Source organism: Mustela nivalis (genome assembly GCF_964662115.1).
Source record: "Mustela nivalis genome assembly, chromosome: 3".
NCBI classification, from domain to species: Eukaryota; Metazoa; Chordata; class Mammalia; order Carnivora; family Mustelidae; genus Mustela; species Mustela nivalis.
In genome coordinates this window covers 84,255,544-84,527,383 of record NC_139022.1, presented here as the reverse complement: position 1 = coordinate 84,527,383, position 271,840 = coordinate 84,255,544, and the positions used below count along the sequence as shown (strand labels likewise).

The 271,840-nt window shown below is 39.7% G+C and overlaps 5 protein-coding genes, 3 long non-coding RNA genes and 1 pseudogene across 14 annotated transcripts; 5 read left to right on the top strand and 4 right to left on the bottom strand.

Moving 5' to 3' along the window:
• Positions 1 to 27,637: 27,637 nt before the first annotated feature.
• On the top strand, positions 27,638 to 31,350 carry NAIP (NLR family apoptosis inhibitory protein; the record flags this gene model as incomplete). Its single annotated transcript, XM_082725214.1, is given in 7 exon segments — positions 27,638 to 27,810; positions 29,342 to 29,379; positions 29,935 to 30,027; positions 30,907 to 30,955; positions 30,957 to 31,104; positions 31,108 to 31,120; positions 31,123 to 31,350. Coding segments are annotated over 7 exon segments (591 nt in total), but the record flags the coding sequence as incomplete, so codon positions are not given.
• A 6,664-nt stretch (positions 31,351 to 38,014) lies between these two features.
• On the bottom strand, positions 38,015 to 71,127 carry LOC309860670 (survival motor neuron protein). 2 transcript variants are annotated; one of them, XM_082722987.1, is made up of 10 exons: positions 70,972 to 71,127; positions 59,247 to 59,318; positions 57,052 to 57,171; positions 55,948 to 56,148; positions 55,207 to 55,365; positions 53,001 to 53,090; positions 51,852 to 51,962; positions 46,606 to 46,656; positions 42,602 to 42,628; positions 38,015 to 38,370 (listed from the first exon to the last, which is right to left on the bottom strand). In XM_082722987.1, exons 1-8 carry the CDS (start codon positions 71,041 to 71,043, stop codon positions 46,609 to 46,611), a joined length of 873 nt encoding a protein of 290 aa, XP_082579113.1. In that variant the 5' UTR covers positions 71,044 to 71,127; the 3' UTR covers positions 38,015 to 38,370; positions 42,602 to 42,628; positions 46,606 to 46,608. The 2 variants fall into 2 exon arrangements, with proteins under 2 accessions (XP_082579113.1, XP_082579114.1); XM_082722988.1 differs by lacking the exon at positions 38,015 to 38,370 and adding an exon at positions 41,454 to 41,482.
• On the top strand, positions 71,126 to 76,258 carry LOC309860682. Of its 2 annotated transcripts, XR_014309527.1 has the most exons (3): positions 71,163 to 71,263; positions 72,929 to 73,054; positions 76,058 to 76,258. It is a non-coding gene; the product is annotated as an uncharacterized lncRNA (long non-coding RNA). The 2 variants fall into 2 exon arrangements; XR_014309528.1 differs by lacking the exon at positions 76,058 to 76,258 and having other exon boundaries at positions 71,126 to 71,263; positions 72,929 to 73,108.
• Positions 76,259 to 77,429: 1,171 nt separating this feature from the next.
• On the top strand, positions 77,430 to 81,197 carry LOC309860683. The gene is made up of 2 exons (XR_014309529.1): positions 77,430 to 79,884; positions 80,102 to 81,197. It is a non-coding gene; the product is annotated as an uncharacterized lncRNA (long non-coding RNA).
• LOC309860678 (small EDRK-rich factor 1) lies at positions 80,834 to 85,310 on the bottom strand. The gene is made up of 3 exons (XM_082722994.1): positions 85,141 to 85,310; positions 84,240 to 84,348; positions 80,834 to 81,097 (listed from the first exon to the last, which is right to left on the bottom strand). Exons 1-3 carry the CDS (start codon positions 85,145 to 85,147, stop codon positions 81,025 to 81,027), a joined length of 189 nt encoding a protein of 62 aa, XP_082579120.1. The 5' UTR covers positions 85,148 to 85,310; the 3' UTR covers positions 80,834 to 81,024.
• Positions 85,311 to 89,045: 3,735 nt separating this feature from the next.
• BDP1 (BDP1 general transcription factor IIIB subunit) lies at positions 89,046 to 184,819 on the top strand. Of its 2 annotated transcripts, none has more exons than XM_082722929.1 (39): positions 89,046 to 90,043; positions 93,449 to 93,658; positions 96,003 to 96,112; positions 97,108 to 97,167; positions 98,930 to 99,058; positions 100,186 to 100,319; positions 101,432 to 101,526; positions 109,706 to 109,760; positions 113,758 to 113,901; positions 116,360 to 116,644; positions 118,827 to 118,971; positions 122,970 to 123,128; positions 126,226 to 126,385; positions 127,909 to 128,000; positions 128,885 to 129,083; positions 129,887 to 129,996; positions 132,168 to 133,731; positions 134,740 to 134,924; positions 135,681 to 135,879; positions 137,671 to 137,849; positions 139,043 to 139,247; positions 140,460 to 140,599; positions 144,105 to 144,306; positions 144,565 to 144,755; positions 145,754 to 146,141; positions 149,584 to 149,703; positions 156,893 to 156,929; positions 157,404 to 157,496; positions 159,275 to 159,500; positions 160,499 to 160,656; positions 168,828 to 168,978; positions 169,219 to 169,396; positions 171,764 to 171,827; positions 172,185 to 172,371; positions 173,416 to 173,623; positions 176,977 to 177,016; positions 177,602 to 177,869; positions 178,364 to 178,610; positions 182,096 to 184,819. In XM_082722929.1, the coding sequence occupies exons 2-39, from the start codon at positions 93,629 to 93,631 to the stop codon at positions 182,225 to 182,227; spliced, it is 7,269 nt and encodes a 2,422-aa protein (XP_082579055.1). In that variant the 5' UTR covers positions 89,046 to 90,043; positions 93,449 to 93,628; the 3' UTR covers positions 182,228 to 184,819. The 2 variants fall into 2 exon arrangements, with proteins under 2 accessions (XP_082579055.1, XP_082579054.1); XM_082722928.1 differs by having other exon boundaries at positions 93,382 to 93,658.
• On the bottom strand, positions 130,375 to 134,519 carry LOC309860685. The gene is made up of 2 exons (XR_014309531.1): positions 131,611 to 134,519; positions 130,375 to 131,406 (listed from the first exon to the last, which is right to left on the bottom strand). It is a non-coding gene; the product is annotated as an uncharacterized lncRNA (long non-coding RNA).
• LOC309860673 (ubiquitin-like-conjugating enzyme ATG3 pseudogene) lies at positions 164,142 to 165,926 on the bottom strand (annotated as a pseudogene). The gene has a single exon. The product of its transcript is annotated as a ubiquitin-like-conjugating enzyme ATG3 pseudogene (transcript).
• Positions 184,820 to 190,996: 6,177 nt separating the features above from the next.
• On the top strand, positions 190,997 to 260,394 carry MCCC2 (methylcrotonyl-CoA carboxylase subunit 2). Of its 3 annotated transcripts, XM_082722961.1 has the most exons (17): positions 191,005 to 191,292; positions 202,491 to 202,557; positions 205,902 to 205,986; positions 208,947 to 209,048; positions 216,509 to 216,636; positions 218,509 to 218,621; positions 229,479 to 229,592; positions 235,507 to 235,571; positions 239,936 to 240,035; positions 240,147 to 240,242; positions 244,500 to 244,572; positions 247,696 to 247,772; positions 248,738 to 248,804; positions 251,431 to 251,587; positions 252,453 to 252,567; positions 255,476 to 255,561; positions 258,298 to 260,394. In XM_082722961.1, the coding sequence occupies exons 1-17, from the start codon at positions 191,164 to 191,166 to the stop codon at positions 258,413 to 258,415; spliced, it is 1,692 nt and encodes a 563-aa protein (XP_082579087.1). In that variant the 5' UTR covers positions 191,005 to 191,163; the 3' UTR covers positions 258,416 to 260,394. The 3 variants fall into 3 exon arrangements, with proteins under 3 accessions (XP_082579089.1, XP_082579087.1, XP_082579088.1); XM_082722962.1 differs by lacking the exon at positions 229,479 to 229,592 and having other exon boundaries at positions 191,008 to 191,292; XM_082722963.1 differs by lacking the exons at positions 247,696 to 247,772; positions 251,431 to 251,587 and having other exon boundaries at positions 190,997 to 191,292.
• Positions 260,395 to 271,840: the final 11,446 nt, after the last annotated feature.

Sequence of the window (271,840 nt, the reverse complement as noted above, 5' to 3'; positions counted from 1 at the left end):
TGTAGCAGTTCCTCCAATACAGTTCAGGTGCAAGGTGATGACATCCTTCTCAGGCCTTAAGGAGCCACTACCTCTTACAACAGTTCCCTAATACAACTTATAGGGTCCCCACAAGGGACCTGTCAGTTTTAAGAGACCCCATACCCAGAAGAGCCCAAAGCATGAAGTTCCCATCAGGTTATTTATAGTGCATTTCGTCCAGATACAATTTAGTAGCCAGGAGTCATTTTTGCCACAGTAAAGTTGCCTAGAAACCTAGCTGACCTTCCTCCCCTCATCAATTATTATGATGACATGGTTAGAAAGCATAACTAACGGGGCATTCTCATGCAGTGAAAGAAAAGTCTTGTTAATCCTTTCATTTTCATATGGTAAGCCTCTTTCATCCTTTGTAATGACTGGTAAAGCATTTTTACTTAGTGGAGCATATTTGATACCACCGTTCTGTGTATTTGATATGTGAGACTGGTTTACCTTTCCATTCAGGCTCATGAAGTCAGAGTTGTGTCTGTTGCTGTTAGTCTGAGGTTCATACCTAGGGACCATTTAACTTAATCCTCTGAACTTTGCCACTGTTTTCACCACAGGTTCATACCCAGGGACCATTTAACTTAATCCTCTCAACTTTGTCACTGTTTTCACTGCAAAAACTTAAGTGAGAATGTATGATGAGGCCATGTTTTAGGTTCAGTGTAGAGAGACCAGTATAGGCAGAAGTCTTTACAAGGCATACCCTGTTGAGAGTTACTGAGGTCTCCATAGCAAAGGTATGTTTATTTTAAATCTACAAACTTTAAAATTGAGTTTTGCTACAGTATGTATGAGTTTATAAATAACAACTTTTAGTTAGGAACATTGTCAGGAAGACAATGTAATCCTACTTTAGAGAGTTCATTCAGTGAATCTTGACTAGAGCCCAGCAATATGCACCTTCCATAGCACGTGCACACACATGCCCGGAGACATAATGTGACCACATGAAAGTAACAGCTCTCTCTCCCTTGAGTCACACTCTCCGAACCTAGACCCAGTGGTCCTTTATGTGGAAACAGATTTCAGCTATAGGTAACCAGGTAACTACTGTTTTCCTTCCTTTTGTCAGCACAGGTTATCTGTGGTAGGAGATGCCATTAACAAGATCACTTGATCTAGAAGAACCGCCATGGGTGGTCACCTCTTGAAAAGTTACTAGACATACTTTAGAGACATAACCTTACTACCAGACATAAAAGGGATATTGTAGAGAAAGTACTGGCTTGTTTAAGATGACAGAAATAGAGATGGTGATCTAAGAATGTTAGTTCCGGTTTTTAATTTCCCTCTTGGAACTTCACAATATACTATAGTAGTAAAGGAGACTATTTAACATAATCTTTCTGAGGGGAGCCTGGGTGGCTCAGTGGGTTAAAGCCTCTGCCTTGGGCTCAGGTCATGATTCCAGGGTCCTGGGATCGAGTCCCGCATTGGGCTCTCTGCTTGGCAGGGAGCCTGCTTCCTCCTCTCTCTCTCTGCCTGCCTCTCTGCCTACTTGTGATCTCTTTCAAATAAATAAATAAAATCTTTAAAAAAAAAAAAAAAGGCGATCTTTCTGAAGAAAAAAAGAGGACATACCACTCTGGACCTTATGGAAATAAAGATTATAATGTGAGTGCTGTGAACAGCTAGCTGGGACAACGAGTGAATGTCAGTGGGCAGAGGGCTGCTTTTTGGAGTGATGAAAATAATCTGCGACTGTGTGATAATGATGATTCTTCAACTCAGTGAACCTACTGACAACTATGGCGTGCTTTGACTGGGTAAGTTGTGTGGTACGTGAAATGTATCAGTAAGGCTGCCTTTTAAGAACTAAAGCAGTGGTTGGGATGCCTGGGTGGCTCAGTTGGTTAAGCAGCTGCCTTCGGCTCAGGTCATGATCCCAGCGTCCCACATCGGGCTCCTTGCTCAGCAGGGAGCCTGCTTCTCCCTCTGCCTCTGCCTGACATTCTGTCTGCCTGTGCTCGCTCTCTCCCCCTCTCTCTCTGATAAATAAATAAAAATCTTTAAAAAAAATTAAATTAAAAAAAAAAGAACTAAAGCAGTGGAAGAAAACTCAGAGATCTACTAAAAGTGTTTGTCTGGGGTGGGGGTATAGAACTGAGTGGACAAAAGCAGGGATGAGAATGAGAATTTTTTTTTAAAGATTTTTATTTGGTTTAAGTTTTTTGAGCCATATAAACAAATTGAGTATTCAAAATGATAAGATGTATAGAATTGTGGGAAGTCATAGTGAAACAAATGAAAATAAAGTAATGTAGTTAATGTTAGCTGTTAGTGGAGGCCCTGAACAATAACACAAAAGCAGTCCCGTTCATCAAAGAAGGTAATAAATAACTAAGGAGCAGGCGGTTGAAGGGGAAATGGAAAAAATTTTTTTACTTGGATCATGGTTCAAACAATAATCTTTCCCTCTAATATGGCAATGTGTGCATTGTTTCTTTTGTTTGCCCTTGAGAAGAACTACATCCATGCAAGAAGAAGTAATTGGTTGAAGATCAGGTAAGTTCTGGGTGTAGGGGCCACATGTAACGTGCTATACATCCGCATGCCATGTCATAATCAAAACATGACCCGTGTGGAAACTGAGGGGACAAGAGGGCTTCTGATGCTCAGAATGGCAGTTGGAAGAAGAAACAAACATTTTTGTAAAATTTCTCAAAATGTACGTTCCTCACGTGTGGGCACATCTGTGTTGTGCTATTTGTATCTCTGTAATGACTGGCTAGTACATAACCAGAGGAACAGTTTCACAGAGGTGCCACAGGGCATGGCCAGCTGATGGGAAGCCAGGTGGCAAAATCCTAAGAGCTCTAGTGGGTGCAAGAGTTCATGAGAAGGGGCCAGAAGTTTGAATCCCCGGGCCCTAGGAAGAAAGGGTTGTATGACATCACACTTATGGGAAGTAGCCTCAGGAGTGTCCTTGATACCTCTTTGGATCTGGTTCTAAAAGAATTGAAGATGCATTACTTTCCGTGTTCTCAAATTCTCTTCTGGGGCTACCTGTTACAAGGTTGACTGGGGACTCTGATGGGGTCTTTACGGGAATTCAGTTCTTTTTTTCACCTGACTAAATTGCTGTTTGAGTCGCACCTCAGGCCAGGGTTCCGGAAATACTACACAGTTTCTTAATTAACTTACTAATTCTCTAAATAAACCTGTACATCTGCTATGGGATCCTAGGCATTAGGATGTAGACACCAAAAGGACACACACCCTAACCTCGTGGATCAGTGGTCTGTCCATCCTTAAGAGGCCAACCTATGAAGAAGTCAGTGTGAATGTGCTAATAAAATCCAAGTGCTGTAAGCACAAGAGGTGGGGGAAAGGGGGGAGGGAGAGGGTGGTTAAGTTACGGACATTGGGGAAGGTATGTGCTATGGTGAGTCCTATGAAGTGTGTTAACCTGGCGATTCACAGACCTGTACCCCTGGGGCTAATAATATATGTTAATAAAAAAATTTAAAACAATTTTTTAAATGCACAAGAGGGACTAGAAAATGGTCTTGGATGCAGTCAGATGCCTAAAGGGACCAGGCAGATAATGGCAGTAAGTGAAGGGGGTGGGGGGTCAGGTAATGCGAAGTGGTGGTGTCTGGAAAGCTCTGTGCCATCTAAAGGAGTCAACATCTAGACTCTGGGCTCAGGGATGGAAGAGAGATACAGCTTTCACTGGGCATCCTTCATACCTTCAGAATTCTGTACAGGCTCATTTGTTACCTAGTCAAAAATACTTTCTAGGGGAAATAACCATGACTCAGCCCCAGCCAATTTTTTCCTCCTGGGAATGTAGTCCCTCTGGTACCAAATATTTTGATACTGAAACTGGGTATTTAAGTGAGTTTCCCTAGGGATGCCTGGGTGGCTCATAAAGTTAAGTGCCCGACTCTTGAGTTCAGGTCATGATCTCAAGGTGTGGAATCCAGCCCTGTGCAGAACTCTGCATCAGCCGTGGGAGTCAGCTTGAGATTCACTTTCTCCCTCTGCCTCTGCCCCTTTCTCCACCCCCATTCCCCCAACCCCACTCCCACATGTTCACTCGCTCTCTGAAAATAAATACAATCTTAAGTGAGTTTTAAGTTTCAAATGTTGACATCTAATTTTCAAAAACCACACAGGCTATGCAATTCAGTGTACAGAATTGTTGAATCACTATATTGTTCACCTGAAACTAACATTGTATGTTAACTATACTAGAATTTTTTTTTAAGATTTTATTTATTTGACAGAGAGACAGATCACAAGTAGGCAGAGAGGCAGGCAGAGAGAGGGGGAAGGAGGTTCCCTGCTGAGCAGAGGACTCAATCCCCAGACTCTGGGATCATGACCTGAGCCAAAGGCAGAGGCTTTAACCCACTGAGCTACCCAGGCACCCCTATACTAGAATTTTAAAAAGCCTGGGAACTCATTAGAAAGGCACATCGTTAGGACCTGTTACAGACCTGAATCCACCTTTGGGGAGGGCCTAGCAATCTGTTTCAGCAAATCCTCTGGGGACTGTGATAAATGCTGAAGTAGGAAAACCACTGCTTCTCATAGTATTGCAAGGTGCATAGAAATTAAAAAGAGGTCCCAGTAATAGAATTCTACCAAATTTTAAGGCTATGCAGGAGTTTTCAGGGGCACTAGGAGTAAAAGGGTTGTTCTTTCAACCGATAAAGGATATCCACTAAAAATCTACAACGCATATTCTTTTTTTTTAAGCTTTTTATCTTTTTTTTTTAAGATTTTATTTATTTATTTGACAGACAGAGATCACAAGTAGGCAGAGAGGCAGGCAGAGAGAGAGGGAGCAGAGAGCCTGAGGCGGGGCTCTATTCCAGGACCCTGGGATCATGATCTGAGCTGAAGTCAGAGGCTTTAACCCACTGAGCCACCCAGGCACCCCTACAACCCATATTCTTTAGGGTGAAAGTTTAGAAGAATTCCTACCGAAGTCACTATACAGTATCTATTATCATTGCTTTAAAGCAACATTGTTTTAAATATAATCAATGTGACAAGACAATGAAATGACCATAAAAAAACAGTCATAATATTCGGAAGATACAAATATCTACTTACAATATACAAGAGGATTTACAATCATGTATTAAAAACAGACCAGAAGGAGTACTGGACATCATCAATAAAAATTCAGGAGATAGAATTTTAAGTTCAAAAAAATCCAATCCATAAAGGCAACAAAATCTTTTAAGGTGTTACAATAAATATATATTGGACAAAGAAGCACACAACATTATAAATGGAAAGTAAGGTTGATTTGGGAGAATTTTGTAGGCAGAAAGGTCAGCAGCATGGACATCCTCTGGACATCCTACAAAAGGAATTGCTGGTTCAGCAGCAGCTGGGTGACTCATGGAAAGTGCTTCAAAGGAGAACAGTTGCCGTAACAGCATACCTGGTAATAGAAAGGTGAGGAGGGGCTGGTGAATACCTACTTGCACGTGCTCTCTTTCCCTTGCTCCCCCTCTCAAAGGAATAATATCTTTTAAAAAAATAAATATTTTAACAGATTTTTGGGAGATGGAAACTCCAATGGAATTGTAGTCATCAAAGAACAGCCCAAAGAAAACCACAGTCTGAAAACCCACGTAGCCTATGGGAGAGGATGTTCCCTGCATAGAACCCTGGGGACCCAGAATGCCAGGTAACAAGGGCGGGAGTGACAGGAAGAGCTGAATGTCGAGGGACCAATTTAAAGGCCAGCTCCCTCTACCCCACCACCAGGTTATTTATAGACAGGTGTTAACACTGAGGCAAAAAATTGCCTCTTGGGTGCCTGTTGGTTAAGCCGCTGTCTTCAGCTCAGATCATGATCTGAGGCTCCTGGGATTGAGTCCCACATGGAGCTCCCTGCTCAGCGGGGAGCCTTTTTCTCCTTCTCCCTCTGCCTGTGGCTCTGCTTACTTGTGCTCTCTATCTCTTCTGCCACATAAATAAATAAAATCTTAAAAAGGGGGGGGGGGCACCTGGGTGGCTCAGTGGGTTAGGCCTCTACCTTCGGCTCAGGTCATGATCCCAGGGGCCTGGGATTGAGTCCTGCATAGGGCTCTCTGCTCAGCAGGGAGCCTGCTTCTCCTCATCTCTCTCTCTCTCTGTCTCTCAGCCTATTTGTGATCTCTCTGTCAAATAAATAAATAAAATCTTAAAAAAAAAAAGTCTTCTTTAAAAAAAAAAAAAAGTGAATAAACTGCTTCAACTGGCTTTGAGGAGCTAGTGTGGGCACTGGCAGCCCCAAACAATCCTTCTAGAATTGACCATTTTATGCTCAAGGATCATCCCAAGTGAGCTTTCAGCTATTAGCTCTGTCTTTACAAAGGTAAGTTGAATTCATTGTCTGAGGTGTTTCTCTGACATTTAAGATTGGCTTCTCTGGGGGCGCCTGGGTGGCTCAGTGGGTTAAGCCGCTGCCTTCGGCTCAGGTCATGATCTCAGGGTCCTGGGATCGAGCCCCGTATCAGGCTCTCTGCTCTGCAGGGAGCCTGCTTCCTCCTCTCTCTCTGCCTGCCTCGTTCAAGCAGTTGTTGCACTTATGATTTATTTGATGGTGAAAGCTTTTGGAGGGAAAATAGATGAAAAGTGGGAGAGAGACTGAGGCATGGATTGCTTGATTTCAAATAAGAGAACTAGGGAAGGGAGGAAAAGCACAGCAAAGGAAGTGAAAGGGGGTATATCAGAACCAGAGGAAAGAGCCACACTTTATTAAAACAAATTCAGAAGGAGAAGTCTGCCAAGAATACTCTCCCTTGGCTGGTTTTGGCTGCTTTGGCTAAGTCCACTGAGTCCACTACACTCTGGCCCTTTATTCTGGAAAGAAGCATGATGCCAAAGGAGAGCTGTGGCTCGATGTTGTGTTGGGCTGGATCCCAAGATCCTGGGATCACCACCTGAGCGGAAAGAAGGCAGAGGCTTAACCCACTGAGCCACTCTTGGGCCCCCAGGTTTGCTCTTAATCAAGATTTTCAATTAGCTGCAGCTTTTGCAGCACTGTGGGTAGATCAGCTATACTGTGTGAAGGCGGGGCCGTAAACCCATCGGTGGGGCAGAACCATTCCACTTCTGGTGTAGGTATTGAAATACTCCTGAGGCCCCCAGGAGTTGAGACCGCAAGCATGCATGTCCAGGCTCGGTAAATGACAGTACTGAGGGGAGACCCTGTTTTGTGCCTTTGACCTAAGTGGTGATGGGGGCTCAGACAGTGACCCTCCCACTGGTGAGCTGGGGAATGGCCACGACACCTTCACACACCACCTGGCACATTTGTTCTGAATGGGGTTGGAAGGTAAACAGAAGATCAATGTTTTTAGGAAGAAGGGCAACAGGAAGGATGAAAGGGTAGAAAGAAGTTGGAGGACTAGGGGCACCTGGGGGGCTGAGTTGGTTTAGTGTCTGATTTCAGCTCAGGTGGCATCCCCCACACACTCCTCTTCCTGCTCTTGCTCTCAACTAAAGAAAATCTCCAGGGGAAGTCTGGGCGCTAGTAAACCACACAGAAGTGTTCATCACCCTGCTTTTCTTCCCTTTTCAGAAAATGGCCGCCGGGGAGGAGGCCTCGGAAGAGAGCATTTCTCTGCTTCCGTTAGCTCTGGAGCTGGCAGCCGTCCCCCGCACAGCAAAAGGTTCCCTAAGCCGAAAAAATGGAAGAGGAGCAGAAGGAACAAAACGCAGGAAGGCTTTGACTCGCAAATGTGTAGTGAAGCAACAAGCCGGGGGTTTGGTGCCCTAGGACCAGTCCAGCGCATGCGCGCCCGGGAGATGGCGGCGCTGGGCTTCCCTGCACCCGCGGCGGATTCGGCGCTTCTTCCGCAGCTCAGTCGTCTGTGGTGCTCGCCTCCGGAGTCTCCCCGCAGAAGATCACAAGCACTTTCATGCAGACTGTGGGTTCCTTTTGGGCAGTGGTGTTGGTAACATTGCCAAGTATGATAAAAGAGCCAAGAACCCAGGGAACAAGCTGGGAGGGCACAAAGCTAGATACCAGGAAGACAGGGGAGAGTGGAATCTTGCAGGAACTGGCCATTTTCCGTACAAGTGGTATCTGCAAGGGACCTCTCAGCTGCTGCCTTTGTTTTTATAGGTAATTTTGAAGTCATTTTATGAAAAATTTCTCTGGGTTTTTAAGTTTAGGTTCCACTTTTGTCTTGTCTTTCTTTCTTTTTTTTAAAAGATTTTATTTATTTATTTGACAGACAGAGATCACAAGCAGGCAGAGAGGCAGGCAGAGAGAGAGGAGGAAGCAGGCTCCCTGCTGAGCAGAGAGCCCGATGCGGGACTCGATTGCAGGACCCTGAGATCATGACCTGAGCCGAAGGCAGCGGCTTAACCCACTGAGCCACCCAGGTGCTTTCTTTTTTTAAAGCGAGGGAGGGGCAGAGGGAGAGAGGGAATCTCAAGCAGGTCCATCTCCAGACCAGAGCCTCGAGGGTGGGAGTGGGAGGTGGTGCGGGGGTGGGCTGGCTCTCCCAGTCCTGAGCTCATGACCTAAGCCCAAATCAAGAGTCCTGGTTAACTCACTGAGCTACCCAGGTGCCCCTAGTTTCCATATTTGAATTGCAATAATCTTTGAATTTTTCCTCACCTGTGAAATGTGTTCTATGAGGTATATTGTCTATTTTATTAAAATTCAATTTTAGTATCTTGAACTCACTGTATAAAACAATTTGCCAAATATTTCATAAAATGTTACTTTTCCTTAAATTTGGACCTTAGACAGTACTGATTGTATTCTCAGGACCCTCCAACTAAATCATTAGGTCAACCTGACCCTAGTTTTCTATGCATTTCTCAGTTTTTCCTCCATCTTTCTTTAATTCTTTTAATTGCTACCGTACTGGAGGGAATGTTCTAAGCTTTTTGTTTGTTTGTTTTATTTTAGTTTTTTTAAAGATTTTATGTATTTATTTGACAGAGAGAGATCACAAGTAGGCAGAGAGGCAGGCAGAGAGAGAGAGAGGAGGAAGCAGGCTCCCCGCTGAGCAGAGAGCCCGATGCAGGACTCGATTTCGGGACCCCGAGATCATGACCCCAGCCAAAGGCAGCGGCTTAACCCACTGAGCCACCTAGGTGCCCTTTTTGTTTGTTTTAATTAACATATAATGTATTACTTGTTTCAGGGGTACAGGTCTTTGATTCATCAGTCTTACACAATTCACAGCACTCACCATAGCATATACCCTCCTCAGTTTCCATCACTCAGACACCCCATTCCTCCAACCCCCCCTCCCCTCCATCAATCCTCAGTTTGTTTCCTGCGATTGAGTTGACCAACCAGTTCCTGCACCTCTGAGTTGGGTATGTCAGAATGCACATGGTAGCATGGAGATGTATGGTTGTTGTCAGGAGTCTAAAGTATAGGCAACAAATGCCTTATAAAAACTATTGTGTGTTACATGAAGATGACTAATGTCACCTTTCATCTTTTTGTCCTCATGAGCACATGGTTAGCCAATAAATTTCAGAGCTGAAATTAGGACTAAAAATGTCCAAGCTTCTGTTTGGTTGTCTGTTGTTAGCTGCTTGGAGTTCAATTTTGTAAACTACCTTTGCTGCTTCTTTTATAAACTATGGACAGAGATGTCTGAGTAGACTTTTAAATTTATTGAGTACTACAATTTAAAAAGCATAAACTGGGGATGCTGAGATCAAGAGTCAAGACGCTTAACTGACTGAGCCACCCAGGCGCCGAAGGAATGTGTTTTTTAAATGGTGTTCAATATCCTCTCAAAATTTCAAAATTTATTAATTTCCATTTTTTAAAAAAGATTTTGAGAAAGACACAGCAAGAGAAGGAACACTAGCAGAGGGAGTGGGAGAGGAAGAAACAGGCTTCCTGATGAGCAGGGAAGCCCAACGTGGAGCTCGATCCCAGGACCCTGAGATCATGACCTGAGCTGAAGGCAGAGGCTTTAACCCACTGAGCCACCCAGGTGCCCCTGTGTAGAACTTTTAAATATAATTTACCTTACTCCCAGTGGCTTATATATAACCAATGTAGGAAAGATGTTGGTGTTCAGAGCTGAGGAGTAAGAAATAACTCTTGAGATGTCTTTGGTGCAGAAAGGTGTTTTTATTAAAGCACAGGGCAGGACCTGTGGGCAGAGAGAGCTTCAATGGAGTTGTGAGGGTGGTGATTATATATCTTCAAGTTGGGATGGGGTTAGGGATAGTGTAAGCTTCTCCCCTGTTTTGGAAACAAGGTTTCCAGGATCCTGAGGGGGCTACCTATTTATTACTGTTGAGTAGAAATTCAGTCATGAGACCATTCAGATGTATATCATTGGGTCATATGCTTGGGGTGGTGATTGCCAAAAGGTATCTTGGGGGGTTTAGAGATAAAGGAAATATCTAAAGGAATTGTTACATGATAAATTAGGCTTACAGGATCCTGGAGGCTGGTGGGGGTGCGGTTTGGGCTGGGATTGCCTTTGCCCTTAGCAAAATGTCAACATCGATGCTGTTAAGTCACCAGAAGAATCTCACTCTGCCTGTTTCAAGGACTAGTCAGTGAGCTGTACGAAGTAAGGAAACTCAGTCACAAAGGTTGAAGTGAAGTGAAAGTTTATTAAGTGAAGGTGAGACCAGAAAGGAAAGAAAAAGCTCTCTACAGGGATGGAGAAGGGTTGCGGATGGGTTGCCCCTGAGGGCTTTTGCAGGCAGCCTTTTACTGAAAAGTGACCAGGAACCTGAATCTTCTGGCTTCTCTACCACTGATAGAACCATGTTTGCTTTTCCTTTGGAGTTGGATAATTTTTAGTGGTCCAGCTGAAACTGTCATAGGGATAGCTCATCTCCGACATTTAAGATGTAACGAGGGGGCACTTCGGTGGCTCAGTGGGTTAAAGCCTCTGCCTTCAGCTCAGGTCATGATCCCAGGGTCCTAGGATCCAGCCCCGAATTGGACTTTCTGCTCAGCAGGGAGCCTGCTTCCTCCTCTCTCTCTCTCTCTGTGCCTGCCTCTCTGCCTACTTGTGATATAGTTTAACAACAACAACAAAAAAAGATGTAACGAGGCAGTCTCGATGAGGTAGCAGAAGGTGGGCTGAGGGCAAGCGTAGGCTGACATCTTGCAGCCCACCCCTACCCCCAGCTCCCAGGTGGGGTCTGTGGGGCATTCCTCAGGCTCCCCTGGCTGCCCTAAAGCTAAGGGAAGGGAAAACAAATGGTTAACTAACAGGGATCACAGTGCAGCCAGAGCCAGTCTCCCTCAGTTTACAAAATGTCAGTAATTTACAAGAAAAAAAGCATTTTTGTCCATAACCTAACCTCCAGAAAGAAACTCCCAACTATCTGAATGTTAATGGTTTACTAGAGGGAAAAACAACGGGAGCTTGACAATGGTAAGGCTTCCACTATCCGGTAGTCCTCTTTAGCATATGAAAGTTCTTCTGAAAACATCTCTTTTCCTTAACTTTCCCCAACTCCGGAATATATCTTCAGTCAGCCCTTCACAACCCCTCAGGACCTGTGGCCTTGTCCCTGTGCTTTAATAAACCACCTGCGCTTTGTAAAAAGAGATTTTATTTATTTATTTGAGATGGGGAGAGAGAACACAAGCAGGGGAAGGGGCAGAGGGAGAACTCCTGGGCTCGACCCCAGGACTCTGGGACTATGGCCCCAGCCAAAGGCTAGCCACCCAACCTACTGAACCACCCAAGCGCCCCTAAAACCACCTTTTGCACCAAAGGCGTCTCAAGAACGTTTTCTGGCTGTCAGCTCTGGACCTCACCCCACCGAACCTCACCTACATTCCAAAAATGACCATTAGTCTCCTTACGTTCCCTTATCTCTGGTTTTGTAAGCCTGAGTGTTTCTCCGCTGCTAGGAGTTGTATGAGCCCGGTCACGTAGTCTCCTTCGTGAGTCTGGTTGGGGGAGTCAGAGGGCCTCCTGCCTCTCTTGGCTAGACCTTTTTTTTTTTTTAAAGATTTTATTTATTTATTTGACAGACAGAGATCACAAGTAGGCAGAGAGGCAGGCAGAGAGAGGAGGGAGCAGGCCCCTGTTGAGCAGAGAGCCCGATGTGATGCGGGGCTTGATCCCAGAACCCTGAGCCCAAGACAGAAGCTTTAACCCACTGAGCCACACAGGCACCCCTTGGCTAGACTTTTGATGAGGGAGTGGAAGGCTAGCTAAAAACAAAGCAGAAGCTGGGGTGCTGCGACCTCCCCTCCACCCCCTACTCCTGGGTGGGACAGGTGTGACATTCTTCCAGGAATCTCCCAGCTACCTTAATGTTAATCCCTTGCTAGAGGGGAAAACAGCCTTGAAACCTGCAAGGCCTCTGATTATCTTGTTGTTCTCTCTGGCATTATCTTGGAGGTCCACTTTAGCATATAAAAGTTTTTTTTTTTTTTTTAAGATTGTATTTATTTATTAGAGAGAGCAAGCACACGAGCAGGGGGCGCTGTAGGCGTAAGGAGAGTGGCCGATGTGGGCTCCATCCCAGGACCCTAGGATCATGACCTGAGCTGAAGCTAGACGCTAAACTGATTGAGCCAGCCAGGCGCCCCAAACCTCCCTTTTCCTTACTTGCCCCAACTCCCTGAGTATATAATCAACCATTCCTCAAAACTCCTGGGCAGTCGCTCTTTCTGCACACCGGGCCTGTCCCCGTGCTTCAGTAAACCACCGTTTTGCACCAGACATGTCTCAAGAATTCTTTCTTGGTGGTCGACTCCGGATCCCACCCTGCCGAACCTCCCCTGTATTCCAAAACCACATACCTTCACGGCTTCCCTACTCACGGGACAGGACCTGTGGGCAGAAAGAGTTAAGGTGGATTGTGAGGAGTGACTGATGGTATCTGTCTTCATTAGTAGAGGTTAGGGTTACCGCAAGTCTGCAAGGAATCTGGAGGCAAGGCTTTCAGGACCTCCGGGGGCCTGCTGCTGCCAAGATAAGGTACTTTTAAACTTTAAGGGACTAAGGCAGCCAGGAGTTCCTTGAGGAAGGTCATACTCTGCAGGTTTCTGGTATCTCTCCGTGGGCTGCAAGCTTTAACAAGATTTTAATTTAAGCTGCATTTCTTTTGCTTTTGTTTCCCACATGGACACGGTCTTGTTGAACTGGAGCCAGTGTCCCCCCTCTTTGAGGCCACTTCCCCTAGCCTGCCTTGGTGCCCCAACCTGAAGGGCAGCATGAGATATTCAGATCAGGTACCATCCCTCCAGCCGGCCTCAGAGCTGCTGCCTGCTGGTCGCTTACTTTATGCTCTGTTAGTAAGGATTCACTGTGAATCCTTACTGTGGCAGGTGACAGCCCATCCCAAATTGGCTGAAGCAAAAGGAGGACTGATGGGCTAAGAGGACTCAGAAGATGAGAACCCTGAAAAGAATAAGACGGGGAAGTGGGGGAGGAGTGTTTGCTCAGAAAGGAAGTTGGTGTTATTACCAGAAGGGGAGGTTGCTTAACCCTATCCACCCTTCTGAATCCATTTTCCTCCCTGTAGCTTAAATGTCCTCATTAACCAAAGTATATCTGAAATGTAAATATAATCCTGAGTTTGAACTGGATCTCTGGAGCCCTAAGAAGGCTCCTTGTTGACTCAAATACACATTCATAGGTGTTCTTTTGGAGCGGGGGTGGGGGGGTTGGGGGGCTGCACTGCATTAAAATTCCATTATGGGGCTCCTGGGTGGCTCAGTGGGTTAAGCCTCTGCCTTCAGCTCAGGTCATGATCTCAGGGTCATGGGATCAAGCCCTGAATGGAGTTCTCTGCTCAGCAGGGAGCCTTTTTCTCCTTCTCTCTCTGCCTGCCTCTCTGCCTACTTGTGATCTCTGTCTGTCAAATAAATAAAATCTTAAAAAACACTCCATTAATAGAAATGAAAATTAAAGGAATGACCATCCAAAAACCCGTGCCCCTCAATCCAGTCCAACTCTTTGTTGGGGGTGGGGGAAGGTCGAGCAACTATTATTCATAGATCAGTGTATACTCTAAGTCATACAGTTGCTAACTTGAATTTTAATTTTCTTCAGGGAGAACATTTTGTAGATCCTGGGTCAAGAGTGAGTTACTGCTTACATCAGGAATAAAGACTCCAGCATATTCCAAAGGCTTTGCTTATTTGTTCCTTTGCTTTGTCTTCATCTTTTTTTTTTCATTTTCATTCTCCTCATTTTACAGGGTCATAATCCATTAAAAAAAAAAAAAGATTTTCCTAAGATTTTCACTCTCCTGGAGTGCTTCAGTTTTTCTTAGCATAAGTGAGCATAGGGGAATTTGACAGAGTTGGGTCTTTGGCTGACAAGTCTGGTAAAACACTCAAAATTTCTGGAGTAAATAGTTTTGTTTTGTTTTAAGATTTTATTTATTTATTTGACAGACAGAGATCACAAGTTGGCAGAGAGGCAGGCAGAGAGAGAGGCGGGAAAGCAGGCTCCCTGCTGAGCAGAGAGCCCAAAGCAGGACACTATCCCAGGACCCTGGGATCATGACCCAAGCCAGAGGCAGAGGCTTTAACCCACTGAGCCACCCAGGCGCCCCCTGGATTAAATAGTTTTAAAAGGATCAGTGGTGGGGCGCCTGGGTGGCTCAGTGGGTTAAAGCCTCTGCCTTCGGCTCAGGTCATGATCCCAGGGTCCTGGGATCGAGTCCCGCATCAGGCTCTCTGCTCAGCAGGGAGCCTGCTTCCCTCTCTCTCCCTCTGCCTGTCTCTCTGCCTACTTGCGATCTCTGTCTTTCAAATAAATAAATAAAATCTTAAAAAAAAAAAAAAAAAGGATCAGTGGTAAATAACCCTGTGAATCCCTAAGTGATAAGAGCTCTAAGTGCACCTTTTGTTCTAATGAGGTGGGTGCATCCTGGGTGCTCTTGGATGGGCTCCTGGATGGAGGCTGCTTACTAGAAAGGTCAAGCCATGACTAGAAGGTTGGAATTTTCAGCCCCACCTTTCATTCTCCAGACAGAGGAGGGGAAATAGAAATGAAGTTAATGATTAACCAAGCCTACCTGAGGACGCCTCCATGAATATCCTAGCACTTTAATGTTCAGGAAGCTTCCAGGTGAGAGAACACATCTGTAATGGGAGATGACAGAGCAACTCCATGAGGATGGAAGCTTCTTGTTTTTTATTATTTTATTTTATTAACATACAATGTGCTACTTGTTGCAGGGATACAGGTCTGTGATTCATCAGTCTTACATACTTCACAGCACTCAGCATAGCACATACCCTCCCCTGTGTCCATCCCCCAGACACTGCCCCTGTCCTTCCCCTCACCCCCCAGCAACCCTCAGTTTGTTTCCTGACATTAAGAGTCTCTTATGGTTTGTCTCCCTTTCAGGTTTCATCTTGTTTCTTTTTTTTCTTTCTTCCCCTATGATCCTCTTGTCTTGTTTCTCAAATTCCTGTATTAGTGAAATCATATGATAATTTTCTTTCTCTGATTGAATTATTTCATGTAGCATAATACCCTCTAGTTCTGTCCACATCGTTGCAAAGGCAAGATTTTATTTTTTTGATGGCTGCATAATATTCCATTTGTGTGTGTGTGTGTGTGTGTGTGTGTGTGTGTGTACCTACCGCATCTTTTTTTAAAAAAGATTTTATTTATTTATTTGAATCAGAGAGGGATCACAAGTAGGCAGAGAGGCAGGCAGAGAGAGAGGGGGAAGCAGGCTCCCCACTGAGCACAGTCTGATGTGGGACTCAAACCCAGGACCCTGAGATGATGACCTAAGCTGAAGGCAGAGGCTTAACCCACTGAGCCACCCAGGTACCCCCATACCACGTCATTTTTATCCATCTGTTGATGGACATCTAGGTTCTTTCCATAGTTTGGCTATTGCGGACATTGCTGCTATAAACATTCAGGTTCATGTGTCCCTTCGGATCACTACATTTGTGTCTTTAGGGTACATACCCAGTAGTGTGATTGCTGGGTCATAGGGTAGCTCTATTTTCAACTTTTTGAGGAACTTCCATGCTGTTTTCCAGAGTGGCTGCACCAGTTAGCATTCCCACCAATAGTATAGGAGCATTCTGCTTTCTCCGCATCACCAATGCCTGTTGTTTTCTGACTGGTTAATTTTAGCCATTCTGACTGGTGTGAGGTGGTATTTCACTGTGGATTTGATTTGTATTTCCCTGATGCCAACTGATGTTGAGCACTTTTTCATGTGTCTGTTGGCCATCTGGATGTCTTCTCTGTAGAAATGTCTGTTCATTTCTTCTGCCCATGTCTTGATTGGATTATTTCTTTTTTTGGGTGTTGAGTTTGATGAGCTTTTTATATTTTGGATACTGACCCTTCATCTGGTATGTCATTTGCAAATATCTTCTATTCTGTCTGTTGCCTTTTGGTTTGTTGACTGTTTCCTTTCCTGTACAAAAGCTTTTGATCTTGGGGTGCCTGGGTGGCTCAGTGGGCTAAAGCCTCTGCCTTTGGCTTCGGTGGTGATCCCAGGATCCTGGGGATGAGCCCCTCGTCAGGCTGTCTGCTCAGCAGGGAGCCTGCTTCCCTTCTTCCTCTCTCTCTGTCTGCCTCTCTGCCTGCTTGTGATCTCTGTCTGTCAAATAAATAAATAAATAAATCTTTAAAAAAAAAAAAAAAAGCTTTGATCTTGATGAAGTCCCAGTAGTTCATTTTTGCCCTTGCTTCCCTTGCCTTTGGCGATATTTCTAGGAAGAAAGTTGCTGGGGTTGCGGTTGAAGAGGTTGCTGCCTATGTTCTCCTCAAGGATCTTGATGGATTCCTGTCTCACGTTGAGGTCCTTCATCCATTTTGAGTCTATTTTTGTGTGTGGTGTAAGGAAATGGTCCAGTTTCATTCTTCTGCATTTGGCTGTCCCAATTTTCCCAACACCATTTGTTGAAGAGGCTGTCTTTTCTCCATTGGACATTTTTTCCTGCTTTGCCAAAGAGGAGTTGAACATAGAGTCGAGGGTCCAGTTCTTGGCCCTCTATTCTGTTCCACTGAGCTATGTGTCTTTTTTTTAAGATTTTCTTTCTTTCCTTCTTTCTTTCTTTCTTTCTTTCTTTCTTTCTTTCTTTCTTTCTTTCTTTCTTTCTTTCTTTTTTTTAAAGATTTTATTTATTTAACAGAGAGAGAGAGATCACAAGTAGGCAGAGAGGCAGGCAGAGAGAGAGGGGAAGCAGGCTCCCCACTGAGCCCGATGCTGGGCTCAATCCCAGGACCCTGAGATATGACCCAAGCTGAAGGCAGATGCTTAACGACTGAGCCATCCAGGCGCCCCTAAGGTTTTATTTCTTGATACAGAGAGAGCAGGAGCACACAAGCAGGGGGAGTGGCAGAGGGAGAGGGAGAAGCGAGCGCCCCCTTGAGCAGGGAGTCCAATGCGGGGCCTGATCCCAGTATCCTAGGATCATAACCTGAGCTAAAGGCAGTTGTTTAACCAACTGAGCCACCCAGGTGCCCCATAATCTGAGAGTCTGTTTTTGTGCCATACTGTTTTGACAATTAAGCTTTGTAACAGATCTTGAAGTCCAGAATAGCGATGCCACCAGATTTGCTTTTCTTTTTCAACATTCTTCTGGCTATTTAGGGTCTTCTCTGGTTCCATAAAAATTTTAGGATTATTTGTTCCATGTCTTTGAAAAAAGTTGATGGTATTTTGATAGGGATTGCATTAAATGTGTAGATTGCTCTAGGTAGCATAGGCATTTTCACAGTATTTGTTCTTCCAATCTATGGGCATGGAATATTTTTCCATTGTTTGTGTCTTCCTCGGTTTCTTTCATGAGCACTTTGTAGTTTTCTGAGTACAGACTCTTTGCCTCTTTGGTTAGGTTTATAACTAGGTATCTTATGGTTTTAGGTGCAGTTGTAAATGGGGTTGACTCCTTAATTTCTCTTTCTTCTGTCTTGCTGTTGGTGTATAGAAATGCAATTGATTTCTGTGCATTGATTTTATATCCTGACACTTTACTGAATTCCTGTATGAGTTCTAGCAGTTTTGGAGTGGAGTCTTTTGGGTTTTGCACATAAAGTATCATATCATCTGCAAAGAGTGAGAGTTTGACTACTTCTTCACTGATTCGGATGCCTATTATTTTGTTTTGTTGTCTGATTGCCAAGGCTAGGACTTCTAGTACTATGTTGAATAGCAGTGTAATAATGGACATCCCTGCCGTGTTCCTGACCTCAGGGGAAAAGTTCTCAATTTTTCACCATTGAAAATGATTCGCTGTGGGTTTTTCATAAATAGCTTTGATGATATTGAGGTATGTACCCTCTATGCCTACAACTGTGAAGAGTTTTGATCAAGAAAGGATGCTGTACTTCGTCAAATGCTTTTTCTGCATCTATTGAGAGGATCATATGGCTCTTGTTTTTTCTTTTATTAATGTATTATATCACACTGATTAATTTGCGGATGTTGACCCAGTGTTGCAGCCCAGGAATAAATCCCACTTGGTCTTCGTGAGTAATCCTTTTAAAATGCACTGTTGGGGACACCTGGATGGCTCAGTGGGTTAAGCCTCTGTCTTTGGCTCAGGTCATGATCCCAGGGTCTTGGGATCAAGCCCCACATTGGGCTCTCTGCTCAGCAGGGAGCCTGCTTCCCACTCTCTCTCTGACTGCCTCTCTGCCTACTAGTGATCTCTCTCTGTGTCAAATAAATAAACAAAAATCTTAAAAAAAAAAGATATTGTACAATTTAAAAAAATAAAATGTACTGTTGGATCCTGTTAGCTAGTGTTTTCTTTTTTTTCAGATTTTTTTTTTTTTAAGATTTTATTTATTTACTGACAGAGATCACAAGTAGGCAGAGAGTCAGGCAGAGAGAGAGGCGGGGAAGCAGGCTCCCTGATGAGCAGAGAGCCCGATGAGGGGCTCGATCCCAGGACCCTGGCATCATGACCTGAGCTGAAGGCAGAGGCTTTAACCCACTGAGCCACCCAGGCACCCCGAGACCTTTCTTGTTTCTTGAGAAAGGCTTCTGTTGCTATATACTTTCCTCTCAGGACCACCTTTGCTGTATCCCAAAGATTTTGAGCAGTTGTGTTTTCATTTTCATTTGTTTCCAGAAATTTTTAAAATTCTATTTAATGAATGGGTTGACTCATTCATTCTTTAGTAGGATGCTCTTTAGCTTCCATTTATTTGAGTACTTTCCAACTTTCCTTTTGTGATTGAGTTCTAGCTTCAGAGCGTTGTGGTCTAGAAATATGCAGGGAGGGTCGCCTGGTGGCTTCCCCGCCTCTCTCTCTGCCTGACTCTCTGCCTACTTGTGATCTCTGTCAGGTAAATAAATAAAATCTTTTAAAAAGGGGAAAAAATGCAGGGAATGATCCCAGTCTTTGGCACCAGTTGAGACCTGATTTGTGACCCAGGATGTGATCTATTCTGGAGAATGTTCCAGGTGTAGTAGAGAAGAATGTGTATTCTGTTGCTTTGGGATGGAATGTACTGAATATATCTGTGATGTCCATCTGGTCTGTGTCATTGAAGGCCTTTATTTCCTTCTTTATCTTTTGCTTAGATAATCTGTTCATTTCAGTGAGGGGGGTGTTAAAGTCCTCTACTGTTATTGTATTATTGTCAATGTGTTTCTTTGATTTTGTAATTAATTAATATGATTAATTAATTAATTGTAATTAATTAAATTAATTTCTTTGTTTTGTTATTAATTATAATTAATTACATGGGCTGCTCCCATGTTAGGAGCATAGATACTTAAAATTGTAAGATTATGTTGTTGGACAGACCCTTTAAGTATGATACAGTGCCCTTCTCATCTCATTATGGTCTTTGGCTTAAAATCTAATTTATCTGATATACAGATTGTCACCTCAGCTTTCTTTTGATGTCCATTAGCATGGTAAATTGTTTTCCACCCCTTCACTTTAAATCTAGAGGTGTCTTCTTTGGGTCTAAAACGAGTTTCTTGTAGACAGCATATTGATGGGTCTTGTTTTTTTATCCATTCTCATCCCCTGTGTCTTTTGATTGGGGCATTTAGCCCATTTACATTCAGGGTAGCTATTGAAATATATGACTTTAGTGCCATTGTATTGCTTGTAGGGTAACTGTTACTGCATATTGTCTCTGTTCCTTTCTGTTCTATGTTACTTTTGGGCTCTCTCTTTGCTTAGAGGACCCCTTCCAATATTTCCTATAGGGCTGGTTTGGTGTTTGCAAATTCTTTTAGTTTTTGTTTGTCCTGGAAGCTTTTTATTCCTCCTCCTATTTTCAGTGACAGACTGGCTGGATATGGTATTCTTGGCTGCATATCTCGTTTAGTGCTCTGAATATATCATCTAAGTCCTTTCTGGCCTGCCAGGTCTCTGTGGGTAGGTCTCCTGCCAATCTAATATTTCCACTATTGTATGTTACAGACCTCTTGTCCCAAGCTGCTTTCAGGATTTTCTCTTTGTCACTGAGATTTTTAAGTTTAACTATTACATGATGGGGTCTGGAGCTATTTTTATTGATTTTGAGGGGGAGTCTCTGTGCTTCCTGAATTTTGATGCTTGTTTCATTCACCATATTAGGGAAATTCTCTACTATAATTTGCTCCAGTATATCTTCTGCCCCTCTGTCCTTTTCCTGGGAAACCAATTATTCTAATATTGTTTTGTATTATGATATCATTTCTCTCTCAAATTCTCCCCTTGTGATCCAGCAGTTGTTTGTCTCTCTTTTGGTCAGCTTCTTTATTCTCTGTCATTTGGTCTTCTATATCACTAATTCTTCTGCCTTATTTATCCTAGCAGTAAGAGACTCCATTTATTTATTATTTATTTATTTGAAAGATTTTATTTATTTATTTGACAGAGAGAGATCACAAGTAGACAGAGAGGCAGGCAGAGAAAGAGAGAGGAGGAAGCAGGCTCCCTGCTGAGCAAAGAGCCCGATGCGGGACTCGATCCCAGGACCCTGAGATCATGACCTGAGCCGAAGGCAGCGGCTTAACCCACTGAGCCACCCAGGCACCCGAGACTCCATTTTTTATTGTACCTCATTAATAGCTTTTTTGATTTCAACTTGGTTAGATTTACTTATTTCTCCAGAAAGGGATTCTCTAATATGTTCTATGCTTTTTTCAAGCCCAGCTAGTATCTTTACAGTCATCATTCTGAACTTTAGGTCTAAGATATTACCAATGTCTGTATCGATTAGATCCCTAGCCTTTGGTACTGCCTATTGTTCTTGTTCTTTTTTTTTTTTTTTTTTTTTTGAGGTGAGTTGTTCTGCTTTTTCATTTTGTCCAGAGAAGAATAGATGAATGAGAGAACAAAATGCTAAAAGGGTAACAACCACCCCAGGAAAATATACACTAAAGAAATAAGAGACCCGAAACTGGGGGGAAAAGAATGGGGAAACAAAATGATCAGGCTGGTGAATAGAACAGAGCCACACACTTCATTTCGGGTGTATTTTGGTCTGTTATGAAACTGCCTCCCCAAATTTTATTTTTTATTTATTTTAATTTTATTTTTCTAAAATTCTTATTTATTTGACAGACAGAGCTCACAAGTAGGCAGAGAGACACGCAGAGAGGGGAGAAAGCAGGCTCCCTGCTGAGCAGAGAGTCCGATGTTGGGGCTCGACCCCAGGACCCCAGGATCATGACCCAAGCCAAAGGCAGAGGCTTTAACCCACTGAGCCACCCAGGTGCCCTTGCCAAGGCCTGCCTCCCAAAATTTTAAAGAAAAAAAATATATCCAAAAATAAAGGTAGGTACAATGAAGGGATGGGATATGACTGTAAAGGTGAAAATTAAAAGTGATTTTAAAAGAGGAATTGGTAAGATAAGTTGGCTGAAAAAAGAAAAAAAAACCTAAAAAAAAAGAAGAGAATGTAATCAGATGGGAGACTAGAACAAAGCCATATATTAGATTTAGGGTATATGTTGGTGTGTTAGATGAAACTATGTCCCATAATTTTAAAGAAAGAAAAACTTACATATATACAAAAGTAAAGGTAAATACGATGAAGGGATGGAATAGGACTGTAAAGATGAAAATTAAAAAAAAAAAACATTTAAAAAGAATTAGTAAGATAAGATATTGGCTGAAAAAAAGAAAGGAAAAAGAAAAACGAATGTGATCAGGCAGGAGACTAGACCAAAGATGTACACTAGTTGTAGGGTATATTTTGGTGTTAGAAGAAACTGTATCCCAAAATTTTAAAAAAGAAAAACTTATGTATATAGAAAAATAAGGTCAATTACAGTGAAGGGATAGAATATGACTATAAGACTGACAAAAAAGATTTTAAAAAAGGTATCATAAGATGGTTAAAATAGGAAAGAGGAAAATTTTTGTTTTATTTTATTTAAGGATTTTATTTATTTGACAGAGAGATCACAAGGAGGCAGAGAGGCAGGCAGAGAAAGAGGAGGAAGCAGGCTCCCTGCTGAGCAGAGAGCCCAGTGTGGGGCTCGATCCCAGGACCCTGAGGTCATGACCTGAGCTGAAGGCAGAGAGTGAGTCACCCAGGTACCCCAAGAGAAAAAATTAAAAAAAAAAAATAGAAAAATAAAAGAATTTAACATTGAAAGACTAAGGAATCATGGGAAAAAGCCATGAATTTTATGTGCTATATTCCCCTAGCACTGTAGTTTTGTAGTTCTCATTGATTGGCAAAGTTGATCTTGGCTCGATATTCTTGCGGGGAGGGTTTTGTTGCAGTGATTTTCAAGTGTCTTTGCCCGAGGCGGAATTGCACTGCCCTTGCCAGGGGCCAGGCTAAATAATCCATTTGGGTTTGCACTCAGGAGTTTTCATTCCCTGAATGATTTCCATACAGCTTTGAAGGATGGAAGTGAAAATGGTCGCCTCCCAATCTCCGGCCCAGAGGAGCCGAGAGCTTAGGGCTCCCCTCCTCAGTGGGCCCTCTGAGAAAAGTGCTCAGTCCCTCCTATCTCCCTGGTCTCTGGCTGCGCTCCAAGCTCACCCAGCCTGTGACTGAGCATTTCGGTCTCTGGCACATGGCTCCATTTGAAGTCTCCAAACCCAGCAGATTCCTGCTGCTCTTCCAGGGAAGTCTCCCCGGATCTGCCACTTGTAGGGTACCTTCTCGAAGAGCAGTGGTCCAACTGTGCCTTGGATCCCAGTTTAAGGTAACCCTGAGTTGAGAGCTCATTCCTCAGCTCTGTCTCTGTAGCCAGCTTTTCTGCTCCCGATACCTGGGAGCTCTGCTACACTCATACTCCAGTCCTTCTGTGACCCCGCGGGACCTGAGATCACACTGTCCCCTCAAGGGCTCTAGCCCTGCTTAGTCCCTGGAGCAAGGTCCCGCAGTGGAGCAGACTTCTAAGAGTTCTGATTGTGTGCTCCTCTCCTCTACCACTTACTTGCCGGTAGCCAGCTGACGGAGGCTTAAGGATAGAAGCTTCTGTACTCAGCACCGCCCCCCCCCCCCCCCCCGCCTTTGGCCTATGTATCTCTTCATCTGGCTTGTTCATCTGTATCCTTTATCATAACTTGTAATAAACTGGTTAAGTAAATGTTTCCCTGAGTTCTGTGAACCACTCTAGCAAATGAAGTGGGCTAACAGCAGTCTTATGGGTTGAGCCCTTAACTCTGGGGTCTGACACTATCTCTTGGGAGTGTTAGAATTGTGTGGAATTGTAGGACACCCAGCTGGTGCCAAAGAATTGCTTCCAGGCGGAGCAGGGATAGGACCCCCATACATCTAGTCTCAGCAGTCTTGTGAGTGTGGTAGTTGTGTGAGAGTAAAGGAGACACAAGGGATAAGACAAGTTTTTCCAAAACCTTGAGATTAAAAATGGAGTTAATAGCGGGTTTCTGGGTTTAAAGATGGAACAGTGAAGCAAGCTTTCATCTTAAATGTCCAGAACTAAATTAATATTTAGTTTTCAAGTCCTCACAGTGTACGGAAGATAGGAACCCAACCTCAGGGTCAGCCCAAGGTGGGAAGTCTAATGGAGACTAGCTCAGGAGTAGATACCCCAAAGGGAAATAAAATGAACCTGCCTGCTCTTAGGGAGAGAACAAGGAAAATTTGATTTTCTCAAATCTTGACACAACGTCGTAGAGAAAGGTAATCTCCTCTAGCATTGTCTTGTTTTATTCTGATGCTGGATGGTGGAGAGAATGTTTTATTATAGAAAAATCTGAACCCACACATAAATAAGACCGTAGCACAGAGCCACCATGTATCTTCCACTGCTTCAACAAGCAATGTGTCGTCAGTCCTGCTTCTTCATAGCCTTGCATCTTTTCCAACCTATCCTCCAGTAACACTGAAACAAATGCTATACATCCACATTCCATGTGTATATAGGAAGGCATAATTTGAACACTGATACTTGAAATAGCAACGCGTGCTGGTCTCACGGTATGCCTTTTGTTTAAGCTTATAGCAGTGACATTGTCTTTGCTTATGAAGAGCTCTGACTGGACTTTCCTAAGAACGGGCCCCTTGCTTCCCCTGCAGGAGCTGCAGCCCTGGCTAGAGCAGGTGTCCTTTACACAGGTGAGTTGGGGTTTCCGTCATGCTGTGGCCTTCTTGAGCCTACTTATACCCCACATACACTTGATGGTCCTGGACCTGTATGTATCTAGACCCAACAATCTCCATTTTTTTTTTTTTTAAGATTTTATTTATTGGGACATCTGGGGGGCTCAGTCAGTTAAACATCTGCCTTCAGCTCAGGTCATGATCCTGGGGTCCCGGGATTGAGCTCCAAGTGGGGCTCCCTGCTCAGCGGGGAGCCTGCTTCTTCGTCTCCCTCTACCCCTCTCCTGGCTTGCGTTGTCTGTCTGAAATAAATAAGCAAGCTCCCCACTGAGCAGGGAGCCTGAAGCAGTAATCGATCTCAGGACCCTGGGATTATGACTTGAACCTAAGGCAGACGCTTAACTGACTGAGCCAACCAGGCGTCTCATTTTCATACTTAATTTTTGTGATTAAAGCTCTCTAACAGTAAAATTGAAAACATAAAGCAAATGCACTTAATTGCCTACCACTATTCTTATATTTAAAAAAAAAATTTTTTTTTTGGGACACCTGGGTGGCTCAGTTGGTTGAGTAGCTGCCTTCGGCTCAGGTCATGATCCTAGGGTCCTGGGATCGAGTCCCACATCGGGCTCCTTGCTTGGCAGGGAGTCTGCTTCTCCCTCTGCGTCTGCCTGTGTTCACTCTCTCTCCCTCTCTCTGACAAATAAATAAAATCTTAAATAAAAAAAAATAATAAAAAATAAAAAAATTTTTTTTGAATTTTTTAAAAGATTTTATTTATTTATTTGACAGACACAGCAAGAGAGGGAATACAAGCAGAGGGAGTGGGAGAGGGAGAAGCAGGCTTCCCGCCGAGCAGGGAGCCCAATATGGGGCTTGATCCCAGGATGTTGGGATCACGACCCGAGCCGAAGGCAGAGGCTTAACCCACTGAGCCACCCAGGTGCCCCTGTTCTTATATCTTTTAACTTTGTGCTTAGTTGTCAGTTTCTCCAAAACACGAAATCCTTTGCAGAAGTGATTCCAGACTTCAGAACCATTGTGAACTTTGTGAATTGATGGTAATGAACACCAGCACCTTGTTTATTTTAGCAGTGTGTGGTACTGTGATAGAAAATGGTTTTTCAGTAGGAATTGCTCATCATAAATAGGAAAGTAAGTTCTACAAATACCTATTAAGCACCTGTCATGTACTAAGTACAGATGAGGATACTGCAGTAAATAAAACCTCAAACCTAGCTTCATGAATGCAGTCAGTCCCATCTACTTTAACATTCAGGTCTTGCAGATCGGGGCGGGGGGGGGGGGAGGAAATCTGCGGACTGCTAGCCTTTGAAAGCATTTCCCCTTTCCTCACCAGCTTATCCTACTGGCTGATGTGCTGAGGAAAGAAGGCTGAACAAGTTGTTTATCATTGAACAAAAATGACTTAGATGTCCTCAGTTCCTTAGTTTAATGAAGGCTGAACCCTACAGACTGAGGCAGTGTAAATCTCTGTGGAATTAACATGCAGTGTTGGATGCAGTATGGTTCTTTGAAGCTGAATGTGGAAGTGGTAGTTTTGAGATTTGTCAGTAAATTTTTTTAAAGATTTTATTTTTGCAAGAGAGCAAGCAAGCATGGATGGGAGAGGAGAGGCAAAGGGAGAAGCAGACTCTCCGCTGACCAGGGAGCCCAAGTCAGGGCTTGATCCCAGGATCTCAGGACCATGACCTGAGCTGAAGGCAGATGCTTAACTGACTTAAGCCACCCAGGCGCCCCTGTCAATAATTTTTATATCAAATTTTGGTTTTGTTTCAGATTTGTCACTGCTTTTGTTTCTTTGTATAGTATTCCTACTGTGTGAATGTTTTGTGCAAAACTGGAGACCTTACGGAGTCTGTGGTCTTACTTTATAAAAGAGAAAACTGATCCCTGGAGAGTGTCCAAGTTCACGCAGCTCACCAGTTAGTGGCAGAACCTGAACCTGTAAGCTGAGTGGCCCAATTCTTTGATCATTATATCATGGATCAGCTTTGTTTTAACTCTGTTATTGTTGAAACAGGATAATTATATGGCTAATTCTGATAGGAATTTGGAATTTTCTCTAATTGCTGAAATGTTTGATATTTTATAGTGAGATTAACTCAGAATTCTCCAGATTGTTTTTTATCTGCCATGTCATTTCTTTTCCGATTTTTCTCTCATGACTTCACTTGCTTCCTACAAGAAAAACTCAAATTAATTTTTCTGGACCATTTTTACAACCATCCCACTTGGTAAGTGCTACAAACAAAACTGTCTTAAGATTCATCTGTATACAGTCATGTTAAGCACTTTTGAAAGGTATATATATATATATTTTTTTTTTTTTTAAGATTTTATTTATTTATTTGTCAGAGAGAGAGTGAGAGCGAGCATAGGCAGACAGAGTGGAAGGCAGAGGCAGAGGGAGAAGCAGGCTCCCTGCGGAGGGCAAGGAGCCCGATGTGGGACTCGATCCCAGGACGCTGGGATCATGACCTGAGCCGAAGGCAGCTGCTTAACCAACTGAGCCACCCAGGCGTCCCTATATATATATTTTTTAAAGATTTATTTGACAGACAGAGATCACAAGTAGGCAGAGGCAGCAGAGAGAGGGGGAAGCAGGCTCCCTGCCGAGCAGAGAGCCCGATGTGAGGCTTGATCCCAGGATCCTGGAATCATGACCTGAGCTGAAGGCAGATGCTTAACAACTTAGCTACCCACGTGCCCCCAAAAGGTAAAATTTTAAATATGCAATTGATGTCAAAGAATAAAAGTATTAAAATAGATGTTTTTACTTTTTTAAATTTTATTCATTTCAGAGAGAGAGAGTACATAAAGCAGTGGGAGAAGCAGGCTCCCCACTGAGCAGGGAGCCCAACTGGACGCTTGATCCTTCATATCATGATCTAGGCTAGAGGCAGACACAACCAGCTGAACAACCCAGGCACCTCATAGATCAGATTTTAAATGAATTTTCAAACGTGGTGTATTTGTTTCTGAATTATTTATAGTTACCAGAATTCTTTCCTGAGCTAAGATTTATTTATTCAGTCATACTAATTAAGTCTAAATTATTGTATTAATTTCTATCCCTTTAACAACACTCTTTAAATACATTTGTTGGCATAAAAGATGGAGCTGAATAACTAGACTTTAAATACAAATCTGGAGGAAAAAAAATGTAGTTAACATAACTATTTTTCTTTCCTTTTATAGTCATTGTTTCTCTAAATTTTATTTCTTTGAAGATATTAAATCTTGAATACCAACACTTTCCTGATAAGGAAACACCTGAAAAATTTGGTATGTTTACAAAATCGTGCCTTTTACTTTTTTGTTCTTCCCCTAAAATCCTTCTATTTTGTATTAACTACAAGTCATAGTAGTATTAGCTGCCCTTACTCTCTTGGAAGAAGGGACAGTGCTCTTCAGGACCCTCCAAGTGCTTGATCTCATTCAAAGCAGTGTCTTCAGAGTAATGTACTTTTTTTTTTTTTAAGATTTTATTTATTTATTCAACAGATCACAAGTGGGCAGAGAGGCTCTGTGGGGGGGAGCGGGGAGAAGCAGGCTCCCCGCCAAGCAGAGAGCCCAGTGTGGGGCTGGATCCCAGGACCCTGAGATCATGATCCGAGCTGAAGGCAGAGGCCTCAACCCACTGAGCCACCTAGGTGACCCGAGCGATGTACTTCATTGGATACATATTTGGTAATTACAACCTGATGTAATTTTATGTGACCCATTCCAGAAATACTTAATCCCTGTTACTTCAAAAGTTTTGGGATATAGGTAAAACTATCTTTTTTTTTTTTTTTAAGATTTTATTTATCTGACAGAGAGAGTACATGCAGGGACAGCAGCAGGGTGGAGAAGCAGGATCCCGCTTAGCAGAGAGTCTCATGTGGGGCTCGATCCCAGGACCCCGGGATCATGACCTGAGCCGAAGACAAATGCTTAACCGACTGAGCCACCACGCACCCCATATAGATAAAGCTATCTTTTAAGAGAACTTAGTATGTGAAATCGGAATTAACAAAATGATAATTATAGAAATTGCCTAAATACTTCAGGTTTTTTTTTATGGTTACAAAAAGAATGTATATTCACAGAAGAATTCTAATAGGTGGGGTTTTTTATTTTTTTTAAAGATTTTATTTATTTATTTGACAGAGAGAAATCACAAGCAGATGGAGAGGCAGGCAGAGAGAGAGGAAGGGAAGCAGGCTCCCTGCTGAGCAGAGAGCCCGATGCGGGACTCGATCGCAGGACCCTGAGATCATGACCTGAGCCGAAGGCAGCGGCTTAACCCACTGAGCCACCCAGGCGCCCCAGGTGGGGTTTTTTAAAATATTTTCACGGAATTACTCCCTCCCCCCAAGATTTTGTTTATTTGACAGAGAGAGACACAAGCAGGGGGAGTAGCAGGATTCCTGCTGAGCAGGGAGCCCGATGTGAGGCTCGATCCCAGGACCCTGGGCTCATGACCTGAGCCGAAGGCAGATGCTTAACAACTGAGTCACCCAGGAGCCCCTCTAATAGGTGTTAAAAGATAAACTAAGGCATATTAGAGTGCCTGGGTGGCTCAGTTGTTAAGCATCTGCCTTCAGCTCACATCATGATCCCAGGGTCCTGGGATTGAACCTCCGCATTGGGCTCTCTGCTCATAATGGAGCATGCTTCTCCCTCTCCCTCTGCCTGCTGCTTCTCCTTCTGGTGCTTTCTTTCTGTCAAGTACAGAAATAAAATCTTAAAAAAAAAAAAAAAAGATAAACCAGGGCATATTAAAAAATTTGAGAGCTCATTTGAACAAAAATGGATTCGAATCAGGTACCATCCAGTGAATGAAGGACCTAGAAAGGAGCTCTGAGAAGCTGTATAAAATTAAAGATTTCTTTACAGGTATACAGGAGCAGGAACGAGAAAGTTATAGCAGGTGAAAAAGCAGGTGAGTTGATTACGATAAGGTTATTTTCCTTTAGGGGGGATGGCAGAGGTCTGTTGGGCAGATGACCTAACTAATGCTAATCAGGTGATTCCTGCTTGGTTGGTTGAAGATTCTGTTTCTGGGATAACTCATACTAAAAATTAAACCTTAGTTTAATGATATGGGGCAGAAGGAACTCCATTTTTGAGTCTGTGTGTTTTTTTGGTTTTTGTTTTTGTTTTAAAAACACAGAAGAATAGGAGTCAGTGGAGATACGGAGATAGAGCAGTAGTGATTCTTTTTTTTTTAAAAGATTTTATTTATTTATTTGACAGAGAGAAATCACAAGTACACTGAGAGGCAGGCAGAGAGAGAGAGAAGGAAGCAGGCTCCCCGCTGAGCAGAGAGCCCGATGCAGGACTCGATCCCAGGACCCTGAGATCACGACCTGAGCCGAAGGCAGCGGCCCAACCCACTGAGCCACCCAGGCGCCCAGCAGTAGTGATTCTTAAACGTTGGCCCTCTTCATGATCACCTCGATGTCTTGCTCTTCCCTTCTGTTTCCTTCCTTTGCAGGCAGCATGTGGCTGGTGGAAGAGCAGGAAGGCGGAGGAGGACAGAGGCAAGATCCAGGGGCTGAGGAGGTGAGTGGCGTACACAACAAGCTAAGTAAGTAATACATTAAGTTGAATGAGAACCAAGTTCCTCATTGTTGCAGAAGGAATTTGGAAGTACTGAAGGGAGAGGGTGTGAAGAACTCTAAGGGGTTATCCTTGCGGAGGGGCCATGCTAATTTTCTCTGTATCGTTCCAATTTTAGTATATGTGCTGCCGAAGCGAGCACAAGAACTCTAAGGTGTTAAATTAAATTTGGGAATACTGTGGTGGACTCAAAAGTTTTTAACCTATGTATGTGAGTCTATGGATACACATGGATACATACAGTAAGCTATGTATTTCTTTACACACACATATACATAGCTCAGTCAACAAAGAAAGTGACCTAGTCGTAATGAACACCCCCCACACCAGATCTTCACGCCTGAATACTAAAAGGAACACCTCCCTAAAAGGAACTAGAGTCTCTGGAGGAATGGCTGATACAAGAACTGGACACAAAAGATAAGCTTCATATACCAGTGGATGGTAGAAAGTATTGAAAACATTACCAGGTGTAAGGCTTTAGAAGCAGAAGGTTTCTAGGGATCAAGTCATGTTGTCCTGTGAGACCACAAGAGAAACCCAAATTAGCACAGAATGGCAAAACTCTCATGGAAGAGTGGCTTCGGTGCTGTGGTCTTAAGTTTTCTGGTTTCTGCTTTTTCCTTGGGTTTTGGCCAGGAAGTTCGTTACTGTTAGAGGTTTGGGATTTTTTTTTTTTTTTTTTTTTTTTTTTTGGTTTGGGATTTTTAAGCAGCTAAAACTGGGCATGTTCTACTTTGAGTGATGATGGTGGTTGTGGGAGGGAGGTTGGTACAAATAACCTAATCTACCACTATTGAAATGAAGTCCTTATGATTGGGTTTTTGCAAATACTTGGCTTTTCTAGCCAAGGTAGCAACCAGTGGAGGTTTCCAGAAACTTGAGAACTTAAATCTTTCACAAGATGACAGAGGAAGGATACAGAAATTTCTTTCAAGCACTGGACAACATACCACACTTAAAAGAGTTGACTATTTCCAGGCATTTCACTGACCGTATCAGAACTCAGGCCACAACCATTAAATCTTTGAGTCAATGTGTGTGGTGATTGCCAAGCCTCATCCCCTTTGCATATTAGGTTGCCTCCTGGATACAGAAGGGATCACACTGTTTACTGCCATGAAAGAAAGACCTCCTTAATCTCAGCACTTGAATATTTACTGAAATGGATGCTGCCATTCTCGCCAGTCGCTCAGAAATACAACATTTAGCTACAGAAGAATTAGCTGAAAACCGTTAAATTTTTGTCAATTCTAAAAACCTGACCCAAAACACTTTATTAAACATTCCATTAAACATTAAAAGGGTACTAATAATAGGCATGTTAAAAACACACACACACGGGTGCCTGGGTGGCTCAGTGGTTAAGCCGCTGCCTTCGGCTCAGGTCATGATCTCAGGGTCCTGGGATCGAGTCCCGCATCGGGCTCTCTGCTCAGCAGGGAGCCTGCTTCCTCCTCTCTCTCTCTCTCTGCCTTTCTCTCTGCCTACTTGTGATTTCTCTCTGTCAAATAAATAAATAAAAAAATCATAAAACACACACACACACACACACACACACACACACACACACACACACACACACACATGAACACTGCTTGTCTATCAGTGAGCTTAAGAAACAGATTACCAATACCTTTGCAGTTCCTGAATGATCTTCCCCAACTAAAAGATCAGTCCTTCAATCTTTTTTTTTTTTTAATTTTTAAAATGATTTTGTTTATTTATTTGACAAAGATCACAAGTAGGCAGAGAGGCAGGCGGGGGGCAGGGGATGCAGGCTCCCCGCTGAGCGGAGAGCCCAATGCAGGGCTCCATCCCAGGACCCTGGGATCATGACCTGAGCTGAAGGCAGAGGCTTTAACCCACTGAGCCACCCAGGTGCTCCTTCAATCCGTTTTATACACTTAATCCTCCATTATCCAGATTAGCATCTGATTTTCAGGTTAAGTGTGGTAAGGCAGATCAAAAACACCCATGGGAGTGGAGTGAGGTACACTGATCTGTCCTTTAAGCCACAGTAAGGAAGAAGTATTCAAGTTACAGGTAAAATGATGAATTTCAAGACTGAATCCATTTTCTAACTAAATGAAACAAGACTTTAACACAGGATCCAGATGTATCTTTTGTGGGCCAAGAGATAACCCTGAATACTTGCAGCAACTGTTTCTTTTTTTTTTTTTTAAAGATTTTATTTATTTATTTGACAGACAGAGATCACAAGTAGGCAGAGAGGCAGGCAGAGAGGCAGGCAGAGAGAGAGAGAGAGAGAGAGAGAGAGAGAGGGAAGCAGGCTCCCTGCGGAGCAGAGAGCCCGATGCAGGGCTCGATCCCAGGACCCTGAGATCATGACCCGAGCCGAAGGCAGCTGCCCAACCCACTGAGCCACCCAGGCGCCCCGCAGCAACTGTTTTGTAGTAGAAGTAGGCTTTAAGGAAAAAAGCTCTTGGAGGCTTTTGATTCAACACTTACTGTATCCGCACCAAGTACAAAACTGAATTTCTAAGATTCAGCACTCAGTGGAGAGGGCACAGCCCTGGACGTGGGTTGAAGCTCTGGAAATTTGGCTCAAGGTCTGAGCTTGCTGAGAACAACCTTGGCGGTACCAGAGGGCGCAGTTCTTGTGGTGGTGCTGTGTCCTGCCAGCAGGCGGCGCTAGAAAAATCACCTGGGCAGGGAGCTGTTAGAAGGGCACAATGGAGGCCGGACTTAAGTGCCTTGGGGGGAAAAGAAGTGTTCCACCACTACCCTCTAGTGACTGAGCTTTATACTCTGTCTGCTTTGAGCCCAGGTCTTTGTACAGAGTCTGGATCCATTACTGCAGAGAAGGCAGTGAAGGCTGGATTTGGACATGAGAAGCAACAACATGGTAACTGATACAGCTATTACTTATTAAATTTAATAATTTAGACATAAAGCAAAAAGAACCTAGTTAGGTCTTTTTTTTTTTTTTTTTTTTAAAGAGTCACTGACAGGATACGTGCACATGCATGGTTATAAAAACGTCTTACATGATATACAAGAAACAGGGTAGTAGTTGATTTTAAGGAGGGGACCAGGACAACTAGGGGATGGGGGGGTTGATTCTTTTCTCTTGCATATCTTTTGTACTATGTGAATTCTCTACCATGTGACTGTACTATTAAAAATGGTATTTCAGGGGCACCTGGGTGGCTCAGTTGGTTAAGTGTCTGCCTTCAGTTTGGGTCATGATCCCGGCATCCTGGGATCAAGCCCCACGTTGGGCTCCTGGCTCAGTGGGGAGCCTGCTTCTCCCTCTCCAGCTTGCCCTGCTTGTGTTCTCTCACTCGCTGACAAATGATTTTTTTTTTTTTAAAGATTTTATTTATTTAACAGACAGAGATCACAAGCAGGCAGAGAGACAGGCAGAGAGAGAGGAGGAAGCAGGCTCCCCGCTGAGCAGGGAGCCCGATGCGGGGATCGATCCCAGGACCCTGGGATCATGACCTGAGCCGAAGGCAGAGGCTTTAACCTACTGAGCCACCCAGGTGCCCTGATTTTTTTTTTTTTAACAGATTTTTATTTATTTATTTGACAGAGATCACAAGTAGGTAGAGAGAGGAGGAAGCAGGCTCCCCGATGAGCAGAGAGCCTGACTCGGGGCTTGATCCCAGGACCCCGGGATCACGACCAGGGTTGAAGGCAGAGGCTTTAACCCACTGACCCACCCAGGCACCCCCTGACAAATGAATTTTTCAGAAATTAAGATTTTGGGGCACCTGGGTAGCTCAGTGGGTTAAAGCCTCTGCTTTCGGCTCAGGTCATGATCCCAGGGTCCTGGGATCGAGCCCCATGTTGGGCTCTCTGCTCAGTGGGGAGCCTGCTTCCCTTCCCCTCTCTCTGCCTGCCTCTCTGCCTACTTGTGATCTCTGTCAAATAAATAAATAAAATCTTAAAAAAAATACTCTTTAAAAAAAATTAAGATTTTATTAAATTTGGGGGCGCTTGGATGGCTCAGTGGGTTAAGCCTCTGCCTTTGGCTCAGGTCATCATCTCAGGGTCCTAGGACTGGGCCCTGCGTTGGGCTCTCTGCTTGGCTCTGCTTTTCCTTTTCCTACTTGTGATCTCTCTCTCTCTATGTCAAATAAATAAATAATTAAATATTTTATTAAATTTCAACATCTTTAAAAAATTTGAATTTTGAAAATTTTTGAAGATTTTATCAGAGAAAGAGCACAAGCAGGGGGAAAGGCAAGCATGGGGAGATGACCTGAGTCAAAGGCAGATGCTTAACCAGTGGAGCCACCCAGGTGTCCCTAAAAATGTTTTTGTTTTTTTTTAAATCAAAGATTTTTAAAATTTCTTTGACAGAGAAAGACATAGCAAGAGAGGGAAGACACTAGCAGGGAGAGTAGGCAAGGGAGAAGCAGGCTTCCTCACAAGCAGGGAGCCCAATGTGGGGCTCGAATATAGGACCCTGGGATCATGACCTGAGCTGAAGGCACACACTCAACGACTGAGCCACCCAGGTACCCTTAAAAATGGTATTTTAAAAATGAAGAGAACTCCACATAAATGATCTCTTCAAAGCCAGCAAGGATGTCTAGTGTAAAGCAGGGGCCAGCAAAGTGTGGCCTGAAACTACATAGGCTTGGAACTAAGACTCTTTTTTTACATTTTAAAAGTTTAAAAAAATATGTGACTAGCCTGCAAAGCTAAAATAATTCTCGCCCTTCACAAACAATGGAATACTTCCATGACAAAGTATTTTTAGACTGTAAGATTACTGTCCTGTTTTATTCTAGTATATGTTGTCTCCACAGGCTGCATAGGCCAACCCTATGCAGTTTAGTTGTTTCTAAACTTCTCCCCTTCTTCTTTTTTTTTTTTAAAGATTTTATTTATTTATTGACAGAGAGAAATCACAAGTAGATGGAGAGGCAGGCAGAGAGAGAGAGAGGGAAGCAGGCTCCCTGCTGAGCAGAGAGCCCAATGCGGGACTCGATCCCGGGACCCAGAGATCATGACCTGAGCCGAAGGCAGCGGCTTAAACCACTGAGCCACCCAGGCGCCCCAACTTCTCCCCTTCTGATCACCTATTTAACCCTCTGCAATTCCCGAAATCCTTCCACTCTACCCACATGAGAAATATCCCCTACTATCCTCAACCTCTTATCCAACAATACCTACATCATCTTTTTTTTTTAATTTTTTTTATTTTATTTATTTATTTTTTTTTTAAAAGATTTTATTTATTTATTTGACAGACAGAGATCACAAGCAGGTAGAGAGGCAGGCAGAGAGAGAGAGAGGAGGAAGCAGGCTCCCCGCTGAGCAGAGAGCCCAATGTGGGACTCGATCCCAGGACCCTGAGATCATGACCTGAGCCGAAGACAGAGGCTTAACCCTCTGAGCCACCCAGGCGCCCAATACCTACATCATCTTGTTCTAACTTCGTATTTTTCAGATTTTTACCAGGAATCACAGTAAGAAATTTCATGTAAACAACTGACACATTCAAAAACATGTACACAAATGAACTAAGAATTACAAAAAAAACTCCTCAAAGTTATATACTATTTTACTTATGTACAAATATAACAAATTCAGAAATGCAAATTCCTTGGAAGAGTTGTTTATATGGTGCAATATTCAGTTGTTCTTACATTCTCTCCCACAAGGCTTTTCTTTTCTCCATTCCACCAAAACAGCGTTTATGAAGGTCACCAGTGATCTCAACATTGCTCAATTCAATGAGCAATGTTCAGTACTTCTCAAACCTCATCCTACTTTACTTGTTAACATCATCTAACCCAGCAGTAACTCTGATGTGGCCCATCACTCTCTCCTCAAATGCTTCATTTGCCTTCCAGGGCACCCCTTTTGGGTTTGTTCCTAACTCACTGAGTTCCTCATTCTCCTTTACTGCTTCTCATATCTGACGTCTAAACACTGGGGATACTCTGGAGTTCTCGGACATCTCTGTGTAAATGGAGATCTGGTCCTGTTGAACAGCTTGAAATTCCAAGTCTATGTGAACTTGTACATTTTCATGTCTAGCCCAGATCTCTTCTCTGAACTCCTGACTCGTATCGAACTCCTCTTAATATGAGCTATGAGTTTCATCTCAGGTTTCACCTGTCTAAACCCAATTCCTATCCTTCCCTTCCCTCAAGTACTCTTCATGCCAACTTCTCCATGTCAGTAAATTCCACCTTTGTTCTACTTGCTGAGGCCCAAGTCATCTTTGATTTCTCTTTCATACTCCACATGCAATCAATCTATACGCAAAGGCTGAGCTCTACTTTAAAATTACACTCAGGTCCAACCACTACTACCCACTGGTCTTAACCAGTCAACAGCCTACTGCCTCCCTTGAATCTTATTGTCTATTTTCAACACAAACACAACAGTCATAAGACAGTTTCAATAAATCAGATAATGCTGTATCTTTGGTTCAAAACCTTTCAATGGATCCCAAATGAAAATAATTGCAGAAGACCTTACAGTGGCCTACATGTGACCTGACCGCTGGCTACCTCTCTTACCTCCATCTCTTTAATCTCTCCTCCTCGTTCACTTCCATTCCACTGGTTTCTTTGCCATTCCCTAAACATGCCAAATTCACTCTTAGGGCCTTTGCACTTGTCATTTCCTTTGCCAGGGAGGTTCTCTCTGTACTTACACGAATGGCTCTCATTTTCTTTGCATCTGTGCTCAGATGTCACCTCAGCTTCCCTGACCATTCTTTTTATTTTGTTAATTTTTATTTATTTTTTAAAGGTTTTATTTATTTATTTGACAGGCGGCCGGGGCGGGGGGAGAGCAGGCTCCCTGCTGAGTGGATAGCCCAATGTGGGGCTCAATCATGACCTGAGCCAAAGGCAGAGGCTTAACCCACTGAGCCACTCAGGTGCCTCTCTTTTTAACTTTTTAATAATCTCTACAACCAACATGGGGCTTGAACTTACAACCCCCAAGAGCAAGAGTCGCATGCTCTCCCAACCGAGCCAGCCAGGTGCCCCCTTGACCATTCTTTTTAAAAAAGCATCTACGCGGGACACCTGGGTGGCTCAGTTGGTTAAGCAGCTGCCTTCAGCTCAGGTCATGATCCCAGCATCCTGGGATCGAGTCCCACATCGTGCTCCTTGCTCCGCAGGGAGCCTGCTTCTCCCTCTGACTCTGCCTGCCACTCTGTCTGCCTGTGCTCGCTCTCTCTCTCTCTCTCTCTGACAAATAAATAAATAAATAAATAAATAAAATCTTAAAAAAAAAAAAAAAGCATCCACGCTCCAGTTGCAACCCCTGCGCAATCCCTTCCCCTGCTTCATTTTTGTTTGCAGCATGTATTACCATCTGGTGCCTTTACACACTCCACAAACATGTACTGGGCTGCTACAAATACATTACATACCTTTAGTTTGTCCAGGCGAAACTTCTGAAAGAAATAGCTTTTTATATTAACTCTTCCTCCACAGCAAAAAAGGTAGGGAGCATCCCAGGTGGATGGATACCAATCCTTAGACTCAAATGAAACAATAGGATTCTCTACCTCTCCTGAGAATTTGAACGGACAGAGATATAGTCAAATGGATAGTAGGTAATGCAAGTAGGTAATGCAACCGTGGTAATGCAAGGCAGTGATGAAAGCACAAAAGCACGGACAGCCATGTTAGGCAGTGCGTATGAGGAAAATCTGAAGGAGGCCAGAAGACAGAGAGGCAGGCAGATAAGACAAAGTATGGAGAGGAGAATGACAGTATGACTTCCAAGAAATGGAACAGAGCCATGGTCCCTGACTGGCTAGGTCCAGTGCCATTACACTCAGATTCATATAAGCTTGGTTTCCTAAACTTGAATTATTAACAATATGGCTTTACAACTGCTGTATGTTCACCCTGCTGCCTTTTATCTAGGTCTGAGAAGTTCTCTTCCTACAAATTTTAAACAGATTTACTTCACCATATATATTCTAAAGAAAATTACTCCTATAGTCAAGGTTAAAAAAATTTATCATTTATTTTTAAAGGCATTAATAAAAACCTTAACATACTTTATACTAAGAAAGATATAATATACAAATGGGCTGAGTTGAAATTTTCACAGATTGACTTTTCTTTACTACATGTAACTGAGTTTCTTTTAATTACTCACATTTCCACTGCTGAGTTATTCAAACTGATTATTCCCCTGAAACACATGGCTGGTTATTTAAGCATGAGTCATGTGCAACAAGGGGAAATGAAGGCGATTATGCCACCCAACCAACTGTTCATGAAGAAAAAACGACATTTTGTTCATGTTGACCATGGCGCATCAAAATACCATTCTCCTCGGGAGACAGCTGCACCTGTTTTTTTGGGAATAAAGATCGAGATATAAGTATGCAGTTAAAAAGCCTATTTTCTTGGGGCACCTGGGTGGCTCAGTTGGTTAAGCAATTGCCTTCGGCTCAGGTCATGATCCTGGAGTCACAGGATCAAGTCCCACATCGGGCCCTCTGCTTATCAGGGAGCCGGCTTCTCCCTCTGCCCCTCGCCCATTTCATGCTCGCTTGCTCTCTCAAATAAATAAAATCTTAAAAAAAAAAAAGCCTATTTTCTTATAAAATCAAAAGAAATGGGGCGCCTGGGTAGCTCAGTTGGTTAAGTGTCTTCTTTTGGCTCAGGTCATGATAACAGAGTCCTGGGATGGAGACCTGTGTCAGGCTCCCTGCTTAGCATGGAGTCTTGCTTCTCCCTCTGCCTGCCACTCCCCCTGCTTATACTCTCTGTGTCAAATAAAATCCTAAAAACAACAACAGCAACAACACACACACACACACACACACACACACACAAGAAAATGGAAAGCAATACACTCAAGGGAAATAAAACTAGAATATAATATGCTAATATACTTAATGCCATAAAAAATTCAATCTTTATAAGATACTTAATTACACAAATTGTGAAATTCACGTGAGTAAATGTGCAAGACTATTTTAAAAATAGTATTTTTTTTATAAAGATTTTATTTATTTGACAGAGAGATCACAAGTAGGCAAAGAGAGAGGGAAAACATGATCCCTGCTGAGCAGAGAGCCTGATGCGGGGTTATATCCCTGGACTGAGATCATGACCTGAGCTGAAGGTAGAGCCTTAACCCACTGAGCAACCCAGATGCCCCTAAAAAATTTTAATAAACACTGGTATTTGATCTGTTCTAACAGAATTAAAAACATTACAAAACAGTGATCAAAATAATGTATTTTTAGTTTTTTTTTTTTTTAAAGATTTTATTTATTTATTTGACAGAGAGAAATTACAAGTACACTGAGAGGCAGGCATAGAGAGAGAGAAGGAAGCAGGCTCCCTGCTGAGCAGAGAGCCCGATGCGGGACTTGATCCCAGGACCCTGAGATCATGACCTGAGCCGAAGGCAGCGGCTTAACCCACTGAGCCACCCAGGTGCCCCTAAAAAATTTTAATAAACACTGGTATTTGATCTGTTCTAACAGAATTAAAAACATTACAAAACAGGGATCAAAATAATGTATTTTTAAAAAGCCCCCAAAACAAAAAACCGGAGTGCCTGGGCAGCTCAGTTGGTTAAGAAGGTGCCTTTGGTTCAAGTCAAGATCCTGGGGTCCTGGGATTGAGCCCTGTGTCAGGATCCCTGTTCAGCAAGGAGAGTCTGCCTGTCCCTCTCCCTCTGCCCCTCAACCCCCACCCACCAGCTTGTGCTCTCTTACTTTCCAATAAAAATCTTAAAGAAAAAAAACCCCAACGGTGATTACAATACAAACAACATCACCCACCTGCAACAGGCAATTAAACCTAATTACCTAGAAATTAAAACATTATACATCTCTAGAGTTGAAAACAAAGTCTTAGAGTATCTAGAAAATGCTAAGAATTCTACATAATAGAATCTACAAAATACAACTAAAGCACTGTCCAGAGAAAAAGTCATTGTCCTAAGATATCCATTTTGACAAACAGTGGATTAGAAGGAGTTTGTGAAACTTAATAAGGAGAGCAAAAAGAGGAAACTAATTCCTACTCTATCATCTGGGTCCACTGGGTCCTATTCTATGTTTTGAGTTTCTTTTCTGAGCAGGTCTCATAGCTCTTTGTAAGGACTCATGACTCATTATTTCCTAGAGGTCTGCCAAAGAACAGAAAAAATTTACTTAGAATTATAAAGATAAAACTCCTATCTTGCAATTTTGCTTTAATGTTATTGAATTTTTTTACAGATGTAAAATAGAAAATTTTAGTGATTTTATTATCCCTTAACTTTGAATATTTTGTTATTCTTCATCTCCGTATTTTACTTTAACTCATTTGGTGGCCAGCCTTCAGCGTTGCCCCAGTGAGAACTGCCTCCTGGTAGGCATGCCCTTGGTAGACCCCTCCAGTTGACTGTTCATCCCACTCTTCTGACTTTAGTGGGTTGGACTTACTTCTAAAGAACAGAAAAGGGCAGGGCAGTGTTTCATTCAGAAACTAAGTTATTAAAATGGGTATGGTCTTGCTCACTCTCTTTTGGATCACTCCCCCTGGGGAATCAAGCTGTCACACTGTGACTCTCAGGCTGTATATGGAGAGCCCCAAAAAGCAAGGTCCTTAGGTCTCCAACAAAAAGCCATGAGTGAGCCTGGAAGCGGATCCTCCAGTCCCAGTGAAAACCTGAGAGGACTGTAATCTCAAGGGAACTACCCAGCTAATAAGCTGCTCCTGAATTCCTGACCAACAGAAACTAGAGATAATAAATGTGCTGTTTTGAAGTGCTAAATTTTGTGGTGAACAATTGATAATACACTCACCGATTATCTGCAGCTATGCTTAAAAAAAAAAAAAAAAAAAAAAAGACTGAAATAGTAACATGAAATCACCTAAAATGATGATGAAATAAATCATCAACAATGAGATGATTACTATTACAGCATCCTTCAGTTTTCTTATTCTCTTACCCAAAGTACTGGATTTTCTTTCAAAAAGTTACTACTTTTTAAGATTTTAGATTTTATATATTTGACAGAGCACAAGCAGGAAGAGTGGCAGGCAGAAGGAGAGGAAGGAGGAGAAGGAGGCCTCCCCACTGAGCAGGGAGTCCAATGTGGGGCTCGATCCCAGGACCCTGAGATCATGACCTGAGCCAACCAACTGAGCCACCAGGTGCCCCAGAAAAAAATTTTGTATTACTTCTTAGTCTTTTCATTTTCTTATTTTTTAAGTAATGACTACACCCATTGTGGGGCTCTAACTGACGACCCTGAGATTGAGTCTCACGACCCTGAGATTGAGTCACATGCGCTTCCGACTGAGTCAGCTGTCCTTGAGAAAATATTTGTGATCCCTACTGTAGGCTAAGAGTGGTGGTAAACTTGTTCCTATAAGCCAAGTCTCAGATGATGAGTCTTCAAATGGCATATGCTACTTACATGCATTTTCTCCAACTGAAGAACTGATATATTTCTGAGGACAAAAAAAGGAAATACAGCACTGTGTTTCAAGTGCTTCAATAGGAAGGATTTCATCATAATACCTTGTGGCAAAAACGTGAACAATCCCACTTTGCTAAAAAACAATCTTTTTTCGGGACGCCTGGGTGGCTCAGTGGGTTATGCCGCTGCCTTTGGCTCAGGTCATGATCCCAGGGTCCTGGGATGGAGCCCTGCATCGGGCTCCCTGCTCAGCAGGGAGCCTGCCTCTCTCTCTGCCTCTGCACGCCTCTCTGCCTGCTTGTGTGCTTTCTCTCTCTCTCTCTGACAAATAAATAAAATCTTTAAAAACAACAACAACAAAAACAATCTTTTTTCCCTGCCACCAGACAGTATTCAGCTTTTATGGCTTATGCACCAAAATTCACTTGATAAAGTTTTCAGCAAAGACAAGACCTATAGCTCTTAAACACATGAAAGGATGCTGGACTTTACAATAATAAAAAATTATAATGAGATAACCATTTCCAACTATAAGACTGACAAGAATCCAAAGGTTTCATAAATTATTGAACAGACTGGGGGAAACAGGAACTCTCAATGTTGATGAGAATATTAAAACAGTCTCTACAGAGAACATGGGAAGAAATTATTAAAATTATATATGTATATTCTCTTCAACCTAGCAGTTCTAATTCTAGAATCCAAACCAAGATTAGAATTCTAGACTCTATTAAGGTAATCCTAAAAAATGTATTCAAAAATTTACAAAAAGAATTATGTAAGAGTACTGACTGTAGCATTAAATAGCAAACAATTAGGAAAGCCTAAAATTCCATCAATAAGAGCTCAATTAAGTAAAAGACACAGCTCCACATAAAAATATCATACAACTTTAAAAAACAAGGCAGTTTTATTTTTTAATATTTTATTTATTTATTTGATAGAGATTACAAGTTGTCAGAGAAGCAGGCAGGGAAAAAATCCTCGCTGAGCAGAGAGCTTGATGCGGGGCTCGATCCCAGGACCCTGAGATCATGACCTGAGCCGAAGGCAGAGGCTTTAACCCACTGAGCCACCCAGGCGCCCCAAACAAGGCAGTTTTATATACTGGTATGAAGTAGTCTCCAAAAAATGTTGAAAAAGCACTTACCTATTAAGAGAACACTGTCTGGATTACCTACAAAAATGAAAAAAATTTAAAGTTGAAAGGAATAATATGATAGAAACATCTTACCACATTTTTTTCAATTATATATTATCTTTACTGTCAGTGAACATACACAGCACACATATACACGAACACAAAACATCAAAAGGTGTGCTGTGAAGTCTCCCTCACATGCCTAACCTAGTCTCTCTCCAGAGATGACCTGAGTATCACCCTGAGGTGACCATCAATGCACAGACATGTCTGTAAGTGTGTATTTACATCAATGGCAGGCAGCATAATACATTTCTGCATATTTTTTCATTTAAATATATCTATCTTCCTATCAGATTGTTCTACATTAATAAGTAACAATGCAGTTCTTTATTTTAGAGAGACAGTGAGTGCCAGAACGGGAGGAAGAGCAGAAAGAGAGGGACAAACAGATTCCACGCTTAGCACGGAGTTCATGCCCACGACCTCGAGATCATGACCCACGCCAAGATCAAGAGTTGGAGGCCTAACTGACTGAGATACCCAGGCACTCCAATGATGTAGTTGTTTAAAAAAATAAAGAACTTTATGGCTTTTTCCCAGGATTCCTTAGTCTTTCAACGTTAAATTCTTTTATTTTTATTTTTCTGTTTTTTAAAATTTTCCCTCTTGGGTACCTCAGTGGGTTAAAGCCTCTGCCCTCGGCTCAGGTCATGATCCCAGCGTCCTGGGATGGAGCCCCACATTGGGCCCTCTGCTCAGCGGGGAGCATGCTTCCCTTCCTCTCTCTCTCTCTGCCTGCCTCTCAGCCTACTTGTGATCTCTGTCAAATAAATAAATAAAATTTTTAAAAAAGAAAAAAAAAATAGGAGGAACTGGCATGCCTGGCTGGCTTAGTCTGAACTCTCGACCTCAGGGTCACTGAGTTTCAGTCCCACATTGGGTGTAGAGATAACTTAAATAATAAAACTTAAAAATAACAGGAGGAACAGCTAGTAGTATACTTGTCTTCCTTCCATAGATTATGAAAGCTGGCATTGGGCAACAGATAGCACAGGGCAGAGATCCATGAAAAAAGCAAACACTTAAGGTGAGTTTTCCATTCACCCCATTTTGGAAGGAAACAATTTCCAAGGCAGAGCTTGAACAGGTATTGTTCTTCGTATGTGGAAAAAGAGAGAGTTTGGGCCTTGGAATAAGGGACCTAGAATCTAAAGATGTAAGGTCTAGTAAGCAGGGATTTGAAAATGTGGAGCTCCAGAAACCTGTGTAAAATTTCTACTTAGGTACTTGCCCAAATCCTAAATTATGCAGATACCACAGAGCTTGGAAGCAGTGCAGGGGGGCTGAGAGCTGAAGGGAGAGTTTTAAGGTCATCCAGAGTGCCATCACTTACTCTGTACCCAAGGAAAAGCCATTTCACTTCTATGAGTCTTTTTTTTGTCTATAAAATGGGAATAGTAATATCTAACTTGATGGTGCTATAAAGATCAAATGAAGTAAGCTAAGCCTAGTACACCCAGTAATCTTTCATGTGCAGTTTCTAGTTTCCTTTACAACAAAAACCCAAACTAATAAACCTAAGGAATCCACTGAAAACAAATTCCATAAAGTAAGATTTTACTGACTCTTTATCTAAACACAAAGACTATAATGCTTCACATCGACTACAATGTGAAGCATTGTAGTCTTCTGCCTGGAAACCAAGATCTGGTTTTATTTAGTGAAATACGGCTGTCCACCACCCTTCCGGGCTGCCGCAGTGGTGCCTGTGAATGCCCTGGCTGATGCTCTCAAGAGCATTAACAGTGCTGGGTTCTTATTAGGCCATGCTCCAGAGTCGTCATTCAGTTTCTAACTGTGATGATGAAGCATGGTTACATTGGTGATAGAAATCACTGATGATCACAGAGCTGGGAAAACTGCTGTAAACCTCATGGTAAAATTAAACACGTATGATCAGCCTCAGATCTGATGTACAACTGAAAGATCTAGAAACATGGCAGAATAATGTTCCTGTCCCATCAGTTTGGTTTCATTGTCCTCACAAACTCAGCTGGCATCATGGACTATCAAGAAGCAAGATGAAAACACACAGGAGGGAAAATTCTGGGATTCTTTTTCTAGGGATGTAATATATACAGCCAAATAAAATCCCTCAATGGACATGAATGAATGAATGAAGTGAAATGTAAATTCCAAATTATGTGCTATTTTAAAATATAAGACAAATTTATGTGTCATATTAATTAGTAATGAAATGATTAGAACTTGAAAGTCATAAGTTACTTTCCTTAACCATATTACTTGTTACCTCCAAAATATGTTACATATAGTATCTGAAAACAACCGTAACACAACCGTAACTAAAAACAATCCTGTGTGAAAGAGTACATATTATATGAGGATTCCCTCATATAAAGTTCTAAAATAGGTAATCTTTGATCACAGAATTCAAAATGGTGATTTTTTATACTGAAGAAAATGTTCTATATCTTGGTTAAGGTGTAGTTAACAATGATACGCCTTCTCAAAACATGGAACTCTCATTTTAAAGATTTATTTCAGTGAGAGTGAGGGAGAGCGCAAGACAGCAAGAGAGAGCAGGGGGAACGGCAGAGAGCGGGGGGATAAGCAGACTCCTGCTGAACGGGGAATCTGACAAGGGGGGCTTGACCGAGATCACGACCTGAGCCAAAATCCAGAGTCAGACACTCAACTGAGCCACCCAGCCACCCCTAAATTCTCCATTTTAAATCTGTGCCTTTTACTGTATACAAATTATACCTCAAACAAAGGTACTGTGAAAAAAAATGTGGGCTATGTACAAATGTTGTTGAGCCATTCTGAAAGGCCATGATTCATACATAAAAATGACCAAATGCCAAGTACTTAGTGAGAGAACTATACAGTGAATGTTTTCTACAAACTGCCGTATACAAAACACAGACTCTGCAGTGGCAGGAATTGCTCTTATTCAAGGTTCAGAATTTGATTTCTGAGCTGAATTGTTTTTACACTCATCAAGAGCTTCAAACAACACGTGCCTTAGAAGTTTTTAACTGTTAAAAACCATTAACCCCGTAGTTTATTTACGTTAATGGCAACCATGCAGAAAAGCTATGTTTATTAAACGTGACTGAGGTACAGTGGTCTCTGGCCAATCCTTTAAAGAAGGCACTCTTCCAGTATGTCACCTCACCTGTCTCTCTTCCACCACCCAGGCGCCCTTTAATAGTTTTCGATTAACTTTTTTATTTTTTAACATTTCATTTAAAAAAAATTTTTTCCGAAAAAAGATATTATATATTAGAGAGAGAGAGCGTGCACGCATGCAAGCACAAGCAGGGGGAGCGGCTGAGGGAAAAGGAGAAGCAGGTTCCCCACTGAGCAGGGAGCCCGACATGGGCCTCTATCTCAGGACCCTGGGATCATGACTTGAGCCTAAGGCAGATGGTTAACCAACTGAGCCACGGAGGCACCCCACCATTTCAATTTTTTTTAAATTTAATTAATTTTTTTTTTTAAAGATTTTATTTATTTATTTGACAGAGAGAGATCACAAGTAGGCAGAGAGGCAAGCAGAGAGAGAGAGAGAGGGAAGCAGGCTTCCTGCGGAGCAGAGAGCCCAATGCGGGGCTCGATCCCAGGACTCTGGGATCATGACCCGAGCTGAAGGCAGCGGCTTAACCCACTGAGCCACCCAGGCGCCCCCACCATTTCAATTTTTTAAAACACATGTTGTGAGGGGCGCCTGAGTGGTTTAGTGGGTTAAAGCCTCTGCTTTCGGCTCAGGTCATGAGCCCAGGGTCCTGGGATCGAGCACCGAATTGGGCTCTCTGCTCAGCAGGGAGCCTGCTTCCCTTCCTCTCTCTGTCTGCCTCTGCCTACTTGTGATCTCTCTCTGTCAAATAAAATCTTTAAAAAACAAACAAACAAACAAACAAACAAACAAAAACACATGTTGTGAAATTTATACAAAAGGTTCACTTTTATAATAATGGTACACTTACTCCTTAATTGAAATGTGAGCACCTTCCTTCTTTTTGGTTTTGTTTGAAACCCTGTAAGGAAACATAAAGGAATTTAAAAGAATAGCATACACATTTCCACTCTGTTCATATAACACATTTTACTAGTTCCACTTAAGAAAGTATCATCAGAAAATAAGTTCATAGCCTTTAAAAATATGCTTTAAAAGTGATCCCAGCGTAAACAACTATTAGGCTGTAATTAAAGAAATTTTCTTTCACGAAGTCCAGTGATGTTCCTGAGCAAACTTATACCTTAATTCTGTCAAGTAAAATATACACTGTGTCACTCTCATTTATGAAAACAAAACCATTAGAGACTATGTACTAAAGAACATTTTAGAAGTTAAGAAAAGCAGGACCAGTACTTAAATATTTATTTGTTTTTCCTGGTCAGACCTAACCCAAGTGCCCTATTCTTCTCTTCTGGCTTCCATGTGACCTTCTTTCCCTACACATGTATCAACTTTCCACTTTACTACTAATCTAGACTTTAGAGACCATAAGATATATTAAAAGTGATTTACTCTTAGTAAGTACCAAAGTTATAGCCTATTTCATGTTATTTCAAAAACACTACTCTTAAATCATCTGCATTATGCTTGGCTTTCTAGATTTCCAGAGGCTAAGAGGCGGACCCAAATCCTGTCTGGCTGTCCTAATGCGAACAGGTTGCTAATGGAAAAGTTGTCAGGCACGTTTCTGTGAAGCAATGGATAAGAAATGCTAGCTGAAGGGTGCCTGGATGGCTCATGTGGCTGAGTGTCTGACTCTTTTTTTTTTTTTTTTAAAGATTTTATTTATTTATTTGACAGAGAAATCACAAGTAGTCGGAGAGGCAGGCAGAGAGAGAGCAGAGAGCCCAATGCGGGACTCGATCCCAGGACCCTGAGATCATGACCTGAGCCGAAGGCAGTGGCTTAACCCACTGAGCTACCCAGGCGCCCCGAGTGTCTGACTCTTAATTTCAGCTCGTGTCATGTTCTCAGGGTTGCAAGAATGAGCTCTGCAGGGCGCCTGGGTGGCTCAGTGGGTTAAGCCACTGCCTTCGGCTCAGGTCATGATCTCAGGGTCCTGGGATCGAGTCCCGCATCGGGCTCTCTGCTCAGCAGGGAGCCTGCTTCCTCCTCTCTCTCTCTCTGCCTACTTGTGATCTCTCTCTGTCAAATAAATAAATAAATAAAATCTTTAAAAAAAAAAAAAAAAAAAAGAATGAGCTCTGCATAGGGCTCTGGGCTCAGAAGCCTGCTCAAGATTCTCTCTCCCCCTCCCTCTGACCCTCCCCCCACTAATAAATAAGTAAATCTAAAAAAAAAAAAAGCTAGCTGAGAGTTGTGCCTCACAATCCCTGGAAAGCAGCTCTTTCTCCCCATGCCTTAAGAGAACACCTTTTGTACCAAAGCAAAACAAAAAACAAAAAACAAAACCAAGTGAGCTGTAGGCAGTGGTAGTTAAAACATATTTAAGCTGTTAGAAAACTTAATAATGAGTAGTGGCTTCTTTTTAATGATAACAATTTCAAAGAGAAATAATGCAATATCTAGGAAACTGCAATTTCTTTACACTTCTGATGTAAATGTTTTACATTTTAATGTATGCAGGTATACGAGTAACACCCCTTAAAGATCTTTTCTTAGGAACAAGTTAGTCATAGGTTGGTTATGAATTTGTGGCAAATATTCTGGACCAGGCTGCATTTCCAAGAACCGCTGCTTGAACTCAGGAAAGAAAAGCAAACATCTGCAATTTAATGGTCATTATCATAGTTGTAAGTCCAGTGAAAAAACAGAGTATGATCAAGTACTTCAAATAGGAGTACTTATAAATATAATTTTACCAAGTCTAATTTTCATCCATGCCATCCTTCAAATTAAATATATTCAAAATGTTGGGGTGCCTGGGTAACTCAGTTGGTTAAGCATTTGATTCTTGATTTTGGCTCAGGTCACAATCTCAGGGTGGTGACACTGAACCCTGCATCAGTTTTATTCCAATCATAAAAGTTAAAAAAAGGGCAAAACTAATCTATGATGTTAGAAGTCAAGAAAATGGTTACCCTTGGGAAATGGAATGGTAGTGATCAGAAGGAAACACAAGGATGCTTCAGGATTATGATAATGTTTTGTTGTTGTTGTTGTTGTTGTTGTTTTTGTTGTTGTTGTTGTTTTTAAATACAGCTCCGTGTTTTCTTTTAAAATGATTTTTATTTGTCAGAGAGAGCGAGCGCGCGCACGAGCCTGTGAGTGTGAGCACATGCACATAAGCAGGGGAGCTGCGGGCAGAGAGAGAAGCAGGCTCCCTGCTGAGCAAGAAGCCCAGAGGGGGACTTGATCTGTGGGGTCATGACTTGAGCTGAAGGCAGATGCTTAATGGACTGAGCCACCCAGGCATCCCAATGTTTTTTTTAATCAAGCTATTCACTTCTAATACATGCATTTTTCTGCACATGTATTTCATTAAGAAGTTTACAACAATGACCAAATAAAACCATGAACCTATGCATAATATAAAGCTGAAAATAAAATATGGTGCATCTGGGTCAAAGAGCTCTCTCTTGTTCTAAAAAACTAAAAAATAATCACAAGTTACATCAATAGTTTATTTATATATTATACATATATTTTTTACATTTATTTATTTCAGAAAGAAAGAGCACGCAAGGGTGTATGTAAAAGAGAAAGTGTGGAGAGAACCCCAAGCAGACTCTGTGCTGAGCCTGAGGCAGGGCTTGAGACCATGAACTTGAGACCATACCCGGAGCTGAAACCAAGAGTCTGACACCCAGCCAATTGTGCCACTCAGTCGCCCTTACATTTTTCAAAATACTTCACAATAAAAAATATATGGAGAGAAATGTGAAGTGCAGAAAATGGAAGCTTAGCAAGTTAAGTGATTGGTCTCAAAGTATAACCTGTTAATTTGTTACTTTGCATTATCTTGTTGGTTATTAAAAGGGGAATTTCATCATACAATATAAATACACCAAGGTTACAACAGCTCATCATTAGCTTTTAAATAACAGTATTAATGGGAGCATGTACAGGTAATACATTTAAAAAAAAAATACACCTTCAAGTCAGTTGTTTTTCTTCTATACATTAATTAACCAGAAATTCAAGTACCTACAATATCACATCGTAAACTCAGCATGGTATAACAGCTTCCTTTTAAAAAACTTAAAAATTACAGTGAATTGAGACAGAGGTTATGCTTCTATCACAGCAAGGTCACTGCTGTGGAGACAATGACACCGGTAATATGTTCTGCTAGGCTCATGGAGCAGAGTGGAAGTTACAAGACTTTTCTTTTTTTTTAAATTTATTTGACAGAGAGAGATCACAAGTAGGCAGAGAGGCAGGCAGAGAGAGAGAGAGAGAGAGAGAGAGAGAGGAGGAAGCAGGCTCCCTGCTGAGCAGAGAGCCCGATGCGGGACTCGATCCCAGGACCCTGAGATCATGACCTGAGCCGAAGGCAGCAGCTTAACCCACTGAGCCACCCAGGCGCCCAAGACTTTTCAATATTAGAAAAAATCAAGGAATAAAAATTTTAGATCATTTGCCAAAATAGCAATCAGTGTCTTTCCTACAGTTTGATTTCTAGGGGGTATAGCTCAGGGGTAGAGCATTTGACTGCAGTTTAATTTCTAAGGTCCTAAGGTCAAGAAATTGGATCCAAAAGGTTGCAGGTAGAGAATATGTGAAGTATGTCCACATTTAAGGGAAGATCAAAACTCAACTGAAAGAACTGTGGACTGACACTGACAAATGTGGGCTGAACAAAAGTTCTTTCTAAAAGTGCTGTTTTGGGGTGCCTGGGTGGCTCAGTTCTTGGGCATCTGTCTTCAGCTCAGGTCATGATCCCAGGGTCTTGGGATTGAGCCCCGCATTGGGCTCCCTGCTTGATGGGAAGCCTGCTTCTCCCTCTCCCACTCCCCCCGCTTCTGTTCCCTCTTTCACAGTCTCTCTCTGTGTCAAATAAATAAGAAAAAAAAAAAAAAATGCTATTTTGAAGATTGTGATTCTGACTTTGGAGGAACTACAGAGATTGGCAGTGAAAGGAAATCACATGTAAAAATTCCATAAATAAAATTTTAAAAATTAAAAAATTTCGGGACACCTGAGTGGCTCAGTGGGTTAAAGCCTCTGCCTTCGGCTCAGGTTATGATCTCAGGGTCCTGGGATGAGTCCCACATCAGTCTCTCTGCTCAGCAGGGAGCCTGCTTCCTCCTCTCTTTCTGCCTGCCTCTCTGCCTACTTGTGATCTCTATCTGTCAAAGAAATAAATAAAATCTTTAAAATTAAAAAATTTCTTGATAAATCCCAATACTACATGCCTGCAACAGACTGATATATCACATGATAAGTATGGCGCTTCCGTCCCTAACATCCAGCCTGGATTATCACCTCAGACCTTCCTCTATGCACAAAAAGAACTTAACTCTTTTTGTCTTTCTTTTTTCAAGGTATTCTTCATTCTTTGTCTATCTCCTACAATGCATTTTTTTAAAAAAGATTATTTATTTATTTGACAGAGATCACAAGTAGGCAGAGTGGCAGGCAGATAGAGCGGGGAAGCAGGTTTCCTGCTGAGCAGAGATTCCCAATGTGGGGCTCGATCCCAAGACCCTGAGATCATGACCTGAGCCAAAGGCAGAGGCTTATTTACCCACTGAGCCACCCAGATGCCCCTCCTACAATGCATTTTTATTTCAGATTGAAAGAGAAAGATTAGGGGCCCCTGGGTGGCTCAGTGTTAAGCCTCTGCCTTCAGCTCAGGTCATGGTCTCAGGGTCCTGGGTTCGAGCCCCACATCAGGATCTCTGCTCGGTGGGGAGCCTGCCTCCCCCTCTCCCTCTGCCTGCCTCTCTGCCTACTTGTGATCTCTCTCCCTCTGTGAAATAAATAAATAAATAATCTTAAAAAAAAAAAAAAAAAGGAGAAAGGCTAATAAGACTGGAAAATAATTTGGGAAGGGCATCATTAAATTAGAAAACATATTATCAACATTATCCAATAACATGAAACAGTTACACTTAGCAGGGACAATACAAGAATACAAGAGTACAAGAATAATGTAAACTTTAAACAAATAATTGTGTGTTTTTTTAACTTTAAGGTGATTTTCAATCCTTAGGATCTACCAAACATAACAAAACACTTTTTTAGTCACAAAACAAAGTCACATAATCACAAAATGGTTGTCAGGAAAGATGCTAAGTGATCACTTACCATATAGTAACCAGTATGATAGCCACTCATGTACCAAGAGATTAACATACTTCCCAAAGCATCAGCATCATCAAAAGAATCTGGACATATGGGAGGTGGTGGGGGAATTATCTGGAAAAGGAGAAAGACGTACTTTAAAGTCAATAAACAAAAACTGAAGTCTGGACATCCATTTTACATAAAGAATGCTGGATATTTGTTGTATCTTCCTCTTTTATGCCATTTTCTATTTAAAACTTAAAAAAAAAAAAAAAAAGACATTTTGAGAAAGCCAAGGAGTAAAAACAAAAGACCAACAAAATCAAAATAAGTAAGAATCAAAAGACGATACATCATGTAAAAATGTCAGGTATTGTTTTGGCTTTTGAATTATTATTCCATTCCATTAATTATCTATGGGTAAAAGACCAAGTATAATATACTTTTTTTTTTTAAGATTTTATTTATTCAGAGAGAGAAAGAGAGCGCGAGCACGTGTGCTGGTGGGTAGGGGCAGAGGGAGAGAAACAATCTCAAGCTGATTCTATGCTGAACGTGGAGCCTGATGTGGGGTTCAGTCCCATGACCCTGAGATCATAGACCTGAGCCAAAATCAAGAGTCAGATGCCCAACCGACTGAGCCACCCAGACATCGCATGTATATATACTTCTATGGTTTTACTCAAAAACCACCCAGACAGCATATTAAGTAAAGGTCTTGTGTAGAACAGCTGCGCTGCCCCACTGGAACACATGCAATTTGCTAAAAAGCGTCTTGTATCTAGCCTACTGCTGATATCCAGAAGTCTACCATTAGAAACCCACACAGTCTATGCGAAGTTAACATCCAGGCATATATGGAAGAGCAAAAGATTAATCCTTAACTTACAGTGCAATTAAATCCTTTTAAGTAAGAGACACCTCCCTATAGAATGACATACAATTTCTGACAGGAAGGAATATAAGGCTCAGAGTTGGGGCCAATAAGAGGACTGAGTCTGGGTAGCAGAAGGGCATTAAAAACAAAAACCTGGGGTTCAGTTCCAATTGTTACCCACTAGAATCTGACCATAGGGATGGTCTAAAATGACATTTCGCAATCACCCATGTGCTGCTAAATCCCTAACTATGTATGAAAGCAACGTTTAATCTGAATTCTTTTGCACTTACTGGTGGTCCAGAAGGAAATGGAGGCAGCCAGCATGATAAGAAGTGTGGTGGTGGTGGAGGTGGTGGTGGGCCACTGAATTTTAGACCAGGCTGTAAAGAACATTCCAAAGGAAGATTAATGTACCCATTTACACATGAAAGGAGGAAAATGATTCAGTGCCATAAGAGTCAAAATAACCACCAAGAATAATATTATACATATCAAAAAAGATGAAATAGAATTTCATATACCAAATAGTGAAGACTCATAAATCTAGATATCCCTCATTTCCTTTCTATATAAACATTCAGAAAATCAAATCAAACTAAGAAAGACTCCTAATTACCTAATAAATCAGAGATAATATATTTACCAAGGTATGTAAATCACTAAAGACTATCTCCCCCACAGTTTTACTAATTTTGTAATCTTTTTACGGATGTCCTTTGAGTTACATATTACTGTAGAGCATATACTGTACAAATTAGATAAACCTCACGTGTAATAAGGAAAACCATGCCATGGTTGCAAAAAGTAGCCTCGTTGGTACTGTATGCAGCCTGTTGATTGTATGGGTTGCCCTAAGGGACCTTGGAGACAGCCCTTTCCAGTAGATGCTGAGGTCTGACCTCATGGCTATCTCCAATTTAGGCTGCAGACAGGTATGTGGGGTGCCTTTGCAAAGCCCCAGGTCACAGCAGCCAAAATCCACACTCGCCAAGTCATCATGTCCATCCCTACCAAGCTGCAGAAAAAGGAGCATGTAGAGGGGGTATAGCTCAGTGGTAGAGCATTTGACTGCAGAAAAAGGAGCATGTGATCGGAGCCCTACGCAGGGCCAAGTTCAAGTTCCCTGGATGCCAGAAGATCCACATCTCCAAGAAGTGGGGCTTTACTAAGTTCAATGCAGATGAATTTGAAGACATGGCAGCTGAAAAGTAGCTTATCTTAGATGGCTGTAGGGTCAAATACATCTCTAATCATTGCCCCTCAGACAAATGGAGGGCTCTGCACTCATGAGAACCTTGGCAACACCCCCTCCTGTTGTATTCATGCCCACCAATGCCCACCAATAAATCCAACTTCCTGTCCAAAAAAAAAAAAAAAAAGAAAAAGAAAAAGAAAAAGAAAAACCAGCCCCGCCCCGAGACCAATAAAGTATGATATATAAATTAAGAGGTCTGATCATTCTAGAAATTACAATATAAACCTAGTAAGAAATCTCTCACAGAAAATCTTCAAAAAAAGCTTTAGCAAGACATGATTTTTAATTTATTATTATTGCTGCCTGAATACTATAACCTCCAGTGAAGAAATCACTGCTTTATACAAAACAACTGGGTAGGGACACACGCACATGACACAACTTAAAGTAAAAATCTTTTTTTCCTCCAAAGATTGAACTAATTAATTTATATGAGAGACAGAATGAGCGGGGAATGGGGGAAGTGGGGCAGAGGGAGAGGCAGACTCTCCCCTGGGCAGGGAACCTGACATGGGGCTCGATCCCACGACCCTGAGATCATAACCTGGGCTGAAAGCAGACACTTAATCGACTGAGCCACCCAGGTGCCCCAGTAAAAATCTTTTCCAAGGTCGTTACTTACAGCCAAAAGAACCATATAGGAAAATATTATTTGCATTTTATTCTACAGAACAATCTGGGAGCACCCTAGGATTTAATCTGTATTAGATGTAAATGCTGTGTTTTCCTCCAGTTTTTACACACTTACCCAAGTGACGTGGGGAACTAGAGTATAACACCCAGCTGACCGTAAAACACCATACCTTCTAACTTAAGTTCACTAAATCATCAGACTAACATGCAATAGTTGGGAAAGTCTTTCAGTATAAAATACTCTGTATTACGTTACTACCTTATTTCCTTTACAAAAAATTTTCAAGGGGCACTTGGGTGGCTCAGTGGGTTAAAGCCTCTGCCTTTGGCTCAGGTCATGATCTCAGGGTCCTGGGATCGAGCCCCCATCAGGCTCTCTGCTCAATGGGGAGCCTGCTTCCCTCTCTCTCTGGCTGCCTCTCTGCCTACTTGTGATCTCTGTCTGTTAAATAAATAAATAAATAATATTAAAAAAAAATTTTTTTAAGTGTAGATATGTAAGTATCTACAGAAAATTACAGTTTCACAGAAAAGCTAAAACTCACTTAATGGAGGAGTAGAAAGTTCTTAACTATTTCCTCGGAAAACTTTTTTGAGTAAAAATGTACCTTTCCTGGTCCCAGTCCCGATCCTGGCATGGGGGGCGGTGGAGGGAGAAAAGAGTTCCATGGAGCAGCTTTTGACTTGATGTTATTGGGTTTATTTCCAGGAGACCTGGAGGAGGAGTTCTCACTTTCATCTGTTGAAATTTGACTCTCGTTTTCATTCTTTAGAAAGAAAAAACAGATGTGTTTTTGTTATACAGGTATCTTTTTTTTTTTTTTTTAAAGATTTTATTTGTCAGAAAGCGTGACAGAGAGCACAAGCAGGGGGTGCAGCAGACAGAGGGAGAAGCAGGCTCTTGCTGAGCAGGGAGGCCGATGTGGGGCTCAATCCCTGAACCCTGGGATCACAACCTGCACTGAAGGCAAACACTTAACCCACTGAGCCACCCAAGGTGTCCCTAAAAGTATCATTAAAAAAGAATTAGTGCTTCAGGGTGCCTGGGTGGTTCAGTGGGTTAAGCCTCTGCCTTCAGCTCAGGTCGTGATCCCGGAGTCCTGGGATCAAGTCCCACATCGTGCTCTCTGCTCAGCGGGGAGCCTGCTTCCCCCCCTTATCCCTGCCTGCCTCTCTGCCCACTTGTGATTTCTCTCTCTGTTTGTCAAATAAATAAAATCTTAAAAAAACAAACAAACAAAAAAAAGAATTCGTGATTTCAGTAGATCAAACTAACAACTAGTTGTAGTATTTAGTTTCTCATCCCCTCTTGGCTTCCAAGAATTCCGCCCCCCCCTCCGTATCCTTACCTCCTGAGCATTCTGTTCTACATTATTAGCTACTTCAGAGGCTGGGGAAAGTAGATCAGACATATTTTGCTCCTCCCTATTTCCATATCCGGTATAAACCACAACACAGGTTTCTCTCTTAAAATCAATTGAAGCAATGGTAGCTGGGTAAACGCAGCCATCTTCTGACCAAATGGCAGAACATTTGTCACCAACTTTCCACTATAAAAGAAACCAAAGATACATACACTCACATACTTCCTTTAAAGAGGATGAACTGCAATCTTGTTTAGGTAGGGTATGGTAGGCTGTGAAGGGGATAGTCTCCAGTTAACTCATCCGGAATGCAGAATCATATAAAAAGGTTTGGGGCCCAAAACACACAAGTATGAATTTCCAATATAATTCTGTTTATATCATCAAGCCACAGATTTGCCATATAAATTCGGCCATTTATATAATCACAGACAAGTTTCTTAATCTCTTTTAAGTCTCATTTTCCTCATCTGTTAATTAATTACAACAAAATCTACCTCATGTATTTGCTGTAAAGAAGAGAAAGGGGGAAGGCGTGTAAAGTGTCCTGTGCTGTGACCCAGGACACAGGGATAGCTTATCAAATGTTAGCTCTCTTCCCCCTTGGTAATGATAAAATTAAAGGAACTGATGAGACACCAAAATATTTAGCTTTCGGGTCTACTAATTTAAATAGGAGATGTGATTCCACCTAGAATATTTGGTTCCTGGGTATTAGTTCAAGGGACCATAGAATGTGTGGTCCAAAGTGGGGGTAAAAGAAAGCAGAGCCATCTCTCAGCTTAAGTAGAACACTGCCAATTCAGATTAGGGTTCTGTAGTACTCCTCTCAAATAGCATTGGGTTCCTCTACAGCACCCCTCATATAAAGTAAACACAATCTTCAATGGATCATTCCCAACCAATTCAGCATACTTTTATTAACACGCATGTTCCTAAACTATAGAAAGTTTAATAGCTATTTTAGAATTTTGTGATTACCTGTCAATGGAAAACACTATACTAATCATTTAAGTTTAAAATATTTTACACTATTCTTAAAAACAGCAACAAATTCTTTGAAGTTAAATCTCAATATTTAAAAATAACCTGCTTCAGGGGTGTTGTTGCATTCTTTTTTTGGCTTTTATTCTTCTTAGCAGGTTTTCTTTTAGGTGTGCCTTTTGGTTTATCTGAAGCTTCAGAAATGTCACCATTCTTTAGAGCATGCTATGAAAACAAGAATACAAATGTTCGTGTTACAGGTAAAACATCAAAGAAGTGTAACAAAAGAACTCAGTCACCATAAGCTGGTCCGAAGGTCCCATCAACTCAGATAGCTTCTATTTCCTCTTTCCGTCATCCCACACAATACAAAAACTATTCTGGAAGGCATCATACAGTTATCAGCTCTAAGGACCCTTTTATTTATTTTATTTATTTTTTAAAGATTTATTTATCTCTCAGAGAGAGAGAGAGACAGGGAGTGAATGCACAAGCAGGGGGGAGTGGCAGGCAGAGGGAGAAGCAGGCTCCCTGCTGAGCAAGGAGCCCAATGTGGGACTCCATCCCAGGACCCAAGGATCATGATCTGGAGCTGAAGGCAGGCCCTTAACCGACTAAGCCACACAAGCATCCCTCTAAGGACCCCTTTAATTAAGTCCTCACTCTCATCCTTTCAGTAGCATTATATTCTGCTAATCATTTGTCTTGAAATTCATGACATTTTGGAAATAGCAATGCAGAGGACTCCAATACTTTATTACCTCTCTGATCAAGTCTTAAATTTGGGTATTCCCGAAAAGAACGGTCCACCCTTCTTTAACTACTTAGGATCATCTATTCCTATTAATTCCATTATAACCTCTATGTGAGCAGACTTTTAAAGCTATTATTCAGGTGACATTTCTCCTTCATTCAATCCAACATTTCCAATTACCGATTTCTTATCTTCACATTTACTTCACACTCAACACAATTAAAAGTAAACTATCGGGGCACCTGGGTGGCTCAGTCGGTTAAGTATCTGACTCTTGGTTTCTTTTTCTTTTTTTCTTTTTTTTTTTTAAGATTTTATTTATTTATTTGACACAGAAAGAGATCACAAGTAGGCAGAGAGGCAGGCGGAAAGAGGAGGAAGCAGGCTCCCTGCTGAGCAGAGAGCCTGATGTGGGGCTCGATCCCAGGACCCTGGGATCATGACCTAAGCAGAAGGCAAAGGCTTTAACCCACTGAGCCACCCAGGCGCCCCTGACTCTTGGTTTCAAATCAGGTCATGATCTCAGGGTTGTGACTGAATCCCACTCTGGGCTCTGTTTGGGATTCTCTCTCTCCCGTTCCCTCTGCCCCACCTCCTCCTCATACTCTCTAAAAGAAAAATCTTTAAAAATAAATAAACGTACCCTATTTTTTCCTCTACTCAGCCTACTTCCCTCTGCAATATCGTTAATTCCATCCAATACTGAGCCCTACTTTAACCTGCATTTTACAGAACCCCGCATTAGTATGCTTCTATTCTAAGGGTATACTGTAAAGCATTACTGACAAATCTGAATTCAGCTTCAAGGATGACATACAGGTTTGATCTTTACCTCATGCTACAGGAGTGACTGAGGGAAAGAAGCGGACTTTGAACATGGTGCTCTGAGGATATGCTCTTTGCCTGGACTACTGAAGGCCCATGCGTGGTGCTCAAAAAAAACCAAATACCTCACACGGTAGGGAAAGTGATAAAGGCAGATAACTGTGTAAATACCTTGTCTGGGCCACAAAAAGAGACTACAGCCCCTAAAAGAATAGTATATTCCTACCAGCAGGAACACTTGACTTGATAATCAACTCACAGGATTTGGGGAAGATTAATTTAATGTAAGCACAGCACTTAGAACGATGCCTAAAATGCTGTACACATTCTACAAATACTAATTATAGCACTGCTGATATTTATCATTATTATTTCAGTGAAGGCTTGTTAAATAGACATTATAATTCAGGCTGCCCTTCCACTAATTGGAATTAGAGGACTTCTATTGTTTGATACAATGCAAACACATTAAAAGTAATTAGTGTTTTATAATTCTACTCCGGTTGCCTTTGCTAAAGGGATGACATACAGAGAACCTGCCTACTTTTAAAGGAAGATTATCAGATTATCAGGTAAGTTAATTAAGCAATGGTATCTACTAGTCTTCAAAATTAGAACTGAGTGATAGGTACATTAACACCTTAAATATGTTATAGCTAATTTTTTTAACCAAATGATTAACATGAGGAAATAAGGAAATGAGTTAGTAAACATTTCATACCTTAAACGAAGCCACAGCTTTATCGTAAGCTTTTATCAATGCTGTATCATCCCAAATGTCAGAATCATCACTCTGGGAAGGGTAAAGAACAAAAACATTTATATGGATTTCATCAAAATGTATGTTAGATAGTATCACGGGCCATCTTACTCCAGACATAATGAAATTACACTAAAAATAGGTCTTTAAAATCCTAAATAAAACTGAAGAAAGACTACCTACTTAGACAGTATGTGACATTACCCCCAAAGCTAGACCTATGTAAATGCTCTAAGAGGTATGCTGAAAAGTGAATGCTCCACAATTTAATGAATAAGTATGTTTAAGGGTAACCTGTGTTTCAATCCTTTTTATGAGCCGATAAATGGTTTAGCTTGGCAATGGGGGAAAATACTTGGCCATTACCTTGAGATTATACAGACTACAGTAATGCTAGCCTGACCGTAGAATCTGAGGTCTAAAAAATATTCTTTCCCCCTTGACTTACAGTATGCCTAGATTATTAAAAAAATTCTCGTGGCACCTGGGTGGCTGAGTTGGTTAAGTGACTGACTTCAGCTCAGGTCATGATCCTGAAATCCTGGGATGGAGTCCCACATTGGGCTCCCTGCTTGGTGGGGAGTCTGCTTCTCCCTCTGACCCTCCCCCTTCCCATGCTCTCCCTTTCTTTCTCATTCTCTCTCTCAAAAAAATAAATAAAATCTTTATTAAAAAAATTCTCAAAATGTTTAAGGTTATAAATTATTAATAGTGACTAATCAACTTTCATTTTATTTTATTTTTAAAGATTTTTATTTATTAATTTGACAGAACGGGACAGGGAAAGAGAGAACACAAGCAGGGGGGAGGTAAGCAGAGGGAAAGGGAGAAGCAGGCTCTCCACTGAGCAGGGAGCCTGATGTGGGAGGACTGAGCCACCCACGTGCCCTTGGAGAGGGCATTCTTTTTTATTTATTTATTGGACAGAGAGAGACACAGCTTGAAAGGGAACACGCAGAGGGAGCAGCAGAGGGAAAGGGAAAAGCAGGCTTCCCACTGAGCAGGGGCTAGATCGGATGTGGGGCTTGACCCCAGGACTGGGATCATGACCTGAGCTGAAGGCAGACGCTTAATGACTGAGTCACCCACGTGCCTCAGAGAGGGCGTTCTTTTTCTTTTCTTTTCTTTTAAGATTTTATTTATTTACTTGACAGAGAGGAAGAGAGATCACAAGTAGGCAGAGAGGCAGGCAGAGAGAGAGGAAGGGAAGTAGGCTCCCTGCTGAGCAGAGAGCCCAACCTGGGGCTTGATCCCAGGACCCTGAGATCATGACCTGAGGTGAGGGCAGAGGCTTACCCCACTGAGCCACCCAGGTGCCCCCAGAGAAAGCGTTCTTAAAAGTAAAACACATAGGGGCGCCTGGGTGGCTCAGCGGTTGTCTGCTTTTGGCTCAGGTCATGATCCCAGGGTTGTGGGATTGAGCTCTAGCCTGGGCTCCCTGCTCAGTGGGAAGTCTGCTTCTCCCTCTCCCACTTCCCCTGCTTGTGTTGTGTCTCTGGCTGTGTCTCCCTCTGTCCTATAAATAAATAAAATCTTAAAAAAAAATAAAAATAAAAACACAAAGCAACTCAAAATCCTCACATGGCAATGGTTATTGTCAGATCAGGGAAACAGGACATTTCAAAATGAAAATTAAAGACACCTCAGATTTTATACAAAGCTATTACAACAAAAAATATTTTAGCTGATAAAACTTCCCAAATAACAATCACAAAAAGAGGGGCGCCTGGGTGGCTCAGTGGGTTAAGCTGCTGCCTTCGGCTCAGGTCATGATCTCAGGGTCCTGGGATCGAGTCCCGCATCGGGCTCTCTGCTCGGCAGGGAGCCTGCTTCCCTCTCTCTCTCTCTCTCTGCCTGCCTCTCCATCTACTTGTGATTTCTGTCAAATAAATAAATAAAATCTTAAAAAAAAAAAAAAAACAATCACAAAAAGAAGAAAACACAACACCCAACTGAAATTAAATATTCTTAAACTAGCATCCACAAACCGACTTGAATCAAGTATTTAAAAAACTTAGATGGGGGTATCTGGGTGGCTCAGTGGGTTGAGGTGGGAACTCTGCTCCGCCCCCACCCCCGCCTCTGCCTGCTGCTCTGCCTACTTGTGATCTCTCTTTGTCAAATAAATAAAATATTAAAAAAAATAAAAAACTTAGATGACAAAACGGCAAAAGGGCAAGATTTGAATCAAGAGTTAAAATCAAGAAAGAAATGGAAGAAACAGTAATGTTTGCTACAAAGTAACCAAAGAAGAACACATCTGACTGAAGACTTAAGTGGTTCCAAGGAAAAGCTGAGAGAAAGAAAGAAAAACAAGAAGTGAAATGATAAATATGAGCGACCTTTAGCTCAGGTCATGATCTCAGGGTCCTGCGATGGAGCCCCACATTCAGGATGCCAGCTCAGCAGGGAGCCTGCTTCCCCCTCGCTCTCTCCTGTCTCTCTGGCCACTTGTGATCTCTGTCAAATAAATAAATAAAAAATCTCAAAAAAAAATTTATGAGAGAAAGTATAAGCCAAGGATCTTGTGATACACCCTAACTATCCTTCAAGTACCAAGACTAACTTACAATGTGCAAGAACACAACTAGTCTTTGCAGAGGAATCTACTGAAAATAAGCTTCATCCAACTAAGATATGAACAGGGAAATCTTGGGTTAAAAAAAAAAATAAACCCAATGCTGTTAGCATCAAATATATATAATTGCAGTTTTAAGAGAAAAGTAAAGTACATGTGACTCCTGAACAACAGGTGGGGGGGATCAGGGGTGCCAACTCCTCTCTACCCCCTCTACTGACCCCCAGGCAAAAATCTGTGTATAACTTTTTTTTTTTTTTTTAAAGCAGACTCCATACCTAACATGGGCTTGAAGTCACGACCCCAAATCAGGAGTCACATGCTCTACTGACTGAGCCAACCAAGCACCCCTGTGTATAACTTGACCTGCCAAAACCTTAACCACTAATAGCCTATTGCTGACCAGAAAGCCTTACAGGTAACATGAACAGCCCATCAACACATATTTTAAAAGTATTATATACTGTATTCTTTTTAAAAATTTTTAAAAGATTTTATTTATGTATTTGACAGAGATCACAAGTAGGCAGAGAGGCAGGCAGAAGAGAGAGGAGGAAGCAGACTCTCTGCTGAGCAGAGAGCCTGACATGGGGCTCAATCCCAGGACCCTGAGATCATGACCTGAGCTGAAGGCAGAGGCTGTAACCCACTGAGCCACCCAGGCACCCCTATATACTGTATTCTTTTACTGAAGTAAACTAAATATTAAAATCCTAAGGAAAATACATTTATATTACTGTACTGTATTTATGGCAAAAAAATTCACATACAGGTGGATCTGCGCAGCTCAAATCAATGCTTTTCAAGGGTCAATATCTATTAAATTGACAAGCTGATTCTAAAACTCAAATGGAAATACAAAGGACCTAGAATAGCCAAAACAACTTTTTTTTTTTTTTTTAAAGATTTTATTTATTTATCAGAGAGAGAGAGATGGGGAGAGAGCAAGCACAGGCAGACAGAATGGCAGGCAGAGGCAGAGGGAGAAGCAGGCTCCCTGCTGAGCAAGGAGCCCGATGTGGGACTCGATCCCAGGACGCTGGGATCATGACCTGAGCCGAAGGCAGCTGCTTAACCAACTGAGCCACTCAGGCGTCCCAACTTTTTTTTCTTTTTAAAAGATTTTATTTATTTATTAGACAGAGAGAGAGAGAAGCAGTCCCCCTACTCAACAGGGAGCCCATGGGGCTCGATCTCAAGACCCTGAGATCATGACTTGAGTGGAAGGCAGACGCTCAACCCACTAGGGGCACCCAGGTGCCTCTAGCCAAAACAATTTTGAAAAAGCAAAGCAAAGCTGGAGGATTTAATTTATCTGACTTCAAGATGTACTGTGAAGTTATAGTTATCAAAAAGTGCGTTATTAGCACAAGATAGATAAATAGACTAATGTAATAAAGCTGAGTCATAAATAGTCCCACACACATATGACTGATTTGAAACAAAGGTACAGATGCAATTTAGTAGAGAAAGCATAGTAGTGTCAACAAACGGTGCTGAAACAAACTCTTACCCAGAGAAAAGAATTTGCAACCGTATCTTGAGCCATACTCAAAAATTAATTCATAATGGATCACAGAAATGTAAAACAAAACTGTAAGACTTAAGAGAAAAAACCTTGAGACCTTAGTTTGCCTACACAAAAAGAACACTGAGAAAAAAAAAAAACCCTGAAAAATTAGATTTCAGCAAAATGAAGAATTCCTATTCCTAAAAAAGACAATGTTAAGAGACTGAAAAAGCAAGCCACAAACTGGGAGAAAATATCTGTGAATTATCTACCTCGTAAAATTTTGTATCTAGCATATTTGGAGAACTTGCAAATATCGACAAAATCCAATTTAAAAACAGACAAAACTGCCTGGGTGGCTTAGGTGGTTAAAGATCTGACTCTGGCTCAGGTCATGATCTAGGATTCTGAGATGGAGCACCACGCTGGGCTCCATTCCCAAAGGGGAGTGCTCTTCTCCCTCATCCTCTTCTCCCCCCTTCCTCTGCTTGTGTTTTCCCATATAAATAAGTAAGTAAGTAGATAACAAAAGACAAACGATCTCAGCACTTTGTCAAAGAAGATAGTAAATGCGTAGCAAATAAGCACATAAAATGACGATCAATATCATCAGTCATTAAGGAAATCCTAACTAAAATCATGAGCTAGGGGTGTCTGGCTTGAGGAGTTGTGAGTTTTTGAGTCCCATGCTGAGTGCAGAGATTACTTAAAACAAACAAACAAACACAGACTTGAGAACAATAAATAAAATCTTGAGATAGCACCACATTAGAATGTCTTAAGTTAACAAGAATTACCAACCCAAATATTAAAAAGGATGCGCAAAATATGGAAATGTCACACATTCCTACTCAATATGTGACATGGTACAATCACTCTGAAAGAAGAGCTTCACACCCTCCCCTTTTTAAAAAAAAATATTTTTTTTATTTATTTGACAGAGAGAGATCACAAGTAGATAAGAAGGCAGGCAGAGAGAGAGAGAGAGAGAGAGAGAGAGAGAAGCAGGCTCCCCGCTGAGCAGAGAGCCCGATGCGGGGCTTGATCCCAGGTCCCTGGGATCATGACCTGAGCCGAAGGCAGACACTTAATGTGCCACCCAGGCACTGTGCCACCCAGCCATCCTTCCCTCCTTTTTAAAAAGATTTATCCATTTATTTGAGTGAGAGAGACTAAAAGAGAGTATGTGTGCACATAAGAGTGGGGTGAGGAGCAGACGGAGAGGGAGAGTAGCAGACTCAGTGCTGAGCAAGCAGCCTGACCCCGAAATCAAGCTCTAAGTGAAAATCAACAGCTGGATGCCCAACCGACTGAGCCACCTAAGCATCTGACTCTTAGTTACAGCTCTGTTCATCATCTCATAGAGCCACATGTCGGGCTCTGCACTAAGCAACTAAACCAACAGAACCACCCTAGCATCCCACCTTTATTACTGTTTCAAGCTACTATGTTTTGGGTGTTTTGTTACACAATAGCCACCAGAACAGGACATGAGCACTGTCTTTATGTATCTGTTTCTCCGTTACCAGTAGTAGTAGCCTAGGTTTCCCCAGGTACTCCTCAATTCTGCCATCTTCTGTAATTCTCAATTGCTGACACTTCTGTTGTGATCTCTTGAGTAATCAGCAAATCCTGCTCCCAGTGTCTTTAATGTCTTATCTGAATATTCCCTTTATCTTCTTGTTTTAAAATCTAGCTTTGGCATGCCTGGATGGCTCAGTCATTAAGCGTCTGCCTTAGGCTCAGGTCATGATCCAGGGTCTAGGATCAAACTCTACATCCCTGCTCAGTGGGAAGCCTGCTTCTCCCTCACCTACTCCCCCGCTTGTGTTCCCTCTCTTGCTGTGCCTCTCTCTGTCAAATAAAGAAATAAAATCTTAAAAAAAAAAAAAAAATCTAGCTTTCCCCAAAGATGCTTCTTTCCTTACAGACATTCAAATGAAGTATTTTCCCCTCCATATTCCTCAAATTATTGTACCACAGATGGGAAAGCAATCTTCCTTCTCCTCACACCCACTTCCAGATTTTTCTTCCTCCTTCCTTCCTGAAAACTGTTTTAAAAATCCTGTTACCAGGGACGCCTGGGTGGCTCAGTTGGTTGGGCAGCTGCCTTCGGCTCAGGTCATGATCCCAGCATCCTGGGATTGAGTCCCATATTGGGCTCCTTGCTCCGCAGGGAGCCTGCTTGTCCGTCTGACTCTGCCTTCCACTCTGTCTGCCTGTGCTTGCTCTCGCTTGCTCTCTCTGACAAATAAATAAAATCTTAAAAAAAAAAAAAAAAATCCTGTTACCAGACTCCACTGTCTACTGTTCCTCTCTATATGATCATCTACAGCCATCTGAGCCACCTTTCCTCATTTTGAGATTTAAATCTCAGTACTCTTTGCAATCTACCCCTGTCATTCCTAATCATTTAAAAACCCATGTAGATGATCCTTCCAATATCCTATCATTGCAGGTCATTAAATAAACTCCTTCCTACCAACGATCTTATACACCACCCAATAGCAGCCACTAACTGATATGGTTCTTACTTATAATAATAACTACAAGCTTTCCATGAACTTGGTTTAAAGAATCCTACTCTTCCTGGGCAGCAGAGATAATTATGTATTTCTTGGAAGAAGACACAGAGGGCCAAAACACACACGAAAAGATGCTTAACATCTCTCATCATCAGGCAAATCCAAACCAAAACCCCAAGGAGATATCAACTCACACCTGTTATAATGGTTAAAATCAAGAACACAAGAAACAAGTGTGCGTAAGGATGGGCAGAAAAAGGTATCCTCCTGTACTGTTGGTGACAATCCCAACTGGACCAGCCACCATGGAAAACTGTACGACGATTACACAAAAAATTAATAACAGAACTACTCACCCCCTGTGATCCAGTAACCACACTGAATATTTATCCACAGAACACAAAAACACTAACTTGAAAGGATATATGCACCCTTATGTTTATTTTAACAATCATTTCATCATAGGTATATTCTTTAATCCCCATACCCCCACCTACCTCTCCTAACCATCAGTTTGTTCTCTCTAGTTAAGAGCCTTTCTTGGTTTGTGTTTTTCCTTTGTTTTCTCTTTCTTTCTTTCTTCCTTTTTTTTTTAAAACATAGGCTCCAAGCCTAGCATGGAGCCCAATGTGGGGCTTGAACTCACCTGAGATAGAGACCTGGGCTGAGATCAAGAGTCAGACGATTTACCAACCAAGCCACCCAGGCACCCGTTTGTTTGGTTTCTTAAATTCCACATAAGGGTCAAATCAGAGGCGTCTGCCTTTGGCTAGTGTCATGATCCCAGGGTTCTGGGATCAAGGCCTGCATCAGGCTCCCTGCTCAGTGGGAAGCCAGCTTCTCCCTCTCCTCCTGCTTATGTTCCCTCTCTCGCTGTCTCTCTGTCAAATAAATAAATAAAATCTTTAAAAAAAATCAAATCATATGCTATTTGTTTTCCTATTTCACTTAACATTATACTCTCTAGCTCTATGCATGTTGTTGTAAATGGCAAGACTTCATTCCTTTTTAGGACTATGTAATATTCCATTGTATATACATACTGCATCTTCTTTATCCATTCACAGATCAATGAACACTTGGACTGCTTCCAATTTGGCTAGTATAAATAATGTTGCTATAAACATAGGGGTGCATATATCCCTTTGACTTAGAGTTTTTGTCTTTTTTTGGGGTAAATACCCTATAGTGCAATTCCTAGATCTTAAGGTAGTTGTATTTTTAATTTTTTGAGGAACCTTTATACTGTGTTCCACAGATGGACCAATTTGCATTCCCACTGACAGTGCAAAAGGGTTCCCTTTTCTGCACAGCCTCACACACTTTTTTTTTTTTTTTTAATTTTAGCCATTATGACTGGTGAGATGGTATCTTTTCTTTTTTAAAGTAAACTCTATGCACAACATGGGGGTCAACTCATGACTCCAAGATCCAGAGTCACTTACTTTACCCACTGAGCCAGCCAGGCACCCCTCATTGTGGTTTTGATTTGCATTTCCTTTGTGATGAGTGATGCTGTGCTTCTTTTCATATGTGTGTTGGCATCTGTCTTCTTCTTTGGAAATGTCTGTTCATGTCTTCTGCCCGTTCTTTTCTTAATTTTTAGTTAATTTTTTAAAGTAAGCTCTACATCCACCAATGGATGGGCTTGAACTTGCAACAGTGAGTTAAAGAGTCATATGTTCTACTGACTCACACAGCCTGGTGCCCCTCTTCTGCCCATTTTTATTTTTATTTTATTTTTTTTTAAAGATTTTTTTTTTTTTTAATTTGTCAGAGAGAGAGAGAGAGAGGGAGATAGAGCGAACAAAAGCAGACAGAATGGCAGGCAGAGGCAGAGGGAGAAGCAGACTCCCCGCTGAGCAAGGAGCCTGATGTGGGACTCGATCCCAGGACGCTGGGATCATGACCTGAGCTGAAGGCAGCTGCCCAACCAACTGAGCCACCCAGGGGTCCCTCTTCTGCCCATTTTTAAGTTGGATTGTTTACTGGGTACTGAGTTCTATCAGTTCTTCACATATTTTGGATACTAATCCTTTATTGGATATGTCATTTGCAAATACCCTCTCCCATTCATTGGTTGCCTTTTAAAGATTGTTTCCTTTGCTGTACTGGAACTTTTTTCCCGATGTAGTTCCAATAACTTTTGCTTTTATTTTGCTTGTCTCAGGAGACCTATCTAAAAAAATGGTGCTATGACCAATGTCAGAGAGATTACTGACTGTGCTCTCTTCAAGGATTTGTATGGTTTCAGATCTCACATTAGGTGTCTAATCCATTTTGAGTTTATTTTTGTGTATGGAGAAAGAAAGTGGTCCAGTTTTTCTACAACATTTGTAGAAGAGTTTTTTTTTTTTTCATTGTACATTCATTCCTCCTTGGTGAAAGATTAATTGACCATATAATTGTGCACTTATTTGGGGGTTTTCTGTTCTATTCCATTGAGCTACATATTTTTATGCCAGTACCATACTATTTTAATTACTACCAATCTGTTATGTATCTTGAAATCTGCATTTCTGATACCTTCAGTTTCACTTTTCTATTTCAAGATTACTTTGGCTATTCAAGGTCTTCTGCAGTACCATACAAATTTTAGTATTGTTCATTCTAGCTCTGTGAAAAATACTGTTAGTATTTTGACAGGGATGGCATTAAATCTATAGATTGCTTTCAGCACTATAGACATTTTAACAGTATTTGTTCTTCTAACCCATGAGCATTGAATAAATGCCTTTCTGCCTCTTTACATTGTCCTGAAATTTTTTCCATTGGTATTTCACCTCTATGTTTACTGCAGCATTATTTAGTCAAATAATGGAGGCAGCCCAAGTGTCCACTGATAGTTGAATGGATAAAGATGATGTGGTATATATAAACAATGGAGTATTACTGGCTATAAAAATGAAGTCTTGCCATTTGCAACAACACAGACAGACCTAGAGAGTATAATGCTAAGTGAAATACATCAATCAGAAAAAGACAAATACCGTATGATCTCACTCTTAAATATGTGGAATTTAAGAATTAAGAAACAAAACAAAGGACGAGGAGGCACCCGGCTGGCTCTACTGGTAGAGGATGCAATTCTTGATCTCAGGGTAGTCAGTTCAAGCCCCATGTTGGGTGTGGAGCCTACTTAAAAAACAAAGCAACAACAAGAACAAAAAGACACAAACAAAGCAGGGGGGGGGGGGAGACAAACTAAGAAACAGACTCTTAACTATTGAGAACAAATTGATGGTTACCGGAGGAGAGGTGGCTGGGGAGATGGGTGAAATCGGTGAAGGGGATTAAGAGTAAACTTACCATGATAAGCCCTGAGTAATGTAGAGAAGTACTGAGCCACTATAGTGTACACATGAAATATTACACTGTACATTACTAATATTACACTGTACGTTGAGTATACTGGAATTGAAAAAAAAAGAATCCTACTTTCCACAACTATCACTTTCTAGCCTCTGCAACTTACTCCTTCTAGTAGGTGGATGATGGCAATCATTCCACCTCATGGGGACAAAACACTGATCCTCCAACTTTTTAAACTCCTACTCTAAGAACCCTCACTCCATTTCTTAGCCAGCTTAAATTCCATGGCCAATTATCAAGACATTTCCATTGTACCTCCCCATCTCCCTTCCTTACATTCTCTTGGTAAAGATACAGCCCCCTAGCTGTAGCTTTATTTAGGATAAAGAGAGCGAGAGTACAAATGAGGGAAGGGGCAGAAGGAGGAGGCGCTTCACTGATGGGGAGCTCGATGTGGGCCTCCTAACAGGATCCTGGGATCATGACCTGAGCCGAAGGCAAACACTTAACCAACTGAGCCATCAGGTGCTCCAAACTACAGCCCTTTTAATTTCAACTCTTAATTCACTCTGTGCCTGCCCTCACACACCTGAATTGGACTTAGCTGGAGAAAAACACAATTATGCTGCCTAGTCCCCTTTATACTCATGACCACAAATCTCAAGTAGACCATCAATGTGGCCTAGCAACACTTCCACTACATTTCCCTAGTCCAACACTCATTCTCTATCCCTAGTTTCTACTCTCTCTGCTCAAATCTCCAACATTTTGTCTCTTCTCACTTCTAGGTGATGACTTCACTTCTTTTACTGAACACAGCCACAATCAAAAGAGAACTTTGACAAATCTGTCCAACCACAAAGGTCTCTATGCACACAATTACCACAATATTAACTGTCAATGTTTCTAACAAAGGCCAAATCCATCCTCTCTTAGCTATTCTAGAACAGTGCTTCGACATTTCTGTCTCTTGGGTCATCAAGTGTTCCATCCTTACTGGATCTTTCCCACCAGCCTACAAAATGTTGAAACAGGTCTCCCTCACCTTACAAACAAAAAAACAAAATTGAGAATCCTCTGTTTATTTCAGTGCTCCCTCCATCTACTGGCCAATTTCTCTACCTTCTATTTACAACTTGAAATATTTATTTACAAATTTTCCCTTGATTTTCTTCTCTCCCGCTCCAAACTCACTCCAATCAGATTTTACCCAAGGTTGATCTTCCCCCTTACAAACCTTCTCTACCTACAGTCTTCCTAAGCCCACCTGAGTAAAAAGCAATTTCAGTTCGGGACAATCTCGAAATTACCTTTGACTTACCTTTCTCAAATCTCCATTATCGATTCCATGTGCAAAACCCACAGTACCTCTTGATTTCAAACTACACCTGGAATCCAAGTACTTTATTTTCCATTGCTAACACCTGGGTGTAAAACGGGATCCTTTCAACGGACTCCTAACTGGTTCGCCTGCTTCACCCCGGTCTGCCTTCCGACCACTTCCCAATCAGAAAGAATGAACAAATGAAGGTACGATCAAGGTGAGGTAGGGAAACGTCTCTCAGCTATCAGGGAGCCCAAGCCGCAAGAGGAAGGAGCTCGTGGCTAAAAGATCCCAAACGTGTGAAGACGTAGAAACCTGGAATCCGGTCCCGCAATCAGCGAACCCGCTAGGTCCCGTTCAGCCGCGGGGGCCCGGAGGAGGGCGCTGGGAGCCCACTCGGGGCGCTCGTCGGAAGGCGGTGCCCTCCAAGACCTCACCTGGCCTGTGCCGCGCCGGAACAACACGGAGTCCTCCTGCTCCGGGACGCCACCACCTCCTCCCATCGCCATGGCGAGCTTACTGCCGGGTGCACGGCGTGGGCAGCGTCTCTCTGGAAGTGACAACTTCCGCCGCCGGGGACCTCTGGGAGCGGAAGAGTACGGTGTCCTGGAGGGCGGCCACGAGGCCTGGAGAACTCCGCGTGGTCGGTAGGAGTGGTCGCGGTCTCCGTGATTGGTCGTATTGCTCCGTCTTTTCCGTCTGCTTTCAGTTCTTTGATTTCACTGTTTGGTATGTTCGTAGAGTGATTCTACCAGGGTGTTTTTGTTTTAAGCAAATTTCGATAGAAAGTATTGTCCATTGCAAATAATTTGGGAAATGTGGGTAAGAAATAAAAGCCTAGAGGTAACCATTAATACGGCTACCATTTAAAAAATGCTTTACAAAGTTTTATGTTAATTTTCACCACCCCGTAAGTGTGGAATTATTATGTCCATTTTAAAGAAATTTACTTTGGAATATGTGTACCATAGACTACTACTCAGCAATAAAAAGGAACAAGGGGCACATGGCTGGCTCAGTAGGTACAGCATGAGACTTACTCTGGGGGCGGGGGATGTGAGTTACACTCCCACACGAGGTGGTAGAGATTACTTTTTAAAAATTTTAAAAAGTAATGAACTGTTGATATCCTCCCAACCCGCCCCTTCCTTCCCCCCCCTCCCCCAAGGAAACCAGCACAGAGCATTTACACAGCTGCCTGGATTCCTTTAGCCACTTCCCAATATTAACATTTAGGTGGATATCCATTCTCCCAAACCTTCTCTAGCAAATTTTGAAACTTAAAAAACGAATCAAAATGAACAAATGGGACTGCATCAAACTTTAATTCTTTGCATAGTGAAGGAAACAAAAGGAAAAGACAACCTACTGAATGGGCAAAGACATTCTCAGATACGATTTAACTGATAAGGCATTAACATCAAAAATCTATAAAGAACCCATAAAACTCAAAGTTAAAAAAAAACAAAAGGGGAGCCTGGGTGGCTCAGTGGGTTAAGTGCTTGCGTTCAGCTCAGGTCATGATCTGAGTGTCCTATTAGGTGCGGAGAGCCTTCTCCCTTGCCTCTGCCTACTTGTAATTTCTCAATCTATCAAGTAAAATATTTAAAAGACAACAAGAAAACTCCCCCAACGCCAAAAATCAATTCCCTTAAAAAATGTGCAGAGGCCCTGCACAGATACTTTTCCGAAGGACACATACAGATGTCAACAGGTACATGGAAAGATGCTCAATATCACTAATCATCAGGAAAATGCAAACCAAAACTACAAAGAGCTATTACAGGTGTTGGAATAGCTATTATCAGAAAGACAAGAAGTAACAAGGAGAGTAAGGATGTAAAAAGGGAACCCTCATGCACTATTGGTGGGAATATAAACTGATGCAAACCCCAGATGACTGGATAAAGATGTGTTTATACACATATGCACAATGAAATCTTCCATTTACAACAACAGAGACCCAGAGAGTACCATGCTATATGAAATGAGTCAGAGAAATACCATATGACTTGACTTACATGTGAAAACCAAAAACAAATGAAACAGAACAGATTCCTAGAGAATAAACTGATAATTGCCAGGGAGTGGGAGGAGTATAGTGATGGTTAAAGTAAGAGGGATAGGCAAGAAAAATGGGATAAAATATTATCTAATGTTTATGAAGGTGCATTTTTTTGTCTTGGATCAAGCAGGATTTTAGATCTTCAAAGGAGTTTATCATTTATTTTTCCAGATTCTTTATTGTTTAGGATTTAGTATTTATTTAGTATATTATTAAGTATTTAGTATTTATTAAGTGTTTAGGATTGCCAGATGGATTTAAAAAAAAAAAACACTGAGATATCTCTCAATCATAAAAATTCTCACAATAGCATTTTTTTTTTTTTAAAGTAATTTCACGTAATGTGGGGCTCGAACTGACCACCTGGAAATCAAGAGTTGCAAGATCCTATGGGGCCAGCCAGGAACCCCTTCACGATGGCATTTGATGCAGAAATTTGAAGAATTTGGAATGAGGTTTTTATTTTTTAAAGTATAATTTATGTACCATAAATTTCACCATTTTATTTATTTATTTTTTAAGATTTTATTTATTTATTTGACAGACAGAGATCACAAATAGGCAGAGAGGCAGAGAGAAAGGAGGAAGCAGGCCCCCCGTAGAGCAGAGAGCCCGGGGCTCTATCCCAGAATTCTGGGATCCCGACCTGAGCTGAAGGCAGAGGCTTTAACCACTGAGCCACTCAGATGCCCCTAAATTTCACTATTTTAAAGCAAATAACTTAGTTTTTAGTGTATTTGGAAGGTTATGCAGCCACCACCACTAATTCTAGAGCACTTCATCACCCCAAAAAGAAACTTGTACCCATTAGCCATCACTCCCTATTCTTTCCTCCTTCCAGCCCCTCACAACTACTCATCACTTTCTATGTATGGATTTACTTATTTTTATATTTTATATAAATGGAATATGTGCTCTTTTGTGTCTGGATTTTCTCCCTTAGCATAAAGTTTTCAAGAAGGAATAAGTATCTTACATTCAGAATGGCAGATTCTTTGTAGGATAAGTATTTCTCCTTATGAGGACCAGGTTCGCCAACAAAAATGAACCTGTGGAATTTTTGTCCTCAAATATTAAGTTCTTTTATCCCTGATGATGACCTCTGTTTGAATTTCTATATTTTATAAAGTTATTTATATGACACACAAATCACTCAAAGTACAATGTAGTGCACTTCCAAAGAAAAGCCATTTCACCTGATTTGAAGGCATTTACGAAAACATCACATTTAACTTCATGAACTGGAACACATCTTCGTGTGTATGTAATTTCCAAATAAAAAACCTACCTTCAGTGACTCTTGGAACTTGCCCAGGAGCAAATAAAGGATTCAAATAATTAGTGATGAGGTTTCCAATTTGAATTTCAAGTGGAAGAGTGAGTAAACAAATGACAAAGCCAAACCAGTTAGTTCCTTACCCTTGTTTTCAGGGTCTAGGGGCAGATCAGAGATGTTATCAGTGATTTTAGTACAAGAATGCTCACAGACCTGTTATAGCTCATAAAGTTAAAACTTAAAATTGATGTTTTGGAAGAGTATATGAACCATGTAATGGAAAAATGGTATTTTAATTCATAAACAACATAGCTATAATTAACCATGCAGTATCTGAGGCTTGGACTCCTCACCCTCACATCACGTACCAAAGTACATTCTAGGTGATTTTTATAAACTTGGGATGGGGAAGATCTTAAGGTAGAAACAAAAAACCATGCTAGCACTGAAAACCCAAATACCTTTTGGGAGTAAGTAAGTTAAGGAGGAGTAAGCAGTAAGGGGTGGTGGGTATTGTAATCAGTTAAGTGGAGACTATCCCTCCACCCCATCCCACTCACTATGCCGGGTCCCTGCCCGAACAAAGGTATTTAAGTTCACATTAAAAAGTTTTAACATGTCAGAGAGGACAACTCAGCTGTCAGTCTGCATCCTTACTTAAAAAGAAACTAGACAAATGATTATGTAATTAAAAATTATTGGGGCACCTGGGTGGCTCAGTGGGTTAAGCCTCTGCCTTTGCCTCACGTCATGATCTCAGGGTCTTGGGATCGAGCCCCGCATCAGGCTCTCTGCTCAGTGGGGAGCCTGCTTCTCCCCACCCCCACCCCCCACCTGCCTCACTACCTACTTGTGATCTCTCTTTCTCTATCAAATAAAAATAAAAATCTTTATAAAAAATTTCTGGCAAAAGCAGAATAAATACAATGAAAGGACATACAATAGTTTGGAAAACATTTTTCACATTTAAAGAGGTTACTATCTCTTACATATTTAATATAATTTATATAAATACATTATATACATACATTTATATATTTTAAAAAAGCTTTGTCCAAAGTAAAAACTGCAAAAAAATAATAAAGCCAAGAATAAAATATTCCAAAGCGGGGGGAAGAAAAACATAGCCAGTAAATATGAAAATAAGCCTAATTCCTGCACTCAGTCTGCCTCGTTTAATATCCCTAACCTGCCATTTACTAGCTGGGTAAGCTTGGGGAAAATTCCTTAATTAAAACATCAATTTCTTGGGGCGCCTGGGTGGCTCAGTGGTTTGGGCTGCTGCCTTCGGCTCGGGTCATGATCTCAGGGTCCTGGGATCGAGCCCCGCATCGGGCTCCCTGCTCCGCAGGAAGCCTGCTTCCCTCTCTCTCTCTCTCTCTCTGCCTGCCTCTCTGCCTACTTGTGATCTCTGTCTGTCAAATAAATAAATAAAATCTTTAAAAAGAAAAAAAAAACAAACCTCAATTTCTTTAACTATACAGATAGAATAGTAGTGCCTACATGTGAAGACTAAATGATGAAATAAAAAGCGTAAAGCAGAGAGAAAACGAGTAGATCAGAAGAAAAAATCTCACTGTCCAATAAACATGGAAAAATGCTCAACCTCTACATGCAGGGAATTATTTATTAAAACTAAAATACCATTTTTCACTCACATTGGCAAAATTAGTAGAGATTAATATTTGATGTTATCAAGGGCATGGATATGGAAAGCTATTTTCTTCCTGGAAATAATTGTTTAAAATAGCGAAAACATGTACTCTACCATTGTCCTAAGAATTCTATCTTTAGGAATGCATTCTTACAGAAATAAAAGAACATTATAGGTATGACTGTATTATAGAATAGTTTGTAGTAGCAAATGCTTGAAAACATCTTCAATGTCCATGAGTAAGGAAGTCACTGGATAAATTACTATATATCTACACTATGGTTAGATCTATATGGACTGACCTATAGGATGGCTTAAAAAAAAGTAAGTTATAGTTAAGTTTCCCCGTTTTTGTTTTCCATTTTGTAGTGGGTGAATGGTAGTCCCCAAAATATGTCCAACATATTTTGTGAATGTGACCCTATTTGGGAAAAAGGTTGTGCTGATGTAATTAAAGATCTTAAGATGAGATCATCCTAAATTAGAGTGGGCCCTAAACCCAGTGACAACCATCCTTTTAAAAAATAGGAAGAAACCTGAGAAAAGAAGGCTATGTGAAGACAAAGATAGGAGTTAGGCTGCCACAAGCAAAGTAATGCATGGAGCCAATGGAAGAGGCAAGCAAAGATTTTCATTTAGAATCTTCAGAGGCCATGTGGTCCCACTGACAACTTGCCTGTGTACTTCTGGGCTATAGAACTGTGAAAGAATAAATTTCGGTTCATGTAAGCCCTGAAGTTTGTGGTTATTTGTTACAGCAACCCAAGGAAATTCCCCACATTCCTTAGTTATGTGCTTAAAGTGCTTAAATGAGCATTAAGGAAAACTAGACAATTTTATGTATTCTATGACCCAGCAATTCCAGTTAATATTAAATAGAAATACATATTTATGACCCCTAAAAGATATATATACATTTATTTATTTATTTATTTATGGCAGAATAATTTTTAAAAGCTCCAAACTAGGAGCAAACCAAACGTCATGAAAAGTAAAGTGGATAACTAAATCATGGTATATTTTTATAACAGGATACTACACAGCAATGAAGATGATAGAGCTACTGACACACAAAACATAAAGCATTCTTACAGACATCTATTAACTCACGGGATACACTCTTGGTTCTATCATCTTAGGTGCCTGCCCTCCCCTTGCTGAAGGGTAGGCATGCAACCCAAATACGTTCATTTGGAGGAACTCTGAATGACAAAGACTGAAAATAGTTGTCAAAACTTCACCCTGAGAGGAGCATTGTGGAATAAAAAATTCTCATAGCACCTGGAGCTGTTCCACTCTTGACCTTTCCAAAACCTTGAGTCTTCAACTTTTCCTCAGACTCTGGAGTCTCTCATCCACTCAACTGTTGTGGTTATTCATAATTAATGAGTCTGTTTGCAACTAGAAATTTTAATATATAAATATACAAATCACAGGTTTAATGTGCTTGTATTTCTTCAAGCATATGCATTAAAATACATAACTCTATTAAATGTCTATTCATAAGCCACCTTAGCAGTCATATTGAGTGTACAAGGCTAAATGAACCTTTGACCAATAACTCCTCCCTCCCAAAATCCAAAGCCTTCACAAAAGCCTTTGTCATGCAATATATGTTTATAAAAGGGAAGTACTCAATAGGATTTTGTCTTGATTACAGCCAGGTTGGTAGGCAATTTCTTTTTTTTATTTTCTTTTTTATTTTTAAAAGATTTTATTTATTTATTTGAAAGACGGAGATCACAAGTAGGCAGAGAGGCAGGCAGAGAGAGAGAGAGAGGGAAGCAGGCTTCCTGCGGAGCAGGGAGCCCGATGCGGGGCTCGATCCCAGGACCCTGAGACCATGACCCGAGCCAAAGGCAGCAGCCCAAACCACTGAGCCACCCAGGCGCCCTGGTAGGCAATTTCTTAAAAACTAAAAACTTGTGTAAAAGAAGCTCCATTCAGTAATACTCAAGGAAATATTCCTATGGACACACCAGTAAGCAAAGTTAGATCCAATTGATAGAGTAGCATGAAAAGCAGTAGATGGCGTGAAAAATGTTTCTATAAAAGTTAGGTTATAATCAAAGTATAAATTTTAAATTTCAACTTTGCTGGACAAATCATCTAATTGCGGGCTGCTTATAAACTTTTCAAGTGTATTAGATTTAGTGGTACGTGAAAGGGTTTTTAAGAAGCAAAGTTGTACGGAAAAGTCTATATGATGTTTAAAATTTTGGTGCAATTTATGGGAAAGTGCATTTCAGCAACCTAGAGTCATTCCTCTTTTCCCATTGACATTTTCATGACTTGGCCATCTGTAAAGCAATATATCCTAACATGCAGTTACCAAAAAGCAAGTACTTCAGCAGATAAAGTCTTTGGAGGTAGTTTAATAAACTTTCTTACTCTCTTTTGTTCTAATGGAAAATTATGGTTGACAATTTCATAAAGTTAATTCAGTTTCTCAATTCAATTTTTACTTTAGGTCTTCATCACCAAAGGCAATTGGAAACTTAAGTTCACAGGCTCCCTGCTTAGTTTTAATCACTGCTGACACAGATGATAAAATGTAGAAATCTCAAATTCTGACTGCCAAAGTCAATTTTATATTGGGTTTTCACTTTAGGGGTATTTTTCTTCTCACTGCTTCAATGAGGTATGATTTGCTACTAAAATTGTTTATATTTACAGTGTACAATATAATTTGTTAGATGTATACACTGTGAGAGGATAGCCTTTTTAGAGTTCAATAGTTTTCAAACAGCTTTTAGACAGTATTAGTACAAACAGTATTAGTATGACCCTTGCCTTGAACAGAAAAATTCTTTACAAGGCACAACTTTAAAATAATAGGTGCTCACTCTCCTCGAGTGAGTAACCTCCTTCCATCTATAAAAACATGCAGAAAAAGAAAAACTATTTTTAAAAAGTTAGAAAAATGATGTCAGTAATCAGTATTTCCTGTGAGTCCTATTTTTCAACACTTTGCTGTGTTGAGTGGGTAACAATTTCTTACACATGCAACTAATAGAAAGGGTACTCAAAAGGAATCAAGGAACTGATGAATCTGGCCTCCCTGTTCTCACCTTGGGCAGTAGCAGCTGCTCCCTCATATATCTCAGCAGGACTTATGACGATTGCTAATGACAATCCACTACCGCATTAAGGATAATGCAAGGTAGCAATTTTAATGCCTATGAGGGTGTTCCATGGAGTTCAGGATTTTCTAAATTACATTTTAGAGTTGGCACTACTTCATTTAAGTAATTTTATCTTGCCTTAGCAACATACCAAAACAATAATCTAAAGTTAGTGCATAAATTAACTTTACTGATTGGATGTAATTATTCACAGGTATTTCCCTTAATATCTTGTGATTGAGAAATTAAAAAGTATCTTGGCCTGTTACCATCTTTAGAAGTTTAGCTATTTTAGTTATGTTGCTTAACTACAGTACAAGGAAAGAAACTGAAGTGTCAATAAATTACAGCAATTACAGTTAATTTTCTTCCTCTTGGGTAACTTTTCTGTCTGCCTTGAGGAAACATGTGGTCATGTTTTAGTTAAAAACCAAACCCTTTATCTTAACAATGAACTCATTCAACTCATTCAAGTGTCGTAATTTTTTTTTAAGATGCAGTTCTGGATTTAAGTCTTTTTTTCAAAAAATATTTTATTTATTTGACAGAGATCACAAGTAGGCAGAGAGAGAGGGGAAGCAGGCTCCCTGCTGAGCAGAGAGCCCCATGCTGGGCTCGATCCCAAGACCCTGGGATCATGACCTGAGCTGAAGGCAGAGGCTTTAACCCACTGAGCCACCCAGGCACCCCTCTGGATTTAAGTCTTCTTAATGATTAATTATAACACAGAGATCTTCCTTATCCTAATACCCATGTTCTTTTGGAAAACGTGGTTTTCCCCAGACGATTAAGGATTAACTTCTGAAAAGCTAAAGTTATTCCACTACCTTATTCATTACTTAAAACAAAAAACAAAGTATACAGCTGAAGAAAGCATAACAAGTTCTCTGTATTCATGACTTATCACTATGTAAAATTCTGGAGATAGGATTATAGAAATTAAACCCATAAAGAAGCTTTGCAGTACAATCAGACTTCATCATCCTTTTTATTAGAAAGTAACTTAAGCTGTTGTAATCCTTTTGCCCTTATTACTCCCCATATAAAGTTTGAAGACTTAAGTTAACCTAAGACAAAGTTTTAACTGAAAAGCTATAGTAATACGAAGATAAGAACTTCCCATTTGCCTCTTCCAGTATTAGAGACACTGAGGATTCCACCCCATTAACAGGTGGTACCATGGCCAAGTGACTTATCTCAAGATTATCAGAACCTTTGTTAAAATAGGAGGCCAAATCTTTTTTTTTTTTTTTTAAAGATTTTATTTATTTGATAGGCAGAGATCACAAGTAGGCAGAGAGGCAGAGGCAAGCAGAGAGAGAGGAGGAAGCAGGCTTCCTGCTGAGCAGAGAGCCCGATGTGGGGCTCGATCCCAGGACCCTGGGATCATGACCTGAGTTGAAGGCAGAGGCTTTAACCCACTGAGCCACCCAGGCGCCCCTAGGAGGCCAAATCTTAAAGAACTGTCCATTTCCTCAGTGGTAGACTTTCTTTGCAGTAATTATGCCTATTTGCTTCAGAGTAGTATAGTCATAAATCCTTCTCTAGATTAATGTATTTCCATTATTTATCACTGTCAAGTCACAAGGTTTTCAGTCTCAGAATTGACTTAAAAAACGACACCAAGACTGAATCCTTTGAACTTTGGACTAGTAACCTCGTACTTTGGGTGATTATGATATGCTACTATAGATTCATCAATTACAACAGACTTACCACTCTGGTGGGGCATATTCATAATGGAGGAGGCTATGTATAAATAGAAGCAGGGTATACATGAGAAATCAATTTTATTGTGAACCTAATTCTGTTCTAAAGAACATAGTCTATTAGAAGAAAGGCACTCACTAAAAATTTTAAAGCTGTAAGCAAAACTCAGAATGTTCTCACTAAGTTACTCTTCATTTAATTTGTATTCATTTAGTTGCCATTCCAGGTGGGTCTGTGCTATGTTAAATTCTTCAAACAAACTAGTTAATCACAAAACAACATAGATTGTTTAAGATAAATGTATCTTAAATTCTATTATACAATCAAGTTGATTGTAAATAAGATCTACTTTAACAAAGTTTATGACAAATATTCTAGATTTATAGATTTTATTATCTCATCACATTATGTCTCTAGCAAATTATATAAATGCTCAATGCTGATAAAAAAAATAACATCCACCAATATATCACATGAATGGTTAGTGTTTTATTCTTTGAAGAATGGTTCTGAAACATTACACTAAGTCAGGCTGAAAGGTAAAGTTTAAAATAGTTTTATAAGGATATAACATATAACTGTCAGCTCCACAAATTTTTGACCCTTCGAGCTTATGATACACCTAGTCGGCAGTAGCACCCAGGTTTTTCCAAATAGTCATCATTTTTCTCTTGTCTGCATAGACTTCTTCTCATTAGCTGCCTTCTGCTTTTGTTGCATTATCTCAGAGTCCCTATAATGGGGGAAAAGGCTGTAAGTTGTTACAGAAAAACTGATTACATGTTCTGTTTTTTATACATAACCCATTAAACATATTAGAAAACAAACTAAAAGATATAAAGATTCAAGTGTTTGTTTTCATGGCATCAGAATGGGAAAACAAAGTATGGAAGGACTTTGAAGTCACATCTTATTTTGAAAACCATCTCTATTGTTATGATCTTGGGCAAATAACGACCTTTCAAAATCAGAAAAGTAGTCACTAGGGTTGTTTTGTGGCATAGCTATGAATATATCTATCTGACATCAGGCAGCTATATACAGAAATAATGGCAATTACTTTTGTTTTCAACAAGGTTAATATACTCTATTTTTCTCTCAAAGAAGGGGCATTTAAGAAGTCTCCTAAAGCATAAGAAATAACACGGAGGTCATGGGGAGATAGAGAGGAGAAGGGCGTTGGGGGAAATTGGAGGAGGAGACAAACCATGAGAGACTGTGGACTCTGAGGAACTGAGGGTTTTGGAGGGGAGAGGAGTGGGGGGTTAGGTAAGCCTGGTGGTGGGTATTGTGGAGGGCATGTATTGCATGGAGCACTGGGTGTGGTGCATACACAATGAACTCTGGAACACTGAAAATAAATTTTAAAAATTAAAAAAAAAGAAGTCTTCTAGATACCCAAAATGGTCCTAGCATTAGGACATAGATGTTATGAAGCAATTCAGTTTCTTACAAGCCTGAAAGCCCAATAGCTAGTGATTAAAAATGGATTACCCTAAAAAACAACAGGATATTCAGGCGTTTCCTTAACACTGTGTCTCTGGCTGAACCTCTATATCATATTAATGGTGAACTACAACCAGACTACCTGGGCTAGATGGGCTAGATGGTTCAGGAAGTCCTTATTTTAAAAAATACATTAAATGGCTTTTTTTTTTTTTAAAGATTTTATTTATTTATTTGTCAGAGAGAGAGCGAGCGAGAGCAAGCACAGGCAGACAGAGTGGAAGGCAGAGTCCGAGGGAGAAGCAGGCTCTCTGCGGAGCAAGGAGCCCGATGTGGGACTCGATCCCAGGACGCTGGGATCATGACCTGAGCCAAAGGCAGCAGCTTAACCAACTGAGCCACTCAGGCGTCCCCATTAAATGGCTTTGTAATCGACACCTGGCTGTGTGCCAATTTGCTGGCTCTGGGTTAAGTCTAATAGCAACTGTTATTACCCCCATGATTCAAATTAAAAAAGAAGTTTAGAACTAAATAATTTACCTTAAATCATTTAAAACCCAGGTTTGTCTAATTTCAAAGTTCAGGCTCTTTCCTGTTATCACACAGATTTAGTGTGAGATTTTAATACGGGTGAGTAGCTCTGTCCATTATAATAGACATTTCTGTAAAGCCAATAGCAAAGATGAGGAATGAGGATGAAGGAAAACCAGGATGGCTATAAAGAAATGAAGTATTGGACGCCTGGGTGGCTCAGTCGTTGAGTGTCTGCCTTTGACTCAGGTCATGATCCTGGAGTCCCAGGATTGAGTCCCGCATCAGGCTCCCTGCTCCGTAGGAAGCCTGCTTTTCTCTCTCCCACTCTCCCTATTTCTGTTCCCTCTCTAGCTGTGTCTCTGTCAAATAAATAAATAAAATATTTAAAAGAAAAAAAAAAAAGAAATGAAGTATCATGGAATAGGATAGTAACTTTTCTGTTTGAAACTGAACTCTATTGCACTTGCTTTACCCTTAGTAATGTTACTGAAATTCAGAACCTCAGTTTCCTATCCTATACATTGAGGCTAATATCACTTTTCAGGGTAACGAATAGGGATACTAAGTATAGAGTACCTAGCGCAGAGCTTTCTAACAAATGGATATCATTTAACAAGGACTATTACTGAGCTAGACTAGGGTTCCCCACTAAAAATTTCAAGGTCACTGATTTGTACCATGTTCACTTTTATTGCAACGTGGGTAAACAGAAAATTTAAGGCAAACCTTATCACTTTAATATCACAGAAAAAAAGTGTGAGGTGATAATTAACCCAATGTGTACTTGAAGTGATGACTCAAGAGTCACATTCTCCACTGACTGAGCTAGCCAGGCAGCCCCAAACGATTATTATTTTTTTTAAAGATTTTATTTATTTGTTTGACAAACAGAGATCACAAGTGGGCAGAGGGGCGGGCAGAGAGGAGGAAGCAGGCTCGCCGTGGAGCAGAGAGCCCGACTCGGGGCTCGATCCGAGGACCCCGAGATCATGATCTGCGCCAAAGGCAGAGGCTTTAACCCACTGAGCCACCCAGGCGCCCCTCAGACGATTGTTCTTAACTCTAGTTGCACATCGGAATCAGCTGGGGACATTTTTAAAAGCAGGTTTAACTTAGTCACAATAAAATTTACCTAGAGCACCTACTATGCCCAGCCCCAGACCAATTAAATCAGGACTGAATTTAAGGTACAGGCTTGAGTAGCCTTTAGGGTTTCCCAGGTGTTTCTAATGTGCAGGCTAGAGGACCACAGAGAAGCCCCACTGAAGCATGTGTAGGCAATTCTCCACCTGCCCTCCAAGTTATACCCAGACAAAATTTGTTTTTAGAATAACATTGAGCTTGTTTATAAATATGAATGCTTTTTAAAAAATTTAAGCTGCAATCCAAATATGTCTGTAGCAATTTTGTATTATTTCTCACATATATAATCATATATCAAGGCTGTGCACCTGCAGTTTTTCCAACGCAAAGGATCTTAAAAAGTCCATATAGCTACATATACTTTTTTGCGTCTCCTTCAGAACCTTAATCCCTGTAATTGAGTCACCGGTCATCTCGACTAGTTTGGGTAGGATGCCTCCTTTGAAAATGCTGTATCCCTAGCACAGAACAGTGCCTACCACGCGGAAGGCATTCAGATATTTTGCTAGATGAAATTTCTATGGTTGTGGTGACTGAAGCCTGAGATTCTCATCAAGACTATTGCTTGAGAGCTGGAAATTTCTCATTCACCTATCGGGGATAATTGCTACCTTATAGTTTCAGTGTGCATGTAACAAATGTTCAGCTGTTACCCCGTATGCAGTTCTAGTTCTACCAAGAACTTAAAAAGTTCTCCCCGTTCTCCAAAACACAAACTTCAGGGACTTGAAAATTCCTTTAGTATTGCTTACCTCTGCTTTCTCTGAGAGGTGGTCAAGCTATCCTCTTTTCTTTTTCCCTTGCTAATTTCCTGGGATTTCTTCATGTTTTTCTGGCGGGCAAGTTCTCGCTGATTTCCTCCTACAAAGCCAAACAGTCATGCTCTTTCCCCCATCTCAAAAATAATCACGAATTCCGCAAAAACGCTCTTATTTAAATGCATCTGAAGCTGGCTTTTTAACAGACACTCCAGCAGAGGAATTACACTGAACACTGTTCCCGTATCTGACGAGGAGGAAGCACAGAGGTAAACACACAAGGTCTTAATACTATCATACCAATGAACGTGTTCACTGGCTGTGAATACCAGGTCTCTTACAACAGGCATTCCACTCCTCTGTCTATACCGGTTAGTATTCCAGATTAAAGTCTAGCTTTTGAAAACCGTGTACGAAAAGAAGAATAGATACACAGGGAACACAGCTCCACAAGTTGGCCCATTACAACTCGACTGTTAGGCGAACAAATGCGGCTGTTCGAGAACAGTACCTGTAGGAGCCAAACAAAAGAACGACGGAGGAGACTCGGTCGGAGCTTCTAGTCCTCAACAGGCCTTCGGATCTTTTAAATGCCAGACAGAAACCCCTTTCAGACCAGGACCCCTCCCGGGGCCGCGATCCTCACACCTCACCTCTGGAAAGGTGTTTTTTACCATGTAAACTCACACCTGAACAGCAGGTGCATGCCCGATTTCTCAAGCGGACCCGAAGCTAACCATCCCTCTCCCTCTGCGGACGGAGGACAAGGTCCCCGCGCCGCCGGACCGAAGGGGATACACCAGCCAGTCCCCGCCTCCCGTCCGGCCGCGCCTCGGAGCTAGGCTCTCTCAGCGGACGCTCCCTGCCGCGTTCCCGCACCCGTCCGCACACTCACGGGCCATGCCGACACCGGACCGAGCCTGGGAGAAAGCCGCCACAGAAAGCAACGGCCTCTTAGCACGCTGAGCAGCCGTCCCCACCGGTGGCCCTTGAAGGCTGAGCCCGCGCGGGCCCTCTGCCGGGCAACGCCTCCGCACCTCCCATGGCCCCGCCCACCGAGGCTGGACCGCGGCCGCCCGCAAGCCGGGCGAGCGACTGCGCGTGCGCTGCCGGGGGTAGGCGGGGAACCCCGGCCAAGGGTCCCGGACCGAGAGCGTCTTGAGATTAATCCATTCTCTGGGGTCTTTCTGCCACGCGAGTATGGTCGAGTTTACAAACCAGGTCCTGAGTCTGTGGATTTTACGCACTGTGTACCCAACACTGGGCCCTGGCCAGCCTCTATTTTTTGGTAACGACAAAAACAATAAATGCTACTATATCTCATTTTCCAACAAAGAATATTAACTTTTATTCATCCCTTGCAGAAGTAGGAAAAGAAGAAAGGGGACAAAACAGATTGAGGGTTAACTCTGCAAAAGTCAGTATGGCTCTTTACATATTTTCTTCCTTTATTCCTGCACCAATGCTGTAACGCAGGCTTCATTGTTCTCATTATACAGAAGAGGATATTGAGACTGAGACCAGGAGCGACTGACCTAACAGGTAGGGACTTGTAGAAGGGAGATGACAATTTAAGACAGACTCTTAAATCTCATCATTTCCCGTTTAATCCCAGTGCCTTTGTCATGGTCGACAGTACTTTAGGAGTTGTAGGTTAATGGCTTTGTGCTGGGATTGTGTGATGGGAAGGGAATGGCAGGGAATGCAGTTTTATCACACATTCATAATAGCCCAGGATAACCTTGGAACCTGGGTAAAAGCCGTGGTGCGTTTGCCATTGCTAGAAACAGACGTGGAAAGATGACTGTTGGTCAATGCAATAGTTATATTCTTCATCTATCCCGTTAATGATTACAAACTGATAAATGTGTGGAATTCTGTACACCCTAAAATTGCCCTGTTTTTTAAAGAAAAGATTTATTTGAGAGAGAGACAGAGAGGAATAGACAGCACAAGAGGAGGGAGAAGGGGAAGGAGAGAGGCAGCTTCCCCTCTGAGTGGGAAGCCAGTTGCGGTGCTCCATCCCAGCACCCTGAGATCATGACCTGAGCCCAAACCACGGGTTGGCTGCTTAACCTACTGAGCCACCTAAGTGCTCTCCTAAATCGCCCTGTTTCTAGAATAATTTTATTTTGGAAAATTTCAAACATATACAAAAGTATAGAAAATACTATAATGCACTCTCAAGTATATATGACCAAGATTCAATAATATTTATTTTAACTCTGAAGAATCACCTATTTTAGAGAAGGTAGGAGAAAATGGTGAAGACTTAGAGCACTGGAATATCTTGGTTGAAAGCCCAGCTTTACCATGGAGTAGATATGTGAACTTGGGCACGTTACTTCATTGCAGTAAAGCTTCCTTGCCAGTAAAATGGGAAGGCAGATGTTCCTCCTTAATTAACTGAATTAATGTACATGAAGTACTAAGTGCCCAAAACATGGTAGCCCTCAATAAATTAGCTATTATTGTCATTCTTTTAAACTCAGAGGGCCTTGTGTACTTGTCACACTTCTTAAGCCCCACCTCTCTTCAACAGTGCTTATGGGCCAAGAGTCTGATTCCATTTAAGCAACTTCTTCTGGAGTAAGGAGTAGGGGGAAAAGACTGACTTTCTGGCCAGGCTCATAGAGAAGGAAACGAAGCAGTTTGGGATTGGAAGGTAAGTAGTAGAGTTGTTTCTGTGTGTGGTCTTAATTTGCAGTCTAATTGAGCTTTATCTTTGGGGCTGCAAATATACTTTGTGAGTTGTAGGGTTACGTAATGATGTACACAAGAAATGCTGGGTGTATCTGCCAGAGAAAACGGAATATTTTTGAAATTACTGTGCTACCCTTATGAATTTACTCCACAAACTTCGTTCTGTAACAAATATCTTAGGACTTAATATTTACTTATTTATTTTTTATTTTTTATTTTATTTTTTAAAAAAGATTTTATTTATCCATTCATGAGAGACAGAGAGGCAGAGACAGAGGGAGAAGCAGGCTCCAGGGAGCCAGATATAGGATTCGATTCCAGGATCCTAAAATCATCACCTGAGCTGAAAGCAGTCGCTTAACCGACTGACCCACCCAGGCACCCACTTATTTATTTTTAAATATTTTATTTTTTTATTTATTTGAAAGAGAGAAGGGGTGGGTAGAGAGCGAGCTTGCCGAAGGAGGAACAGAGGGAGGGGGACAAGCAAGACTCCAAGCTGAGGGCAGAGCCCCCACTGGGGCTCAATTTCAGATCCTGGGAATCACGACCAGAGCTGAAATCAAGAGTCAGAAGCTTAAACAGTGGCGCCATCCAGGTGTGCTTGACTTTATATTTAATAATAAAATTAAATCTGACTTTGTTCCCTTCTTTATACTAGTGAGAAATTAAATCATTGTCATTATTGATTGCCTTACATACAGAATTGTGGGAATGCCCTAGATTCTGAGGTGCAACAGAACATTTGGGGAAAGGCAATGTGCCCTTGTACCAGAATATATTGTGCAAAGCCCTGTGGTCCTGGTAGTGGTTCCAACATTCCTGAAACATCTTTAGTAGGGGTTTCTTTGTTAAGTTCTGGAGCTTCTCTAGGTGTATCTGAAGCCCTGTTCCCTCCCCCGGGGTCGCGGAGGGAACCCACAGAATCTACAGACCTCCAGTTTCTTTCCAGTTTGAAAGGAATCTCTTCTCTCTTCTGTGCTTTCCATCCTTGTTATCTTACTCTCAAAAACACTTGCCTTTCTTTCTCCTTCTTGATGACATAGCAAGGATTAATTAATAAAGGATTTAATTCCTTTGACATTTTGTTATTAATGTAGCAGGATTTTTTGTTAAATCTTGTCCTTCCAGGGACGCCTGGGTGGCTCAGTTGGTTAAGCAGCTGCCTTTGGCTCAGGTCATGATCCAAGTGTCCTGGGATCAAGTCCCACATCGGGCTCCTTGCTCCGCAGAGAGCCTGCTTCTCCCTCGGACTCTGCCTTCCACTCTGTCTGCCTGTGCTCGCTCTCGCTCGCTCTCTCTCTGACAAATAAATAAACAAAATCTTAAAAAAAAAAATCTTGTCCTTCCATGAAGGATGTCCGGCCTCTCTGTTGCAACGAGTCAGAGAATTTATACTGCAAGTTCGAAAACTGGCTCATAGTGTGTAAGGCCAATCTCATCTATGGCCATTTTTCCTGACATTCTAGAAGCCTAACCATCCTACCTAAAATAAGCCAGGCTTCCATTAATCTCTGTCATAGTACACTTTACTTATTTAAACATTTTATTTATTTGTTTGACAGAGAGAGAGACAGCACAAGTAGGGGGATTGACAGGTTCCCTGCTGAGCAGGGAGCTGGATGCGGGGCTCTATCCCAGGATCCTGAGATCATGACCCACCAGGAAGGCAGGTGCTTAAGCGACTGAGCCACCCAGGTGTGCCTGTCATAGTACCCTTTACATTTGTTTCATAGCATTTAATAAATTCTTAAATTATCTTGTTCTTTTGTTGTATTTTTTTCTCCCCAACTCAGAGTGTCTTGTTTATTGCTCTATTTCTATTTTCTGAAGCAGATTAGGAATACTTATGCTAATTTATTCTAACTATATAGTTTTAACTATAATAATTTTTGAACAGATGTATTAAAAAGTACACAAAGGTATACAGTGAGTGGTCTTTCTCCCACAACATGGTCCAGAAATCTAGCTCCCCTTCTAGGAAGTAATTTACCAGTTTCTTCATACCTGAATTTGTAATTTATGTTCTACTCAATTTAGAATTTCTAAGTTCTGGGGATGTGCTGGTGAACAGGAACTACTATACAACACCTTTTTTTTCAAGTTTTTTTTTTTTTAAGATTTATTTATTTGACAGAGAGAGAGAGATATCACAAGTAGGCAGAGAGGCAGGCGGAGAGAAAGGGGGGAAAACAGGCTCCTCGCGGAGCAGACAGACCGATGGGGAGTGGATCCCAGGACCCTGAGATCATGACCTGAGCTGAAAGCAGAGGCTTTAACCCACTGAGCCATCCAGGCGCCCCTAAAAAAAGTTTTTTTTTAAAAAATTGTTTTTTAGTAATCTCTACCCCCAATGTGGGGCTTGCACGAGAGTCCCACACTTTTTCTGATTGAGCCAGTCAGGCGCCCCATGATTTTCATAGTCTCCGAAAGGTTTGGGCTGAGGGGCTTGACTACCTCCTTCCCCTCCTTTCAGTAACACCTAAGGATTCCTGATGAGGTGAGAGGGGTTCACCGTGCATCCCAATTTCCGGTTTACTAGAGACTCTATAGTTTGACAGTTACCATGGCTCCGGGAGCTGTGCGTCTTACGTTCTTCCGCGGCGCCGGCTGATGGCGTCATCAGTTCCGGCGCCCTACGAGGGCGGGGAAGCAAGGTACTGGGGGGAAACTTAGCTATTAGTGCAGCAGGGTCATGAAGAAGAGGCGGCGGCGGGAGGAAGGAGGAGGCGGCGGGGGTGAGAAACTGCGGTAGCTCCCGGCTGGACTGGTGGCGTGGCTGTGTGGAAAGGGCGTAGTTCTTAATCCCTTCTCCGGGCAGCGGCCGGGGCTCGGGGCTGAGAGCGGCCTTGGGGCCGCCTCCCCGGGCCCCCTGGCTCCGCCATGTTCCGCAGGGCACGCCTTAGCGTGAAGCCGAATGTCAGGCCTGGTGTAGGCGCCAGGGGTTCCACCGCCCCCAACCCCCAGCGTGGACAAGAGGCGCCCAGGCCCCAGGATCCTGCAGCGGCCTCCTCCCCGAAGCCAGCGGAGTCTACAGATGTGCCCCCGGTGGATTGCGGGGGATCTGAACCCCAAGAAAAGGCTCCCAAGAGCAGGTAAGTGCATGCGGTGGGGAGCATTTTCCTCTTCCCCGCCTCTATGGGGCTGTCACCTGGAAGCTGACCAGATGGATTTACCGTAGGAGTCTTCCGTCGCCTGCATTAAGCCTTAAGAGTTGAGGCCCTATGAACCTACTCCCAACTGCAGTTTGTCGTTCTGTCCACAAGGTGTGGCAAATGTGGATTTTGTTAAGGTTTGTAGATTCCCGGGGAGAGGACCATGTCTTCAAAACGTGGTGGGAAGAATCCACATGTAACAGTTTTGAAGTGAAAAGTATCCACACTTGGTAATGTTCATTAGCTTAGATTACTTTACCGTAGTTTTTATTCTTCCGGAGTACACGGAGGAGGTTAAGTAGTTTTTAAAATTTTAAAAACATTATTTTTAAAAGACCAATGTTACTTTGGTTCTGCTAATTTGTGTCAGTGGAAAGGAGATGTGGTTATTTGCTTTTCTTTGAGGGCGTGCCCTTTTATAGTGGTCATGTTTTCTGAAGGGAAAAGCATGTGCCAGTGCCACATTTGGATTTAGGATTTTTTTCTTAATTTAACAGTTTGTCAGACTTGGCCAGGCAGAATTTACTTACTCTAAAATGGAGATAATACTAACGTGCTTTGGAGAGTTATTGTGGAGTTTAGAAAAAACTGACATAAACTGTCTTGCATAGGACATGGCAGAATAGTTGCCTACAAAAAGTTGTTTGTTTAAAATAAATGCGATGAAAAAAAATAAATGCGATGGTAGTAATTAAGAAAGTAATTAAAGTTAAGACATGTTGGGCTGCTAATAACCCCTGTTTCTGTAATGTGAATGTGAGGAAAGCAATAAAACCTGACCCTATTAAATGACAATGAGATGGTATAAATTCTCTGTATGCTCTGACAGAAAGGTGGAAATTTTACTCCCTTTCTTTTTGGCCAAACTTTTGGCTTGTACTGGTGCTGGTGATAAGGTGTTATTTTGCCAGCTTAGTGATGATTAGTAGCTTACAAGTTTTTTGTGTGAATACTTTTTCAAAATTTCTCTAAAAAAGGAAATATAAATATTAGTCACTGTTAAGTTTGAAGAGATCCTGTTAATTACATATAAGTGTGTGAGGTTTGATAATTTAATAAATTACTCAGGTTCTGTAGTCTTGAGACATTTGAGGTTGAGGATATTTGGTTTCTTGGAGTTGGCATATGGGGAGTATATTTGTTTTTTTTTTTTTTTTTTACCTTTATTTTGGTGGTCTTTGCAGTTGTAAAAATACGTGATAAAAATATAGGATGTATATTTTGTCCTTGTGGTTTCAGCATAATTGGGTGAAATGTACATGGTGCATGTATCACGTTATAAAGGCTGAGATATGAATTTAAATTGGACAATTTTTGGGTACCTGGCTAACTTACTCAGAAGAGCATGCAACTCTTAATCTTGGGGCTGTAAGTTTGGGCACTATGTTGAGTGTAGAGATTATTAAAAAAAAAAAAAAAAGAAAACTTCAAAGAAATGGAGATTTCTTGGGACGATTATTCTATAGGTTAAGGCGTTTTCCACTTGTATTTATTTATATTTAAGAGTTTATATATTTATTTGTCAGAGAGAGAGCGCTTGCACAGATAGGGGGAGCAACAGGCAGAGGGAAAGGCAGGCTCCCCGCTGAGCAAAGAGCCAGATTCAGGGCTCTATCCCAGGACCCTGGAATCATGACCTGAGCCCAAGGCAGATGCTTAACCACTGAGCCATGCAGGCATCCCTGTTTTCCACTTTTATATAAAACTAATCATAACATGAAAGTGTGGACTACTTTTTTTTTTTCCCTTTTGAAGGTTTTATTTATTTATTTGAGAGAGAGAGCGTGCACAAGCGGGAGGAGAGGAGAAGGGATGGGGGGAGAGGAGAAGCAGACTCCCCACTGAGCAGCTAGCCCGACATGGGACTTGATCCCAGACCTGGGGATCATGACCTGAGAGGAAGGCAGATTCTTTACCAACTGAGCCACACAGGTGCTGCAAGTGTGGACTACTTTTAATATATTTTTTTAAGATTTTATTTATTTATTTATTCCACAGAGAGAGAGACACAGCACATGGAGGGAGAGGGAGAAGCAGACTCCCTGCTGAGAAGGGAACTTCATTTGGGACTGGGATCATGACCTGAGCCCAAGGCAGGCACTTAACCTGCTGAACCACCCAGACGCCTCATCTGCTTTTAATTTTAAATCCTCTTATCTTTTTTTTTTTTAAGATTTTATTTATTTATTTGACAGAGATCCAAGTAGGCAGAGAGGCAGACAGAGAGAGGGTGGGGGGAAGCAGGCTCCCTGCTGAGCAGAGAGCCTAAAGTGGGGCTCCATCCCAGGACCCCAAGATCATGATCTGAGCCAAAGGCAGAGGCTTTAACCCACTGAGCCACCCAGGTGTCCCTAACCCTTGTATCTTTTTTTTTTTTTTTTTAAATTTATTTATTTATTTATTTATTTATCTGACTGAGAGAGATCACAAGTAGGCAGAGGCAGGCAGAGAGAGAGAGGAGGAAGCAGGCTCCCCGCTGAGCAGAGAGCCCGATGTGGGACTCGATCCCAGGACCCTGAGATCATGACCTGAGCCGAAGGCAGCGGCTTAACCCACTGAGCCACCCAGGCGCCCCCCTTGTATCTTTTTGACTTAATTTCCTTTCAGGCCATTCCTGAAATACGTATATCCAGTCTGAGCTATATACCTACTATGTAATTTGGAGTGACTGAGTACTTTCTTTGAGTAAGGAGTTTGATAGCTGTGTAACTAGTTACCCAACAAAAGATAAATGATTTCTGCTCCATATAATACTTGGTTTGATTAATGAAGCTAAATGAATATTCTCAAGTACTGCAGTAAAGGTATTTTAGAAGTTTGAAGTTTTGTATGTTTGGTTTGGCTGATCTTAGGTTGATAGAGTAAAATTTCAGTAATTTAGGTCAGTTCAGGAGGATGTTAGTATAGATTATAAAGAAGAACATTTGTCAGTTATCTAGTGGTTCAAAATAGGGTAATTAAACTTTAATTTTTAACTTGGCCTTTTGTTTTCCTTGAAAGAGTTAGCGTGAGCATGAAACAATATGTTCTATTGTCCTACGGGATTTGAAGTTTGAAAAAGATCAGTAGTCTTTTTAGAATTAATATATCTATTAAAAACATTTACTAAATAAAATTTTTATTGCAATTGCTGTCATGATTACTGTATATCTCAAGTCATTGAGTTTTTTAATAATGAGGTTCTATTGTTTTAGATTTTCACCAGGCTAGTTTTTTAAAACTAGAATATAAAAGATCCATGGTACTCTTTTTTTTTTCTTTTTTAAAAATTTCAACAGTGATGAAAAGACTGACAGTGAGAATTATGTTGAAGAATCCAGTAAATCTTCCTCTACTGTTTCACAGAGAAGAAAGAGAATATCAAGTACTCCTACTCTGGTTAAGCCTGGTGTCACTGTTCCTTCAGAATCTCATCCCTTATCTACAGTTAATCAAGAAGTTGCACAGCCGAACCCTGTTTCAACAAAAGAGAAACAGCCATGTTCAGACAGATATCGATTATATAAAGCCCAGAAACTAAGAGAAATGTTAAAAGAAGAATTGAGGAAAGAGAAGGTAAGGGAGACAAAAAATCACATTTTGACCAGTCCCTGCTAGAATTCTGTTTTTCTGTTAGGCATCATTTGGAGTAAAAATATCTACAGCATTTAATGGAGCATAATCAATTCATATCCCTTTTGTTTTTGTTTTTATTATTAACATATAATGTATTACTTGTTTCAGGAGTACAGGTCTGTAATTCATCAGTCAATATCCCTTTTGTTAACTGATTGATTAATAAGCACAGTGGACTTAATAAACTTTTTCCCCCACTATGTTAATTTTTATATATTCATCTATATCTTTCATTGTTTTTGGTGAAGGCCACAAATAGAAGTTCTGTACATATACATACATAAAAAGTATACCAAGTATATTTATAAAATAAATCTTCAGTCTGGTTTTTCATGATGTCCAAGTGACATGCGTTCTGTTTGTTTTAATTAAGACAAATATACTTGAGCAAAATGAATTGGTAATATTTTCTAAGTTGACAATATGGAATTTATAAATGGGAAACATTTGCACGTATGTGTAGAGTCTGTCTTCTTCCATTTTTTTTTTTTAAGACTATCTTTTAATCTTAAAGATAGGTTATTTTTTGAAAAGGGCACTGTACCAATAGAGAAGCATATAAATCTGCAGTTAGATACTTAAGATTTGAATCTTAGAGTCGTTGCTTACTATGTAACCTTGAAAAATTTAATTAATTTTTCTGTGTCCTCATCTGTAAAATAAGACTGATGATAGTATGTATCTCATTGGAGGTTGTAAAGATTAGATGAGCTTGTACGTGTAAAACACATTTAGACTACTTTTCTGCTGATAGTAAGAGCCCAAAACATATTAGCTCTTATTCTTAAATACAGAATGCCCTTTTTATTTATTTATTTATTTTAAAAATTTTTAAATTTTTTATTAGCACATAATGTATTATTTGCTTCAAGGGTACAGGTTTGTGAATCATTAGGCTTATCAAGCAAGAGAGCCTGATTCAGGGCTTGAACCCAGGACCCTGGGATCATGACCCAAGCCGAAGGCAGAGGCTTTAACCCACTGAGCCACCCAGGCACCCCTCGGATTGATTTTTTCGCTTAGGATAATACCCTCTAGTTCGATCCACGTCATTACAAATGGCAGGATTTGGGTTCCTTTTTTGATGGCTGCATAGTATTCCATGGTGTGTGTGTGTGTGTGTGTTTATGTATGTATGTATGTATGTATGTATATACATACCACATCTTTATCTGTTCATCTGTTGATGGACATGTAGGCTCTTTCCATAGTTTGGCTATTGTGGACATTGCTGCTATAAACATTTGGGTGCACATGCCCCTTCGGATCACTACATTTGTACCTTCAGGTTAAATACCCAGCAGTGCGATTGCTGAGTTGTAGGGTAGCTCTATTTTCAACTTTTTTTTTTTTTTTAAGATTTTATTTATTTATTTGACACAGAGAGAGATCACAAGCAGGCAGAGAGGCAGGCAGAGAGAGAGGGGGAAGCAGGCTCCCTGCTGAGCAGAGAGCCCAATGAGGGGCTTGATCCCAAGACCCCGAGACCATGACCTGAGCCAAAGGCAGAGGCTTAACTCACTGAGCCACCCAGGCCCCTATTTTCAATTTTTTGAGGAGGCTCCATACTGTGTTCCAGAGTGGCTGCACCAGCTTGCATTCCCACCAACAGGGTAGGAGGATTCATTTTCCTTTCTCTGCATCCTCACGAACATCTGTCATTTCCTGACTTATTAATTTTAGCCCAGAATGCCCTTTTTAATTAAGAGGAAGGCGCTTAACATGGTGCTTTTTATTCTATTACATTTGTTAAGTACACATCACTGTTTTACACAGATGGAAATAGGCTCATAGATGTTACTTGCTTTGTGTCAAACACCAGTGGGATTTGAATCTGTTCCCCTAAAATTGAAGTCTTTCCAGATGTTCTATGTTTATTGAATCTGCTTAGGTAGATTTATTCTGGGGAACTAAAAAATTAAACATTTGCTTCAAGAATTTTATGAAACTCACAAAATCCAATTCACTGTAATGTTAAAAAAAAGGCTGTATGTTTATAAATTCTTAGTAAACTCCTATAGTTAGAAGACATTTATATGATTTATACATTGAGCTTTTGTCCAGTCCTGGAGACTTTTGTTTTTAAGGTTCCTTGATGCACTACAACTTTTTAACATTCACTTGAAGAAATTTTTCTTTAAATTAGGAATAATTGTGGTAGGAATAATATTAAATCACTTGGAATGAATGCAGCAGTGAGCTATACCTTGGAGTATAGTACATGTGAAATTCTTCCATATTTGTAAAATAAAAGTGGATCTTTGTATGTGTTTGCGTGTAATAGAAGCAATGGAAAAACAAGTATGCCATAAATGAAAGTCAGAAGCCACCAGATCGTTCAAAAATGACTATGAGAGATTTCATATATTACCTGCCAGATAATAATCCAATGACGTAAGTAAACTTTACTTGTTTTCCTTTCTTAGAGTGTATAGTGACTTAAGTATCACTTTTAGAGTAGAGTTTCAGTGTTTTCCAAAAGCATGTTGATAAGATTTATAGCACATACAATGTTCTTTTAGAGAGAATTTTTAAACAAAACTTAGTGGTATTTCAGGTAACTGCTTTCTTGGGATGGTATCCTTTACTTCTGAGATTAAAAAGTAAGTTTCTTTTCCTATATTACTAAGTTGTTGTAAAACCAACTAAACAGCTTTTCTCTAATCGATATTACGGATTCTATTTCTTGTACACTATAACCTGAATCTAAAGGAATGGTCAGATTTTTGTGCCCTACCTCCTAATTAAATATAGTGGCATTTGATTAACAAGTTCTCCAAGAACAAAGCTTCTTTAATCAAGTTAGCCTGGAGAAGGAGATGGTTTATAATAAATTTCAGTGTATGTTCTTCATGGTTTAGCCGGTGGATGTAGGAATAGTGCCATGTTTTCAGTATAGCCTTTTTCAGGTTCAGCAGGTCTTTGGCCCAGTGAAGGAAGGGCCAAAGACCTAGGTTTTGCATTATTTGACATCTAAGGGTTGGGAGAAAAGCCACGGCTGAGTTGCTTTAGTCCTTAGGACTAAGAGAGCCTCCTTTTGCTAAGGAATTAGAGAGTAAAAACATTCTCTACTTAGAGTGTAGCAAATTATTTATCCTTTTTTTTTTTTGTTAACGTATAATGTATTACTTGCTTCAGGGGTACAGGTCTGTGAATCATCAGATTATTTATACTTGATGACAAAAGTTTTTGACTGAGAAATTGACTCTTGGACCACACACTGTCATTAATAATGATGTTATGATGTATCATTAAAAAAACAAGTTAAAATAATTTCTTTCTTGGTGATGGATAGAATAGACATGATGTGTGAATTACTTAAAAGAATTTTTTATATTAAATATTAAATCTTTTTACATATTTAAAAACAAGTGTTATTTATTTGTTAGTTCTTCCCTGGAGCAAGAAAAGAAAACTGAAAAATCTTTGACACCAGTCCAGACAAGAGAGTAAGCATTTATTGTACTGTTTTGTTTTTTTTTTAAATAAATTCTTTGGGGGGTAGAGTTTTTAAAAAATGAAATCAAATAATGCTTTTTGTTATAGTCAAGTCACATGGGATAGGAATGTTTAAGTAGAATAACAAAAATAAAAGTTAATGCTTGATTTAAATCAAAATGAAAGGTCCACACTGTTTGTGTATTATATATGGAAATGGTCAGTGGTATGATTTCAGTTAAAGCTTTCAGAATTAAAAAGGATTTTGTTTTGTTTTAGAATAATGATATAATACAGTTGTACAGAAACCACAGGGAACAAAAGTATACTGAGAAAAATCTTCCAAATCTGTTTTTCTGTCTTGTTCTTCTGTGGAGGCAACAAATGTTACTGTTTTTTTAATGTATCTTTCTAGTTTCATTCTATGTCTCTCCAAATAAGCATGTATATATTTTTCTTTTTCCTTTTCTTTCCTTTCTTTCTTTCTTTTCTTTTTTTTTTTTTTAAAGGTTTTATTTATTTATTTGACAGAGAGAGAGAGATCACAAGCAGGCAGAGAGGCAGGCAGAGAGAGAGGGGAAAGAAGGCTCCTTGTTGAGCAGAGAGCCCGATGTGGGGCTTGATTCCAGGACCCTGAGATCCTGACCTGAGCCGAAGGCAGAGGCTTAACCCAATGAGCCAACCAGGCACCCCTCTTTCCTTTCTTTTTATAGTTTTGATGCCAGTAGAGAGTCTGTTGTTGCCTTCTACGCTGCACAGTAATGTTCCCTTACTACTAGGAAATGTCTCCAAGAGGCTTCCTGGGAAGTTAATGTAGTTTTGAAATTCAGGATGGGGGGATTATGGAAAATTGCCAGAAACATTGGGATTTTTGGTTGTTATTTCAAAGGTTATTAAGTAATGATTGATGTTTTGCTTAGAATTTATATCGTTTTAAAGCAAAAGTCTTAGACTTTATAATAGGCTATATTTTTATAGATTTATGGGTTATGTTTGCTTATGTAAAACCTTAAGACGACCATGTAGTTGAATGTAAGGTATATGGTATTCAGAATTATTATTTGGGAAACTGTGTTTAGCTTCTTGGTCTGCCTTTATTGTTGTGAAATCTAAAGCAAAGATTATTTATCTACTACAAACCTCAAATGGGTTTGAAAATACTAATGCATGGGGGCCTGGGTGGCTCAGTTGGTTAAGTATCTGCGTTCAGCTCAGGTCGTGATCCTGGTGTCCTGGTTTCAAGCCCCACATTGGGCTCCCTGCTCAGTGGAGAGCTTGCTTCTCCCTCTCCCTCCCTTCCTCTCATGCTCGTTTGCTCTCTTTCTCTCTCAAATAAATTTTAAAAAATCTTAAAAAAAAAAAAAAGAAAATACTAATCCCCAAGGATTTTTATGAAGAGTTAATAGAATGATCTGCAAACTAATGCTTTATAACTGTAAGGGGGTGTGTGTGTGTGTGAGTGTATGTGTGTGAATTCCCCAGTATCTATTTGGTTTATCTGATACTCTGTTGGAACAGAGAACATGAGAGTTTTTTTCTTTATTTTCAAAAGTGAGTTTCTTTATTTTCAAAAAGTGAGGCTTTTTAATAAATGCTACTGGATAGAATTAGAAAAATCTTATAGCCCTGTCCTTAACATGAATTTTTTCATTTAGGTTATAGGGAAAGTTGGAAATAGAAGGTAGAATTTGAAGTAATTTATTTCACAAGTTCATAGTATTCAGAAAATACTTCTCATGGATATATGAATTATCCTGTCTTTCCATTTGGTAGGCAAGAAGGTAAGAGTACTCCTGATACTGCAGATAATGAAGAACTAGAAGAAGAGGTGGATGACGGGCCATTGCTGGTTCCTCGAGTAAAAGTGGCAGAAGATGGTTCCATTATTTTGGATGAAGAAAGGTAAGTTTAAAAAACAAAAAAGACTGTGGTTTCAAACTTGAGAACAAATGTGCTTTGTTTAATGAGAGAGAGTGTTTCCGCATCAGTCATTGTCACTTAGACACTGATTTTTTAAATTTTTGTAACAGATGTTGTAAATGGAAAAGTGAGTTAGATTCATTTATAATTTTTAGGAATTTTTATGCTATGTTTTACATGAGAAGATAGTACTCTTGATCTATCATCCATTAGCCTACCATCCATTGTTTACTATCTTTACTGGTAATTGGGATGAGCTACTGAACTAATCATATGCTGGCCTCTACTGATGATAGATTTCAAAAATTGTCTTGAAGTCAAAATTCAGGTTTTTGTATTAACTACTACCATGTTTTATTGTCTGATAAGTAATGAAAATGGAACAAATCATAGGTTTAATATTCTATGATTTCTGTTTTGACAATGTTTAATTCACCTTGTAGTTTAATTTTTCAATTATAACATTAAATTTTTCAAATTTGACATTGTGGACTTTGTTGTTTGTCCAAAGTATGTTTTTTTAAAAAGAAAATAAATTCATAGGTAGTAAGTAAATAGGAAAAGGGTGATAGCCTTCCAACAGTTTAGTTAGTTAAAAAGTCTTTTTATAGCATATAAAATTCTATGATAATTAAACATTAATGCAATACTATTAGTAATTGTTTTTGTGTGTTTTTGTTGTGATAATGATTTTACTGGCCATTAAATAGTTAAAAGCATTTAACTGCTTTGTGTATAGGAACATAGAACATTATTATCAAATACTTATATTTCTTGATATTTTCTGATGGGTCTAGTATAAGAAAATGGATATTAAATATAGGAGACATTCAGAGGTTAATAAAACATAATTTTTTGGTGGCTCAAAGATAATGTGTAAATTTTATATTGCTGATAAGGATTTTGGAAAAATGTTAGCATTTATATTTATTCCTGGGCAATCACATTTCAAGTGAAAATTAATAGATTCTTAGAAAATATGCATATCTCATAATTATACTTTTTTGATATGATTCTGCCATGGCTTCAAAAGATAACTATTCAGATATCATTTCTTTTCTTTTTTTTTGCTTTTAGAGCAGATCTATTTAAAAATGTGTCTTTTTCAGTTTAACTGTAGAAGTTTTAAGAACAAAAGGTCCCTGTGTGGTTGAGGAAAATGATCCCATATTTGAACGTGGTTCTACAACTACATATTCCAGCTTTAGGAAAAACTATTATTCTAAACCATGGTCAAATAAAGGTAACTAATTTTCATTTTATTTATTTATTTATTTATTTATTTTTTAAAAAAGATTTTATTTATTTATTTGACAGAGAGATCACAAGTAGGCAGAGAGGTAGGCAGAGAGAGGGGGAAGTGGGGTCTCTACTGAGCAGAGAGCCCAAGGCGGGGCTCCATCCCAGGACCCTGAGATCATAACCTGGGCCGAACGAAAGCAGAGGCTTAACCCACTGAGCCACCCAGGTGCCCCACTAATTTTCATTTTAAATTGTATAGGTTATTTATTTGAAATAAAGTGAATTATTTTCTGTAAGTAAATAAAACACAAACTGTATTATTTTCTCTATAGCTACTTTTATTGGCACCTTCCAGTGGGGCTTTCTCTCCCAATATTATAGAACTGTATTTCTGGCTTTATCTTAGTATTTTAGGAATTAGCATTGTGGTCATCTGGGCCGGAATTTTCCTGTCAAATCCCTGTATAAAAAATAACATTTTAATGGAAAATTATTAGTGTTTTTAATACTCATAATAATGTTATACCTTCGTTGTATAATAAAGTTTGTAAAAATTAGGCTGTTAAAAAAGCTCGTAATACCTATTGAATGATATTGCTTATTCTTATAAAAATAATGCAGGCTGTTTTGGGAAAAAAGTAAAAAACAACAGACTGATACAGGGCAACAAGAAAGATTCTATACTTCCCTCCTCTGACTTCCCCAATCCTATTCTGTTGAAGTTACTTCTATTAGTAGTTTCTTCTGTGTTTTTTTTAAGCTACTTTCTTTCCTATACTAATTAGCGCATCTCATTTGCTTCCATTAAAGCGATAATTTATTGGCTGTGACTGACAGTTTTGGTCACTTGGAGACCAGAATGTTGTAGTCTTTTTTATTTTATTCCAGCTGCTTTGGTATGAACATGCAAATTTCTTTTATCATGTTTCTGTATAAAAGTTTAGAGGTATTTAGATTCATCAAGTTCTTTGCAATAAAATTGAAGATTTCTTAAATAATATTTAAGTACTCTCAAATTTATTTTTAACTCAAAATATATACTTAATTTAAGATTTTTTTCCTCTGACATACTGATATTAATTTTCATTCTTTCTAAATCTTTTATTTTTACAGAAACAGATATGTTTTTTTTAGCCATCAGCATGGTAGGAACTGACTTTTCTATGATCGGACAGCTTTTTCCTCACAGAGCAAGGATAGAAATTAAGGTAAAGTAAACTCATTACATTCACTGATTGGAAAGGTCCAAAAATTACTAATACTATTTTTTTTTAACTTTATTTAAATCTCAGTCCATCCTTGTTCAATACAGTGTTTTGGGTAGAACTTTCCCCTTTATAGCTCAGAAAGTAATGAAATGTTCCTCAATTCTAATATGAGTACATCCTCCTTAGTTTTAGCACATTATCTTATTTAGGTGTTGCCCACTTCGGAAATGGATTTGAGGGAGTACCAATAAAACCAAAGAAATTAAGATAAAAGAAGAACTAAGTAATGAGGAGGGAGAATAAATAGACCAGAATATTTGGGTTAGCTTCTGAACACAATGTGTTTCTGAATTCCTTGGAAGGCATGGAGAGAAACATTTTAAGTTAAATAATTCTCAATCTGAATTAACCATTGTTTTCCTAGGCTACCTTAACTTTCTGGACAGTTGGGAACACTATTAACAACAACAGTGGTGTAAATTAGTGCTTTAATATGCCTGAAAGAATAAGCATTCTCTGTTTTATTGTTCATTTTGTGAGAAACTGAATTACAGGTTTCCTGGGATAGAGTGCATTTGAGTGCACTATGTTGCTGTAATTTTCTCTCTCTTTTTTTTTTTTTTTTAAGATTTTATTTATTTATTTAACAGAGAGAGATCATAAGTAGACAGGCAGGCAGAGGGAGAGAGAGAGAGAGAGAGAGAGAGAGAGAAAGAGAGAAAGAAGCAGGCTTCCTGCTGAGCAAAGAGCCCAATGCAGGACTTGATCCCAGGACCCTGAGATCATGACCTAAGCTGAAGGCAGAGGCTTAACCCACTGAGCCACCCAGGTGCCCCTGTAATTTTCAATTTCCAATTGAATTTTCAGTTTCCAATTAATTTCCAATTTATAGTGAGATCTTTATTCAACCATGGGTTTTTTCCTTCATTAATTAAAAGAATATTAGGAAATTTTTTTTTTTTTTTTTGAACTAGACTGGGCATGGATCCTTTGCATTTGGAGTATGTACAGTGTAATGGTTATTCTGTTTCTGCAAAAGACGAAGAATTGTTCATATTATTTATGTTCCTTTTCTAATGATCTTTGTAAAGAACAAAATGTTAAAGCTAGAAATTGTCTAGGGGAACTTTCTAATTTGACTGATAAATTTGTCACTAGACTATTTCTCTCAAAAATTATTTAGATTTCTCCCCTAAGTTTAGGATAGTCCCTATAGGTCTTTGGGTAAAGTATAGAAAAGTGAAAATAGACTAGTCAGTCATATTGATTTTTAAGTGTTGAACCAGACTTGTATTATCTTTTTGTATGTTGAATTTTACTTTATTTCCTTGAGGGTTTTTTAAGTTTTTAATTTTAATTTTTATTTATTTATTTTTTTAAAAGATTTTATTCATTTATTTGACAGATAGAGATCACAAGTAGGCAGAGAGGCAGGCAGAGAGAGAGGGGAAGTAGGCTCCCCGCTGAGCAGAGAGCCCGATGCGGGGCTCTATCCCAGGACCCTGATATCATGACCTGAGCCAAAGGCAGAGGCTTAACCCACTGAGCCACCCAGGCGCCCCGGGGGTTTTTTAAAATTTTTTTTCATTTTTGTTCACAAGGGATATTCTGCAATTTTTAAAAATTCTTTGTCCAAAATGTTTTGGTACTAGGATTATGCTGGTCATAGAAAATGAATTGGAAAGTGTTCCCTCTTTGAATGGATTTAAGGTTAGTGGTGTTTCCCCTTTAATGGTTGATAGAATTCAACAGTGAAACCATCTGGGCCTGTAATTTTCTTTGCAGGAAGAGTTTTGATTATAAATTCAATTTCTTTAATACCTATAGGTATACTCAGATTTTCAGTTTTGTCTTGTGTCAGTTTTGATGCTCAGCTTTTTAATTTATAGGTGTGACGTTTTCATACTGTTTACTGAAATTTTTAATGTGTGGTGGATAGTCTTCTTTGATCAATAATTGATGTTTTTCTTTTCTCTCTCTTTTTTTTACATTTGTCTTGCTAACGGTATTTTGACTTCCAAAATCTTTTTAATGAACCAATTTGTAGCTGTAAGTTTTCAGTTTTTTGTGTATTTTCATTTTTTAACTCTTTAATATTTCCTTTCTTCTGTTTACTCTGCTTTTAATTTTCTCTTTTGCTAGCTTCTTAAGATGAAAATTTAGGGGCACCTGGGTGGCTCATTCATTAAGCGTCTGCCTTCGGCTCTGTTTGGCTCCCTACTCAGTGAGAAGCCTGATTCTCCCTCTCCCTCTCCCCTTACTTGTGTTCCCTCTCTTGCTGTCTCTCTCTCTCTGTCAAATAAATAAAATCTTAAAAAAAAAAGTTAGATTGATTATAAGCTCTTTTTCTTTCCTAATTAGACATTTAAATCTATACATTTTTATCTGAGCACTGCTTTAGTTGCATTTCATAAGTTTTGATAGTTTGTTTCCATTGTTCAGTTAAAAATATGGTCTAGTTTTCTTTGTGATTTCTTACTTTACAGATCAGTTATTTAGAAGTGTGTTGTTTAATTTCCAAATATTTGGGACATTGCTAAATGTCTTACCGTTTTCTAACTTCGTTCCATTGTGAATGTCAAATAACATAATCTGTAAAATTTCCATCTTTCTGGAATTTAATGAGGTTTATTTTAAAACCTTTCATACTTAGTATTCCTGGTGCACTCACTTGAAATGTGTGTGTACTCTGTAGTTGTTGCATGTGTTATTTAGTTCTGTCAGTTAACAGAGAATTGACATCTGCAACCATGATTATAGATAGATTGGCCTGTTTCTATGCTTACATCTATTACTTTTTGATATATATGAAGTTCTTTTATTTGGTGTGCTCATTTTTACTATGTTGTTGAACTGATGATACATCATTTGTCTTTCCCTTATTTTATTTAGCACAATGCTTTCAATGTCCATTTGTGATGTTGCAAATAGCAGGATTTTTTTCTTGATGGCTGAATAATATTCCTATACACACACGTATGTGCCACATTTTCTTTATTCATTTGTCACTGGATTGTGTTGGCTGTTGTAAATAATGCTGCAGTGAACATGAGGATACTATTATCTTTTTACTGTAGTGATTTTATCCTTTCAGGTCAAGATCCAGAAGTAGAATTGCTGTATCATATGATCATTTTATTTTTAGTTTTTTTGAGGAGTACCCACACTGTTTTCTGTGGTGGCTCCAGCGATTTATCCAGTCTGACACTCTACCTTTTAATTTAATCTAATTATAGATTGCATTTCTGACTGAGATGAGGAAGTATTCATTGAATTCTTATTTGACCTTTGATAAAAATAAGACAAAATGTCTGTTGTACATTTCCAGGTAATAATTGATTTACTGTAGTGTGATAATTGATATGATTGGACTTAAGTCTACCATCTCACTATTTCCCACTTAACCCATCTGTTTTTCAGTTCTCATTTGCTGCCTCCTTTTGGGTTATTCAGATAATTTAGTGTAATTTTCTCTCTTGTACCATTTTACTTTTTTTTTTTTTTTAAGATTTTGTTTATTTATTTGACAGACAGAGATCACAAGTAGGCAGAGAGGCAGGCAGAGAGAGAGGAGGAAACAGGCTCCCTGCAGCGCAGAGAGCCCGATGCGGGGCTCGATCCCAGGACCCTGGGATCATGACCTGAGCTGAAGGCAGAGGCTTTAACCCACTGAGCCACCCATTTTACTCTTTATACTTCATACTCCACAAGAATTAAGCTCTTAAGAGTACATTCTATTTATCCTTCATCTTTTGTGCTATTATGCGTTTCATTTTTACATTACCCAATTTTATGTCCAACTTATTTTGGCTTATAGTCTTTTATCCTTAAAGGGAGTTGAGCACAAAAGAGAAACTAGTTCTAATTTGTAGCCATGTTTAATATTTAGCCACCAATTTTGATGCTTTGCATTTCTTTTTGTAGGTCTGAATGTCAGGTCAGTTGTTGAAAATTTCTCTCAGTTTTGATTTATCTGAAGTTCTCTGTTTCAGCTTCACTTTTGCAGGATATTTTTACTGGATATGTAGGTGGTTTGAAAGTTATTGCTTTCAGTGTTCTAAAATTGTCATTCCATTGTCCATTGGCTTCTAGTATTTCAATCAGTCATATTTATGTTATTCTTTCCTCGTATGTAATAAATTGTTTTCTGTGGCTATTTTTGAGATTTTTTTTTCTTTAACTCTGGTGTTTAGCAGTATGGTTATGATTTGCCCAGGGATAGTGTCTTTTCAATATTTTTTCCACTTTGTTCTTGCTCTCTGGGACTCCATTTATATGTGTTAGGTTACTAAAGCTCTGTTCGTGTTTTTCTGATTTTTTTTATATTGGTTTCCGTTACTGTGTTCACAAGTTGACTAACCTGTCTTCTCCTTTCTTCAGTCTGCATATAAGCCCATTCAGTGAATGCTTCATTTCTCATGTTATAGTTTTCATTTCTGTAATTAATACTTGGTTATTTATCTTAGTTTCCTTTCTTCTGCTGGGATTTCCCTATCTATTCTTTATTTGCCTTTAAATTATTGAACATATTTATAACAGGTGCTTAAACTTTCTTGTCTACTAATTTCAATGTCTATGTCATGTTGATCTATTTCTGTTGAGTCTCTTTTTATTTCCTTGTGTATCACATTTTTGTATCTTTTGTCATGTCTTACGGAGTTTTTTTTAATTGAGTACTAGACATTGTGGATGGTATGTTTGATAATGTCTAGATTATGTTTGTTTTTTTCCTTTGAAGAGTGTTGTTTTATTCTAAAGGGTAGCTAATGTTCTCCCAACTCTCCTTGTTCCTTTCAAGGCTTGGTTTTAGGCTTTAATATGGCAAATCTGGACTGGTCCCTATTCTAGGTTTCTCATCTGAATCATAGAAAATAATTTGAATTACGGTTTTCTATGTTCTCCAAGGACTACCATATTAGTACTGTTCTAGATGCACAGGAGAGAAGGTAATTCATTATGTATAGGGGATGTTTTAGGGAATTAGGATTTAATTCTGCTAGAACCCCAATTGAGAAAGGCTGCTGTAAGACTGTGGTCCTTATCTCTAAGGACTGTGGCTATTCTGGTGTCTGAAGTAAACAGGTATGAACTTCCCATTTGTGTGGGCTAAGATTCTCTCCCCTCATTGTGTTGTCTGGCTGCTACTATCTTTCTTCTGTTCTCCTTCCTAGTAGAGAACAACCCCTTCATGGAGGGGTTACTTCTACTGGGGATACTTCTACTGGGCTTGGGAGGCTCCCTCCCCTCCTTTTTTTTAAAAGGTTTTATTTTTCATTTGACAGACAGAGATCACAAGCAGGCAGAGAAGCAGGCAGAGAGAAAGAGGGAAGCAGGCTCCCTGGGATCATGACCTAAGCTGAAGGCAGAGGCTTTAACCCACTGAGCCACCCAGGCACCTCTTGGAGGCTTCCCTTTTAAATAGCTGTCTTTTCTCTAGAACCCCTGAAGATTCTATATCTCCTTAGCTCAGTGAAAGTTCTGCTCCCTTTGGCCTTTATTTCCTTTTCATTGCTTAGGAAATGTAGCCCAGTCAGAGAGCCAGGGTGAACACTGGTACATCTTACATGTTTCCATTCTCTCTGGAAATGTGGGATTGTGGTTTTCTTTGCTCTTACCATTGTTCAGTGTTTGGAAATAGTTGATTCATTTAGTCTGGAATAGTTCTTGCCTATAAATTCAATGGAATAACAATTTAAACATTTAAAACATTAAAAAAAATTTTTAAATTGTTCTCAGTTATATTCCCATTTAGGTAAAATATGGTGTTGTTGTTTTAAAATTGAATAATGCCTAAAGCCTATTTGCATTTCTTTCAGGATGTTTAATTTAGTGATGATAGCCTGTTGAGGAGATGTTTAAAGAATAAAATAATCTTCGGGCGCCTGGGTGGCTCAGTGGGTTAAGCCGCTGCCTTCGGCTCAGGTCATGATCTCAGGGTCCTGGGATCGAGCCCCACATCGGGCTCTCTGCTCAGCAGGGAGCCTGCTTCCTCCTCTCTCTGTGCCTTCCTCTCTGCCTACTTGTGATCTCTCTCTGTCGAATAAATAAATAAAATCTTTAAAAAAAAAAAAAAAAGAATAAAATAATCTTCATAGGGGAAAGATGATGATCTTTGAAAAGTTCTGTGTTACTTGGTAATAAGTTTTATGAAGAAGATAAAGATTGAAAAAGAAGGGTAACCTGTAGATGAAAAGATGTTGAAGTCCTATGAAGTTTTTAAAAAGTGGGCCAGGTTAAACTGAAGAGTTTAAAGATGTGCCCTTGAGTGATAAACAGTAAGGAAAGGCAAGAAAGTGTGTTTTTTAAAAGACAGGTTAGTGGTTAGGTTTTTTCAGAGGGAAGAAGGGGGCCACGAAGTGCTGCTTCTAATTGTTCTCTGTTTTTGTCCAGTAAAAACTTTGATTTTTATATTTTCAGTAAAAACTTTTAGACTGCTGATCTGTAGAAGGGAGAGATTAGTGATTATTTACTCCTCCAGGGTATGTGTGCATTTTTTGACATTCTCAAACACAGACTTTAATGACTTTTGGATGGAATCTTTTTTTTTTTTTTAAGATTTTATTTATTTATTTGACAGAGAGAAATCACAAGCAGACAGAGAGAGAAAGGGAAGCAGGCTCCCTGCTGAGCAGGGAGCCCGATGCGGGACTCGATCCCAGGACCCCGAGATCATGACCCGAGCCGAAGGCAGCGGCTTAACCCACTGAGCCACCCAGGTGGCCCTTTTGGATGGAATCTTAAACTTTAACTATCTCCATCTTAAAGTAATCTGGAGTGCAGCTGAGAATGATGCAATCTTTAGTGCTCAGATAATCAAGAAATGTTCCTTAATATAAAGATGGTTCTAAAGATAAACTGCCTGATTCAAAAATTGCTTAGTTGTTTCTTTACAGTCTCTCTTCCATGTCATAAAGAACATTAAAATAATAAGATTTTAACTTGATGCAAATATATTAGTTTTTTAAAAACTAATAGTAGTTAGCTTAATTGATTATAGTTTGATCTATTACCAGGCTAATTGACTTTTTTTATTTGTATTCTCTATAAACTTCACTTCTATTGCTGATTTATGCTGTTGATTACAAGGAGGTTCAGATTATAAGGAGGTTCAGGAGGTTCATAAGTTATTTTAAAAATTTTTTTCATTTGAGAGAGAGAGAGACAGAACACAAGCAGGGGGAGAGGCAGAGGAAGAGGGAGAAGCAGACCCCTCACTGAGCTTTAGAGCCTGACGTGTGGCTCAATCCCAGGACCTGGAGATCATGACCTGGAGATGATGACCTGAGCTGAAAGCAGATGTCTAACCATTTGAGCCACCTGGGCACCCCTTTCATTATTTAAAGCTGGAGGCTTAAGCTGCTTGCCTCTGGGCAAAGACATTATTATTGTTATTTTTTTTAAGATTTTATTTATTTATTTGACAGACAGAGATCACAAGTAGATAGAGAGACAGGCGGGGTGGTGGGGAGCAGGCTCCCTGCTGAGCAGAGAGCCTGATGTGGGGCTTGATCCCAGGACCATAGGATCATGGGATCATGACTGGAGCAGAAGGCAGAGGCTTTAACCCACTGAACCATGCAGGCGCCCCTGGGCAAAGACATTATTTAGGATAGAATTATTTGTTATTATAATGTTTATTTTTTATTTTTAAATGTAATCTTTACTTTCTTTACTTTTTTTGATACTTTTTTCAGATACTCTTTTCTATTTAAGATTTTATTTATTTATTTGAGAGAGAGAGAGAGAGCACAGGCACAGGGAGCTGCAGAGGGAGTGGGAGAAGCAGGCTCCCCACTGAGCAGGGAGCCTGACATGGGGCTTGATCCCACAACCCTGGGATTGTGACCTGAGCCGAAAGAAGATGCTTAACTGACTGAACCATCCAGGTGCCCCACTTTTTAATTTTTTTAGAGAGACACACACACACACACACATACACACGCACAAATGTACATGTGAGCAAGGGGGATGGGCAGAGGGAATGTGTGTGAGAGAGACTTTCAAGCAGACTTCATTTATGCCCGGTGCTGAGCCTGAGCAGGGCTTCATATCATGACCCTGAGATCATGATCTGAGCTGAAATCTAGAGTTGGATTCCTAACTAATGAGCCACTCAGGCACCCCTGTAATTTTTTAATGGGAGAAAATTACTATAGGTTTTTTTTTCTTTTATTAACAGAACAAATTTAAACGTGAGGAGAAAACAAATGGATGGAGAATAGACAAAGCCTTTCGTAAGTATTTATATCTCTTTTACAACATATCACTTGGAGATCGTAAAAAATGACCAGTCTTTTGTGTTTAGTTCCATTGTGTTTTAGATTTGTTTTGTCTCTTTATTGTCATAGGAAGAACAAGACTGGAGCCTTTTCTCTTGAGGAGTGCAGGTCTGGGAACTGATAACAGATCTGTAGGGAAGGGAGGGGATAAGCGAAAACATGAAGAAGCAAGAAAGCAGAGCTCTGAGTTCCAGAAGTTATAGAGGAACTGAGATAGAGAGATCTCATGCTGGGGAGGGGCAGAGAAGGAGGGAGAGAGAGAATCTAATGCTGACTCCCCCCTGAGCACCTGACGCAGGGCTCGATCCCAGAACCCAGAGATCAAGACCTGAGCCAAAATCAGGAGTTGTATACTCAACTAGCTGAGCCACCCAGGTGCCCCCTGAAGACACCATTTCTAAATGTTTTTTATTTTGAGGAAACTGTATTCAAGAAATTTCTAGAAGAGCTTACACTATAGATGATTCATTCTTGTGGTCATTCAGTAAACAATACTGAATATTTCCTGTGTGCTAGTTAGTATTCTAGGCATTGGGGATATGATGGTGAACAGGGCAGATGAGAAGGTTGTTGTTAGAGCCATAAGTCTAATTGAGTGGGGGAAGGGATAAAGTCAGTAAGCATCGTTAATTGCAGAAAGTGAGTAATTTCTAAGAAGAAGAAAAGAGCGGGTGAAGAGTGGATGTGTAGATCAAGTTGTCAGGAAAGTTTTGTTCGAAAAGATGGCATGTGAATTTATACCTGATTTGAAACAATGATACATATTTTTTAGCTTTTAAGTAATAACCTCATTGAAATGAACATTTTTTATTTTTAAGTCTGGAGGAAAACATCAAGGGATCTGACTGAAAAACAAATTTGAATGCATTGTTAGAAATAGTGCCTGTAGTAACTCCTGGCTAGCTCAGTCAGTAAGAGCTTGCAACTCTTGATTTCGGGATCATGAATTAGAGCCCCATGTTGGGTGTAGAGATTACTTAAAAAAAAAAAAAAATTTAAAGACAGATAAATAAATATTTGATACCAGGCGCTTGGGTGGGTGGGTCAGTCGTTAAGGGTCTGCCTTTTGCTCAGGTCATGATTCCAGGGTTAGGGGATTGAGCCCTGCCATTGGGCTACCTGCTCGGTGGGAAGCCTGCTTCTGTCTCCCCTATTCTCCCTGCTTGTGTTCCCTCTCTTGCTGTGTTTCTCTCTGTCAAATAAATTAATCTTTTTTTTAAAAAAAGGTTCACTACTTTAAAAAAAATAAAGTAGTACCTGTATTCTTTGTCTGGAAGACAGTTATCAATGTTTCATGATAAGTAAATGTATTCAGTATCCATTTGCTGGAGTGCTAATCTCAGAACAAAATCTCAAGTGAGAACTGATAATGTGTTTACTTTATGAGTAGGCACTAAGGCAGGTGACTGGACTCTACACCCAATGTTGTGTTGGGCCCTTATGACTTCCAGGAATGACTCCTGGAATATCTGGATTGTTTTGGTCCTCAGCCTCCTCCATTTTGGAGAGGTAGTCCTGAAACCGTATTACATTTAGTGCATTATAATAAGAAAAGAATCTATAGATCTGCAGTCTTTATGGGGGTGTAGAGGCATTGTTAAAATCATTATAATAGAAAACTGTTAAATTCACTGATTTGGGTGCTTTATAGTGGAAAATTAAAAAAAAATTAAAACCTCAATTTTTTTCTTTTATAACATTTTCAATTCCTTTGAGAATTTTTTTTTTTTTTTAAATTTATTTATTTAGGGCGCCTGGGTGGCTCTGTGGGTTAAGCCGCTGCCTTTGGCTCAGGTCATGATCTCAGGGTCCTGGGATCGAGTCCCGCATCGGGCTCTCTGCTCAGCAGGGAGCCTGCTTCCCCCTCTCTCTCTGCCTGCCTCTCCATCTACTTGTGATTTCTCTCTGTCAAATTAAAAAAAAATAATAAAATCTTTAAAAAAATTTATTAGTTTAAGCATTTTCTAGGTCCAGCTTGGGGCTTTAACTCACAACTCCAAGATTAAGAGTTGCATGTTCTACCAGCTGAGCCAGCCATGGGCCCCATCATCAGAGAATGATTTTTTTTTTTTTTAAGATTTTATTTTATTTATTTATTTGACAGAGAGAAATCACAAGTAGGCAGAGAGGCAGGCAGAGAGAAAGAGAGAGGAGGAAGCAGCTCTCTGCTGAGCAGAGAGCCCGATGCGGGACTTGATCCCAGGACCCCGAGATCATGACCTGAGCCAAAGGCAGCGGCTTAACCCACTGAGCCACCCAGGTGCCCAGAGAGAATGATTTTGCGTGTCATCCTTGCGCAGGGGCCATGCTAATCTTCTCTGTATCGTTCCAATTTTAGTATATGTGCTGCCGAAGCGAGCACCAAGAGAGAATGATTTTAATGGTGTATTTTTCAGAATCATTTTGTGGGTGGTCAGAACAGAAAAAGACTGGGTCCACAATAGACAGGGCCTTCAGGAATTCCAGGTTTGGGCTTGGTTTTTTGAGGCTGATTTGTTTTTGTTATGGTATATGCCGCTATTTCTTTCTTGAAGATTTTCTTTATCTACTTGACAGAGAGAGCAAACGAGCACAAGTAGGTGAGCAGCCGAGGGTAAGAGAGAAGCAGGCTTCTTGCTGAGCAGGGAGCCCACTGCGGGGTTCAATCCCAGAACTCTCGGATCATGACCTGAGCTGAAGGCAGATAGTTAACTGACTGCCACCCAGGCGCCCCTATATACCTCTTTTTCTGAGGCCATGTTGTAGTCATCTTGCAATTAAACCAATCTTGGGTCTTATGTATATAAAGCACAATTTCTTCTACATTCACTGTATTGTTGGATGTAGATATTAGGCAAGGATTTGACTCCTGTAATGGATTCATTCCTGGTTTGTTCATAGCTTGCTCTTTTTCTTTTTCTCTTTCTTTTTTAAAGTAGGTTTTATTTTTTATTTTTTATTTTTTTAAAAGATTTTATTTATTTATTTGACAGAGATCACAAGTAGGTAGAGAGGCAGGCAGAGAGAGAGGAAGGGAAGCAGGCTCCCTGCTGAGCAGAGAGCCCGATGCGGGACTCGATCCCAGGACCCTGAGATCATGACCTGAGCCGAAGGCAGCGGCTTAACCCACTGAGCCACCCAGGCGCCCTAAAGTAGGTTTTAAAGTAGGTTTTAAAGATCAAGAGTCCTGTGACTCAGTCTGCTGACTGAGCCTGCAAAGCACCCTGTTCATGGCTTTTTCTGATGTAATGTTGTTGTTGGCTATTTAGTGAGCGTGGTCCTGATCAAAATTCATTTGCTTCCTTTTTTGCTGATACTTGGAAGAGTAAACAGTGAAAGGGTTGTGTTGAAGAGAGGACATATCATGGTGGGGAGGCTTTTGAGGAATTAGTCATACTAATTCTGAGCAATTCTGCATTCTTTAGTCTTTTCTTAAAGTTGATTGATAATTTACTTACAGTGCAATTTATAGTTTGAGTTGTGACAAAGAGTATACCTGTATAACCACCACTCAAAATAAGGTATGGAACATTTTCATCACTTTGGAAAGGCCCCTTGTGTCCCTTTCTAGTCCGTTTCTATGGCTGTCTTGATGCAGGACCACCGCGGTTTTCATTTGAAACATCATAGGTTAGTTTAGCTTTGTACTAGAACTTCTTATTCATGGCATCATACAGTATATATTCTTTTATGTCTGCCTTCTTTTAGGCAGCATTTTTGAGATTTTTCCTGTAGTATTACTTACATCAGTACGTAGTTCCTTTTTACTTTTTTTTTTTTTTTTTTTTTAAACTAATGCAGCTTATTCCTTTTTATTGCTCGGTTTTCCTTTGTTTGAATACTACAGTGACTAGAGTTGGTTGTGCATTCTCCTGCTAATAGGTCCATTTGCTTTTGACATCATGATACTTGAAAATTCTTTCTCTTTTTAAAATAAAAATTTGAAGGTTCTTTTTCTTTTTTTTTTAAACAGAGGAAAAGCGCCCTTTTGACTTCGATTTTTTTGCTCATTTGCTTCAGAAAGTTCTTGCTGAAGAAGAGAAAAGAAAACAAAAATCTGTTAAAAATCAGAGTTTAAAGGAGAAGAAATCCTCTAAGCCAAGGAAAAATGTAAAAGGTAAAAGGAAGTGTGTTCTATTATTTAATAATAATAAACTTGGAATGTTGTCCCTTAAGTCTTTGAGCATTCCTTTGTAGTTCAGGTAGTTGAGATCATCAGGGCATCACTTGGGGAGAACTGGTTTTTCTCTAATCTTTTAGTTATCTTGCCCAAAGTAGTACTTCCTTGTAAATTTTATAATCGGCATGGCTGGTCTCTTTGACATCTTTATTGCATCTAGGGCATAGTTGTGGCTAATAAAAGAGCATTGGAATTTGGGGGTGTCATGTTTGGTTACTTATCATGATTTTCCTTTGTATAACCTCGCAGTAAGTTATAATATTTAAAAAGTGGAACTCTTGATACTTTTCCTTGTGACTGGATTGTATTGTTTGAGCACAGTTTATTTCTTAGGGTTAATGTTGACTTGTACTGGGGTAGAAACTTGTTTGTATGTAGGTATTTGTATTTTTAGGCAGATACTTTCTTAATCATATGAATTTTGGTTTAGGAGGACAATGTTTACCTCTAGGAGGACAATGTTTAAACATTCCAGTACTTTAAAGAATCATGGAACTATGGCGATCTTTGTATGTTAGGTAGTCCACATCCTAGACCCTTTCTGTTTGTTTTAGTCACTTGGAAACAGCCTTGGAGATCTTGTTCCTTTTTCCTTAGGTCTCACAGTTTTAGTAGTGGAAGAGGCAGGACTTGAGCCTAGGGCCATAAGAGTCTGCTTTGCGGGTCTGCAAGACTACTGCTAGGTTTGATTATTGGCTTGGAGAGTCACAAGATCCAGCATATAGTTATATAAACAGTTGAGATTTGTTACAGTAAAAGGATATGGAATAAAATTAGCAGAGGGAAATACATGTGGCTCCAAGTTGAGGGGAATTTAGGTGCAAGCTTATGAGTCCTCTCACCTAGAGTTACCCAGTATATGCTGCTTCATTCCCATAGCAACAAGTCGTGAAGAGATACGTAACAAATTGTCTACCAGCAAAGCTTGTTAGAAACTCAGTATCTGAGGTTTTTATTGGAAGTTGGTCATATAGACACCCTCTGCCTGGCACATATTAGAATTCAGAACTCCCAAAACGAAAATAGTTTTTCAGCATAAACCACATTGTTTGTACAAACATTTTAGGCCACTTTTGTCAGGCTGGTGTGAATTCTCCCTAAGAGCAAGTTTCCAGACACAGCCCAAAGGCCAACCTTTTAAGCAGGCCTTTGAAGGGATAGCAGTGAGTCCTGCCACATTAACTCTCCTCTGCACAGAGCAATTTTGCATTTCTTTTTCTGGAGCATGTCTGTATCACTTTAAACATTGTATTGGTAACTACAAAATCATTTCATTCTTTCGTCATTTCTTTTAGTAACTATACATGGCCCTTGGAGATTAAAATAGGTATATTAACATGATTATTATGTTATAAGTGAAAGCATGAGTAAATCATTGTATCTTACTTAATGGGAGAACTTTTCAGATATATTATTACAAGTCTCAGAATTTAAAAATTACTGTTTATTATTCTGTTAGAGAATCCAGTTGTCTTCCCAGTTTTAAAATCTTGTTACGACTTTTTTTTTTTGAACCAACATAAATGACACTGTATTTTATTATTTTTTAAAGATTAGATATTTTTAGAGAAGATGTCTTGATCGACCATGGTTGTGAAGTTAAGTTTGTTTTTGGTTGATGTCTCCATGGTGATCTCTTGTTTGGTTTTCTAAAAGTGATTTATTGTTTTCATCTTTTGATACAGTTAACTGTGAATATGCCTTCATAAAAAAGGCACTAGAAACTGTTTAAAAATATTTGTTAAAAAGATTGTTCATTGAAAAATAAATGGTGCAGAAAATAAGTTTGTTGAATTATCTTTTGTACCCTGCCCTGAAATCAAATTGTCCAGATTTTCTAGGGACAACTATTAGTAAACTTTTCTGTTCAAGTGTATGTGTGTCTTAGAGGATATGTAATTGTTTTTGCTTAATAAAAATGAGATCATATTGTATATATTTTCTGCAACTTGAGTTTTTTGGGCAACAATTTTTTTTAAATCTTTCATATTACTACTCACAAACCTACCTCATTATATTTGTTGTGTGGATTTTTTTAAAAGACTTTATTTATTTATTTTACTGAGAGAGAGACAGGGAATACGAGCAGGGGGAGTGGGAGAGGGAGAAGCAGGCCTTCTGCTGAGCATGGAGCCCAACGCTGGCTGAATCCCAGGACCCTGGGATCATGACCTGAGCCAAAGGCAGACGCTCAATGACAGTCACCCAGGCAGCCCTTTTGTGTGGATTTTTATAGCATAAGTGTATTACAACTTCTTTAGTCATTCCCAGTTGGATGTGTTAAGTTGGCTTCAAACTTTTGCCCAGATATCCTTCAGTATTTATCTTCTCCATCTTTTAAGAATTTTTCTTTAGGTTATTTATATGTTTATGACAATATCTTTTATTTTCAAAGTGAAAAAAGTTGCCAGTGAAGGAGGAAATGATGATCCAGATGTATCTCCAAGCACCATAATTTCAGACACAGAACCATCTCAAAAGGATGCTCAGATAGTTGAAGAAGAACAGCACTCTCAGACTTTAACAGCACAGGATTCAGAACAGATTGCATTAGAAACAGACCTAAATCAAAAGAAAAGAAGAAGAAAGAATCAGGATGAAGTTGGTCAACAAGAAGTAAAAAATCTTTCAGAAAATGCCACTGTTCAGTTAGGTCATTCTAAAGGAGAAACATATGAAAGTAAGTTTCTTATATACATTAATAGTTCCTGTATTACTAGAGAAAACTTGTATTGTAGTATGATGTGTAATTTAAATAATTCTGAGTAGCATCAACTAGTAGCACTTAAGTTTTGTAGTCTGCATTCATGTTACTGTGTTAAATCCTTTTGTTTTCAATTTAAAGGAAAGAAGTTTATTGTTGAGGGGTAAAGAAACGAAAGTGACCTGTGGAGATTTTTCTCGGATGTTTCTGGGGCACTTGGGTAGCTCATTTGGTTAAGCATCTAACTCTTATTTTTTTTTTTTTCTTTTTAATATTTTATTTATTTATTTGACAGACAGAGATCACAAGTAGGCAGAGAAGCACGCAGAGAGAGAGGAGGAAGCAGGCTCCCTGCTGAGCAGAGAGCCTGATGCGGGGCTTGATTCCAGGACCTGGGATCATGACCTGAGCCAAAGGCAGAGGCTTTAACCCACTGAGCCACTCAGGTGCCCCGGTTAACCATCCAACTCTTGATTTCAGCTCAGGTCTTGATCTTTTTTACTTAAAACCAAACAGTGATTAGGAGTCATTACAATGTATATAGTTAACTGTATATTGCTTGTGTCGCTCTTTTTTTTTTAAAGATTTTATTTATTTATTTGACAGGCATAGATCACAAGCAGACAGAGAGGCAGGCAGAGAGAGAGAGGAAGGGAAGCAGGCTCTCCACCGAGCAGAGAGTCCAACGCAGGGCTCTATCCCAGGACCCTGAGATCATGACCTGAGCCAAAGGCAGAGGGTTAACCTACCTAGCCAGCCAGGCCCCCCTATTGCTTGTGTCTCTTAATAAATCACAAGTGTTCATGATCTGTGTCTACAGAGCACCTTTGAATCCACAATAAGTTGTTTAATTTTTATACAAGAGCTACTGAAATGTTTCCTTCCTTCCTTCCTACTACTTCTTTCCTTTCTTCCTCCCTCCCTTTTTTCATTTTTCTTCTTTCTCATTCTTTCTTTCTTTCTTACTTTTTTTTTTAGCTCTGTTAGAATGCAGGCATTTTGACACTCAGGATTTGCTAAGGTATGAGGGCTAAGAGATTTGGGCATATTTAGTCTCTTAAGAATTCATATGTGGATTACTTAAAGTAAATAATCAAGTAAATAGAGAAGAAGAAGATAGTAGCAAATCAGAAAAATGTTTCTATAGAATTTAAATTTATGTAATTCAGTTTTAGCAATATGATTTTAATAAATGAGTCTTGGTTGTAGCGTAGTGTAATTTTAGGCATCACAGTATTATACTCATTTGTGGTTTTCTAGTAAAGATACTACATAAAAAGCAGAATAGCTCAGTAATTAAGAAGTTGGACTTTGGAAATCAAACAGACCTTAGTTTAGATTCCAGCTTTTTTGTTTGCTAATTATGACCTTGGATAGGTCACCTAAGATCTTGAACCCAGGTTTTTTTTCTCTTTGATGGGTTTACCACCTTCTAATAGGATTGTTTTCAGTATTAAAGGAGATAATGCATTTGATGGGCTTAAAGTTTCTGTCACTTAGTAAATACTAAGTAAATGATAGCTGTTACTATGTTATTAATTATGATTTTTCTGAAGGAGCAGAATAGATGAGTCTACCTGTAACAAGTTATTTTAACCATTTAAAATTTAAGCAAGATAGGGGCGCCTGGGTGGCTCAGTGGGTTAAAGCCTCTGCCATTGGCTCAGATCATGATCCCGGGGTCCTGGGATTGAGCCCCGCTTCGGGCTCTCTGCTCAGCAGGGAGCCTGCTTCCCTTCCTCTCTTTCTGCCTACTTGTGATCTCTGTCAAATTTAAAAAAAAAAAAAAAATTAAGCAAGATAAAAGAATGCTACAAACTACCCAGAAACTTTGGGGTGATCCTCAAAACACAGTTACAACTTAAACAGTTGTAAGTTGATTATCTTTTTAAAAAATTTTTTTAAAAACTTTTTTCTAAAAAAACAAAAAACCCCACTTTTTCCTAATTTTTAAAATTTTTTAGATTTTAAAAGTTTTTATTTGTTTTTTTTTAATTACCTTTTCATTAATGTTCTAAAATTAAGATCTCTGCCTTACATAGAGGAACTTGGATGTGGAATGCTTTTATGATTGGTAGGAAAAATGCTGTTTTATGTAAATTCCTTTGTGCTTTAAAAAGTTGATGTTTTTAGAATAACGTGCATTTTGTATTCATAGATAAAGGTCAGTCTTTAAGGGAGATAAATGAAGATGAAGTCAATAAGGAACAGAAGCTTTCTCGCATGCAGAATATGGATGACATTGTGGATTTATCCTCCAGTGAAAAAGCTGAGAAAAGAACTGACCCTACCCTTTCATCAAGGTATTTTCTATACCTTTACTGACTTTGTTTACATCTCCTATCAGTTACTGAGAGGGGAGTGAAGTCTCCAGCTGTAATTGTGAACTTGCCTGTTATTCTTTTCAGTCGTATTTGTTTTTCTTCAATTCTTTTGAAGCTCTTGTTAGGTGCATGCGTAACTAGAGTTGTATTTTGGTTAAATCACCCTTTTATCATTTGTGTGTATCATTCTGATATTACTCTTTTTTTTTTTTAAGATTTTATTTATTTATTTGACAGACAAGAGATCACAACTAGGCAGAGAGGCAGGCAGAGAGGGTGGGGAAGCAGGCTCCCCAAGGAGCAGAGAGCCCAATGTGGGGGCTCAATCCAGGATACTGAGATCATAACCTGAGCTGAAGGCAGAGGCCTGACCCACTGAGTCATCCAGGCGCCCCACTGATACTGCTTTTTGTTCTGATGTTTACTTTGCTACAGCTGTCTTGTGGTTGGTGTTTGCATGGGTTTCTTTTTTCCTTTTCTTTCTTTTTTTGTTGGGAGAGAGCAAGCACGAGGTTGGGTTGGGCAGGGTAGGGGCAGAGAAAGAGAGAGAGAGAGAAGCCACAGCAGGCTCTACTCTCAGTGTGGAGCCCATGTAAGGCTCGATCTCATGACCTGACACTTAACCAACTGAGCCACCCAGGCGTCCCTGAGTGGCTTATTTCACTTAGCATAATGTTTTCAGGTTTCATCTGTATTACAGCATTTGACAATATTTCCTTTTAAAAATATATTTCTTTATTCATGCATCTCTCAGTGAACATTTAGGCTGTTTTCATCTCTTGGCTATTTTAAATATTGCTGTAACAAACATTGGAATGCAGATATCTCTTTGAGGTTCTGTTTCCATTTCTTAATTTCTTTTAGATAAATACCCAGAACAGGGATTACTGAATCCTATGATTGTTCTGTTAATATTTTTTACATTTTATTTTATTTTATTTTTTTACCTAAAAAATAGTTTAACCCCAATGTGGGGCTCAAACTTACAACCAAGATCAAAAGTCACATGCTGTACTGAATGAGCCAGCCAGGCACTTTTTTATTTTTAACTTTTTGAGGAGCCTCCCCACTGTTCTTCACAGTGGTTGTGCTATTTTACCTTCCCATCAGCAGTGCACAAAGTTACCAGTTTTCCATATTCTCACCAACACTTACTATTTTCTGTTTTCTTTGTGTTTTGAAGGTGGTTATTCAGACATAGGGGAGATGATACTTCATTATGGTTTTGATTTGCATTTCCCCAATTAGTGATTGAGGAGCTTAACATATGTTTATTGGCCATTTGTATGTCTTCTTTGGAGAAATATCTATTCATTCCCCTTTCATATATTTTTTTTAAATTTGGGATCTTTTTTATTTTTATACACATGACAAGATTTTACACCAAGAATAGTCAGTTAAATAGTACAAATTTACATTCATGAAGAATGTTAAAAAAATTTCAACTAAAAAACCCACTTCTGTCTGTGACCCACAAACCCAACATTTTACAGTGCAGGGGTGTCCCCTTTCATATTTTTTAATTACGTTATTTAAATTGAATTATAGGCGTACCTGTTATATATTTTGGATATTAAGTTTGTGTCAGATTAATGGTTTACAGATTTTTTTCTCCCATTCCATAGGTTGTCTTTTGATCTTGTTGATTATTTCCTTTGCTGTGCTGAAGCTTTTTCATTTGATACTGTCCAACTTGTCTGTCTGTGCTAGTTCATACAATTTGGAAGATTAATAGTTTCTTTGAAGCTGGGCCTATGGACCTTGGATCCTTAATTTGCTAGGTGACAGACTATTTATTTATTTATAAAAAGATTTTATTTATTTATTTGACAGATTACAAGTAGACAGAGAGGCAGGCAGAGAGAGAGAAAGGGAAGCAGGCTCCCTGCTGAGCAGAGAGCCAGAGGCGGGGCTCAATCCCAGGACCCTGGGACCATGACCTGAGCGGAAGGCAGAGGCTTTAACGCACTGAGCCACCCAGGCGCCCGGTGACAGACATTTATATTGTGACTTCAGAGATAAAACTAATTTAATAAACTACACCTAAAAGATACTGTGGCACATTTTAGGGGAGAAACAACCCTGTAATGACTGCTAAGATTCTAGCTGGTTTTGTAAAAACAGCTGATTCTTAAATTATGAATTACACAAGAGCAAAGTGTCATGAGTGGTAAAGACAATTTGAAATGCATTTCTGGGGTGAAAATGTATTAATAAATCTAAAGCTGGAGTAATTAAAGTAGTGTGTTATTGGCACAAGGACAAATTGTCTCAGCAGAAGTGAATATAAAGCCTAGGGGGAAAAATTTAGGAATCTGATAAATGGGGCAGAGGTAACATTAGAAATTTGTAGGTGAAGATTGAATGAAATATTCACTAGATGTTTAGATATATCTAATATTAGATAGTATTGGATCCTTATTTCACCCTGTATGCTAAATTTCTGATAGATTCAGGGCTACAAGGATGCTGAGTGGGTCAGTTAGTTAGTGTCTGCCAACTGAGCCACTTAGTCAGTGGGTCAGTTGGCAGACACTGGTTAGTGTTTGGCCTGATTATGATCCCAGGGTCCTAGGATCGAATCTTGAGTCTCGTGTCGGGTTCCTTGCTCAGGATGGAGCCTGCCTTTCCGTTTGCCTGCCACTCCCCCTGCTTGTGTGTGCTCCTGCCCCCCCCACCCAAATAAATAAATAAATAAATAAAATCATGTGTAAAGCAAATCTTGAAAACTTTTAGACAAAGGTATTTGGAAATACCTTTGGGATGTCAAGGATTTCTTAAGGTATGAAAAACAAAACTTTAAAAGTTAAAATTGACGAATTTGACCACAGTAAACTATTTCTTTTGACAAAAGGGTTCACAAGGAAAGTGAAAGGCAAGCATAGTATTGGGGAGGTTTTATGTAACCAGCAAATAACATATAAAGAGTTCTTATTGATTAGTTGGGAAAAGAAAAACACCCAGTAGGAAGAATGAGGTGAATGTTGTATGTGTTGCTTCTGGGTGCCAGTTAGTACATGGCCATCATTTATATCATTATTAGTTGGAGTATTTCATAATACGGCAGTCTTGCTTTGGCATACAGTGCTAAGTGCAGCTTATGCATATTGGCACTGTGTCCTCGGATTTATAAAACTTTTGGTTAACAGACTACCATGCAAAGCAGGGCCTGCCTGTATAAGATTGAAATGAGAGATTATTCCTTAATATTGCTCTGATTTTGCACATAGATTTGATTTGTCAACCCCATATAATTAAGAATTTTTCATTTTGACTTGAGTGTTTTCCTATGCCTTTTAATTTGTGGCTGTTACTTTCTCTGTAGGTACAGGTTTTTTTTGGTTGGTTGGTTGGTTGTTTCTGAGAGAGAGGGAGTATGTGCGAGTAGGGAGAGAGGGGCAGAGGAAGGGGGAAAGATTGATTCTTTTTTGGTAGAAAACTTTCTTTCTTAAGATTTTATTTAAATTCATGTTAGTTAACATATAGTATATTATTAATTTCAGGGATAGATTTTAGTGATTTGTCACTTGCATATAACACCCAGTGCTCATTATATCAAGCGCCCTCCTTAATGACTATCACCCAGTTATCCCATCCCCCAACCTCCTCCCCTTCAGCAGCCCTCAGGTTGTTCCCTAGAGTTAAGAATCTTAAGCAGCCTCCACTTTCATTGTGAAGCTTGACTTGGGACTTGATCTCACCATCCTGAGGTCATGACCTGAGTCAAAAATCAAGAGTTGAATGCTCAACCGACCGAGCAACCCAGGCACCCCTGAAGATACAGTTTTTAGCAATATGGTGCAAGAAGGATCATAGAAAAGCCAAAATATTTATATTGATAATACCAAAATACAAAGTATCATTTTCCCAGTTGTTTTATATATTAAGAAATATTTTAAGTAGTTATTATTATAAGTAGTTATTATAAAACACATATTACTAAGAATTCTTTTCCTCCTGTATTTTCATTTGCTTAGTGGTCAACAAGATGCCACATCACTAGGAACTGAAGCTTCAGAATCAAGCCCTTCAGGTTTGCCTTTATCAGAAGCTGGAATTAGTGCACTGTGTGAGGTGAATAATGTTGAAAGGAATTATACAGAAGAAAGCAGTGTTGACCTAAAAAATAAATCATTGTAAGTATTTTATATGTTAGGATTTTAAAATTTATTTTCAAAACTGTGATGATTTCTTATTTAAGAAAGGTTAATGTTTCTTTCTTTAGGGATTAGAAGGGGTGGTACACCATTTAATATATAATTGTACTGTGGTCTGATTGTGACATAAGGGCTTATCACTTTATATTTTATTATAGAAAGATGCTCTTTTATAACCATGACAGGAATTTTATGCACAGTGGTGACTTATGCTGAAATTCTAAAATAATTTGGAAGCCTAAACATTTGCTGTGAGATACTTTTACTTGGTTTGAATCATTTTTCAAAGTAGTAGATTTTTGATATTGATGACTTTAAAGAAATTATATTTCCTAGTGTGTAAATATTGATTAATATTTGCACTAAAAACAGAATAAAAACACTCTAAGAATCTGCCTTTGAAAAGATATAGCTCAGAAATTCAGACTTCCTTGAGTCCCTCCTAAACTCCTCATATAGGCTTACACGCTATTTAGTTTATGAATTCTTATTTATTTTCAGTAAAGCACAGTCACACTGAAAATGAAACTTTTTTTTTTTTTTTTAAACAAAAGTTTACTCTTTGGAATAGGCAAAATGGTCTTATGGCACAAAAACACCTAAAAGTATAAAAAGAATAAAATATCCCTTCTCCTATGTCTGCATTCACTCTAAGTAACTTGTGTAATTTCTTTCTTTCTTTTTTTTTAAAAAGATTTTATTTATTTATTTGACAGAGAGAGAGATCACAAGTAGGCAGAGAGGCAGGCAGAGAGAGAGGGCTTCTTTCCTTCTGAGCAGAGAGCCCGATGCGGGGCTTGATCCCTGGACTCTGAGACCATGATCTGAGCCAAAGGCAGAGGCTTTAACCCACTGAGCCACCCAGGAGCCCCGTGTGTAATTTATTTCTGATTTTCTTTCTGAGATTTAACAAAAAGTACTTTAAAGCTAATGCAAATACATGTTCTTTATATTATTTTGCTCTTCTTAAAGCCCTAATGATGATAATGTATGTGTGTATAGACACACACACACACACACACACACACACACACACCCTAGACTTAAACAGACACCATTTGCAATTTATTCGTTTTATATCTTGATACCTTTGCATGAAGATATTCCTTATTATTTTTGAATAGCTGCCTAGTGCATAGTGTTCTGGTGTTTGTGTGCTACTGAAGAGAGCACTTCATAGTGTTCTAGTATATATAGATGGATTAGAGTTTATATAATCAAAGCTCAACTGATGGTTATGTAGGTTATTTTTTCAAACAGTGCTTAAAATCTTAAACCTCTGTCCTTTAACCTGCAAGTAAGTACAATGGACCCTTAGGAACAACACAGTGGTTAGGGATAGTGACCCCTTGGCAGTTGCGAATCCACAAATAACTTTGACTCTTCCAAACTTAACTACTAATGGTCTCCTGTTGACCAGAAGCCTGATGACACAATTGGATGATTAACACATATTTTGTATGTTATATATATTATTTGCTGTAATCTTACAATTAAAGTAAGGTAGAAAAGCAAAATCCTAAAAATGACAAAATAACATTTGTAGTAGTGTACTGAGCAGGGAGCCCAATGTGGGGCTTGATCCCAAGGACCCTGGGATCATGCCCTGAGCCAGAGGCCAGCACTCAACTGATTGAGCAACTCAGGAGCTTCTCTTTGTTCAGTTTTAAAATGAGTTTTTGGGGGCGCCTGGGTGGCTCAGTGGGTTAAGCCACTGCCTTCGGCTCAGGTCATGATCTCAGGGTCCTGGGATCGAGTCCCGAATCGGGCTCTCTGCTCAGCAGGGAGCCTGCTTCCCTCTCTCTCTCTCTGCCTGCCTCTCCATCTACTTGTGATTTCTCTCTGTCAAATAAATAAATAAAATCTTTAAAAAAAAAAAAAATAAAATGAGTTTTTGATGCTATTATTTGTAGGAGCTCTTTTTATTTTAGGGAGATTAGCCTTGTTCTGTGATTTGCAAAATATCCTTTCTTGGTTGGTAGTTTGACTTTTGACTTAGTCATGTAGAAGTTTTTGATTTTTATGTAGTTAAATTTCTGAATTTTCTTTCTTTTTTTCTTTTATGGCTCTTGAATTTTTAGTTAAACTTTATAAAGGCTTACCCCAACTTAGGGTTATAAAAGAATTCATCCTTGTTGACTGTATGGCTTTATTTAACTCTGATATGTTGGAACATACTACAAGTACAGTGCGAGAAATGGAGCTAATCTTGTTTTAGTCCCCAGTGTTAGTTTTCTCATCACCATTGCTTTTGATATTGTTTGTAACAATACATTATTTTGTATCTCATTCTTGCTATTTTATTTTTTATTTTTTGTTTTTTTAAAAGATTTTATTTATTTGTCAGAGAGAGCGAGCAAGAGCGAGCACAGACAGAGTGGAAGGCAGAGTCAGACGGAGAAGCAGGCTCCCTGCGGAGCAAGGAGCCCGATATGGGACTCGATCCCAGGACACTGGGATCATGACCTGAGCCGAAGGCAGCTGCTTAACCAACTGAGCCACCCAGGTGTCCCGTCATTCTTGCTATTTTAAATGCTGCCTTTTTAAATGTACTTCTTTCATGTGTTTTTTTTTTTTTTAAGATTTTATTTATTTTTTTGACAGACAGAGATCACAAGTAGGCAGAGAGGCAGGCAGAGAGAGAGGGGAGGAAAGCAGGCTCCCTGTGGAGCAGAGAACCTGATGCGGGGCTTGATCCCAGGACCCTGAGATCATGACTTGAGCCAAAGGCAAAGGCTTTAACCCACTGAGCCACCCAGGCCGCATGTGTTTTGAAGTCATCTTCTAAGTTTTCTTTTGTGTTTCATTTATCTGTTTATTCATGTTATCAGTACCAGTGTTTTAGTTATTAATGCTGCATAGTTGCTTTTTAGCATCTGGTAAAATAAGTTACCTCCTCACAACTCTTGTTTTTCAGTTTTCTTTGCTACTCTTTGAGTAAACCTACAGGACTTCTTTTCTGCCTCTGAGTGGATTTTTAAAGAATTTTTCCAAATTTCATTTGACTGTGCCTCTGTGTTGGTGCGATTTAAATAATGTTCATTTAAAAAAATAAAAAATAATTTTCATTTCTTAGGGAAACAGATCAGTCAGGAAATGTTAAACTAATGGGAAGAAGACAACTGCAGAGACCTAAACCCAATTTATCAAGGGCAGTTGGGAAGAAATCTGTTCTTTCACAAGGTAAAACAGATGCAGAGAGCAAGAGTTTACATGCAGAAACTTCATTTGAAAAGGTATGGAATAAGACTCTTTTTTTTTTTTTTTTAAGACTTTATTTATTTATTTGCCAGAGACAGAGGGAGAGAGAGCGAGCACAGGCAGACAAAGAGGCAGGCAGAGGCAGAGGGAGAAACAGGCTCCCTGCCGAGCAAGGAGCCCGATGTGGGACTCGATCCCAGGATCCTGGGATCATGACCCGAGCCGAAGGCAGCTGCTTAACCAACTGAGCCACCCAGGCGTCCCTGGAATAAGACTCTTTATAGAAAATAAATTTTCCCTAAGTAGTTGGGAATAAATTGTTTAGTTGATAATTACATGATAATGTAACTGATACTAAAACAAAGGTGCGAGAACTTACACATGAATATGAAATGTATCTTATCTCCTGTTTATGCATTTAGAACCTAGGACATACTTTTTCAAACATACTCATGAGCAGCATATCTCTTTTGTTTAACATATATAAATTTTCAAAATTTAAAAAATATTTTTTAAGATTTTTATTTATCCATTTGAATGAGAGTGAGAGAGGATAAGCAGGGGGAGTGGCAGAGGTAGAGGGAGAAGCATTCTCCCTGCTAGGCAGGGAGTCTGACTCAGGGCTCTATCCTAGGACCCTGGGATCATCTGAGCTAGAAGGCAGACTCTTAACCGACTGAGCCACCCAGTTGCCGCAGGTTATTATAATCTTGTAAAATTCAGGAAAATTGGGAAAGTACAGATTATTTTAAAAATCAAGACAAAAAGTACTTGTGATCTCATTATCTAGCTGCAACCAACATTTTAGCATATATCCTTCCAATTTTTCTATTACAGAATTTAGTAGTATTCAGTTTTATCTTTCTTCAGTTCTTAACATTTCATAAATATTTTTCCATATTATCAAATATCCTTTGAAAACATGGTTTTTAGTGACTTCATAATATTCTGTCAATGGGTAAAACTGAATTTAACCATTTACTCATTATAGAATATTTAGTCTGTTCATGGTGTTTGACATTTTATATAATATTCTAGTGAACATTCTTGTAGTTTGTCTAAATATTTACTTAGAATCAGAAATGTTATTATAGTATGAACATTTTTTTAGTAGATTTTATTTATTTGAGAGAGAGAGAGAGAGAGAGCGAGCGTGCACCAGTAATAGGAGCAAGGGGCAGAGGGAGAGGGTGAAGGAGACTCTTTTCTGAGCAGGGAGCCCAACATGGGCCTTGATCCCAGGACCCTGAGGTCATGACAGCAGTCGAAGGCAGATACTAGCCAACTGAGCCACCCAAGTGCCCTGAGTATGAACGTTTTTTAGGCTTTTGATTTCATATGGGCAAAAGGCTTTCCAGAAAGGATATACCAATTTTTGTTCCTGTCAGTAGTAGGTAGAATTATATGTTTTATAGTGTTCACAGCTGCATCGATGATTTATAGAACTATTATTATTAGAAGAACAAAAAATGAAAAGTCATTGTTTTAATTTCCATTTATTACCAAGTTTGGACTTTTTTATGTTAAGTCAATAAAATGTAAAAAATTGAATTTATAGAATGATATGGAAAAGGATAAAGTGAATACATTGGACATTTCTGGAATGGAGAATACAGAGAGAGAGAACTCAGAAGCTGAGACTGTATCTATGTAAGTATTTAGGAAGTAGAATTCAAGAGTGACTGTAATAAGTTCTGTACTGGATAATGTCTGAATTTTACTTCTATTTAGTGTGCTTAAGTCTTCTTTTAACTGTAGGTGTATTGAAACATTTCAGTAGTGCTCTTTATGCTGCTGGAGAAATAAATTTTGATATGGATCCATTGGGTATGCAGTTACATTTCTTCCTCAACTTACTAACAGGATTTTACCAAAGTCTTACTAGATTAATTAATGGTTAAGGTACATGTTTCTGGATAGCAGGTGGTTTCAAAGGGAATATTTAACTAGGAATGCAAATTCAGAGTAGGTCTTATTCTAATATGAATTTGAACCATTGGATTCTGGACTGTATATTTATGCTATAATCTTTGTTTAGGGCCCTGGAGGTATACATTACAAACTAGTATTCTTAGTGGAGAATGGTATTAAGTGTATGTCAAATATAGATGTTTTTCAGTTTTGTGATGAAATTATTTTTATAGTTCGGGTTCCAGGATAATGTCTGTCCCAAAACGTTAAGGTTTAGAAACAGGATTGGTATCTTTGAGGATTTTTTTTTTAAAGATTTTATTTATTTATTTGACAGAGATCACAAGTAGGCAGAGAGGCAGGCAGAAAGAGAGGGGGAAGCAGGCTCCCTGCTGAGCAGAGAGCCCCGATGTGGGGCTCGATCCCAGGACCCTGGGATTATGACCTGAGTCTAAGGCAGAGGCTTAACCCACCGAGCTACCCAGGCGCCCCTTTGAGGATGTTTTTGAGGACACTTGTAATTATTTTTATATTCCAAATGGTTTACTTATTTGTATCGTGGAGAAGCAATACTGAAAACAAACATGTAACTTCAGAATAACCATAGTTCTATTCTTTTGTAGTTCTGGTTTGAGTGAAAAAATTGGTCTGCAGGAAGATGATCAAACAAAGACTGTCAGACCAGCACGACTAATGAGGAGCCGATTGCAAAGGCCAAAGCCAAATGTAGGTAAAGCTGCTGAAAGAAAAATTCTAGCATCACAGGAAAAAATTGAGGCCAATGTAAAAAAGAATGAAAGTGAATCCTGTGTTGCTAGAGATGTAAGTACTCTGATTCTTTCCAATTTTTTTGTTAAACAAGTACTTCAGCCTTCTTTTACCCCCCTCTTTAAACAGCAAGACTGTACCGTTGTATACATTGTATATTAAATTTAAAGCCAAAATCTTAAGAGCCAGCAACTTTGCTACTTGTAAAGCTGTTTAACTCTGAGCAATCTAGATTTTGAGCATTTGCATAATGGAGCATCTGCTTTGCTCTTACTACTTCATGTTTACTTGCCTCCCCCCTCCACATTATTTAGGTGTTTAAATTATGCCTCCTTTTTGAAAATATAGCTAGATATGTGAATTTTAGCTCTGGCTTAAACACAGTAAAATGTTAAAAGCTTCCTATTAAAATAGAATTCCAAGAGCAAAGATGATGAATTTTAGGTTATTTACATAAGAACTAGTCTTTGTGATAAGGGTAAGAGTTCAGATCATAGTTACATATGAATTTCTTTTGTTAAAATTCTCAAGGTCTATACAGTAATGGTACTAAGCAGAAGACAGACCCCTGGGAATAATTCTAAGAGACAAGACTGAAGTGCTATAACTTGCTTTCTGATTAAGAGGAAAAGAATGGGGGATTTGAGATTAGGTAGAAGGTGTAGCTTATGAGATTTTTTAAAGATATTTAAATAACATTTTGAAAAGTGTCCTTTGAGAGTGTCCTTTGAGTATCATTTTATAATTGTGAAATGTTTACCATTTTCTTTATACTCAAATTGGACAAACTTTTCAATGCAATTTTTTATAAATGAGTGTTTCATTGTGAAACCTTAAAAATGTCTTTTGTTGTTAAGAGTCCTGAGCAAGTAGAAGATCAGTCATGTAAAAACGACTTTGAAGACATCCCATTACAATCTGAGAAAGAAGATAATTTTTTCCAAATGAATGTTAATGAATGTGTAAGGTAAGCATCATCTTAATGGTTATGTAATCTTTGAATTTTGTATGAGGTTTTAGAAATGTTTAATCAATGTTTTTTTAAAAGCTTTTATTTATTATTTTGACAGAGAGAAATTAAAAGTAGACGGAGAGGCAGCCAGAGAGAGAGAGAGAGATAGGGAAGCAGGCTCCCTGCTGAGCAGAGAGCCTGATGCGGGACTCGATCCCAGGACCCCGAGTTCATGACCTGAGCCGAAGGCAGCGGCTTAACCCACTGAGCCACCCAGGCGCCCCTGTTTAATCAATTTTTTAAAACAAAAGCAAATCAGATAGATTTTTTATGATTAAGATTACATGATATTCACTATATAACTAGACTTTTCAGGGCAATTTATGTCATAGCTTTTTTTTTTTTTTAAGATTTTGTTATTTATTTGTCAGAGAGAGAGAGAGAACACGAGCAAGCAGAGTGACAGGCAGGGGCAGAGGGATAAGTAGGCTCCCTACTGAGCAAGGAGCCTGATGTGGAACTTGATTCCAGGACCTTGAGATCATACTGAGTTGAAAGCAGCCGTTTAAGCAATTGAGCCACCCAGGCATCCCATAGCTTTCTTCTTAATTTCTTAGTTACTAGTGATTTGATGAGTTGATTTACTCCTCACAAATTAGACCTGATTAATATGCATATTAGATTAAATGTCTATGTTCAAACATGAAATGCAACTTACTTACTTCTCATTGTTTCTTTGGGATTAGATTGATCCACATATGACCTTTATTCACATAAATTTTATGAAAAACCCATACATGAAAACCCATACTTCTTTTAGCCACATGCATTTTTTTTTATTTGTTATGTCCCCTCTGGAGGGTACCAAACAAAATCTATGGAATTACTAGTATACTTTGGAAAATGTTTTTCCTTTGGAAATATTCAGTGTGCACAGAAGTAGTGAGAACAGAATAGTGGACTCCTTGTCACTACTATATGTAGTTTGTGTGTGTGTGTGTGTTTTTAAGATTTTATTCATTTATTTCGTCAGAGAGAGATACAGCTACAGAGGGAACACAAGCCGGGGGAGAGGGAGAAACAGGCTTCTCACTGAGCAGAGAGCCTGATGCAGGGCTCGATCCCAGCACCCCGGGATCATGACCTGAGCCAAAGGCAGCCGCTCCACGACTGAATCACCCAGGGCACCCCACTGTTTATTATTTGTTTTCTTTTGTTTTCCTTTTAAATATTTAATTTATTTATTTGACAGACAGAGATCACAAATAGGCATAGAGAGAAGGGGGGGGAGCAGGCTCCCTGCTGAGCAGAGAGCCCAATGTGGGGGCTTGATCCCAGGACTCTGGGATCATGACCCAAGGTGAAGGCAGATGCCTTACAACTGAGCCACCCAGGTGCCCTTTTAGTTTCAACAATTACGGGCGTCTGGGTGGCTCAGTGGGTTAAGCCGCTGCCTTCGGCTCAGGTCATGATCTCAGGGTCCTGGGATCGAGTCCCACATGGGGCTCTCTGCTCAGCAGGGAGCCTGCTTCCTTCTCTCACTCTCTCTCTGCCTGCCTCTCTGCCTACTTGTGATCTCTGTCTGTCAAATAAATAAAATCTTTAAAAAAAAAAAGTTTCAACAATTACTAGTGTTTTTTCAATCTTCACATTTAAAGTCTAGCCTTTCTTATACTTTTTTGTTCAGGTCATACTTCAATATGGCTATTTGAAATGCTGTTCAAATCTGGCCATATAAATGCATTGCTTAACTCTTAAGGCAATGCATATGCTGGATAAAAGATAGGAGGGGCCAAGAGGTAGGAATAGTAGACATAATTTGGTCTAGCTCCATTGCAGAGGACTGGAGACTCTTAGCCAGTATTTGAGAAGGATTGTGTGGTTGACAATTAGGTATGGTTCAGAGCCAGTTGACTACTACTCTAATTGACCTTATTGATAGATTTCTCTTTATACATGTCTCTATGTGAGTAGACATTTTAAAAATTCATTATTTCAAAACATGGTTTTTTCCCTCTCCTTTAATTTTTAGGTTTTACCCTGAGATGTCTGAGGCTTTCTTAATTTATTTTTTAGTTGATAATTCCTCGTCTTTTAGTAGTATTTTCTCAACCATCCTTTTTTTAGCTGGCAGTGTGGTTTAAAATTTGATTGTATGTTTTTTTTTTTTTTATATACATATATAGTATTCAAGAGGATAAGAAGGTCCCAGTTCTAAAGACTCGATTTCAGAAACCAAAGCCAAATATAGGAAGAGGAGCTAGAAGAAGAGAAATTTTTTCAAAGAAAGAGGTGTCAGAGGAGATTGAATCTGGGCAATTTGCAGCACCTTTGAAAGAAATTACAAGAATGGAAGAAACCTTACCAAGGGAGAGCATATCAGTGGAGGCTAATTCTACTAAGGAAATGGAGTCAGTTTTAGGGAAAACTGAAAGAGACAAGTCTCCCAGAGAGACGATACCAGAAATGATGACCAGCGCTGTGGAAATGGAGACAGATTTGAACGAAACAGGAGGAGAGGTTTCCCCAAGGGACACTGTATCAGAGGTGTCTGATATCACTGAGGAAAGAGTGAAGAATTTGGAAGAAACTGGAAGAGAGGTTTCCCCAAGGGATACTGTATCAGACATGTCTGACGTCACTGAGCAAAGTGTGATAAATTTGGAGGAAACTGCAAGAAAGGTTTCCCCAAGGGATACTGTATCAGACGTGTCTGATGTCACTGAGGAAAGTGTGATAAATTTGGAGGAAACTGGAAGAGAGGTTTCCCCAAAGGATACTGTATCAGAGGTTTTTGATGTCACTGAGGAAAGAGTGATAAATTTGGAGGAAACAGGAAGAGAGGTTTCCGCAAGTGATACTGTATCAGAAGTATCTGATGTCACTGAGGAAAGAGTGATAAATTTGGAGGAAACTGGAAGAGAGGTTTCCCCAAGGGATATTGTATCAGAGGTGTCTGATGTCACTGAGGAAACTGGAAGAGAGGTTTCCCCAAGGGATATTGTATCAGAGGTGTCTGATGTCACTGAGGAAAGAGTGATAAATTTGGAGGAAACTGGAAGAGAGGTTTCCCCAAGGGATACTGTATCAGAGGTGTCTGATATCACTGAAGAAATAGTGACAGGTTTGGAAGAAACTGGAAGAAGAAAAATACCCCTACAGGAAAATGCCCCAGAGGTCAGCACTATAGATGAAGTAGAAACACATTTAGAAGAAACTGGAAGTGAGGTTTCTATAAGGGAAAATGTACCAGAGATTGTTGATGCCATTAAGGAGAGAGAAACACATTTGGAAGAAACTGAAAGAAGAGAAATAGACATAGAAGAAAAGGCCCCAGAGGCTAAGACTCAAGGTGAAATAGAGACAGATTGGAAAGAAATTGAAAAGGGAACTTCCCTGGGGGAAAAGGTACTACTGGGGATCAGTGCCACGGGGGAAAGGGAGATTGATTTGAAAGAAACTGGAGAAGGAGATCTTTCCCTGATGGAAAAGGTATCAGGAAAGACGACTGCTATTGAAGAAACAGAGGCAGAATCAAAAGAAACTGGAGACGTTTCCTCAAAGAAAAGCAGATCAGAAGAAATTAGTGCTCCTGAAGAAATGGCTGCAGATTTGGAAAAAACTGGAAAAATAGACATTTCTTTAAGGAAATATGGAGCAGAGGAGACCAGGACCTCAAGACAAAATGACACAGATTTAATGCAGAGCAGTAGTAGTTGCTGCAACACTGTGTCTTCACTAACTATCAAAGTATGTATTTTTCTGTTCTTTAGCAAACCTATTTTTGAACACTTTTTCAGGGAAAAATTATCAAAATAAAAAAGGTGATTATTGCTCTTAAATCCCACAAAATTTAAAATCTCTAAAAGCTTTGAAGTCTTTCCCAGCCCTAAATTCTGTGTTTTAGGACCTTAAAGAAACTATGTATCTTTTAAAAAAGTAACTTAAAAATATATTTAAATGTGGTTAAGTTACTGTTCTTAATGTCAGTTTGAAGTTACTCTTAGCTAAAAGGAGTGTAGGGAATTAGACTGGATTAGTGCTAACTGTAATATGAACATAGAGTAGAATTATTTCTTGTGACCAAATGTCTTTCTTTTTTTATTTCCTGTCCCATTCCACTTTTATTTTTTTATTTTTTAAATTATTTAAGGAGAGCAAGTAGGAGGGGTGGACTAAGCAGACTGCTCTGAGCATGGAGCCCAACATAGGGCTCGATCTTAGAACCCTGAGACCATGACCTGACCTGAAACCAAGTCAGATGCTTGAGTGACTGAGCCATCCAGGTGCCCCCCACCTTCCCTCCACTTTTAAATTTTCTTTTTTCTTCCTTTTTAAAAAATATTTTTAAAATTTTACTTTATTTTAGAAAGGGAGAGAGAGCACTTATGGGGTGGGCCTTGGAGAGAGTCAGAGAATCTAAGGCAGGCTCCGCACTCAGCATGAAGCGCTTTGTGGGGCTTGATCCCACACCCCTGAGATCATGACTTGAGTTGAAAATGAGAGTTGGACGCCCAACTGACTGAGCCATCCAGCTGCTTGTTTCCAGTGGGGCTGCTTGGCTGGCTCAGTCGGTGGATCATGTGACCTTTTTTTAAAGCAGGTGACTCTTGATCATGGGGTTATAGGTTTGAGCTGCATGTGAGGTGTAAAGATTACTTAAAAATAAAATCTTCAAAAAACCTCAAAAGTTTACTTGAAGTTCACATGCTTGTGACATTTTCCATTTGTGCTGATTTCCTGTGACTATTCCTCTAGAATGTTAGCAGTGAAGTACTATCCGTGGTGCAGACACCTGAAGAAGAAAAAAATTCTGAAAAGGAACTGTCAGGTCACTTGAGTTGTTTGGAGACTTCTTTACAGACTTCTGAACCTGATAAAACAAATGACAAGGGGATGCTATCTCCAGATGTTCCAGAGCAGTTTTCAAATACTAATTTAAGGTATAAACATATTGGTCTGTGTGCTTTTAAAGACAAATCATCTTTGTTTTTTATTTAAAAAAATATTTATTGGAGGGAGAGAGCAAGAGCAGGGAGAGGGTAAGGAGAGGGAGAAGCAGGACCTCCACTGAGCAGGGAGCTTGATCCCAGGACCCTGGGATCATGACCCAAGCCAGAGGCAGACGCTTAATTGACTGAGCCACCCATGTGCCCAAGACAAAGCATCTAAGGAGACATTTTCAGATTATCAGTAAGATTTCAAGACGTATCTATAGCATAGTGTTAAACTGCTTCTAAGCTCTGGAATGATAGGGAGAGAATTTTGAGGTCATTATGACACTAGATTGAGAGAATTACTAACATCAGAATTGTATGTAACATATACTCCTAAGTCAGTATGGGTGTGAGAGCCGCTGTTTTCTCTTTGCAAAGATGATAGGCTTATATTTCAGTTGTACTCCTTGTATTTTTCAGGATCTGCCAAATAGCCCAATTTGTTTACCTGTTAAGAATTAGATTTAAAGAGACATTGGGGAGGGTGTGTGTTAATGGTGAGTGCTGTGAAATGTGTAAGACTGATGATTCACAGACCTGTTCCCCTGGGGCAAAAAATACATTATGTTAATAAAAATATTTTAAAAAAATTAAAAATAAGAATTAGATTTAATATTTATTGCCAGTTTCTCAAGTTGTCCTAAGACTGTTCTCATTGCCCCTTCAACTCATTCTAAAGTTTGATAATCCTTTTTCCAAAAGCAAATCTCTTCCTCAAGAGCAAAAGCCACTAGAAGTTAAACCAGCACCTTTTATGAGAAGTCGATTCAAGAGACCAAAACCGAACTTAGCAAGAGCAACTTTAAAGAGAGAGACTACAGAAGCAGAAAAATATGTACATGGGAAGAAATTGGAAACTGATAAAACTGAGACTGTTGTGGTGCAGCAGACCAGTGAACAGGTGAGTACACTCCCTTCTCAACATGTGAGTGCTATTCAAGGTGGATGTTTTTTGTCTTAGTTATTGCTACTAAAGTAAAACAGCTGGGTTAACATTTAACAGATATTTTCTCATATAATTTCTATTGCATGTGAAATAGGAAAGGGGGATTAAGAGGTCCAGACTTCCCAGGGCCGCTGGCTGGCTTAGTTGGTAGATATGCAAACTCTTGATCTTGGGGTTGTGAGGTTGAACCTCATGTTGGGTATAAAGATTACTTAAAAATATAAATCTTTTAAGAAGCACAAATTTTCAGTCATGAAATAAGTAACAGATAAGCACGGTATAAGGAATATACTTAATAATATAGTAACATATGTAGTAATATAGTAACATATGGTTATATATATAGTGACTATAATTACTGTGGTGAATATTGAGTACTGTATAGAATTGTTGAATCACTGTGTTGTGCATCTAAAACTAATAAAACATTGTCAACTGTACTTTAATAATAATAAAAAATCCCAGTTCATAAAAAAGATAATAAAATGATGTATTTTTTAAAAAGTGCAATTTTGGATTAAAATTCTTTTTGTTTTATTTTTATTTATTTTTAACTATTTATTCGAGAGAGAGAGAGAAAGCATGACAGGGGGAAGGTCAGAAGGAGAAGCAGACTCCCTGCTGAGCGGGGATTTCCCCATGTAGGGCTCCATTCCAGGACTCTGGGATCATGACCTGAGCCGAAGGCAGATGCTTAACCAACTGAGCCACCCAGCTGCCCCAAGTGTTTTAAAATGGCTTAGTTCTGGGGTGCCTGGGTGGCTCAGTTGGTTAAGTGTCCAACTCTTGATTTTGATATCAGGGGTGTGAGTTCAAGCCCAGTGTGGAGCCCATTTAAAAAATAAATAAAGAGGGCGCCTGGATGGCTCAGTTGGTTAAACAACTGCCTTCGGCTCACGTCACGATCCTGGAGTCCTGTGATTGAGTGCCCATCGGGTTGCCCACTCAGCAGGGAGTCTCCTCCTCCCTTTGATCCTCTCCCGTCCCATGCTCTCTCTCTCACCCTCATGCTCTCTCAAATAAATAAATTTTTAAAAAATCATTAAAAAGGTAAAACAGTTCTTAAAATGCTTGAAAATTTGTATTTTTTCTTCCTGTTCTTAAAATTTTAAAAAGGTGTATCTTTTTTATTGATTATTTTATCTGATGATAGAAATTGCAGATTGAAAAAATACATCATCTAAAAGTGAGAGTCCATTGTGATGTCCCATTTCTTCCTCCCAGGTTAATCAGTCATGTAACTATTTTGAGTATGTCCACCCATTCTTTTCTGTATATATACTTATTTACATAAAAAATAAAATGTGTGGATATTTTCTTTGTTTTCCAAAAATGGTGTTATAACTTGCCTTCTCGTATTTTTCACTTAATATTATGAACATATTTTTGGATCAGTATATACAGATTTATCTTCTAAATTGTTCTGGATTGTTCTACTATAAGCAAATTATAATTTATTCAATACCTTACTGATAGGTTTGTCTTGTTCCCAGTGTTTTGATTTTGTTCATTGCTTTTTTGGGGGGCTATTAAATGGGTATAGTAAACATCTTTTATGTACTTTTCCATATACTTACTTGAATATGTTTGTAAGATACATTTCTAGAAGTAAATTTGCTGAGAATTAAAATTTTAGTAGGTACCTTTCTATTGTCCTCTGCAGAGACTCTACTAATTTATTTTGCTCGTAGTGTATGAAAGTTCCTGTTTCAGCCCTCAATGAAATTTTCCTTACCTGCCTTCTAGGGTGTGGCTTCCTTAATGACATCAAGAGAAAAAGACAAATCAGGTCATAGGGAGGAGGAGACTGTAATATTACCATGTATACACACTGAAAAGGACCTTTCACCTTCAAGTTCTTGTGATCCTGAAGCCATGTCTCAGCCTGTACAGACCCAGGAAAAGGAATTAGTTGTTTCTCTGGGGTAAACAGTGATACTTCTTTGAAAATCTAAAATCTATGTATATTTAAAAAAAAAAAAGCAAAGGAAAATCTAAAATATGAGAGAATTCTTCAAGTATTTCTTCATTGTTACTAAGATGTGTTAATGTATTTTAAAAGTGAATATCAAGAATACTTGGTTTATTTTTATTTATTTATTATTTTTAAAAAGATTATTTGAGAGACAGAGAGTACTCAGGGAGGAGGGGCAGAAGGAGAGGGAAAGAGAATCTTAACCAGATGCCATACTGAGCACACAGCCCTCTGTGGGGTTTGATCTTATGACCCTGACATAATGACCTAAGCCAAAACCAATAGTTGGATGCTTAACTGACTGCACCACCCAGGCTCTCCAAGAATACTTGGTTTATTTTTATTCATGTGTCAGACTGTCTAAAATAGAAAATCACACTGAGTTAACACCTTTTGATGCTTACCTGCCTGTATTCACTATTAGCTACTTAGGGTTTTATGCAAACCACTGCATTTAAAAATACATGCATATAAGGATTATATTCATTATTTTCTTAAAAACTGTAGTAGAAAGATGCCTGGATGGCTCAGTTGGTTAAGCATTTGAATTAAGTTAGGACATGATCCTGGGGTCCTGGGATCAAGTTCCACTTTGAGTTCCTTGCTTAGTGAGTGCCTGCTTTTCCCTCTCCCTCTGCCTGCTACTCTCCCTGCTTCTCCCTGCTTATGCTCTCTCTCTCTGTCTTTGTCAAATAAATAAATAAAATCTTGACCAAAAAAATTGTAGTAGAAGACTTATTTACAGTTTTAACCATTTTTTATATAGATGGTCTAGTGTTATTAATGCACATTCACAAAAATGCACATTCATGTTGTTTTGCAACAGTTACCACATATATCTCCAGAAATTTTTCATTTTTCCAACCTGAAACTTAACCCGTTAACAAGAATATCCCATTCCCCTTCTTCCATTCCCTGGCAACTACCTTTATACTTTCTGGCTCCATGAATTTGAATTTTCTACATTACATAAATTCATTACCTTTTCAGGATTAAAATAACTATTTTTTTTAAATAGAAGAATATATATCATTGAAGTAATTTGATTTTATAGTTAGAGAAGATTCAAATTTTATGTTTTTACAGTAGTTTTCATCTTCTTACAGTCCAGCTCTCTCTCTTTCTCCCTGTCCTCTCTTCTAGGGCTTATAGAACAAACACTTTTCAGCAAGAAGTGAAGGAAAGCATTATTCCAACTGCTCGAATAGTAAGGAGCCGACTTCAGAGACCCAGACCAAACATAAAAAAGGCTGGACCGAGGCAAATAGAAAAAGGTGAAGCTGAAGGCATAATTAAGGAAGAAAGAACAGTAGTACAAAAAGATGAAACTAAAAAGTTCTTGACTGTGGTAAGTTACTGTTATGTAATTGAGCCTTCTAATGCATGTTAAAATACGAAATGGCATCTCAGACTAGGTTTAGAATATAGGCATGTGACACTCTCATCAATGAATATATAATATATCTAGTTCTGTTCTAGATTTACCATTCTAGATTTTTTTAAAATGAAAACAGATTTTTTCCCCTAATTAATGAACCTATTCATTATGAAAATATTCAATTAATACAAAATATTATAATAATATTGAGGTAACCACTGAAAACCTTCTGACGTATCTTACTGGGTGTATCTCCATGCATGCATGTGTGTATACTTATGTAAATTTAAATAATACAATCTCTGGGGCACCTGGCTGGTTCAGGTGGTAGAAAATGCAGCTCTTGATCTTTGGGTTGTAAATTTAAGCCCCACATCAGGTATAGAGATTACTGAAACATAAGATAATTTTTTAAAATAGTAAAGTCACTGCGTACATTTTTTTTAAAAAAATATTTTATTTATTTATTTGATAGAGATCACAAGCAGGTAGAGAGGCAGGCAGAGAGAGAGGAGGAAGCAGGCTCCCCGCTGAGCAGAGAGCCCAATGTGGGGCTTGATCCCAGGACCTGAGATCATGACCGAGCTGAAGGCAGAAGCTTTAACCCACTGAGCCACCCAGGCACCCTGTACACGTTATTTTTGTGACTTATATTTTATTTAATATATTAAGTGACTTTTCATGTCAAGAAGTATAGAGGTATATCGTTTTTCATTGCTGCATAACATTCTGCTGTTTGACAGTTTAACCAATCTTTTTTTGATATATCTTTTGGTATAAATCTGAGTAGTGTAATGTACTTTTCAACAGATCTTATTTCTTTGTCCTTCTTTTTCTCTGTCTACCAAGGGGAAATCTAGATTTAAAGCCATTGTAATCTTGTTTGAAACCTCTCTATCCCCAGAAGAAATCATTGAACTTTTTTGGAAAAATTTTGGGGGTGAGGTGGGGGGGTGGTAGGTGTTTACAACAGATAATTATTTAGTTTTTAAAGTGTCCTGTAAACATAATAATTGCAGTAATTGAAGCTTCTCTCTGAATTAGATAGTTTTATTTTGGACAAAAATTGAACATTGCATACCTAGTTTGACTCTTCATTTTGAAAAACTCAATACCTAATGATTGAAATATTTTGGGAGGTATTAGAAAAAAAAAAATGCTACCATTCTTTTGTCATTTTAGCCAAGCTCTCCAGTTGGAACTGAAATTGAAGTTGTATCCTCCAAAGTTTCAGAAGGTATAACGTGTGAAAACCAGAGTCACATGGTCCTTGCAGAACCTCTTCATCTTAACAAAATAAATGTTTTAGATGAAAAGATGAGGTGAGTTTGCTTTTAATCAGAAAAACATAAAACTTCTGAAGATAAAGGTTGGAGAACTTGACATCAAGAAAATTTTGTGAAAGGTTAAAGCAATACTTAATTATGAAATGAAATTTTTTTAAATTTTTATTTTTTAAAAATTTTATTTATTTGACAGAGACATAGAGAGAGAAGGAAAACAAGCGGGGGAGTGGGAGATGGAGAGTCAGGCTTCCCGATGTGCAGGGAGCCTGATGTGAGCCTTGATCCCAGAACCCTGGGATCAGGACCTGAGCTGAAGGCAGATGCTTAATGACTGGACCACCCATGTGTCTGAAATAGAATATTTTATTTTATTTATTTTTATTTTTTAAAAGATTTTATTTATTTATTTGACAGAGAGATCACAAGTAGGCAGGGAGAGAGAGTGGAGGAAGCAGGCTCCCCGCTGAGCAGAGAGCCCGATGCGGGACTCGATCCCAGGACCCTGAGATCATGACCTGAGCCGAAGGCAGCGGCTTAACCCACTGAGCCAACCAGGCGCCCTGAAATAGAATATTTTAAATATGCTTCTTCAAAGCATGATTGATATTCTCTTCATTTATGATTTCTCCACAAAGTTTGGCGAGCTCATATTTTATTTTAAAACTAAATTTAATAGTAGATAAGTTCTTAAGTTCCTGGTATATTTGGAAATTTAAATCCTACTGACTAAATTCATACATAGGAAATGCTATATCCTAGAATATCCCAAACCAAATGTTAAGAATGGTATCTTTTAAATGAGTTAGACCTGAAAGGTGAAGATATTTCAGTACTACCATTTTTATTTATTACTTAAAATCTGCTTTATTATTACTGATACTACTTTTTTTTTTTTAAGATTTCATTTATTTATTTGACAGACAGAGATCACAAGTAGGCAGAGAGCAGGCAGAGAGAGAGAGAGGAGGAAGCAGGCTCCCCTCTGAGCAGAGAGCCTGATGCAGGGCTTGATTCCAGGACCCTGAGATCGTGACCAGAGCTGTAGGCAGAGGCTTTAACCCACTGAGCCACCCAGGCGCCCCTCTGATACTACTTTTTTTAAAAAAAAGATTATTTATTTTAAAGTGCAGGTGAGCATATATGTGCATGCGTGTGAGTGAGCAGGGAGGGGGCAGAGGGAGAGAGAGAGAAAATCTCAAGCATTCTCCCCACTGAGCGCTGAACCCCATGCAGGCCTCAATCTCATGGCCCTAAAATGACCTGAGCCAAAATCAGGAGTTGGACTTTTAACCAACTGAGCCACCCAGACACCTTAATACTATATTATGATTAGCAATGATCAAAGGATGCTTCATTGCAAGGGTACCACTAGAAGGAAGACCCAAAAGAAGTGAAGGAACAGCAGGTCCAGGGGTTGTCGAAGGGGAGAGGGAACAGCAGCTTTGCAGTACTTAAGGCGAGAGCATGCCTGGCTTGTTTGAGGAACGGTGAAGGGAGCTGTGTGAAATGGGGAAAAAGAAGGAGAGTAGTAGATGTAGGAAAGGGTAAAGGCAGACTAGGGAGAATGGCAGATTATACTGTAAGGAATACAAACCATTGTAAGTATTTGATTTTGACTTACTGAGCCTTTAAAGGTTAGTGACCTTCAAGTTCAGCCTTTCCTAATGCTCTCATTTGTCATTAACTAGCTAGACCAAGAGGATTTGAATGGCTTGTTCAAAATAAACACTGGCAAATTAGTTTTTAAACTTAAGTTTTCAGGATTTGTGACTTTCAGACTACCAGATTCTTGTAGTTACATAAGCAGACTTTCCTGAAAGAAACTTTACATGTTTCAAGAGATTTTATGCTCAACTTTTATGTTTTTTAATGAGAGAAATCAAACTTTTAATTTTTTTATGGAAACCCATGCTCCAGCTCACCCCACCCCTTTTTTTTTCCTCTTGAAACCCTTTTTCTATTCATGAAATTTATTCCAGCTGTTCAATTTATCATGACTGATGCTTTCTTTAGAGTAAAAATCTTTATAGTTTTAAAATTAGGTTGTTCCTAAGTCCAGTATTGTCTTATTGTCCCTTTTGACTTAAGTAGTGTGTTAGGTTTATATATTTATTTTACTTTTACTTGCCTTTGTAGAATCACAGGTGAATGTAAATAACTTACTTTAAATATAATCTATTTTCCTAAATTCATTAGCCTACATTGGAATGTATTTAGCCAGCATCATAACCTTGTTAGAATTTCCAGTGAACTTCCTTGGTGTTTTGCTGCCAGAAGAGCTTGGCAGAGTTGGAACATTGGGTAATGTAACTGAGTACTTCTTTGCTAGGTAATTTGTTAGAAATATTACTTAAGATTAGTCTTTAAGGGGCACCTGGGTGGCTCAGTGGGTTAAAGCCTCTGCCTTCAGCTCAGGTCATGGTCTCCGGGTCCTGGGATGGAGCCCCACATCGGGCTCTCTGCTCAGCAGGGAGCCTGCTTCCCTTCCTCTCTCTCTGCCTGCCTCTCTGCCTACTTGTGATCCCTGTCTGTCAAATAAATAAATAAAATCTTAAAAAAAATAATTAGTTCTTTAATATAGATTTTTTCAGAGAACTCCTGATAGATACTTATATGCCTAATTTTCTTTATAATATCCAGGTTTATATTAGTTTAAAGCTTCTCTAATTCAGAATTCAGATCCTTGCCAGTTATTAAAATATTTTCCAGGAGAACTTAAGATAGCTCTTCAGGGGTTGTTTTGGGAACTATTAAATTGAATATTAAGTAATTGAATATTAAACCTTGTCTTTTTCTGATTTGGCAGACACAAAATGATTATTTTGAGATCCTGTGACAGTGGCTATTAGTAAACCTTTTTCCATAAACTGATAGGTCTGTGATGGGAGAATGGACTCTGGCTTTCAAGCCTGGTCTCGAACCAGAAGGTCCAAGGATGTTGTGACATTATATATTTGTTCATGCGTCGGAGCCCAGTTGATATTTGTTTAAAGTACCATTGTGGGGGCACCAGGGTGGCTCAGTTGGTTAAGCTGATGCCTGCGGCTCAGGTCATGATCCTGGAGTCCCAGGATCAAATCCCACATTGAGCTCCCTGCTAAGTGGAGAGCCTGCTTCTCCCTTTCCCCTGTGCCTTCCGCTCTGCCTATTTGTGCTCTCTCTCTCTCTTTTTTTCTGTCAGATAAATAAAATCTTTAAAAAAAGAATACCATTGTGAAATTCATGTTCAACTACTGGCAGGTTTTTTTTTTTGTATCTAGTTATCTCTCTGAAAATTACTTAATGTACCTTGACACTACACACCAGAATCTGAGTGAAGTAAAAAAAGATTAATATTACTGAAAACTATTTTCCAGACTATACAGAAAATGGAAATTATAAAAGCTTTGAACACAGTATTGGTTTGTGTTCCAAACTGTTTGATATAACAGCTCTTTGAACACAGTATTGGTTTGTGTTCCAAATTGTTTGATATAACAGCTCTCTTGTCGATATGGGATTCTGATTTTGTTTTTTCATCATAATTTGTACTTCATTCTAGACATGAACCTAAAAGGTCTGTTCCTAGTCCAGCACATTTGGTAAGAAGGCAGTTCCGAAAGGTTAAGCCAAATTTGGGACGAGCACATGGTAAGAAAGATGAGCCAGGCATAGAAAAAGACAGAGCAGATGAGAGTGAGGCAAGGAAGCCAGAAGATAATTTGCTGCAGCCCCGAGATTCTGACACCCACCTCCTTCAAAAAGTAAGTTTGAAAAAAATACTTTTTGTCGGTGGGCTCTGTTTTGTCAAAATCATGAAGGAGATAATTTTTAAAAATATAGTTTTGTCTTTTGTATTATTACTAATTTTATAAAAATTGAGTGACCTTCTAATATTATAAAAAGTTAGAAACCAGTCACTTGTATGTGTGTAAACTTAGAGTTTTAGGCCTAGCCACTGAACCAAATGATCGTAAATATTGTTTCCTTGGTAATATGAGCTATTTCTTCTTAAACTTAAGGAAAAGGCTGAGTTTCTGACATCTTTGGAGGTTTCAGCAAGAAAAGATTGTGTAGATTCCACAGAGGCTACTTTGGCCAAAAGCAGTGCTCATTTAGAAGTTGGACCATCAGGAAGTGCTGGAGGAAAAACTGTAGGGGATAATTCTGTGTCTTCAGTTGCTGAAGAGCCATGTCTCAGTAAACTATCAAGGTAAAGTTTTATTTAACAAATACTTTCGGAATAAGAAATAAAAGTAACTTTTTATGGATGTCTTGCCATAACTTATTGGTAGAGTAAAAACATGGTTTGTTAAGAAAAGTGTAGATTGGTTGATAATTACAGGTCTTCTCCTTTCCCGCTTAGGATTTTTATTTATTAAAGTTTACCTTTTTCTGGTGTTCTTAGGAAGATTTTTCTTTCCTACAGTTAAAATTTCTGGATATTGAGTGTATTAGACATGAGTGGAAGCCTGACCAAAGTAGCAGTATCTGTTACTTAAATAATTAAAGTGCTAGTTCAGGTGGGGTCACAAATACACCTGAAGGGTGCTCATGTTCTATAGGTTTTAAGAATAGTGGAAAAGAACTTAAGTTCTAAAAAACAACTGTTCTGGTGGATTTTTTGCCTTTCCTTCTTTATAATAACCTAGTCTGTTTACCCAGTAGGATACACCAGTATCACTTTTTAAAAAAAATTTTAAATTTTTTATTAATATATAATGTATTAATAGCCCCAGGGGTACATGTCTATGGATCATCAGGCTTACACACTTCCCAGCATTCACCATAGCACATACCCTCCCCAAAGTTTATAACCCAGCTACCCTCTCCCCACCCCTTCTCCCCCCAGCAACCCTCAAAGTATCACTTCTTTTTGAGCTCATTTTATTTTATTGGACCATTTTCCTTTTCTCATTTTCTTCTAATAATTTCCAGTCTTATATCCCCTCTTCACTTAAATAGCAAGGAAAAAATGGCCCAGAGTTAAAAACTTAATATGAAAAATTTGCGGGTAGGTAACTAAGAATGAAAAAGGAACTGGTAGTAATAGTACATTTCCTTCTTCATTTCACAGAGTAAGTTTTTGACTTAATGGATTGTGGTCATTTTCAATTTAAATGCTTGAAGTGGGATATCATTCTGAAATTTTGGTTTCATTAAAATGTCCTCCATGTGCATATAATGACTGTTGTTATTTTGATTAAACAGCTCTCCACAGCTGTTAAAAGAATCAAATTACTCTAAAATTGGTCTGGATCGAAGAACAACTGCCTCTTCTACTTCTGAGTGTGAGGTAGATCATGGTGGAAGGAGAATGCATCGCAGGATGAAACCAAGTGTCACCAGAGGGCGTGGATCAAAACGAGTTCGAAGTAAGACCTCTAGGAAGGAACCTCGTGCTTCCAAGGCCACGCTGGTGACTCTTCGGGCTTCACAGGAAGAAGATGAAGATGATGATGAAGATTTTGAGCCAGATTATGAAGATGAAAGTTACCATCTTGCTCCAGAAGAAGTAAACAAAGCTCCAGTGTTTGTTCCCATTGGTCTTAGGTCTCCCGAACCTGTTCCTGCTCAGATCGAGGAAACAATGGAAGAGGTAGTTTGTTTTTTTAATTCTTAGAACTTTGCCTTGTTTTTTTTCTTTTAGCGTATCATTGTTTCTTCTTAGTGATTATTAAGATTTAAAAGTTCATTCTCTAAATAGCCGCTACCAAATGTAATTTGTTTGAGGCCTGGGGAATATCTGAAGGAATCAGTTGGAGCCTCTTGTGATTACGTAACCTCTGTGACCCAGGTCCACCATGAGGTAGTTTATTATAATAATAAGTATCGAAATCTAATTTCATTCGTATGTGGAGACTGCTTAATCTATTTTCTGATTAGTTTTTCTTTTTCATTTTGGCAGGTGTTTTCTTGGGCTGGTTGGTAGAGAGTGTAGAAGGGACGTACTTCTTTTTATTTTTTTCTTTTCTTGTTAAAAATTTTGGCAAAATATACATAAAATGTATCCTCTTAGCCATTTTAAGTGTGTAGTTCAGTGGCATTAAGTGCATTCATATTGTGCTACACCATCACCACTATTCATCCACAGAACTTTTTCATCTTGCAGAACTGAAACTATACCCATTAAACGATAATTTCCCATTACCTCCTCCCCTCTTGCTTGTGGCAAACACCATTCTGCTTCCATCTTTATGACATTACTCTAGGTACTTCAGGTAACTGAAATCATACAGTGTGTCCTCATTGTGACTGGCTTATTTCATTGAGTATAAAGTTTTTAGAGTTCATCTATATTGAAGCATGTGTTCTTTTTGTGTTCATCCATCTTGAATTAGAGTGTTCTTTTTTTAAGGTTGATAGTACTTCATCATGTATCTGTACCACATTTGTTTATCTTTTTATTTGTCAGTGGATGGTTGGTTGCCTCCACCTTTTGGCTGTTACTGTAGAGAGTGCTGCTATGAACATGGGTATACAAATATCTCTTCTAAGTCCTGTTCTCAATTCTTTTGGGGATATACCTAGAAGCAGAGTCATAATTATATGGTAAATTGTACACCAGTTTTTACTCTTTTGAAAAGCTTTCATACATAGCATAACAGTTGTATCATTTCTCCTTCCTGTCGGTAGTATACAACGCTTCTGATTTCTCTATATTCTCACCAGCCCTTTTATTTATTTATGGCTATTTTTATATTATGGCTATTTTTCAGAATAGCCATCCTAATGAGTAGATGATAGAGGAACATAATATTTCGACTTACTTTGTTATAAGCGCTCCTGTTTTGCCTCTTGGTCTAGTATTCCATCTTTGTTTTTCCTTCAATTTTTAGTAATTTACTTGGCTTAAAGAGCAGCACAACCACATCTCTTTTGTATTAATCATTTGTGATTGTTTCTGAGTCATTTGCAACAGAATTTAGGAATTAACTGAGGTAGTAGTGATGATGATAACAAAAGAAGTAGGAAACTCAAACCAATTCAAGTAATGTTAAATCCAGAATTAATGGATTATTGAATCTGTAGCTTCACATTTATGATGAATGGAAGTCCACAACTACCTTTATTTATTCACTGTTAATAATCACATAGTAGATATTATAAAGTTCATGAATTAGAATGGTTGAAACTAAATAAAAATGATGCAAAATGAAATTTCTTAAAACTGAAAGTTCTAAGATGAAGATAATGAATTTATGTTTTATTTGAAACCAAGAAAATACAAAAGGAAAGTTAGTTGTTTTTTTTTAAGATTTATTTATTTGACAAAGATCACAAGTAGGCAGAGAGGCAGGCAGAGAGAGAGGGGGAAGCAGGCTCCCAGCTGAGCAGAGAGCCTGATGTGGGGCTCGATCCCAGGACCCTGGGATCATGACCTGAGCTAAAAGCAGAGGCTTTAACCCACTGAGCCACCCAGGCGCCCCCTCGGAAAGTTAATTTTTGTGCAAGGACAGCCGGTTAACATAGCATGAGAATTCATTTAGTTTTATGTTTTGTATTTTACTATTTTCATTGGTTGAAAGGCACATTGTTTTGTTTTTTTGTTTTAAAGATTTATCTATCTATCTATCTATTTATTTATTTATTTATTTGGTGAGAGAGGGAGAGAGGTAGAGAGGGAGAGGGAGAAGCAGACTTCCCACTGAGCAGGGAGACCCAAGGAGGGGTCCTGGGATTACAACATGAGCTGACGGCAGATGCCACCCAGGTGCCTCTGAAAGGCACGATTTAAGTGAAAGAAGTCAGTTGTAGAAGAATCATATAATCACATAATTATCTATTCGTATGAAATGTCTCAAACAGAAAAATCTGTAGAGACGGAAAATAGATTAGTGGTTTGCCTTAGGGTTTTGGAGATGAGGGGTTAAGAGAGTGATAACTAATGGATATTGGATTCTTTTTTGAAGTGATAAAAATGTTCTAAAAGTGACTGTGGTGATGGTTGTTCATAACTGCATATTACAGAAACATCAAATTATATACTTTTTACGTGGGTGAATTCTTAGTATGTACATCATATCTCGGTAAAGCTGTTTAAAAAAATAAAGCTTTAAAACTAGACAGTGCCTTAAAGAACCAACTTTCAGATATCTATAGTATTTCCATTTGTCATCCATTCCCAACTCTTGAGAAAATATTTTGTTTATTCAAGTCACATTAGCTTTCTCATTCATCCTGGATAGTAGCAAAGATTTTTCTCTAATATTTGCTTCTGAGAAAACAGATACAGAACGCATAAGTGTTACTATTTTAATTATATCATGAAGGCAGATTTTCATACTTGACTCTTTATTTACTTTCTGTTGAATCATAGTTTTTTATACTTACCTTTCTATAAATAAGGGACTAGAAGCCAGATTGTTTTGTATACAGTCTAGGAGAGAAATCTTAGTCCTTTAGTCCCCAGATTATAGGGATCGATGACCAAAAAGACTATTACGTGAGCAAATGTGAATGAATTCAATTTTTTCACATGTCCATGGCCATGGCTATCATGGGGTTGTTGGAGAGCATAGTTGCTTTGGTGCAGAGGCGGATGCATGGTAAATCTTTCCAAGTGCTTTCAACTCATCTTTATTACAGCACTGAAGATGGTATATAGTTAAATAATTGCATGTCCTTTTTTCTCAGATTGTGAATTCCTTGAAGGTAGGGACTACACTTGAGTTACTCAGCTTTATACCCTGGTATCTGTACTGTAGCCTTCTAGCTTTTAGGAAGCGCTGCATAAATGTTCACAGATTGGTGAGAGAAATTATGGGAACATAGAGACAAAGTGGGGATCATAGACAGGGAAATGCTAGGTACTAAGGAGATTACCTTGGAAATTTTGTTTACTGTTTGTAAGGATCACAGACCCCTCCAAAACCTTAAATGTTTTACTTTGCCAAGTTGCTGTCGAGTTACTATACTTCAGTTTTTAATTGTGTATGAATGTGAGTTGTTCATTCAGTTTAATACTTTATTTTACTTAGTCATTTTGTTATACTGACTAGTATCCCAAAATGAAATAATGAAACTTCTCATTTTGACAGCTTGAAATAACTGTGAATGTACCAGATATAGGCATAGCTGTTGTTGAAAATCCACTGTCAAACACAGATGTGACTACTCAGGAGATGAGACAAGAAGAAAATTTGAAGGCATTATCTGTCGTAAGCACCCATTTTATTATGTTTTGTTTTTAATTTTTTGTTTACTTTCAAAAGAATGGAGGTTTATTTTGAAAGCTTTAAGTTTACGAGCCATTCTTGCTATTTCTATCATGTAGGGAGCTGTGAGTATGAATAGGAGAAACTGGTGAATAATCCATAGATTTTGTGTTTCAGTTGGAAAGCATTGATTTTGTGTATGTGCCTGAAGAACTCTTAAGAGCCTCATAAATTTACGTTAAGGGTCTGTTGCATAAAATCTATATTATGGGGGTACCTGGGTGGTTCAGAAGGTTAAGCTTCTGCCTTCGGCTCAGGTCATGGTCTCAGAGTCCTGGATCAAGCCTCGTGTCGGGTTCTCTGCTTGCTGGGGAGTCTGTTTCTCCCTCTCTCTCTACCTGCCTCTCTGCCTACTTGTGATCTCTCTCTATGTGTCAAATAAATAAAATCTTAAAAAATCTATATTAAATATAAATTACTTAAAATATATTTAGTTGCATTTTGTTTGGTACTCTTCCCTATTTGGTTAGTACTTCTCTTGTTTTTGGAGAAGACAGCAAATTTTTTTTTAACAACTTTATTTTTAAAATTTTTTAGTTTTTAAAGATTTTATTTATTTATTTATTTGAGAAAGAGAGGGAGGTAGAGAAAGCACAGAAGGAGAGAGAGACTCCCCCTGAGCAGAGAGCCCAATGCAGGCCTTGATCCCAGGACTCTGGGATTATGACCTCAGTCGAAGGCAGACGCTCAACCGACTGAGCCACCCAGGTGCGGCACCCTTTTTAACAACTTCATTAAGTTGTTAATGTCACACGCCAAATAAGTCACCCACTGAAGTATAATTCATTGGTTTCTGGTATATTTATAGGTAGGTGTAAATATTGTAATAGTCAATTTTAGAGCATTTTCATCACCTCAGAAAGATACCTTAGGTCTCAAAGCAGTTGTTCCCCATTTCCTCTCGACCCTCCCCAGGCTTAGGTAACTAATAATCTACTTTTTGTCTCTATAGATTTTCTTTTTTTAAAAAATTTTATTTACTTATCAGAGAAAGAGGGAGAGAGAGCGAGCACAGGCAGACAGAATGGCAGGCAGAGGCACAGGGAGAAGCAGGCTCCCCGCCGAGCAAGGAGCCCGATGCGGGACTTGATCCCAGGACGCTGGGATCATGACCCGAGCCGAAGGCAGCTGCTCAACCAACTGAGCCACCCAGGCGTCCCATCTCTATAGATTTTCTATTCTGGATGTTTCATACCGATTGACTCCTACAATATGATCTTTTATGCCTGACGTTTTTCACTTAGCATTCAGGTTCATCCATGTTCTAGCATGTATCAGTACTTCATTCCTTTTTGTGGTCATATAACTCTCCCTGTAGACAGTACTGCATTTTGTCTATCTGTTCATGTGTTCATGGACATTTAGGTTGTTTCCATTTTTTGGCTTTTATAAATAATGCTGCTGTAAACATTCACGTGCAAGATTTTATACTGACATTACGTTTTCTTTCTTTCTTTTTTTTTTTTTTAAAGATTTTATTTATTTGACAGAGAGAGAGAGATCACAAGTAGGCAGAGAGGCAGGCAGAGAGAGAGGGAGAAGCAGGATCCCCGCCGAGCAGAGAGCCCGATGCGGGGCTCGATCCAGGACCCTGACCTGGAGCCGGAAGCAGAGGCTTAACCCACTGAGCCACCCAGGGGCCTCTGACATTACGTTTTCTTTTCTGTTAGATACCTTCTTAGGAGAACAATTGCTGGCTTATATGGTAACTGTATGTTTAATCATTTGAGGAATTAGCAAAATATTTTCCAAAGCTGCTGTACCATTTTAACATTCCCACCAGCAGCGTATGAGGGTTCTAATTTTATATCCTTACAAACATTTGTTACTTGATTTTTTGGATCTAGCTATACTTAGTGGATTCGAAATGGCACCTCGTTATGATTTTGATTTGGGTTCCCTAATGACTCATGTCATCAAGCATGTTTTCATGTGGTTATTGGCCATTTTTATATCATCTTTGTAGAAAGGTCTATTCAGAACCTTTTCCCATTTTTTTTTTTTAAAGATTTTTATTTATTTATTTGACAGAGATCACAAGTAGGCACAGAGGCAGTCAGAGAGAGAGAGGAGGAAGCAGGCTCCCCGATGAGCAGAGAGCCCAATGTGGGGCTCGATCCCAGGACCCTGTGATAACGACCCGAGCTGAAGGCAGAAGTTTTAACCCACTGAGCCACCCAGGCGCCCCCCTTTTCCCATTTTTTAACATTACTGGTTTATTTGTCTTTTTATTATTAAGTTATAAGAATTTTTTATATTGTCTGGATACAAATCTCTTATCACATATATGATTTGCAAATATTTTCTTCTGTAAGTTGTATTTTAATTTTCTTGATGGTTCACTTTAAAGTACAAAACTTTTTAATTGTGATGAAGTCCAATTTATCTTTTTTCTTTTGTTATTCATGCTTTTTTGTAATATCTAAGATTTCTTTGTGAAAGCCAAGGTCCTCAAGATTTACTCCAATTTTTCTTCTAATAGTTTTATTTATTTCTTATTTTTTGAGAGAGAGAGTGTGCACACAAGCAGGGGTTGGGGGTAGAGGCACAGGGAGAGGGAGAGAATATTTAGCCAGACGTGAAGCCTGACACGGGGGCTCAATCTCATGACCATGGGATCATGACCTGAGCCGCAATCAAGAGTCAGACACTCAACTGACTGAGCCACTCAGGCGTCCCACTTTTTTTTTTTTTTAAGATTTTATTTATTTGACAGAGATCACAAGTACGCAGAGACGCAGGCAGAGAAAAGAGGAAGCAGGCTCCCCGCTGAGCAGAAAACCTGATGCAGGGCTCCATCCCAGGACCCTGGGATCATGATCTGAGCTGAAGGCAGAGGCTTTAACCCACTGAGCCACCCAGGCACCCACCCAGGCATCCCACTTCTAATAGTTTTATAGATTTCACTAAAGTTGTACATTTAGGTCTTGATTAATCAACTTTGAGTTGATTTTTGTATGTGGGGTGATGTTACAGTTCTTCATTCTTTACATATGACTGTACAGTTGTTGCAGTATTTCTTTGAAAAGACTATTTTTCCCTCATTGAATTACCTTGCATTTTTGTAAAAAATAAATCAGCTGTGCATGAGTGAATTTATTTCTGAATTCTTGTCTCTATTCCATTGATTTATATGTCTGTCCTTATACCAGTGATGCTCCATTGACTGCAGTTTCTTTGTGTAAGTTTTGGAATTGGGAAAGTGTGAGTCATACTACTTGATTCTTTGTTTAGAATTGCTTTGGCTTTTGAGGGACTCTTGCATTCCATATGAATTTTAAAAAATTGTCAGTTTCTGGACATTATCTAAGATTCTGATTGGGATTGCATTGAATCTGTATATCACTTGGGGGGAGCTAGTCCCATCTTACTACTGAGTCTCCCAATCCAAGAACATGCGTATTTGCCCATTTACGTAGGTTGTCTTTGATTTTTTTCAGCAGTGTTTCATACTTTGCAGTGCACTTCCTTTGTTAAATTTATTATCAAGTATGTTGTTATTTTTGATGCTGTTGTGAATAGAATGTTTTCTCAGTCTCACTTTCAGGTTCTTTTTAAAAATTTTTTTTTCTTTTAATATTTTATTTATTTATTTGACAGAGAGAGAGAGAGAGAGAGATCACAAGTAGGCAGAGAGGCAGGCAGAGAGAGAGAGAGGAGGAAGCAGGCTCCCCGCCGAGCAGAGAGCCTGATGCGGGGCTTGATCCCAGGACCCTGAGATCATGACCTGAGCTGAAGGCAGAGGCTTAACCCACTGAGCCACCCAGGTGCCCCTCACTTTCAGGTTCTTTATTGCAAGTGTCTAGAAATATAATTGGTTTTTGTATATTGGTCTTGCATACTGCAACTTTGCTGAACTCTTTAGTTTTTTCTTTTTTAATGAATAGCTCTTATTCAGAATTAAATAAGCAAAAGTTTAAGAAATGTTCACAAAGTACTTACATAAAAGAAAGTTAATAGGGACAGTCACAAGTTTGCAACAAATAATTATAAAAGTACCCAGGGCAGCATGAATATAAACCATGTCACAGCATAGTGATCTAATTGTGAAATGAATAAGGCATAACTAACATTTGTACCAAGACCAGAATTAAAAAATAAACATACTTTAAAAGCTTAGTTCTACATTAAGCTGCTTCTCTTCCCCAGATCCTTAGTGAATTTATACTCTGTAACCTTAATGAGTTTATACTATGTAATTCTTTAAACAAACATATCATGTCAAACTATAAATTATATAGATGGATAGTTAGTGTGAAAAGCCTCCTAAAATGTACAAACTAACTGGTACTGAATTATGAGCTCTTTAGTTCTAATAGTTTTTACTTTCCTTTTTTTTTTTTTTTAAGTGGATTCCATAGGATTTTCTACATATGAGATCATGACATGTGACTAGAGATGGTTTTTAGTTCTGCCTTTCTGTATTGATTTCTCAGTGCTGCTATAACTAAATGCCATGAACAAGGTAGCTCAAAATTGCAGGAGGTTATTTTTTTATCGTTCTGGTGGCTGGTCCAAAAATTGAGGTGCCACCTTCTGGAGGCTCTGAGGGAAAACCATTTTGGCCTTTCTCCTACTTTCTAACAGTTGCCACCAGACCTTGTCATTCCTTGGCTTGTGGCAGCACATTTCTAATTTTTGCCTCCAGTGCCACATGGTAGTCTCCCTGTATGTGCATCTCTATGACTTTTTTCTTCTAACGACACCTCTCATATTGGATAGGGCCAACCCTAATCCAGTATGACCTCCTCTAACTTTATTACATCTAGAAAGGTCTTATTTCCAAATAAGGTTACATTCATGTTACTGGGGTTAGGACTTCAACATATCTTTCTGGGTGAAAGAATTCAGTTCATAACACTTTTTTTCTTTTTTCTCTGTTTTAAAGATTTTATTCATATACTGACAGAGAGCACAAGCGTGGGGGGAAGGTAGCAGGCAGAGGGAGAGGGAGAAGTAGGCTGCCCGCTGAGCAGGGAACCCAATCGGGGCTCGATCCCAGGACCCTGGGATCATGACCTGAACAGAAGGCAGATGTTTGACCACCTTAGCCACCCACATGCCCCATCTTATAATGCTTTTCACTCAGCATGTCTTTTATTTCTTTTCTTTTCTTTTTTTTTTTTTTTAAAGATTTTATTTATTTATTTGACAGAGAGAACACAAGTAGGCAGGAGGCAGACAGAGGGAGAGGGAGAAACAGGTTCTCCCTGAGCAGGAAGCCTGATGAGGGACTTGATCCCAGGACCCTGGAATCATGACCTGAGCCAAAGGGAACTGCTTAACCGACTGAGCCACCCAGGTGCCCCAGCATGTCTTTTATTTCTGCGTACCTAATTGCCCTTGCTAGAACCTCCAGTATAGTGGTGAACAAAAATGGCGAGAGTGAGCATTTTCGTCTCATTACTGGTCTGAGAGGAAAGTATTGAGCCTTTCACCATTAAGTTTGATGTTAGCTGTGGACTTTTCATGTTTTATTTTTTTTTTATCAAACTGAAGATGTTCTAGTCTTTTCCTAGTTTGCATAACAGTATTACCATGAAAGGGTGTTGGATGTTGTCATGTGCTTTTTCTAAATCTATTGAGATGATCGTGTGATTTTACCTTTTTATTGTATTGATGTCATGTATTACATTGAATTTTGATATTAAATAATAAATTTTTGGGGCACCTGGATGGCTCAGTGGGTTAAGCCTCTGCCTTCAGCTCAGGTCATGATCTCAGGGTCCTGGGATCGAGGCCCACTTGGGCTCTATACTCAGCGGGGAGCCTCCTTCCCCTCCCCACCCCGTCTGCCACTCTGCCTACTTGTGATATCTGTCAAATAAATTGTCTTTAAAAAAATTGCATCCAAGTTTTATATGTTTCTGTGTTTGGTTTTCTGGTATTTTATTGATTTTTTGTGTGCAAGTTCATACTAAATAATTCTGTTTTCTATTACGAATCTGACACCAGATTCTTGTGGTATCAGGAGCTGAAGTCCTGTTCTTTCTAGAAAGAAAGCTTTCCAGCTGGGACCTGCAAGGAGAAAAGACCCTGTTTTCTTGGTTGCAGGTTCTGACGTGGGGTCTCTGCTTCACTGAGCTGGGAAGAACGACGGGGAGAGAGCAGTCTTAGTTCAAAAGCATGGGCTCTCTACTTTGTTATTGTATTTTCATCAATTTTCTCAGAAAGATGTGTCTTTTGCCCTAGGAACATTTTCAGAGGCTTTAAATGTTTGTTTTTAATAAATTTCATCAGTTTCACTGGAGAGAGGGTTAGCAGAGCTCCTTATGATATCATATTGGACATATATCATGTAACTTTTTAATATGTTAAAATTCATTTAAGTTTTAAGCCACCTAGTGTGAAAAATTGTCAGGTTCTTTAGTTTTTGGTTTCCACTGGTTTAAAACTAGTGACAGATACGACTGAAGCTCAAGGATTATGAAAGTGAAGGAGTAAATTAAGAATGGTAGGTGCACATGGTAAATACAATATGATTAGAGTTAAAAATTTGAATGTAGGGGCTCCTGGGTGGCTCGGTGGGTTAAGCTTCTGCCTTCAGCTCAGGTCATGATCTCAGGGTCTTGATATCGAGTCCTGCATTGGGCTCTTTACTCAATGGGGAGCCTGCTTCCCTCTCTCTTTCTCTGCCTGCGTCTCTGTCTACTTGTGATCTTTCTGTCAAATAAATAAATAAAATCTTTTAAAAAATTTGCATGTAGGGGCACCTGGGTGGCTCAGTGGGTTGAGTCTCTGCCTTCGGCTCAGGTCATGATCTCAGGGTCCTGGAATCGAGTCCCACATCGGGCTCTCTGCTCTGCAGGAAGCCTGCTTCCTCCCCTCTCTCTGCCTGCCTCTCTGCCCACTTGTGATCTCTCTCTGTCAAATAAATAAAATCTTAAAAAAAAAAAAAGAAAAAATTTGCATGTAATACAAGGAAAAGGTAAAATAAGGAGCAAGAGACAAAATAACTTGGCTTTTAAATTACTTCTGTATGAAATGTTAATAAATAATTGTGTAGGGAGAAAACAGTTTGCATTCCTTTGTAATCAGAAACATTGAAGTTCTGTAAAACATATGGATTTTGAGACATAGAACATATATTTGGGAAAATATGTAAGACATTGTTTATCTTTTCCTCTTTTAGGAAATGAACACAGATGAACATACCCAAGATGAAACAGGTAACTGTTAATAAGGAAACTGATAAAACTACTTGGTTAACACTAACAAAGTGATTTAGTATTGGTGTTAGTTAGCAAGTGAGTAATTTCACTGGAGAGTTGAACAAAATTTTAACTTTTGTATATGTTACCCTTAGAGAAACTTGGATTCTTGGAATAATTACTTTATGAAGTGAGTTAAGAGTTAAATGTTTAATAAAGAAATATTACTTACTTCCTCTATTCTGCCCAGATGTATTTTCTTTGAAGGTATTAAGTTATTTAGTAGGAGGGAGGAATTTTCAGTGAGTAAAAGCTAACAGTTAATTATTTCTTGTTTTGTAGTAACCAGTACTGCTGTAAGGAATTAATGGTATGCGGGATATTGAAACTTGTTACTAGAGAGTAAATGCTTGAATTAAAAATATTTTCTAAGTAAATAAACTTCAATTTTCAGCTTCATTTTTCTGTTTTAATGTTGGTGTATTTCACAAGGTACCAGTGATGGAAGCACTGAAGCTGCTATAACGTTACTTGCAATGGGAGATCTAGTGTTGCAGTCAGAGATCGGGGCAGAACAGAGTGATGGTAAGAATGAAAGTTAAGTCTTAACTGAGAAAAGCCTTTTAACGTACAGCTTTTAAGAAATTATACCCACAACTGAGTAGTCAGTCAGTACCTGCCTTTTACATTTGAAGTTGGTTGTTTTTTTTTCCCCAGAAAAAGGTAATACTGTGTACATTGATCCGTCTAACTTAGTTCCTTTAGATGTAGTGGCCACCATTTCAAAATAGTGCACTTGCTTTATTAAGAAAACTTTGTATTCCTGGAATAATCTAGTGAGTCCTTTACTTTTCTCATCATAAACGCTGATTAAGTGAACCTATTGATCACTGATCATTTAACACATATTTCCTTAGCAAAGGGACTTCTGCTTTGGATTGTCTTCACAGTTAACTGTGAATCTATAATCACATATAGTATGAAGGGACAGTAGCAGTCACTGAAATAATTTAATTGCAACTATTCTGTTCGTTTGGACTGAGCCAAAAGATATGTCAACTCAGATTTTCACAGTATTTTAGGCTGAGCTTATGGAGTACCTTCTATTTTAAGTCTACTAAATGGATAGTTAACTATAGTCCTGTTAATTATTTTGTCTGGAGATTAGTGGCCTGCCATTTGTTTTAGGTGTTAGACTTCGAGCCCCATAACTATACATTTATCAGGAAATTTTCTGGTCTGTGTTCCTTACACAGTCTCATTTCTCTCTCTCTCTCTCTCTTTTTTTTTTTTTTTTGAGTAAACTGTATACCCAGTGTGGGGCTTGAACTCATGACCCCAGGATCAAGAGTCACATATTCTACTGACTTAGCCAGGCAGGTCAGCTCCTTTCTCAATGGCAGAGTATTGCTTTTGTGACAGGACCTGTCACAAATCTCTAGAACATAAAAACAGGTTTTAAAAATTTGTGAATGAAGGTGATCCTATCTTGAAACTCATTCGAGGCTGTGTAGTTAGTCAAGATAACAGATTCATTTTTACTTCCTTTTTTTCCCCTTAAGATTTTATTATTTATTTGTCAGAGAGAGAGAGAGCACAGCAGGGGGAGCACAGATAAAGGGAGAAGCAGGCTCCCTGCTGAGCAAGGAGCCTGAAGTGAGGCATGATCCTGGGACTCTGGGATCATGACTTGAGCTGAAGGCAGACCTCCAACTGAGCCACCCAGGCCTCCCTCATTTTTACTTCTTTTTTTTTTTTAAGATTTTATTTATTTATTTGACAGAGAGAAATCACAAGTAGATGGAGAGGCAGGCAGAGAGAGAGAGAGAGGGAAGCAGGCTCCCTGCTGAGCAGAGAGCCCGATGCGGGCCTCGATCCCAGGACCCTGAGATTATGACCTGAGCCGAAGGCAGCGGCTTAACCCACTGAGCCACCCAGGCGCCCTCATTTTTACTTCTAATAGCACAAGAATTCTAGTCTGTAAGAATGATTTGGCCTAGAACAAGTCAAATCTCTGGCATAAAATATGTAATCACTTTTATTATTTTTTTAAGATTGTATTTATCTTTGAGAGAGAGAGAGAGAGAGCATATGTATAGGGGGGACGGGCAGAGGGAGAAGCAAGGGAGAAGGGAAGAGGGAGAAGATCCCAGGACCCTGAGATCATGACCTGAGCCAGAGGCAGACTTTTAACTGACTAAGCTACCCAAGCGCCCTGATCATGTATTTAAATTCAGAACGAAAAAGAATAAACTTTAAAAGTAATACAGAATTTTACAGTTGCTTAATGTTGAGGGATTTATTTTCTTTGGATGTCTACTTGTATTGGGTCAATTTTAATTTTCTGTTCTTTTCTGTAATAGGAGTATGTGTACTTCTTGATGTTCATTCAAAGGATAAAAGCTGTGTTCCTTTTAGCCCAGATAATGTAAATCACAAAATTGTTCGTGAATGTCAGGAGCTTTCTTCACCTGTCAATAGTACATCTCCTTCTTCATTAGAAGAAAACAAGATTGTATTGGAAGAGCAAAGTACTAAAGAAGAAATTGGTTTAGTGGAGAAAGTAAAGGAAAACGCTGTATCGACCAGGTTTATTTTGCTTTATTAAACTCTTGAGTTTCACAGTATTCAATTAATAAATATATTTAAACTATCATTTTAGTTAATAGCTTTTGAGTAATACTTGTGTAAGTGTAAAGTAGGCATTGCTGATTTCTCAGCCTTTATTCTTTTAAGTATTTTATTTATTTATTTGAGAGAGAGGGAGTGTGAACGAGAGAGACAGAAGGAGCAAGGGGAGAGGCAGGAGAGAGGGAGAAACAGACTCCTCACTGGGCAGGGAGCCTGATTTGGGGATCGAGCCTGGGACTCCGGGATTGTGACCTCAGCATAGGGCAGACACTTAACCAACTAAGCCACCCAGGTGCCCCAGTTTCTTAGCCTTTAAAGTGAGAGGATAGGTTGGTTTGGTTTTAGTTTCATGGTTTGCTTTTTTTTTCCCTTAAGATTTTATTTGTGAGAGAGAAAGAGAGAGAGCATGAGCAGGGGAAAGAGGCAGAGGAAGAGTTATAAGCAGACTCCTTCCTGAACAGGGAGCCTGACACGGGGCTCCATCCTAGGATCCTGGGATTATGACCTGGGCCAAAGGCAGATACTTAACTGGATGAACCACCCAGGCACCTCTGGCTTGCATTTTTTTTTTCCCCTAATAAATTTTTTTAAGTAGACCCCACACCCAACATGGGGCTTGAACTCAGGAGATCAAGAGCCACATGCTCTACTCACTGAGCCAGCTGGGCTCCCTTAATGGTGTGCATATTAAAGTAAATGTAATATGTACATCTTTGAAGCTTTAATGAAATAGTTTTCTGTAAATATGGTCTCTGTTTTTTAAACATGGTCCAGATTCTCTTCCCTTCTCCAGACTTGCAGTAAAATTGCCACTGTATATTTTCTGTATTAAAAAATGAACACTTACAGATATTGTGGCACCTGAGAAGGTAGCACATAACTATCAGAATGTATGAAGGTGAGAGAGATAGTTATTACATGGTTGATGGATTTCTCTCTTCCCATCTTTCTTCTAGGAATACAACTTCTGAAGTGACCAGTAATTTGAGAATAAGAAGTAGATTTCCCAAGCCTAAACCAAATCTTAAGACTTCAGGGACCAGCAGGTTTGGTGTTCATCAGGAAGTTCCCAATTTGTTTGTAAACAAAGGAGAAGTGGTAGAAAGTCAAAGAGGTAAATTTTTTCCCTTAAAAAGCTACAAAATTATATTTACAAGAGAAATTACATTAGCATTTCAAATGGAATATTCATTTAAAATTATTTTAATTTAGTATTAAAAAGTTTCAAAAAGTAGAATGAACTATAAAAAAAAAAACCAATAAATCCATTAACTAGCTTCAGTCATTATTATAGTTTTTCTGTTTAGTTGACCCAAAGCCCAAAATAACATGGGTTTGAACCCAATGGGTCCACAATACATGGATTTAAAAAAAAAGATTTTATTTATTTATATATAGCAGGGAGGAGAGGGAAGAAGGAGAGAGAGAATCCCAAGCAGAGTCCGTGCTGAGCATGGAGCCTGATGCGGGGCTTGATCTTGACCCCGAGAGCATGACCTGAACTGAAATCAAGAGTAAGATGCTTAGCTGCTTGAGCAACCCAGGTGCCCCTATACATGGATTTTTTTTTTTTTAACTTTTATTTTAAAAGTTTTATTGGGGCACCTGGGTGGCTCAGCGGGTTAAAATCTCTGCCTTCAGCTCAGGTCATGATCCCAGGGTCCTGGGATTGAGGCCCGCATCGGGCTCTCTGCTCAGCGGGGAGCCTGCTTCCTCCTCTCTCTCTGCCTACTTGTGATCTCTGTCAAATAAATAAATAAAAATCTTAAAAAAAAAAAAAAGGAACAAAGAACATCCAGATACCTCTTGTATGTAAGCTTACACTTAATTATACATGGAGTTTTTTTGACAGTACAGTACTATCAGTGTATTTTATTTTTCTTATGATTTTCTTTTTTTAAATTATATTTTATTTATTTATTTGAGAGAGAGGAGAGCACAGAGGGAGAGTGAGAGGGAGAAGCAGACTCCCTGCCGAGCAGGTAGCCCTGTGTGGGGCTTGATCCCAGGACCCTGAGATCATCACCTGAGCCAAAGGCAGATGCTTAACCAACTGAGCCACCCAGGCATCTCTTCCTTAGGATTTTCTTAATAACATTTTATTTGTTTGAGCTTACTTTATTGTAAGAATATAATATCTAATACATAAAACTTAGAAAATATATGTTAATCGACTTAAATCATCGGTAAGGCATCTGGTCAACAGCAGACTATTAGTTGTCAGGTTTTTTGAGATTCAGATATGCAGAATTTCTACCGCATGGGAGCTTTGTGCCCTTAACCCCCATGTTGTACAAGAGTTAACTATATTTACTTAACGTTTTTGTCATATTTTGTGTGTGTATATGTGTGTGTGTGTGTGTGTGTGTGTATATGTGAATATTCAAGCAAACAGTTTTTAGAAAGCTATACATGCATGTGGCAAAAAGTAAGACATTGTCCCCAAGTTATAAAATTTAATAAACTTCTTTGGTTCCCAGTCCCCAATCTCATCTCTAGTGGTAAATTGCCATTAAGTTTTTTTCATGGACTTCCATTATTTTATAGACATAAGCATCCAAATGTGGGACTGTGTGTGTACATAGATAGATACATCAGTATATACATAAACACATGTATTTAAATATTAATATATAAATATTAATATATTTATCAATATATTTAAATAATAGCACACATATTATTTAATATATAATATATTGAATATAACATATTTAAATATATGTCATTCCTTTCAGAAAGAACAAAATTATGAGAATACTATATTGTATATACTGTTTAGCACATTTATTTATTTACTTATTTTTTAAGATTATTTATTTGAGAGAGAGTGCCTGGTGGAGAGGCAGAGGGAGGGGAATGGGGAGTCCCAAGCAGACCCTGGCTGAGCCTGGAGCTCTACTCAGGGATCAATTCCATGACCCTGAGATCATGACCTGAGCTGAAACCAAGAGTTGGATGCTTAACCCACTGCATTAAGCGGATGCCCTTTGTTCAGTACTTTTTTTTTTTTTTTTAAGATTTTTAAAATTTATTTGACACAGAGAGAGAGACACACACACACACACAGTGAGAGAGGGAACACAAGCAGGGGGAGTGGGAGAGGGAGAAGCAAGCTTCCTGCATGACCCTGGGATCATGACCTGAGCTGAAGGCAGACGCTTAAGGACTGAGCCACCCAGGTGCCCCTGTTCAGTACTTTTGAAAATAACAGTTTCACTGAGATAATTCTATATCATACAGTTAAACCATATGAAATGTTTACTGCAGTGGCATTTAGTATATTGCCCAAGTTGTGTAATCTTGTTCATTAATAGCCACTCCGTATATCCTTCAACCCTTCCCAGCCCTAGGCAACCACTAATCTACTTTGTCTCTGTAGCTTTTCCTGTTTTGGATGTTTCATATTGAAGGAATCATATAATATGTGGTCTTTTGTGTCTGGTTTCTTTTACTTAGCATGTTTTCAAGGCTCATTTGTGTTGTAGCATGTATCAGATATTTCTTTTGCTTACCAAATATTCCATCATACTACATTTTGTTTATCCATTCAGGGCGTTTAGGTGGTTTTCTGTTTGTTAGCTATTGTAAGGAATGCTGCTAAGAACATTCATGTGTAAGTTTTTGTGTGGACATAAGTTTTCATTTGTCTTGGATTTATACTTACAAGTGGCATTGCTGGAACATACGGTAATTCCATGTTTAACCTTTGAGAAACTGCCAAAATGTTTCAAAAGTGGTAGCAATGTTTTGTATTTTCTTTTGTTTTTTTCCTTTTTTTTTTAAAGAAAATTTTTTTTCTTTACACTCATTTTTATTAAACAAATAAGTCTGGTAGTGGAACTTTTGTATTTAATGCATAAACATATATAAGTCCCTTTATTAGAGAAATTATACATATTGGTGAATGTGGTCAGTGGTGACATCTATGGGCTAATTGTTTATTTTATTTATTTATTTATTTCAAAAGACTTATTTATTTATTTATTTGTCAGAGTGAGCGCAGGCAGACAGAGTGGCAGGCAGAGGCAGACAGAGAAGCAGGCTCCCGCCAAGCAAGGAGCCCAATGTTGGACTCAATCCCAGGATGTGGGGATCATGACCCGAGCTGAAGGCAGCGGCTCAACCAACTGAGCCACCCAGGCGTCCCTGGGTTAATTGTTTAAATAGAAACAATAATTAGGATTGATTCTACGCTCTCTTTGTTACATTGTGAAGTATCTTGTGTAGTCATACTCTATTGTTGGAATGACAGCTTTACAAACTTGAAGAAAATTAGGAGGTACGTGTGAACACCAAGTTCTTCTCCTCCTTCTGCAATAGTTTCAGTGATTTTCTTCATCACCTCAGCATGCCTGCATGGGTGAACTGAACACATAGGAGGCGGTGGGAGATGATGATGATTTTCAGTGGTCACTGTTTTCTTCACATATCTTTTTTTTTTTTTTAAAGATTTTTATTTATTTATTTGACAGAGAGAGATCACAAGTAGGCAGAGAGAGAGGAAGGGAAGCTGAGCAGAAAGCCCGATGTGGGGCTCAATCCCAGGACCCTGAGACCATGACCCGAGCTGAAGGCAGAGGCTTTAACCCACTGAGCCACCCAGGCGCCCCTCTTCACATATCTTGACTGATGTCTTCATACATGTGTTCAACTGTTAAAGGCTGCCTTTGCTCATCATAGCTGAACAACCATAATTGTGGTGTCTGGTAGTATTTATCATAGGTGATATAAAGGTCATAAGTTCTTGTTTGCAAAATAGCATCTTCACTTCCAGCATCAGTTTTAGTTTTACAAGCTTCTCCTGTTTCTCTTGTGTTTAGGGTAGCCTCATCTGTTTCCAAGAATCCACTTTCTTCATTTTCTTCCATATCTGCAGGTTCTCCTTCATCTTCTTCCTCCTCCTCACATATTGCTGCGCAGTCTTGATGTTTTATACTGTCCTTGCTTTCCAATGTAATCTCCTTAACTGCTTCAGTTATTCCTGCAATACCTGTGTTATGATAAGTATCTACCCATCCCCCATCACCATATTCATCTTCAATGATAGCTTCCAATTCATCTGAATATTCCATCTGTTTGCACTGGTTGTAGCATCGCACATTTTTGGTAACCAACAATTGTTTGCCTGTTGGTAGGTATGCCTTCACTTTCAATTCTTCCCCTGTAGCCCATTGCCATGTTGGATAGTGGTGGACTAAGTGATCTCCATCCGCTACAAACTCTTCTGGGGTGATAACACCTGTTTCCTTAAACTTTGATTCCTTGAAGACTGGGGTCAGGTACTCAGCTACTTCCAGTGCCTTTCCCTTCACTGTGTTAATCACATTCTGCATCCTGGGGCCAGAGAAGTGGCCAGTCCTGCGACAGGTCAGGAAGGGCAGCCAGGGAAGGGACCAGGAGTCAGAAAAAAGCCCTGCTGCCACCAGTGCGCATCGGCACTGGCACCCGAGGGGACGGGACAAGACAGGATGTGATGGGACGGACCGGATGAGGGGCTATTTTTAAGTAATCTCTGTACCCAATGTGGGGCTTGAATTTATAACCGTGAGATCAAGAGTCACATGTTCTACTGAATGAGCCAGCCAGGCGGCCCAATATTGTGTCTTTCATCAACATTTTGTGAGGATTTTGCTTTCTCTTTATCCTCTCAGACACTTGTTATTATATAGTCTACTCAGTTTGAAGTATCTCCTGGTTTTGGTTTGAATTTCTTTCATGACCATTGATACTGAATATCTTTTTATGTGCTTATTTTTATATTTTCTTTAGAGACATGTGTTCACATCTGTGCTTTTTTTTTTTTTTTTTTTTTTTAATTTAACACGGGGCTTATGACCCTGAGATCAAGATGTGAGCTGAGAATCAAGAGTTGGATGCTTAACCAACTGAGCCACCCAGGTGCTCTAAATTTGTGCTCATTTTAGTATTGGGAAACTTGTTTTATTACTGAGTTCTTTATATTGTAGCACTCTGTTTTTATTTATGTATTTTTATTTTTTAGAAGATTTTATTTATTTATTTGACAGAGATCACAAGTAGGTGGAGAGGCAGGCAGAGAGAGAGGGGAAGGCTCCCTGCTGAGCAGAGAGCCTGATGCGGGGCTCGAGTACAGGATCCTGGGATCATGACTTGAGCCAAAGGCAGAGGCTTTAACCACATTGAGCCACCCAGATGCCCCGAGTTTTTAAAGATTTTATTTATTTATTTGAGAGAGAGAGAATGAACAGGGGGAAGGAGCAGAGGCAGAGGGAGAAGCAGACTCCCTGCCAAGCAGGGAGCCTGATATTGGGCTGGATCCCAGGACTCTGAGATCATGACTTGAGCCAAAGGCAGACACATAATGGACTAAACCACCCAGGTCCCCCAGTAGCACTCTGTTTTTTAAAGATTAGTATATTGAAAAAAATCTTTCTATATGATTACCTAGCGTTCTCTTCTTTTTTTTTTTTTTAATGGCCTCACTAGATTGTGGTGTACATGTTGAATCCTACTCCTACTTCCTTTTCTACCTTCCCTCCCTGCCCATCTGCTTCACATGCTAGTAAGAGCAGGAAAACAGTGTATATAGTAGGCTGTCTAGATTGTCTTAAGCCCTGTAGGTAGAAGATCTGGATAGTTATCATCATCTTTGCCCTGTTTTGGGGTTCCTGATTTCTGGGATTTCCTTTCAGCCAGCAATGCTTAATGATTCAGTTAGTTAATTCTGTTACTTACTCTGAGTTCAGAAGTACCCAAAAGATAATTCAGTGTGTAGGCTGAAGTTACCTTTTTTATTTTTATTAAAAATTTGTTTTGATTTGAGTGTGGTTGACACACAGTATTTTATATATATATATATATATATTTTTTTTTTTTTTTAAAGATTTTATTTATTTATCAGAGAGAGAGAGGGGGAGAGAGCGAGCACAGGCAGACAGAATGGCAGACAGAGGCAGAGGGAGAAGCAGGCTCCCTGCTGAGCAAGGAGCCCGATGTGGGACTCGATCCCAGGACGCTGGGATCATGACCTGAGCTGAAGGCAGCTGCTTAACCAACTGAGCCACCCAGGCGTCCCCACACAGTATTATATTAGTTTCAGGTGTGCAACATAGTGATTCAAGAAGTTTGTTCATTGTGCCGTGCTCACCACAAGTAGAGCTACCATTTCTCACTATATGATGCTATTCTAGTACCATTGACTATTCCTTATGCTGTGCCTTTTATTCCTGTGATTTATTCATTCCATAACTGGAACCTTGTATCTCCCATTTTGTCTGTCTTCCTATTTTGTCTGTCCTCCTATTTTGTCTGTCTTCCTACTCCCTCCGCTATGGAAACCATTAGTTTGTTCTCTGTATTTATAGGTCGATTATTCTCTTCATTTGTATATTTGCTTTCTTATGATTCCATATATGAGGGAAATCATATGGTATTTGTCTCTCTCAGTTTGACTTAGCTCACTTACCATAATACCTTCTTGGTCCATCCAGTTCACAAACAGCCCAGTTACAACTTTTTTAATGGCTTTTTAATATCCCATTGTGTATACATACACATTTTCCTTATCCATTCATGTACCGATGGGCACTTAGGTTTCTTCCATATCTTGGCTCTTGTAAATAATGCTGCAGTAAATTTTGGGGTGGTACATATATCTTTGGAATCTTGGTCTTTTCATTTTCTTTGTGTAAATACTTAGTACTAGAATTTATCATACGTATTTTTTTTTTAAGATTTTATTTATTTATTTGACAGCGAGAGATCACAAGTAGGCAGAGAGGCAGGCAGAGAGAGAGGAAGGGAAGCAGACTCCCTGCTGAGCAGAGAGCCCGACGTGGGGCTCGATCCCAGGACCCTGAGATCATGACCTGAGCCGAAGGCAGCGGCTTAACCCACTGAGCCACCCAGGCGCCCTATCATACGTATTTTTATTTGTGATTTTTGGAAAAACATCCTTACTGTTTTCCACAGTGGCTACACCAATTTACATTCCCACCATTAGTGCACAAGTGTTCCTTTTTCTCTATATCCTCATTAACACTTGTTATTTCTTGGGTTTTTGTTTTTGTTTTTGTATTTAGCCATTCTGGTTGTGATATCTTGTAGCTTGGATTTGCATTTCCCTGAGTTAGTTAGTTAGTTATTAGTTATGTTGAGCATCTTTTCATGTCTGTTACCCATCCGTATATCTTCTTTGGAAGACCCCTTTTTTTGTTTTTGTTGTTGTTGTTTGTTTGTTTTTAAATAGGTTCCATGTCCAGCATGGAGCCCAGTACAGGGCTTGAACTCATGACTCTGAGATCAAGACCTGAGATCAGGATTCAGACATTTAACTAACTGAGCCACCCAGGAGCCCCATCTGTGGCAATTTTTTAATTAGATTGTTTTGTTTTTTGGTGTTGAGTTGTATAAGTTCTGTATATATTTTGGATACAAACCCCTTATCAGATGTATCATTTGCAAATATTTTCTCTGAATTGGTAGGTTGCCTTTTCATTTTGTGGATGGTTTCCTTCGCTGTCAGTCCCAATAGTTTATTTTCGCTTCTGTTTCCCTTGCTTCTGGAGACATATCTAGAAAAATGTTGCTGCAGCTGATGTCAGAGAAATTATTGCCCGTGTTTTTTTTCTAGGATTTTTATGGTTTGGTCTCATGTTTAGCTCTCTAATCCATTTTGAGCTTATATTTCGTTTATGGAGTTAGAAAGTGGTCCAATTTCAGTCTTTGGTAGCTGTCTAGTTTTCCAAGCACCATTTATTGAAGAGACACGTCTTTTATACATTGTATATTCTTCAGAGTTTTTTTGTGGTCCCATACAAATTTTAGTATTATTTGGTGTAGTTTTGTGATAAATGCTGTTGGTATTTTGATAGCGATTTGAAGGTAACTCTTTTATGTAGAAGTCATTTTCTTCTTCTTTGTGACATTGTTTTTAGAATAGCTCCCTCCCTAACAACTTTGCCCAAGGTGGAACTAGCCAGACCTCATGTGTACCCACTTCTAAAATTCTTTTATATGTGGGTTTGTAATTACACTGCTGTCACCATGGAGTAGACATAAAATTGCTATGGCAGCCACGAGTGAAATATGTATAGTGTAGGATTCGTTAATCATCTGCCTCAAAAATCGCATTGGCCAAGACCACTCTTACTGCTGCATGTAAGTTTGATTTTTGGATTAAGAGAAATTTGGAAGAGCCACTATATAGTGATCAGTCTTTAAAGAGAGAACATATTTCTAACTAATATGGAGGTTTTAGCTCTACTGTTTTGGACTATATCTTAAGTGTATTTTTTGTTTAAGAAACTGAGAAAAATATTTCTGAAGCAACGGAATTACAAGATGAAAACCTTGGATCATTTAGAACAGCAGAGAGTAAGGAGCAGAGCAAATTGGCTTGTGAACATGGTATTGAAGAGACTGCTATTTCTCAAGAAGCAAATCTAGCTGAAAGGTAAAAAGAGAAATTCTGGGATTTAGTTTAAATTCTGTTTCAACTATAGTCATTAGCTATAGCTATAACTGTTTGATTGGAAAAGGAGGGTTCTGTTGCATTAAATATATTTTAGAACTTGAACACCATTAAATCTTTGACTCACAGCTCTAAACATTACTCTGTAGTTGTCCACTTGGTTTCAGTACAGAACTTTAATACATACTCTGAAATTCAAATATGTACTAATCTCTTTTTCAGAAATGATGATCAGGAAGAGGAATCTCAAAAGGTTCAGATATCATCAGTTGCTCCAGTTTCCTTTGAGACAAGGCCCCATATACTTGGTTCAGATGTGGTTCTCCCTGAGAGTTCTGTTGAAGAGCCCCAAGGGAAGGACTCTAATGGAGACAATGTGCTTGCTCTTCATATGTCAGAGGTAAAAGAAGATAAAATAAAACATGGGGTGGCAGGGTGTTTATTCCCCATTAAAAAAAAATAAGGTATAATTTACATACAATAGACTTCACCGTCTTAAGTGTGTACTTGTACAAGTTGTGACAAACATATATAGTCATGTAAACAACATATGAGCATTTCCATCATCCCCCAGATTCCCCAGGGCCCTTTTTTACACCCCCCCCCCACCCCTTAGCACCCTGGCTACTTGGTGATCCCTTATCTGTTTTCTTTCCTTAGTTTTGCCTTTGCAAGAATGTATTGTGATAGAATTTTTTATTGAGTGTGTTTTTAGTCTTTTGAGCACAGATAAAATAGCCAATACGTAGCTTTGCTGTGAAAGTTTTGAAAAAGGGTTTTGTACAGAGTATTTACCTCTTGCTTGTGGGCCACTGAATCTGAGAACTACTTTCACGTTGCAGGTATTTTTTTGAGGTGTTATTACTACATGTTTGGTATCGTGTAAGATACTGGAGGGACAGAGTTGTGAGAAATCGTTGAGGATAAGAATGGTTAAACTCTGGTAGGTGCTGTGAAAGCAAGTTGCACAAGACACTAAAGGGGTGGTCCTCAACCCAGTCTTCGGAAATAGGGTTTAGACATTTGCTTTCTGTTGCTGTTGTTAAAATTCCTCAGGTTATTCTGATGTGTAGCCAGGACTGAAAAAGCCCTTGATCTAGAAGAACAGATATGAATTAGCCAGTTGAAGGGAGAAGAACGTGTGTTAAGAATAAGTATGAAACAGCATTTCATGTTCAGGGATAAGTAGTTATGAGTAGGATATAAATGAAGAAGTAGTTAAAGATGAGTGAGGTAGGCAACCTGGGAGCGGATCATAAAAGGGGTTTTTATGACTTGCAAGGATTTGGAGTATATCCAAATGTATGGGACTTTCCCTAGCCCCCAACTTGTTTTACTTTTTATTTTGAAATAATTTCAAACTCATTGAAGAGTTGTAAAGATCTTAAATAGAATTCTCATATAACTTTTACTTAGATTAATTAATTAATAACATTTTGCTTATTTGCTTTTTCTGTCATGCTCTCCATCTCTGTAGATAGATACTTTCAAGAAACTGAACCATTTGAGAGCAGACAGGAGCCTTCATTCATGCATATTCCAGCTTTTATTGGATACCATCAAGGATGTTTTTAATAGAGAAATGATGATACTGTTGTCACAATCAGTATTACCATATTATCTAATACTGATACTAAAATTATATGTAATACATAGTTTCAACCAGGGCTCTCATACTGCGTTTAGTTGTCATTCTCTTTACTCTCTTTTCATCTGGACCCTGCACTCTTCCCTCTTTCGTGAGCTTGACATTGCAAGCTAATTCATAATCTGGATTTTTGTGCTTTGTTCCTCATTTTAGATACAGATTGAACAGTGTTTGGCACAATTACTACTTAGGTGTTGTTGTGTTCTTCCTTTTGTATCCCCTCAGCAGGCATGTGCTGTCAGCTTGTTTCATTGTTGGTGATGTGGACTAATTACTTGGGTAGCATGGTGTCTGCTAGATTTCTACATTAAACAGCATCTTCTGTACATTGTGTTAGTATTTTCAGACTCAGCCACCTTCTCCCCAGTAGTTTTAGTATCCATTGGTGATGCTTGCCTGAATCGATTACTGACGTTGGTTACAAAATGAGAGTTTGAAAATTTTAAGCAGTAAAGAATTACAATAAGAATTGCATTTTAGAGAATACAGTGTTGGCAGTTTTCTGGAGAACAGATCGGAAGGAGCTGTGCTGGTGGCGAGGAGACAGGCAGTTTGCTTCCATTCAGATAGGACAAGAGCTGCTGTAATGGGGATAGAGGGAAGGTTGAGGGGTTTGAGTCTCCCTTTCCTGTTACTTTAAAAATAATTTTATAAAAAAAATAATTTTATAAAATTCATGTATTTAACAATTTAGTCTGAATTCCTTTGTGCATATATATTTATTTAAATAATCAAAAGTTATTTGTATAACTGAAAGTTTCAGAACATTTGAAAAATTGTTTATGGTTAAAAAGTTGAGTTTTGAAGCAGTAACTCTTATATCCAATTGTCTGGAAAACTTTTTAAAACTAGAATTAGGGGTGCCTTGGTGGCTCAGTTGTATGCCTTGGGCTTAGGTCATGATCCCAGGGAACAAGCCCTGGTCATGATCCCTGGGAACAAGCCCTGCATTGGGCTCCCTGCTCAGCGAGAAACCTGTTTCTCTCTCCCACTACTCCTGCTTTTGTTGCCTTTCTCATTGTCTGTCTTTCTCTGTCAAATGAATAAAATCTTAATAAATAAATAAATGAAAATTTGGTTAACTTCATTCTTGTATTTTAACTTTTTAAATTTTTTTAGGGTACACTAACTAGTATGCCAGAAGTCCAACAAGAGAATGTAATCAGTTCTCAAGACTTAACAGGTATGATCATCTTCTTCGATAAAGTATCACCAAACCTAATAGTATAGCTTTTATCCCCCTACCCCATTTGACTATGGAAAAACAAAATAGTTTTTTAGTCTATGACAGTCTTAAATTAAAAACAAATAAAAAACTTGAAGTATTTTGTGTATAAGTTTTGTTATTCCAAATTAAAAATCTTCTCTATAGTGAACTGTCTTTTTATCCTTTATGAAATTACTTTTTATTTTTGTGGGTATAATTTGCTTTTTATTCATGGGATAAGTTATAGTGAGACTTTTTAAGACATGTAATAAATTAATAAATTAATGATTTTCATAGTTCAGCTTTTCATGATTAATTTTCAAACTTTGATAGTGAATCTAGTTGCTAATGTACATCAAGATGGTGAGGATGAACAAGCATTCATTTTAACTCTGGTGGAAATCCCAACCAATGCTGTAGAAGAATTTAGTGATACCAGTGCACAGTTAATGCCAAACCCTTTACTGCCAGCACCCATATTGATCAAATCCGTGAATACAGAAGAAAGGAGTGACATGAGGTAATGAATAAGCTAAACTATTTATTTTTTACTTTTTATTTAAATTCCAGTTAGTTATCATACAGTGCAGTGTTAGTTTCTGGTGTACAATATGGTGATTCAGCACTTGCATACATCACCTGGGAACTGAACTCTTTTTGCCAGGAGGAAAGGTGCTTTATGAGTTGAATAGTATTAACTGAGTAAATTGTTCACCAGCATTTATAATTGTCTCAAAGCTCTTATTTAATAATTATGTGTTAAGTTAGAGAAGAAATTGTTGATTTTATGCCTGATAAAGCTGCCATTTAAATGTATAATACTTTTGTGTGAAACTTATTTGGTATCCTAAGCGTTTTGAAAGCTAAAAAAATTTAGCTATTCAGATTGTAAAATGTTGTCTATCAAAGGTGTGTGGTTACTTTGTAAGCTTATATATTTTAAATTCTGAAATAAATACACATTCACAGAAATTGCAAGAAGGATAACGTTTCTGTGTGTGTGTGTGTGTGTGTGTGTGTGTATGTGTGTGTGTGTGTGTGTTTTTTTCAAGTAGGCTTCCGTGCCCAGTGTGGAGCCCAACATGGGGTTGGAACTCACAACCCTGAGATCAAGACCTGAGCTGAGATCCAGAGTCAGACACTTAACCAACTGAGCCACCTAGGCGCCCCATTTCTATATATTTTAATACTGCTTTTTAAATTCCTTACTAGAGAATTGTTGTATTTTAACAGTCACTGGTTAAGATGCTTAGTTCTCTGTCAAGTAGCATTAGATGTTAGCCTTTTATGTAAGTAAAAGGCATTTTAGATTAAAATTTTAACTTTATAGATAAGGAAAACACTATTTTTATACCTTGGATTTAATTTAGTATTATGGATTTAAGTTGTGAGTTTTTGAGTATGAATGGATCTCAGAACTAACATTTTTGTGACTACGGCCATTTATATATATATATTAGTTACTTGGAAGTTTTTTGGCAGTTTTCACTGGAATATTTCAGCCTTTTACCTCATTAAGTAGCTTCTAATTTGCTAATTTCATATGTATGCATTTTCTATACAGTGTGAGTTTTCCAGTAACTTCAGTTGGTCAGAATACCATCTGTTTATCTGATCCTGGAAAAGATGATTCTGAAAAGCTTCCTCCTGCTAATTTGGATCTTATATCTAGGAAGAGATTTCACTGTATGCTTGATGAAAGTGACCAGGTTCCTCCTCCCAAAAAAAGTTTGCTCACTTCAGGAGATGATTGTCAAAATTATACTTCCGAGGTAAGATAGAATCATCAAGCAAGTAAGAAGGCCATATTACAACAGATCCATTTCTGTTTCTTTCTTTAGACTCTTTATATAAAGATAGTTCTAATACTTTTCACCATTAATAATCCAGCTAAAACTGGTTTTGGATTCTCATTTTCAGCTGTTCTAGATGAAAATTGATGGACATTAGTCAGGAAGTCCATTCATAGTTCTTTGTAAATGGCTTAAAAAAAATAAGCCAAAATTGTCCTACAGATCTGGATCCCGGTTGTACCCTTTAACAGTTTTGGGACCCGAGTTAGGATTTTTTATTTCTGTGAATGAGTTTCCCGTTGTGTAAAATAGTAATAGTAGTATCATCATCAGTATTACCATAACGCATAAAGCTATCCATTGCTTTTAGGAAGAGAACCAGAACCTTAAAGGCCCTCTATTAGTCTGGCCCATTTCTGTCTCTGATCTCACTGTGTGCCTCACTCTGTTACCATATTGGCCATCTTTCAGTTTCTAGAAAGCACCATCTTTCTTCACATCCCAGGGCATTTCTTTTATTATCTTTTTATGAAACATTTTCTTGCCAAACATAGAAACTTCTTTAGCTCAGTCATCACTGTCTTTGGGAAGCCTGAAGATACTATGCGGATTTCATCACCAGCCACTATGTTAAAGGTTTCTTAGCACCCACTTGTTTATGTTTCCAATACTCATGATAATTTATCTCAACTGTGTAGCTACACTGTGGAAGAATTAATTAATTTATTTTTGGGAAAGTTGATTTAGAATCTCTTCTCAAAGGGATAGTTGAAGACCAGTAGTCCTTAGGTGAGGGCAGACAACAGAGGCAGTGGATTCTTGTATATCTGATGGGTGGAAGATGGTATCACAGAATTTTTTTTTTTATTAACATATAATGTATTATTTGCCCCAGGGGTACAGGTCTATGAATCATCAGGCTTACACATTTCACAGCATTCACCATAGCACATACCCTCCCCAATGTCCATAACCCAACCACCCTGAATGGTTTTAATTTCTCTTATGACAAGTAAGGTTGAATATCTTTCATATACTTAGAAGCCTTTTGTATTCCTTTCTCTGTGAAATGACTTTGTATTCTTTAGCCATTTTTGTGGTTGTGTTGTTGATCTTTTTCCTAGAGATTTGGAGGAACTCTGTGTTGTTTATGTCTTTGAAGGAGTTGCATATATTTTCCCCTACTTTTTGTCTTTTGACTACTTTTTGTGTGTGTTCTTTTTTTCTTGCAGACCTCTTTTTGGTTGATTTTTTGGGTATTGGGTAAGATTTTATTTTTAAATAATCTCTACGCCAATGCAGGGCTTAAATTTACAGCTCCAAGATCAGGAGTCACATGCTCTATACACTGAGCCAGCCAGGTGCCCCAGTTTTTTTTAATACGAAACTTTTTAAGAATTTAAAAACGTAAGGAAGTATAATGTATCCCTGTGTATCAGTCACCCAGTTTCATTAGTTCATTAGCATTCCTTTCAAACATTGTGGTTTTTAAAAAAATTTTTTACTTATTTATTATAAGATTTTACTTATTTGACAGAGAAAGGAAGAGCATCACGCAAGCAGGGGGAGTTGCAGTTGAGGCATAGTGAGAAACAGGCTCCCCACTGAGCAGGGAGCCCAGTGTGGGGCTCAGTCCTAGGACTCTGGGATCATGACCTGAGCCAAAGGCACATATTTAACTGACTGAGCCAACCAGACCCCTCTTTGATCTTATTTGTGATTTTTATTTTTTAAACTTAAAACATTCTGACAATAAAAAAATGCTTATAAAATGTTGAAGTTATAATTGTAAATTTTAGAATGCACACATACTGCAGTCACAGAGACATGTAGACATTTTTTTATATAATCCATTTATCAGTCTTTTTATGTATGGCTTCTGGGGATTGTGTTACACATTGAAAGTCTACCTTGAGATTTAGTATAAATTCTTAGAGTTAACATTAATGATTTGTTTAGAATTTATTTTGGTGTTAGAAGAGTGGAACCAATTTCATGTTTTCCAGGTGTCTACTTAGTTGTACCAGCACCATTTGTTGAATAATTCATTTTTTCTCCACTGACTTAAAATTCAACTTACTGGGTATGAAGTCCCATATGTATTTGAGTGTACTCCCTGAATTTTCTTCTACTTTGAGATTCACCTGTTTGTTCTAGAGCAACAGTGTCCCACTGTTTTAAATTACTGTAGTTTTTAAATGCTTTGCTATCTTAAATGGAAAGTTTCTCTCTCCCCTGCACATTATTTTATTTTTTTCAAGTTTTTCCTAGCTGGGTATATGTTCTAAAGTTGATGTTAATTTTAGAATTTACTTGTTTAGAGCTTTAAAAAAAAAAAAAGAAACTCTTGATACTTAAATTAGGATCATATTAATTTGACCAGTTAACATAGGGAAAGTTGGTGTCAGAATTTTTGTTACGTTGGATTTTTTTTTTTAAATTCAAAAACATAGTATGTCTTTCCACTTGTTTAATTACTCTTTTATGTCTCAGTGGTATTTTTAGTTCTTCATTTAAATTCTGGTCCGTTTCTTCTTAGGTCATCCCCTAAGAATTTTATCTTTTTTGTTGTCATTATCATTGACAACAAAACATTAGAGAACTTACTGAATTTCCCTTACCACCTACAGTAATTTTTCACTTGATTCTGTTGGGTTTTCTCATTCTTCTCATACACTTCGTATACACTTAATTTCTTTCTCTTTTCTATATAGGCTAACAAAACTCAAAAAATATCAGAAAACAGTCCTGATAGTAGACATCTTTTTCTTATTCCTGATTTAAATGAGAATATTTCCAGTGTTTATGAATGGGATGCTGGTTTTGAATTGCAGTAATTACAGTTTATGGTGTTAAGAAAATGCCTTTTTTTAAAGTAAAAATAATATTGGATACTTTCCCCGTAAACATACAGATGGGGGTATTATTTTTCTTCTCAGTTCAGTTGATTTCTACTAAATTTCACATACTCAAACATCTTTGCATTCCTGAGACAAACTCTGCTTGATTATGTTGTGTTAGTCTTTTGATATGTTGCTGAATTATGTTTGTACTATTATATTTGATATTTTTGTACTGGTTATAATCAGAATTTGAATTAATATTAATACTGGTTTATTAAAAGCATTGGAAAACTTCTCTTTTACTGTGCTCTGGAATAGATTTAGTAACAGTAGCAATGTCTTTTTCATAAATGCTGGTAGCATTTCCATAAGACATCTTTTACCCCAGAGGTTTCTGGGAGATACATGCTTACTTCATTAAAAAAAAAAAAAAAAAAAAGAATGACGTTTTACTTGATAAATTTTTTTTTCTTAATTTTCTTAAAACAGGTGTGTTCAAAGGAAATGATAAATGCTTCTGAGGAAACAGGTGAGTGAAATAAATTTTAATATGATTACAATTGGCTATTTTTAATGCATCTGTTAAAATTTGGAATTGAAGAAGAGATCTTGCTCATTTTCTCTAAGAATCTTGCTTTGATTCTTATGTTTTTCTCCCCAGCTGAGATCTTGGATTTGGCACTTTCATAGCCATACAAAGCTGCTTTAATCCTGTAATTAATAGAAAACTATGTGGCCACAGGATGTCCTATAAAAGCTGAACAATTATATTTTAGGAATTAGAAAGCTGAGCATAAAAGAGTTTTTATAGTTCCTTTGGTTTACTACCCAGGGATTAGCAGGTAATAACTCTTATTTTGTTAGTTGAAGATAGATTTATGGAGAAAGATTTTCTAGGTCAAAATATGTTGGTAGGACTATTTTGTATCTGAATGAAAAAATTCTAACCATACTTTTTTTTTTTAAACCAGCTACAAAGTTCGTAATAGTCCAGATGACTTACATATTAATTTATAATTTAGTTTATTCTTATTAGAGTAAGTTAATGGTATGTTGTATATACAGATTTCAATATGTGTTCTCTGTGTTTATCATTTGTCTTCATTTTTTGAAGGGGAGTCTTACAAGGAACAAGGTATCTTCCCTACCTCAGGAGGGACACATACAACTCCAGAACCTCAGAAAGAGCAACTTGAACCAACTTTTCAGAGTATAGAATCTGGGTCTCTTGATAAAACAACAGATACACATATAGAAAAAAGTACATCTCAGTTACCTCAGGATGAGAGGATTGTGTCTGCTAAGGAGGAGGGAATTTGTGCTGCTTCGAAGTCTGAACAAATGAATAACATTGCATCATCTTCAAAAACCCCATTATCCAGGTACTATGAGATGCTCTTTAACAGAAATTCTCTCCATTTCTCTTTCTCAAAGGGTAAATGTAACCTGTATGCAACAGATATGATATATATGTAAAGACTAAGTTCACTCCTAAGGATGCTGTTTTATAAACATATCTCTCTGTCAGTAATGTAAAGGGAAGGAGTTTTATCAAAGGAAGTTCGGTAGTCAACATTTTGTAGGACTCTTCAGATAAATATGGAATTTTAGGAATTTGTTACATTCCATATAACAGGAGCTTAACTTTAAATGCTGAAACTAACTTTTTAGGTAGAAAATCTGCATTGGCACCCGATGGTATGATGGTATACCAGCTACTGGTATATAATGATCAAAATAATAAAGATATTTAGTAGATATGCTGATACCACTAATGTGGTATCGCATGTGCCATTTTCATATTCATGGAAAGAAGTTGGTATTACGAATCTCTCTTCTTGCATATTCTTGAATATCTTTACATTTGCGTTTCTAGACCTGGCAGAAGACCCCTGGGATTTTTGTCTTTAATATGTTCAAAGAATAGTTTGGAGTCTGATGAACCTACTCAGGTTTATAATAAGAAACGTCTAAAACCTCTTATACCTGTATCAAGAAAGAATCTGAAAAGATCAAATCCACTCAGTGAAAGCCAGAAAAAAATCCAAGAGTCCTCTGATCAGGCTCCATCTCCAAGTGTTGTTGATACTCAATCTGAGAATACTGGCAGTTCAGCAACTCAGGTATGTGATAACTGTTATATTTTATTGTTTGTATAGAATGGGTTAGAGAGGTGCCTGGGTGGCTCAGTGGGTTAAAACCTCTGCTTGGATCATGATTCCAGGGTCCTGAGATTGAGTCCCGCATCAGGCTCTCTGCTCAGCGGGGAGCCTGCTTCCTCCTCTCTCTCTCTCTGCCTGCCTCTCTGCCTACTTGTAATCTCTGTCTGTCAAATAAACAAATAAAATCTTAGAAAAAAAAAAAAAAAGAATGGGTTAGAAACAGACTCAACTAGGAAAAACATGGCAATTGCTATTTTCATTTGGATATTAGAAATTGTTTCAGAGCATCTCTTGTCTGTCTTCTCCCCATCATACCTCACTATAAGAAAGGAAGATAAGGTATTAAACTAAGAAGTTACAACTCCTTTAGTACAGAGGCATTTAAGCCAGCTGTACATGGACCCTTTAATTGTCATTCCTTTAATGCAGAGAACTTTTTGATCTGTGGAAGCAAAACAAAATGTTGCTGGTGTTTTATTTGTTTTGGGGGAAATGTCCTGAAATCCATAAGAATTCAAGGATTAGTAAAATTAGAATTTATTTGCATGTTTCATTTCTCTTCATGCTATTGATGTTCATATGGCAAGTCCTGGGATGGAAACATATATGAATTTACATCAGAAACTTTGGAAGAGTATTGGGATTGGTTACTTAGGATTTCAACACAGAAAAGGCTGGTGATCTATTAGATAGCATGAGTCTCAAAAGGAGTACTTTTGCAAAGACTGTCTTTAAAATTTTTAAAAATACTTCATATTTCCTAGAATTATTTTCTGGAACCAGTATGTTATGAATTTTTATTGTAGCCAAATGACTGTGGAGAACAGCTGTTAAAATTATCAGCAGTGTAACTGTGCCAGTTAAGGTCCTAGTCTTGCCAGCTTTAGATATTAACTCTTGAAAATAAATTTTTTTCTCATTTAATATGACAGTAGAGGGTAGAAATGTAATTTCATCTGTTTAATTAGCATTTCTTTTGTTATTAGTGAAGCATGCTCCCTGCTGAGCAGAGAGAGAAGCAGGCAGAGAGAGAGGAGGAAGCAGGCTCCCCGCTTAGCAGAGAGCCCAGTATGGGGCTCCATCACAGGACCCTAGGTTCATGACCTGAGCCAAAGGCAGAGGCCTCAACCCACTGAGCCACCCAGGCGCCCCATGCCCCCATTATTATTATTATTTTTTAAAGATTTTATTTATTTATTTGACAGAGAGAGATCATAAGTAGGCAGAGAGGCAGGCAGAGAGAGAGAGGAGGAAGCAGGCTCCCTGCTGAGCAGAGAGCCCGATGCGGGACTAGATCCCAGGACCCCGAGATCATGACCTGAGCCGAAGGCAGCGGCTTAACCCACTGAGCCACCCAGGCGCCCAATGCCCCCATTATTTTTATTTATTTATTTTTTATTTATTTATTTATTTTTTAAAGATTTTATTTATTTATTTGACAGAGAGAAATCACAAGTAGATGGAGAGGCAGGCAGAGAGAGAGAGGAAAGCAGGCTCTCTGCCGAGCAGAGAGCCCGATGCGGGACTCGATCCCAGGACTCTGAGATCATGACCTGAGCCGAAGGCAGCGGCTTAATCCACTGAGCCACCCAGGCGCCCGCCCCCATTATTTTTAATGACTAGATCATGTCCCACTGTTTTGATGTACCATAGAGTAATAGTGGTCTCACACTGGTAGTCATTTAGGTTATTCCTAATGGATTTGCTGCTTCAAATAATAGGGTAATAGCTAACTTATAAATGAGTGATTTTACACATTTATCTACAGGTTGAATTCCTAGAAATAGAATTGTTGGATCAAAAGGGGGTTATTCTTTTGATAGAGATTGCTTGAGTGTCTTCCATACGGAACGTATTAGTTTCCGTTTTTAGCAGCAGTGTAGGAGACTAGGTTCTTTTTCCTCACACTAGATGTCATCATTTTTTTTCACTTTTGGAATTCTTTGTAGATTTAATGAGCATATGAGTGAGGTTGAGCACTTCTTCATGTATTTGAATCATTTATGCTTTCTCTATGAACCATCTAATCATGTTTGATTTTTTAAAAAAGATTTTATTTATTTATTTATTTATTTAATTGACACAGAGAGAGAGTGAGCACAAGCAGGGGGAGCAGCAGAGGGAGAGGGAGAAGCAGGCTCCCCACTGAGCAGGGAGCCCGATTGAGGGACTCAATCCCAGGACTCTGGGATCATGATGCACTGAAGGCAGATGCTTAACCGACTAAGCCATCCAAGCACTCCATGTTTGGTTTTAAAAAAAAATTGCATCATTAGTATTTTTCATGTTGATTTGTAGAAGCTCTTCCATTAACGAAAACCCTTTGGGATAAAGGTTATATGTGTATATTTGTTAATTTTTAAAAACCTATATGTCATTTGTTTTTTGATTTTGTGTACAGTAGTTTTTGCCATGTGGACATTTAAAAACTTTTTACATAGGTGAATTTATCAATCTTTTCTTTTATGACTTCTGCATTTGAGTCATTTAAAAAGATAACTCCCTCTCCCCCAATCCAGGATTATTAAAAATTGTTTTCCCATGATATTTTAGAGTAGATTGTTTTTTAAGATTTTATTTATTTATTTGAGGGAGCATGAGCAGAAGGTGGCGGGGGTGGGGGAGTGGGGGGGGGAGGCTGCGCAGCAGGGGGCTGACTTGGGGCTCAGTCTCAGGATCCTGAGATCATGGCCTGAGCTAAAGGCAGATGTTTTAACAGACTGACCCACCCAAGCGTCCCTAGAATAGATGTTTTAAAAAATATTTTCACATTTAAATCATTTGATTTATCTTGAATTTATTTTGGTTTGACTTCTTTTTTTCCTAATATGGTTATATAGTTGTCCAACATCATTTATTAAATAATCCAACTTTTCTCATACTAAATTTCCAGTATGTGTTGGGGATATTTCTAGTCTTTTTTGTTGATATATAAGTCTGTTCCAATGACAATACGATGTTGTCTTAATTTTTTGTAAGTTCGTAAGTATGCTAACTTTTGATAGGATTGCTTTAATTTGTAGTTGCCTTGGAATACTATTCTATTTTGTGGATCTGTATTCTTATGCAGGTTATCAAAATGTTTCATTATAGATTTGATGTTATGCTTTTCTGTATTAACTTTTTTCATGGAAATTATGGTAAAATAATGGATCATATGTACACTATAATTAATCTAATCATACCCACTGTTGTGTTTGTTGAGTCCAATTTTATTATTTTAACTAATACTTCAAAGGTTATCTTACTCATAAAATTCTTACTATGTTTAGTATTATTTCCCTAATAAAACAGCACAGAAACGAAACTTTTGGGTCAAAGAGTATGAACATATTTAAACCTCTTAATATTTATTACTATATTGCTTTTCAAAGAGATGGCAATTTGGATGACCACTACCAATATATAAATGTTATATTGCATACTTATTTTTATTATCTTTTTAGGCTTCTTGTGATCGTCCCTTACCAAAAGAAGAATGTAAAAGTAGCCAAAACCGGGTACCTGAGGAGGAGCCAACCACAGTCTCAGAATATTTCTTCGGTGATATCTTTATCGAAGTAGATGAAACAGAATAAAAGTCTTTTTTTTTTTTTTTAAATTTTTTTAAGTCTAGGATTTCCAGAGTCAAATATCAACTAAGCAGTATTTAGAAAAAAGCATCACTGGCTTTTTTTCTTTAGATTGATTTTGAATATTTAAGAGCTTGATTTAAAGCTTTTATAATCAGTGGAAAACATAGCTGAGGTTCCTTTCATTCTGATTGATTCAGCATTTTGGAAATACAAAGCAATTAAGACTGCTTCTGAGACAGAAATAGCTTCTCTTGTTCACGTTTTGACTCTTACTGTGCTGAACACACGTGGACATTTTGGAGTGCTGTGGGTAAACTCTCTGTATAAATCACAGTGCCGACTTATTTGGAGGTAGATTGTATTTAGCATTTAGTGAACTTATTTTGTAAAGGCTTTTTTATGTTTTTTTTTTTTATTTGTTTGTTTGTTTTTGTGTTTTATTTGTTTTGCTGAAGGCCTTTACAGTTGCCTCTGAGTATATGAAAGCATCTTGTGAAATCTCCACTTTAGTATGGTAAATCTTAAAAACTTTTCTATTATCAGCTATTTGACTGGAAAATATGTATTTTTCTAATTCATGTTGATGTAACATTAGTCCTAATTGAACAAGTAGTATTTAAACTTATTTATAAAAATGAAACATCAAAAAGTTTATTTATTTTTAAATTTTTTATTTAAAGGAATATTGAGTTTTAATTATTTTCACCACTCAGATTATGGGTAAAGACAACATTGACAAATTTGTGTTTGTCCCTTTTCCCTTTAATTTTTAAAGATATTTATAGTTATATCACTAAAAGTATTTGGATAGTATATATGTTTTGAATACATTTTTTTCTCATAGTTTAGTATATTGAATTTGTACTGTGAAGTTTTTGTTTTTCTTATTTTTTTGGATAATCTCAGGATTTGTATGGGGAAAAAACCCTTAATTTATGAGGGAGATTTGCCTACAAAATTCAGTCCCTTTTACACACACACACACACACACACACACACACACACAAACACACTCACATACATTCCTTTTTTTAAAAACTAATTTCTTGATAGCTTTTTCCCCCCATTAAATTTTGCTTAAGGGGCTCTTAGGCCTTTAAGCACAGAACATAATTGTGATATTAAAACAGAAAATAAGATAATAAGACTTTATTTAGTCAGTGATTATCATCAGTATTAATTTAAGGGTTGTTTTTGATTTTGAAATTTTGCTTTTTATACATGTAATTCCATTATCTACCCAAGCAAATCTTCGGTGGTTCAAATCAAACTTCTCAAAAACAAATTTGTTCTTTTACTTGAAAAGCCTCAGAGCAGGAGTTAGAAACATTTTCTGCAAAATATTCTTGAATTTGCAGGCTGGATGGCCTCCGTGGCAGCTGTTTCAGTGTGAAAACAGCCACAGACAATACTGAAGGGATGGACATGGCTGTAATGGGCTTTTCATTTGACCCCTATATTAGATAGTAATTTTCTTACCTTAAGGTGCTGACATTTTATCTTTGACATATCTCTCATTGAAGTTATTAGTTGTGCATCACAATTAAAACTGTGATGATTGCATTACAAAATGATCAGTATTTCAACTGGGAAGATATTTTAATGTCTAGATAATTGTGTTTGTATATTGAAAAAAATAGTGGCGAATTTTCAACTTCATTAGTAAAATAGGATGTGGTTCAGCAAATGTAACAGTAATCCTAAAATTGCTATTAGAGCATTTCTTATTCATTGCTTTATAGTGAAATTTATAATTTAACTTTTGTGTCATCAAGGGGGATCTATAAATCTGAGTGGAAATTCTCAGTAGGTATGCATTAATTTATTTCATGTGATTAATATGTCACAAAAATCATGGTTGTCAATCACATAGCTATTTTAATGCCCTGTTTTTATAAAATTTTTAAAGTCTCATATTTTGAAACAGTTTCTTTCATTTAATCTTAGTTTGGATGTTAGGTTGTCACAGTTAAACTATTATTCTATCCCTTGTGTAATATTTATTTTTTAACTTTGTTAACACCTGTCTCTTGTTCATCTATAATGAATTCATTTTATGGAAGGTGTAACTTCTTACTATATAAAAAAATAATTTTATCTTTGGGTATTCATTGTGTAAGAGAATCAAGTCAGCCAAGATAAATTGTCCTACTATTATATCCTTCAAACTTATCTGCGAAAATAAGAAACTTAATCATTGTATTTACCTTACAAGGTGGAAAGGATTAGTCACACCCTTTGTTTATATTCTTGTAAAGATGATGTTGTGAAGAATTATTTTGTAAATCTGAAAGGAGGTATGAATAATGGTCTTTATTTTCTTGACTTTTCCTCCTGAATACTTATATTTTAGCAAGTGGTCAACATGATGATTTTAAAAGCCTAACTGTTGGTAAATGATTGAGGCACAGTTAAAAATATGAATATCTGCTGCTTACCACCATGTTGTTCAAATTAGAAGTGACCATATATACTCTTGCTTGAAGGAGTTTTTGACAAAAAAGCAATACCTGTCATTTGTAAATTTTCTTGTTCTAAAGAAAGCAGTTATGTTCTATAGATATAAATTATGTAAATAAAAGTTATTTTATACTACTATTGTTTCTTTTCTTTTCTTTTTTTTTAAATTTTATTTATTTATTTGACAGAGAGAGATTACAAGTAGGCAGAGAGGCAGGCAGAGAGAGGAGGAAGCAGGCTCCCTGCTGAGCAGAGAGCCCGACGCGGGACTCGATCCCAGGACCCTGAGATCATGACCTGAGCCGAAGGCAGCGGCTTAACCCAGTGAGCCACCCAGGCGCCCTGTTTTTTCTTTTCACATGACTTTTTTTTTTTTAAAGGATGTCTTTTTTTTTTAAAAAATATTTTAAAAAAACAGGCAGAGAGAGAGGGGGAAGCAAGCTCCCCGCTGAGCAGAGAGCCCAATATGGGGCTCGATCCCAGGACCCTGAGATCATGACCTGAGCTGAAAGCAGAGGCTCAACCCACTGAGCCACGCAGGCACCCCTCTTTTCACATGACTTAAAGATATTGTTTAACCAAAACTTGTCAGTTTTTCACCTACAGCATATACTTTCTTCCATTCATAAAAATGTAAGTGGAAGAATTAATCTTTTGTCTTATAAGTATGCTGTGAAGGATATTTTTTTGATCTTATAAGATTAAAGTATAGACTTCTCCCTTCCTCCCATTTAGGACATGTGAAGAGTTGCTTTCTTGTTTATTTATTCCTTATATAATGAATTTTTAGGTATCAGAACTCAGTTTCTTTTACTGATTTTTCTTCCCACTTTGTTTTCTTTGTAGAGAAACTTTTGTCCTGGCCATAATATAATCCTGGACATATAATCTAAAGCCCAGGATGGAATTTTTATCTTGAATTTACTCATATTATCAAAGAGCTTTATATATGAGCTGCCTATATTTTTTGGTCTGGTTGTGTTTAGAGACATTATGTGAAATCGAATAAAAGCCTAAAGAAATTGATATTTTTACTGTAATGGTGTTAGAGAGTTTTAAATAGTTATATCATCCAATATCCTACCTATGAGAATCCTATTTAGGATAATTTCTCTTTGGCTTCAGTACCAGGAATAATTGGGCTTCTGTTCGACTGGTTTGATTTTGTTATTGTTGTTTTGTTTTTGTATATGTGCTGTGTGAACCCTTGTATTATTTTCTTTTTTAATGCAAAGCTAAATTTGGGGTCAGTACTTCACACAAGTTTTGTACTAAACTCATTCTCACCCTTTTTATCCTCATCCCCCCCCACCACCGCAGATTTTTAAAACTTTCACTTTTTTAAAACAACAGGCTACCATTTATTATGCTAGACATGGTACTAACCTTTTAGTATGCATTATATCATATTTTAAAAAATATTTATACATGGCTGAAAAAGTCAAGTAGTGCTACATTTCAAACAAGCTGTGTCTTCTGCTATTGTTATTGTTATTTATAGAATTTCCAATGTTAGACATTGATAACTGACATTCCGTCATGGTACTTAAGAATTTTAGCTTTCTTTGGGCACCTGGGTGATTCACTCAGTTAAGCATCTGCCTTCAGCTCAAGTCATGATCCCAGAGTCCTGGGACTGAGTCCTCCATTGGGCTTCCTGTTCAGCAAGGAACCTGGTTCTCCCTCTCCCTCTGCCTGCTGTTCCCCCACTTTGTGTTCTTTCTCTCTCTTTGTCAAGTAAATTAAATAAAATCTTTTTTTTTTTTTTAAGATTTTATTTATTTATTTGACAGACAGAGATTACAAGTAGACAGAGAAGCAGGCAGAGAGAGAGGAAGGGAAGCAGGCCCCCTGCTGAGCAGAGAGCCTGATGTGGGACTCGATCCCAGGACCTTGAGATCATGACCTGAGCCGAAGGCAGCGGCTTAACCCACTGAGCCACCCAGGCGCCCCAATTAAATAAAATCTTAAATAGCTTTCTTAAAACTCCCCTCCTTGCTTCCCTCTTGTTAATCTTCCCTTATGTTAATCATAAGGTTTAGTCCATATTTAGTATTGTTACTGTATTAATTGTAATTATTCAGTGCTGTATCTCTTTATGTACTAAGGTGACATGGTACAAGCTTTTGTTTTTCTTGGAGTTAATAATTGCTGCACTTTTTTCATTTGCTTTGGGTTTTGTTTTTGAACCTGTGACTTAACTTTCCACACTCTCCAGCAAGTGTTTAAAATGCCTCTGCATATAATTTTCCACATGGTCAAACTATAAGGTAAACTGTTTTCTTCTTTTTTTTTTTTCCTGGAACACTTTCTGGAGCTCATTCTTCCTACTTTAAAGTGGACCAGGGGCTTTACAGATATCTGTGTGCAGTATAGCTGTGTCATGAGACTTCCCTTGTCTATTACTCTGTGAATTTCCTACCTCTCTTTCTTGGTTTAGATTCTGTTTCTTGAGCTCATGCCATTGCCTTTCTTGATTGTTTTGGCATATCTTCCACTGTTTACTGCAAGAATACATGGCTGATAGCATTGTTTAAAACTTCATGTGTCTGTAATTTCTTTATTCTACTCTCAGTTGGGCTATGAATAGAATTTCCTGAATAATTTGAAAATAATTTTTACATCATTTTGAAGGCATGCTCCATTGTCTTCCAGTTTTCAGTGTTTAAAAGTTTGGTGCCGGGGCGCCTGGGTGGCTCAGTGGGTTAGGCTGCTGCCTTCGGCTCAGGTCATGATCTCAGGGTCCTGGGATCGAGTCCCGCGTTGGGCTCTCTGCTCGGCAGGGAGCCTGCTTCCCTCTCTCTCTGCCTGCCTCTCCGTCTACTTGTGGTTTCTCTCTGTCAAATAAATAAATAAAATCTTTAAAAAAAAAAAAAAAAGTTTGGTGCCCTTCTGATTCTCTATCCTTTGGATGTGGCTTACCTACTTACAGTTTTTTGACCTGGTATTCTGCACAATAATGAACTTTGGTATAAGCCCGCCCTCCTTTCCTGGCCCTGCATTCATGCTGCTGGACACTTAATGGACCTTTTTAATAGGGAACATCATCTACTTCCCTTTTGGGAAATGTTTTTGTATTATTGTTTTGATAATTTTGTTCCTTCCGATTTCATTGTTCTCATATCTGCAACTTCTATTAATCATTTTATTTTTTTACCACTTTTATTGGTTCCCTAAGTTACCTTTTCTCTACTGCTTTCCATTTCTTTGTTCCTCCCTCCTTCTCTTTCTTTTCTTCACTTTTGTTGTTTTGTTCTTGTTTTGGGAAGAGGGAGATTGTCTCAATTTTAACTTCGGGAGAAAAACTGAAGCATCTATTTCTTTTTAGAAGCGACTTTTGTTAGTCACAAGATTGGCAGAGGGAAGGCCTAGATAATTTTAATGCTTCTAACAAATTGATAGAATCAAATCACAGAATGTGAGTCATCATGTAAAACCATCATCCTTTGATTTGGTTCATAATTTTGAGTCAACACTGTTTTCTTCGGTTAATGTTTTTAAGGCATAGTATGCATTTAATAAAATAAATAGATCTTATATATTCAGTTTGAGGACTGACAATACATACGCCTCTGTAACAACCCCACAAAACGTTTCCATCACCCTAGGAAGTTCGCTTAAGCCCCTTCCCCTCTCTCATCCACAAAGAGTAGTTTAGCCTGTTCCTTAAACTTTGTGGAATCACATACTGTGCTTTTTTTCTTTTTTCTTTTTTTGTGTGTTTGGTAATTTTTGTTCAACGTGTTTTTGGGATTCATCCCTGTTAGTAGTTGTTTGCTTTTGTTGCTGAATTTTATTCCATTTTATGAGGATAACCACATTATATGAATACATCCTAATTTTCTGTCCATTTTCCTACAGGAGTGTTTGCAAATTTTGGTGTTTTCAATAAAGCTATGTAAATATTCTTGTACAAATACTATGTTTAAATACATAGTAGTGTCACCTCATTTGTTAGATATACTTTTAAGTACTTTTTTAAAAAAGATTTTAAGTAATTTCTACATGCAACATGGGGCTCAAACTCACCACCCAAGGATCAAAAGTTGCATGCTCTCCTGACTGAAACACAAAGGTACCCCAGTACTTGGTGTTCTTTGATACCATTATATATGGTTTTTAAAATGTTCATTTTCTATTTATTGCTGAAATAGGCAACTGCTTTTGTATTACAATTAAAATTTTAATAACGGCATTTTCCATAACATCCATTCATAGTCTAGTCTTTTTTTTGTTTGTTTGTTTGTTTTAAGACTTTTATTTCTTTGAGAGAGCATGAGCAGGGCAAAGGGTAGACAGGGAGAAGCAGACTCCCCACTGAGCAGGGAGCCCGATGTGGGGCTCGATACCAGCACCCCTGGGATCATGACCTGAGCTGAAGGCAGACACTTAATGACTGAGCCACCCAGGCACCCCTTGTTACTTGTTTTTATCTTCCACTGCAAGCACTTAGATTTCAGCTTCCTTTTTTTTCTTCTAAATTTATTATTTCTATTTTTGCCTACTGTCTATCATATATTTTCTGCTTTGTTTTTTTAGAGAGATGGGGTGCACATGCTAGGGGAGGGGTGCAGAGAGAGAAGGAGGGCAAATCCCAAGCATGTTCCACACCCAGGGCAGAGCATGATGTGGAGCTTAATTTTACCACCCTGAGGTAATAAGGGTGGTAACCTGAGCTAAAATCAAGAGTCTGTCGGTGGCTTAACTAACTGAGCCATCCAGATGCCCCATTTCTCCTACTGGAATTGAAGGTGGGACATGAATTCTTTTTTGTGCTTTTTTGTGGCCTTGGGATCATTTATGACAGAAACAAGTAAAAACATCTTTATTTCCACCACGAAAGTTGAAATATTGTATTCCCTAAAGTAAAAAGTAAACTGAACATTAGGAACAATGTGCACCAACAAACTGGATAACTCAATGAAACAAATTCCTACCACACAAAACCTACCAAGACTTAATCTCAAAGAAACAGAAAACTTGTACTGATCTATAGTGAGAGGATTGAATCAGTAATTTAAAAAAACCCCAGAACTAAAACAAAACAAAATCCTCCAGACAAAGAAAAGCCCTGGACTTTATGGCTTCACTGGTAAATTCTACCAAACATTTAAAGAACTAATACCAATTTTCCTCAAACTTTTACAAAAAGTTGGTAACACTTCCTGACCCATTCAGAGGCCATCATAATCCTGATACCAAAGATACAACAACCTTATAGACCAATATTCCTTATGCATATTGATGCAAAAATCCTCAATAAAATACTGGTGAAATGAATTAGGCAGCATACTAAATGCTGAATGATCACTGAAATATGCCACATTAACAAGAAAGAAAAAGGCACACATGATTGTCTCAGTTAATGCAGAAAAAGCATTTCACAAAATTCAACACTCTTTCATGATAAAAACAACCAACTAGGAATAGAAGAAAACTACCTTAACATCATAAAGGCCACACATGAAAAATGCTCAGCAAACACCATACTTGGTGATGAAAGACTGAAAGCATTTCCTTCGAAGATCAGAAACAAGGCAAGAATGCTCACTCTTGTCACCGCTATTCAACATAGTCCTGGAAGTCCTAGCCAGGGCAATTAGGAAAGAATGAGAAATAAAAGGCACTCAAACCGAAGGAAAGAAGTAAAACGATCACTTTGCAGATGATGGATATGTAGAAAACTCTAAAGATCCCCCCCCCCCGCAAAAAAAAAAAAAAAAACCTGTTAGAACTAATAAATGAATTCAACAAACTAGCAGGATACAAAGTCAACGCTAAAAAATCATACGAAAAATACGGAATCTCAAGAAATTGGCCCCCAATAGCCAAAACCAAAACCAAAACGAAACGGAAAAAACACCTGAAAAAGAAGACAAAGCTGGAAGACTCACGAAGCTGTAAAAACCCAGCGCCAGAAAAGCCATGGACAATAGGAGACACTGAAGTATTTGTTGAATGAATAAATACTTATCTCCTCTAAAGAGTTTTGTTTCTTAGGACAGCTTAATGCCGGCTCAGTTTCCAGATCTCACATAAGGATAGGATTTTTCAAGCTTCAGTCCCTTTCTATCAAGAGGTGAAGTAGAAAGCGGCACGTACAAAACGAACCGAAGCGGATCGCAGAAAAAGCAAACCTTCACCGAGGCAGCTCAGCCCCGAGAAAGGAGGGGGCGGCAACCCAGGTAGCTCCGCCTCCGGACCACGGAACTCCCGAGCTCGCGTTGCGACTCGCGGGGCGGTGCCTCTGCCCTTATTGGCTATCTTCAGGGGGCGAGGTGCGCAGCGACGACCTATTACGGCCGCGTGTGCAGACACGTGCTACGCCTGACCTGAGAACCTGGGAGGAGTCAGGCGGGTTGGGGCTGCAGGGAGAGCGGTGTGGTGCTCCGAATCCCGGAAGCCGGAGGTGAAAGAGCGAGCTCTGAGCCTTCCCAGGCCCCTCTCTGGCGCTGGTCCCTCGCTCCCTGCCGGCTGTCATGTGGGCTGTCCTGAGGTTAGCCTTGCGACCGTGCGCCCGCTCCTTTGTCCCCGGGCTGCGCGCTTATCACGGGGACTCGGTGGCCACGCTGGGCACCCAGCCAGACTCGGGCTCTGGCATCTACCAGGTAGGCTGGAATCCCTTGACAGCCTCTGTTTCCTTTTCCACCTGTCCGCCAGTGACGGCCGGACTAGGAAGCAGGTGGAGGGTGGGCACACTTTAACAGCTCTTTTGTTTTCTCTGGAACCCCCAGTCTTGATTCTGGGACGCAGTGGAGGTCGTGAAGTTTGCAAAAGAAGGTAGTTCCAAGTTAAATACATCTTAGTTCACTTTGAGCCCTGGCACTGTACATTGTATCTTTGAAATCAGTGCTTCTCAAAACCTGGTCAGCATTGTCAGCTGAGGAACTTGTTAAATGTACAGCTGCTTTAAGCTCCACGCTGGACCTTTGGGGTCTCTGGGGTGGGGATTTGGTGTTTGCATTGCTGACGAAATCCTCAGGACTTGGCAGCGGAGGCCAGCTCTGGGAACCACTGGCCTAGCGGAGGCCAGCTCTGGGAACCACTGGCCTAGCACAGGTAACCCTGGGGTGTGCTTAACAGACTTTACTTCAATAGTTGTTAATAGAACACGCTTATCACACACAATCTTTGAATGGCCTTTTTTGGAATCGGGAAGTATATAGCAAGGTCAAAGAAACAAACACCAGCTAGAAAATTTCACCCTGTTCCATGGTTTCTGAGCTTATACAGATAACATTTAAATTGTACAGTTAACTTTAAGACAAGACATTTAAACACTTTATTTATATTGAAAGAAAATAAGCAGGCTCAGTCAGAAACAATATCCAATAAGAGTCTTCCAAGAGTCTAGATTTTCTGGAGTCAGGAAAGAATGTTTGATTCAGAAATACTTTTTTTTTTTTTTTTTTTTTTGACAGAGAGAGATCACAAGTAGGCAGAGAGGCAGGCAGAGAGAGAGGAACGGAAGCAGGCTCCCTGCTGAGCAGAGGCAGGACTTGATCCCAGGACCCTGAGATCATGACCTGAGCCAAAGACAGCAGCTTAACCCACTGAGCCACCCAGACGCCTTGATTCAGAAATATTAAGTGGTTTCTATGGTCTAGACAGTATTTTAGGTATTTGGTATAGATGTGTAGGAATGGAATCATAATTTTGTGGGGAAGATGGACAAGAAAGCATGTAACTTGTGCATTATAAGTGGTATCTAAAGCTTGAAAAGGTAGTTACAGAAAGCTGCAGATAGGAAGTGATGAGTGAGTTGAATCTTGATCGTTGGGTGAGAGCTGGCCACGTTCAGGGCTAAAGAGGAGAGGCAAGACTATACAAATTAAGGAAGTTATGAGAACATAGATAAGCAAGTTAAAGAGTATAGTGGGTATGAGGACTTCGAAGTTATGACTAGGGTAGGGAATTCATGGAGTAGATGAGATTAAATAGTGGAGGGCCTTATATGTGGAAGCCACATTCACATTTCATTATGCTGTCTGCTGAGATACTTGAGTAGAGAAGCGGCGAGATCCCAAGGACATGGTAGAATCATCAGCTTGGTGGTAGTATGGAGGATAGATTTCTTCTCATTTGGAATATGTTTTTTTGACTTGGTGTTCTGGTTGCTGGAGGCCTTTGATTATCTTCTGGAGCTTCTAAAAGGTTATTTTAGCCAGTTTTGTTTTGGGATGTCTCGGGACAATGAGCTTCCTGGTCTGCCATCTTTTTCAGCTTTAGGTTCAGCCCAATTTTTTTTTTTTTTTTAAGATTTTGTATATTTATTTGACAGAGAGAGACACAGTGAGAGCAGGAACACAAGCAGAGAGCAGAGGGAGTGGGAGAGGGAAAGCCAGTTTCCTGCTGAGCAGGGAGCCCGATGTGGGGCCTCAGTCTCAGGACTCTGGTACCATGACCTGAGCCGCAGGCAGATGCTTGGCGACTGAGCCACCCAGGTGCCCCCAGGCCTATGTTTTTGATGGTGGCAGTTGTTAGGTAGGGGTTAGGGAGTATGGGCCTGAGTGTGTAACTCCTTTCTCTGTGTCAGGTGTTTAATGTTCTGGTCCAGTCTGTGCACAAGTAATTAGGGAAGTAGTTGTGATAGGATGGAAAAGACACTGGTCTAGTATTTCATGTGTGTTAAAAGCTAACAACATATTTCCACAGAGGAAAAAAAATAACTTGAAGGGAAATATGCAAAAATGTTAACAGCAAGGGTCTGGAGCTAGTGAGCCTTGGTTTAAATCCTACCTCTGCTACTTGTTAGCTGAGTAATTTAGGGCCAGTTACTTCATCTCTCTGTGCCTAATTTACCTCAGCTGTGTGGTAGCATTAAAATTGCATATGGTATAGTGTCATCAGGACACTTAGTGACCACTTACAACAACCCTCAAGGAATATTAGCTCTCGGAACTTTTCCTTCTGTCCACATCGACATCTCAGGATCTGTTGAGCCAGCTTTTGCTTCAGTAATGCTGAATCAGTCCCCAGATTTCTGTGTCCAAAAGAACAAATATTCATTTTTTTGCTCTGGGATCTGTGGGTTGGTTGTGGCAGTTCTTGCCCAGGCGGCGTGTCAGATTGAGGGTTTTTGTTTTTGTTTTTAATTTTTTATTTATTTGCCAGACAGAGATCACAAGTAGTCAAAGAAGCAGGCAGAGAAAGAGGAAGGGAAACAGGTTCCCTGCCAAGCAGAGAGCCCAATGTGGGGCTTGATCCCAGGACCCTGAGATCATGACCTGAGCCGAAGGCAGAGGCCTTAACCCACTGAGCCACCCAGGCGCCCTGAAGTTTGTTTTTTATTCCAGAGCCCAGACTGAAGGGAAAGTGGCTATCGAGAGATGCTCCTCTTCTAATGGAGGGCTGGGGTGCAGGAGGAGAGGATGGAAACACTGTCCCTCTTAGAGCCTCTGCTTGCAGTGGATGTGCTGTCCCTTTTGCCCATATCCCAGTGGTCAAAAAAAGTAAAATGGACAGACTCATGAATGTGAATGGGGAACTATAATCTCACACTGAACTTTGCTGTTATTTTAGTAATAGTGCAGAGGGACAGAAGAATTTTGAGCAAGTAGGACAATCTGCCTCATGCTCTAGAGGTGGCTGCCTAAGCTCCACCTATCACTTATAGAGTTCAGGTTAAGGAGGAAGAAGGGTGAGTAGGCAAAAGGACACCCTCACCTGCTTGTTCTCTTTAAGAAGCCTTTCTAGAAGTCATGCCTAACAATGTATGCCTATATTTCATTGGTTAGAATTAAGTCACGTGGCCACGCCTGTCTACAAAAGGAGGCTAGGATATGTCAGTGTTTCAGTTGCGACATGCTGTCACCTTGAATGAAAGTGGGATTTTATCATCAAGAAAGATGGGAAGAACGGATATGGATAAGCAGCTCTCAGTGTCTGCCACAGATAATATATAGTATGGGGAGAGCAGACGTGTTCTTCATATGTTGGATGTTGAAAGATTTCACTTGGGTGTACCCTTACCTTCTGGTACCTCTAGCTTACAAGTAGTAAACTTTGATGCAAAGAAGCTACAAGACAAGAATAAAAAATAAAGCCATGCCTTGGATGGGAGATGGGACATAGGAGCCCTGGCCACAGTCTGATTTCTCTGTGCACAGTTTTCTTAGTGGCTAGGAATATGTACTGTCCGCTGTCACTTCTTATGGCCATGTGCTTCAGAAAGCCTTAGCAATTAGTGATACTTTTCTCTTTCTTTCTTTCTTTCTTTCTTTCTTTCTTTCTTTCTTTCTTTCTTTCTTTCTTTCTTTCTTTTTTCTTTTTCTTTCTTCTTCTTTTTTTTTTTAAGATTTTATTTATTTGACAAAGCACAAGCAGGGGGAGTGGGAGAGGGAGAAACAGGCTCTCGGTTGAGCAGGGAACCCAAAAGGGACTGCATCCCAGAACCCCGGGATCATGACCTGAGGCAAGTGCAGATGCTTAACCAACTGAGCCACCCAGGTGCCCAGTTTCCTTTGTTTCTTTTCTTTTCTTTTTTTTTTTTAAATTAATTTTTTATTTTTTTTAGTGTAACAGTATTCATTATTTTTGCACCACACCCAGTGCTCCATGCAATCCGTGCCCTCTCTAATACCCACCACCTGGATCCCCCGACCTTCCACCCCCCTGCCCCTTCAAAACCTTCAGATTGTTTTTCAGAGTCCATAGTCTCTCATGGTTCACCTCCCCTTCCAATTTACCCCAACTCCCTTCTCCTCTCTAACTCCCCATGTCCTCCATGCTATTTGTTATGCTCCACAAATAAGTGAAACCATATGATAATTGACTCTCTCTGCTTGACTTACTTCACTCAGCATAATCTCTTCCAGTCCTGTCCATGTTGCTACAAAAGTTGGGTATTCGTTCTTTCTGATGGAGGCATAATACTCCATAGTGTATATGGACCACATCTTCCTTATCCATTCGTCCGTTGAAGGGCATCTTGGTTCTTTCCACAGTTTGGCGACCGTGGCCATTGCTGCTATAAACATTGGGGTATAGATGGCCCTTCTTTTCACTACCTCTGTATCTTTGGGGAAAATACCCAGTAGTGCAATGGCAGGGTCATAGGGAAGCTCTATTTTTAATTTCTTTCTTTCTTTTTTTTTTTTTTTTTTAAGATTTATTTATTTATTTATTTGGCAGAGATCACAAGTAGGCAGTGAGGCAGGCAGAGAGAGAGAGAGAGAGAGAGAGAGAGAGAGGTGGAAGCAGGCTCCCTGCTGAGCAGAGAGCCCGGTGTGAGGCATGATCCCAGGACCCTGGGATCATGACCTGAGCCAAAGGCAGAGGCTTTAACCCACTGAGCCACCCAGGCTCCCCTCTATTTTTAATTTCTTGAGGAATCTCCATACTGTTCTCCAAAGTGGCTGCACCAACTTGCATTCCCACCCACAGTGTAAGAGAGTTCCCCTTTCTCCACATCCTCTCCAACACATGTTGTTTCCTGTCTTACTAATTTTGGCCATTCTAACTGGTGTAAGGTGGTATCTCAATGTGGTTTTAATTTGAATCTCCCTCATGGCTAGTGATGATGAACATTTTTTCATGTGTCTGATAGCCATTTGTATGTGTTCATTGGAGAAGTGTCTGTTCATATCTTCTGCCCATTTTTTTTTATATGACTCTGTTTTTGTGTGTGTTGAGTTTCAGGAGTTCTTCATAGATATCAACCTTTTGTCTGTACTGTCATTTGCAAATATCTTTTCCCATTTCTTGGGTTGCCTCTTTGTTTTTTTCACTGTTTCCTTTGCTGTGCAGAAGCTTTTGATTTTGATGAAGTCCCAAAAGTTCATCTTCGCTTTTGTTTCCTTTGCCTTTGGAGACATATCTTAAAAGAAGTTGCTGTGACTGATACCGAAGAGGTTATTGCCTATGTTCTCCTCTAGGATTCTGATGGATTCCTGTCTCACGTTGAGGTCTTTTATCCATTTCGAGTTTATCTTTGTGTATGGTGTAAGAGAATGGTCGAGTTTCATTCTTCTACATATAGCTGTCCAATTTTCCCAGCACCATTTATTGAAGAGACTGTCTTTTTTCCATTGTATATTTTTTCCTGCTTTGTCAAAGATTATTTGACCATAGAGTTGAGGGTCCATATTTGGGCTCTCTACTCTGTTCCACTGGTCTATGTGTCTGTTTTTGTGCCAGTACCATGCTGTTTTGGTGATCACAGCTTTGTAGTAAAGCTTGAAATCAGGTAACGTGATACCGCCAGTTTTATTTTTGTTTTTCAACATTTCCTTAGCAATTCAGGGTCTCTTCTGATTCCATACAAATTTTAGGATTATTTCCTCCAGCTCTTTGAAAAATACCGGTCGAATTTTGATCGGAATGGCATTAAAAGTATAGATTGCTCTAGGCAGTATAGACATTTTAACAATGCTTATTCTTCCAATCCAAGAGCATGGAATGGTCTTTCATCTTTTTGTGTCTTCTTCAATTTCTTTCATGAGTGTTCTGTAGTTCCTCGAGTACGGATCCTTTACCTCTTTGGTTAAATTTATTCTCAGGTATCTTACGGTTCTTGATGCTATAGTAAATGGAATTGATTCTCTAATTTCCCTTTATGTATTTTCATTTAGTGTATAAGAAAGCAGCTGATTTCTGTACATTGACTTTGTATCCTGCCACATTACTGAATTGCTGTATGAGTTCTAGTAGTTTGGGGTTGGAGTCTTTTGGGTTTTCCATATAAAGTATCATGTCATCTGCGAAGAGAGAGAGTTTGACTTATTCATTGCCAATTTGGATATGTTTTATTTCTCTTTGTTGTTTGATTGCTCTTGCTAGGACTTCTAATACTATGTTGAACAAGAGTGGTGAGAGTGAGCATCCTTGTCGTGTTCCTGATCTCAATGGCAAGGCTGTGAGCTTTTTCCCATTGAGGATATTTGCTTTAGGTCTTTCATGGATAGATTTTATGAAGTTCAGGAATGTTTCCTCTATCCCTATACTTTGAAGCATTTTAATCAGGAATGGATGCTGGATTTTGTCAAATGCTTTTTCTGCATCAATTGAGAGGACCATGTGGTTCTTCCCTCTTCTCTTATTGATTTGTTCTATCACATTGATTGATTTGCAAATGTTGAACCATCCTTGTAGCCCAGGATGAATCCCACCTGGTCATAGTGGATAATCTTTTTAATGTGCTGTTGGATCCTATTTGCTTTTTAATGTGCTGTTGGATTCTCTTGTTGAGAATCTTAGCATCCATATTCATCAGTCATATTGGTCTGAATTCTCCTTTTTGGTGTGATATTTGCCTGGTTTGGGGATCAGGGTAGTGCTCACTTCATAAAAAGAGTCTGGAAGTTTTCTTTCTGCTTCAATTTTTTGAAACAGCCTCAGGAGAATAGGTGTTATTTCTTCTTTGAAAGTTTGGTAGAATTCCCAGGGAATCAGTTAGTTCCTGGGCTCTTGTTTTTTGAGAGGTTTTTTTTTTTATCACTGCTTCAATCTTGTTGCTAGATATCGGTCTATTCAGGTTGTCAGTTTCTTCCTGATTCAGTTTTGGGAGTTTATAGTTTTCCAGGAATGCATCCATTTCATCTAGGTTGCTTAACTTATTGGCATATAACTGTTGATAATAACTTCTGATGATTGTTTCTACTTCCTTGGTGTTAGTTGTGATCTCTCCCTTCTCGTTCATAATTTTATTTTATTTATTTATTTATTTATTTATTTTTTTAATATTTATTTATTTATTTGACAGAGAGAGATCACAAGCAGGCAGAGAGGCAGGCAGAGAGAGAGAGGAGGAAGCAGGCTCCCCGCTGAGCAGAGAGCCCGATGCGGGACTCGATCCCAGGACCCTGAGATCATGACCTGAGCTGAAGGCAGCGGCTTAATCCACTGAGCCACCCAGGTGCCCTCGTTCATAATTTTATTAATTTGAGTTTTCTCTCTTTTCTTTTGGATTAGTGTGGCCAGTGGTTTATCAATCTTATTGATTCTTTCAAAAAACAAGCTTCTAGTTTCATTGATATGTTCTACTGTATCTTTAGTTTCTATCTCATTGATCTCTGCTCTAATCTTGATTATTTCCCTTCTTGTGTGTGGAGTTGTTTTAATTTGTTGTTGATTCTCCAGTTCTTTAAGGTGTAGAGACAGCTGGTGTATTCTGGATTTTTCAATTTTTTTGAGGGAGGCTTAGATGGTTATGTTTTTCCCCCTTAGGACCACCTTTGCTGTATCCCATAGGTTTTGGACCAAAGTATCTTCATTCTCATTGGTTTCCATGAATTGTTTAAGTTCTTCTTTGATCTCCTGGTTGATCCAAGCATTCATTCATTCATTTATGTTAGAGAGAGAGAGAGAATGGGGGGGTGGGGCAGGGCAGAGGGAGAGGGAGAGAATCTTTTTTAAATTTTTATTTTTTAAATTTAAAATCAGTTAATTGACATATAGTATATTGTTGGTTTCAGAGGTAAGTTTATTTATTCATCAGTTACATATAACACCCAGTGTGCATTACATCACATGCCCCCCTAATGCCCATCACCCAGTTACCCCATCCCCCCACCTACCTCCCCTCCAGCAACCCTCAGGTTGTTCCCTCTAATTAAGAGTCTCTTATGGTTTGTCTCCCTCCCTGATTTCATGTTATTTTATTTTCCCCTCCATTCCCCTATGTTCATCTGTTTCATTTCTTTCTTTTTTTTTCTTTTTAAGATTTTATTTATTTATTTCACAGACAGAGATCACAAGTAGGCAGAGAGGCAGGCAGAGAGAGAGGGGGAGGCAGGCTTCCTGCCAAGCAGAGAGCCCGATGTGGGGCTTGATCCCAGGACCCTGGGATCCCGAAGGCAGAGGCCCCAACCCACTGAGCCACTTAGGTTCCTTATGTTTTATTTCTTAAGTGGAGAGACTCATAAGCAGGCGCCATGCCCAGCAGGCCTAGTGCTGGGCTTAATCTTAGAACCCTGAGATCATGACCTGAGCAGAAACTATGTTGGATGCTTAACCCACTGAGCTACCCAGGTGCTGCATTAAAAGCCTTTTATTGAATTTGGAGTCACATGTGGAACAATATATGTGGCCTCTCTTTTCCCTCAGAGAATTTTTAAGAGTATTTTTTAATCCAATTACGTGAAAGTGAAGAGTTCCAAGGGCTAACAGTTTGGATGAGGTTCCTTTCCAGAAATGCCTTAAACTCAAAATGAGCAAGTCCTCTTAAAAACCACAGAATCAGTCATTCCGTGAATTGAAGAAATGGATGAGCTGAGAGAGTAGCAGAGAGAGAAAATGGAATTCCAGTCAATGGAGCATTGGGGAAGTCTGCCTACCCTGATGAAGGCACTTCACCATCCATGGGGATTCTTAAGGTCAGGGTTTCTGAGGTGTACCGGCTGGTTCAGTCAGTACAGCAGGTGACTCTTGGCCTCTGGGGTCATGAGTTTGAGCCCCATGTTGGACCTAGAGCTTACTTTAAAAAAAAAAGAAGGTCTCTGAAACACTAAGCCACCTCTGAGGTGGCTTTTGAGATTTTGAACCTTAGAATAAAGGTAGAAGTTGACAAGATAGACTTGAAGCAAAAAGCAAGCAAAAAATAATAACTTAGCCTGTGCAGGGAAATTACCTTTCCTTTCCACTTAACAACACAGTAATCAGATCTTTTCCTCACCCTGTGCATTGAGCAGCAGGTAGACGGAGCCCAGGGTCTGAAGCCAGAGTGGCACCCATCTCTTAGCCCCAGGGTGGCAGCTGAAGCTCAGGGTGAGGTGAGAGAGCACCACAGAGAAGATGGCCTTTAGCTTCGGATGGGAGCTGGCCACCAACTCTGCCTCCCCGTTTTGTTTTCGCAAGGAGGTCTTTCCCTTACAAAACCCCTCTGCTGGTTCTCTTGATGACAAAGGAGTTCAGAACACAGCCCCTGCTTACTAGGACTTGTTCTCAGCCCAGGAGGCTCTCAGTACCAAGGTAGGTAGCTCCCTGTTTTGAAAGGCTGCTGAAAATGTCCTCATATGGGACGCCTGGGTGGCTCAGTTGGTTAAGCAGCTGCCTTCGGCTCAGGTCATGATCCCAGCATCCTGGAATCGAGTCCTGCATCGGGCTCCTTGCTCAGCGGGGAGCCTGCTTCTCCCTCTGCCTCTGCCTGCCATTCTGTCTGCCTGTGCTCGCTCTCTCCCCCTCTCTCTCTCTGATTTAAAAAAAAAAAAAATGTCCTCATATACTTCAAGTGGTACACACGTTGCTCTAATGCCACCTTTTGGTGACGGGCTGAACAGATGTACTCCAGGCCAGAGCTTTGTTTCTGGCCGAGGCAATTCGTAAGGTTAGGAGTTTCTGAATTTGCTAAATGTGAGTAAAAATCTGTAACCTGGGCTTAATTGAAGAGCAAATTCTTGGTTTCCACTGCCTCGTGCTAGCCATATGAGCAAGCACTGCGGTCATCTGAAAAAGTTCTGGTGGTAAAAGGCCTCTTTGCCTATTACCAACCCCCCTTTTTGGTAGATTTCCAATTTGACTAGAGTGGAGCTCAGGTATGGAGACTATGGGCTAGTGTTTCTCTGTTTTTGGTTGGACATTTGAATCCCTGGGGAATTTTCAAAGTGCCATACCCAGGCCATACCTGCAACCAATGACATCAGACTCTCTGGGGGGTTATTTTTATTTTACTTTATTTTATTTTTAGTTTTCAAAGCTTCCCAGTGATTCCAGTGTCCTGCCAAGGTTGAGAAACAATGTTCTAGGCAGATTCTGGAGTTTATTCCTGGCAGATTGTCTGCCCTTGGACAGGGCTTGATGGGCCTCAAAGGGAAATTATCACAGGGCTAGTAGGTAGTGATTGGGACCTCCCTACTCCAGGGCAAAGGTTCTTTTCCTAACAGTATGCTGCTTCTCTCTTTATTGTTTTCTGGATTTTGCAGAGCAGGAGAATGTAGCAGAAACTTTAACGGTGGGAGCTCCTAGAGCTGTAGAAAATAAATACTGGAGTTCTACTATAAAGACTATGAATTCATCTAATTTTGAGCATCTGGAAAGCTGTATTGTGTCATGGAAAGGGAATTAAATCAGAGATGTTAAAGACATTGTGGGGAACAATATGTGTTTGTTGAGTCAACTCTGAATTTTCAAAAATAACTCGCTACTTATTGGTCTAAAGTAATGAACTGATCAGACAAAATTGTCAGAATGGCAAAAAGTTAGGCCTTCTACCCTTTTCCCACCTCTCACAGTTTATATTTTCCTATGTATTACTCTAGAGAATTTTTGAAGACATGCAAACATAGAATTTTGTTCCTTTTAAAACAAAATGGGACATACTGTTTTCCCTGGGCTCTGCTTATAAGTGTAATTTGTCAGTAAGCAAGTATTTCTGCATTGATTAGAAACTCCTTGGGGCAGGGATTGGTGGGATACAAAAAGTAAGATGGCATTTAAACTCTCAAAGGGCTATATTCCTTAAAATGGGGAAACAAATAGAAATCAATGAAGTTCAATTGATGCTTACAGAAGAAAGATCCTAAAATGAGTAGGAGTGACCAGAAATAGGGTTAGAGAGGAGATGGAACACAATCTATGCTTTTTTTTTTTTTTTTTTTAAACAATCTATGCTTTAAAGAGGGGTGAGATTTGAATATGTGGATCGGAGAGGGAAGACAGGAAGAGGAGCTTGGGCAAAGATGGACAGGCAGAAATTCATCTTTTCTATCCGATGGAGTGACACAACATGGTGGGAGGTGACCCCGCATGAAGCCACATGGGGTTGGCATGGGATGTTCTCATCAACCCTTACTTTGGCCAAAAAAAAAAAAAAAAAAAGATAATTGCTTTCTAATATTACTCTTCCTTTCTTTTTTTGTTTCTGTTTTAGGAAAACTATGAGCAGATGAAAGTACTAGTAAATCAACTCCGTGAACGAGTGCAGAAAATAAAATTAGGTAAACACTCATTTATTCTTCATTTTATGCTGTTAATGAAGTTCATCCTTGATAGTTGCTGGTTTTAGGAGAAACTAGTAGCAGAAGGCTTTGACTTTTCAAGACTGTGTATTTGTTGGTGTGCTGACATTTTGTTTTTTCCTTTTGGCCAGTTTTTCTGTTCCTAAGCACTGCCAACTATCTGGGAAACAGTAAAATTTCAGATTCATCAATTTTTAAAGCATTGCTTCTTCCGGTTTTATTTTAGCCACAGCATACACTGAACTTTTTGTTTTGTTTGGAGCAACTGAAACATTTTCTGTTTGTTAGTTATATTTATCCTATATACTAATTTTGCATAATTATGTATTTTCTGCTTTGTTATATAACTTGGAAATAATTTCTGTGTGGGTTTAGTGCTAATTAAATGAGATTTCCTAAGAACTTTGCAGATTGTCATTATTTTCTGTTTTTAAGTTATGGAATAATAGACATCCTTTTGCTTGGAAGAAATTGCATGAAGTGGGGCATGTAAAATATTAATGTATAAACAAATATCCATTGAATTCTACTGTGTCATGATTGGTCAGTGTGACAGTTTACTTTAGAAGGCCAGGTGACTTGAACTGAAAGCCATTTCCAAAATAAGATTCTTTTTAAATTTTATTATTATTTTTTAAAGATTTTATTTATTTTTGTGGGAGAGAAAAAGAGAGAGAGCACATGAGCAGGGGGTAGGGGCAGAGGTAGAAGCATGCTTCCCTCTTAGCAGGGAGCCTGATGCAGAGCTAGACCCCAGGATGGATCATGGGATCATGACCTGAGCCAAAGGCAGACACTTAACCGAATGAGCCACCCAGGTGCCCTGAAGACATTTTAAAATGAAAGTTAACTTGATACATGTATTTCATCTTGCATGTAGCACAGTTGAAGTGACATTTGTGCTATGCGGGCAGAGGCAGACAGATGTGTTATGCTGTCCCCAGGTGGCAGCAATGGAAAGATCCTGTAAACTGTAAAATGCTTCCTGACTTCAGGGATGTTAAAATGTGAACAGAATGTGTGTATTAGAATCAGTGCCATATGGTATATGAGACTGAAGGAATAGGCTTCTCTGTTTCAGAGTTTGTGGGAATGGAGATAGCACAGAATCTTCAAGAGTAATCTTTGGAAAACAAATGTGTCACATTGTTTCATAGCCCACATATCCTTGGCTAGTTTATTTATTTATTTTTATTTTTAAAGATTTTATTTGTCAGAGAGAGAAAGCACAAGCAGGGGGAGCAACAGGGAGAGGGAGAAGCAGGCTCCCGCTGAGGAAAGACCCTGATGCAGGACTGGATCCCAGGACTGTGAGATCATGACCTGAGCCAAAGGCAGATGGCTTAACCCACCAAGCCACCCAGGTGTCCTGTCACAGGCTAGTTAAAATGCCTGAGGAGCTTAATTCTGTGATCTGAGAATCTCCATCAAGGATAGCCCTTTTTCTGGTTTTTCCTAATAAAACAGGTATTCAGTAGTTGTTCCAAATTGCAAATTCAAACTCTAGGCAGAATTAAGAAGGTGGTTTTGTCTTATGACCTTGCAAAAGAATGTGTGCGTATCTTACCACTTGTGTGTCATTCTACCCTCTCTGCCACCCCTTCCCCTGCCAGCCTCGTCATAGACACTCATGTCATTTGACTCTCTAAAGACCCTTAGCAAGGCTTGGCTTTCTTTTCAGTGCCTTAGGTTCATTTCTCTTTTATTTTATTTTATTATTTTTTTTTATTTTTAAAGATTTTATTTATTTGACAGAAATCACAAGTAGGCAGAGAGGCAGGCAGAGAGAGAGAAGGAAGCAGGCTCCCCACCGAGTAGAGAGCCCGATGTGGGCTTGATCCCAGGACCCTGAGATCATGACCCAAGCCGAAGGCAGAGGCTTAACCCACTGAGCCACTTAGGTGCCCCTTATTTATTTTTTTTAAAGATTTTATTTATTTCATTTCTCTTTTAATGTTTATTTTAAAACAATATCATTAAGGTATAATTGACATAGAGTAAACTGCATTATTTAAAATGTACAGTATGAGTTTTGACATATGTATATACCTATATATATTATCACTGCAATAAAGATAATGAATGTGCCTCTCCCAGAAGTTTCCTCTGCCCCTTGGTAACCTGTCTCTCCCCAACTCTCCTGTACCCTCACCTCCTATACCCAATCCCACCTCAGCAGAGGAGCTCAGTTCCCCTGAGAGGTTCAGAGAAAGAGAACCATGATTTGACCTCATTGAACTATTTTGGAACTAAACTTTGGCTCCCAGAATTTTTTTCATAAAGAAGGTTAGATATGTGATAAAATTTTCTTGGTAAGCTTAAGGCAGATATAATTTTAGAAATATGCCATCCATCCCTTCAGAAAAAAAAAATCCCCTTGGAGAGAGTAGAGAAGGCTGTTTGAAAAATAATAATTGGAAGCTTGTTTGAAATAGACAAGAACTTGTTTTGTCACCTAAAAAACCCCCCAGAGAAATAGCTTTCTGAGGTAGCTGAACACTTAATTAGCTCGAGAGCATTTTACTGTGAAATTCGTGAAACTAAACATACATAGTTTAGTTTTCCAGCAGTGAAAACTAAACATATGAAGGTACTGTGTGATCCTTTATTTCTGATCTGATACCTTGGCTTGCTGAGAGTGGCTTATCAATCCTGAGACACCGAGCTGGGCATCCGTCAGTCTTGGGGAAGTTTGGCATGCTACGTGCCTCAAGCACCCTCATCTGGGGACCTCGTGGACTCTTCAGCTACTGTGATTGTCTTGGTCTAGAAGATGCTAACAAAACTGGACTTTTTAATTGATATATTAGGTGTGCAACTCTCTCCCCTTTGGAGATGGGATAAAAAGTTTAGGGTCGCTGACCTTTAGGTAAGTCTTGCTGTGCTCGCCCTGGAGGTTGTTTCCAAAGTAGTGCTTTTTACCTGGCACAAATGAAGGTAGGGGTTTTTCAGATTTCACGTAGTATATAGTGGAGTGCTAGGTATTTGTGGCAGGTGCTTAATAAGGCGTGGCGGTGAGGCAGTATTTACAGCATATGAGTTGCAGAGAAGATACTAGGTTATTTAAGTAATTACCATTGAATTCAGAAAACGTACGATATGCTATGAAATCAGGGACTGATTTGTTTTTTCAATTCTAGTTTATTTACTTCAGAAAATAAAGTCTGTAAGTTGAGTGAACGATCTGAAAATTGGTTGTTTCTCAGACGATACATTCAGCTTTTAAAAGCAGTATATTTTGGGCTATTTTATGTTTTTCTAGCCTTAAATTAATTGGAGACCTTACATGGTATCAATCTAACCTAATAATGTTTTTATCTTAGGAGGCAATGAGAAAGCCCGACAACTCCACAAATCAAGAGGAAAACTTCTAGCCAGAGAAAGAGTGGACAGTCTTATAGACCCAGGGTTCGTATAGCCCAAGTACTACCTCAGCTTCTCTAGTCTGTGGTACTTTTTTAGACAGTTTTATAAATAAATGATTTGTTCTTACCCTAAGATTCAACAACAAATCTTTTTTATTTTTATTATTTTTTTACATTTGCATATTTTATTATATACAAAGAACAAAGTTTCATCAGGTAAGCAAAAGAGTATAAATTATAGTCATAATTAATAGTTTCAGAAAGCCCTTAAATCACTGGGACCTTCTGCACAATGTGTAGGCTACATAGCCATTAATCAGAGCTCTTGGTGGTTCTTCCATAGGAGTAATCTATACTCTAGAGAATTGGGCTTTTTTAACCCACTGAGCCACCCAGGCGCCCCTGAGAATTGGGCTTTTTATAAAATCTAGGGGGGCTAATATGTTAGGCCTTATAAAGGAATGCTTTTACATCTAGGGGGAAACACTAAAAATATTGAAGGACTACTTATGTTTATTGTTGACAGTAATTTTAGAACCACAAAGTGTTAAAGACTTTTAGGTAAAATCCACACTATCTCATAATAAGAATGGATACCATTTTGTAGCTCTACAGATGTTTTGGTCATAAATAAAAAAGGAGAAAGTGAGCTGAGAATGCAGAATAGAAAAGTCTAGGGAAGGAGGGAAGCAGGTACAGTCATAATTCAGTCATAGCAAGAAAAGTACAAAGATGGTCCTTCCCAAGACCGAATTGGCAGTATTTGACTATATAAGTTAAAGTCTAGAAGAAGAGCGCAACTTCTGTATATCCAACAGCAAATCTATTTTTTTTTTTAATTTTATTTATTTATTTGACAGAGAGAGAGAGATCTCAAGCAGACAAAGAGAGAGGGGGAAGCAGGCTCCCGGCCGAGCAGAGAGCCCAATGTGGGGCTCAGTCCCAGGACCCTGAGATCTTGACCTGAGCCAAAGGCAGAAGCTTAACCCACTGAGCCGGTGCCCCACCAACAGCAAATCTTTACTGAGAGGCTACTAAGTGTCAGGCCCTGTTCTAGGGTAGTGATACATCAGTGAACAAAACAGACAAAGGTCCTTGCTCAGCTGAAGTTTACATTGTAGCAGGAGGAGATAGAAAATAAATGATAAATGTGTTAAATTATATGGTATATTAGAAGGTGATAAATGTTATTGGAAAAAAGGAAGATAGACTAGAGTAAGGGAGAAGATGAGAGTCAAGTGTAGTTTTATTTATTTATTTAAAGATTTTATTTATTTATTTGGCAGAGAGAGACACAGCCAGAGAGGGAACACAAGCAGGGGGAGTGGGAGAGGGAGAAGCAGGCTTCCAGCCAAGTAGGGAGCCCGATGCAGGGCTCGATCCCAGGACCCTGGGATCATGACCTGAGGTGAAGGCAGACACTGAATGACTGAGCCACCCAGGTGCCCCACAAGTTGTAGTTTTAAATAAGGTGATTAGGGTAGGCCTCATTGAAAGGGTACATCTTAGCAAAAAAATTGAAGGAGTGAAGAGACAGAGCCTTGAAAATACTGGTAAAAGAGTGTTACGGACAGAAGGAATGGCCAGTGCAAAGACCCTGAGGTGGGAATGTGCAGAATGTATTGATATGCCCAAGAACCCCAGATGCCAGTGTACTAGGGGGAAGAAGGCATGAAGGGGGGGGGGGAGTAGAGATGGGGTTCAGTTCCATAAGACTTTTTAGGTCAGTGTGAGAATTTTGGCTTTTATCCAGAAGTGAGGAGACTTTGTAGGGTTTGAACAGGAGCCTTATGATCTATTTGAGTTACATTTGAAAAGAGTCATTCTAGCTGCTATGTTGTGAGTATACTGGTGGCAGCAAGGGTGGAAGCACCACGAGGAGTTACAGGGATGATTCAAGGGAGATGTGCCAGTGACTTGGACTAGGTTAGTAGTAGTGGAGGTGATGAGAATGTCAGGTTCTAGGCTGGTTGTCAAGAACAGCTAACCCTCTGGGGTTTCCTGAAGGATTGCAGTGGGAGGCCAGGAGTGCAGGTGGAGAGAAGGGAACAAGGACTCCAAAAGTATTTCTTACGACACGCACCCATATCCCCATTCTGTTTGACTGAGCCACCCAGGCACCCCTGTATGAGACATTAAAAAAAAAAAGATTTATATATTTAGTTGAAAGTGAGAGCATGAGCAGGATGAGGGGGAGAGGCAGTGAGAGAGGAGGAAAGCAGACTCCCTGCTGTGCGGAGAGCTGCCTTGGGGATCAGTCTCATGACCCTGAGATTGTGATCTGAGCCAAAACCATGGGTTGGATACTTAACTGATTGAGCCACCCAGGCGCCCCTTAGACACATTTTTTTTTCCCCAAAAGAAACAGAATCATACTAAAGATGGTGTTTTATACCACCTTTTCCCCCCTCGCTTACTGGATCTTGAACATTTAAGTAAGTGAAAGGTAGAATAAAAATACAGTGGTGAGGAGTCTGATCCCACTGGGATTAGACTGCTTATTAAAACCCAGCTCTGCCACTTACTAGTTGTGTGACCTTAGACAAGTGACTTAATTTCTGTGTTTTAGTTTCCTCATCAGTCAGTGGGGACCATAATAGGATCTACCTCAGGAGGTGGTTCTGAGGAACAAATGAGTTAGGTTTCTGGAGCTCCTAAAATAGAGCCTGGCATAGGTTTGGGGCTTACATCAGTGTTAGGTGCTTGTCTCTTTCTCTACTAATAAGCACATTTGTACAACATCTCTTAAAATAGGTTCCTAGTGTTCTGTTGTATGGCTATAACATGTAATTCCTCAAAATATCCATGCTAGATTTTGGTTAAATATTTTTTTTGTAGAATATATATATATATATATATATATATATATATATATATCATGCATATTTGAAACATTGGCTCATTAATCTTTTTCATGTTTTCATGAAACATGTTTAGCTGTTTAAGTATGCTTTTTTTTTTTTTGAGTGATTTTAATTCAACAATATCATTTTTTCCCTTCAGGTCTCCATTTCTGGAATTATCTCAGTTTGCAGGTTACCAGTTATACGCGAATGAGGAGGTCCCCGCTGGTGGCATTATTACAGGCATTGGGAGAGTATCAGGGTGAGTATTCTACTTAAACTCAATAACGTGGGTCCAGAAGAAGAGTGACAGGCACGGGCCACCACTCACTGCTATGCGGATGAATGTGCAGTTTTATGCTGTTTGTGTTATTTAGGACTGAGGCTTCCTACCACAACATGTGTGAGATTTATCTGTGGAGCTTTAGAAACAAAGATGGAAGTGGGGAAAAAAGCCACAGCACAAATCCTGCTTAATCTGACTGCAGGTGTAGGCTTCCTGTTTAATCAGACTGCAGGTGTAGGCTTGGCTTATGTCATTTTTCAAGGCTCTGTAGGTGGTCTCTTGCACATCTAGGATGAAATCCAGTGTCTTAGATGAGTCTTTCTCCAAGTGTGCTTTCCGGGTAGCCTCAGCATCACCTGAGAACTTAACTAGAAATGTAGATGACTAGGTCTTCCTACAAAGTAACCAAATCAGGGGTACATGGGTGGCACAGTCAGTCAAGTTCCCTACTCTTGATCTCAGTTCAGGTCTTGATCTCAGTATCTTGAGTTCGGGCCCCACACTGAGCTCCATGCTGGGCTTGGAGCCTACTTGGGGAAAAAAAAAAGAAGAAAAAGAAACCAAATTTTGAGATTGGGGCCCAGCAACCAGTTTTTTTTTTTTTTTTTTTTAAAGCCCTTCAAGCTTCACAAATGGTAACATTTGAGAACCACTCTAGACTTAGGAGATCTTAATTGGGGGAAGTTCCGTTTACTTGTGTATGTGTATGTATGGCCTGACATTTACCATCTCAGGTTAGCACACCAGGCATTTTAGTAAACACTTCCCACTGATTAGTTGTTTTAATCATTACCACAGCTCTGTGAGATGGGCATTACAGTCATCATCACCATTAGGCAGGTAAAGAAGCCTACTTAGCAAGGTAAATAACTTGCCTAAGATCAAGTCACCGGCAAAGCTTCGCTGGGTCCTTAGGTGATTGGACTCCAAGCTGGATACAATTGCATTTGACTCACATGATGGTTTATAGTGTGTGTTCCTCCACCTTCTGCCCATGATTTGTGCCTTCAGTGCACCTATAGCCATTAGTCATTGTCGCTTTTTCCTTCTTGTACCACCAATACTTCTCCACAACTCTTTGCCAGCTATGATTTGCTTAATATTCACCCAGTGTGAAGACATTTTTTTCTTGGAGTCATAGTGGATGCTTAAAAATAAACCTTTTTAAAAAAAGGATAATCAATGCACAGAAACCAGTTGCTTTTCTATACACCAATAACAAGACAGAGGAAAGAGAAATTAAGAAGTTGATCCCATTTACAATTGCACCTGAAACCATAAAGATACCTAGGAGTAAATCTAACAAGAGAATCTTGTACTCAGAAAACTATAGAATCTGTACTCAGAAAACTATAGAATACTCGTGAAAGAAATTGAGGAAGACACAAAGAAATAGAAAAATGTTCCATGCTCATGGATTGGAAGAACAAATATTGTGAAAAATGTCTATGCTACCTAGAGCAATCTACACATTTAATATAGCAATCTCTATCAAAATACCATCAACTTCTTTCACAGTCATGGAACAAATAATTCTAAAATTTGTATGGAACCAGAAAAGACCCTGAATAGCCAGAGGAATGTTGAAAAAGAAAAGCAAAGCTGGTGGCATCACAATTCTGGACTTTAAGCTCTATTACAAAGCTATAATCATCAGGACAGTATGGTACTGGCACAAAAACAAATACATAGATGAATGGAACAGAATAGAGAGCCCAGAAATGGACCCTCAACTCTATGGTCAACTAATCTTCGACAAAGCAGGAAAGAATGTCCAGTGGAAAAAAGTCTCTTCAACAAATGGTGCTGAGAAAATTGGATAGCCACGTGTTGAAGAATGAAACTGGACCATTTCCTTACACCACACACAAAAATAGACTCAAAATGGATGAAAGACCTCAATGTGAGACAGGAATCCATCAAAATGTTTAGGAGAACACAGGCAGCAACCTCTTTGACCCCAGCCGCAGCAACTTCTTCTGAGAAACATCACTAAAGACAAGGACAGCAAAGGCAAAAATGAACTACTAGGACTTCATTAAGATAAAAAGCTTTTGCACAGCAATAGTCAACAAAATCAAAGACAATGGACAGAATGGGAGAAGATATTTGCAAATGAAATATCCAATAAAGGGCTAGTATCCAAGATCTATAAAGAACTTATCAAACTCAACATCCAAGGAACAAATAATCCAATCAAGAAATAGGCAGAGGACATGAACAGACATTTCTGCAAAGAAGACATCTAGATGGCCAATAGACACATGAAAAAGTGCTCAACATCACTTGGCATCAGGGAAATACAAATCAAAACTAAAGTGAGGGGTGCATGGGTGGCTCAATGGGTTAAGCTTCTGCCTTTGGCTCAGGTCATGATCTCAGGGTCCTAGGATTGAACCCCGCATCGGGCTCTCTGCTTGGCAGGGAGCCTGCTTCCTTCCCCTGTGTCTGCCTCTCTGCCTACTTGTGACTTCTCTCTCTGTCAAATAAATAAATAAATAAAATCTTAAAAAAAAACTGCAATGAGGTCCACCTCACACCAGTCAGAATGGCTAAAATTAACAAGTCAGGAAGCGATAGATGTTGGTGAGGATGCGGAGAAGGGGGAACTCTCCTATACTGTTGGTGGGAATTCAAGTTGGTACAGCTACTCTGGAAAACAGTATGGAGGTTCCTCAAAAAGTTGAAAATAGAGCTACCCTATGCCCCAGCAATTGCACTACTGGGTATTTACCCTAAAGATACAAATATAGTGATCTGAAGGGGCACATGCACCCGAATGTTTATAGCAGCAATGTCCACAATATCCAAACTGTGGAAAGAACCTAGCTGTCCATCAACAGATGAATGGATAAAGAAGATGTGGTATATATATATATATATATATATATATATATATATATACAGTGGAACACTACTCAGCTGTGAAAAAAATGAAATCTTACCATTTGCAACGATGTGGATGAAACTGGAGAGTATTATGCTTAGTGAAATAAGTCAGAAAAAGACCATTACATGGTGTAATTGATATGTGGAATTTGATAAACAAGGCAGAGGATCAAAGGGGAAGAGAGGAAAAAATGAAACAAGACAAAACCAGAGAGGGAGACAAACCATAAGAGACTCTTAATCTCAGGAAACTGATGATTGCTGGAGGGGAGGGGGTGTGAGGTACAGGGTGGCAGGGTTATGGACATTGAAGAGGGTGTGTGCTATGGTGAGCACTGTGAATTGTGTAAGACTGATGAATCATAGACCTGTACCCCTGAAACCAATAATACATTACATGTTAAAAAAAAATTAAAAAGGATAAACTTAATGCAGAGCTAAACTAAATTCATAATCACTAAATAAGCTACTTAAGTAGGATAGTTACTATTCATTATATCTCAGTGATAATGATGGCCCCCATGTTGGAGCTTGCCCTTCCACCTTTCCTGTACATATAGTAATATTTTATTCTTACTTACGCTTTTATACTTTTCATTTTCATTTTATCTCTTTGTGCCTTGTTCTCAGTTTATAAAGTTCTCAGCGAAAGGAAATTGAATTGCATGTAGTAATTGTGTTGGTATAGTATTCAGTTGGTAGTATTCAGCCTCAATTAGAATCCTGGCTTCAGCATTTTATAGCTATTTGACCTTTAGCAAATTGCTTGACCACTCAGTACCTTGTTTTTTTTAATCTGGAGAATGTAATTCATGACAAAAAGGAATGATCATAGTAGCTACCAGAGAGGGTTGTCATGAAACAAGAGGAAGAAACAAGGAAGAGAAACACTGCCATTACTTAAGAGATGCACAGTACAGGTGATCCTCTTGCCACTGAGAGTGGACAGGCACTTGTGGGTGGCAAGTTGAAGGTCTGTTCTGGCATCGCGGAATCTCGTCAGAGCCAGAGCCATTCGCTAAGTCACTAAAAACGTTTATACTATGCAGCCATCAAAAGAAATGAAATCTTGCCATTTGCGACAACATGGATGGAACTAGAGCGTATCATGCTTAGCGAAATAAGTCAAGCGGAGAAAGACAACTATCATATGATCTCCCTGATATGAGGAAGTGGTGATGCAACATGGGGGCTTAAGTGGGTAGGAGAAGAATCAATGAAACAAGATGGGATTGGGAGGGAGACAAACCATAAGTGACTCTTAATCTTACAAAACAAACTGAGGGTTGCTGGGGGGGAGGGGGGTTGGGGGAAGGGGGGTGGGGTTATGGACATTGGGGAGGGTATGTGCTTTGGTGAGTGCTGTGAAGTGTGTAAACCTGGCGATTCACAGACCTGTACCCCTGGGGATAAAAATACATGTTTATAAAAAAAACAAAAACAAAAAAACCCAAAAAAACGTTTATACCCTTATTGCTCCTCTGTATATATATATATATATTTTTTTTTAAGGATTTCTTTTATTTATTTTATTTGACAGGCAGAGATCACAAGTAGGCAGAGAGGCAGAGGCAGGCAGAGAGAGAGAGGAGGAAGCAGGCTCTCCGCTGAGCAGAGAGCCTGATGCGGGGCTCTATCCCAGGACCCTGGAATTATGACCTGAGCCGAAGGCAGAGGCTTTAACCCACTGAGCCACCCAGGCACCCCAACTCCTCTGTATATTTTTGAGTCATGCTGGATATATTGATAAGAGGCCCCAAGAAATTTAATGAGAAAATTTATTGTATGGAATTTATAAACCAGCTTAGAAGCAAGGACTCCTTGCCTGAAGTGTAACTGGCTAAACAGTATTGAAGCTGCAGTGTTTGTTTCTGGCAAACTCATGTTTTTTCACCATGGGCTATAGGGTATGGTCCCTGCCTGCTCTCCTCACCTTACCTTTGTACTTAACACTGTAACCATTCTGGTCTCACTGTTCTGTGGATGCAGTAAACTCAGTTTTGCTTCAGGGCCTGTATTCAAGCCATTTGCTGGCTTTACCACTTGTTGGGTCTTACCCTTGGGCTAGTTACATAACTGTGCCTGTTTCCCCATCTGTAAAATGGAATACCTCCTGTATCTAAAGCCTTAAAAGAATAACAAGTACATTGTAAGTGCCATGTTAGTAAGGTCTGTTACTGTTATTTTTACCATCCCTTGACCATTGTATCTTGACCTAGCACCATCACAATTACTTTTTTTAATTATATATTTTACCTTGTCTTATTATGTGTTGCTATAATATTATGTGTTGTTATAGTGCTAATAATACCATAATAATTATATACTGTATTACTGTAAAACTGTGATTTGTAAGATAGATAGATTTGGTCTTTTGGTCTATCTACATGATTGTTTATATGAGCAGAATTTATTTCTCTTATATATTTGGTCTTTGTCCATAATTCCTGGTTCAAAAGCTCCCCACACCCTTGGAAGTGTTGAGAATGGTCATGGTGTCTTTTGTTATATCAGCGAACTCCCAACCAAGGCCATGGCTGATTGTTAGGAGAACTGACCATGTGATTAGAGGGTTGGAACTTTTCTGTTCTACCTACTTCCCCAGTCCCCACCTATGGGGAGGGGAGAGGAGCTGGAGGCTGAATCAGACGGAGGCCACTGAATTAGTCAGTCGTGGCTATGCAGTGAAGTCTACATAAAACCCGAGAGGACTGGGTTCTGAGAGCTTCCTGGTGGTGGACGTGTGGGGATGTGGGCAGGGTGGTGCACCTGGAGTTCCTATGGGGTGAGCCTTGGGGTCCAAGCCCATTCTTGAGCCACAGTGTGGACTCTCAGTAGAATGGCCTGCTTCCTGTGTATACCTTTGAAGATAGGTTTTGGGGTCAGTCCCACTTGGACCACATGGGTTAGGTAAGAGTCATTTTCTGAAAGAAAGTTGAATTCCATTGCCAAAATGATAGATTCTAGGTAGGCAGTACTAATAGATATACAATGCAGTCTTTCTGTGGACTAATTTTATTTTTCATTCTGTAACATGTCTTTGACCTTTTAATAGGCAAGTGGCTCTGTCTCTTGTGGAAGGTCACATGTCTAGCAAGCAGCAGAGCCAGAATTTCACCATAGCTTTTCTTTCTTTTTTTTTTTTTTTTTTTAAGATTTTATTTATTTATTTGACAGACAGAGATCACAAGTAGGCAGAGAGGCAGGCAGAGAGAAAGGGGGAAGCAGGCACCCTGCTGAGCAGAGAGCCCGATGCGGGGCTCGATCCCAGGACTCTGGGATCATGACCTAAGCCGAAAGCAGAGGCTTTAACCCACTGAGCCACCCAGGCGCCCTTCACCATAGCTTTTCTGACTCCATAGCCCCTTTCCAGTATTTGAGCTTCTTTTTTTCTCTCTTCTTTTCTTTTCTTTTTTTTTTTCTTTTAAATATTTTATTTATTTGAGATAGAGCACGTGCAAGAGAGAGCACAAGCAGAGCAGAGGGGTAGAGGGAAAGGGTGAAGAAGACTCCTTGCTGAGCAGGGAGCCCAATGAGGGACTTGATCCTAGGACCCTGGGATCATGACCTGAGCTGAAGGCAGATGCTTAACTGACTGAGGCATCCAGGTGCCCCCAGTTTCAGAGCTTTGTAAGCTTTTCTAGGGCAGTACCCGCAGGGCAGGGGAGGACGAATAGACTCTGGGGGTGTGAGATCATAGTCCCAATAACCTGCCATAAACTGAAATTTCTTTGAAGTCTGATTTGTTCACCAAAGTCATGAAAAATTGGCATTCTACTCTAAAATGCTACCTGTAATGTGGAAAGGTGCTTCCTAGCCATAAAATGGATGCTGTAAGGAGATAAGCCCCTTTATCTTGTGAGCACTGCTGGCCACATCCCTTAATGCGAGCAGCCCAGACTACCTGGGGCCGCTGTTCTGAGGCTCTTCCTTACTTTATTTTCAAGAGGGCTTACTTTTTAGAATTATAAGGAATATAAAGTGAGATTTTTAAAAATATCATAAATCGGGGTGCCTGGCTGGCTTAGTTGGTGAAGCAGTAGGACTCTTGGTCTTGGGGTTATAAGTTCAAGCCCCACATTGGGTGTAGAGAGTAATTAAAAGTAAAATCTTAAAATATAATAATATTATAAACATAAAGAAGATTAAATTTGGTAAAGAGCACATTGTTATTCACTCAAGTGTCAAATCAGCCCCCGACCTTCAGGGTGAGGCAGTGGGGCTTGATCCCAGGACCCTGAGATCATGACCTGAGCCAGAGGCAGATGCTTAACTGACTGAGCCATCCAGGCGCCCCCAAGACTGAGGACTCTTTAAAAATTAAGTATGAGTTTGTAAAGATGTTCATAGTGATCATTTTATATTATATAAGTGAGTATGTGAATTGTGATTAACACTTGTTTTGAGATTGTCTACTAATGCTTGTCATTGGTGAAATGTACTAGAAGTTAAAGGTTGTATTGGAGTGTCTTGTAATGAGACGTAATTGGCCTTTGAACTTTGAAGAAGTCTCTCATACTCTTTATAATGACATTTCTGCCTTTCAGAGTGGAATGCATTATTGCTGCCAATGATGCCACTATCAAAGGAGGTTCCTACTACCCAGTGACTGTGAAGAAACATTTACGGGCACAGGAAATTGCAATGCAAAACAGACTCCCCTGCATCTACTTGGGCAAGTCATGAGAGTCATAAAATGAACTATTTTTAGCTGGTAAAATACAATACTATTTAGAAGGCTGTATATGACATTATCAATGGTTTTTTAAAAAACTATTGTTAGTTTTTCCTATAATTACAAAAGAAATACACGTTCTTTGCTAAAAACTCTGGAAGAAAAAGTAAAAACTACCTATAATAATATCCCTGAGGAGTAACTACCTCTGATAGTGTTTTCATGTATGCCAGTTTTTTTTTCTCTACATGGGTGTGGGTTTTTTCCTTCTGTGTATTTTCTTTTTGTCTGGACCTAATGAGTTCAAACTATGAAAAAATAATAGCTGATATTTATGGATCTCTTGAGTGCTAAGTACTTTGTTAAATACTTGAATAATTCCAACAAATGCCATTTAAAGAAATTTAATTCTTTTTTTTTTTTTTTTTTAAAGATCTTATTTATTTGACAGAGAGAGATCAGAAGTAGGCAGAGCAGCAGGCAGAAAGAGAGGCGGAAGCAGGCTCCCCACCGAGCAGAGGGCTCGACTCAGGGCTTGATCGCAGGACCCTGAGATCATGACTGGAGCCGAAGGCAGAGGCTTAACCCACTGAGCCACCCGGGTGCCCTAAAGAAATTTAATTCTTTATGAAAGTATATTTATATTTGAAATTAAAGTAATGCTTAAATCTCAGGGTACTTCAAAAGGAACATAAAAGCAAGGCAGTTTAAAATTGGCGCTGCCTTGAGACACCTGGGTGGCTCAGTGGGTTAAGCCTCTGCCTTTGGCTCAGGTCATGATCTCAGGGTCCTGGGATCAAGCCCCACATTGGGCTCTCTGCTCAGCGGGGAGTCTGCTTCTCCCCCTTTCTCTCTGCCCGCTGCTCTGCTGGCTTGTGATCTCTCTATCTCTGTCAAATAAATAAATAAAGTCTTTAAAAAAAAAATTGGCACTGCCTGGATATTGGTTTAGTTTGGTGAAATGCCACCATACATATATTACTGGTGCGGTATTTAAACAGGTACTGATGTAGAGATTTTTTTTTTTCCGCAAAAGGGAATTTACCTGTTTGACTCACAATGTGAACTTTTTTCACACTTGTAGAAAATAGCCAGTGGGGCCCTACTGCTGCTTATAGGTGCTGTGCCAAACACCATAGGGGATGGAGTGAAGAGTATAATGTTGTTCCTGTCTTGGGCAAGCTTGAATGAATTGGAGACAGGATGTTATGTATTAAAGAACAATGAAGGACTTAATGGATGTAGGCAAGAGCAGTAGGCATGGGACTAGCTGAATTTTCATAACACTGTTCAGTGCACTCACACTGTGCTGAACTGAGTACTTTACATACCTTCTATCATGTCATCCCAGGAACAGCTTCCTGGGAGAACTACTGTTGTCCCCTGCATTTCACAGAGCTCTGAAGTCAGCAAGCTCTGTTACGAATTCAGCGGATGTTCGTAGCCCCCACTCCCCTCTGCAGTAAAAACAGTCCCCGAGGCAGTCATCTGTGATGAATTGTCACATGAATTCTGTAGATGGTTTTGTATTGATTTAAAAGGGGGAAAGACTTTTTTTTTTTTTTTTTTAGCTGAGCTGATTAAGAATTTATGGTGTTTTTGGGGCTTTAGCTTGTCTTCAAAAGAGAGAATGTCCTAAACATTTCAAGTGGAATTTTGCACGGGAAGGAGATCCTAATGGATCTGAGGAAAACAGTGAATTTTTTGGCTGTGTTGGGGGACTCGAAAAAGATGCTGTAGAAGAGTTTAGACGGTAGGGCAAGTTTTTTGTGAATGTGATTAAGAACTGATTCACTGATACAAGTCTCTCTGTGTGCAGGCTATTTTGTTCATTCAAGTGTACTTACTTTTGTTAATTCCCTTTGTCTTCAGTTGATTCAGGAGGAGCAAACTTAGCTCGACAAGCAGAAATATTTCCAGATCGAGATCACTTTGGCCGTATTTTTTATAACCAGGCGATTATGTCTTCTCAAAATATTGCACAGGTAATTTCTCATTAATGAAATATACTGCTTTTCGTGCCAAATGCCATTGCTAACTAGGTGCTCTGAGATGACTTTAAACGGAACTTAATATAGAATTTAGGTTTTTCCCCCCACAGAAAGTGCCTTAAAACTATCTGTAGTTAGATTATTCTCTTCATTATGGGCATAGTTTTATATTGTCATAAAGGCTGTTCTCCAAAGAAAGAGTTTTTTAAAAGAAAGGGCACTGAGTAATTGCTTTTTTAGGACTATGTTCTAAGGCACTTTGGTGTCTATATGAGGAGACGGGTGCAAGGGAGATTGTTGTAGCATCGACATAGCAGAAGTTAACAAACAACCTAAGTGGCCATTATTGGGAGATGAATAATACAGTTTTAGCTATTAAAATGAACTAGAATTGCATGCATCAACATAAAGAAGTCTCAGAAAAGAAGTTGGGGCACCTGGGTGGCTCAGTGGGTTAAAGTCTCTGCCTTCGGCTCAGGTCATGGTCCCAGAGTCCTGGGATCGAGGCCCGCATCGGGCTCTCTGCTCAGCAGGGAGCCTGCTTCCCTTCCTCTCTCTTTCTGCCTGCCTCTCTGCCTACTTGTGTTCTCTCTCTCTGTCAAATAAATAAATAAAATCTTTAAAAAAAAAAAAAAGGGAAAAGAAAAGAAGTTGAGTAAAAGTAATAGTAGAATAAACCCATAGTCCCTTGCTTTGTTTGTAAATATTAAATACATCAGTCTATTACTTATGTCTTAAACAGGTACATGGGAAAAATATACTCAGCTTTAGAACAGTGGTTACCTTCGAGGTGGGAGGCGGGAGGAAGAGGTCAGGCAGGAGGCTTCACTGTACCTGAAATGTTTTATTTCTTAAAAAAAAAACTCTGAAGTGCATTTGGCCAAATGTCAGGATTTCTTAAGACTGGGTGTTAAGATATTTATTTTTTATTATTTTGTAATCTTTTTTTTTGGCACGTTTGAAATATTTCATAATACTGATGCTTCTCCTTCGTTTATATTTTGTTACTGGATTTCTTAAGTTTGTAGTGTTTTTGGTAATATTCTAATGAAATAGCCTTCACTTGCAATTATTATATCGATACAGTTATTACTTATTGTATATCTTATGGTTATATAGTGACTTTGCCCATTTATGCTTTATTTCTCTAAATAGAAACTTCAGCTTTGCTCACTCTTGCACGGAGGTCCTTCCATGGCCTGGTATGAAGTTCTTACTGTGATCTTTTGTTTTATGGGGGAAACCAGTCCATTTAATGTGGTATTAATTTGTGGCATAATTTGTATAGTTGTACTAACCTTGTATTAGGTTCCAAGGGCTGTTGTAACAAATTACCACACACAGGGTGGGGGGTAGGCTGAACATAACAGAAATTTCTTCTCTCAAGTTCCGGAGGCTAGAAGTCTGAAATCGAGGTGGGAACCATGCCAGGCTCTCTCAGAAGGCTTTAAGGCTGACTCTGTTACTTGCCCTTGCTGGCTTCTCCTGGCTCTAGGTGCTCCTTTGGCTCATGGCTCTGTGACTCTGATTTCTACCTTGTCGTCCTTCTGTCCTGTGTGTCTGTGTCTTCTCTTCTCTCTCTCACAAGGATACTTGTCGTTGGATTTTGGGCCTGCCCAGATAATCCAGAATGATCCCTTTTTATTTTATTTTTTTAAATTTCCCCTTCTTCCCCCCCCCCCCACCCCCCCATTTTATGTATGGCCTTTTTAAAAAAAAAAATTTATTTTTAAATTTTTAAATAAACATGTAATGTATTTTTATCCCCAGGGGTACAGGTATGTGACTTGCCAGGTTTACACATTTCACAGCATCCAGAATGATATTATCTGACGATCCTTACCTTTAGTACATCTGCAGAGACTCCTTTTCCAAATAAGGTCATAATCAAAGGTTCTAGGGATTCAGGTATGGGCTTATTTTTGGGGGCGGGCATTATTCAGCCCTTTATAGACCTGTCATCTTACATGCTTATTCTTTGCCCTTCCTGTTCACATAGTTTTTAATAGTCAACATGTAAAAAATACTGATGGAGGACCTTCTGTAAACCAAACACTATGTTGGTAAATAAAACCAGGTAGAGGCTCTGGCCCCATGGAACCTAAAGCTTAAAGTGCTTTGAAAAACAGGTCTTTTAAAAACTAAAAGTGTCCATATTTTTGAATAAGCAGTATGTGCCTATGATTAAAAAAAAAATCTAAAATGTGGGAAGGGCATTAGAATGCCTTTCCTTTTCCTATTTTATTTTTGTCTTTTAAAAGTTCAACATCAATATTTCCTACCGAAGCCACTTCTCTTAGGATATCTTTTTCTCTTTCACTCCAGTAGGAAGTTTAGGGGGAAGGGTGTACCTCCCTCTATTCTTGTGATCCTCTGGGAATTGGAGAAAAATTTCTAGCTGCTACCAGTTTCTGTAGTGCTTACTCTGATCTTTTCCCCAGTAAGTGAACTCCAAATGCCATGTCTGCACTGAAGCTGTTGCTTCATACTTCCCTGGAGAAATCAGACTGTGTGTGAGCACTGTTGTACTGAGCATACTGCGACTTCGCCTTCTTTTAGCCCAAAGACAACTGTCCCTCTTCACTTCCAAAGCTAAACTTAACATTTATAATCCTCACGCCAACCCCTCCTTTGAAACTCTTCATCTATCCCTTTTTTTCTCTCATGTTAATATATTTTTTTAAGATTATTTATTGATTTGACAGACAGAGATCACAAGTAGGCAGAGAGGCAGGCAGAGAGAGAGGAGGAAGCAGGCTCCCTGCTGAGCAGAGAGCCCGATGCGGGACTCGATCCCAGGACCCTGAGATCATGACCTGAGCCGAAGGCAGCGGCTTAACCCACTGAGCCACCCAGGCGCCCCCTGACTTCTGATTTTAAAGGAAAAAGAAAAAGCACTATAAACAATGGCAAAAGAAAAGGACCTTTTCTAGCTTCTCCTGTTCCCTGAAGCTTCTCTCCTTCCCCGAATCAGCAAACTCTTTAAGAACTGGCCCAGGGCCTCTGTTCCTGATCGCTCAGTCTCCATAAAACCCACTGTCCTTGGAGTTTGTGCTAGCTAGATTCCCACTCGGTACGACCCCTTGGTCTTGTCATTTGTTCCCTTCCCTGAAATCCTCCTTAGGCTTCCTGCCTCTGGCTTTTCCATATTCCCCCACTCTCTCCATGTAATCTTCCTGACCCCATCCAGGAACTTGTCCTTAATGATTGCATAAACCCTCATAACATACTTTCATCTTCATGATCTTTCCTGACCTCCCATTGCACCCCTACTTACCCTTGGGCATTTCCGCCATCTACGTGGATTTCCAGTTAGTACTTACAGGCTCAAACTAGACTTTGAGCATGATCGCTTTTTTACTGACCTGTTTTTTACTATTCCTGTTTGCTCTTGTCTTTTCCCTAGGATTCAGACTGTGATGTCATCCTGTCTCTTCTCTGCTTTTCCCCCTACCTAATCATTTCAGGTTTAAAATGTAGATTTTACATATATTTTATGTGTGTGTGTGTGTGTGTGTGTGTGTGTATGATTTATATATATATCTTCCTCATTTTTATATCCCCAGGATAACCTGGGTGATACGTGTCTGAGTTGATCCTGTGGTGACACATCAGCATGACTCTGGCCTCCTGCATTCTTGCTGATGTGGCTGTGGCCATAGCTCACGTGGCCCCAGCTCACGTGGCCCCAGAGTCTCTGGGTCTTCCTCAGTCTGCATGTGGACAGCCCAGACGAAAGAGGGAGGCCTGTTACATGTGCATTTTGATAGTGAGCACTAGCTTCCTTGCTTACTCAGTTCCTGCTTTCCTCCCCAACTTTGGTTTTTAATGTTATTAACCTTGCCCACTGTAAATCCACTTACCCACTTATTTCTAAGTTGTATGTTGGACAATCATATCTCTGTTATCTCCCTATCTTTGTAGCAGTAAAGATGTGGACAGCTTCCTACAGACCTAGAAGGTTGAAAATGTTTGTTACTGCTCTCAGGTTACAGGAAATACCTGCCTCGGTACTCTCTTGTTTCCTCTTTCCTTTCTCTCTGGTATGCTTTAGGACCTGTTTTTTGTTTTTGACATTCAAAGACTTTTTATACTGGTGACCTGTCATCTTGCTTAGAGTCTCATGCCCTGAGGATAACTTTCCCGGGCTTTCTGCAATCCATGCCCAATGTCTTGATGATCTTGGGAACATGCTTCTTTTATTTTCCCGGTAGTGGCTCCCTGTTGCTGGGTTTTAAAGTGGGAGACTCCTAATTCTCTTCAGAGGTGGGACCTTTGTCTTCTTTAGGGCTCACATACCATTAATTTTTAAAATTGGGGTGGCCTCGTCTGGGTGGCTCTTTGCTCTGCTCTGCTCTGTCACCTCTTACCCTGCTTGAGTGTGACCCTTCGGTGCATCAGGAATAGAGTGTTTCCGCTGTGACTAGCAGTGCATTTCTTCTGAAATAGGCATATTCATCCAGCCTTGTGCCGGGTTAGCGCCTCAGGACTTTCCCTTGAGTTTTCTTTGCACCTCTGCCTGTTTGTTCTTCTTTTCGGAGAGGCACTTAAAATTCTTTCAGGGGTCCTTGCTTTCTTCTCTCCTTCCCTCCTTTCCTCACCTCCTCCCTCTTGGTTTAGCTCATGATTTTTGAAACGTATTTTCTTTGCTTCAGATCATGGTAATTGTTAGGAAGGGCTTAGTTAGGACAGGCACTGTATAACACTATGTTTTTTTTTTTTTTTTAAAGACTTATTTATTTATTTTAGAGAGAGTGTGCCGGGGCGGGAGGGAGAGGGAGTGAGAGAAACTCAAGCCCTCTGCTGAGCACAGAGCTCGAAAGGGGGGCTCAGTCTCACCACCCTGAGATTGTACGTAGGCTGACATCAAGAGTTGGACACTCAAGTGACTGTGCCACCCAGGCATCCCTATTTTGGGGGGGTACAAAGATAGTGGTTTTATTAAAGCACGGGGACAGGACCCATAGGCAGGAAGAGCTGCTCATTATTTTTAAATACATTTCAACCTGTCCATGAAGTCAGATAAGGCCTAGGGGAGACGGAAGCCCTCTGATGGCCTCGAGGCTGATGAAAAGATTGAGAAAGAAACAGGACATTCTGGGCAAGGGGGACTTTTTGTTTTCTGCCTATTCAGCACAGATAAGCATGAGTGCTCCAGAATCAGTAGTGTGATCAGTCAGTATAATTGGGGACGTTCTTAAGTTTTGGACAGCTGTTGAATTGATGTGAGTATTTTGTGGCTTTTATTTTTTTAACGGAAGCTTTGTAGGTAGAGGAAGGAACCAATTTTGTTCCTTGTGTGATAGACAGTATTTTCTTTCCAGGTTTGCTTTTTTTTTTTTTAAAGATTTTATTTATTTATTTGAGAGAGAGAGAGAAAGAGAGCATGAGTGGGGAGAGGGGAAGAGGGAAAGGGAGAAGCAGGTACCCTGTTGAGTGCCTATCCTGAAGTGGGGTTCAGTCTCAGGATCTTGAGATCGTGACCTGAGCCAAAGGCAGATGCTTAACTGACTGAGCCACCCAGGTGCTCCTAAAAACATACTATATAAAACTTTTTGTGTTTTTTTTTTTTATAAGATTTTATTTTTGTGACTGAGAGAGCACAAGCAGGGGGCAGTGGCATGCAAAGAGTGAATCAGGCTCCCTGCTGAGCAGGAAGCTGGGCTCCATCCCAGGACTCTGGGATCATGACCCAAGCTGAATGAAGGCAGACACTTAACTGACTGAGCCACTCAGGTGCCCATACTATACAAATGTTTTTAAAGATTTTATTTATTTACTTGAGAGAGCAAACAAGTGAGAGAGAGAATAAGCAGGGAACAGGGGAAGAGAGGCAGAGGGAGTGGGAGAGGGAGAAGCAGACACCCTGCTGGGCCAGGAGCCCCATGTGGGGTTTGATCCCAGGACCCCAGGATCATGACCTGAGCTTAACTGACTGAGCCACCCAGGTGCCCCAAAACATTAGCTATATTTTCAATGGCTTTTCCATCAAGCAACTGAAACTTCCCCCCCTCCAAGTTATATTACATTTATCACAGTGTGCCTTTGAACTGGATGGTCTTGTGCAATTTTACAGTGGAAGCATGGAGGTCTAGAGTTCACACAACTTTTCAGAATTAGGTGTAAAACCTCTTGACTCTCTCTCAGAAGCCCTTTCTGTAGGGCGGGCTGCTGACCTACAATATGTAATTTGGTTTTGGTGCAATGAGAACCAGTCTTTATTTGTTCAGGCAGGACCTGGAGGGTAATAAATTTCATCTAAAGTTTCACAGTCTCTTACCTCTTTTTTGAAGCATCTCATTTCCTTGTTAGAATTTCTCCTTCTGTGGCAGTCATGGCAAGCCGTGTAAGGGTCAGTTACATTTTCTTGGCTTTCTTGCTTTTGATTCAAGTCTTGGATCACCGTGGATGTCCTCACCCTGATAAAATTTGGAAGTTTTGGGATTTGTCAGCCAAGAAAGACTTCTGGAGACATTTTTGGTCTAAAAAGGTGGTTTTATTACAGCATGTGGAAGGACCTGTGGGCAGAAAGAGCTGCACTGGGATTATAAGGAGTACCTTATTACATACTTTTTGATGAGTGGGGTTTAGGGATGGTGTAATTCTCTAAGGAATTAGGAAGCAAGGCTTTCCCAACCTTGAGGGCTAGCTGCTATCAAGATAATGTTCCTTTTAGTCTTTAATAAATATAAGCATTAAGGTACTAAGATAGCTATGAGTTCCTTGAAGAAGGTCATGCTCTGCCTATCTCAGGTTATCTCTCAGTGGGTGACAAGCTGTGAGGAGATTGAATCTAAGCTCCATTTCTCTTGCCTTTGTTTCTCTCATCAGCCCTGTAAGAGGAATCTCCGGTTTGTCTGTGTCACAGGAAGCCCTCCTCCCGGGTGCCTGGGTGGACTCAAGTCTCTCAGTGGAGTTCTTGGGAGTTCTCCTTTGTTCTGATGTGGATGACAGTCACTGTCCCATCTCTCCTGATTTGGTACCTGTGTTGTGCCACAATGTAAGCCAAATCTCTACCCTGAGTGTGTGCAGAACAGTTGCATCTTACTTACGTCCTTTTAATGTCCTCTTGGTAGAGAAAGCAGAATTTTCTCTCTGGGATTCCATATCATTTGTCCAGCATGGCCCCAATGTAAGATCTTTGTTGTTCCATAGACAAATGCTTGCGGACATGGAAAGCTGTTGGAGGTCTTCTGCTGAGGGGTTCCTGTGCTTTGTGAGAAGGAGTAGACAGTGACAGGGCTCTTCTTGGGGCCTGTCACCCTGTTTCATGAGTGAGTGCCTGGCTTAGAATTACATGATGAGAAGAGATTCTGTGACAGTGGTGATTCCACTACTCTCTGTTCTCCGGTTTTGTTTTTCTATCCTGTTTCTATTTTATTTCATTTATTACATTTCATTTTCCTATTCTATTTCTATTCTCTTCTATTATCAGAATTTGCTTTAGAGATAGTGTTTAGTGTCTGTGAGACACTTGTGACTAGAATTGCCTATTTCTTCTTGATGAAAAACTTGAGAATTTTGAATCTTCGATACTTAATAATCCCAGCTGTTTCTTAAATTTTATAACAGCTTTATTAAGAGAGAATTCCCATACCATTCAGTGTACCCATTTAATATGTACTCTTCAGTGGCTTTTAGGATATTCCCAGAGTTCAGTCAATTTTGGAACATTTTCATCACTCCCAAAGGGAATGCCATTTCCAATGACAGTTTCTCCCCATTTCTCTCCAATACCTCCAGCCCCCGGCAACCACTCCTCTACTTTCTGTCTCTGTGGATTTGCCTAGGATACATTTCATTTGAAAGGGATCATATAATAAAGGGTTTCTTTCTTGTAGCATGATGGTTTCAATGTTCACCCACGTCTTTTGGTTTTTCATTACCGTCTGGGATGGTCCAGAATTCTCTTCTTGGCCTATCTCCCATCTCTCGAATAGAGGAATGGTTTATAGACAGACAGGTTACAGACCAGCAACCACAGAGTACTCCTAAGCAAAGAGTGTCCCAGGGTTTCAGAGATGCCTCCATTGCAGTTACTGAAGGTAGATGGCTTTTGATCTCTGTATTAGTTGTCTAGCGCTATATAACAAATTCCCTCCACACTTGGTAGTTTAAAGCACCATGTATTACCCTGCAGTGTCTGTGGTTCAGGGCTCAAAGCTCAGCGGGGCTGGATCCCCCAGTGCTGAGCGCAGGTGGCTGCAGACCCCTCCAGGATGGACTGGGAAGGCTCTGCCCTGGCTGGCTCACGTGGCAGCGGCAGTATGATTCATTTCTCTGCAGGCCCCGCTCGCTTCCTCTTGAGCTGTTGGCGGGAAGCATCTTGAGCTTCCTTCCCAAGTGAGCAGCTGTAGAGAGCAAGTCTCCCCATGTTAGCTGGCTGCATCAGAGCGAACAAGCAAGTGGGTAGAAGAAGGGGGCTGGTGGGGGGGGGGGGGACATGGTCTCTCAGAACTGGATCACAAGAGTGACACTTGGTATAATCTCTGTGTTAGAAACATGTTACCAGATCCTCCACACTCGAGGGGGATAGGATTATATAGGACATGAATCCCAAGAGTATGGAGTCACTGGGGTCCACTCGCAGTTTGTGTGAGAGAAGTGGATTGTCGATTTCCTTGGTTTTGGGAAAAAACACATCTGAAAGTGCCCTTAGGTATATGGTAAAATTCCCTGGTGTAGATTCACTAATAATTTGTTCACTATTCACTTGTGAAACTTCTCTGCTAAATCGGTAGATGTTTTCTCCCCTCTGAGATGGCATGATGGCATTCAGGTTCATTACCATCATTTTTGTCTTTCTGCTTTTTGACACCCGAATTCTTCTTTCTTTGTCCCCCACCCACCCCACCTCCCATCCTTGGTCTCTGAATATTTGCTGATCATTGCTGTTTTTTTCTTTTTCTTTTCTTTTCTTTCTTTTTTTTTTTTTTTTAAAGATTTTATTCATCCACTTGACAGACAGAGATCACAAGTAGGCAGAGAGGCAGGCAGAGAGAGAGGGGGATGCAGGCTCCCCGCTGAGCAGAGAGCCCAGTGTGGGGCTCAATCCCAGGACCCTGAGATCATGACCTGAGCTGAAGGCAGAGGCTTTAACCCACTGAGCCACCCAAGTGCCGCTGCTGTTTTTTTCTCTTGCTTTCAATTTGCTGTCACAGAACCCTGCTATGCCTGTTTCATTCTTTGGGTCTTACTTTTGAAATTTGTACCTTTTTAGATTATTACTTCACTGTGACTCTTCTCTACTTCCTTGTCTTTCTTTTCCTTTTTTTGCTGGAGGGGGACTACTGAAATAGTTTGAGCTATATCTGCTGTTCTTGTACTGAGAACAGGCGGGTGAATTGAAATCATCATTATGTCCTTTATTCCTCAAGCCTTAAAGAAAAAGCTCATAAAATAATTCAGACATGCAGAAAGTACAGAGAATAATGCACTAATAGTGGAACACTCATGCACCTTCCACTTGGATTTATGATTTTATTTATTTATTTAACAGACAGAGATCTCAAGTAGGCAGAGAATCAGGCAGAGAGAGAGGGGGAAGCAGGCTCTCTGCTGAGCAGAGAGCCTGATGTGGGGGCTCAATCCCAGGCCCCTGAGACCATGACCTGAGCTGAAGGCAGAGGGTTTAACCCACTGAGCCACCCAGGCACCCCTGGATTTATAAAGTGGTAGCATTTCATTTGTTTTTCTCCCTCAGATTTAAAGAACTTATTATATTTTCATTTATCAATTCAAAATGTGGTGTTGATGGATGTGTTCGTTATTTGTGTATCTTCACTATTGTGTACACGGTTACAGTGAGTGTTTCCTGTGCTCATTTTCTTGTGTGAGAGTTTTTCTAGCCATTTGAAAATAAACTTCTGAGTGATTGATAAGCAAAAACGATACGTGATAAACACTTTTGTAATATGTTGACAGTGAAATGTTACAGCCATTTTTAATAACATGTGAAATAGGGAAAAATATTTTTTGTGGTAGCCCGTTTCATTGGGAAAATGTTACCTCTTGCTGCCTTGCATCTTTGGATTAATACTAGTGTAGCATTTTTATTTCAAAATGGCTATTTGTATGACTCTAAGAAAACTGATGGAATATTGGAATCGGTAGCAAAAAGTGCTTTTGTGTGGTAATTTAAGAAAATGGCCATTATGTATTTTTCTTATTTTTCTCTGATATCACTTATTTCTACCTAGGCGGAATCAGCCAAACCCATATTCATTATTCTTTGTGTCTTACTAATTTCTGGGAAAGAGTCTTCTTAAAAAGCTTTGTTATGGAACATTTCAAACACACCTAAATGTTGAGAAAACAACACTGTGGGCTTTCAACATACACATCACCCTGGGTCCACAGAGCTGACTTGCTCTTGGAACACAATTTTCAGCGGTGATGCTAACGTTAGTTTTATATTTAGAACATACCATATTCAGGGTAACAAAATATTCACACTCATTTGGAGAATTATTTCAGCATTCCCATGAGGTAAGTGGTGGTGTGTTGAGAAGACTTACTAGTTTCAACACAGTGTTGCTGACCTGTGGGTGGATTGTGGAGTTTCTTCTCCCCATGAGTCGATCAGGCTGATGTTCTAAATGGCCAGTCTTCCCTCCAACAGGGGGACTGTCCATAAATTTTGTAAAGATGTGACCTAATCCCTTCAAAAGGCTTTGATAGAAGTAGTTAAGGAACTATTCCAAACACTTAGAGGACCATTTTTAAAAGGACTTATAGGAACCAGCTAGTAAGAGCCTCTGGTACTGTGACAATTATGGGTCTGTAGATCCAGAGACTAAAGCCAAATGTTTGAACCTCACCTGTTGGGTTTCTTATATGCTTGGATTCCAGATAGCGGTGGTCATGGGCTCTTGTACGGCAGGTGGTGCTTATGTGCCTGCGATGGCTGATGAAAACATCATTGTACGCAAGCAGGGTACCATTTTCTTGGCAGGACCCCCACTGGTAAGAACATAGTCTTGACTGATTGATTGAACTAAGATATACATAATACATGATTTACCATTCTAACCATTTTTTTTTAAAACTGTTCTAACCATTTTTTTTTTCAAAGCTTTATTAATTTGTTTTAGAGGAAGAGAGAGCATAAGCTGAGGGAGAGAATCCTCAAGCAGACTCCCTGCTGGGGAGTGGGGCTCAGTCTTACCACCCTGAGATCGTGAGCTGAGCCAAAAGCAAGAGTCAGGCTTGAGCCACTCAGGCATCCCCATTCTAACCATTTTTAAGAGCACAGTTCTGTGGTATTAAATGTATTCACATTGTGGTACAACCATCACCGCCACCCATCTCCAGAACTTTCTCATCTGCTCCAGATGAAAATCTATACCCATTAAACATTAACTCCCTATTGTCTCCAATCCCTACTGCTCCTGGCTACCACGATTCTACTTTTTCTATGAAGCTGTCTACTGTAGCTACATTGTATAAGTGAAGTAGTATGGTGTCTGTCCTTTTGTGATTGGTGTATTTCACTTAGGATGATGTCCTCAAGATTCAACGTGTTTTGCATATGTCAGAACTTCCTTTTTAAGGCTGAATAATACTCTGTTGCATGTACCTGCCACATTTTGTTTATTAACCCATCCATTAATGGACTTTTGAGTTGCTTCCAATTTGGGGCTGTTACGGATACTGCTGCTGTGATATATATATGAGTATACACATATATCTGTTTGAGTCCCTGCTTTCACTTGTTTTGGGTATCTGCTCAGATGTAGAATTGCTGGATCATGTGATAATTATGTGTTTAAGAGTTTGAGAAACCACTTCTTTTTATTGCTGAATAATATTTCACTGTATGGATAGGCAGCATGTTGTGTATCCATTGATCAGTTGAGAGTCACTCAGGTTGTTTCCAGCATTCGGATATGAGGAGTAATGCTGCTGTGCACCTTCCTGTCCAAGTTTTAAATGGATGTGTTTCCCTTTATAAGGTTTATAGACCTGTGAGTACAGTTGCTAGGTTACCTGGAAACTCTAGGTTTCACATCTTGAGGAACTGCCAAACTGCCCACAGCATATTTATTATACGTTCCTGACAGCTGTGTGTGAGGGTTCTGATTTTTCCATTTCCTTGCAGACAGCTGTTGTTGTGTGTCTACGTGAAGACCGCCATCCTAGTGAATGGTACCTCATTCAGATTGTGATTTGCATTTCCCTAATGGCTCATGTTGTTGAGCGCCTTTCATATGCTGGTTGGTCATTCGTATATCATCTTTGGAGAGCTACCTATTTACATCCTTTTGCACACTTTTTAAATTGGGCTTTTTGTCTTTATTTAGAGTTGTGAGACTTCTTTATGGGTTCTGGATACAAATATTTTCTTTCTATGGATTGTCTTTAGCTTCTTGATGGCATCTTCCTTTGAAGCATGAAAATGTTTAATTTTGGTAAAGTTCAGTTTTTGCATTTTTTTTCCTTTGCTGTGCTTTTGGTGTCATATCTGTGAAGGCTTTGCCTATTGTAAGATCATGAAGATTTAATACTAGGGTTTCTTTTAAGTTATATAGTTTGAGATCTTATTTACAAGTTCATAATCCATTTTGAGTTAGCTTGGTTAGGACTTAAGGAAGGAATCCAACATCGTTTGTACGTGATATGTAGTTGGCCTAGCATCATTTGTTGAACGGATAATGAAATAAACTTCTGCTTATTTTTTCTTCTACATCAGTTGCATTCTTTTTTGACTCAGGGTCACTGGAAGTTGATGAACAAGGTGCTTGCACATAATATGTCAACTTCTGTTTTAAACAGGGCATATTATGCATTTATAAACTTGTAAATGCATAAAGAAACTCTAAAAAGGTACAGTAAACATAGTTTTAATGCAGAGGAGATGAAATAGGGCAAGGGAGAGAACTTTGACTTGTGTGTATGTGTGTCTGTGCTGAACATAAACATTTTGAGACCTTTGACTTTCTGAGTCTTGTGAAAACATTACCTTTTCAAAAAGATTAAGTTAGAAAAAAAAAAAGGAACAAGGTAGAGTAGCTGTGAGAGGTGCTCTACATTCCTAATCCTGGCAGTCGTTACGAAACACTGGTAGGATCAGCTTCGTAATTTCAGACCCCAGTGCAAAATGAAGATATGAGACCCCTTGTTCAAAAAGGAGGAACAAGTACTGTTAAAGGGACTAAAATATAAAACATGTTTTATATAAAATATAAAAGATTGGTATGTTTAACTGCCTTGGTGTTTTTTATTTGCTGTTTAAGGACACATTTCTTCAAGCATAGAATACTCCTCTTCAGGCATCTGGTGCTTCCAGTGGGCCCATCATTCAACTCCTGGTAGACATATGACTCCCCAGGGGTATGCAGCCTGCATTCCAGGATGTGCTTGGTGTTCAGATGGGGCGAAAAGCTATCCCTCAGCTCCCTCCTCCACCACCACTGTGCACCTGCTAGAGAATACAGCTCAGCATCGCCAGCCCAGAGTGGTGAAGGTGCTGCTGTGCTCCACCCTGAGACACCAGGGGGTGCATGTCTGATACCTGGTCTTCCCTTTGACCATGGCAGGCCGCACTGGGGACAGGTGTAATAGTAGCTAGGCAGGGATGGGAGGAACAGATGGGGCAGAGCCCAGGGCCTATGTACGTTGGCAGGGAAGCAGGGAGCCAAGAACCCTTTCCAGAAAGATGGTGGGAGATAGACCAACCAAGAGCTAAGACCAGACCAGACAGAGCGGCCAACGCACATACCCCATTGTCCCATCAGACTTCATTTACAGAACACATATTCAAAGATAAAAGTAGAATTTCAGTGGGGTAACCACTGAGCATTAAACTCCAAACACAGGGCCCTTCCAAGAGTGGGACCCAGTGCACCCTACTGGGGAGCTCCCTGTGTTGCTGGACTAAGGAGTGGATTACTTATCCTGGGCCCTTCCCATCTCCTCCATGCTCGGCTCCATTCCAGTGATGTTCAGTAATGCAGTCTTCACTTTGCTATGCGTGTGTCACAATCTGGGCCCAGACCTTCAAAGGGATGAAGAGAGGGTAGGTGAAAACCGAGGTATAATGACTATATCTAACAACAAAATATCCCATTATTTAGTGAAATCTAAGAATGTTATATAGGTGAAGAGAATGTCAAGAATACTGTAAAACTATAATATACATACAGTGGAATATGATTCAACCATAAAAAGGAATGAAGTTCTGACACATGCTACAACATGGATGAAACTTGAGAACGTTCTGTCACAAAAGGAGAAATTTGACGCAAAAGGAAAAATATTGAATAATTCTGCTTTTACGAAATATTTAGAATAAGCAAATTCCTAGAGACCACAAGTAGATTCGTGATTGCCAGGACCAAGAGGAAGGTAGAATTGGGAGTGATGAAACTTCTGGAACTAGGTGGTTTTGATGGTTCCACAACTGTGAAAATATACTGAAAAACACTGAATTATATTATTTAAATGTGAATTTTATGATGTGTGAATTCTATCTCAAAGAGTAAGGCTCATGCTTCAGAAGTCTGTCAAAAAAATCATCTTTGATTTTGGAATAATAACATGAATTAATTAAAAAGAGTATGTTAAAAAGAGCTTATGCTTGCTTTGATGTGAAATATGTATATTTTGCAAATGATTGTGTTTATTTTTCATAAATTTTATTGAGGATCACATAAGCCTGAAGAGCTGCCATTTTAAAATGTGATAAAAGTCTGAAGGCATTATTCAAAATGCCTGTGGTGCCGATTATTCTTTGACATATTTCTAGCTACAAGTGATACTTACCATTGGTAAATGAGAGGAGAATTCATTTAGAATTTCCCTTTGTCTAGTGATATGTACAAACTTTCAGTAGTTTTGAGGTGTTTTTCCTTAAAGAATTTCGAGTAAAGATAGGACTGAAATTTGAAAATGCCTTTTTTGGGACCGTAGGCAACATCATTAATACTGAAATAACATTAGCTGTTTCCGAGAGAAGAGTTTTTCTGAAGGGTACAGTTGGCAATGTCCAGTCATTGGTGAGGATTTTTACCATGGACTTCAACAAGTCGGCAGTTCTCTGAGAGAACTGAACTCTCTTCTGTAGTCTACCACCGAAGGACAATGTTTGCATGTTAAAAAAAAAAAAAAAGCAAGCCCCAGCAATCTCATCAGTTTGAGGGTTCTAAATTTTAACTCTTGTTTTACTCAAAATTGAAAAAAGATTCCATGCATCATATGCAGTTGAGTTGCTATAGGTTTTAGAATGGTTGAAAAAAATGCCTAATAGTAAGACAAGTTTCTGAAGGAGCTTTTGTTCTTCTGTCTTCTGAACTTGGTATTTCGTAGAATGAGCTGTTCTTAATTTTTATCATCCTTGCACCTGTCACAGTATCAAACATGTTGTGGGTGTTCAGTAAATACTAACCAATGACGAATCCTTATTTTATCACTTGGTATTAGTCAGATCCCTGGAAATAAACAGAGTATTTCGGTTGATTATTCCTTTTTACAACTTTAAATATCCAGGCACCTCTTATAATTAGTTATTGTCTGGGCTGAATGCTATTTTATACTGAATATTTTGGGAAGAAGAGAACCAAGAATTTAGTTCTGTGGGTGGAAAAATTGGAAGGGAAAATTTTAATTACTTTTCTCTGTGCAATAATATTTTGTTTAAGACAGAACTTCTGATGTAGTGAATAATGAGTCCTTCCTATGCTGCAGTTTAAGTAAATGTACATTGTTCTAACACCAGCTTTTCCTATAAAAGAAAAAGAAATCAATCAACACAAAGAAGTAGGAATCAATTAGCAATTCCTAAGGGTCAGGTTGACATTTGGCACTAACTGATTTTTCTGTTTTCCTATTAGAATGTCTCAGACTGTAGTTAAGTCATTCTTCATTTATTACTTCAGGTTTCTTTCTTTTTGGTCATATTCTGCTGAGTCTTAGGTGTGGGTGATCCTAGAAAATTTTTTGGCCTTTTAAAGGTATTGCATTTGTAAGAGTTTGTGATAGTTACTGCGGTTTTTCAGGATAGTTTTTCAGTTTTTCGAAAGGCCTTAATTCATTAAGTTTCCTGAGTGTTCAAAGATGAATACATCACAGTGGCTGCCATCAAGGCACTCACAGTATAGAGGGAACAAGAGAGACACATGCAGGCTACTGACATGCACAGTCTGCTGGGTGCCCTGTTGGTGTGGGAGGGGTATTTTTGGACCACAGATGAGCAAACCTTATTCTCTTATTGTTCTGGGGTGTTGCTAATGATGAAAAGGCCTGTGCAGGTCAGGGAAAGCCGCATAGAGCAGATAGAGTGTGCAGGAGAAGGAGGGATTCCCCAGGTGGGTGACAGAGAGCAGGGAGCCCAGGCAGTAGGAACAGTATATGCACAGACACAAATGCTTTACCGCACAGAAGGTGGGAGAAGGAGAGCAGGCTTTCAGATCGGAAATACCTCCATTCAGCTCAGGTTCCATCCCTTGTCAGGGACTGTGGGAGAATTCCTTAGTGGCTCTGGGTTCAGATTTTTCTCTGTAGACTACAGACAGTTTTTTCTAGGTTTGTTGGGTGGGTGGAATAAGAAAACAATCTTGGGGTGCCTACGTGTCTTAGTTGCTTAAGTGTCCAATGCTTGATCTCAGCTCAGGTCTTAATCTCAGGGTCTTGAGTTTGAGCCCTGCATTAGGCTCCCTGCTGGGTGTGAAGTCTACTTCAAAAATGGGGGGAAAAAAAAACCCAAAAGAAAAAGAAGGAGGGAGGAAGGTAGGAAGGAAGGAAGGAAGGAAGGAAGGAAAATCTTTAGCTGTGTGGAAGAGAGAGTGGTAGGCATAGTCAGGTTAGAAGACATGCATGTTAGGTAAGCGTTTTTATTTCCCTGATGGGCAAAACTCACCACCTGCTTTTCTCCTTGCTGTAGGTGAAAGCCGCCACTGGAGAGGAAGTGTCCGCTGAGGACCTTGGGGGTGCCGACCTGCATTGCAGGTGAGACAGAAGCCCTTGTTGCTTTACAGGCTTCCAGGAATGAATGAATGACAGGCCTGTTGTTCTGTTGAAGAGAAAGTTTCATTATTTTTCTCGAAGAGTTAAATTTGCCATATCCAACCACAGTCGATCTGTTCTTGAGCTGCTGTTTCAGGGTTCAATTCTTTGAACTACAGAGTTGAATTTCTAAGCTAAAACACCAGCTTGTTCGTTATTTCTAATTCTTTTTTAAAAAGATTTTATTTATTTATTTATTTTGACAGAGATCACAAGTAGGCAGAGAGGCAGGCAGACAGAGGAGGAAGCAGGCTCCCTACTGAGCAGAGAGCCGGATGTGGGGCTTGATCCCAGGACCCTGGGATCATGACCTGAGCCGAAGGCAGAGGCTTAATCCACTGAGCCATCCAGGCGCCCCTCGTTATTTCTTTTAATAGGAGGTTTCTCATTTCTTTAATAGATATCTGTCCAGCATTTGTCGTGTGGCAGACACTGTTATAGGTAGTCAAGATTATGAGATAGACTTTGTCTTTGACCTCAGGGAGCTTAACATTCTAGTCAGGGAGGTGGGCGATAATTACTATGATATAATGATATAAATGTGTATGTGTTATAAAGCCTGTAAAGAAGTATAGGGAGAGCATATGGAAGGTTGATCCAACCCACTGGTGTGTAGGTGTTGACTGTGCTTTTTGTTTTTTTGTTTAGAGATTTGATTTTATTCTTAGAGAACAAGAGTGGGGAGGGGCAGAGAGAGAGAATCCCAGGCAGGCTGCACGCTCAGCACAGGGCCCTTCTGAGAGTGGGACCCAGTGACACCTGCACAGAGCCTTATGCAGGGCTCGATCTCACAACCCTGAGATCATGACCTGAGCGGAAATCAGGAAGTTGGATGTTTTACTGACTGAGCCATCCAGGCGCAGTTAAATGACACTGTTAAATTAATATTTGTTAAGTGGAGCACAGAGTGCTGGATGGTGAGCTGTGGTTCAGCAACAGACCGCCGGAGAAATTGAAATGGACAGGCTTATTACTCACAGAGCCTGGAGGAAGTACACGGCGTGCCTCCAGGGGCCAGGCCGGCAGCTCAAGGCAGAGCACACACAGAGGCGGAGCCTGAGCCCATTTTTTCTTAGGGTCTATGTTTGGAGCACTTGGGAGTTCAAGGGCTAAGGCTACTTTAGTCAATTCAGACCAAAAGATTGGCATTTTGTTCGGTTCTGCATTAGGTCTTACGCACATAAGGTGTCCAGGAAGGAACTGGGAGGTGGAAGGGCATGTTGGTCACAAGGGTTGTTGGGGAAATCTGATCAAGACCTTGACGTGCCTGTGAGTCTGGGGCTGCTCTCCAGCACCTACACCTGCCTGAGCGAGCTGGAGTCCGTTTCAGGCTCCTGCTGTCCCCTCAGCCACACAGAGCAGATGCTGAGGCAGCCATACCGTGGAGGAGTTTAGCTCACTCTCACGAGCGGGTGGATGCATAACAGCTGGTTCTCTGGGGAGGGGAAGAGTCCAGCTTTGTGGCATCTGCCAGTGCAGGGTCCCAACAGGACACCACTGATTGTGGATTTAGCAAGAGGTACACACACTTGGCTCCTGTGAGTCAGCCCTGAGCTGGCTCCTGCCGGTCACTGGTCCAGTCTTGTCAGGTTAGAGTTCAGGGGTAAGAAGACCATCTACCTCTTAGAGTTTTGTGAGGATTAAATGGGATGATATATGTAAATTGCTTGAAATAATACCTGCTTTAAATAAGGACCTAAAAATGTTAACTGCTATTTTTCTCATTATTTTTAAAGATCTTATTTATTTGACAGAGAGATCACAAGTAGGCAGAGAGGCAGGCAGAGAGAGAGGGGGCAACAGGCTCCCTGCTGAGCAAAGAGGCCAATGTGGGGCTCGATCCCAGGACCCTGAGATCATGACCTGAGCTGAAGGCAGATGTTTAACCCACTGAGCCACCCAGGCGCCCCTTCTGCCATTATTTTTATTGTTGTTGTTTATCATAACTGGACCATTAAAGAGTGGATTTTTTTATTATTATTATTTTTTTTTTTATAAAGAGCAACGAGAGACGAAGGGAGGAGTGATTAAGGGAGTGGTGTTGAGGTTGGCTGAGAAAAGCTTAGCACAGGCCTGAGTTTCTGCTTGTGTGGTACAGAAGAGCACTTATTTATTTATGCTGAGCACAAGTGTGTGAGTTGCCACGCTGTGTTCCTCTCTGATTGCACTGACCGTGGCAGGGAGATGTGGCGTGGGCATTTCAGCCTGGAGAGAGGACATGGTAGAATGGGGTGTGAGTGGGGTACAGGCCAGAGTGGGCTGCCACTGTTTGTGGATGCTTAATGAGGAAATGAAAATAGTATTCGAGGAGTATTAATTAAAAAAATTTTTTTGACTATTAAAAAAAAGGTTATTTGTTGCCTGTAAAAGCTGTAGGCAGTCTATGCCAAGCCAGGGGTGTAGGTTCTGGAATTCATCTTCTGCTTGCCTTACTTACTACCGTTGTGACTGGACAAACTACTTAACTTCATTGAGCCTCATTTCTTTACACGTGAAGTGAGGATGAGAATAGTTTCTACCTCATAGCACACAGTATCTGGTCCCTGGGAAGTGCCCTGATACCACTAGCTATGATTATTCGTAATAACCTGTTTAAAATCACGGGACAGTGATTAGGTGGTAATGACCTAATAGTAGTAATTGCTTTTTTTTTTAACAGTCTGATAAAATTTACTAGTCATACATTGCTTTGGGTTTCTTCTGTTTTTGTAAATACATATTTTAAACCTCTCTGATTAGCCATTCAAAGGAATTAATTTGACACAAAGACTTCTATAATACAGTGTCTCATCGAAGCTTTCCCTTTTCTGCTGTTTTGGTAAATACCAGGCAGTTTTAAAAAGAAAACATTTTATTTTAAATATTTCCTGATTTGGAAGTAGTGCCTTCTGCTTCTCTCTGCTTTCTGAATTATCACAGTGTATCTAGAAGTCAGCAAATATAGCTGGTATGATGTATGAAGCATGTAAAAGATACTGTTTGTTGTAAAATGCCATATTAAGTGAAAAAACCTGAAGGGTCTACCATTTGCGAAGTGTTGTAGGGTTATAGCGAGGAGTAAGCACGGTCTCTGCTCTCATTTAGAAACGCCCAGTCCAGAGGTGGAGAGTGCACACTGTAGCCACTGTGAAGACCCATTTCCAAGAAGTATCTGTTAAGGGTTTGGTATTTTCCCTACACAAGACATCACAATTTAGATTGCTGCAGATTAGTCCTTACTCATAAAATGAACCAAAGTTCTATTTTTTCAGGTACATATTTTTGTCTGTCTTTACCATTATTTTGTTTATTTATTAAAAAAAATTTTTTTAATTTTTAAGCCATCTTTACACCCATCATTGAGCTCAAGCTTAACAACCCTGAGATTAAGAGTTGTATGCTCCACTGACTGAGCCAGCCAGGCACCCCTATAGTTATTGATCGACTGATTGGTTTTAGAGAGAGAGTGCATGTGTGCGTGCACAAAGGGGGAAGGGGCAAAGGGAGAAAGAGTCCGAAGCAGACTCTGTGATGAGTGAGGGCCCCCATCGTGGGGCTCGATCCCATGACCCTGAGATCACGATCTGAGCTGAAACCAGGGGTCCAAGGCTCAACCAGCTGTGCCACCAAGGCACTGTTTTTCTAATACTATGTTCTAGTGTCAGTATATCTAATAGGAGATAACAAACCATCCAGTCAGAACAAAGCTAATAAATAGAGCAAGCCCGTGCTTCATTCACATTGAACTTGAGATTGAGCAGGAACTTCTGTGTCCCTTCTCGCAGTTCTGTTTTCTCTGAGGGACAGGGTCGTCAAAGCTCTGTATGTTACCCGTGATGGCTTACTCTTAAGGTGTAGCTCAGTAGTCTCCCTGCAATGAGAAGGCATAGCTGGCACCCCCACTAGGAGCTAGGTGAGTTACAGATGCTTTGTTGTTACGACTACACCTATGGCTGTTGAACTTTATCATACACAGTTTTGTTTGAGGTGCTTGCGATGAGCATTCAGTAGAAGTCCTTGTCAGCAAGACTCTGCGGTCTAGGTCTAGAAGGTCAAGATTGAGAACCAGAACGTGCGGATTTTTATGCAGCTACTGGGGGTCCTAGGGCAGGGTGCTTAATTTAGGTAGACATCAGTGTTTCTTGTTTGTAAAATAAGGATAATACTGTTCTGCTGGGCACATTATGAGAATCAAGTTGGAGGACGTTTATTAAAGTGTTCTGGAAGTAAAAATGATGTTGGCCTTAAATGAGAGAAGATCTCTAGGGTTTAAGACATTTATTTTCCTTTGCCCTGTTCTGATTACTTTAGTGTGCTTTACTCCCTAGAAAGTCCGGAGTGTCTGACTACTACGCTTTGGATGACCATCATGCCCTTCATCTAACTAGGATGATTGTGAGGAATCTAAATTACCAGAAGAAATTGGATGTGAGTTGGTTGCTTTCTTGGATCTTTTATTTTCTTCAAAAGCCTTTTGGCTTATGTGACCTTGAATAATGTCTTCAAATAGGTTAATGTGGTCGTTTTGTATTTCTGCAGGTTACTGTAGAACCTTCTGAGGATCCTTTATTTCCTGCTGATGAATTGTATGGAATCGTTGGTACTAACCTTAAGAGGCACTTTGATATTAGAGAGGTGTGTGGAGTGGAGCTGTGAGCTGTAAACCATGCCGTTAGTCTCTCTATATGTATATCCATTTTTTAAAATTCATTTTTAAAATTTAAATTCAATTAATTAACATTTATTATTGGTTTCAGAGGTAGTGGTCAGTGATTCGTCAGTCTTGTGTAACACCCAGCGCTCATTACATCACGTGTCCTCCTTAGTGTCCATCACCCCTTCCCTCACCCTCCAGCAACCCTCCAGCAACCCTCAGTTTGTTTCCTGTAGTTAAGAGTGTATCCATTTTTAAGGTGAAATCTGTTTAGATACCTTCCTACCTAGAGCCTCTTATGGATTTCAGTAGGGAGTGACATACAAGGGAGAGATTTCTTACTAGAAGAGAGAGGGGGATAAAAAGAAAACCTCTTAATGGGTGGAAAGTTTTCATTGCACAATGACGAAGCTTGCTTTGTTCATAAATAGGACTCCCTAATGCTGTGCACATGAGGAATGATGTAGGCAACTTCATAAATTTCATCTATTTCTTTTTAGTGCTCTTATTTTGGAAAGTGGAGAAAATGTCAGTAAGTTGTGGAAAGGAAAAAACATACCCTTTTTAGATCAATATGACCTTAGCAGAGATTAGACTCTTGATTACATTCAAAGACGTAGCTATGGTTACAGATTGCTGACATGGTCTTCCTTGGTCTAGATTGATAATTTTTAGTGCTTACGTATAGCATGTAGTCTTTTATTTTGTTCACTATTTATATATGACTGAATACTTTTTAAATTAAGAAATAATCTTACTGTCAGTTTCTGTTCCTTCATATTTGTTGGTTTTCCCATTGACTATAAAACTATCTTGTGCTAATTGTGAAAAATTGTAGAAAATGCAGAAAAACACAAAATTGCTTATAATTCTACCATCCAGAGAAAGCAGTGAATATTTTGCTGTTCTGGCTTAATGTATATGTGTACATTTTTATGTAGCTGTGATCATTTGTGCATGCAAACATACACATGTGTATTTTTAAAATTCTTTCTCCAGTTTAAATTTGAACATTTCTCCAGTATTTATAAGTTCTTCTTGAAACCATTTCCATGGCTATGTCCTATTTGCTAAAATGATGCCTGGTGACATGGTCGGCGCTCAGTAAATATCTATCTGTAGATAGATAGATATTTTAAAGATTTTATTTATTTGTCAGAGAGAGTGCGCACGCACAAGCAGGGGGAGTGGCAGGCATAGGGAGAAGCATGCTCCCCGTTGAGCAGGGAGCCCGATGTGGGACTCTATCCCAGGACCCTGGGATCATGACCTGAGCTGAAGGCAGATGCTTAACCCAGTGTCCCTTAGTAAATATTTTCTTTGCACGAACTGATGAATGTACTATCCCACCTGTGGATGTGCATAGCTATTTACTGAGGCAATAGCCTATATTGGAGGGTCTTAACATTCTGGATTTTTATGAAGCTCCCACTGGTATTTCACTTCAGCAAGGTGACTTGGTTTACTGTAAGTTATAGAATTAGGATTTTAGCTTGCCTTTTCCGTTAACAATAGTCATAGACAGTCTGATACTTACAATCTGATAAGTTTGAGAAATGAGTTGTTGCGGATAGCCAAGTTTTCTATATGGGTAAGAATTCATCCTGTTAAGCATAAATACTTTTTTTCATTTATGCAACAGTGTTTATTGAATGTTTGGTCTGTGAAGATGCTGTTTGAGGCGCCAAGTGTACAGAAATGAGTAAAACAGATGCCCATCCAGGCCTTCGTGATAGTTCCATGTCATTTAAATGGAGATCTTTCTACAAAGATAGACTTTTGCCTTCTTAAGTAGTTTCCTGAACTTTCTACCTTTTGCTCATTTATAATGATAATGTATTACATTTTTATATAATCGCAAGTAAGTCTTATATGGAGGTCTTACTAGTATACGGAGCTAAAGGATAGCACTGAAATGCTCATTGGAAAACCTGGCTTGTAATCCTTGTTTCCCTAATCAGTGGCACTGGGATTGGACCTCTCTGAACATCTCTTTCCACTTCTAGAAATAGGTATAGTACCAAAGGATATGTCTGCTTCCTGAAGTGTGAGTCTTTGTGAAGTTGAGTTAATACATCATATGTGGCTGGGTGGTGGGTATTGTAAAGCAAATAGGAGATAGTTTCATAATAAGTGGCCCTAGTTTGCTGTGCTCTTTGAGGGGCTTTATTTTTGTGTGAAAGAATGGTAGTTGTTTTGTGTTGATTGTGTTTTAGAAGGTACAGTTTTGGAGCTACAAAGCATTTAGAACAGATAGCTTATATTCCTATTACATTATCGGACCTTTTAGGAAAATAAAAAATAATTCCAAGTATGCTCTTACTTTTTGGAAAGAATGATACTGGGAGGCATTCACTCATTTCTCAGCCTTTGCATGTTACAAAACAAGGCTTTGATGTGGTAAACAGGGAAAAGGAAGTTTGGACTAGAAAGAAAAATGGTGTGTATCATCTAAAATAGTTTCTGAAGAAATTTGGAATATGTTTGGAACTCTTTGAAATGGTCTTGATGTATATGATGAGTCCCAAGGATAAACTATTTCATAATGACTCCTTTTAGATTATGTATGTATACATGCAGGATCAGATTCAGAATCAAGGAACCTTTATTGAAGTCTTAACAATAATAGCTACTTTTCAGTGAGGGCCAGGCAGTGTTCTTTAGTTAGCACTTTTTAAGTGTTATCTCTCTTTTTTTTTTTTTTTTAACTTTTTTAGTTTTTATTTAAATTCCATCTAGTTTTCACAGTGTAATATTAATTTCAGGTGTAGAATCCAGTGTTTCATAGTTTCCATACAACACCCAGTGCTCATCACAAGTACCTGCCTTAATCCCCATCACCCATTTAGCCCATCCACCACCCACCTCCCTCCATCAGCCTTCAGTTTGTTCTATTAAGAGTCCCTTATAGTGCTTTCCCCCTCTTTTTTCTCCCTCCTCCTGTGTTCATCTCTTTTGTTTCTGAAATTCCTCATATAAGTGAAGTCGTATGATACATGTCTTTCTCTGACTAATTCACAAAGCATAATACACTCTAGTTCTATCCATGTTGTGGCAAATGGCAAGATTTCATTCTTTTTGATGGCTAAGTAATATTCCTCGTGTGTGTGTGTGTGTGTGTGTGTGTGTGTGTAATATCTTTATCCATTCATCAGTTAATGGACATTTGGGCTCTCTCTGTAGTTTGGCTATTGGAGATAATATTGCTATGTGCATGTGTCCCTTCAAATCAGTATTCTTGTATTCTTTGGGTAAATACCTAGTAAAGCATTTGCTGGGTTGTAGGGTAGTTCCTTTTTTTTTTTTTTTTTTTAAACTTTTTGAGGAACCTCCATACTGTTTTCCAGAGTGGCTGCCCCAGTTTGCTTTCCCATCAGTGGGGTAAGAGGGTTCCCCTTATTATTATTATTTTTTTTTATGAGACTAATGCTTTACCTACTGTACTAAGAGGTACCTTATTATTATTTTTTAAATCAGTTGAAAAAACTGAGGCTTGGGATTTTAGGTAATCAGTCTATGCCTCTAGTTTCTCAGCAGTAGGCCTGGGAGTCAGAGCTGGGTCTTCATCTCAGCATTATATTTTTTTTAAAGATTTTATTTATTTATTTGACAGAGGGAGAGATCACAAGTAGGCAGAGAGAGAGGGGGAAGCAGGCTCCCTGCCAAGCAGAGAGCCCACATGGGGCTCGATCCCAGGACCCTGAGATCATGACCTGAGCCAAAGGCAGAGGCTTAATCCACTGAGCCACCCAGGCACCCCTCAGCATTATTTTTTTAGGCTTATCACATCCTAACAACTTTTGTGAAGTCTCTCTTCACTGTGAGAACTGAGACTTTATCCAGGACATGCAGATGCTGTGCAATCCCTTCGTTTGGAGGCTAAGTCTCCCGACTCTGAGCCTATACCATGCTTTGTGGTTGAATCCTGGACCCTTTGCCAATCTTTTGAGCAGCTCCTTAAATTCTGAGTCCAGCTCCCAGCCCTCATAGTCTCTGTGCTTCTCTGGCCTGTAACATGGTGCCGTAGCTCTTACTGTGTGGTATAAAACCAGGGCCCGGACTAATGCCAGGGCCTTAACCACACATAGAAATTGAAAATTCTAGTGAGAAGATTCTCTAGGGTGAAATGCTATGAAAGTGACAACTTAACAGTGAAGTTGTTTCCCTTATGAATAACTTTAATGTAAAAATTATTTTGTAATATAATCTCTCTGGACTATTGTTATTTTTCTTCTTAGGTCATTGCTAGAATCGTGGATGGAAGCAGATTCAACGAGTTCAAGGCCTTCTATGGAGACACATTAGTTACAGGTATAAAGGCAAAGAATTGAAAATATGAGCATTTTCTTTCTTACTCTTTCTTTCTTTCTTTCTTTCTTTCTTTCTTTCTTTCTTTCTTTCTTTCTTTCTTTCTTTCTTTCTTTCTTTCTTTCTTCTTTCTTTCTTTCTTTCTTTCTTGATTTTGTTTTTAAGTAATCTCTACACCCAGTGTTGGGCCCAACCTATAACCCTGAGATTGAGAAGTCCTATGTTCTCCTGACTGAGCCAGTAAGATGTCCCTGAACATTTTCTGTTGCTTTGAAAATAAATGTCATGACATGAGCTCATGTCATAAGGTATTGATGTACTTCACGTGAACTTTGTTACTTGGAGTGGTACAAGTGTGTGGGTCTATATTCAAAAGTTGTTTTGTGAAGGTCATGTGTAGCTGAATGGCTTCATAGACCCGGGGTTTGCAACGATGACGGCTAGATGCTGTGGTAAAGGCCCTTGTCTGAGACTTGGTGGTCTTCACTCTATAAAAAGCTTCTTATTGGGGTGCCTGGGTGGCTCAGTCAGTTAAGTATCTCTTAATTTTGGCTCAGGTCATGATCTCATGGTCATGGGATCGAGCCCCATGTCAGAATCTACACTGGGCATGGAGCCTGCTTAAGATCCTCTCCCTTCCTCTCTACCTGCTGCTTACCCCACTTCTCTCTCCCTCTCTTAAAAAGCTTCTTATCAAAGCAAAGTTAGCAGAAATATTTGTAGTTCTTTTTGTTCCTCTGGATAATTTGTAATAATTTTGAAAACTTCAGCACTGTTTCCGTGGTTCTATAGTCTTTAGTTCTGCTAGCAGGTTTTATATGGTGTTAAGCCTCCTACAAGGACATTAAGTGTGTTACTCCTTCTCGTAGCCTCTGTGTAGGTCTGATGTTGAATCATGTAAATACGAGATTGAGAATACAGGACAGAAAACCAAATCTGAAAAAAAAAAAAATAAGGCTGTTTATAAAAGTTCATTTTTTCATCTGAAGTGTTGAGTTTGTAGGCTTTTGAAGAAAAGTATTTGAAACATAGATGCTAGACCCATAATAATTTGTCTTGGACAAATGACAAAATGAATTCTGTGAATTTTATTTGGTCTTTTGAAAGCTAGAAAATATAGTAAGTCACCTGAAGACAACATATCAGAGTAAAAACAAAAGTGGAACTCACTATAAAAATCCAAATTGCAAATATATGTTGAGGCTTAAGGATGAATCATACTTTTCTTCTGGTCTGATTTATGTGCAACAAAAGGGTTCACACTGGGAGTGGAATTTATGTTTTTGTATTGAGGTGTTTAAGTGATTAAGAGCTTTTTGTTTGATATATATTCAGGATTTGTGACCAAATAGTTCAGGATGTAACCTCTTGTGCAGCAGTTTGAAACAAGTCAGAGCTGTTTTCTGCTTCATTCCCCAAAGACAGATGGGCTGTCCTGGTCATCTCTTTTTATGAATTTGCCCCTTTCTTGCTAAAAGACTTGTGGTACCTTTGTCCCCCAGGATACTAAGGATAACGTAGTTCCTGTATCCCTTCCTGACTGTACTGGAATTCAGATAAGACTAGGGAAAGGAAAGGTATTTGAGAAAGAGAAGAGGGGCATGGGGGCTGGGGAGAGGGGGAAGTATTGGGGAGAGGGAGAAGGACAGATTTTTCTGAGGGTCAGGTTCTCTGGCCCCTCTGAAGAGTTTTCTCATACCTCCGCACTTGCCTTATGTAGGCCCTAGTAGTTTCTCGGACATTTTGCTTTCCTGTTTGGCCCGAAGGAATTTGGTGAAGGCACTTCCTCTGTGTCCCTAATATGGTAGAGTATGTGGCCTACTTATCTGGTGCTGTGCCTGGAGATCCCAGGCCAGGCTAGGGTTGAAACTCTAAATAGCTCACGGGGCAATATACCTTAGGGCTAGTACCACACTGCTGAGAGATGTGCTAGGTTCCTAGCTGTTTTTGTGGGATGAGGCTGAACTCTGAGTGGATTGCTCAACCTCTGGGGATGGTCACCCTTCTGCATTTCCCTCTGTAAGTGGCAGGGCCATTTAAGATGGATAGCCTAGGCTTCTGGCTGGGGTTTTAGGACTGAAAGACCAAGAAAACCAAGGCAAGGCCAGAGTAAAACAAATTTTTTAAAAACAAATTTTAACCGTTTAGTGTTCTGGTGTATCAGTAGGTTGACATTCTGTCTAATTCATTAATTTATCTTCAACGATTTTTCGAGCACCTGCTTTGTGTCACATACCAGAGATATCTCAGCAGCGGCCTGTGCATCTGGAGCTTGAAGATAGAGTCCAGTTCTGGGCACTTTGGTCATGTGCTTTCTTGGACCCACTTCAACAAGCACAGTTCATTGACTCTTGGGTTCCAAGTCTTTGACACCTGTTTAGAGTCCTATGCAGGCTTGTTGAAGTTCACTCTGGGGAAGCTCTCTCTAGCCAAGTGTTTCAGGTTTGCAAAAATCTCCTGAAATTACCTCAGGTGTCTCCCTCACATAGTCTTATCCTTCCTTTCCCTCTCCCTTACTTCTCCATTATGTCTGTATGGATGGTGGGTATTTGCAGTGGGAGCAGGAGTGGTGGTGAGAGCCATTCTTCTAAGCTTAGCTGCGTTTGTTACTGGAAACTCACAACCCCCAGGCTTGACTGTGTTCCTGCTTTTGAAAGCAAGTCCGCTTTTGCTGAGTTTATCCCCTTTACCTTGAGGGCTTGTCATCGCCACAGGCATTTTCAGGTAAGCCAGTCACCTGAAACTGGTGGAGAGCTCTCAACGTGGGCCTTTTAGGGGCTCTCCGTCTGTGATTTGTTCCATTTCAGAATACCCTCTGTCTGGTACCTAGTAGGGCACTTGGGCATACACTACAGGAACAAATGGGTGACACTCTAACCCCATCATCTTACCAAACCAACCAGTCAGACAAGTGACAACTTTACACAGAGTGCACTCAAGGAAGCACAACACCCAGACTCCCAATACCTTTGAAATAAAACATTGTGACCCAAGCCGTTCTGTACCCTGGACAAAATCTCCACATTTTAACCTTTCATCTGAAGTTAAGGAATGTATAACTGTCTATTAGCTGTGAGTTAAAAGCCCTCTGAAATACATAAATATTTTTTTCAATTTTCTTTTGAGGATTTGCTAGAATATTTGGATACCCTATAGGTATCGTTGGAAATAATGGAGTTCTCTTTTCTGAGTCTGCAAAAAAGGCAAGTACTATTAAACATGTTTCAAGATTTTTCATTTTAATTTAAACATAATTGGCTTTGAAGGCCAAGTAATGGATGAAAGTTTATTACATAAAAGCTTTAAATATTTAACCAGATGCCTCAGCAGGCAGAGCATTGTGTACATGCATGTGAACATATATGTGTGTGTGTGTGTGTGTGTGTGTGTGCTTGAATAGTTTTTATGGAGCTTTATATTAACCTGTTTTATCTAGAGCACTGTTTTGGTTTTATTTTTATTTTAATTTTTAAAAAGATTTTACTTATTTATTTGTTAGAGAGTGAGAGAATGAGCACAAGCAAGGGAAGTAGCAGGCAGAGGGAGAACCAGGCTCCCCGCTGAACAGGGATCCTGATGTGGGACTCGATCCCAGGACTCTGCGATCACAACCTGAGCCAAAGGCAGATGCTTAACTGAGCCACCCAGGCATCCCAATTAGAGCACTATTTAAAAAATCCAGTGTTTAAATACATTATATGTTAATAAAGAAATATCTAGGGTTTTAAAAAGTTCTTATAAGATACATGAATTATGAATGCTGTGGATGACATGTACATAGCCTAAGACTATGAGAATGCTTGTTTTGGAAGTGTTTGTATTCTGTTTTCTCTTAAAGTGGAAAACTAAGGAATTATCTTATGCTCAGGAATTCCCACTGACAAGCAGTTCTTCTCTTCGTTTCTTGAGTGTCACTTGCTGTTCCGCATGTTAGTGATTGACTTTACCCCTCCAGCTGTGTGCCGGTGCTTACACAGGCAACTGCAAAACAAACGTGCTACCAGCACAGTCACATGTCCCACTGGCCATCGGTCCGCATGGTGTGTTGTTACTAGCCAAGCACAGGGCGCTCGTTCTTAACGCTGACCCAACTATGGTGTTTGTAGGATGCACGATGGGTGCAGATTCCTTACCCCCTCTTTAAAAAGATTATCTTCTTTGCTGTTAGGGGGCTCACTTCATCCAGTTGTGCTGCCAAAGGAATATTCCTCTGCTGTTCCTTCAAAACATTACAGGTAAGAAAATAGCTTAATCAGTTTTGTAGCATTATTCCAGAGCTGCACTGTCCAGTATGACTCCAGTATTGGACAGTATAGACCTAGAATACTTCTGTCGTAGAGGAAAGGTCTAGTGGATACTCTGTAGGGTCAGGAATCAAATAGATGAGAAGTTTATCCATATTTGGATGAAGCAGTTTCTGAGTTCCACATATCACGGTCAGATGGCCTCCCTTTGCCCATCCACATGGATACCCGCCCCTCCAGCAGCAGGACAGCTGTGTTCTCTACCAGGAACACTCTCTGATCTCACTCTGAGGGCATTGTCTGACCCATCGTGTGTCTGCTAGCACTTTGTTTTCCTTAAAGGATTTCTAGCACATGCTATGGTTCACCCTTTCCCTCATCTTTTCCTGTGTAGTTAATTCTGCCCAAAGCGATATGTTATAAAAGGTCTATTCACTCCTTTTCACTCCTGAACGGGTGTCTGGGGATTTGAGTTTACACTCCACAAAGAATGGTACGCTCAGTATCATCTCTCTGGATTTCATGTTTCACTGATGATCATAATAGGGTGGATGCAATGATTTTTGAGGTTTGTCATGATGGTAGATTTCTTTTTCTTAGAATTCTAGGATTCTCCTATTTATATTGTATGTTGCACTTAGATATGCTGGTGAGCTGAAAACCGCCCCCCCCCACCCCATCTTCTAAGTGACCGTGGTTATTTCAGGGTCAAAGGAAGGAGGGCTCTTAATTAGTTGTTAGAATCAAGCAAGCCTTCACAAGAAAAATGAGTTTGGCTCATGGTGGGCAGTAGGGCTTTAAATCGCCCTGTTGCTAAGACATGTTTATCTGGTGCTGCTCTTAAGTTTATGATACTTGGTTAGATGAGTTTTGAGAGGCGTTCTATCCAGACAGCAGCCTGAGGGGGTCCTATGCGGCAAGCCTGGTAATAGGGCAGCTAAAAAGGATTCTGAGGCTTCACTAGTCCTGGGACCTTGTTTCTAATAATGGTTCATGGTTTCTTAACCACCAGTAGAGCAAACCTTTTTCCTGAAAGATAGACCTACATTTTTGGTTTTTGGTGTCTGTTTGGGTGGGGGCAGAGAGCCGAGGTTGGGTTTGGTTTTGCAACCTTGCATTTGAGGGACTTGTTGTGACATTCATGGAGATATGTATGCAGAAGGCAGTTGAATAAATCTTGAGCATAGAAGACATGTGTTAGCTACAGGTGAAAATGTAGGCATCGTCAGAATATGGGGATGTTATTTAAAGCTGTGGGAAGAGATAAGAACACCCCTAGAGAAGAGAAGAAAGCTCAGGGACAGTCTTCGAGTAACTCTGATTTCTTTCATAGAGATGAGAGTAGAGGAAGGAAGGGAGCACGATGACGTTGTTTCTAATGCTGGGAAGGATTAGAGAAAGACAAGTGAGGGGTCATAATCTTTTTCAAGGTGGAGTCACCTACAGGGACTAGAGTGGTGGTGGGGTTCTGGGTGAGGAAGCAGAGCTTGGAGATAGCTGCTCCTTGAGATGGCTACTGTGGAAGGTTTCATGGAGTCAGGACAAGGCAGAAAGGGGAGCTCTGAGCTACGTGAGGGCCCTGTTAGAGGGGTCCCAGGGAAGCACATTGCGCCCAGCAAGGGTGAGGGCTGTCCTATCAGTACCACTGTATTCGTAGCTCTTATAGGCATCTCATAGAAATTGAGTGGACTCGGATGACTCCATGGCTGGGGACTTGCAAAGCAAAAATAGTGACAGTCAGGCAAGTGAGTCTGAGGGTGGGGAGGGAGCCACATGAAGCTTGACTGGGGTTTTGTGAGGGAAGGAGGAATTCGCCCAAGGCCCAGAAGGCCCAGTATGAGTGCAGAGCATTTTCAGCAGTGCCGGGAGCTTGAGGTAGTAGAGGAAACCTGTAATTGTGGAAAATTTTTTCACCTGGCTATTGAGTCACTGGCAGGAGCTCTTAGCATCTATGAAACATTCGTCTTTAGTTCCTCAGAGGTGTAAAGCAGCATTTCAGAAGGAGCAGTTTCTGTATTGAAGCAGGTCCGTGAGTACTAGAGGCCTCACAGTTGGGCTTGCCACAGCCCTTTGTCTTTAACTTGCCGGGTCACGTGCTTTCATCACCACATTGCTGTTCTGAGAGCATTTCTTGAAGATAAGTTTCTTGCATCTTTATCTCACTTGAAGATCTTTGTGTGCATCCAGATGACCCATTCTAAGGGAAATTTTAGAAGTGATTAGGAGCAATTTTTTTTTTTTTAAGATTTTATTTATTTATTTGACAGAGAGAAATCACAAGTAGTCGGAGAGGCAGGCAGAGAGAGAGGGAAGCAGGCTCCCTGCTGAGCAGAGAGCCCGATGCGGGACTCGATCCCAGGACCCTGAGATCATGACCTGAGCCGAAGGCAGCGGCTTAACCCACTGAGCCACCCAGGCGCCCCTGATTAGGAGCAATTTTATTTGATCTTTTAAAGCACACTTTTTGGGAGATAGATTTCACATATAAATATGTTGTTACAGTGAGAGGCCTTACAGTAAAATATAGTTGGCAGGATGTCCTTCACTTACCATGTTGGGCTTGACTTCTGCACTTAAATCCCATCATCCAGAGGCTTTTTTTCCCCCTTTCTTTTAGGATTTATGGTTGGTAGAGAATATGAAGCTGAAGGGATTGCCAAGGATGGTGCCAAGATGGTGGCTGCTGTAGCCTGTGCCAAAGTGCCTAAAATAACCATCATCATAGGGGGGTCTTACGGGGCTGGAAACTATGGGATGTGTGGCAGAGCATATAGGTAGGTGGTTGTCATGGTTTTCTCTGAGGGAATCTCACTTCAAGTCTAATATGGTCCATTTGTTATGGGTCTATTTGAAACACCGAATGTCATTCGCACATCTTGATCAGTGATACCGTAATTTGTATCATCTGGAGGAGTGAAAGGAAGTGTAAGGCAAAACATGCTACTTGGAAGATATCCACAATGGGAATCAGGAAATATTTTGAAATGGCTGATAATGAAAATACTACATGTCCTAACTTGTGTGATGCAGCCGAAGTCTTGCTTTGAGGAACATGAATAGTAGATATAAATAAATAAATATATATATATATATATATATATATTTGAATGAAAAGAAGACCAAAAATCAATGAGCCAGCTCAGGAAGTTCACAGAAGAACAGCATATTAAGCACAAGAAAAATAGAAAACAGGACATTATAAAGATGGAAGAATCAGGGAAGTCCAGAGTTGTTTGGTTTAAAAAGGTTAACAAACTTGATGATCTCCTAGTAAAACTAAAAAACGAAGCAACAAGGCTTTATATTATATCAGGAGTGGAAAACAGGACATGAGCACAAGTAATAAGGGGATATTTTGTATGTTTTGGGGCCCATTAAATTGAGATGAAATGGAAAAATAAAATTTATCAGAACACATCACAATCACCTGGAGAACTTAGAAATCCTACTCTGTTCAGGCCACACCTCTGGAAATTAGCCTGGGGAGGGTTTTGAGCATGGTTTTAAAAAAAAAGAATCCCGTAGTAATGCACAGCTCGAATGAAGAACTACTAATTTAGAAGATAAACACAAGTCTGTGAAAATCTCTGTGTTGTGCAGTGAATTAACTTGATCTTTTTTTCCTTTCTCCCCCCATAGCCCAAGATTCCTCTACCTTTGGCCGAATGCTCGCATCTCAGTAATGGGAGGAGAGCAGGCAGCCAATGTGTTGGCCACAGTAGCAAAGGACCAAAGAGCACGTGAAGGGAAACAAGTAAATGTCATTTCTTCTGCTTCTCTGGTTTGGCTTTTACCACTGACCACTCTGGAGGCAGGGAGCAGTGCGCCCAGGACCACTCTGTGTTCATAGGTCAGGGTCTCACCCCAGGGCCTGGCTTCACTTAGAAGATGCTGACTTCGAGCAATATTGACTTGCATATGCTCTGTCTCTCTTCTTAAAGCGACGTAGTTTGAGGTCCCTTCTTATCATTTTTCCAAATCTCCAAGAAAACGCTTCAGAAACTATGCCTGTGAGGGCCCGAGGCAGAAGGATACTTGGTTCTTTGTCATTTGCAGTTAGTGAGATTTAAAGAAATGTGATTTAAAGAAATGTGATTTTTAGGACTGAAAGCAGCAGAGGCTTTTTTGTTTTTTGTTTTTTGTTTTTTTCAGTTTCTCCTCAGATTGGCTTTGAGTGGGAGAGCTCAGTCATCTAATTGAGAAATGAATAACATTAAACTGTGCAGAGATAAGTGGAGGAAAACAGAGAGGTCACTAGCTGCTTGATGAAAGGCAAATCAGCAAGCGGCTGCTTTTAGTTTTGCTGCATGTTAATAAGGGGCGCTGGAAGGGATTAGTTTTTAGGTCTCATCAGTAACATCAAACAAAAAAGGACTCCACAGGGTACAGCGTGCTCCCAAGCTCCAGAGAAAATTTACATGACTCAGAAAAAATGTGGTTCTTGCCCCTTGCAGAGCTGACATTCTGGGGGCTGACGACTCACAGTCTAAGGGTTGAGTGAACAACAAGGTAATTTGTCAAGACAGATTCTTCACTGCAGGTTTTTAAAATGGATCCTTTTGTGTGTGTCTCAGAGATTCTTCCGAATTTTTGCATTAGTTTTTTTTTTTTTCTTTTTGTGAGAGAGAGAGTGCACGCTTGCGTGAGTGGGTGGGGGGAGCGGTGCAGGGGTGGTGGCGGGGCAGGGGGAGAGAGAGGATCTCAGCAGCTTCTCTGCTGAGTGTGGAGTCTGACTCAGGGCTCAGTTCCATGACCCTGAGATGATGACTTGACCCCAAATCAGGAGTTGGAGACTTAATTGATGGAGCCACCCAGATGCCCCTTCACTAATTTTTATTAGTGAGAACTTATGAACGACTATTTTGTGTAAGCACCAAGCCTTCAGGTGACTGGTGCATGTTCTTAGAATCGGTCAGGTGTGCTGTTGTATCGTAACGGGGCGTAATATGGAGGAGGCCTTCCTTGAAGGCTCACTTTCCTTCCATTTTGGGGTCATCTGGTCAGCTGTCTAGTTGGTGGGATGGGGATAAGAGAAGCGTGGAGGGAAGGCCCTACCTCCCTGAATGCCTCCCATGTGTGCCCCATGTTCTAAATCATCTTTTCCAAGCAGCAGGAACCCTGCACACCTAAAACTGAGGTTTCATATTCACTTCAGTATCGATTTGTAATAAAGCAAAATGAAAGGTTTATTTGTGTGTGTATATTAGGGGTGGCAGGGGTATGAAGTTCTACTGGATACATTTTTTTAAAGATTTTATGTATTTATTTAGAGAGGGAGAGAGTGTGTATCAGGGGAGGGTGTGGAGGGCAAGGGAGAGAATCCTCAAGCCTACTCCACGATGAGTAGGGAGCCCCCTTGGAGCTCACTCTCACAACCCTGAGACCATGACCCCAGTCAAAATCAAGAGTCAGATGTTTAAGCAGCACAGCCACCCAGGCTCAGAGGAGAGGCACCTGCCCCTCTACCTGATATTTTGAAGACTTACCCTTAACTCAGTGGTCTCTTACTAGATAGTTGTTCTTTGGTTAATTTGCCATACAGATCCATGGATTTGTCTGTTTTTCTATATGAAAGGAAAGTACAGAATTTTAGTGGTTCTCGCTTCAAATTCTTTTTTCTTTTTTTTTTTTTACAATTTTGTCTATTTGACAGAGATCACAGGTAGGCAGAGAAGCAGGTGGGATGGGGTGGTGCTGGGGAAGTAGGCTCCCCGCTGAGCAGAGAGCCCAATGTGGGGTTCCATCCCAGGACCCTGAGATCATGACCTGAGCTGAAGGCAGAGGCTTCAGTGCCCCCCCCCAAATTCTTGACATAAAATAATATTAAACTATGAAAGTATATAAAAGAAGGTTGAATTTATTTGAAATAAGTCATTTGTTTTTGGTGTGAAATACCTTTTTTCCCCCCAAAGATTTTATTTATTTATTTGACAGAGACACAGTGAGAGAGAGAACACAAGCAAGGGGAGTGGGAAAGGGAGAAGCAGGGAGCTGGAAGTGAGGCTCGATCCCAGGACCTTGGGATCATGACCTGAGCCGAAGGCAGATGCTTAACGACTGAGCCACCCAGGCGCCCCTGAAATACTTTTTAAGTTGAAAATACTTTTCAGGCTTACAAAATTAGTTTGCATAAAGATGTTTACACCTGAATTATCACTTGTTCCTGGCAATACTGGTGGGCAAGCCACTAAGTTTTTAATTAGGGTAAAACATCTCTCAGCAATTTGAGTTTATTCAAGTTGTGGTTGTTGTTTTACCCCTTTAAGCTTTAAGATTTTTTGAATTTGGCTCTTTTGAATGAAAATTCCCTACTAGTCCCCCATTAGCAGAAGCTGCTAAATATAAGGTTACCCTTTCATTACACTCTGTAATTCACATCCGTTGTTGGACGCTGCTAGATTACACGATGGATGATGCCTTATACTGAACAGCTTCAGGATGTGTCTGATAAGGGAGGTGTAATGGTGCACCGGCGTGGTACTCCCATCTCAAGTGAGATCCTGTGTTTGAAAGCATCTCTTGTAATCGCTGTTATATCACCAAAAAGATGTTGGTTGTAACATCGTTACTCCAGAAATGCTTACTCCTTTATTCATGAGGTTCTCTTGATTGGATCTCTTGTTTTACTGCAGTAGACGTACTCATGGTCCTTTTTCTTTCAGTTCTCCAGTGCTGACGAAGCAGCCTTAAAAGAGCCCATCATTAAGAGATTTGAAGAAGAGGGAGACCCTTATTATTCCAGTGCAAGGTGGGAACCAGGGAATGACCACCTCCCTCATGCTCTCAGTCTGGGCTGTGTGGGTGGCAGCCTTACAGAGATCTGGGCGGTTGGGTTGGTCCAGCTTTCATGGGACCCATAGAAGAATGCTCAGACACACCGAATTTCATATTGTTATCTCTATAATGGGAATGTCTGCTGAAATAGCACCCCCTACTTCCAGGCTGGGCTGTGCACCCACCACCATTGGTCTTGATTCTGCAACCCTCCCCCCTTTCTTCCTTATCCCGATTATAGGGGAAGTGTCTGGGCCTACAGGGGCTGAAAAGTTAAAGAGTTACCTGGCTGTGTCGTTTTCAGGAATTTGTTCTTTTACCATTTTTGCTTCAACGTGTGGATTCCTGTCATTCCACTCTCTTTGACTATTTCCTATTTACCCCATTTTGAACATGAGATTGGTGGGACACTCATTGGCATTGCTAACAAGTGTGCGTCTGCATTCCGAAGGAGAGTACTCACAGCCAGGGTCTCTGTGTCAACACCAAGTAATCACCTCACACGCCACTGCAGCTCTTGGTTCTGTTTGTTTCTTACCACACCTAATGAGGTAATAAATGATCATGGCCTGCCCAGGCTGGGAGATGGGCTGGCGTGTGTGCCTTCAGATGACTGTTCTCAGCAACTTTAATGTTCTTCATTTGGAAGAATAATCTAAGCTTCCTATCCTCCTCTTATCCCTTAGGCAGATGGAATAAAGCAAATAACTATTTGTGTCTTTTAAAATTAGGTTACGCTGTGATTTATGTCATTTACTGGTGAAGGCAAACTGGAGAGGAAGGAGAAAAGAAAATAACAAATTAGAATTCATTCAGTCATCCGAACATAACTTCTGGGACAGGCGCTGCTCCTAGCACTGGGGGTACAAGGGTGGAACATACTTATTTTCAAGACCATAATTATTTCAGACTAAAAAGAACACTACTTGGCATCTTTAAAAGGCCCCCTTCTCTTCTCACTAATACATATTTTCACCAGCAAGTTTGCAGTTATATTTCGTTGTTGTGGGTCATTGATTCATTGAGTTAAGACCAAAGTATTTTATAGTCTTGGAGACAGAAACATTGTCTTGTTTACCATCACTTAAACAGACTTCTGTAGTAGCCCGTAAAAGCAAAGAGGAAATAGAAAACCCTAAAAAAAGGTTTAAGAGAAAATAATAAATTGTAAACTCATCTACAGTTTTTTAAAGCTTCTCTGTAAGATCGTGAATGAAATTCACAAGGACAGTTGAAATATTAAACTTCGAAAAATAGTGAGCCATTAATAAGATTTTCAGCCCTGGATAAGTCATCTTTTGGGAAAGACTGAACCCCTTATTATTTTCATGCTTACATCAGTATTATTATTTAAATGGACTGTATTCAAGGCAGGAGAACATATGGCCCAGATAGATTTATCTTTGGAAATAAATATTGTAAGACACAAAGGTTTTTCTGTTCATCTGAGTACACATAACCCTTCTGTTGAAACACTTGGTGGCAGGGGACAGCAATTTTCTTTCCAAGATGAAAGGATTTTCAAGTCAATTTATGGTCCCTTCCTCAGGTTTAGTAAATCTCAGCTTAACAAGAAACTTCAGTGGTCTGTTTCAGCTCTGCCATGGTTGGACTTGCCTTTTCAGAGAACGCTTTCTTTATCGCTGCTCTGACCTTCTGTGTTTCTCTTAATCCTTCATCTTATAGGTGCAGCATGCCCGTTTTCTTCTGTTCCCTTCTTTTTGCAGTCCAAACTTTTTCAGGCGTTTGATTAGTTCCTCTTACCTGAAATGGTCTTATTCATGGCCATCATGAAGGAGGCCCTGGCATCGCTGTGCTCCCTGGATTCTTCTGCTGTTGGCTGCAGAAGGGAGTGTAATCAACTGACCTGGTTATACGTGACAAGGGTGGCCTTCCCTTATTGGCTGTTGATACTTCAGGGTCCCTATTATGAATGTTTTATGAGCAAAGATTTGATTCATGCTCTGTTGATATAAGTATGGTTTAATAATTGATGTTCTTGTCCAGATACTGCAGGCAGTTTGTTTAAAGAAAGCTGAATTGCCACCTACTAATGACCTTTAAAAAACAGTATTTCTCATTCATTTTTCTTTATAAAATTGAGGTTGTTGGTGAAAAGCAAACGCATTCCTACTTCAGAGTTTCTTTTGTAAGCAGCTTAAAGCAATTACTTTTTTTCCTATTGTAGCAAAAAATAAAGGATTTCTATTGAAGGAATTTTATTAGCCAAATGTAGTAATTCAGTAATTGTCATTATTTCTTAAAAGTATGGGAGTTTGGGGGGAATGCACCTTTTCCAGTAGAGACTTTGGTTTGAGATTATTATGTGGGTTCCTGGGCCTTTCCGTATTAATAACAGGAACACATCAACTTGTACAGTTGGTTTGGCAGAAGAGGAACAGAAGACATTTTCCTGAAATATGTAAAAACATTTTAAGATCAAGGAGTATTCTGAGGTTTCTTGAAGCAGTTCCCAAAGCCATAGCTCACTCTGACATTCTGTGTGGGCCTGGGATGAAAGTCCTGTGATTTTTCTCTCTCCTTTCCCCTCCTTTGAAGGCGGTTTTGGTTATGAGAAAGTAGTACATGCGAGCTCAGCAGTAGATCCCTCTAGGACCTGAAGAAAAACCTCAGTGTTTCTGGACGTAAATTGTGTAAATGGTTGTTTGGTGATGGATTCCTAATGATTTATGTTTTGTTCTTTTACCAGGCTGTGGGATGATGGAATTATTGATCCGGCAGACACCAGACTGGTCCTGGGTCTCAGTCTTAGTGCGGCGCTCAACGCACCAATCCAGAAGACTGACTTTGGCATCCTGAGGATGTAACTAGAATCCAAGGCATCTTCCATGGGACGTGCACCAAAAATGGATGTGCTAGTAGCCTTAAAATTTTAGACTTTCCCAACATGTGGCTGTTACAGTGAAATTGTTTCCTGAACAGAGTGCATTTTACTTTTCTACCTTAAAAAAAAGTGAGGATATTTATTTGATGTATTTTAATTCTCTGTGCATTTTCTTAGAGAAATTTTTCTGCGGCCCAGATTTACAACCCATAAAATGAAGAGAATAACTTAGTTAGCCTTTTTAACCACATGTAGTGTGAAAAGTCCCCTAACCTATAAATTCCAGGATGATTGTGGTTGTTCACAGAAAGTTGTTTTTCCACTGAAATGATTGCTTTGGTGATTATGCACGATGCTATTTTAACACACACAGTTTTTAAAAATATCTATTACTTTGCCTTTCAGCCACCATCCTGCTCCTTCCCCTAACAATCAGACTTGCTGTTGTCTGCTCTGGGGGCTCCCTTTCCTCCCCATCTCTCTTCATCCCTCTCCTCACTGACTTCCACTGCCGAAGGCCCTCTCCAAGGTTGGCCTCCATGTTGCTGAAGCCAGTGGGTTCTTTTCCGATGTTACGGGACTGAATTCTCTGCGGCACGAAGAGCAGTTGAACACTTGTTCCTAGCAGTGCTATCCTTAGCTTCCAGACTGTAACTCTAGGTTTTCTACCAAACTCTTTGGCCCATTTTGTTCTGTTCTGTCTCCTTTCCCAGGCCCTTTTCCTCCACACATTTCTCTCCCACCCCCTTCTCCATTTGTCCTGATTTTTCATTAGTAAAACATAAATAGATTCTGATTCCGAAAGATACAAAAATAACATGAACGTATCTCCTCATTCTTTTTTAAAAATTGTGGTAAAATATATATAACACAAAATGTACCATTTTAACCATTTTTAGCTGCACAGTTCTGTGGCATGAAATCCAGTCATACGGCTATGCAACCGGGCCACTGTCCAGCTCCAGAACTTTTCATCTTCCAAACTGAAACTCTGTTATGAAACTCCCCACTCCCTCTCCTCAGCCCCTGGCCCCTCTTCATTCTTAAATGTGGGTGTTCCTCATGGTTTGGTTTATTCTCATCAGGTCATTTCAGCCCTTATGGCTTCGGTTGCTGTCTGAATGTGGATGATTCCTGCATCGACACTGTTCTCCCTGAGCTCCAGACCTGTGTATCTTAACAGGTCTACTGGATGTCTGCACCGATGGTCTTATAGGAACCTCACACTCAATTGTCAAGGTCCATTGATTTTGCCTCCTATCTCTTGAATTCCCCATTATTTTTGTCTTTCACTACCGTGGGCTTTAGAAGTGGTCTCCTACATCCAGTCTTAGCTAGTACTGCCTCTCTCTTACTGTGAGATGAAGATGACCATTCTAAGTGTGCATCTGGTATGTTCCTCCCTTGCTTAAATGTCTCACTGGTTCCCTGTAGAAGTACCAGACCCCTCATGCTCTCTAGGACCACGATCATCACATCCCTTCTTCTGTCTCATCTATGATTCTTCCTCATGCTCAGTGCTCCAGCTGTTCTAGATTTCTTGTTTCTTGGACCTATAGAGTCCTTCCCACCTTGGGGTCCACCACCCAGAGTTCCCTCTGCCGGTACCATTCTACCTTCCCTTAAACACTTACCTTTTTGTCTCTTTGACTCCCCTGGGCTGGATTAGACCCTATGTGCTCTTGTAAAGCACCAGCCACTTTCTCTGTGTTACATATATATGAGAAACATAAATATTTCTTTAATATTGGCCTCCTGCTAGAGTGTAAGCTCTCTGAGAGCAAGGACGTGCTGTTTAGCCTGCATCTCTAGTCCCTAGCACTTGTAGGTGCTTACATGTTTGTTGAATGGATGAGAAAAGCCAGATTTTAATTGATGTCTTCAGACCATGTTACAATGAAGTGATTGGTTATATCCTCTAACAACTGTCCAGTGCTTTCCTAATAAAATTAATATTTCAAACATTGTGTGTGATGTTCAATATAGGCAGCATTTGTGTGCCAGAAATCAGTTTAATTTTTTGACATATGTACAGGTAAACGCTCACAGTTCAGAGATAGGCTGCATTTTCAGAAGGATGTTGGACGAGGTCATTGAGAGGACGTCCCCCTCCCTTTTCCTTGGAAAGTCCCTCTCCCCATTCCGCCTACTGTTCCTATAGTGGTAGCCATTTCAAGGACATAGCCTTCAGAGAGTAAGGAATTGCTGAGACCATCTGAACACAGTTAAGGCCTCTTGATAAACAAGATTCTGGCCCACAAGTGTGGAGATGATCTCATGTTGTGGTGGTCGAAGACCATGCTCCCAGAACGGCATTCCCTTGGTTACTAGCTTGGAGTGGCTTGCTTCTCTCTCCTGTTCCTCCCTTGGTCTCCCAGTTTTCGAACCAACAAAGGGACATGGTAAGCATTTTAAAATAGTAAATAATATTAAAGTTTCCGCTAAAATTTATGTCCATGTCAGAAAACAATTTTTTTTTAAATCAAGAGTAGGTAATAGTTCTTTGCTACTAATCATCAACAAATCAAAGATTGTGGATTTTTTAAAAAATATATATTTTATTTATTTGAGAGAGAGTGAGCATGAGAGGGAGAAGTTCAGAGGGAGAAACAGACTCTCCACAGAGCTGGGAGCCCAATGTGGGACTCGATCCCGGGACTCCAGGACCATGACCTGAGCTGAAGGCAGTTGCTTAACCAACTGAGCCACCCAGGTGCCCCTGGATTTTTTTTTTTTAAAGATTTTATTTATTTATTTGACAGAGAGAAATCACAAGTAGATGGAGAGGCAGGCAGAGAGAGAGAGAGGGAAGCGGGCTCTCTGATTTATTTGAGAGAGAGTGAGCATGAGAGGGAGAAGTTCAGAGGGAGAAACAGACTCTCCACAGAGCTGGGAGCCCAATGTGGGACTCGATCCCAGGACTCCGAGACCATGACCTGAGCTGAAGGCAGCGGCTTAACCCACTGAGCCACCCAGGCGCCCAAGATTGTGGATTTTTAAAGGAGTGTTTTTACCTCTCTAAAAATTGTTTTCTTTAAAAAGATCACCAGCACCACCAGCACCACACTTAAAATAGTTAAATTATGTTACAGAGTTTATCTAAAAAAAAAAATTGTTTTAACAAAATGGGAAGCACTTTGGTCTGCCCCCTCCCGGCTTTACTGACACATAACTGACCTATCACAGGTAAATTGAAGAGGTACAATGTGATTTAATACACGCCTATTGTGAAACGGTTATAGTGCGGTTACCTAACACATTTACCTCACAGAACTTTTTGTTTGGTAGGGAGAATGTTTTTGTTTTTCTCCATTTCAGTTCTTATAAATGAGAATTGCAGCCCGGATAATAGGAGTAACTTCGAATTTTAGGACTTCTGCAGCTACTTAATCTAAATTAGCTACTCTGGGTACTTACAGAATACAAGAGATAAAATTACATGTACTTTTCAGTTTTCAAGGAAAAAAAATTCAATGTTTTTTTTTTTTTAACACTACCAGTAGATGTTATTGAATATGCAAGTAAAAGTTATTTGCCAGGTGTGCTTGTTTATGTGTAAAGCATAACTATAGAGGCTCGTATGACATTTACAGGGGTAGGTAAATAGCAGGTTTTTCCATGATTTCCTAAGACTTTTGGGGAGAGGTCACATAGTCCTTGTTTGTTCTGAAATGTGTTCGTTGGTGTCTTGGGAGGATGATTACTTATTATTCTATCCAAAGCCATTTCTTACAAATCTTAATTACTGGTTCTGAAATTCAGTATTTAAAAAACAGCAAGAGAATGAACTAGATAATCATGGTCTCTGGTTATTTATATCATTTCTTTGCAAATGTGAGAAATTACAATCAGTATCTAATAATGACATGTTTTTATTGTTTTAACAAAAAGTCGTGCCACTGAACACTTAAAAATGTATTTTTAAAAAATTTAATGTGTCTCAAATTCTCTTATATATAGAATCAGAATGCTAGGGGTAAAGTTGCTCTTGGAGCTAAATGTAATTTATACTTTTGACCTTTTTAGGCAAATGTACATTACAGGTGAGGTCTGTAGTCAAACTAATTGATGATCCATTCTGAGACACTTGGGAGGGAACAGGGCCTGCTACGAATTGCACTGGAGAAATAGGTGTGAGCAGATTGGGACCTGTGGTTGCTCTCTCTAGTTCATTATCCCTGAGTACCGAAGGTTGTCAGGTTTCAATATCTCCTTAAAAGCTACTCTTCCAGATAGCTGCTTTGTAACTTTTTTATGGCTTAAAATAATACAAGCCTATTCTGTTCTAGTTATGAAGGTCAGAAGTCTAGAATCAAGAGGTTGGCTGGGCTGTGTTCACTCTAAAGGCTTTGAAGGGTAAATCGATTTCCTTGTCTTTTTTTAGCTTCTATAGGTTGCCTGCCTGTTTTGTAACTCTGATTATAGATTTCAGTGTTCTGTCAAACACATGGTATGTGTTAGTATTCTGAGAGCCCTTTAATCTGCTCAGGAGGAGAGTTCACCATGAGGTAGGGGCAATTTTAGTTTTCTGTAGCACCCAGCATTTCAGTGTGTCTTGGCTGCTTTTCCTTTCGCAAAGGTGACCCAAATCACAGGTTTGTGCTACATGTTAGGTTAAGAGAGAAGTGTTGGGGTGCCTGGGTGGCTCAATTGGTTGAGATACTGACTCTTTTTTTTTTTTTTTTAAAGATTCTTATTTATTTATTTGACAGAGAGAGATCACTAGTAGGCAGAGAGAGAGGAAGGGAAGCAGGCTCCCTGCTGAGCAGAGAGCCCAATGCAGGGCTTGATCCCAGGACCCTGAGATCATGACCTGAGCCGAAGGCAGAGGCTTAACCCACTGAGCCACCCAGGCGCCCCCGATACCGACTCTTGATTTCATCTCCGGACATGATCTCGGGGCCTACAGGTTGAGTCCTGCATGGAGTCTGCTTAAGAGTCTCGCTCTCTCAATCAATCAATCAAAAACAAATTAATAATAAGCCATAAACAAACAATAAAATAATAATAAATAAATAATAGATAAAATCTTTAAAAAATTGTCTGAGGGAGAACAAAGTCTTAGAAAGTTGTGATATAACAGAACTGACTGAAGAGAAAACATAACCAGAACTACTTGTTAGAAGTGGAGAAATAAAAAAAAATTAATGTGTAATTCAGCAAGTGTTAATTGTAAGAAATGAAAAGGTAGAGTTTTGGAATGCTAGGGCTACTTTCAGGAGGTTTCTGTAGGACATGAATTCTACATTTTTCAATAGCAGTATCGTATTCCTATGTTGTAAGGTAATGGAAATGTTTTATAATTAATAATAATGTAAAATCATTTTTTAAAAGATTTTATTTATTTATTTATTTGACAGAGATCACAAGTAGGCAGAGAGGCAGGCAGAGAGAGGAGGAAGCAGGCTCTCTGCTGAGCAGAGAGCATAATGGGTGGCTCAATCCCAGGACTCTGGGATCATGACCCAAGCCGAAGGCAGAGGCTTTAACTGAATCACCTAGGTGCCTCAATAATGTAAAATCATTTTAAAAAGAAAACTTAGAAACAGTAAAGAAAGTGAAAATTCTCCATTATTTCACCACCCAGAGATAGCCGCTATTACTAATTTCATGTATGGACTGTGCTATTCTTTTTTTCCTATCTGTGGAAATTTTTTTCACACACAAAAAGTTACTCTGTTACCTCCATTTATAGTTAATGTCCTGTAAACTTATTAGCTGTTTCCATGTCAGGTTTTGCCTCATCTACAACAATTGTGATGTTGCGCAATGCTGCAATGCTACGTTGTATGGCCGTCCTATTTGATTTAATCACTCCCCTGCTGTTGGATACTTAGGTTGTTTCTGGTTTCTCACTATTATAGGTAATGCTGCAGTAAATATCTTGCAGTGATATCTATTATATCTTTATATATCTATCTGTGATTATTAGTATAAATTCCTAGAAGTGAGATTGTTGGATCAAAGTATATGGAGAGTTTTAAGACCCATATTGCTAATTTCTGTTCTATAAACACATTTAAGATACAATTATTGCTGCATGTAATGATGACTCTGGTGCTTTCAAATGCTTCAGTGACTTCCAGTAGAGGTTAATTGTTTAGAAAACTAGTGATTTTGTTAATTTTTAAAAGTTGTGTCTAGGTAGCTGTGTCACGTTAGTAACAAACTGTGAAGACTCACAATGTGTGGGTGGCTTCATGGTTGTGGAAGGACTGGGAAAAGATGGGGAGAAGGGTAGTTAATCCGTAGTTCTGTTACCAAAAAGCTATGTGAACTTGAGGAAGATGGGCGGGGACCAAATTCAGCTTCTCTGACCTTGCAGTTGTTTCCTTCTCTCTGTCCAGTTAGTCAAGTTTTCTTTCCACCTCCACTTTCTTTCGGCTTCTTATGGGGCAAGTGGCCTGAGAGGGGTGAGGATTGGAAGCAGGGAAATGTCTTTGAAGGTGGGGATCTAATAGAGAACTTAAAGAGAAAACGGGACCAGACCAACTAGTCAGAAGTAAGTTGGAGACAAAAATACAATATGCTGAGAATGGTGATGATGATGATGATTAAAGATTTTACTTATTGAGAGAGTGAGCAAGAGAGCTGGGGGAGGAGCAGAGGGAAAGGGGGAAGTAGACTCTTCACTGAGCAGGGAGACCCACGCGGGGCTCCATCCGAGGATCCTGGGATCATGACCTGAGCCAGAGGTAGTCACTTTACCAACTGAGCCACCCAGTCACCCCTGTCATCATCATCAAATCATCATCATTGTTGTCATTATCATTATTACTATTCTGCACACAAGTATGCACCTGCTGGCTTGGTGAGACTGAGGTGGAGACCACTTACCAGGAGGATGTTCTTAAGCTTTGTCAGCTTTTTTTTTTTTTTTTTTTAAAGTGAACAGACATTTACTGAAGGCCTACAGTGTGTCTAGCTTTGGGATAGAATACAGAGTAGACAGGGCAGTTAATACTTCACAAACAAGTACAGCATGGCCCCCTCCTTGTGCAGCCCTGGGTCAGTGATTTGGTGAGTATTTTCACCTGCTCAGTCCCCATCCGTCATCTTTCAGTACATGCCCCCTTATACTCCTTGGGAAACTACCCCCTCCTGTTCCCTGCAGTCTTGTCGAGCAAAGAGCCTAGGTTCCTAGCGGAGAGCTGGGACCTTCACTGGTGCTTGGCGGGGCTCACTTGAGTCATTTGATTCTCAAGCAGAGGGAGAAGTGTGGAAGATAACTGACCCTGTGTTGTTCCGCAGAGTGTTAGAGGTTACTTATTCATTCTCGCTCTGCGGCCCTGACACCTCCCTGGTTACTAAGACTCTAGGTGTGAGGTGTCCTGGCATCTTGTATTCTTCCAGCAGTCTTTTTAAAATAAACTTGCCAGAGTCAGGCTCCAGGGCTTGTAGCCCCAAATAATAACTGGTGGCATGTCCTGCAAGACCAAGGTTAAAATAAGTTCCTCTGCATTTTCAACTATGATGAAAGCTTTACTGCCAGCGTTCTTAAAGAAGACTTTTCAGCATTGGAACCAATGGGACATTGCAAAACATTGTCCATAATCTCATTTGAAATGTTAACAAATTGCATGTATTCTGTGGATGTTTGCAAGGACTTGTGGGGCTCCTTTTTTTATTTAGGACATATTGGCATTTTTACTTTGCCTTGATGTTGGTGTGGCTGGTCTTCTGACCTTCTCCATCCACCATGAGGGATATAGGGAAGAGAACCAGAGGATCAAGTTCCTAGACCAGAGCACTGTAAGTAAAGGAACAATGCAGCTTTGGAACTGAGTCATAATTTAAATCCATACTAGAACAGATTTAGTATTCCTAATAAGAGAACCGGAATTGCTTACTGGACATAGAGATCAATTTGGAATCAAGGGGTTTGGGTTCTCATTCAGATGGTGGTCCTAACTACTTGTCTCATCTTGGGCTGGTCTTTCCTGGTCTCAATACAGGGTGGGACTTCTTTAGTTTTCTACCCTGGTTTCACATTAGAATCTGCTGAAGAGATTTAAAAAATGATTGAATCAGAATCTTTGTGGACTGTGGGATATTTTTTTAAAGCTCCTCCTCACTGCTCTAGAACAATGCTTCCCAAAACTCAGCTGCTATCAGAATCTCCTGGAAGACTTCTTAAAACACAGATTGCCAGAAAAATAGATAAATAAAACATTGATTGCTGGGGCTCTATCTTAGAGTCTGATTCTACCAGTCTGGAGTGGGCCCCAGAATCTGCATTTCTCACATGTTTCCAGCTGATGCTGACAGTTCAGGGGTCATGCTTTGAGAACCACCGATGGCTCTAGTGGTCTTGAAATTGCTTCCTAGCTCTAAAAGGTTAGAGTTCCAAGATCAATTTCTGCTTTGGTGATGGTATCACTCTTGTATATTTTTGGTTAGGTCATTATATATTTGTCTTTCTCCCTCATTTTCAGGGTGCGATGAATTTGTCTTAGCTTCTTAGTCACTGATTCACAGCCAAGGCTGAAAGTTAGACTCACCTGAGGAAATTTGCTTACAAAAAAATCCTGTTGTGGGGCACCTGGATGGCTCAGTGGGTTAAGACCTCTGCCTTTGGCTCAGGTCATGATCTCGGGGTCCTGGGATCAAGCCCCGCATCGGGCTCTCTGTTCAGCAGGGAGCCTGCTTCCCTCTATTCCTCTGCCTGCTTCTCTGCCTACTTGTGATCTTGTCTCTCTGTCAAATAAACAAATAAAATAAAAAAAAAAAATCCTGTTGCCCACACGGGACTCCCCATAACTAAATCAGACTCTTGGGTTAGGAGGCAGGTCTCAGTAAATTTCAAAGTTCCTTTAAGCGATTCCAGTGTGCAGTCAGAGCAGAGGGTTGTGTCATAGGGTGAGGCTACATCAGGGGATTTCAAAATGGAGCAACTCTTCATTTCAAGACTCTTGCGAGGACTTAAAATCTTAAATTTTAGGTTATATAAATGTTTTTGAAGGTACAGTTCACAGCCCCAGTGAAGATTTGCCTTAATTTGACTTCCGTATGTGCCTCATTTTAGGTTAGCTGCAGAAAGTACTTAAACAGATATTTCTAATGAGATGTATCCAAGGTGATAGAAATGAGATCAGAGCAAAAACATTCACAAAACAGAAGCAGGAAAATTATTTTTACGTAATGGGCCATAACAGCAGCTGACATTTAGCCTCCACAGATTGTTTTCTGAATCATCTCTTTCTGCCCTTGTGCCTTTGCTGTGACTTCTCAGTGGATTACACGGAGCATTTAAGCCTCCGAGGACTTGTCAGTTCCTCAATCCCAACCAAGCTTAACCAGACAAAAAAGAGGAATGATTATCCACATGGATGGTTGATAACTTGAGATTACATTGAAAACATTTTTGTTCTTCTGGCAAAATACAATGTAAAAATTTCTGTTTTAACCACTCCCAAGTATACAGTTCAATGGCATGAAGGATATACCTACTGCTGTGTAAACATCACCATCCCCTAGCTCCAGAACTTACTATTCCAGACAGAAACTCTGTACCCCTTAAACACTAACTCTCCATTTTGCCCTTCCCCAGCCCCTAGCAACACTATTCTGCTTTCCGTCTCTATGAATTTGTCTGTTTTAGGTATTTTATGTAAGTGGAGTCACAAAACACTTATCCATTTGTGTCTGGCTTATTTCACTTAGCATAGTGTCCTCAAGGTTCATCCAGAGATCATTACTGATGGATGATCATTGTTACAATCGAGTTAGGTCCATAAAGGTAAATGTCCTGTTCTAGTTAAATACACAGGCATTGGAGGGCACTTCTATCTCCCTGGAGCCCTCAGGCGTTCCTGTGGGTGGGCCGAGGTGGGTTGCACTTGGTCCTGTTCTCAGCAACCATGTTCCCCATACTTGCTCAGCCCAGAAACCCCAGTGTCCTTGTGACTCTTTGTTCTTTACCCAGACATGCAATTGCCCCAAACATTTTATTGTTTCGACCTCTCAAAGAGCTCCCTAAATCCTCCTCCTTTACCAGTGTAAGAGGGTTCCCTTTCTCTCTGCATCCTTGCCAAAATTTGTTGTTTCCTGACTTGTTAATTTTAGCCATTCTGACTGGTGTGAGGTGGTATCTCGTCATTTTTGATTTGTATTTTCCTGGTCCTGAGGGATGTTGAGCATTTTTTCATGGGTCTATTGGTCATTTTTATGTCTTCTTTGGAGAAATATCTCTTCATGTCTTCTGTCCATTTCTTAACTGAATTTTTAACTTTGGGGGGGTATTAAATTTGATAAGTTCTTTATAGATTTTGGATACTAGCCCTTTAATGATATGTCATTTGCAAATATCTTCTCCCATTCTTTAGGTTGCCACTTAGTTTTGTCAACTGTTTACTTTGCTGTGCAAAAGCTTTTTATCCTGATGAAGTCCCAGTAGTTCATCTAAAAGTAGTAGTAGTAGTAGTTCATCTAAAGAGTCTTGTTCACTCTTGACATAGCCAACCCCCCTGACCTTTTTTAAAAACCCTTTTGGGGGCACCTGGGTGGCTCAGTTGGCTCTCTGCCTTCAGCTCAGGTCATGGTCCCAGGGTCCTGGGATGGAGTCCCTCATGCTCAGCGGGGAGTTTGCTTCTCCCGCTCCCTCTGCCCTCCCCCCTGCTTATGCACTTTCTCTCTCTCTCTCAAAAAAACTTCCAAAAAACCCACTTTGTGATCATACAAGTCTTCTACGTACTTTTGTTGGTTCCCTGTACTTTAGGCTTAAAATTTAAATATGTCTTTCCTTGTCATCCCTGAGTGTTCTGGACCTGGCTTAAATTTTTTAGAATTAAAAAAAAAATCAAATTGGGGTGCCTGGGTGGCTCAGTGGGTTAAGCCGCTGCCTTCGGCTCAGGTCATGATCTCAGGGTCCTGGGATCGAGTCCCGCATCGGGCTCTCTGCTCAGCGGGGAGCCTGCTTCCCTCTCTCTCTCTCTGCCTGTCTCTCCAACTACTTGTGATTTCTCTCTGTCAAATAAATAAAATAAAATCTAAAAAAAAAAAAATCAAATAATATTCACAGATTGTTAAAAAAGAACTAGCATGAACAGGCTCCCCTGATTCACATTTATCATCCATTCCTTATCCACAGAATTGTAAGCAATTTTGTTTTGTTCTTTTGGTGATATCCCTGTGTAAGTGCTTATATTACAATTTCTTTTCAACTGTAGAAATTGTCTATTTAATTCTTGCTCTAAGAAATCAAAATTTTAGCTCACTTATACAACCTCTTCTCTCCTCGATCTAGTTTCTCTCCCCTTCTCCCCACACGTTCATAATCTTGTATCTATAGTTTAAAAAATCACAACATTATAAAATCTGAGAACTTTTTTTTTGTATTTGAAAGTTTCGTGTCAAAATCCCTTTGGTAGCAAATTAATTCTCTAAAGTATCCCATATCTAAAGTATGGTTAACTGTGATGAAGCATTCACTGAAGCAAATACCTTTGGGGAGCGGGAGGGTGGTGTCCTTGACCCCCGTGGCAGCACTGATGATGAAAGAGGACGGTAGCCTGGGATGGATTCTTTTGGGAACTTTGGATCACGTAGAGAAAGAAAACGACAAGATGGGATGTTTCATTTCTAAGCTCTAGTTATAGAGAACCAGAGAGTTTTTCTGGTAGCCGTAAGATAATTGATTTCTTATAGCTACAGAGCCAGTCTTGCTGAAAATGAAACTCAAACTTCACTGAATTCGCAGCCTTGCCATGACTCTCTTGTCAGAGTTAGAACATTGAGAATTAATGGGACCTTAAGTCTTAGAATGGAGACATCTGATGGGCTCAGATAGAACTGACAGTGTTGAATCCCCAGTTACTCAGAACTTGCCTTGGTGGTAGAAGAAGATTATTCGTCTTCATCTGGGTAGACTAGCCTCTGGCTTGAAGTCTAATAATCTTAGTTGGGGAAATTGCCTTATAAGAGGATGCCTGTTGTCCTCCAGACTCACTCCAGTCTCTTCTTGTTGTCACTAGACCCATAATGAGAGAGAGGAGCACAAAGTATGGGAGGAAATAGCTAATACTGCAGAGGAACGTAGCCCCTGTATGCAGATATTGGCTCAGAAAATGTTTTTTTATTCATTTGTAAGTATCACAAGAAGCAGTTTGCTTTTATCTAGTGTAACCAACTGTATCCAGAAACAATTTGCCCACCCCTTTTAAAAAAAAGATTTTATTTATTTATTTGACAGACAGAGATCACAAGTAGGCAGAGAGGCAGGCAGAGAGAGAGAGTGGGGGGAAGCAGACTACCTGCCGAGGAGAGAGCCGGGCGCAGGGCTCAATCCCAGGAACTTGGGATCACGGCCCGAAGGCAGAGACTAGCCCAGTGAGTCACCCAGGAGCCCCCAACCCCTCGTTTTTTTTAAGCGGGCTCCATGCCCAGCATGGAGCCCAATGTGGAGCTCGAACTCATGACTCTGAGGTCAAGACCAGAGCTGAGATCAAGAGTCAGATGCTCAACTGACTGAGTCACCCAGGAGCCGCTAGAAGCAATTTGCTTTTACCTAGCACAACCAACAGTGTATTTTCAGTCTTGTCTCAGGAATATACCACCTATCCTGCCTTCTATCACAGCATAAGTCTACAAAAGCTTTGGATATTTTGACATACAAGATTACAATGGATCACTATTTTTTTTTAAGATTTTATTAATTTATTTGACAGAGATCACAAGTAGGCAGAGAGTGGAGAAAGCAGGTTCCCTGCTGAGCAGAGAGCCCGGTGTGGGGCTTGATCCCATGACCCTGGGATCATGACCTGAGCCGAAGGCAGAGGCTTTAACCCACTGAGCCACCCAGGCGCCCCCAATGGATCACTATTTTTGGTAAAAGATTTTATTTATTTGAAAAAGAAAGACAGAGTGTGCAGGGGGAGAGGCAGAGAGAGGAGGAGAAGCAATCTCCCCACTGAGCAGGGAACCCAACGTAGGGCTCGATCCCAGGACCCCAAGATCATGACTTGAGCAGAAGGCAGATACTTAACCGACTATGCCAGCCTGGTGCCCCACTGGATCACTATTTGGATGATTATGTTAATTAGATCTGATGAGCAGGAAGGAGCAAGGACTTAAGACACCTTAGGGAGACATACGGGAGCCACAGGGTGGGGATGCAGCCTTGAACATTGAAAGATCAGTCTCTTTAGTAAAGTTTCGGTGGGGATAGGGGGTATATAGCTGAGGCAGCTCCTTCAAGGTGAAAAATAGATGGCTATGTCCTTCATTGGCTACCAATAAGAGGAGGCACAGGCCTCCTCTTGGCAGGCCTTTTTGAATTTCGGAGAACATATATTTGAGTTTCAGTTTTGGTTAGTTAACAGAGCAAGAGAAGGCTAATGGTCTGGCTGCAGAGTCCACCATGCATGGGAGATGGTTTGCTTGGGGAACTGAATTTGAGTGGATTCCCAAT

What these genes read in the sequence shown, in the direction of transcription:
- LOC309860670 (XM_082722987.1), bottom strand. Translation starts at nt 71,043, where the DNA reads ATGGCGATGGGAGGAGGTGGTGGCGTCCCGGAGCAGGAGGACTCCGTG. An exon ending in AAGCTGTGGCTTCGTTTAAG is followed by an intron (nt 57,172 to 59,246) that starts GTATGAAATGTT and finishes TTGTTTTCATAG; the next exon opens with CATGCTCTAAAGAATGGTGA. An exon ending in CGGGACTGGGACCAGGAAAG is followed by an intron (nt 53,091 to 55,206) that starts GTACATTTTTAC and finishes TGTTCTTTACAG; the next exon opens with CCTGGTCTAAAATTCAGTGG.
- LOC309860678 (XM_082722994.1), bottom strand. An exon ending in ACCTCTCAGAGAAAGCAGAG is followed by an intron (nt 81,098 to 84,239) that starts GTAAGCAATACT and finishes CCCCCATTATAG; the next exon opens with GGACTCTGAGATAATGCAAC.
- BDP1 (XM_082722928.1), top strand. Translation starts at nt 89,832, where the DNA reads ATGTTCCGCAGGGCACGCCTTAGCGTGAAGCCGAATGTCAGGCCTGGT. An exon ending in AAGAATTGAGGAAAGAGAAG is followed by an intron (nt 93,659 to 96,002) that starts GTAAGGGAGACA and finishes TGCGTGTAATAG; the next exon opens with AAGCAATGGAAAAACAAGTA. An exon ending in TTTTCAAATACTAATTTAAG is followed by an intron (nt 134,925 to 135,680) that starts GTATAAACATAT and finishes TTTTTCCAAAAG; the next exon opens with CAAATCTCTTCCTCAAGAGC.
- MCCC2 (XM_082722961.1), top strand. Translation starts at nt 191,164, where the DNA reads ATGTGGGCTGTCCTGAGGTTAGCCTTGCGACCGTGCGCCCGCTCCTTT. An exon ending in GACAGTCTTATAGACCCAGG is followed by an intron (nt 205,987 to 208,946) that starts GTTCGTATAGCC and finishes TTTTCCCTTCAG; the next exon opens with GTCTCCATTTCTGGAATTAT. An exon ending in GAGCACGTGAAGGGAAACAA is followed by an intron (nt 252,568 to 255,475) that starts GTAAATGTCATT and finishes TTTTTCTTTCAG; the next exon opens with TTCTCCAGTGCTGACGAAGC.